The sequence below is a fragment of the Schistocerca gregaria genome, chromosome X (assembly GCF_023897955.1).
Source record: "Schistocerca gregaria isolate iqSchGreg1 chromosome X, iqSchGreg1.2, whole genome shotgun sequence".
Classification (NCBI taxonomy): domain Eukaryota; kingdom Metazoa; phylum Arthropoda; class Insecta; order Orthoptera; family Acrididae; genus Schistocerca; species Schistocerca gregaria.
In genome coordinates this window covers 199,983,450-200,271,807 of record NC_064931.1, presented here as the reverse complement: position 1 = coordinate 200,271,807, position 288,358 = coordinate 199,983,450, and the positions used below count along the sequence as shown (strand labels likewise).

At 40.8% G+C, this 288,358-nt stretch overlaps 1 protein-coding gene across 2 annotated transcripts; it reads right to left on the bottom strand.

Annotated features, from left to right (window-relative positions):
- Nucleotides 1-52,260: 52,260 nt before the first annotated feature.
- On the bottom strand, nucleotides 52,261-224,599 carry LOC126297723 (constitutive coactivator of PPAR-gamma-like protein 1). 2 transcript variants are annotated; one of them, XM_049988863.1, is made up of 20 exons: nucleotides 223,640-224,599; nucleotides 208,899-209,166; nucleotides 208,258-208,430; nucleotides 201,154-201,267; nucleotides 194,040-194,186; nucleotides 188,398-188,565; nucleotides 186,134-186,329; nucleotides 168,773-168,891; nucleotides 161,410-161,566; nucleotides 151,592-151,701; nucleotides 145,287-145,427; nucleotides 127,659-127,812; nucleotides 127,401-127,542; nucleotides 103,955-104,080; nucleotides 93,644-93,758; nucleotides 93,032-93,335; nucleotides 92,634-92,905; nucleotides 91,780-91,929; nucleotides 69,642-69,742; nucleotides 52,261-59,433 (listed from the first exon to the last, which is right to left on the bottom strand). In XM_049988863.1, exons 2-20 carry the CDS (start codon nucleotides 209,113-209,115, stop codon nucleotides 59,169-59,171), a joined length of 3,171 nt encoding a protein of 1,056 aa, XP_049844820.1. In that variant the 5' UTR covers nucleotides 209,116-209,166; nucleotides 223,640-224,599; the 3' UTR covers nucleotides 52,261-59,168. The 2 variants fall into 2 exon arrangements, with proteins under 2 accessions (XP_049844820.1, XP_049844819.1); XM_049988862.1 differs by having other exon boundaries at nucleotides 223,742-224,334.
- Nucleotides 224,600-288,358: the final 63,759 nt, after the last annotated feature.

Sequence of the window (288,358 nt, the reverse complement as noted above, 5' to 3'; positions counted from 1 at the left end):
ACGTACGATAATCATTTCTTTTTTATCACTTCATTTGTGCCTACTTTAATTACTACAACTGCATGCCCAAAATACAAGAAGGAAAGAAGAAATGGGTATGTGAATGTTTCAAAAGAAGAACGACATACTCCATATTAATTTACTCTCTAAAATGCGATATCCCTTGCCACGAAACATTAGTTAATAAAGTTTAGCGGGACAATGTTCAAAACATGACTGAAAATACGTTCAGTAAACAGAGATAAGAACATCTGTGATTGACATGTCATCTAAAGTACGTATAATTTTAAAATGTTAGAAATAAGGAAATGAAGTAATACACAATGCTATGCTTGTAACGTATGTTGTAGTTCTACATTGTTTAGCTCTGGTATTTACAGGGTCACAGAGAAAGCATCCTAGATTTTGGAGGGAAAAGCCACAATCGTAATGATCTGCACTACAACAGAAACAAGGAGCACAACTTAAGGAAAAATTATGTAATGTGTGTTCCAGCTCACGAGCGACATTGAAGCAGATAGTTCCTGTGACTTAGTATGGGCAGAGGTTAGTTTGGACAACCGGAATAAATTAATAACTGGCTCCTTTTACCGACTCCCCGGTCTCAGATGAAACAGTTGCTGAACAGTTCAAAGAAAACTTGAGTCTCATCACAAATAGGTACCCTACTCATACAATTATAGTTGGCAGTGACTTCAATCGACCCTCCGTTTGATGACAAAACTACAATTTCAGAACCTATTGTAGATAGAAACAGCTTCCGTAATTGTTATAAATGCTTTTTTTTTAAATTATTTTGAAGAATTAATTCACGAGGCCATTCAAATTGTAAATTGTTACGAAAACACACTTGACCTCTTAGCCAGGAATAATCCTGAGCATCACGACGGATACAGGGATTAGTGGACACACAGTCGTAGCGAGGCTCAATTCCGTATCAAAGAAATACACCAAAACTAAACGCGAAATATATCTATTTACAAAAGCAACTAAAAATTCGGTTGACGTCTTTCTAAGATACAGTCTCCAATCCTTCCAAACTATGTAAGTGAAGACCATATGTGGCTTAAGCACAAAGAAATAGTATCAACAGCACTCGAGAGATTCATACTAAATAAATTAATAAGAGACGGAACTGATCCCCCATGGTACACAAAACACGACAGAAAGCTGCTGCAGGAGCATCGAAAAAGGCAAGTATAATTTAGACCAGGGGCCTCGAAATGTTTTTAATCTGCGGGCCACATTGACTCCTCCACGAAGTCATAAGGGCCAAGATCTACCTAGTGGGATTAAAGCACCATAGCACTCCATGATCACCGTTATGTAAGGCTAAAGGAAAGATGAAATCGCAAAAATCTAAGGTTGTGGGAATAGCTAGCACTGAAACGAACTACGATTTTTATTTAATTATATAATTTTGATTGGTGGACGTACCTGATCGAATATCTGGCCTATTTTATTCTGGCGAATTTCACCGACAAAAAAGTATGTCACTGCACATTCTCCACGAAAACGACATGCAAAGTTAACGAAATCTCAAAATCATTGTTAGCAACACTATTACTGCAAGACGTAACAGAGGTAGAGTATGTCAACGCATTGTTATTTCAAGCAGCGGAACAATAAGTTATGTAGTCTTGTAGCGAGTAGTAGAGCCAGAGCATATATCTGATAGTTCTGTTGCGTGATTGTGTCTATGTTGCGAGTGTCTCACAAGTTTTTTAGTGTTTTATGCGCTGTACTAGATGGTGTGAGACAGTTCAAAGTTTGAATTCGAAGAGACAAGGAAAATCTGAAAATCGAAATACGTAAAGAAGGTGAAACCTTGCTTAAGAAGCATCTTCCATAATGATTGATTACTAAGGCTAGTCGCCGAAATGGCGTCCATTTGAAAGACTTGCACCAGACTCGTGGGTAGCATAAAATGCAAATAATATTTTTTTACTTAAAATGTTTTGGCCAAACTAGTCTGTTAATCGTTTTTTTTTTTTTTCACTATCGAACGGATAATGATCTGTCTGTTTATTGTGGATAGCCACAAGTTTAACCATGACCTTCCGCTTTGTGAAGATAGAGCTCCGACAATGTCGCAGTGTATTGGTCACGATAGGCCTCGAAACTCAATTGTTGGCAGTATAGGCACCACCTCAAATATTTGGCGGGCCGGATACCGGGGATGTCCGGTCAGCTAACGCAGGTCGGTTTGCCGGCCCCCGCTGGCCGGTTTCGGCTCGAGGACCGTAGTTTGGAGACCCTTGATTAGACGAACGCAAAATCTCCAAGATTGGGGAAGTTTTGCTGAGGCTCGAAATTTGGTGCAGATTTCAGTGCGAGATGCATTTAATAGTTTCCACAACGGAACTCTCTCTAGACACGTGGCGGAAAATCCAGAGAGATTCTGGTTCTATGTTAAGTAAACCAGCGGAAAGACTCAGTAAGCGATGGGGAGGAAGAGGAGGAGGGGGAGGGGGGTGGGGGAGACAAGGGACCCAACCCTTCGGAGCAGGTAAAATCGTGGCAAATACTGTAAATCGTGGCATATACTGTATTCAAACATTATGAATCACCTCGAAGGGGACGATCTATTGATACGTAATCAGCATTGTTTCAGAAAACATCGTTCTTGTGCAACGCAGCTAGCTCTTTATTTGCACGAAGTTATGGCCGCTATCGACAGGGGATCTCAAGTTGATTCCGTATTTCTAGATTTCCGGAAAGCTTTTGACACTGTTCCTCACAAGCGACTTCTAATCAAGCTGCGGGCCTGCGGGGTATCGTCTCAGTTGTGCGATTGGATTCGTGATTTCCTGTCAGGAAGATCGCAGTTCGTAGTAATAGACGGCAAATCATTGAGTAAAACTGAAGTGATATCAGGTGTTCCCCAGGGAAGCGTCCTGGGACCTCTGCTGTTCCTGATCTATATAAATGACCTGGGTGACAATCTGAGCAGTTCTCTTAGGTTGTTCGCAGATGATGCCGTAATTTACCGTCTAGTAAGGTCATCCGAAGACCAGTACCAGTTGCAAAGCGATTTAGAAAAGATTGCTGTGTGGTGTGGCAGGTGGCAGTTGACGCTAAGTAACGAAAAGTGTGAGGTGACCCACATGAGTTCCAAAAGAAATCCGTTGGAATTTGATTACTCGATAAATAGTACAATACTCAAGGCTGTCAATTCCACTAAGTACTCGGGTGTTAAAATTACGAACAATTTCAGTTGGAAAGACCACATAGATTATATTGTGGGGAAGGCGAGCCAAAGGTTGCGTTTCATTGGCAGGACACTTAGAAGATGCAACAAGTCCACTAAAGAGACAGCTTACACTACACTCGTTCGTCCTCTGTTAGAATATTGCTTCGCGGTGTGGGATCCTTACCAGATGGAATTGACGGAGGACATCGAAAGGGTGGAAAAAAGGGCAGCTCGTTTTATATTATCACGTTATAGGGGAGAGAGTGTGGCAGATATGATAAGCGAGTTGGGATGGAAGTCATTAAAGCAAAGACGTTTTTCGTCGCGGCGAGATCTATTTACGAAATTTCAGTCACCAACTATCTCTTCCGAATGCGAAAATATTTTGTTGAGCCCAACTTACATAGGTAGAAATGATCATCAAAAAAATAAGAGAAATGAGAGCTCGAACAGAAAGGTTTATGTGTTCGTTTTTCCCGCGCGCTTTTCTGGAGTGGAATGGTAGAGAGATAGTATGATTGTGGTTTGATGAACCCACTGCCAGGCATTAAATGTGAATTGCAGAGTAGTCATGTAGATGTAGATGTCCGGCGTGGCAGGTGTCCGTACACCGTCGAAGAGGCACCCTTGGGCGACCGCGCTGGCGACAAGATCACGGTAGGGTGCGAATCTGGGGACAGAAAATGCATGGAAAAATCTCGCAATCGACAAGTACGAATCTGGTTCTGATCGCGGCTGACCAACCCAGCAGTACCATTAATTAAATACATGCAAATGCCCAAATTTGAAAGAATCGCTCCCCCTCTCTCGGCGTCTGGCGAGACCAAAAGAATAGAATTATTAGGCGCAAAGCGATACTTGCGGAGCGTGGGCGGCGCAGTGCACTATGTTGAGTGCAGCTACTGGGGGAGCGTGCGGTGGCGCCGGCGAAGTAGGAGCTCCGCCGGCGACGGACCTTCGAGAGGCTGGAAGCCGTACGTTGCGAGGAAGAGCAGCAGTTCTTGCTCCCGTGTGTGGGAGGCACGCAGTTTGTTCATCCGTTGCTTGCATGTGCGCACAAATCGTTCAGTTTCTCCGTTCGACTGAGGATGAAATGCAGCATTGGTAAAGTGAGTGACACAACTGGCAATACAAAACCGTTCAAAGTCCTGAGCCGTAAATTGTGGTCCGTTGTCTGTAACCAACACTTCAGGCAAATCTTCCAAACAAAAACAAAATACACTCCTGAAAATGGAAAAAAGAACACATTGACACCGGTGTGTCAGACCCACCATACGTGCTCCGAACACTGCGAGAGGGCTGTACAAGCAATGATCACACGCACGGCACAGCGGACACACCAGGAACCGCGGTGTTGGCCGTCGAATGGCGCTAGCTGCGCAGCATTTGTGCACCGCCGCCGTCAGTGTCAGCCAGTTTGCCGTGGCATACGGAGCTCCATCACAGTCTCTAACACTGGTAGCATGCCGCGACAGCGTGGACGTGAACCGTATGTGCAGTTGACGGGCTTTGAGCGAGGGCGTATAGTGGGCATGCGGGAGGCCGGGTGGACGTACCGCCAAATTGCTCAACACGTGGGGCGTGAAGTCTCCACAGTACATCGATGTTGTCGCCAGTGGTCGGCGGAAGGTGCACATGCCCGTCGACCTGGGACCGGACCGCAGCGACGCACGGATGCACGCCAAGACCGTAGGATCCTACGCAGTGCCGTAGGGGACCGCACCGCCACTTCCCAGCAAATTAGGGACACTGTTGCTCCTGGGGTATCGGCGACGACCATTCGCAACCGTCTCCATGAAGCTGGGCTACGGTTCCGCACACCGTTAGGCCGTCTTCCGCTCACGCCCCAACATCGTGCAGCCCGCCTCCAGTGGTGTCGCGACAGGCGTGAATGGAGGGACGAATGGAGACGTGTCGTCTTCAGCGATGAGAGTCGCTTCTGCCTTGGTGCAAATGATGGTCGTATGCGTGTTTGACGCCGTGCAGGTGAGCGCCACAATCAGGACTGCATATGACCGAGGCACACAGGGCCAACACCCGGCATCATGGTGTGGGGAGCGATCTCCTACACTGGCCGTACACCTCTGGTGATCGTCGAGGGGACACTGAATAGTGCACGGTACATCCAAACCGTCATCGAACCCATCGTTCTACCATTCCTAGACCGGCAAGGGAACTTGCTGTTCCAACAGGACAATGCACATCCGCATGTATCCCGTGCCACCCAACGTGCTCCAGAAGGTGTAAGTCAACTACCCTGGCCAGCAAGATCTCCGGATTTGTCCCCCATTGAGCATGTTTGGGACTGGATGAAGTGTCGTCTCACACGGTCTGCACGTCCAGCACGAACGCTGGTCCAACTGAGGCGCCAGGTGGAAATGGCATGGCAAGCCGTTCCACAGGACTACATCCAGCATCTCTACGATCGTCTCCATGGGAGAATAGCAGCCTGCATTGCTGCGAAAGGTGGATATACACTGTACTAGTGCCGACATTGTGCATGCCCTGTTGCCTGTGTCTATGTGCCTGTGGTTCTGTCAGTGTGACCATGTGATGTATCTGACCCCAGGAATGTGTCAATAAAGTTTCCCCTTCCTGGGACAATGAATTCACGGTGTTCTTATTTCAATTTCCAGTAGTGTATTTATAACTTTTGGGAAACGAAAGCAATACTTACGAATCTGTCAGTATGTAATTAGTTCTGCCAAGTATAAATCTAGATTCCTCTGTCTGTACGGTAGCTTCCTTTCACGCTTACTGATTGCGATAGAAACAATCCACCGCTATGGGAGCAACAAGAAAGGAACGATCTAAAGAGAATGCGAACGTACGATAATCATTTCTTTTTTATCACTTCATTTGTGCCTACTTTAATTACTACAACTGCATGCCCAAAATACAACAAGGAAAGAAGAAATGGGTATGTGAATGTTTCAAAAGAAGAACGACATACTCCATATTAATTTACTCTCTAAAATGCGATATCCCTTGCCACGAAACATTAGTTAATAAAGTTTAGCGGGACAATGTTCAAAACATGACTGAAAATACGTTCAGTAAACAGAGATAAGAACATCTGTGATTGACATGTCATCTAAAGTACGTACAATTTTAAAATGTTAGAAATAAGGAAATGAAGTAATACACAATGCTATGCTTGTAACGTACGTTGTAGTTCTACATTGTTTAGCTCTGGTATTTACAGGGTCACAGAGAAAGCATCCTAGATTTTGGAGGGAAAAGCCACAATCGTAATGATCTGCACTACAACAGAAACAAGGAGCACAACTTAAGGAAAAATTATGTAATGTGTGTTCCAGCTCACGAGCGACATTGAAGCAGATAGTTCCTGTGACTTAGTATGGGCAGAGGTCAGTTTGGACAACCGGAATAAATTAATAACTGGCTCCTTTTACCGACTCCCCGGTCTCAGATGAAACAGTTGCTGAACAGTTCAAAGAAAACTTGAGTCTCATCACAAATAGGTACCCTACTCATACAATTATAGTTGGCAGTGACTTCAATCGACCCTCCGTTTGATGACAAAACTACAATTTCAGAACCTATTGTAGATAGAAACAGCTTCCGTAATTGTTATAAATGCTTTTTTTTTAATTATTTTGAAGAATTAATTCACGTGGCCATTGAAATTGTAAATTGTTACGAAAACACACTTGACCTCTTAGCCAGGAATAATCCTGAGCATCACGACGGATACAGGGATTAGTGGACACACAGTCGTAGCGAGGCTCAATTCCGTATCAAAGAAATACACCAAAACTAAACGCGAAATATATCTATTTACAAAAGCAACTAAAAATTCGGTTGACGTCTTTCTAAGATACAGTCTCCAATCCTTCCAAACTATGTAAGTGAAATGAAACTTCCTGGCAGATTAAAACTGTGTGCCCGACCGAGACTCGAACTCGGGACCTTTGCCTTTCGCGGGCAAGTGCTCTACCAACTGAGCTACCGAAGCACGACTCACGCCCGGTACTCACAGCTTTACTTCTGCCAGTACCTCGTCTCCTACCTTCCAAACTTTACAGAAGCTCTCCTGCGAGACATGCAGAACTAGCACTCCTGAAAGACAGGATATTGTGGAGACATGGCTTAGCCACAGCCTGGGGTATGTTTCCAGAATGAGATTTTCACTCTGCAGCGGAGTGTGCGCTGATATGAAACTTCCTGGCAGATTAAAACTGTGTGCCCGACCGAGACTCGAACTCGGGACCTTTGCCTTTCGCGGGCAAGTGCTCTACCAACTGAGCTACCGAAGGTCCCGAGTTCGAGTCTCGGTCGGGCACACAGTTTTAATCTGCCAGGAAGTTTCATATCAGCGCACACTCGGCTGCAGAGTGAAAATCTCATTCTGGAAACATCCCCCAGGCTGTGGCTAAGCCATGTCTCCACAATATCCTTTCTTTCAGGAGTGCTAGTTCTGCATGTCTCGCAGGAGAGCTTCTGTAAAGTTTGGAAGGTAGGAGACGAGGTACTGGCAGAAGTAAAGCTGTGAGTACCGGGCGTGAGTCGTGCTTCGGTAGCTCAGTTGGTAGCGCACTTGCCCGCGAAAGGCAAAGGTCCCGAGTTCGAGTCTCGGTCGGGCACACAGTTTTAATCTGCCAGGAAGTTTCATATCAGCGCACACTCCGCTGCAGAGTGAAAATCTCATTATGTAAGTGAAGACCATATGTGGCTTAAGCACAAAGAAATAGTATCAACAGCACTCGAGAGATTCATACTAAATAAATTAATAAGAGACGGAACTGATCCCCCATGGTACACAAAACACGACAGAAAGGTGCTGCAGGAGCATCGAAAAAGGCAAGTATAATTTAGACCAGGGGCCTCGAAATGTTTTTAGTCTGCGGGCCACATTGACTCCTCCACGAAGTCATAAGCACCAAGATCTACCTAGTGGGATTAAAGCACCCTAGCACTCCATGATCACCGTAATGTATGGCTAAAGAAAAGATGAAATCGCAAAAATCTAAGGTTGTGGGAATAGCTAGCACTGAAACGAACTACGATTTTTATTTAATTATATAATTTTGATTGGCGGACGTACATGATCGAATATCTGGCCTATTTTATTCTGGCGAATTTCACCGACAAAAAAGTATGTCACTGCACATTCTCCACGAAAACGACATGCAAAGTTAACGAAATCTCAAAATCATTGTTAGCAACACTATTACTGCAAGACGTAACAGAGGTAGAGTATGTCAACGCATTGTTATTTCAAGCAGCGGAACAATACGTTATGTAGTCTTGTAGCGAGTAGTAGAGCCAGAGCATATATCTGATAGTTCTGTTGCGTGATTGTGTCTATGTTGCGAGTGTCTCACAAGTTTTTTAGTGTTTTATGCGCTGTACTAGTAGGTGTGAGACAGTTCAAAGTTTGAATTCGAAGAGACAAGGAAAATCTGAAAATCGAAATACGTAAAGAAGGTGAAACCTTGCTTAAGAAGCATCTTCCATAATGATTGATTACTAAGGCTAGTCGCCGAAATGGCGTCCATTTGAAAGACTTGCACCAGACTCGTGGGTAGCATAAAATGCAAATAATATTTTTTTACTTAAAATGTTTTGGCCAAACTAGTCTGTTAATCGTTTTTTTTTTTTTCACTATCGAACGGATAATGATCTGTCTGTTTATTGTGGATAGCCACAAGTTTAACCATGACCTTCCGCTTTGTGAAGATAGAGCTCCGACAATGTCGCAGTGTATTGGTCACGATAGGCCTCGAAACTCAATTGTTGGCAGTATAGGCACCACCTCAAATATTTGGCGGGCCGGATACCGGGGATGTCCGGTCAGCTAACGCAGGCCGGTTTGCCGGCCCCCGCTGGCCGGTTTCGGCTCGAGGACCGTAGTTTGGAGACCCTTGATTAGACGAACGCAAAATCTCCAAGATTGGGGAAGTTTTGCTGAGGCTCGAAATTTGGTGCAGATTTCAGTGCGAGATGCATTTAATAGTGTCCACAACGGAACTCTCTCTAGACACGTGGCGGAAAATCCAGAGAGATTCTGGTTCTATGTTAAGTAAACCAGCGGAAAGACTCAGTAAGCGATGGGGAGGAAGAGGAGGATGGGGAGGGGGGTGGGGGAGACAAGGGACCCAACCCTTCGGAGCAGGTAAAATCGTGGCAAATACTGTAAATCGTGGCATATACTGTATTCAAACATTATGAATCACCTCGAAGGGGACGATCTATTGATACGTAATCAGCATTGTTTCAGACAACATCGTTCTTGTGCAACGCAGCTAGCTCTTTATTTGCACGAAGTTATGGCCGCTATCGACAGGGGATCTCAAGTTGATTCCGTATTTCTAGATTTCCGGAAAGCTTTTGACACTGTTCCTCACAAGCGACTTCTAATCAAGCTGCGGGCCTGCGGGGTATCGTCTCAGTTGTGCGATTGGATTCGTGATTTCCTGTCAGGAAGGTCGCAGTTCGTAGTAATAGATGGCAAATCATTGAGTAAAACTGAAGTGATATCAGTTGTTCCCCAGGGAAGCGTCCTGGGACCTCTGCTGTTCCTGATCTATATAAATGACCTGGATGACAATCTGAGCAGTTCTCTTAGGTTGTTCGCAGATGATGCCGTAATTTACCGTCTAGTAAGGTCATCCGAAGACCAGTACCAGTTGCAAAGCGATTTAGAAAAGATTGCTGTGTGGTGTGGCAGGTGGCAGTTGACGCTAAGTAACGAAAAGTGTGAGGTGACCCACATGAGTTCCAAAAGAAATCCGTTGGAATTTGATTACTCGATAAATAGTACAATACTCTAGGCTGTCAATTCCACTAAGTACTTGGGTGTTAAAATTACGAACAATTTCAGTTGGAAAGACCACATAGATTATATTATGGGGAAGGCGAGCCAAAGGTTGCGTTTCATTGGCAGGACACTTAGAAGATGCAACAAGTCCACTAAACAGACAGCTTACACTACACTCGTTCGTCCTCTGTTAGAATATTGCTTCGCGGTGTGGGATCCTTACCAGATGGAATTGACGGAGGACATCGAAAGGGTGGAAAAAAGGGCAGCTCGTTTTATATTATCACGTTATAGGGGAGAGAGTGTGGCAGATATGATAAGCGAGTTGGGATGGAAGTCATTAAAGCAAAGACGTTTTTCGTCGCGGCGAGATCTATTTACGAAATTTCAGTCACCAACTATCTCTTCCGAATGCGAAAATATTTTGTTGAGCCCAACTTACATAGGTAGAAATGATCATCAAAAAAATAAGAGAAATGAGAGCTCGAACAGAAAGGTTTATGTGTTCGTTTTTCCCGCGCGCTTTTCTGGAGTGGAATGGTAGAGAGATAGTATGATTGTGGTTTGATGAACCCACTGCCAGGCATTAAATGTGAATTGCAGAGTAGTCATGTAGATGTAGATGTCCGGCGTGGCAGGTGTCCGTACACCGTCGAAGAGGCACCCTTGGGCGACCGCGCTGGCGACAAGATCACGGTAGGGTGCGAATCTGGGGACAGAAAATGCATGGAAAAATCTCGCAATCGACAAGTACGAATCTGGTTCTGATCGCGGCTGACCAACCCAGCAGTACCATTAATTAAATACATGCAAATGCCCAAATTTGAAAGAATCGCTCCCCCTCTCTCGGCGTCTGGCGAGACCAAAAGAATAGAATTATTAGGCGCAAAGCGATACTTGCGGAGCGTGGGCGGCGCAGTGCACTATGTTGAGTGCAGCTACTGGGGGAGCGTGCGGTGGCGCCGGCGAAGTAGGAGCTCCGCCGGCGACGGACCTTCGAGAGGCTGGAAGCCGTACGTTGCGAGGAAGAGCAGCAGTTCTTGCTCCCGTGTGTGGGAGGCACGCAGTTTGTTCATCCGTTGCTTGCATGTGCGCACAAATCGTTCAGTTTCTCCGTTCGACTGAGGATGAAATGCAGCATTGGTAAAGTGAGTGACACAACTGGCAATACAAAACCGTTCAAAGTCCTGAGCCGTAAATTGTGGACCGTTGTCTGTAACCAACACTTCAGGCAAACCTTCCAAACAAAAACAAAATACACTCCTGAAAATGGAAAAAAGAACACATTGACACCGGTGTGTCAGACCCACCATACTTGCTCCGAACACTGCGAGAGGGCTGTACAAGCAATGATCACACGCACGGCACAGCGGACACACCAGGAACCGCGGTGTTGGCCGTCGAATGGCGCTAGCTGCGCAGCATTTGTGCACCGCCGCCGTCAGTGTCAGCCAGTTTGCCGTGGCATACGGAGCTCCATCGCAGTCTCTAACACTGGTAGCATGCCGCGACAGCGTGGACGTGAACCGTATGTGCAGTTGACGGGCTTTGAGCGAGGGCGTATAGTGGGCATGCGGGAGGCCGGGTGGACGTACCGCCAAATTGCTCAACACGTGGGGCGTGAGGTCTCCACAGTACATCGATGTTGTCGCCAGTGGTCGGCGGAAGGTGCACATGCCCGTCGACCTGGGACCGGACCGCAGCGACGCACGGATGCACGCCAAGACCGTAGGATCCTACGCAGTGCCGTAGGGGACCGCACCGCCACTTCCCAGCGAATTAGGGACACTGTTGCTCCTGGGGTATCGGCGACGACCATTCGCAACCGTCTCCATGAAGCTGGGCTACGGTTCCGCACACCGTTAGGCCGTCTTCCGCTCACGCCCCAACATCGTGCAGCCCGCCTCCAGTGGTGTCGCGACAGGCGTGAATGGAGGGACGAATGGAGACGTGTCGTCTTCAGCGATGAGAGTCGCTTCTGCCTTGGTGCAAATGATGGTCGTATGCGTGTTTGACGCCGTGCAGGTGAGCGCCACAATCAGGACTGCATACGACCGAGGCACACAGGGCCAACACCCGGCATCATGGTGTGGGGAGCGATCTCCTACACTGGCCCATACACCTCTGGTGATCGTCGAGGGGACACTGAATAGTGCACGGTACATCCAAACCGTCATCGAACCCATCGTTCTACCATTCCTAGACCGGCAAGGGAACTTGCTCTTCCAACAGGACAATGCACATCCGCATGTATCCCGTGCCACCCAACGTGCTCCAGAAGGTGTAAGTCAACTACCCTGGCCAGCAAGATCTCCGTATCTGTCCCCCATTGAGCATGTTTGGGACTGGATGAAGTGTCGTCTCACACGGTCTGCACGTCCAGCACGAAGGCTGGTCCAACTGAGGCGCCAGGTGGAAATGGCATGGCAAGCCGTTCCACAGGACTACATCCAGCATCTCTACGATCGTCTCCATGGGAGAATAGCAGCCTGCATTGCTGCGAAAGGTGGATATACACTGTACTAGTGCCGACGTTGGGCATGCTCTGTTGCCTGTGTCTATGTGCCTGTGGTTCTCTCAGTGTGACCATGTGATGTATCTGACCCCAGGAATGTGTCAATAAAGTTTCCCCTTCCTGGGACAATGAATTCACGGTGTTCTTATTTCAATTTCCAGGAGTGTAGATGACAACGCCTGAATGGTAGTCGAGTTCATGGGCACTACAAAAGGATATTTTAAAAAGAGTTCAAATAAAACAATTTATATGTGTCAGTCACTTTTTATTTTCTCCCCCACGCGTTTCAAGAGATTATACTCAAAAAATTGTTGAAATGGCTCTGAGCACTATGGGACTTAACTTCTGAGGTCATCAGTCCCCTAGAACTTAGAACTACTTAAACCTAACTAACCTAAGGACATCACACACATCCATGTCCGAGGCAGGATTAGAACCTGCGACCGTTGCGGTCACGCGGTTCCAGACTAAAGCGGGTAGAACCTCTCGGCCACACAAGCCGGCTTATACTCTCAGCTTCAGATGAAAAACAGCGATATCTTGTTACATGTGTATCAGCTGGATGCAGCTAGATGTTTTTAAAAAAAATGGTTCAAATGGCTCTGAGCACTATGGGACTTAACTTCTGAGGTCATCAGTCCCCTAGAACTTAGAACTACTTAAGCGTAACTAACCTAAGGACTTCACACACATCCATGCCCAAGGCAGGATTCGAATCTGCGACCGTAGCGGTCACGCGGTTCCAAACTGTAGCGCCTAGAACCGCTCGGCCACTCCGGCCGGCAGCTAGATGTTTGTTTCAGTTTCATTTTGCTACAAAAACAGATTGTATGTAACTCCATCACCATTTCAAATGTATAATCTTAGCGCCATATGACGACAACAAGTGCTTGTTATACTTTTTGTAGAAAAATAAAACAAAAACAAACAACTATCTGCATCCAGCTGCTACACATATAACAAGAGATCTCTGTTTTCCACCTGAATATGAGAGTATAAACTCTCTAAACGCATCGTGGGAGAAAACAAAAAGTGACTGAAACAGGTAAATTGTTTTAATTGAACTTTTATTCTTAAAATAGTCGCAGTTTAAAATGGTTCAAATGCCTCTGAGCACTGTGGGACTTAACATTTCAGGACATCAGTCCCCTAGAACTTAGAACTACTTAAACCTAACTAACCTAAGGACATCACACACATCCATTCTCGAGGAAGGATTCGAACCTGCGACCGCAGAAGGCGCACGGTTCCGGACTGAAGCGCCTACAGTCGCTCGGCCACCGAGGCCGGCTACGTTGCTCAATCGTGCAACTTGTGAACGGTTGGGCTCTCCACATTTGACAAAATCTTGCACACAACTTACTGCATATAACGGTCAGGACTTCCCAGTGCTGGGTACATGTAGTTTGACAGCCACATTCCAATCTAACACCAGAACAGTGACATTTGCAATTTTGCGTTCACGTGACCGTGAAAATATTTTTGCGTTAGATTCTTTTGATTTGTTTGGTCTTCATATTCAGGACAATGTACATTCTGTTTCTGCTTTCAGCTCAAAAGACAGTCTTACTCAATTATTTGTGGAGTTTTCTGATTTATTTTCTGGAGGACTTGGCAGAGCAAATAATTTTGTGGCGCACGTTACAGTGGAGGACAATGCGCAACCTAAGTTTTATCGAGTGCGACCCGTCCCTCATGGACTTAGAGACAAAGTTTTACATCTACATCCACATCCATACTCCTAAAAGCCACCTGACGGTGTGTGGCGGAGGGTACCTTGAGTACCTCTATAGGTTCTCCCTTCCATTCTAGTCTCGTATTGTTAGTGGAAAGAAAGATTTCCAAAAGCAAAGCAAGTAGCTTTCCTCGAAGGACAATGTTGTCTTTTATACGCGAAGAAGTAGCGGGGACGTGATTTCACAGCAGACACACGCACTGACACTTGTTTACTCTTGCTGCGGGCCGGCCACGCCACTATCAAACGAATCCTAATGTTCAGTTCCATAATAGGATCAAAATGCTTAACAATTTGCTCACGTATCCTACTGTCGGGCACATTTAATCAACTGATACGCCGGTCAGTTCTTGCAAAGGCGTAAGCTGCACAACAACTGATAAATGCGCAGCGGAAGCCAGGAAAGACATAAACTAAATCTTGAAAAACTAGCAACTCCGGCTTACTGGATGGGAGTAACTTCTGAGTGAGGCAGTAAACTCCTGTGCTGGCTGTTGATAGGGAATTAAGTTTCAGAGTACCTTCCCTTGACATGTAGCACAATGAACATTGAACTGAGCGCAGTACTCATTCCATTCCTCTTGCTGTTCACTGAACACACGGAACGGCGGAATGCATGGTCGGGGTGCCATAGATGTGGCTGGCTGTTGTGGCGGAGCTGATGCAGCAGAGGCTTGTGCATTAATAAGCTGCTGGACAGCCGTCACCAACTTCGACAGTCCTTAATTCTGAAACTGAATATACTGCATTAGATCGGAGCCAGCAATAGCTGGAGGCATAAACGCAGGTGGTGTAGAAGGCGACATTTTAATGAGAGGAGCGCCGCAACAAAATTATATGAACAATTAGTAGCCATGTGCCTCTGAACGAAAAGAGAGATATACCGGGTGAACAAAAAGTCAGTATAAATTTGAAAACTTAATAGACCACGGAATAATGTAGATAGAGAGGTAAAAATTGACACACATGCTTGGGATGACATGAGGTTTTATTAGAACAAAAAAAAGTATTGCTAGACACGTGAAAGATCTCTTGCGCGCGTCGTTTAGTGATGATCGTGTGCTCAGCCGCCACTTTTGTCTTGCTTCGCCTCCCAGGTCTCCAGACCTCAGTCTGTGCGATTATTGGCTTTGGGGTTACCTGAAGTTGCTAGTGTATCATGATCAACTGACATCTCTAGGGATGCTGAAAGACAACATCCGACACCAATGCCTCACCATAACTCCGGACATGCTTTACAGTGCTGTTCACAACACTATTCCTCGACTACAGCTATTGTTGAGGAATGATGGTGGACATATTGAGCATTTCCTGTGAAGAACATCATCTTTGCGTTGTCTTACTTTGTTATGCTAATTATTGCTATTCTGATCAGATGAAGCGCCATCTGTCGGACATTTTTGAACGTTTGTATTTTTTTGGTTCTAACAAAACGCCATGTCATTCCAAACAAGTGTGTCAATTTGTACCTCTCTATCTACATTACTCCGTGATTTATTCAGTTTTCAAATTTATACTGACTTTTTGATCACCCGGTATTAGTGATGCGCTGTACCAGTGCAGCGAAGAGCGAAGGCAGCATACGTTTTGTAATCTGCAGCGACAGATATTGTGTTGGTTACTGTGGGAGTCAGCATCGACACAAGCAAGGAAGGAGAAAGTTGCGATGGCCAGTGACAGGCATCCAAAATCATCTGTACAGATCACTTGGAGATTAACTGAACTCTTTATTTCTAAAAAGAAAATAAAAGTTAACTTAACTCTCTCGATTTCCGTGCTTCCTGTGCCTCCTACGTAAAAAGTACTCTATTCTATATTACTACTCACAGAATACAAGCTAAGTGTCATCTTGCTAATACGCAGTACTGATGCTCTCGAAGTCCGCAACCGAACTGGGGTGACCAGCGATGGGCGGCTGGTTAAATCAGCGTCGACAAGGGGTGCTGAACTCTGTCTTCCTGGAGGTGCGGTGCTGCCCGCTCTTTCCATTGGCACGTGGGTCAGCACCTTCTTAATGCCATTTAATGACACTGTGCTGCTCAGTGTGCAGTCGATGCTTTAGGACTGCACACTATCTTCATCCTTCTCCTGGGTCATCTGACTCTGGAGTCATCCAACTCTGGTATCATTTGTCTCCAAGATCAACCATCCTCTGGGGTCATCTGTCTCTGGGGTCATCTGTCTCTAGAATATTTTTTTTTGGGGGGGGGGGAGGCGATCATCTGTTTCTGGGGTCATCTATCTCCAGGATCATTTGTCACTGGGTCATCCAGCCTCCAGTGTCATCTTGCCTCCAGGGTCAACCATGTCCAGTGCTCAAAAGATCAGCCATCTCCAAGGCTCTAAAGGTCAACTGCCTCCAGGACTCTGGGGATCATCTGCCTGCAGAGCTTCGCCAACCAGCAGCAGTTGAGGACTCAGTGTATTCCTCTGGTGCACTGCCCTCTTTCTGACAGCCCACTAAGTTCTGCTGACCTCTCGGCTTCTAAGGAATGATACATTCCTCATTTCTTGTCTGAAGCATACCATTTCCTTTCATGCTCCTTTTCACACCATGGCGTCTAGTGCTCAGCAAACCGATTTTCTGGCTCTGCACCCTCTTTCTTTTCATCGTCTTATGCAGGGAATGGCAGTGACCACTCTATGGGCCACTTATCCAGTACTCCTCTATTTTCTTTTCCGTATACCTTCCTTCCAGATCTCAAACGACATCAAATCCTTACTCTTTTTCTCATCTTCAGTCATGCCCATTCTTGCCCACTCTGTTGTCAACACTGTTCCTGGGCCATCACCAATGTCTGTGTGGTGACACCTCTCAACCACTGTTACCAATTCCAGAGTCCAGGCTGCAGCTGTCAGTGGTTCGCTGCACGCAATTGGACATCTCTGTTACCTGGGGAGGCTCCACTCCCATTCAAAAATGGCTCTAAGCACTATGGGACTTAACATCTGAGGTCATCAGTCCCCTAGACTTAGAATTACTTAAACCTAACTAACCCATGCCCGAGGCAGGATTCGAACCTGCGACCATAGCAGCAGCGCCACTCCCATTGTCGACACCCGTTGATGCTCCACCTTCTAGCATTGGGAGGGTACTGCTGTCTCCCTCTCTCTCTTCCCAAGGGAGTACAGGCTCCGTGGCAGTGAAACAATGGCTTTGCTGTCTTTTTCCTTAAGGGGGAAGGGGATGCAGGATCTTCGGCTATGAGCAACATGGCTCTGACATCTTTCTTCCTAAGGAAGAAACCCACGTCCTGTGAGTCGTCTAGCCTCAGTCATCGCCCACAATTCATATAGATGTGTGCAGGTCAGTTATGATGACAACAGTTCTGACTAGCAAGCCAGCACAACACAACAATGTGACTTGTTATTATGTGGACACTGTAGCATGGCAGTTTTAGATGGGGTGGGTTTGAAGTGTAATTGCATCAGATACCGATAGAGGTCGTGCCTGAACTACCGCTGCCAACCGCAGCAAACAGTGACATTGTAGTTACTATTAACTCCTTTGTGTACTACAGTTTGCTTTGTGTTATTGATTGCTTGCTTTTTATCTTATTTTGAAATGACTGAAGAGACTGAAACCATCCCGTCTCCTCTATACCTCTTTTGTTACCCAACCTTCCCTTTTACAATAAACTATGAAACCTTTGCTTAGGATTTCTATCTCTTGCTCAATAATAACAAATGAAATCTTCCCTTTGAAATTTATTCTCTTTCTCAATCTTCGCATACAAATTTAATTGCTGCTTATTAAAAGTGGTTTTCTGATTATTTCGACGAAACATAGAATGTGTCGTCGTCGTGGCCCTCAGTCGTTATCTGCAATAACCCAAAACTGTCCCTTACCTTTTTTTTTACTGTTACTGGATCGCCATCTGACTGCTACATCGAACTGCGACATGAATATACTTACTCTGGTTTGCTATACTCTATTAACTGCTGGTGGGCTGTCATAATAAGTGGCTGTATTTATTACCAAAGCTGACGTTATTCTTTAATAGCAAAGCTGATGTTATTCTTTAATTAATTTGACTGAAGTTACGTAATTCATAGCTACACTTTTTCTTGACAGCAATAAAATTTTTGCAAAGTTTTACAATGATGCTTTTTGGGATGGATTATAATCAGTAACGCAACATTGCTGGGAAAAATTAATTATATTCTGAAAACGTTTCTTCAAATATTTACTGCTGGTAATGAAATGATTTTACAAACGTTCAAATGGGACTTACTTTTTACAATAATCTTACAACTAGCATTGCGCAAACATACCTTCAGTAGTCTTAAGTTTCGCAAAGAAAATAATTCAATAATATTAGTTAGTTGATGTCTCTGTACATCCGTTTATAATCTCTTGTAAATCATAGCTGGTGGCTGGCAGGCACACTACTCCTCTCAACGTCTCGCTTCAGATCTGCTACCAACTCGCTTCACATCTCGCTTACTACTGACTTCATACGAACCCTAAAGTGCGGCCAACAATGCTTTCTGATGCAGACAACCCCTGCTAACATTACAAAATGTATCAATGCGCGGTATTTCCCGCTCTTTTCTTAAAATGTATCCATACGCGGTCTCTCCCGCCCTTTTTAAAATTATATCAATTTGCGGTCTCTCTTGCCAACAATACTTTGGTGCAGACATTCCCTGCTACCACAATTATTTCCAACATGACAAATATTAATTATTTCTACTTAATCCTATTAATAAAATATAAACATCTTTCATAAATTGTGGTTTGAGAATAGACAATAGAAATATACACGTCTTACAATACTAATCCAGGTGCATAAAGGGATTCGAATGAGACTCTCACCACAACGAAAGAAATCACCGATCCCTATGACCGTTATGTCAAACTGCTTTCGCGGAAGCATAGAACGGGGAAGTAGGGTGGCAACCCTTCGAGAGGGAGGCGGGTGTTATTCCCCAGTACCGCTCCTCTCCCCTGGGCTAGTGTAAGTTCTCATTTGCTTACGGTCACGGCCGACTGCCACGATATACTGTCTGCATAATATTGCCGTAAACTCAGAACGCCAGTAGTCCAGGCGCTACTCTCGCTGTCTGCTGGTGTAACAATCAATGACAGGAGGTGCAGCCAGTATGGGACTATCTCCCCCCCCCCCCCCCCCTAAGTCACATGCTTGCACTGCATACACCGACCTCAGCAATACTGAAGCTGCTGCATAACATCTAAGAAACCAGTCATCATAGGGAGATATTCTGGGCTATTGCACCGATTTTTCCATGGTTCCTCATGAGGACCGGTTGTACAGTTTCTGGGTAGCAGCCAGTTAAGCTTTACTGCGCGAGAAACGCGTTGTACGAACCCGGAATAACGCATAGTCGAATTAAGTAAGGATAGCTTAAGCGGCAGTTTCTGGCCGCTTAGGGAGCTTAACTGGGGAATAAGTTTTCAAGATAGAAGGAACAGTGATAGATTAAGACAGCGATGATGAGATTTTTGGCTGAACTGTTCATGAGAATGAGGAATGAGAAGAAAGTGAGACGTCGCCCCAGTTATTTCGGAGAATCTGACAATTGCGAGCTTTCTATTCAGATTTTGCTTATCAAAGGAAACCACACTTCGTCTTTTGAACCTTGTATGTGAGAAACTGCAGCATATGATGGACAGGTGAGACTTCTCTGTTTTTATTTGTAGTAATGTGCATTTTATATCAGTGCTTTGTGAATTTCGTTGTGTTATTTATGCAAATTAGGCACATTAAAATGACGAATTGTGCCAAAATAGCCTTATTTATGTGGCGTATGTTACAATTGCTGCAGTAGTAGATATGAATGTTTCGTTTTATTTAGCAGACAGTGCCATAATAGACTTAACCAAATCTAAAAACCACGCCAATTATGAGCACTATTTGTATTAACTGCTTTTTCAGTTTTAGACGAAAACAATGATTTTTCATGTTGCATAACGTTTTGTTAAATAGTAGTGTCCCAATTTCATTCAGCCACATTATGTCAAGAGCAGAAAATATTGTTCCACTCTGCTTTCTATTGGAAGCCACTATTTTTGCAAACACCATAGCACTGTCAGATCCACTTTCTGCCTTTTAGTGAAAATATAAGAACCACAGCTCATTAATGCTTCAGAGCAGTATCACTATTTCCCACTTACCTTTATTTGCTGAAGCCTGTGAACTACTTGTGCTTACTCAAACTAAGTTTAACACAGTAAGATTAACAGAAAAGTTAGCATTTTTTCTTTAAAAGAAATAGGTAATGCTTCCTCAGTAACAGAACATAGCTGTTGTGTTTCTCATTTAGTAGTACTATCCACAAAAGCCCACTCATATTTATCATAAATTAATAGCGTCATATGTGTGTTATAAAAACAGAACAAGATTCCAGTTATTGATTTATATACACTACTAGCCATTAAAATTGCTACATCACGAAGATGACGTGCTACAGACGCGAGATTTAACCGTCATGAAGAAGATTCTGTGATATGCAAATGATTAGCTTTTCAGAGCATTCACACAAGGTTGGAGACGGTGGTGACACCTACAACGTGCTGACATGAGGAAAGTCTCCAACCGATTTCTCATATACAAACAGCAGTTGACCGGCATTACCTGGTGAAACGTTGTTGTGATGCCTCGTGTAAGGAGAAGAAATGCGAACCATCACGTTTCCGACTTTGATAAAGGTCGGATTGTAGCCTGTCGCGATAGCGGTTTATCGTATCGCGACACTGCTGCTCGCGTTGGCAGAATATTGAATAGGTGGGTTCAGGAGGGTAATGCGGAACGCCGTGCTGGATCCCAACGGCCTCGTATCACTAGCAGTCGAGATGACAGGCATCTTATCCGCATGGCTGTAACGGATCGTGCAGCCACGTCTCGATCCCTGAGTCAACAGATGGTGACGTTTGTAAGAGAGTAACCATCTGCACCAACAGTTCGACGACGTATGCAGCAGCATAGACTATCAGCTCGGAGACCATGGCTGCGGTTACCCTTGACGCTGCATCACAGACAGGAGCGCCTGCGATGGTGTACTCAACGACGAACCTGGATGCACGAATGCGAAAACGTCATTTTTCGGATGAATCCAAGTTCTGTTTACAGCATCATGATGTCGCATCCGTTTTTGGCGATATCGTGGTGAACGCACATTGGAAGCTTGTATTCGTCATCGCCATACTGGCGTATCACCAGGCGTGATGGTATGGGGTGCCATTGGTTACGCGTCTCGGTCACCTCTTGTTCGCATTGACGGCACTTTGAACAGTGGACGTCACATTTAAGATGTGTTACGACCCGTGGCTCTACCCTTCATTCGATCCCTGTGAAACCCTACATTTCAGCAGGATAATGCACAACCGCATGTTGCAGGTCCTGTACGGGTCTTTCTGGGTACAGAAAATCTTCGACTGCTGCCCTGGCCAATACATTCTCCAGATCTCTGACCAATTGAAAACGTCTGGTCAATGGTGGCCGAGCAACTAGCTCGTCACAATACACCAGTCACTACTCTTGATGAACTGTGGTATCGTGTTGAAACTGCATGGGCAGCTGTACCTGTACACGCCATCCAAGCTCTGTTTGACTCAATGCCCAGGCGTATCAAGGCCGTTATTACTGCCAGGGGTGGTTGTTCTGGGTACTGATTTCTTAGGATCTATGAACCCAAATTGCGCGAAAATGTAATTACATGTCAGTTCTAGTATAATATATATGTCCAATGAATACCCGTTTATCATCTGCATTTTTCTTGGTGTAACAATTTTAGTGGCCAGTAGTGTACAATATGCTAATACAGTAATTTCCTCTTATTTCAGTATATTTACAACAATGACTCGCTTTCTTCGTGATGAGGATATTGCACGACTGTTGGAAGAAGAAGGCACTGACTCAGAAGATGAAGACACAGAATTAAATGACCCAGACGAAGATGTTGATGACATCAGTGATCATGATTCGATAAACAGTGAACACCTTTCCGGTTCAGAGATGGGGCTAAGTGAAGGCTCTTCTTCTAGTGAAAAAGAAGAAGAAAACTCAGGGAACTATATTTACGGTAAGAACAGATTCAATTGGAGTAAATCTGCCCCAGATTCATCTCGTGTACGACAGCACAATATTGTACGAGAACACGCGGGACTGAAAAGACCTGCTGCTTGTAAACGTGAAATGTCGCCTATAGAGAGTTGGGAACTATTATTTACCGATGATGTGATTGAGACTATCGTGCACTGTACCAACAAAAAACTGGAGGACAAATATTCACCTCCATTATTACAGCCGTATTATGTCAACAACATTGATTGTTGTGAGTTACGAGATTACCTTGGATTACTTCTGTTTACGTCGATATTCGAGTCAAATCATGACAATGTTAGATCGCTATGGGTGACTGATTTTACTGGAAGACACATTTTTCGAGGTGTAATGGGGATAAACAGATTTTTATTCATTCATTTCAATGTGGTGACCGAGCGGTTCTAGGAGCTTCAGTCCGAAACCGAGAGACCGCTACGGTCGCAGGTTCGAATCCTGCCTCAGGCATGGTGTGGGTGATGTCCTTAGGTTAATTAGGTTTAAGTAGTTCTAAGTTCTAAGGGACTGATGACCTCAGATGTTAAGTCCCATAAGGCTGAGAGCCATTTGAACCATTTTTTTTTTTTTTTTTTTTTTGTTCAACAGTACACGAGAAGAAAGAAAATCTACTGATAAACTGGCTTTGATACGAGGAAATTTTGAAAAGTTTATTAGCAATTGTAGCGCTAACTATTCTTGTTCAGAATATTTATGTGTTGATGAAATGTTGATAAAATTTCGAGGAAGGTGGTCATTCAGAATGTTTATCAAACGTAAACATGGAAAATATGGCCTGAAAATGCAGTGTATTTGCGATGCGAAGGCTCATTACTTATGTAATGAGTTTATATACTCTGGAAAACCGCTTACCCAAAGAAATATCCCTTTCGCAGTGCCAACGCTGGATGTGCTAAAACTTGCAGAGCCATTTTATGGAACTAATAGGAATGTCACTGGAGACAGTTGGTTTACGTCTGTTGAGTTAGTAGACGAATTATTGAAACGAGGACTAACATACGTGGGTACTGTACGAAAAAACAAACGAGAAATTCCTAGTCAGTTTTTGCCTGATAAAAGGGGAACCACTGAATCATCATTATTTGGATTTGTTCGGGACAGGACCTTCGTTCCAAAGAAGCATAAAAGTGTAGTTTTACTATCTTCCATGCATCACGAAGTGTCTGTAAATCAACAATCGAAGCAACCTGCAATTATAGACTTTTACAATGCGACTAAGAGAGGAGATGGTGCCTTGGATTTGAAATGCTCAAATTACTCTTGCTCATGTAGAACAAGAAGATGGCCGAACCCAATCTTTGCTGCAATGCTGAATATTTCTCTTGCAAACGGATATGTTTTTTGGCTCTGCTCTAATCCAAATAAAAAAGTCAGCAGAAGAGACTACATAAAGTCCAATGCAGTGAGTCTTGTAAAGCCATACGTTTGCAGGAGATTAGAAAATAACCCAAAGCTGGCCAAAGATGTACTGGAAATTATGTGCAAATTGGTTGGCAGAGAAGAAATGTTCTCATCGCCTAATGGAGATGAGCCTGGTCCTAGTGCTTCTAAAGAGCGAAGGTGTTATATTTGCCCAATGTGGAAAGATAAAAATAGCTCTCTAACGTGTAACACTTGCCTCATTCAAAGGCAATCAATTTTTGTTTGCCCTGTGAAGCCAAAAGAAACGCATGATTTTGTAGGCACAAAATGTGGTGTCATTTTTTTTGTCTTGTTAGTTTTTTCTGTTTTATAATTTTCATTTGATTTTATGCTAAAATGTTGTTCAAAATAAAAAAAACTTTAGTTAGAAGTTAGTATTTGTTGATTTTTATGTCATTTTAACTGAGCTATACAAACAGAAAACCAAAATGACAGCCCGCATCTCGTGGTCGTGCGGTAGCGTTCTCGCTTCCCACACCCGGGTTTCCGGGTTCGATTCCCGGCGGGGTCAGGGATTTTCTCTGCCTCGTGATGGCAGGGTGTTGTGTGTTGTCCTTAGGTTAGTTATGTTTAAGTAGTTCTTAGTTCTAGGGGATGATGACCATAGATGTTAAGTCCCATAGTCCTCAGAGCCATTTGAACCAAAATGACATGTTTTTGTAAATGGCTTAAAGTTTCTGATAAGACTGATTAATATAAGCACAATAACCGACTGAAATAGTAAATACGTTGTCTTTTATTATGTAAATATAAAAATATCCAAGTTATTTCCAGCAATTTCTTGTAAGCACACCTAAACACTGTTGGTGTACTTCTAGACCCCAGACGTGACTGTACGTTACCAGAAACAGCGCTTGTACTTGAAGGTTAAATGATCGCTAACGAGTTTTCGGCCTATTTTGGAACCTGTATTGCTGTTTTCCAATCATTGCATTCACCGCTACGCACTACCTGTACTTCATTGTATCTTATGTGTCACTCCATAAAGTGCTATGTTCCATAAACTGCGTTTGTTCTTGCTGCAGCAAACTTGGCAACGACTGAGAGTTACGTTTTCTACGCGTGTTAGAGTCACTGCTGAGTTATTTGTCAAACATTTCTATGGAAGAAATATTCTAATGTATCATTGCCCAGCAGCAAGCTTTCGCAGAACAACAGTAAGCTATCGTCACCACTCTCAATCAAGTGGCGTCTTCATGTTCGTCGCGGCAAGTTGTTCTCCCGTCAATGCAGTCATCACTCTTCCCAGCATATGATGACTCAACTGAAAATTGGGACTCCTACGAGACGTAGTTACGCCAAAATTTCCAGGTTTATCACATGGGAGATGCAAACCTGGTGGGGCTTTGTTTCTTTCATGGCTTCCGTCACGCATTTATCAGTTGTCGTGCAATTTACGCCTTTGCGAGAACAGCCCAGTGTATCATTTGATGAAATGTGCAAGCTTCTCTCACCCTATTACTGTGACAGTATGCATGTCACTATGCATGTAGAATTGTCAGAAACGCCCAAACCAATTTTACAAAGCATGGGGTGCAGAATTACATGGGTTGAGCCGTCATTGTAAATTTGTCACTAGCAACCATCACGAATCCTACGTTGATCACGTGGTGCGTGATGTTATTCGTCTGAGCCCGGATAGGGAAGTCCACAAAAAAGCACTTCCATCAGAGAATCCGACATGACGGATGTGCTCAATATACCACAGTCCTTTGAAGTGTCATGGGCCGCTGGCAATCAGATTGCTGCGTGGGGGAAGGTGTTGGAAGTTGCTCATTCAACCCCTGTTAGGCACACTGCAAGTGTTGAGGATGACGGAGAAGCTCTTGCAGCAGTACAATCTTCGACTCGGCGTCGCATGGGGCAGCGTCGGTTACAACCACAGCAGCAACAACAGTGATCGCGTGCCCTCCTTCCTTCTTTACCATAATAATAATAATAATAATAATGTCGTGTGACTAGGGCCTCCTTTCGGGTAGACCGTTCGCCGGGTGCAAGTCTTTCTATTTGACGCCACTTCGGCGACTTGCCCGTCGATGGGGATGAAATGATGATGGTTAGGACAACAAAACACCAAGTCCCTGAGCGGAGAAAAACTCCGACCCAGCCGGGAATCGAACCCGAGCCCTTAGGATTGACATTCTGTCGCGCTGACCACTCAGGTACCGGGGGCGGACTCTTTCCCATAATGTTTCACCCAAAACGAGCCTGCTGCGGACCCTAAGTGTTGTCTGTTTGAAACAAGTGTCGAAAGAAAGGCCATAGTGCATCGGTATGTAACTCCTCTTCAAACATGGCTGACACAGTAGCACCAATGGATACTATGTCTCCCTCAAAAAAATTGTTTATGGATTTGCATGTGCTTAATAAATCGCTAAAAATGCAAGTTGAGCTGCAGTGACTTTAGTAAACGCACAAACGTACGTGGGCTTGGGCTTCTTCCCCTCCCCTCACACGGTTTTGACGGAACTTAGTTAGCTGCAGTAAACAGCAGATTCCAATCCTAGGTCAGTTCTCCGCTCCTGTCTCTTACAAATCTGTTGCTTGCTCTCTCACTTTCCTTGTTGTGGATCATTTGACGTCGCTCAGTTTCATTCGGCCTATTTCTTGCAGTGAATGAGGTACACCACTAGTCACCATCAAGGAGCCGATGGGTAAGCTTCGCCTCTGCGGCGACTTCAGTGTCACGATTAATGTACAATCCATGCCCTGCCCTGACGAGTTTCTCGAAAAATTATCAGGCGGCCACTTCTTTCCCAAGATTTATTTGTTGGAAGTGTATCTCCAGCTCCCCTTGAACGAAGCCACTATGCGTCAATACTGTTTTCGGCCTATACCAATAACAACGCATGCCTTTTAGTGTTGCTAACGCTCTCGCAATTCTTCAGCGTTTTTTAGAACAGCTTACAGCCTCTGTGAGTGCCTAGATTTTGAGGTTTTCAAAAATGGTTCAAATGGCTCTGAGCACTATGGGACTTAACATCTATAGTCATCAATCCCCTAGAACTCAGAACTACTTAAACCTAACTAACCTAAGGACATCACACAACACCCAGCCATCACGAGGAAGAGAAAATCCCTGACCCCGTCGGGAATCGAACCCGGGAACCCGGGCGTGGGAAGCGAGAACGCTACCGCACTACCACGAGATGCGGGCTTTTAAGATTTTCGCGCACAGTGGTAAACCATCGTGTCTCTATGTTGACACAATTGTGATTTTGCTGCTGCCGACCTCCTTTACAGAACTGAGGCGTTTTTTAGTAAAGTTACGTCAGTTTTTACCCTACGCATCCACTGTTGCTCACCCCTGCATGCGCTTTTGCGTAAAAATGTGCCCTTTTTCTGGTCCCCAGCCTGTGACAGAGAATTTGCTTTGATTAAAGCTATGCTTCAATATGCCCCGTGTTTAGTCACTTTTCAGCTGTGTCAGCATGTCATGTTGGCTACAGATGCCTCTCAGCATGGTCTTGGAGTGGTATTGGTGCACAAAAACGCAGACGGGTCTGAATGACCTATTGCTTACACTTCTAAGACTTTAACACCTGCTGATTAAGGTATTCTCAGATTGAAAAGGAGGCTTTAGGGATTGTATTCGCCCTCAAGAAATTTCATATCTTCTTGTATGGTTCTAAGTTCTGTTTAATCACAAGCAACTGGTTGCCCTTCAGTTTCCACGCCGGACACAGCAGCACATCATCTGCAGGGGGTGGGGCTATCTTCCGCTCCCATGTCATAATCAGATCTGTTACCGGCCAACATCACTACATGCCAACACCAATGCCTTATCTCGCCTTCCAGTCGGGCCAGACCTGGCGTTTTGTCAGGACGAGTTGCTTTGTTCCTGTTTAGATACTGAGAACTAGAGTGCGGTCTATGGTTTTCCCATCACAAGCGTCATGATAGCACTGACTGTCACCATGGAACTTGTGGTTAGTTATATCCTCTCTTTTCTGCAGCACAGGCGGTCGGGAAAACCCCTGGCTGTTACCGCCCTCTGTGACCGAGCGGTTCTAGGTGCTTCAGTCCGGAACTGCACTACTGCTACAGTTGCAGGTTCGAACCCTGCCTTGGGAATGGTTGTGTGTGATGTCCTTAGGTTAGTTAGGTTTAAGTAGTTCTAAGTCTAGGGGACTGATGACCTCAGATGTTAAGTCGCATAGTGCTTAAAACAATTTAAACCCTGGCTGTGGCTGTTCCAAGTTTCTTTACGTGGTGCATTATCTGTCCATATCTGTGGCAGCCACTATTTTGGCCCTGTCAAAAATTTTTGCAGTTGATGGACTTCTGTTTACTGTGGCTATCAATAACGATCCCCAGTTCGTTTCTCAAGAATTTGAATCTTTTTGTCAGGTTAGTAATATTTGTCATCTCAAAGCTCCCCATTTCATCCTCAGTCAATGGTGAGGCCAAAAACATGGTTTGGACATTTAAAACTCAGATGGGGAAGCATGTATCTGGCAGGTCCCCTGAAGACGCTTTAGTCAATTTTTTGAGCTCGTACTGGTGGAGGACAAGTGTTTGTGGCAGCCACAGGGATGCCAACCACAGACCCTCCTTCATGTGCTGCATCCTACACCACATCCGCCACGTTACCAGCTCTGCAACGGTTCTGGCTCAGTGTGTCAGTCTGGGCTTGTGGTTTCAGCCATCGGCCAAACTGGGTTCCTGCCATCATTGAGGCTGGTGCCTGTGCATTATCCGCACTCCTGACAGGCAGACATCCCATCACTTTGACCAGGTGCAGTCACACACAGCGGGTCTATTCTGGAGGGCCCACCAACTCCACCACTCTCACCACCAGTGATGCCTGTTCCCATGTTGCAGGTGGTCCGGTTTCACGTCAGATGGGGTTATTGCCTCCCCCTCCAATCCTCAACTGCCATCAGCGAGGCAGCCCCTGCTGCACCTGAAACCAGTGCTGCAGCCTCTATTGCTGTGTCCTGTGTGGCTGTCGTATCAACCCCTCCCCCCCCCCCCCCCGTCCCCCCCACTGATGCTTCCAGTGCTGACTGCTGACCACAACAAGGACATCGCTGTGGAGATGCTGTTCATGGTTCTCCACTATGGCCTCTCACAAGGATGGAGATGGTGCGCCAGCCTGCCCCCTCATCACTTCCACTGCTACTCGCTGGCACCTGCCCGCCACATGCTGCAGCAACCGGCGTCATCAGGCAGTGAAATGGACGTCAGTGCCGTCATTGGTGTTTTCTGTGGCTTGTAATCTCAGTGCCTTGTGGGCTCAGTGCTTTCTTTTCATAGTACCAGTGTTCTTAGTACCAGTGCTATTTGGTACCAGTGCTCTTCCAGTACCAGTGTTCTTTTGGTGCAAGTGCTTTTTCAGTAGGGTGCATTTTTCCTGTATCATGCATTTCTTCTGTACCATGCATTTTTTATGTACCCTCATGATGCATGTGATTTCAGAGATCACGTGTTCATACAGTTCACAGGCCTGCTTATGGACGCCGGCCAGAGTGGCCGAGTGGTTCTAGGCCCTACAGTCTGGAACCGTGCGACTGCTACGGTCACAGGTTCGAATCCTGCCGTGGGCATGGATGTGTGTGATGTCCTTAGGTTAGTTAGGATTAAGTAGTTTTAAGTTCTAGGGGACTGACATTGCCCTCACAGTATATATTTTCTTTAATGTCGTTTGTTGTTAGCAATATTAGCTTATTCCCAAGAATTAACAACTTTCACTCAGTTAATACTAGGCAGAAATCAAATCTGCATGTGGAATGCACTTCCTTGACTCTTGTGCAGAAAGGAGTGCAGTATTCAGCTGTATCCATTTTCAATAAGCTACCACAAGAACTCAAAAATCTTACCAGTAGCCCAAACACTTTTAAGTCTAAACTGAAGAGTTTTCTCATGGCTCACTCCTTCTATTCTGTTGAGGAGCTGTTGGAAGAGCTGAAAAATTAAGCAAATTCCAGTGTTACATTGTTGATTTTCTTTAGTTAAAGTTACGAATTGTCGCCAGAATGTTTCTTATATTTCATTTTATCTGATTCTACTATCGTGTTATAATTTCATGTATTGACTCGTTCCATGACCATGGAGGCTTCTCCTTAATTTGTTCCCACAGAACAATAAATAAATAAATACTGATGACCTCAGAAGTTAAGTCCCATAGTGCCCAGAGCCATTTGAACCAACCTGCTTATGGAGGCCACATGGGTCAGCCCCCTGGTGCACTCTGGTGAGCCACCAAAGAAATAGTATAATTTAAATGATCACAAATGAGTGCTCAGCCTATTCTGAAACCTGTATTACCATTGTCCAGTCAATGTGTTCAGTGTTATGCACAGCCTGTACTTCATTGCATCTTATGTGTTGCTCTATAAAGTACTATGTTCCATAAACTGTATTTGTTCTTGCTGTAGCAGGAAGTCAGTTTTTTTTTTTTTTTTAAAAAAAAAGAATGCTATCAGCTTTCTCTCAATTATTGGTATTATTCACATAACCACATCCATATTTGTCATAAAGAAATTGTCATCTGTGTATTATAAGAACTTAGGTACTTGTCATTCAGCTAACAGGGATCTTTAATTATTGAATCTACATAATCATAACAGTGGAAGGATAGACTGGCAAGTTATATTTTTAAATTTCTCTTGAATTGTCACAGAAACTGCCTCATGTCATTCTTTTCTTTCTTTCAGGAATGACTCTGTTTCACTAATGAACCAGTTACTATTGACACTCAAATATTCTGCCTCTAGTGATGTCCTTCTGTCCTCTGGAGACTTCATTGGTACTGGCCAAGGGACAGCCAGAAGGATTATTAAAAGGATGTGTATGACACTAGACAACATGCACTGTTTTGTTAATTGTTTCAGTTCTCTGACATTATATATATATATATATATATATATATATATATATATATATATATATATATATATATATATATATATATATATTAAAAACAAAGATTCTAAGACTTACCAAGCGGGAAAGCGCCGGCAGACAGGCACATGAACAAAACACACAAACACACACACAGAATTACGAGCTTTTGCAACTGGCAGTTGCTTCGTCAGGAAGGAAGGAAGGAGGTATGTGCGGATGGATATGTGTGTGTGTGTGTGTGTGTGTGTGTGTGTGTGTGTGTGTGTGTGTGTGTGTGTGTGTGTGCGAGTGTACACCTGTCCTTTTTTTCCCCTAAGGGAAGTCTTTCCGCTCCCGGGATTGGAATGACTCCTTACCCTCTCCCTTAAAACCCACATCCTTTCATTTTTCCCTCTCCTTCCCTCTTTCCTGATGAAGCAACTGCCAGTTGCGAAAGCTCGTAATTCTGTGTGTGTGTTTTGTTCATGTGCCTGTCTGCCGGCGCTTTCCCGCTTGGTAAGTCTTGGAATCTTTGTTTTTAATATATATATATACAAAGATGATGTGACTTACCAAAAGAAAGCGCTGGCAGGTCAATAGACACACAAACAAACACAAATATACACACAAAATTCAAGCTTTCACAACCAACGGTTGCTTCATCAGGAAACAGCGAAGGAGAGGGAAAGACGAAACGATGTGGGTTTTAAGGGAGAGGGTAAGGAGTCATTCCAATCCCGGGAGTGGAAAGACTTACCTTAGGGGGAAAAAAGGACAGGTATACACTCGCACACACACACATATCCATCTGCACGTACACAGACACAAGCAGACATTTGTAAAGGCAAAGAGTTTGGGCAGAGATGTCAGTCGAGGCGGAAGTACAGAGGCAAAGATGTTGTTGAAAGACAGGTGAGGTATGAGCGGCGGCAACTTGAAATTAGCGGAGGTTGAGGCCTGGCGGATAGCGAGAAGAGAGGATATACTGAAGGGAAAGTTCCCATCTCCGGGGTTCTGACAGGTTGGTGTTAGTGGGAAGTATCCAGATAAACCGGATGGTGTAACACTGTGCCAAGATGTGCTGGCCATGCGCCAAGGCATGTTTAGTCACAGGGTGATCCTCATTACCAACATACACTGTCTGCTTGTGTCCATTCATGCCAATGGACAGTTTGTTGCTGGTCATTCCCTCATAGAAAGCTTCACAGTGTAGGCGGGTCAGTTGGTAAATCACGTGGGTGCTTTCACACGTGGCTCTGCCTTTGATCGTGTATACCTTCCAGGTTACAGAAATGGAGTAGTTGGTGGTGGAAGGGTGCATGGGACAGGTTTTAGACCGAGGCGGTTGCAAGGGTAGGAGCCAGAGGGTAGGGAAGGTGGTTTGGTGATTTCATAGGGATGAACTAATAGGTTACGAAGGTTAGGTGGACGGCAGAAAGACACTCTTGGTGGAGTGGGGAGGATTTAATGAAGGATGGATCTCATTTCGGTGCAGGATTTGAGGAAGTCGTATCCCTGCTGGAGAGCCACATTCAGAGTCTGATCCAGTCCCGGAAAGTATCCTGTCACAAGTGGGGCACTTTTGGGGTTCTTCTGTGGGAGGTTCTGGGTTTGAGGGGATGAGGAAGTGGCTCGGATTAATATATTTGTTTGTTTTTTGATTGTAGTTTTGAGCTTCATATCTTTTTTTAACTGATGCAGTCCTTCCTCCCTTCTATGGTTCTTGTCATGCTACTTTTTGAGGTAGCATTATCTGTAAATCTGCTAGTTCTTCCACATTTGAACAGTACGTTTATTCTGAAAACTAAATTAACAGTTCTAAGCTGAAATGAATGTAGAATAGAAGGAAGAACACAATGAAGATGTCACACTTCCAGTTACTTTCCCTTCCCTCACAGATTACATATAGCTGCTAGAGATTATTGCACAAGCCAAAATTATGTATTAAATAGTTACTGTTCCTCAAAAAATTTAGAGTGAGATACAATAACAACAGCCTCCAGTTTGAATATGTGCCATAGATAGATTTCTACCACAAAATTATAAAAAGACTATGGTTGTTTGTTTTAAATGTTGGTATCTCATTCTTCATATGTACATACAATAAATATGATTATTCATAATAACCAATTCATAGAAAAAGCACTTGCATATATGCCCAAGAACTACAAAAGTTGGTGTGCAAATAACATTCAGTAATTCAGCAAAGGTATTATCTGTAGAACACCTGTCCTGCTGTAATGAATTAATCATTTTAAGATGTAAATAAAACAACAAGCTAGCCAGTAATACCTCTCAGAATTGTCAGTCACATCAATCTCCATAATGTCATGTTGTCACACTTTGTTGGAGACTCTGAAAAGACCAACTATTTCAAGAAGCAGACTGCAGTTCACAGTTGCTTCTATATTATGTACCTGCTTACAATTCACCATCTACCATATTTTATAGAATGTTATCATGTCTAGAAATGTTGCATCTGAATTGAAATGATTTCCTTCTGTTGAGAAATTTTTGCAGTCATCTGTTTCATTGCACACAATTTGGAACTTACATTCCATGTATGGAGTACCACCAATCTGTAGCCTCTGCTACCTTTTCTGGCCATAATATATATGTGTTTTTTTTTCTTGAACAAAAAATCATACTTCTGTTGTAGCTACTCTTTTGATCTATGTGAAGTTGTTTGTGAATGGAAACTGTTGCATATTTTTTCCCATACTTTATTAGGAAATACAAAAATATCTCTTACTGGTAAAACAACAAATAACTGATCCTTTAACTTATTTCAAAATAGGCATGTTATTAGGTACACAAGTACTCAACAAACTCAGTTAAATGTTTGCACTAATATTTTCATTGAATGAGACTGCAGTAGTTTTTGTGTTTTCCAGTACACTCTTGAAATCATTTACAGTATCTACCAGCCTCAACATATCCTCAAGCAAACAGTTTTGTGATATGAAACTTCCTGGCAGATTAAAACTGTGTGCCAGACCGAGACTCGAACTCGGGACCTTTGCCTTTCACAGGCAAGTGCTCTACCTAATGAGCTACTCAAGCACGACTCACGCCCCGTGCTCACAGCTTTACTTCTGCCAGTACCTCATTCCCTACCTTCCAAACTTAACAGAAGCTCTCCTGTGTGTGTCGTGCTTGGGTAGCTCAGTTGGTAGAGCACTTGCCCACGAAAGGCAAAGGTCCCGAGTTTGAGTCTCGGTCCGGCTCACAGTTTTAATCTGCCAGGAAGTTTCATATCAGTGCACACTCCACTGCAGAGTGAAAATCCCATTCCAGTTTTGTTATAATTGGATGGGAATGGTATTCTGGTAATAACTAACCAGGGAATAAAATGGCATCATACAATGCACACTCCAAGCTAACCTCTGGTTAGCCTGTTCCTCAGTTAGCTATCCTGAGATTGTGCAATCAGCCCTCAGAGTACACTTCTGACCAGTTCTGACCATCACTGATCCTGGAAAAATCGTATCGCAGCAGACACTGACTTACAGAACTAACCTTGTGTTATACCTCACTGTGCCAGGCCTTCATCATATACCATCCCACTGTTACTTGAATAGTGTTATCTCTTCCTGTGACTCACCTAAGATGACTTGTATTGTTAATAATAGTAATACAAACTTTTGTGCTGCATAACATTAAGATTTATTTACTCTACTTGCAAGTGTATTAGACTGCATAAAGTTTGATAACCATTTCTATTTTAATGTCTTTTAGTAGTAAAGTGTTAAAGCTACCTCATGTCCAATGTAGCTGCACTCCTTAATTATTAAGTGGTACTGTGTAATGAACATTACTTTGCTTCCTCTAAAACAAACACTGTATATTAGTGAGAGATAGTTTACTGCTAAAACATTTTTAGCTTTTATCTGTGCAGCCCATGACTAGCTACTTTACCAGTACTTGCTAGATGGTGCAATTGTTTCTTATCCAATTTACAAAACAGATTTCAGTCCCAAGTAAAGTCACATATTTCAAAATAGTCATGTTATTGTGTATACAAGTACTCATCAAACTCAGTTAAATGTTTGCACTAATATTTTCAGTGTCAAGAAAACTGGAGAATTCAAATACAGAGATATGTAAACAGGCAGAATACGGCGCTGTGGTTGGCAATACCAATATAAGACAACAATTGTCAGGCACAGTTGTTAGATTGGTTACTGCTGCTACAATGGCAGGTTGTCAAAATTTTTAAGGGAGTCTGTATGTGGTGTTGTAGTCAGCATATGAGTGATGGGACACAGCATATCTGAAGTAGCAATGAAGTGGGGAATTTCCCGTATGATTACTTCACTAGTGTACCATGAATATCAGGAAGCCAGTAAAACATCCAATCTCCAACATCACTGCAGACAGAAAATGACCCTGCAGGAATGGGACCAATGACAACTGAAGAGAATCGTTCATCGTGAGAGATGTGCATCCTTTCCATAAATTGCTGCAAATTTCAATGCTGGGACATCAAAAAGTGTCAGCGCGTGAACCATTCTCCGAAACATAATCAATATGGGCTTTTGGAGCCGAAGGACCACTCCTGTACCCTTGCTGACTGCACGACACAAAGCTTTACTCCTCGCCAGGATCTGTCAACACTGAAATTGGACTGTTGATGACTGGAAACATGTTGCCTCATTTCAAATTGTATCAAGTGCATGGACATATGGGTATGGAGACAACCTCATGAATCCATTGATCCTGCATGTCAGCAGGGGACTGTTCAAGCTAGTGGAGGCTCTGTAATGGTGTGGAGCATGTGCAGTTGAAGTGATGTGTGACCCCTGATACCTCTGACAGGTGACATGTATGTAAGCATTCTGTCTGATCATCTGCATCCATTCATGTCCATTGTGCATTGCGATGGACTTGGACAATTCCAGCATGACTATGCGACACCTCACATATCCAGAATTGCTTCAGAGTGGCTCCAGGAACACTCTTCAGAGTTTAAACACTTCCGCTGGTTACCAAACTCTCTAGACATGATCATTATTGAGCATATCTGGGATGCCTTGCAACATGCTGTTAAGAAGGGATCTATACCCATTCTTACAGAATGATGGACAGCCCTATAGGATTCATTGTGTCAGTTCCCTCCAGCACTACTTCAGACATTAGGTGAGTCCATGCCACGTCGCGTTGTGGCACTTCTGCATGCTCGCGTGCGCCCTACACAATATTAGACAGGTGTACCAGTTTCTTTCCCCAGCCTGGTTAGCCATGTGGTCTAATGCACTGCTTTCTGGGTGGGAAGGTGTGCTGGTCCCCGGCACAAGTCTGCCTGGTGGATTAGTGTCAAGATCCGGCATGCCGGCCAGTCTGTGGATGGTTTTAAAGGCGGTTTTCCATCTGCCTTGGTGAATGCAGGCTGGTTCCCCTTACTCTGTCTCAGTTACACTGTCAGTGGTTGCTGGATTGCTGCACAAACAGTTTCTCCACATATGCGTACACCATAATTACTCTACCATGCAAACATTTGGGGTTACACTCATCTAGTGTGAGACGTTCCCGGGGGTTCATTGGGGGCCAAACTGCACAATAATCCTGGATTCGGTGTGGGGTGGCGGTGGGGTGAGTGGACAGCTGTAGCCTATTGTGGGGTTATGAACCACTGAGGGCTATGGTGGGGATGAAGCCTCTCCGTCGTTTCTAGGTCCCCAGTTCAATACAATACAATAAAATAAAATACCAAATTCTTTGGCTCTTCACTGTAGTTTCTTTATTGACAGCATACCTACCTGAAATTACTTTACCCACCAGGTTAGCCAAGAGCATTAACGCGCTGCTTCCTGGACTCAGGTAGGCTTGCTAGCCCCGGATCAGATCTGTCTGGCAGATAAATGACAAGGGCCGGTGTGCTGGCCAACCTGGATATGGTTTTTAGGCTGTTTTCCACATCCCACTAGAATGATCATATAAAGTTGATCGTCGGTAAAGCAGATGCCAGACTGAGATTCATTGGAAGAATCCTAAGGAAATGCAATCCGACAACAAAGGAAGTAGGTTACAGTACGCTTGTTCGCCCACTGCTTGAATACTGCTCAGCAGTGTGGGATCCGCACCAGATAGGGTTGATAGAGGAGATAGAGAGGATCCAACGGAGAGCAGCGCTCTTTGTTACAGGATCATTTAGTAATTGTGAAAGCATTACAGAGATGATAGATAAACTACAGTGGAAGACTCTGCAGGAGAGACGCTCAGTAGCTCGGTACGGGCTTTTGTTAAAGTTTCGAGAACATACCTTCACCGAAGAGTCAAGCAGTATATTGCTCCCTCCTACGTATATCTCGCGAAGAGACCATGAGGATAAAATCAGAGAGATTAGAGCCCACACAGAAGCATACCGACAATCCTTCTTTCCACGTACAATACGAGACTGGAATAGAAGGGAGAACCGATAGAGGTACTCAGGGTACCCTCCGCCACACACCGTCGGGTGGCTTGCAGAGTATGGATGTAGATGTAGATGTAGATGAATACTGGGCTGGTCCACATGTCAGCCTCATTTATATGACTCGCATGCATTTGAAAATGTTCGCACTCTTTCATGGTTTACATTAGATGCAGACAGTGGGTTACACTAATTCCATCCCAGGGGCTATGGAGTGGCAACAGGAAGACCATCCAGCCACTCTCTGATGCTAACATTGCCAAAGCCATAGTAACAGGACCGACACTACATTGATGTGGGATTAAGGCCCAAGGAAATGATGATGATCTAGCTGAAATTACTTTACCTAATTAGGGTGGTGACTGTTTTGCATTTACCTGACTACAGTTTTGTTTCACAACTTGAATACCATTGGTTCATTCCCAGTAGTATAACAACTACCCCCCTTTCAAAAGATAATCTTTTAGGTAATGAAACATAGTCTGATTCCGTCACATTAGCACATGATCATGGTTAAATCTCAATTCCTGTAGTAGGAGTAACATTATTGGGAAATTGCTCTCTTAGTAATAACCAATAGTATTATAATCTGTTTCCAGGGTCATCCATCTCTGGTGCCATCTATATCTGGGGTCATTCTGTCTCCAGGGTCAACCAGCCCAAAGAGTAATCTGTCTCTGGTATCATCCATCTGTAGGGTCATCTGTCTCTGGGGTCATCTGTCTCAAAGGTCATATATCTCCAGAGTAATCCATCTTGGAGTCGTCATCTCTGGGCTCATTTGTCTTTGGGGTCATCTGGCTTCCAGGGTCATTTGTCTCTGGGGTTATCCAGCCCCCACGGTTATCCAGCCTCCAGAGTCATGCCGCCTCCAGGGTCAACTGCCCCAGGGCTCTGAGGATCAATCACCTCCAGCACTCAAAGGATAAACCTTCTCTAGGGCCCAAGCCTCGAAAAACTCCAGGTCTCCACCAGCCTGAGGCAATTTCACACTCAGCGAGCTCCTCCAATGCACTGCCCTCATTCCCTTATGCCCACCCTGGCTCTTCCAACCTCTCTGCTCATATGAGACCTTCCATTCCTCATTTCTTACCTGAGGCCTACCTTTCCCCTTCATGATCTTATACATGCCATGGCAGCAACTGCACTCTCTTCCTTCACATGCTCTTTTGCAGGTCATAGCATTGAGCACTCCATGGGCCACTTTCTCTCTTGTCCTGTCCTTTTCCTTTTTGTATTCATTCCTGGTCACACTATGGCACATTGCTAGCTATAGCCTTACTCTCTTCCTTCTTTTCCGTCATGCCCATTCTCACCCACTCCTAGCCTCAGGCATCATCCACAACCAGCAGAGGCATCTTCAAGTCAGCTACAACAGTAACATTAACAGTGCAACTTGTTATCACCATGAACTCAGGATGCCATCACTGCATGCGCTACTTCCCACCTCTAGTCACCTGCCTGAAAATATGCATCCACCTTAGCAGTACTTAGGGTGGCATATAGCTTCCAAGAAGCCAGTCAGCATGCAGAGTTACTCCAAGCAACTGGGCTGATCACTCTACAGTCTCTCATCCAGAGTATACTTCCAACCAATGCTGACCATCATCGATCCTGTAAGGATCTTATTGTAGCAGACACCAACTTGGAGACCTAGGCCTTGTGCTATGCCTTACTGTGTTAGTGCTTCATCACTTACCTTCCCATACAGCTACTTGATAGTGTTATCTCTTCCTTTGACTGGCATCAGATGACTTGTACTGTTATTTCTTCCTGTAATTGTCTCGAATAAACAAGTATCATTTCCAGTCAGCGTGACTGCTGTTTTATCTGTATGTATCATATCCCATTCCACAATAGTTTGTGCATCAACATGGACTGTTCAATGTGTCTCCAAGGAATGGTGTACCACTTGCAGCCACATAATTGGGCATAAGAAGTTGAGTCATGAAAAGATCCTAACTGACTGGGAGCAGAGACTAGTTTCACACATTGTCCACAACAATAGTTAATAATAGTAATTGATGCTATCAATGAATGCATTTCCATCTCAACTAGTTTTCAAGTGAACATTGTGAAGGGAACTGCATTCAATGGATATATGTAGTTGGGTAACTTCAAAAGGCCTTTGCTCACAGTGACTACTTGACTCGAGTCAGACGAAAAACAGAGAAACTGGAATGTAGCTGACTGGAGGCATGTAGTGTGGTCCAGTGTGTAATGAGCTTCTCTCTTTTCAAATGATGGAAGATGCTGAGTTCACCCGCAACCCAAAGAGTGTTTAACCCAGTGTGTGTGGAGGCTGTGGTTCGGGCCAGAATTGGATCTATACTGCCTTTGAGAGTTTATCATACCACGACTTGGACCCATTCACTCATTTTTCCACAAACATGAACCAGAATGTTTATTTCAATGTTCTCTGTGAACAATTGTTGCCCTTTGTTCAACACTTTCATGAAGAGTGTGCTGAGGACACATTCACCTTCCGAGACCACAACTGCCCCATTCACAGAGCTGTACGCATACATTCCTGTTTTGGGAAACAGTTGGGCACCCTATCACTCCCTGAATGGTTTGCTATATCACCCCCTCTTAACCCTATAGATGTATCTTGGACACTTTGAAACAGCAGGTGAAACATAACAGTCAACAGCTCCACAATGTGGTAGTGCTAGTGGATCTAATTGTCAATAAATGCCTTTAGCTGAATATGGTATACCTAGAGCAACTTCTGGACTCTCTTTATCACCCAAATGAGGTCATTGTCAAGGCTTGAGGCTGTGTTACATGGCATTAGCGATTTGTTTCCTGTGGAGACCAGTTTTGTGTTCTGTGTGTTTAGATTTAGAGTGGCACATTGAGAGGAGTTTTGATGCCTTGGTTCTCAGTTTCAATCTCTCACTTCTTTTCCTGCTTGTAATACAATACAAACATGACATTGCACTATACATACATACATTACAGTCACCTACACTTAGCATCTACCTTTGTGCCCATACTCTACTAACCTATTTGAAGGACATAGCAGAGGGGACTTCCCTTTGAGTACTTACTAGGTCTTCTTCCCGTTCCATCCATGTATGGAGCACAGAAACAATTATTGTTTAAATATCTTTGTGCTCACTGTCCTTCTCTATGTCTTTGTGATCACTATGAGAGTGATAGGTAGGTGTTTGTAATATATTCCTAGTTTCAGCCCTTTGATTAACTATCTTCAACTTTTTGCCAATTCATTTCTTTCAGTGCTTCCATGATGCCCTCCCATGGATCAAAAAAACCTGTGGCCACTCATGCTGTACTCCTTCATATACAGGGTGTTACAAAAAAGGTACGGCCAAACTTTCAGGAAACATTCCTCACACACAAAGAAAGAAAATATGTTATGTGGACATGTGTCCGGGAACGCTTACTTTCCATGTTAGAGCTTATTTTATTACTTCTCTTCAAATCACATTAATCATGGAATGGAAACACACAGCAACAGAACATACCAGTGTAACTTCAAACACTTTGTTACAGGAAATGTTCAAAATGTCCTCCGTTAGTGAGCACACATGCATCCACCCTCCGTCGCATGGAATCCCTGATGCGCTGATGCAGCCCTGGAGAATGGCGTATTGTATCACAGCCGTCCACAATACGAGCACGAAGAGTCTCTACATTTGGTACCAGGGTTGCGTAGACAAGAGCTTTCAAATGCCCCCATATATCAAATGGGCATCTGCCAACTCCACATTTGTAAACATTGCACTGACTGCAAAACCATGTTTGTGATGAACACTAACCTGTTGATGCTACATACTGATGTGCTTGATGCTAGTACTGTAGAGCAATGAGTTGCATGTCAACACAAGCACCGAAGTCAACATTACCTTTCTTCAATTGGGCCAACTGGTGGTTAATCGAGGATGTACAGTACATACTGACGAAACTAAAATGAGCTCTAACATGGAAATTAAGCATTTCCGGACACATGTTCACATAACATCTTTTCTTTATTTGTGTGTGAGGAATGTTTCCTGAAAGTTTGGCCATACCTTTTTGTAACACCCTGTATGTTCAGTGTCCCATGTTACTTCTATTTGTATGGGTCTCAGACACTTAATGATTCATTCTTGGATAGGTCACACAAGCATTTTGTAAACAATCTCCTTTGTAGACCAATTTCATTTCCCTTGTATTCTACCTAATACTTACCCTATGTAATCATTCCATTTCATATCCCAGCAAATTGTTACACTCGGAATATGTAAAAGTGGACCAATTCAAAATGTAACTCATTGATTTTGTAGTCATAGGATACTTAATTTTATCATTCTATGAAGTCCAAAATTTTACATTTATGAACATTTAAGGTAAATTGTCAATCTTCACACTACTTCAAAATCTTATCAAGATCTGACTGAATATTTGTGAAGGAAGCTCTTTTCAGACAGTAGGCCTACTTAATTTCAAGTAATTCATCATCATGTTTCAAAAATTCTACCTAAAAATATTGCCTGCAAGGTTGTTAATACACAACATGAATGGCAAAGGTCCCTGCACACTTCCCTGTGGCTCACTTGAAGTTACTTCTTAATCTGTTACTGAATCTCTGTCCAAAGATAACATGCTGTGCCCTCACTACCAAAAAGAACATAAATCCAGTTACAAATTTTGCTCAATAGGGGTACTCTATACAGCTGCACTTTTGATAATAAATGTTGCTATGGTACTGAGCCTGTAATACTTTTCAGAAGACAAGAAATATTGCTTCTAGCTTACTACCTTGATCAATGGCTTTCAGGATGCCACATATGAAAGGATTGAGATGGATTTCATATGACTGATGAGTTGGGAACCCATGCCGGTTGATTGTAGATCATTCTGTCCAAGATACCTGATTTTACATGAGCTTGGTATATCTTCTAAGATTGTACAACAAATGGATATATTGAATGGTAGTTTTGTGGATAACTTCTGCTATCCTTGTTGTAGATGGGTATTACCTATGCTTTCTTCCAATCACTGGGTATGGTTTTTTGTCTGAGAAATCTAGAGTATATTGTAGTTGAAAGAAGGATTAATTCAGCCACAAGTCTGGTATGATATAGGATCTGATATGGCTTCCCTTTGGTCCTGGAGCTTTGTTTGCATTTACCAGTTTCAATTGCTTCTCAACATCACTGACAGAAATATCTATATCACTCATCTCTGCAGTATAAACTGTAACAATTAAATTGGAGCAATACACCTGAATTTTACTTTGTGAAAAGCATTTGAAAATGGAGTTCAGCATTTCTTCTTTTGCTTTGCTACCCTCATTTTCAGTTCTTGTCTCATCTATTTGTGTCTGGGCACTAATTTTAATTCCTCAAACAGAGTTTATATATGACAAGAATGTATTTTGATTTTGTAAAACATCTTTGGATAATATTCTGCTGTGGTAGTCACTGAAGCCTTCACTCCGTGCCCTACTGACAGCAAAACAAATTTCTTGTGGCAACTCTGAATCTACAGTACTTTGCATTGTTTTGCACCTAGTCATTCTACATTACATTTTTGATAGATGTGTAAATTTTTTCTTCTAAATAGTTGATATTGTTGTTAAAAATTTAATTTAGTTTTGTAAATTTTATTGTACAGTATTTTTAGACATTTAAAAGCCTGGTACAAAAGGTACTTTTAACATAACATAATTTTCTGTCACTTTTGAGGTTGGTTTTGGTGAGTTCCATCAAACCTCACCATCAGGATGAGTGATTTCGGCATGCTATTCCATCCACCCACTAGAACTCTTGTGGTGATTACAGTGACATCTATCATTAATGGAAAAAATTGTTTCAGGTAGACTCTAGTTATTTTTTGGCATAGAACCCGCAAATGGAATAAAAATGTTATATTGAGGGGTAGGGGGTGGCCATTTTAGCACAGACAGATATCTCCCTTGAAAATATTAACTTTTTGTCTGGAAATTTTTTTTTCATGCAATGCATATCTTTCGAAATATTTCATTTTTCTGAGTTAAAAAAAAACACCCTTCTATAAATCTGTTAGCAAACTCAACACTGAACAGTGAAGATATTCTTTTATCATATGTGCTCTGACATTTAAACATTGTGTTGTTACTGGGACACACATAATAGGTTTACATAAACAGAATCATATTTAAGAAGATAATTGCAAATGAGTGGAGCAGACATTCAGCATCCTACCTTCTGTTGGTAATGCCTTCAGTACCATATTTCCCATAAAACCAAAAGGACTAAGGAATGTTGAAAGTCCACACAACAATGTCTTGCAGCTATGGACACTCTCCATTCAAACTTAAACGTTCATGGTGTCTTGTTATAGGGGCATATGGAAATGATTTAAAATTGCTTTGTTTTACAAATATTGCTCAAACTACAGGCATATGAACTGATTCTAATACACCACACAGACACTAGATGGCACTTATGAACAGTGTATAGTGAAAGGATAGCACTTGTTGTTTGTTGATTAGAGAAAACTATGTGCAAGATGGAAGGCATCTATCATGGACAACGATGGGCCACATGGTTTTGTGCATCGAATGAGTTAGAACAACTGATATTCATAACCATTTAACTATGAGATGTGTCAAGAAGCTCCTGCCCAAAAGACTGTTTACAGTTGGATCAGTGGGTTCACTGGTGGAACGGAATCTGCATGCAAGAATGTGAGTACTGATTGTTAACCAACAATGCAGTCTCTGGGGAACAACTGTGTCAACAGCAGAATGCACTGTGACATGTTTACATAACTTAGATGCAGGATTCAGTAAAGGCAATGGGAGGGGGGGGGGGGGGGGGGGGGGAATGGGGAGAGAGAGGGAGAAGGGGGGGGAGGGAGAGAGAGAGAGAGAGAGAGAGAGAGAGAGAGAGAGAGAGAGAGAAGTGTGAAGCTTATGGGCACTCAAAATGAGGGTCATAAATGCCCTTACACACATTAAAAGAAATGAGTGTTGATAAAATTATGATAATAATTGTCACATAGTGAGCAGGAAACCTATAAAATGACTCTCATACACTTACTCTCACCTCATTCAGTTTGACCTACACAATCAGTCTATCTTACAAACATTCAGACAATGGAGAAAGGGTAATAGCTGTCATACTTTGGATTAACATAGAAGTAAAATGACAGTTGAGCTAAAAGAAAGGTACAGGAAAATGCAACTGGTTGAAAACCTACAAGAAACATGGTTGAGCCAGTCACACTCAAATACGTTACAAACTTCTCCCCCAACATTTTAGGAATAAAATTGGAAAAAATCACAAACCTTAAAACTCTCACCAAATTTGTTTGAATGTTAATTAAAATAGAGGGCAGATATGTCAGCAAATCTGCCACTACTCACTGGACAGAAAATAAAAGACAGTCTAATTTAATGCGGTGCACAATGATTTGCACATCATAAACACCACACATTGGAGGGTCCTCTTGCTGGATCAAGAAGCCATACATCATAGGGCTGTGGCCAGGGAAGCTCCATTGGTGGAGCTGCCCTAGAATACCATATTGCCAAGTAGTATTGTATGCCTTACTGATATCAGCAAATATACCTGTACAATGCTGTTGACACAGGAAAGTCTACTGAATGGTTGCATCTAGCAGAATCAGTTTCTTGACAGTGAATCAGAATCTCCTGAATCTGCACTGAGAGCGACTTAGGAACCGCCTGGTCCCTAACATCCAGACAAGGTGACAGTTAACCATTCACTCCAAAATCTCTCCTACACAGGCAATGTTCAGGTAACTACTGGGACACATTCAGACATTTCCTGGTTTGAAAAGAGGAATCAAAATTGCTTCTCTATACGAATTGGGAAAATTTCCTGTCTGCCATATTGAATTAAAACATTGCAACAGGACTTCCTTCGGTGCTGGTATCATGTCCCACAGAATGCTATAGTGGAATTTGTCGTGGCTGGCTGCAGTGTCATGAGCCACAGACAATGCTGAACCCAGCTCCCACATGGAGAATGGGCAATTGTAGGACTCCAAATTGCTAGAACTGAAGTCCAGCTCACCCCTTTCCATGGTGAAATGGTAACGACAGAATGTGGGATCCCAGCTCGCAGTGGCACTACTCAGTTGTCTGGACAACGTATCTAAGTGTTGTTTGGAGACACCCCTGATTCAACAACACTGCTACAGGTAACTGCTTTTACCAGAAATCCTCCTCTATACTATAATACAATAAGTGGAACAGTTGATAAGAGTCCAGGAACACTTGTCATGACCTTTTCTTGCTCTCCTTGATGATGCATTGTGCCTTTGCCTTTGCTAATCGGAAGGCTGCAAGATTTTCCACAGCTCTTAAACTGTTGCAGAGCAGCATGCGTAACCCGAATGACTGAACAGCACTCATCAGTCCACCAAGGGAGATGTGGCCTCCTGGGATGATGAGAGGGCTGTGGGATGGAGATGTAAGCAGCATTGTGGATTACTTGTGAGATGTGGTCCACCCACTCCTGGATGCTGCAGCAGCACTTGAACACAGCCAGCTGGTTGAACAGCATCCAGTTGGCTCTTCTGATCATCCCTTATTGTTGCGTCCTTTCATGGAGAGCTCTATCCAGTAGGTGAATATGGACTGGGAAGTGGTCACTGGAAGGAAGATTGTCAGAGACTTCCCACTGAACTGAGCCTGCAAGGGCTAGAGAGCAGGAAGAAATGTCAATGGCTAATAAAGCACCATTGCAGCACATAAATATGTGGGAGAGCCTGTTTGAGAATGCACATCTAATTAGATGTCCTGAGGCTCCCCAAAACCTGTCCCTGTGGGCAAGTAGAGGTTGAACACTACAAAATATGTTGGGTATTGAAGTCTCTCAGTGTACAAATGATCAGGAGAGTTGTTCTGTAATACCATTATGTGGAGGCAAATATGAGTATAGCAAACAAATTGTAATCCTCTGACATATATGAACTGCAGTGACTATTCCACCCCAACAGCCATGCATCTCGTTGGTGCACAGGACACCTTAAGGTTGAGGGGTTTTTATAAAGGTTTTTACCATCCTCACAATCCAGATGATAAAGTGAAGATCCCCATTCCCCACGACACAATATTCCACTGCAATGCAGCATGGTGCCCACTGAAGCATGCCCAGAGCTTATGGTGATAGAGGGCTGGCCGCACTTACCAGTCCCCAGCTCAGGAACACAGAGGACACCAAGCCCATACCATATCAATAATATCATAAGAAGGGTAGATTGCTACTCAATGTAAAGATGATGTGTTGAGCTGCAGACAGGCACAGCAAAATGAGTGTTACACAATGAGCTTTCAGTTAAAGCCTTCTTCAGAAAAGAAACAAAAACACACACATTCAGACGAGCAGGGAGATCTCGTGTACACTTGACTGAAATCTCCAGCCCCTCTGGCCAGACTGCAACTGCTGCATTGAATGAAATCAGTAGTCATGAGTTGGGCACGGAAGGGGGAGGTATAGGGTACACATGAGTCGAGAAAAGAGTGCTGTCTGGTGGAGCATGCAGGGACTAGAAGGCAGCAAGAGAAGCCTACCAGCACAGTGTTGGGAGGCTGTGGTGGTGGGGGAGTGGGGGTGGGGGTAACAAGGGGAAATGAAAAGGAAATGAGCAGAGAGAGGAAAAGGCTGGTGGGTGTATCACAGAAATAGAGCATAATGAAGGTAAGGGGAGATGGTTTGGGAGATGATAGAACAGAAGGGGACAGAAACTATTGGGTGGAGGGTGTGGGGACAGTAGATTATTGTAGATTGAAGCTGGGATAATTTTGGAAGTGGAGAATGTTTTGAAAGGATGGCTCCCATCTGTGCAGTTCAGAAAAGCTGGTGATGGACAAGTTGATCCAGATGGCCTGCATCGTGAAACAGCCATTGAAATTGAACATGTCATGTTTAGCTGCATGTTATGCCACAGGGTGGTCCACTTTGCTCTTGGACACAGTTTGGCAGTGGCCATTCATCTTGGTGAACAGCTGGTTCATAGACATATCAATACAAAAAGCTGCGCAATGATTACAACAGAGCTGGTATATGACATGGCTGCTTTCACAGTTGGCCTGACCTCTGATGGAATAGGCTAAGCCTGTGACAAGATTTGGATACTGCCGGGTGGGTGGACTGGACAGGTCTTGCACCTTGGTCTTCCACAGAGGTATATTCCCTGTGGCAAGGGGTTGGGACTAGGTAACGTTACCAGATGTTGTTTGCAGATGATACAAACATTGTAATAAATAGCAAATGAAGTACAGTTTTAGAAACATCAGTTAATGAAATTTTCATTGGCACTAATAAATAGATCCAAGCGAATTCTTTGTCACTTCGAAATGTACGTTAAATGCAGTTTATAAGTAGCAAGAGGGTCCTCCCCCCCCCCCCCCCCCCCCCCCCCCCCCGCGCCCTGCATATGCCTAAAATATGACAACACACATGTAGAAAAGGTTAATAGTGTTAAATTCATATGATTACAACTTGATAATACTGGGTGGTTACAATTAAACTTTAACACATTAGAACATGGACACTAATTACTGTACGAGTACCATACATGGTAGCATTAATGTTCAGAGTATGGGATGCACGATGTACATGCATCACAGTGTCACTGTCCAGTTCCAATTATGGCCACCAGATGCTGTGATCAGTAATTATGATTCACAGTCTCACACAGCTGACCAACCGCAGGGCACTTACTGGCACGTCAACATGAGCTTGGACAAAAGAAACAGGGAATTATTGGTGAAGCTCTATTATCAAAACAACAGTAATACTGCAGCTGTACTTAGAGAATATCACCAGCTGAAAGCTTTATGGAAGGATCCTCTTTCTCCAACACCTGTTGGGAGTGTGATGAAGAAGCTCAAATCAGCTGAAGAATTGGACTTTGCTCCGGGAAGAGGCCGATGATGGGTTGCACCACAGGTGTTTGATGAAACTGCTGACTGATGACCTCTGATGTTAAGTCCCATAGTGCTCAGAGCCTGAACCATGAAACCTCTGTTGCTATGGTAGACATTGCTGCATGCAATTTTCAATTGTCAGGAAGTGCATATGCTATCTCATGGCAGTTGAACATCCCATGGTCCACTGTACAGAAGGTGCTTTGAACTATTCTCAAATGATATCCGGACAAGATCCACATAGTACATCAACTTGCACCACAAGATGCAAAATGACAAGTTGAGAATTTGACACAATACTGAAAGACCTAAGATGAAACTAGGCCCCTGGAGCAGACGATATTCCTTCAGAACTCCTGATATCCTTGGGAGAGCTAGCCATGTCTAGACTAATCCACCTACTGTGCAAGAGAAATGAGACAGGAGAAATACCCTCAGACTTTAAGAACCATTATAATTACAATTCCAAAGAAGGCAGATCTGAGATGTGTACATATTAAGAGACCACAAGTGTAATATGCCACTCTTGCAAAATATTGACACAGATTATTTGCAAAAGAACAGATAAACTGTTAGAAACCAACCTCGGGTAAGATAAGTTTGGTTTCTGGACAAACATAGGTATACCTGAATCAATAAACAACCTTATAAGATTAGTAAACCAATGTTGATAGCATTTTTGGATTTAGAGAAAGCTTTTGATGATGTTAACTGGCCTAAAATCCTTGAAATTTTGAAGACATCACGGATAGAATACAGTGTTGCACCACTGAGCCTCTTTTCTTGGTAGTTGAAACCCATGGCCAAATTAATTAGAAATGTCACTGCAGGCTGACACAGGAAGCATTATAGAAGTAAGGCAGACAGGAGCTGGGAGGGCATTTTTTGCAAGCACCTGTGGGCTGTGCTGATGCAGCAAGAATCATATGACCAAGCCTCAATAGCAGCTCTACTGTGGACTGTGTGATGCAGAATGACGTACTGTCAAAACAGGGTGACACAAGCCACTAAAAATACTACCCGTTTCAGCTATGCTGTGCCTGTATCTGCCTACAGCCAGCTACAAGAAGTATTCCATGCCAGCCATCGACCTAAAATGGGTCATGCAATCTGCTATACTACACTCAAGTCCAGATGCTACTTAGAGCTTAAATGGTGCTTCCAACTTGTGGACTACCTGCTGGCTGACTTCTATCTATTGCAGGGTGCAGACTTCTGGGCTCAAGGTTCCTACCCAGGCCTGACTAGCTGCCGGGTCACTGCTTGCCATACGCCCACACCTGTAGCAAGGTACCTAACTACACCAGCCATCCTAATCCCAACTACAACTTATACAGAAATCAGACTGCAGTTACAAAGTGTCACAGGATGTGAAAGGGAAGCAGTAGAAAAGAAGGGAATAAAGACAGGGTTGTAACCTATCCGCATTATTCATTTTGTGCATTAAGAAAGCAGTAAAGGGAACCACAGAGAAATTTGGAAATGGCATTAAAGTTCAGAAAGAAGAAATAAAAATTTTTTTGGTTTGCCAAAGATGTAGTATTTCTGCCAGATATGGCAAAGGACTTGGAAAATCAGTTGAAGGCAATGTATATTGTTTTGAAAAGAGATTATGTGATGAACATAAGGTTGATGAAATGTAGTCAAATTAAGTCAGGGCATGAGATTAGGGAATGAGATGCTAAAAGCAGTAAACACATTTTGCTGTTTGGGCAGCAAAATAACTGATAGTTGGCGATAGTGGAGACGCTATAAAATGCAGACTCACAATAGCACGAAAAGCATTTCTGAAAACAAGGATATTGTTTAACATCTAATACACAATTAAATGTTGTGAAGCCTTTCCAAAGGTATTTGTCATGTTATAGCCTTGTACAGAAATGAAATGAGGACAATAAGTGGTTCAAGCAAAAGAAGAGAACCTTTTGAAATGTGGTGCTACCACAGAATGTTGAGAATTAGATGGGTAGATTGAATGACTGATGAGATAATGATCTGAATTGCCGAAAAAAGAAGTTTATGGCACAACTTGACAAAAAGAAGTGACCAGTTGATATGCACATCCTGAAGGGTCAGTGAATAATCAATTTAGTAACAGAGGCATGCTTGTGGATAAAACTATCAGAAGAGATTTGTATGTGAAGACAGTAAGTAGGTTCAAATGAATGAAAGATGCAGTAGGTATTTAGGGATAAAGAGGCTAACACAGTACATACTATCATGGAGAGCTGCATCACATCAATCTTCGGACAGATACCACATCAACATTTTTATCCAGAAGAAATGTGTTATTCAAGAATACACATTTTCAAAAACGTGCTGGAAGTGACACTTATTTTAACTAGTAATACAATTCAGTTGAAGTGATGCCTAAAGGATTTGTTGGTGGCCAATACCCTCTCATCTTTTTACGAATTTCCTACTCGAATCAAATGATTAGTGTAATAGCAACATCATCAGATGACATATTTTGCAAAATCTGACTTCTGTGTACCTTCAATGCTGTAACGTGATAGATGTAAGTAAGTGTTTAAACTGATTTTTCTCTTTGATGATGCGTGGTGATGTTATCAATCCTGATACACATTCTGAAGACATTGATACCAATGGATATCAGAAATTGCCTTTATATTTAACTATTATTCATTATTTCATGCTTAAATTTTTATATTTTATGCAATTATGAAAATTCTGAAACTTTAACATGGAAGTCTGCAAATTTAATTTTTACTAAGTTTTCCTAAATTGTGTAGCAGTTAATCAGAACCATGTCTTTGACAACAATTTAAATCACTTAAATCTCTTTGCCCTGAGTATAATCTTTGGACTACGACTTATCTGCATTTGGAAGGAAGTTGTTCTATAATGGAGTGAAGTCATCCTTTGTGATGCTGTAGGTGTCATGTTTAGCTGGAATTAATGGTTCCGGGGAGTGAATGGGTGTTAAATACTGTCAGTCTGGCATTTAAAGAGTTGAAAATAGAAACATTTAAATATTAGATATTTTATTTTATTTCACAGTTAATGATTCATTCAAACATCCACAACTCTTATAATTGGAATGAGAAACAGCATTGGTCATATTTTTTTGTTTTATTAAAATCGATTTTTGGTTACTTAGTGACCATCCTCAGTGCTGTATGATACAATTAAAATTGTTAGGCACTGGTATTAACAAGCTTAGAGCTATCACATAAACAACATGTGATCGTTCTAAGCTTGTTAATACCAGTGCCTAACAATTTTAATTGTATCTTACACCACTGAGGATGGTCACTAAGTGACCGAAAATCGATTTTGTGGAGAGAGAGAGAGAGAGAGAAAAGAAAAAGGTCAAGGCTGTTTCTCCTTCCAATTATATCCATTATCGGGTCGTGGTGCACAGAACACTCCATGGAGTCGCCAATCAATTCACAACTCTGAAAGTAGTGTAGGTTTTTCGCAGAATCAAGATGACCAGACCAGACTATCAGCTGCCCTTCAGTGACATTTTCTTCAGAATGACAACAAAAGTCATGTACATTCATTTGTTTCATAAATTAGTGCAGAGTTCTTGTTACAGATGAAAGTGTGTAAAGCAAAATTACAGCCCCAACTAACGTCTTTACAACTTGACGTTGAGCCCAGTGACATGAATGAGTTGATCAGTATAGTTGACATTGACTAGACAATGATGACACTGAACCTACGGCTCTTTCAGGGTAAGGAAATGGCGTAACATCTTGACAAAACAAAAGTTGTCATCTGCTAAGCAAAAGAACATTAGAATTTTTCGTCCTGCTTAGAACAAAAAAATTTTTTACCATGGGATTTTTCATGTTTTAAACAGTTAGGTGCAAATCAGTTGTGTGTCAGTGCAGTACTGTAATAAAGCAGAATCATATGTACAGATGTTAAACTTTCACTCACAGTAACAATATCTTACCATATAATACAGATGTATTTTATAGTTTACACACTACCACACATTACATTTTCGTGTACAATTTTCTAATGTGTGAACATTTTCATTTCCTTGATGCTTTAACATGGAACAATATTTCAGACAGTATTTCCAGCTGAACATTAAAACTGAACTTTTATGCATTGTGATGTTGTAGGTCAATAAAAGTGTTCCTCTTACAATCCAACCTTTTTTGCATTCTGATCACACTCCCAGCCCATAGGGGAAGGATTAGTGAGGTTCTACAGTCTATCTAATCTGTCAAGTCATCCCTGGATTGAATGCTCCACTATTTGTACAGCACAATGAAAAAGAATTTCCTTTTGTTTTCACACAGAAAAAAGTGAGCATAAAAAAAATCATTATGTTCTCTGCCACTTAATCTATTGATGTGATTGTTTGGGAAATGGAAGGAACAATGTTTCAGATTAATCATAAATGCAACACAAATTGAAGTACCACCATTACTTTATTACACCACAAAGCTTGCTGGTTCACAAATATCAACACTAACTCCTTGGCAAAATGACATTATTTAAAACACATGACTTCTGTTTTACTGTTTAAAAAAGTTCACACCTGGTTGCATACATTATTAATAAACACAATAAAATTATTTTATAAACAATTTCTGAAGTACTACCCAGGGCAGTCATGCCCTTTCTTTACTTTGTGTTTTATTTTTAATACTCTTCCAAAGTTCAGCAAGCTGGTATGCATCAACACGAAAATTTAACAGTACACTTCTGCATGGAACCAGGAGTTCCAGAATTTTTTAAAAAAGTAACCATCGTTAACATGATTAAAGAACCACAAGAAAGAAAATATAAAGTTTCTCCATCAATGAAATAACCAAAAATATGCCAAGGAGATGCACAAGGCTATTACACACTTCTGATAATGTAACCTGGCCCAACCTCACAGCACAGACTTGCAGTTCCATACAAAAATATAATATGAATGCCACTTTTTTTTTGGCAGCTATGAAAAACAGAAAGAAGAGAATGAGTGTTTGAAATAGTTCCAAACCTAACACAACCCGTATTTCAACAGGCAAACCAAGATAAACGGAAGAGAGAATTTTGACACAGGTGATAAAATTTCAGAATTTCCTAATTCCCAAAAGTGGAGAAAAAAAAACAGAGCCACTTTTAACTAAAGCTAGTATGAATTCCATTTAACCTCCTTTTTATATTATACTTTATATACCAATAATTACACAAAGCGGTTTTATGATTTACATGTATAGCAAATACATTATCAAAAGCAAATGGAGATATCAAAGAAACTGCAATTCTTAAAAACTTAATTATTTCACATCAAATATAAATTGATTCAATCCCAAAAAATTTTGAACAGCAAAAGGACAATATACTACATCAAATATGGTGACTTAAGTGTCAACAGGTAAAATTTATTATTTCCTGTCTCCATATGCTTTTAAGTTTACACTCAAAGTTCCTAGCATTAATTTCAGAACCAAACAAAACTGTGAAACCTATTTTATATTATTTTAAGAAGTATAAACAAATGTTCTTAATTGCATTATCTTATTTGGCTTAGTATTAATATAAACTGCCTGAATATGGGGAAAGATAACATGTCGGGGCCCACCTTCAACTTTTTTTGTAATAAATTTTTTTTACTGTACATAAGGACTTACTTTATTTATAGATGTCTTATATTCTGCACATTATAAGTTAAAAGTGTTGATAGTTCTAAATAAATAAATATTACACAGATAATACAAAACAGATGTGGAACTTGTTCTGCCTGCTATACACTGTGTTACTCAAATCAATTATTCTTAATACTCAACTGCAACAGTTTCAGTATACAGTGAGATAACACACACCATGCAAGCCCAAATGCAAACAAATTTTTTACTATTACTATTACAATAGTATGTTGAAAGAGAAGCAAAAATGAAGACCTAATCATCAAAAAAGGAGGGCTGGTTATTATTCTTGTCTGAAGATTTAGATATCTTCACATCAAGATAGCTCAAGCAACAACATTGTGAATATTTTTGTTACAAGAATGTACAAGTAGTGTTGTTACATGTGGTTTACACATTCCTTATGAAGGTTTAAAAAAATCTTCTGAAGGAGAATGAATGGTGTATGATATAAACTACAAACATAAATTGGTGTCACCATCAATGACAGTAAAATGTTGAAATATCTAAATGGAAAACTGTGTTGAACAGTAATATGATTAACAAATAACTGTGATTAGCACCACATCACAGCATCTAATGGGCAGCAGACTGTTGCATAAAAAAAGTAGTGAGGGGGGACTGAGCAACAGCAAGGCAGTGAAAAATCCCACTCGGTGAATATTCCTGTGTAGTATATAGATATAATACTTAACTGATTAATGTGTTTATTTTGCAGCTTTGCTGTTTTTATGGGCTACAATTTGATATCTGATAACCAATTAATCTACTTATTTTACAGATACACATTCCTAAAATGTATTTGACATGCCAACTTTGAATTCTTTTTCATCATTAGAATACTTCAGAAATAACACTTCATATGAGTTTTAGACTACATCATTGCAGGAAATGACTGATGCTACTAGCAAATACTCTTAAAGTAAAAACACAATAAAAACAACTTTGTGAAGACATGTTTAATGTCTGTAAGTACATATTTACTAGAAGCACTAAAATATCATCTTTAAAAGTTTTCAGCTTGACAATTAAACTCCAATGAGAACAATAGCCCAAATGAAAACTTTTGTAAAAACTTGGTGGTACTACAGCCACTTAATTTTATTCCATACAGTAAGTACAATTTTTTTTATTTGTTTTTGATATTGAGAAAGCTTACTAACAATGTGAAAATATTTCAGTGTATGTAACATCTGAACAAAATGTACAATGAATTAATTAAATGCTAATTTTTTTGCAAGTTAATCCACACTCAAATAATAGGCATTACATTTTTAAGAGATACATCACTGGGTATGTCATTTTCAACTTATGGGAAAATATAGCTACATCTTAACCTAAGCAAAGATATGGTTTACATCCTGTTATAATATGTCTTAACATTACCAAAAGACATTAATTAAGTGGGCCCCAGAATGAAAACAAATGTTATTGAAGATATTTTCATTTACTCAGTATAACAATAACTATAGTTGCTTAAACATTGTTTCTTTTCTCAGAATACTTCCTAATTAATTCAATCATTTTAGCAGTTCATCAAGTTTTTAAATGATCAAATTTGCTTGGAAACTTTCTTCCCCAAGTTCAATGTATGAATATCATGAATGGATTAAGAGGTGTTATAGAAACATCCCATTTGTATTAAAAACAAAAAAAGAATAAAATTGTGTCATTCTTAACTGAAGAATAACTTGCACTACTGTCCTTATTGATTTCATTACTCACAAAATGCAAAAGTATGACAACGCATCACTGATTTGGCACCAGCAATGAAGATACAAATATTGTTGTGCTTAGATATCGATCTCTGCCATGAAGTCTGCAACTGAGTAGTCAGTGGCAGTTTGCTTTTTCACTACAAACATGAAACTGGGCTGTATTTGAGTCCATAACATTTTGAGTTCAAACAATATTACAAGAATTCAGTAACATGAGACTTGACGTAACTGGTAAATATGTCATACTGAAATCTGTGTGATTCAGTTTTCTCCTTATGCTTCAACATAAAGATGAGATTCCTTCCTAATATTAACTCATTATGAAACATTCACGGCATAATTGATAGGATATATGGATGAGTTGTTAAAACATTTCAGAAAGAGTTTTCTTCTGGCTTACCTGCATTATTTTCCAAAAAACTGCTCAAAGCAGCTAATAGTTTATCCTTTCCAATACTTTTAGAGGCAAAAATATATCAAGATGGGTGTTATGTACTAAACTCATAACGAACCCAAGCAATTCAGGTCATTTTCAGAACTCACTGTGTGGCTCCATCTGGACAATGACTGTAATTACTTTCAACTTGATAAAAATGGGCCTGCATTCACAATCACCACCACTCACCCCCAATACCTCTTAACACATTAGTTATGCAAAGCATCAGCAAGTTGCTTTCAAAAACCACACTTGCATATGAATTGTGCTATTTCATACTAAAACCAAATTCCAGAAATCTGAGTAACATATAGCAATCCTCTTGTCATAACATGGAACATTAACTTCAGTTCAACAATGGTCAATCAAAGGTTAACTTCTCAACCTTAATTCTCTAATGTAATTGAAAACAATCTGCTGAAGCTTGCAGTGTAAGCAGGTTCAACAACTGGTAGTCTCCATTTCCTTTCTTCTATTTATATAAGTTACATATTAATAGGTATTATATCTGTAACAACATAACAAATATAGAAAAATAGAATTGCTCACTTTTCATACACTCGCACGATTTAAATAGTTTTGTACGCTCATATAGCTGTTTTGGCAATATAACATTAATAAAAATACTTCCACTTTACACTCCTAAGTCAGCTGATGTTCAAAATCACCAACACAGCAATCACCTTGTTGTCAATACACAAATGTTATTGTCCTCACACAAGCTTCATGTTGCTGATTTCTATAATTCACACTACATATACCACAGTACATTGCATTGAAAATTAAGTAGTTCCTGTGGAAGAGATCACAGCAGTCTTGCGCCTTTCTTTTTTCCCTACATTGCTCTCAAGTGCAAAACACACACACACACACACACACACACACACACACACACAAATAAAAAATCAGGTTTCCATAATACAAATCTTTGGATAGCTTAAATCTAACACTGGCAGTCAACAAATGACAATAGAATTTTCACTGTATTTGCCTCTAACAAAATATTATTCAAAATGCACCATCTTCTCTCTCTCTTTTACATGCAAACTCTTAATCTGCTACAAAGCTACTTTAAAAGTTTGTCCACTATATGATCACTTATGTGCGCCTCACATTTTACTATCAATACAACCTACCTCAAAATAAACTATGAAAGTATTGCACTGATGTAAAATTAAGAAATGTATCACTATTTATCACTGCCATTAAAAGTATTTGACTCAATAATATGAACTCCCTACACTGGCATGATGAACCTAACTACTGCTTTACTCAGTGACTTGTAGCTATTCGTAGCTAATTGAAGCTATTCGTATGGTCTACATGTATCTATCTCCCCCCATCCGGTCAAATATTAATTCAATACTTACTGTCAACATGTCAACAAAGATGTTGCTAAACTAACTATACAGTTGGCCTACGAATATTCTGAAGTATTTTCATACTAAACCTGTGAAACCCAATACCTTAAAATTTCTTGTAGTACAGAAATCTTTTCCATCAGTGCCATCTACCTATATTTTTCATTGTCCAAAATCAATTTCAAAGCAACTGTTCCTTTTCTTTTTTCCTTGTGCTTATGACCAGCATCAATTTATATAACTGACAACAAGCCATCTACACCTTAAGTAACATGATCCATCTTCAATTACAAGCAAATGATAGTATCAATCATCATTATCTTCAAGAGTGAGGTACATGCTGTAATGTTATGAGAGGACAATACTGTTTAGCAGTCTATGTGAGTGAAAAATTATATGGTAGTAGTGCAACTTGAAGAAGTCAGTAGAGTACACCGAGATGCACGACTGAGTGGTACACAGAATCATCAAAACAACAATACCCTGCAGATCAGTCAGAATCTCTTACAAATTTGCTTCAAGATTAGTTCCTTGGTTATTGTTATGATAATATAACGTTGTTTATTAAGACTTCCCAAAAGTCAACTGTCACAAATTCTGGCTATAGAATTTAGCATGGAAAATTGCACTGAATCAGTTGCCTCTGAAGTCTAATCTAATTTCCCAACCACAAAATAACTTTCAAGTGCCAACTAAAACCACAGTACTATTTGAAAAATAAGGGCAGATGTACAAAAGTGAGTGGCGGTGGGGAGAGGGGCATGACACCACAGGGTGGAAATGAGGGAGCTGAGTGTTTGAAGACACCAGTATTCTCAAACACAACTGATCAAGTACTTCTTACATTAGCATTCCGAAGTCAACTGTTTGCAACAATTGAAACAAGACTGCTTGTACTATTCCATCCTTATGGAAAGCAAAAGGTTTTTGAGATTGATTTTCTTCAGTTTTAGATTTAGATAATTCAGCAGTAACTTTTCAAACAGGTTCAGGAATTCATCAAGTGCATTTTCATCACATGTCTCAGTAATTTAGAGCCATTACATATAATATGCAATTAATATTTATGTTGTCAATTTTTCTTATTCAGTATACGTATAGTTCATTTTATACGTAAAATCATATCATCTTTACAAACCCCCATACTTATTACTTTGACAAAGTAATTGTCATAAACATAATTAGCTATTTTAATAAATATTTTAAGTGAAACTTGGAAACTGATGTTACCAAATAACATCACTTTAAATACCAATGCCACCAAATGACAGTTTCAGTACTAATAATTTAGAGAGAGAGAGAGAGAGAGAGAGAGAGAGAGAGAGAGAGAGAGAGAGAGAGAGAGAGAGAGAGAGAGAGAGAGAGAGAAAGGTGGGGGGGGGGGGGAGGGGAAAAAAGAGAGAGAATGCTAACAGAAGCAGTGGTGCATTTTGTTATTAAAACTATTTATATCTAACTTTAAAATACAATAAAAAAAGTAGTCACATTTTTCAACAGTTAAAACTGTAATAATCTGAGAAGAAGGCAAATATGTAGTCATACTTCAAATGCTTCCCCATATGTAGTCATACTTCAAATGCTTCCATAACAAAGTAAGATAAATAATGTAAATAAATTAAGCTTTACAAATGTATGTTACAGTCAATAACTGCCACAACTTTATGCAAGCTTAAAAATTTATTATAACAGCTCTTAGTTCAAACTTTCGGCATTCAAAACAGTAATCTAGGTAAGTACTGTTACAAAATCCACATTCAAAAAACTGCCATAAAATATAGCCAAAGAGATCTGACACCATTAACTAATGTTTTGTACCACTTATAAATCAAGGCACTAGTTTAGCAGTATACAGTCTTTTCTATTTTTTTAAAATGTTGACATAGTTTCCGTGCTACATTAAGAGTCAAGGATCAAAAAGTTTCCAAATATTACTTACCCAATATCCACAAAATGTATTGCAGTTATTAAGTACAAAACCAGAAACACACAACTGTGAAATGAAAGCACTATTTTCCTGTAAATGTCTGCATTTGAAGTTAGAAGTATTGGCCTTCCACTCAGGGATATAAGATGCCATAGTTCGAATAAAGTTTTGCACTTTACTTTCAATAACCATTCTGAGCAACTGGTAGAAAAAGTATTACACTATCACACAAATGCTGAGACTATGTATTTGTTGACAGCACCCCTGCCAACAAAGTTTTATTTGAGTCATCTTCTTCGTCTACATGTCTGTCTGCATGTCCAACATCTGCCACAACATCTAGCACTGTAACAGAGCCTTCAATTGGTGAATGTGAAGCACTAAACACATCAGTGAGATTCTGTGAAGAGCCATTCGGTGTGTCACTCCTTCCATTTATGTCGATGATGGGTGGACTATGAACACGGCGACGACCAGTACCGTCATTCTCATCCTCTTTGTTAGCCCTGAAAACAACAACAAATATTTCAAGGTAATAAACAATGCTGAGGTTATTCAAAACTCGATAAAGTAACATGAGACTACAAAACAAAGATCAGCAATTTTAATCTCTTTTTTAAGAGTTGTGACAACTGAAAAGTTGCTGCAAATTTCCAAAATATTGATTTTAAGGATAACAAGTTCCACTTAAAAATATTTTTCACAAAATAAAAAAGCTCATTTGCAAAGACTTTCTATTAAGGAAATTGTAGTTTCAAAAAACAGACATTTTTAAAACATGCTTATAAACATACACTTATAAAAATAGAGACAAATTTTTATAGCATTGAACAATATGGACAACTAGTAGAAACAAAAACTGAACAATTAATACTATCAATTTCATTTGAATGAAACCAGTTTCATGTATCTTCAGTGACAAAATATTTGGATACATGTGCATACCAAGTAAGGAGAGGTTCCCGCAGTTCAACAGAAGATCCTTTGAAAAATCTCAGTGACCTGCGCCACAAAAAATTCTGCTGGAATACGTCAACAGGACACTGCATATTGGAGGGTGGCAATACTGCCATCTGAGTATTGAGCAGGATAAAATTTTATACAGTGGCACTCCACTGGCATTGCCCCAAACAAGTAGATTACAGTTAGACACCCAATAATGACATAGTCCTTGATAGGGTAATGATAATGCCTGATGCACGGGTGGTATTTTCAATAAAGCTACATGTGACCCCGGGTCGTTCTAAATGACAAGCACCTCAGGGAGCTCAGCATTCATTTGCTGGTTATGGGCTTGGGGAAACGGTTTCCTGAACTGGGGACTGGTGAGTGCCACCTCGAATCCTCTGTAACCGTAAGCTCAGGGCACACTTCAGCAACCACCGTGTGGTGCAAACGTTGTGAGTCACAATGAATGGGGATTCTGGTTTGATTGCATGGATCACAAGGATGGTGCAAACCTCTACGCAAAAATGCTCAATGGCTGTTGAGTCTGAACATTGTGACCTTCAGTTCTCTGACACTACCTGAACATATTATGGCAGAGTTCCTCCAACTTAGGTTCAGCCTTATATACCTAACCCAAGTTGTGGAGGGGAACAGACTTACGCAATATGTGGAAAGCCAGCCCAAGACTATGGCACTGGCACTCTCCAGCAATGTGTATCAATGGCTCTGAGATCCTCCCAGTCTGGAGCCAAGACTGCCCAACTTTTGCTGAAGAATTATGGAAATAAAACAGATCATCATCATCATTTAAAACTGATTATGCCTTTCAGCATTCAGTCTGGAGCATAGCCCCCTTATAAAATTCCTCCACGATCCCCTATTCAGTGCTAACATTGGTGCCTCTTCTGATGTTAAACCTATTACTTCAAAATAATTCTTAACCGAATCCAGGTACCTTCTCCTTGGTCTGCCCCGACTCCTCCTACTCTCTACTGCTGAACCCAAGAGTCTCTTGGGTAACCTTAATTCTCCAATGCGTGTAACATGACCCCACCATCTAAGCCTGTTCGCCCTGACTGCTGCATCTATAGAGTTCATTCCCAGTGTTTCTTTGATTTCCTTGTTGTGGACACCCTCCTGCCATTGTTCCCATCTACTAGTACCTGCAATCATCCTAGCTACTTTCATATCCGTAACCTCAACCTTGTTGATAAGGTAACCTGAATCCACGCAGCTTTCGCTCCCATACAACAAAGTTGGTCGAAAGATTGAACGGTGCACAGATAACTTAGTCTTGGTACTGACTTCCTTCTTGCAGAAGAGAGTAGATCGTAGCTGAGTGTTCACTGCATTAGCTTTGCTACACCTCACTTCCAGTTCTTTCACTATGTTGCCATCCTGTGAGAATATGCATCTTAAGTACTTGAAACCGTCCACCCGTTCTAACTTTGTTCTCCTATTTGGCACTCAATCCGTTTATATTTCTTTCCCACTGACATTACTTTCGTTTTGGAGATGCTAATCTTCATACCATAGTCCTTATATTTCTGATCTAGCTCTGAAATATTACTTTGCAAACTTTCAATCGAATCTGCCATCACAACTAAGTCATCCGCATATGCAAGACTGCTTATTTTGTGTTTACATATATTAATCTCACCCAGCCAGTCTATTATTTTCAACATATGATCCATAAATAATATGAACAACAGTGGAGACAGGCTGCAGCCTTGTCTTACCCCTGAAACTACTCTGAACCATGAACTCAATTTACCGTCAACTCTAAATGCTGCCTGACTATCCATGTAAAGACCTTTAATTGCTTTCAAAGTTTGCCTCCTATTCCATAATCTTGTAGAACAGACAATAACTTCCTCCTAGGAACCCAGTCATATGCCTTTTCTAGATCTATAAAGCATAGATACAGTTCCCTGTTCCACTCTTAACACTTCTCCATTATCTGCCGTAAGCTAAAGATCTGGTCCTGACAACCTCTAAGAGGCCTAAACCCACACTGATTTTCATCCAATTCGTCGTCAACTAATACTCGCACTTTTCTTTCAACAATACCTGAGAAGATTTTACCTACAACACTGATTAAAGAGATACCTCTGTAGTTGTTACAATCTTTCCTGTTTCCATGTTTAAAGATTGGTGTGATTACTGCTGTTGTCCAGTCTGATGGAACCTGTCCCGACTCCCAGACCATTTCAATTAACCTGTGTAGCCATTTAAGACCTGACATTCCACTGTATTTGATGAGTTCTGACTTAATTTCATCCACCCTAGCTGCTTTATTGCACTGCAATCTATTGACCATTTTCTCCACTTCCTCAAATGTGACCCTATTTCCATCATCATTCGTATCCCATTCTACATTGAAATCTGAAACATTACTGATCGTATTTTCACCTACATTGAGAAACTCTTCAAAATATTCCCTCCATCTGCCCAAGGCATCCACAGGATTCACCAGCAGTTTTCCTGATCTGTCCAAAATACTTGTCATTTCCTTCTTACCTCCCATACGAAGACTGCTAATTACACTCCAGAATGGTTTTCCAGCAGCTTGACCCATAGTCTCCAACCTGTTTCCAAAGTCTTCCCAAGATTTCATCTTGGATGCTGCAATTATCTGTTTGGCTTTGTTTCTTTCTTCAACATAACTTTCTATGTCTACCTGAGTTCTAGTATGTAGCCGTTTTTGATATACCTTCTTTTTCCTTTTACAGGCTCCCTTGACTGTGGCATCCCACCAAGCTGTTTGCTTCATCCTACTTTTACACACTACTGTTCCAAGACATTCTTTAGCCACTTCTAGTACTGTAAAACAGACCGTGTGGGAAAAAAAGAAAAAAAAGAGTAGAGTATAACACAAGGAAACCCTGTCCCCATGGTAACCACTTCAACACAGATGGTGTCGAGTGAACCTTTATCAGCTGTTGGTGCCTGTACTTGCAAGTATATATGCCAAAGTAAAGATATAGTGATACAGGCAACTACAACGCAAGAGAATGGCAACACTTTCACTGTGAGCATAGAGAAGGCAACCCAAAAGAATACTGTCTCTCAGCTTCCCCTTTTCCCACAATCCTCAAAGGGTAAAGGGGTGGGAAAGAGCCACAACATTTGAGTTAGAAGCTGTCCCAGGTGCTGTCAGATGTCACTCTGTCACATCTCACTGATGAGGAGAACATCCTGGAATTACGTACCTGATGAACAGATCCTAACAGCCCCTCCATTCCTTCTGACTCGTGCAAGTGTCTCACCATCCTGACACAAAGATATAGGTAAATTAAAACCACACAACTGAAATGGCTCCCATGCTCCAATGGAATATGAACGGATGGAGGACTCATCTGAAGGAACTTAGATTCCTTCTCCAGGACAGATCTATCTGCCAATGTCTTCAAGAGTGGCATTTTAAAGCTACCGACATCCTGCACTTGGTGGATATCAACTCGACAGGAATGTTGATCTTACTGTGATAGAGTGAAAGGTGGGGTAACTATGCTCATCAAGGACACATTCCACTCCTCACTTGTGTCCGTAACTACAACGCATAAGCAGTTGCTGTTAGGATAATAGCCCATGCTAATGTCACGGTGTGCTCTGTGCACCTCCCATCCCATGAGAAAATTGACAGTGAGATTCTCATGCAGCTTATTGCTGAACTGCCCCATCTCTCTATTATTTTAATAGACTTCAATGTGCACAGCGCACTATGAGGATCCATCATCACTTGCCCCAGTAGTTGAATTTTCAAGGATCTCTCACAAACTGCAGACATAATTTTCATGAACGTGGGTCATGCTACGCACTTCAGCACCACTACAGGTTCGGCTAAAACAACAGACCTCTCTTTCTGTTTGCCCGACCTTACCAATACCACCAAGTGGAAAGTGGACAACCTTGAGGGCAGCAACCACTTCCCCATCTGCCAGATGGAGCAGATCAAAAAAGGAAGCAGACAAGTTGGCTCTTAAGAAAGGCTAAATGGATGCTATACACACAGTTAGCTATTTTCGATCACTAAGGAGGTGACCAGCACAGGATCACATTACAGCTGTGATTCATCAAGCCATTGATGTCCCTCCCCAGGAAACATGTAACACATAGGAGGCAGTCTGTCCCGTGGTGGAATGGTGAATATTGTTCTCCCATCAGGGGCAGGAGAACGGCTGTGCTAAGATTCAATCGGAGCCCTCTAGATGCAAATCTTGCAACCTTTCAAGTGGTGAGGGCAAAGGCATGGAAAATAATTTGTGAGAGCAAGCAGAGGTCTTGTAACAAGTTCCTGAACTCCATCAATAGGTCCACACCTGCAAGTCAAGTATGGGAAGCCATTAGGAGCACTTCCACGCAAAACTAACAACTGCTGCTGTCCTAGCAGCTGTCATTATGAGGACACACAGCAGAGGGTTGGTTTTGATTTACACTCCACTAACATGGAGGAATACAACCAGACTCCCTCTCTTTAGGAGATGGATTCTGCACTATCAGTATCTCATGGTACTGTGCCTGATCACAACATAATAATGTACAGTATATTGAAACAACTGAACCCGTAGCAAAGGAGGTCCTCCTCCAGCTCTTTAACGCAATTGGGATGACAGGCGACTTTCCCAACTCATGAAAAGAATCTATTTTAATCTCGACTTTAAACCAGGAAAAGATCAGACTAAACCCATTTGTTTTTAAGAAGTCATAAAAACTGATTGACTTTGACATACTTGTTGAGTTACATAACTATCTCAAATCAAGCAAGGGTGTGGTCATCACATACACAAGCTCTGTAGGAAGGACAATGGAGCGTATGATCAATCACCACCGAGTTCTTGAAATCAGGTCAATCCTCAGTTGCTCTCACTGTGGGTTCAGGTGGCTTTGCTACACAGTCAATAGCCCGACCTTGATCCAAGTGGCGATTCAATAAGGTTTCCTCCATAAGCAACACCTTGTTGGTGTATTCTTCGATTTGGACAAGGCCTATGGTACTGTCTGAAGGCAAAATTTTTTTTAATAGCTGTATGAGCTGGTTTTCCATGCATGTCTTCCCATATTGATACAGTCCTTCCTATCAGATAGATACACTACTGGCCATTAAAATTGATACACCACGAAGATGACGTGCTGCAGACGCGAAATTTAACCGACAGGAAGAAGATGCTGTGATACACAAATGATTATCTTTTCAGAGCATTCACACAAGGTAGGCACTGGTGGCGACATCTACAACGTGCTGACATGAGGAAAGTTGCCTGGTGAAACATTGTTGTGATGCCTTGTGTAGGGAGGAGAAATGCGTACCATCACAGTATTTACCAGCTGATAACCACACATCCAGTTTCAAAGTAAACAGCTGACAGATTTAGACAACTTGACACATTACTGTGGTTTTAGATTAGATTAATACTTGTTCCATAGATCATGAATACGACACTTCGTAATGATGTGGAACATGTCAGGTTAATAAAAGATGTCTGTACAAGAAATTACATTACACAAAATATTGCATGACACTAATGATTAAGTTTTTTTTTTTTTTTTTTTTTTTTTTTTTTTTTTTTTTTTAATCTAAAAATTCAGCCAATGAGTAGAAGGAGTTGTCATCTAGAAATTCTTTTAATTTATTTTTAAATGTTAGTTGGCTATCTGCCAGGCTTTTGATGCTGTTTGGTAGGTGCCCAAAGACTTTTGTGGCAGCATAATTTACCCCTTTCTGTGCCAAAGTTTCGTCATCAACTCTTGTTGAAGATATTCGTATAGTTTTCAACCAAAATATTGGAGGAAGATACAATACGGATCTGAATTCACGCCCAAAACATGGTGAAATAGGTAAGCAATTTAAAGCCTTTTCCAGGTGTCTGTCCTCCGCTCAACATTCCATTCTATTTTGTGAGTAATGGTTTCACCTTGTTTCCATATTGCATTTAGTCCAGGATTTTCCTCTTTTTTTTAAAATTATTATCTACAGGTTCCCACTGCTCTCATTTTATTCTCCTTCCTCTCGCGCCTTTGTTCTGCATTGGTGTATGGTTGACATGATTATTAATGGGTTTGGCAGGGTTAGTTTAAGGGGTGGCCAGATGTACTTCTACATCTACATCTAGCAAGCCACCTGACGGTGTGTGGCGGAGGGTAAGCATCCCGATACCCTCCAAGACAGAATATGTGCATTGCAACTGTGAACAGTGTTATTCATGTGTAAATGTTCAAAATTTTTTGAAATGTTTAGACTCACATAACTGAGGTGGGTCTTGGGTACCAGGCTGTGGGATGTGGGAAAACATCGCCTGGCACCCCTACCCTCAGCTTTAATTGAGCGGGCAGATTCGATCCTGGTCCAGAATATCTCCCTGTCCCAGAAACAGTGCTTGATTATATTTTATTTGAACCATGGACCTTGCCGTTGGTGGGGAGGCTTGCGTGCCTCATCGATACAGATAGCCGTACCGTAGGTGCAACAACAATGGAGGGGTATCTGTTGAGAGGCCAGACAAACGTGTGGTTCCTGAAGAGGGGCAGCAGCCTTTTCAGTAGTTGCAGGGGCAACAGTCTGGATGATTGACTGATCTGGCCTTGTAACAATAACCAAAACGGCCTTGCTGTGCTGGTACTGCGAACAGCTGAAAGCAAGGGGAAACTACGGCCATAATCTTTCCCAAGGGCATACAGCTTTACTGTATGATTAAATGATGATGGCGTCCTCTTGGGTAAAATATTCCGGAGGTAAAATAGTCCCCCATTCGGATCTCCGGGCGGCGACTACTCAAGAGGATGTCGTTATCAGGAGAAAGAAAACTGGCGTTCTACGGATCGGAGCGTGGAATGTCAGATCCCTTAATCGGGCAGGTAGGTTAGAAACTTTAGAAAGGGAAATGGATAGGTTAAAGTTAGATATAGTGGGAATTAGTGAAGTGCGGTGGCAGGACTAACAAGACTTTTGATCAAGTGACTGCAGGCTTATAAACACAAAATCAAATAGGGGTTATGCAGGAATAGGTTTAATAATGAATAGGAAAATAGGAATGCGGGTAAGCTACTACAAACAGCATAGTGAACGCATTATTGTGGCCAAGATAGACACGAAGCCCATGCCTACTACAGTAGTACAAGTTTATATGCCAACTAGCTCTGCAGATGATGAAGAAATTGAAGAAATGTATGATCAAATAAAAGAAATTATTCAGATAGTGAAGGGTGACGAAAATTTAATAGTCATGGGTGACTGGAATTCGGTAGTAGGAAAAGGGAGAGAAGGAATCGTAGTAGGTGAATATGGACTGGGGCAAATAAATGAAAGAGGGAGCTGCCTGGTAGAATTTTGCACAGAGCACAACTTAATCATAGCTAACACTTGGTTAAAGAACCAAAAAAGAAGGCTGTATACATGGAAGAAGCCTGGAGATACTGACAGGTTTCAGATAGATTATATAATGGTAAGACAGAGATTTACGAACCAAGTTTTAAATTGTAAGACATTTCCAGGGGCAGATGTGGACTCTGACCACAATCTATTGGTTATGACTTGTAGATAAAACTAAAGAAACTGCGAAAAGGTGGGAATTTAAGGAGATGGGACCTGGATAAACTAAAAGAACCAGAGGTTGTACAGAGTTTCAGGGAGAGCATAAGAGAGTAATTGACAGGAATGGGGTAAGAAATATGGTAGAAGAAGAATGGGTAGCTTTGAGGGATGAAGTAGTGAAGGCAGCAGAGGATCAAGTAGGTAAAAAGATGAAGGTTAGTAGAAATCCTTGGGTAACAGAAGAAATATTGAATTTAATTGATGAAAGGAGAAAATATAAAAATGCAGTAAATGAAGCAGGCAAAAAGGAATACAGACGTCTCAAAAATGATATCGACAGGAAGTGCAAAATGGCTAAGCAGGGATGGCTAGAGGACAAATGTAAGGACGTAGAGGCTTATCTCACTAGGGGTATGATAGGTACTGCCTACAGGAAAATTAAAGAGACCTTTGGAGATAAGAGAACCACTTGTAAGAATATCAAGAGCTCAGATGGAAAACCAGTTCTAAGCAAAGAAGGGAAAACAGAAAGGTGGAAGGAGTATATAGAGGGTCTATACAAGGGCGATGTACTTGAGGACAATATTATGGAAATGGAAGAGGATGTAGATGAAGATGAAATGGGAGATACGATACTGCGTGAAGAGTTTGACAGAGCACTAAAAGACCTGAGTCGAAACAAGGCACTCGGAGTAGACAACATTCCATTGGAACTACTGACGGCCTTGGGAGAGCCAGTCCTGACAAAACTCTACCATCTGGTGAGCAAGATGTATGAGACAGGCGAAATACCCTCAGACATCAAGAAAAATATAATAATTCCAATACCAAAGAAAGCAGGTGTTGACAGATGTGAAAATTACCGAACTATCAGTTTAATAAGTCATAGCTGCAAAATACTAACGCGAATTCTTTACAGACGAATGGAAAAAATAGTAGAAGCCGACCTCGGGGAAGATCAGTTTGGATTCCGTAGGAATATTGGAACACGAGAGGCAATACTGACCCTACGACTTATCTTAGAAGCTAGATTAAGGAAAGGCAAACCTACGTTTCTAGCATTTGTAGACTTAGAGAAAGCTTTTGACAATGTTGATTGGAATACTCTCTTTCAAATTCTGAAGGTAGCAGGGGTAAAATACAGGGAGCGAAAGGCTATTTACAATTTGTACAGAAACCAGATGGCAGTTGTAAGAGTCGAGGGTCATGAAAGGGAAGCAGTGGTTGGGAAGAGAGTGAGACAGGGTTGTAGCCTCTCCCCGATGTTATTCAATCTGTATATTGAGCAAGCAGTGAAGGAAACAAAAGAAAAATTCGGAGTAGGTATTAAAATCCATGGAGAAGAAATAAAAATGTTGAGGTTCGCCGATGACATCGTAATTCTGTCAGAGACAGCAAAGGACTTGGAAGAGCAGTTGAACAAAATGGATAGTGTCTTGAAAGGAGAATATATGATGATGAACAACAAAAGCAAAGCGAGGATAATGGAATGAGACAATTAAAGTAGTAAAGGAGTTTTGCTATTTGGGGAGCAAAATAACTGATGATGGTCAAAGTAGAGAGGATATAAAATGTAGACTGGCAATGGCAAGGAAAGCGTTTCTGAAGAAGAGAAATTTGTTAACATCGAGTATAGATTTAAGGGTCAGGAAGTCATTTCTGAAAGTATTTGTATGAAGTGTAGCCATGTATGGAAGTGAAACATGGACGATAACTAGTTTGGACAAGAAGAGAATAGAAGCTTTCGAAATGTGGTGCTACAGAAGAATGCTGAAGATTAGATGGGTAGGTCACATAACTAATGAGGAAGTATTGAATAGGATTGGAGAGAAGAGAAGTTTGTGGCACAACTTGACCAGAAGAAGGGATCAGTTGGTATGACATGTTCTGAGGCATCAAGGGATCACCAATTTAGTATTAGAGGGCAGCGTGGAGGGTAAAAATCGTAGAGGGAGACCAAGAGATGAATATGCTAAGCAGATTCAGAAGGATGTAGGTTGCAGTAGGTGGTACTGGGAGATTCCTGCAGCTATTTTCTCTTTTCTCCATTGAAGAAAGAAATTCAGGCCCAAATTCAAAGTACTACTTCTCGTGTCCTTTGTATCAGCAGTGGCAATAAATTAACCCTTTCTACATACACAAGTTACTGAAGCCAAGCTATTACAAATTATTACTGTTACAAAACAGGAAACTATTACTGCAAAAGCTGTAAGCAAAACTGGTTCATTAACTTACGCATCATCCGGTGTATCAGGGGGGGTTAGGTTCCTTAGGTCCATTTTTTCAGCATCCCTTGTGCCTTTCTTGTTGCCTGAAGACTTTTTCTTTGCACCACTCTGAGAAAAAACAAATCAATACCAGATATACAACACATCAAATAATGAACTAAATGGTGTTAGTAGGGAATGGGTGAGGGCATGTGCAGGGACAGTCAGAGAGTGAGGGTGTAAAGTCATGGGGCAATAGAGCGGTCAGAGAGAGAAAGTGGAAGTGGTCGAGGAGGGAGGTGCGGGGGAGAGGGAGGGGGAGGGGGAGAGGGGGGGAGAGGGAGAGGGAGAGAGGGAGAGGGAGAGAGAGAGAGAGAGAGAGAGAGAGAGAGAGAGAGAGAGAGAGAGAGAGAGAGAGCTGAAATTACCATAATTATACGTAATAAAAATGTTATCAATGTTTTTTGGATTTTTTCCCACTTAATCAAATTCTTATTTTCTTGTAGGCTGCTAATTTGACAGTGGAGAGAAACCTCTACTTGACAGCTTTTTTCTCATCATACACTGTTCCTTGTGAAAACTATTTATTCCCCCAAGAATTAAGTTGCACTTGAGGAATCGCAATAAGTTGACTAAGATAAACTGGCAGATTAAAATTTTACACATGAAATTAACAGAACTAATTAGATTTTCCAGTGTCTTCTGTAGTGAAGTTGATAATGTGCTAGCCAACAAATTTAAAATGCAGATCATCAACATTTAGTTTCTATAAATGCATGTGTTCAAGCAAATTTTGTAGTGTTACATTATCTGAAAAGTGGTGAAGAAGATTTCCATGTTTCTGAAATTCCATAGTAACTCTCAAATTCTTAACACCACATTCGCACTCAATGGCAGACTGGTAGTTGTATAAAGACTACAAATCTAAGAACAATGAGTTCAAGATCTGAGCAACTGTCAGACATTTTTGTCACTTCTGTCAGTTGCTCTTGAGAGAGAAAAGTACCTAACTGCACCACAGTTGGATTCCATTTGTAACTATATTTAACTCTAACTAGACGAGAGCTTACATAAAAGAGGCACCCAAGGAGAAACCACTTGAGTTCAACAAAACAAATGTAAGCACTGGAAAATATCTCAGCTTTTGAAGAGTTACATCATCACAAAAAATTTTCATATGTACATTTAACTTCTCTGTGCATTACTGTTTCTAGCTTCGCATCATTTATTCACGTTTAAAGCAGATTTGTAACACTAAGATTGGTGTTAAAGCTATAACCTAGCAAGCTGCAACCATGCCACTGGCTGTGATTACATTCCTTTTTGTTCCTACTCAGTTTTCAATTTTCAGCTAGTTACTTATGGAGTGCATATATACGAGGGTGTGCTGAAAAGCAATGCCTCTGAATTTTTCTGGGAAAACTCTTAAAGCTTTTAAGTAACATGCACTTTATAAACGTTCTGCGTCTTAGTTCTTCATGTCTGCACATTTATTTCTCAACATAGTCATCCTAGTGACAAACATATTTCTTCCAAAGAGAGACCATTTTGTTGGTACCGACACTGTAGAACATTTTATATTGTTGATGGAGCCACAACTTCACCTCCACTCACACTGCATCATTGCTGTCAATGTGAAGTCCTTGAAGATGTTCTTTAAGGCTTGGAAACAGATGAAAATGGGATGGGGCCAAGTTGAAACTGTCTGGAGGATGATCACTGACAGGGAACCCAAGGTGAAAGATTGTTGCACTACTTGTGTGTGGTTTGTCATTGTCATGCCAAAGGAGATAGTGGACCATGTGTGGACAAACTCTTTGAATTCAAATTTCAATTACAGCGAGCTGTTTCTCATGCACCAACATAGTTTCTTCATTTACCGTCATATTAGATATTACAATTTTGAGGCTTTACTTTTCATCACATCCTTGGGGTACATGCCTGTATCTTTCAAAACATTATTCAGACTGTGTTTAATGTAGGCCTATTATACAGACTACAGTTTTCAATTTGCAGATCCCAATAGTGCATTTAGTTTCACAGGAAATTATTTAATTAAAAGTAACTGCTAGTCAAAATTATTACTACAGCATGTAATAGTTGATAAAGACTGAGCTGGGTAAAAAGAAACCCGACACCTACCAACAATGTTGCCAGCTTTCAACCACACAGCCCAAATGGGAATGGCTGCAGGTGAAAAACAATAGCCATCTAACAGAGCTGTGACAATACGGAGGGGATTACCACAGAGATGTTTACATAATCACGTTATGTGACTGGCTGAGGCAAGTGCACAAAGCTGCCTTGTCCAGCCCACTGCAACTGTCCTGGACCAACTTACGCAGACTCTACTATAGTAGGTAGTTTTAGAAATACTGACAGTACTCTTTAGAAAGACTGGCATCCAGACTGTACAGTACCACGTTTTAATTTTCTTGAAAGTAATTAAGTTAAAGATAATTAATATTAAAGCTCATACACACTTAATTTTTTACCGCAAATTTAGCCGTTGTACTTCCATAAAATGGGGTGACTTTGTGACTGGTGGAGTGACTTTGTGACAAGGGCTCCAGTTTTTGTATTTAAAATCTCAAACAGTGACCGCTCATCTCCGGAAAGAGATGTACCATGCATTTCGTATGTCAGACATGCTGCACCATGTAGAGGCAGCTGGATGGAGCTTCTGTGCACATGTAGTTACTTCTGATGCCATTGGTTACCAATGCTATTACTTACGCTTTAGTAAAATGAGGGAAACTTTACATTATGAAAAGTTTCTGATAAAGAGACATCTAAAACAGGTATGTACATTTGTTTGTTGGGCAAATTATTTTAGAATATTGATTAAATCAAGGCACGTTTGTTGAACATATGAAACAAAAACTGAAATGCATGCACTGTGTCTGGTGATTTTGTCATCCACCAACTTGTCAAAAAGTCACCCCGCCATGGTTTGAGGTTAAATTTTATCATGTTTTTTTGTGTCTTTGCAGTGCTGAAAGGAAGATAAGACTTATAAAAGGAAATTAGGTGCAAGGGCCCACAGAAATTACTCTCCAGAGACGTTAGATAAGGCTGTTACGTTTGTATTAACAAAGAAAATTACCCTGCAAGCAGCATCTGAAAGCTTAGTGGCCATTCTTTAATTTTTCATACACTGCCACACTGGAAGTAAACTTTTATTAGATAGGCTAAAGTAGATGTTTATATGACCATCTGTTTGGCATTTTTAAGCAAATTCTTCTGCTTGAATAGGAAGCAAAATACAGCTATGTACACTATGTGGTTGCCTACGTTTATCTATTTTGTATACCAACTTTACTGTCATAAAATGGGTTTTTAAACTAATGTGTAATTTCTGGCATTTTTTCCCTTGATAAAGGAAACATTTATGCGAATTTTAAGCCTACCTTCTTAAAATTCTGATGATATTTAGAGTTTTGGCAATTTTTTCTATTAAACATCTTTTAAAAGCTGTTTTTTTTCTGAATTGTACTCTATATATATATATATATATATATATATATATATATATATATATATATATATATATATATATAGTATGTTCTTTTTTTTTTTTTGGGTTCAATGTTCATCAATACACATTGTGGAACAAAACCAAAGAGATGGAAGGTTTGGCCACCCTAAACCCAGAGAGAGCCAAACCTAAAAGACAGCATGGGAGTCAACCTACTTTCACAAAAGAAGAAGAGGATACGTTTGTTGCTCATTCCATTGCAATGGCAGCTTACGGTCTCCCAATGACGTAATTTGGTTTGCACTGCGTCGTGAAATCATATCTATATCGAACCAGAAGAAAACTTCCCACATTTGGAAATAGAAACATACTTGGGAGAGAGTGGGCCATGTCATTTATGAAGCGGCACAAGGATGTTCTCTCCGAACGCGTCGTCAAAAATATCACCTATGCAAGAGCTGGGACTGACAATGAAGTGATTGACACATATTTTGAGGAGTTAAAGGGTATTTCACAAAACAAATGTCCAGGACAACACAGGATGTACATTACTAATTGTTTATTCTGTAAACCAAATTATTACTCTAACATACAGTTCAGACAAATTTATAAAGTCTAACTTGGCAGTTTTTAAGACCATTATGTAGCTTCTCAAATACTAAATTTTTATTATGTTCGTCTTAATAACGCCAACACCACCCCATAACTTTCTATTAAAGTCTGGGCTCAGAAATCTCTGTAGTAATATCTATGTAAGAAGTTTGCATAGTAAGTACAGGTCTGTAGCTTATATCTGCACACTCAGTGTATGCTCTTATTTAGCTAATATATTAAACTGAATTAGTGACTGGTATTAACTTCTAAATAATTTTGACTCTGGTTGTGTATTGTATCAAAGTGAACTTTCATTTATTTGTGTCATATATCAAGAGAAATTGTGTGTCCACTACCTACATTAACTGTAATAATGTTATGGTTGTGTCTTAACTCAATTTCATAATAATTAGAAGTACAGGGAAGGGGCCTGCCTGAGAAAATCATTATTTGTGAGAACTGGATCTGGTTTTTTGTCATATATAGTGCCAATGAATGTAGAAAAAGGCACATTAATTAAAAGTTGTGGGAATATTTCCTGAAACACATGTTTTACAGCAATCCAATCAACTTTCTTCACACTAAAGGGAAATAAGGTTTCACAGGTAGGTCATCTCATCTCACAAGTGCTGCTTTCTGAGTGAGGAACAGTCCTACCCTGGCACTATTAGAATGAACTCATGCATTTAAGGACAATTACATGTGGTAGAACTTACACATTTTTTGACTGTGATGTCAATATTTAAAGTGACTTCGAATGTAGGAACTGCAGTTTAGAAAGGCAGTGATAGTGAGTAGTGCATAAATGACAATGCAAATGATATAATAGCGACACAAAAAGGATTAGAACACTACACAGGACTCCAATAAGAAAGACAGAATTAACCTGACTACTGGAAGGCGACTCAGAAGGATGCAGATCTCTGATTTAGTAGCCACCATCTTGAATATAGTTCCTGCCAACACGAGTTCAAGACTGAGCGACCATGGTTGGACACATGGGACCCGATGAGGAACCAGCATGCAGCCCAGCAATAAAAAATGCTGTAGACTGACATAGGAATATGGGAAGGAGTAACGAACAGATGACAGTGATTAAGGTAAAGTGTTATTGTTACTAAGTGTTGTTGGTAAACTGTTCCTGCTACAAGGTGTTGTTCCTGATTTTGTCAAAATGAGTGACAGGGATGTGAAACACAATGTGTTTGAGGTTGATGGACGGGCAGCAGAAATTAAAATTGATCTTGCTATGACAATATATTTGAGGACAGGAGCAAGAACTATATTTTGGCAAGGGAAAAGATGTAGTAATTGAAATTGAAATTGGTTATCACACTTGAGTGCAATTGGAAGAATCTAACATATATGATGAAGTAAATGGTAGTCAAGTCATTGACAAAATGACCAGGTCTCCACCTACTGTGATAATGAGATACAGAAAGGGAAGCAGGAGTAATAAGTGATGTAGGTATACAGCCGAAACTATAAACAAGAAGACTTATAGGACAAGGACAGGTATATGTTGATAGCAATAATGCTTTGAGTAAAATGAATGTAAAAATGGTCAATAACTTTAAACATGATTTCAAGTGATGAATATAACACTGGCAGTTTCAGGGTAGGAATGAATAAAAATGGCAGTGACATTAAACAATAAACTAGTTAAATGATGGTTGACATTATTAATTTGGCCAAGAAGATAAAATCAGTCAAAGTTTGTCCAGAAAATAAATTAGAAAAAGTGGATAAAGAAATAGATGTAAAAGTAAACAATGTTAGCAAAGAACATGAAGCTAGAAAAGATAAAATTGTGAAATATTGTGAAAAGAGAACGCAAGCAGTTGCTGGCTCTTGCTGGAAAACACTGAATGGATAAAGAGTGTCTGTGCTGAAAATTGGAATGAGTTACAATCTCAAACTGAAAATCGAAAGTAGAACTGAATAATAAAATTGAAGTAGAAAACAGATGCATGTTCACTGTTGAGAAAGAAACTGTAGAGGTGAAACAAACTGTAGAACAATATGAAGTTAAACCTGTTAAAATTGAAAACAAAGTTAGTAATGGTCAGAGTGTAAACCACACTGTATGTAATGTGTCCAACGAAGCACTTTTATTAGATGTAAGAAATTTAATAATTTTAAACGTTACAATAAACTGCATTTTCTTAGAAAATTTAATTATTTATATAAGCTGGAGAAACAGAAAGAAAATTTATTTTGTCAGATGTTATTTAAAGAAAGATGCTTATGGATGGGCGCCTGAAGTTACAGATTAGTGTAAATCATTGGAAGAATTTACGAAATTATTTTTGGAGAAATATTGCTCTAAGGATGACTGGCAAAACACTGTGAGTGAATTCTGCGCTGGTGAAAGATATACGAGTCCAGAGGACAGATTATAAAACGTTTCTGTCAGTATTGGATCAACAAACTTAAGTATTTGGATAAGGAATTAGAGAGTGAAGCTATTACAATGGACTGGAACACAAATTACACCATAGACCCAGGGACTTATTCCTGCTGGTCCCTAGAAGTAATATCAATGACTTTTTCAATTATGTGTGCAAAGTGAAAAAAATTAAGCAGACAGTAGGTGGGACTGTTAGAAATTTTGAGGAAAGAAACCAACCTAGAAGAAATAACTGAAATTCTAGGAGGAGCTGGGTTGCAAATGGTACCAATGAAACCACACTGTCCAGTCATATTAATGTGAGCTAGGTTTCTCAGTTGAGGATTCATGGTGCGAACAGCCCATTCGAAGTGGTCCAACAGATTGTCGGATGGGTTTCAATCCGGGGCTCATCCTGATTCTCTTTGAACCATGCACGTACACTGCGAGCTATGTGGCACATTGCATTGTCCTGTTGGCAGATGTCATCATGTCAAGGAAAAAGAAACTACACATACAGGTGGACACGGTCCCCAGATTCATATTTGCATTTACCCGTTGTGTCTTCCAGAACGACGAGATCACTCATGGAATGCCCTCTGGCCTGGATCCTTCCGACAATTTTTGTAGATTGTTTGCTTTCAGATGTTTCACACTGTACACACCAATGGCCATCAGTCTGATGTTGAATAAAACATATTCATCTGAAAAGGCCACCTTTCGGGATTCAGTAGGCAACCAGCTATGGCACCGATATTGAAATTCAGCCTTTGTAACCGAGGAACAGCAGTTATCGTGAAGACATTGTTGGTTGCCCCTTGGTTCATCTGGGTGGTCAGTTGCTCAATAGTTGCATGTCTATTTGCCTGCACACATTTCTGGTAGCAGTCGTTCACCCCTGCCATCTATGGCATGTGGTGCACTACAGTTGCCTCAGTGCCAGACTTTGCTAGCGCCATTTTCCCATGTGTGGTATACTTTAACCACAGTGGCACATGAACCGTTTACAAACTTAGCCCAAAATCCCCTGATCATGCCCTTTTTGACGTCAGATAAATTGCTACATTTTCATATTACAGCAATGACTGAACTGTTTGCGACACACTTTTCTAAGCCAGTTACAGCTCATGTCACGTGATCCCGCCAGCTGATGACAGCATAGGACATGTGATGTAGTCAGCCAATAGCAAGATCACTCATAAGAAGCGCGAACACACAAATAAGAAAAGTTAATGGCTTAAGCTAATATACATATTGTTGCTACAAAAAAGGCAAAGCTTTCACATATAATATTGGTCTCAAAGATTAATAAGCTGCAAGAGAAGCTAAGCTTCCACATATAATGTTGATCTTTTTTGCGCGTCATATATTACATAATACTGAGCAAGCAGTAAAGGAAACAAAAGAAAAATTCAGAGTAGGTATTAAAATCCATGGAGAAGAAATAAAAACTGAGGCTCGTCGATGACATTGAAATTCTGTCAGAGACAGCAAAGGACCTGGAAGAGCAGTTGAACGGAATGGACAGCGTCTGGAAAGAAGGATATAAGATGAACATCAACAAAAGCAAAATGAGGATAATGGAATGTAGTCGAATTAAGTTGGGAGATGCTGAGGGAATTAGATTAGGAAATGAGACACTTAAAGTAGAAAAAGAGTTTTGCTATTTGGGGAGCAAAATAACTGATGATGGTCAAAGTAGAGAGGATATAAAATGTAGACTGGCAATGGCAAGGAAAGCGTTTCTGAAGAAGAGAAATAGATTTAAGGGTCAGGAAGTCGTTTCTGAGAGTATTTGTATGGAGTGTAGCCATGTATAGAAGTGAAACATGGACAATAAATAGTTTGGAAAAGAAGAGAATGGAAGCTTTCAAAACGTGGTGCTACAGAAGAATGCTGAAGATTAGATGGGTAGATCACATAAATAATGAGGAGGTATTGAACAGAATTGGGGAGAAGTTTGTGGCACAACTTGACAAGAAGAAGGGACCAGTTGGTGGGACATGTTCTGAGGCATCAAGGGATCACAAATTTAGCATTGGAGGGCAGCGTGGAGGGTAAAAATCATAAATGGAGACGAAGAGATGAATACACTAAGCAAATTCAGAAGGATGTAGGTTGCAGTAAGTACTGGGAGATGAAGCAGCTTGCACAGGATAGAGTTGCATGGAGAGCTGCATCAAACCAGTCTCAGGACTGAAGCCAACAACAACAACAACAACAACAACAACATATCACATAAATGTGTCAGTAAAATTTTTAATAATGACATAAATGTCTGATCTTCTGGGCTCGAAATTCTTCAGATGGTTGTCCCCAAAGAGTTGATTTTTAATTGAGAGTCAAATGCTCTGTGATTTAAGAAATTCCTCATACATTCTCGCACATAGTTGCATAGTTCTTGCATAAAAGAAAATTTACTTGGAAAGTAACGTTTTTCAAAGCAATACTCGCTATATTTTTCCGTGACCTATTAGAAATAGGTTCGTTTCAGCAGTTGCCAGAGAGCACCAGATACAGGCGTCACTGCACTTACGAAGCTACAATGACAGAGGAAGCCCGAATGTTCATATGTGTGAAACATTAAAAGATCTTGCATTAAAACTAATCTAATGTAAACAGCTGTCATGCCACGCTCATTGGAGGCAGTTTGTTGTTAAGAAGCACTGCCTAGTCTTCGTAACGCCTTTGACACACTTTGCTGTTGGCAGATGCTTGTATGAGCACTGTGATTTGTTGTTGTATATGGCGCATTCCCTTTGCGACTTAAGTTTCATTTTCGTTTTTCTCTCTCATTCATGTTTTGTTGCTGCAGTATTATTCTGCAGAAGCGGGATGCAATAATATTCTTTGTTAGAAAAATTTAACTGAAAACTAAAACAATGAAAAATTCCCGGAATTCAGAAAAATTGCCTGGTTTTTCCCGGTTTTCCCCCAGATGAAAAAATTCCCAGGTTTTTCCCAGATCTCCCGGTTGTCCCGGGTCGTATACACCCTGTGATAAAGCAGAGTATGCAGCACAGTTGGCCACTAAGGAGTCCAGAAAGAATAAAAGAAGAAACAAACTTGGAACAATATCAAGAGAATGATACACAGTATGGTGCAGGGTGCTTCTGAGTGTCTAAAAGTAAAAAAATTAACCATATATTGCGCGAGTTACAGTTTTTTGAAACTTTAGAAGCTGTTCCTGAAAATTTACATTTTCTGTTGCATTTTTCCCTAAATCTCAGTGACAGCTTCGAGTAGAGTATTCAAATTTTCAGGGAGTAATAACATACATATTCTGAGTCTGCTGAACTAAAAGAAGAACACAATGTTAGGTAAAGTTAAAATTACTTAAGATAATGTAAAAAAAAAGTGCACAAAATTTAAACCGTTTAATTAAAAAATTGTATGTCCACAGCAGTGGCTGAAATGTGATTATTATAGTTCAGTAGACTCAGAACATACAGTTTAATGTCCTGCAAAAGTTTCATGTCAATGGCTACAGAGGTTCCTGAAATACAGGGAAGCCGAGTCACTAGAGTTAACATTGTCTGTACAGGGTGTTCCAAAGCCCCCTTAAATAGTGCGAAGGTAGCCAAAGACATTAGCAAAAAATGGAAGACATAAACCACGTCTATTGCTAAACAAAACTGTTTCCAGTGGGGATAAGATTTCTAAGTTAGGACAGGTAACTAACAAACAAACTGATGATACATACAAATTTTTGACTGCTTAGGGTGAGAAGTATTATAAAAGAGGTTTCCAGGATGCCATGAGAGAGTGGGAACAATTACACGAAACAAAGAAGTGAAAGTGTCTTGCTTTAGGATCAAATGATGAAAATAAAGAACAGCCAATCACCCGAGAATTAGAGGACAGTGACGGTGACCCAAGCAGAATTTTTTATGATAATAAAAGTAACATGTTATGTAAAGGGAAGATAAATTATGTAAATGAGTTAATAGTGAGGAGGTATCAGGAGAAAGAGGAGTAGTAGGTAGTGAAGAGAATTATGCTGTGTGTCACTTAACTATAACAGAAAATTTTGGTCATCAAGATGACAGTTTCTCCTAGGGAAAGGATTATCCAGGATTTGTTGCATGAGGAAGACACATTGTTTAATAATAAGGAAATATGATATTCCTGGAATTCCTGCTTGACAAAGAGGCGAATTAAATGGGATTTCTCAAATATTTTTCAATGGATAGTAGTAATGATTGTTTCAGGAATTAGAATTGTATAGGACACTGGAAAAGTGGCCAAAAGCATCAGGCAAGAAATGTTGTCGACTACTGAATTAGGGGGCCAACTACGAGGATGCAAATTATGAGTAATACCTGACCTAAGTGTAGAAGTGCTTTCATACACAGAATTTTTATGCAATGCCGATTTTGCTGCTGCAAAATTTAGTTTGTGTGTAATCAGAACTTATATGAATGTCTTTTCTGGAAAAATATGGGGCCAGAGGAGCATGGTGAACTACAGTTTCCTTTGAGATAATTAGCCATCAAGAAGAGGTCAAAAAAGGGGGGAAAATACTGAAGGTATAAAATGCAGTCAAAGGGATTATGTAGAAGTTTTAAATCAAAACAGTTGGGTATCCTCTAACAAACTTTTTCTGATCAAATACTGAGTGTAAATTACAACTGAAAGAACATGCAACTTCCTTCCTTAATCCCTATGCTATCTCATATTCGAAGAAAGAAACTATAAGGATAGAGTCTGAGAAGATGCGGCAATCAGGAATAACAGAAAGAGCAAATAGTAGGTACACTGACTCCGTAACCCTTTCACTGCAACAAATGTGCTCTCTGGATTCCTTTCTGAGTGTGGCTTTGTTGTGGTTGTTCTGCTCCTCTCCCCAAATGCTGCTATGAAATACTTGTAAACTGATTTTAAGAAAACTGTTCGGCAACATTTGATTTTCACACATTTTACAGGCTGGTATCTTTGATTGATAAAGGATTGAATTTCTTTTGGTTACTCATCACAGTTACTGTGCTGCATCAAATTAAGTACCACACTGCATGAAATTTTAAAGAGCTTTCAGAAGTAAAAACCCTCTGCATAAACTTTGCGTATGGTTGATTTTAGTTAAAACATTGCTGTGGACAAAATGTAAATAAGATATATAAATGGTATTTAAAATTGAGAGCAGAACAATCTCTCTTTTCATTCTTGAGTTATATCCAACCAACAGACACACGTGATGTGCCCATTTGCATCCCTGTGCATCGGGAATCATGTGGTCACAACAACTGTCATATTGCACCTGTGACTACCATGAGGATGTGGACCACCCACAATTTCTGCAGTGGTTTAAAAATTTGTTGCTCGAGTTTAGCATTCTGACAGTGTTTGTAATGGATAGCACACTTTGGCATTCAGTGATATTAGATAAAATTCTAGAAACTAGTGAGTGCAAAGAAACTACGGTGCAGTGGTTGCTGGCAGGAGGCATATGTGCAGGCATCAGTATGACAAAGCTGCTGTTATATTGACTTGTTAAACAAAATAGGCCTGTGACACCTACATATGTTGTAGATGAAGTTGAAAGAGAACAGGTCATATAACAATTTGGCCACTGACTTATCACTGTCATTTCAACCCAACTGAATTGGTTTGGAGTGATGTCAAAAGTTACATTCCAAAAACAACAAGTCTTTTATTACAACAGGAGTGGAAACACTGTTACGTGAAGGTCTTACTACTACAGATGTCAACTCATGGGAGAAGAAAGTAGACCATGTTGTATAAGCTTATTAGAGAAGCACAGGATATAGGCAATATGATAAATGAGAATGAACAGTGAATTATTTCTCTTTATGATGATGGTGGTGGTGGTGGTGGTGATAAGTATTTGTGCTGATTCTGGTGACAGTGATGATGGAAAACTGGATGGAATTGTGCCACTGACATCATGAACTGGGGACTGTTCGCGTATCCAGAGTTAATTCTTTCACTCTGTAAAAGAGTATGCACCTGTTCCTTTATTTCATTCTATGATTATGGATAGCATATTCCTTGTCATGCTTAGGTTTACATTATTATACACTGTTTCATATATGCAGCAATTACAGTAATAATTTGGAACGACTTCTCATAGACACTGACATTAAGCTTTAGGGGTTGTTTATGTCATGGTCCATATACTATCAAATGCATTTTCTCCATAGTTGTTTTCTGCACAATAAGAGACATGTGTAGCCTGGTGTTGTCATGCTGAAGGAGAGGGTGCTCCACATGTCGATAAACTCTTTGAATTTGAAACTTGATTACAGCACGCTGCTTCTCATGCACCGACAAAGTAAAAATATACACCATTGAGTTATATGCTACAGTTTCAGAGGCTTACAAATATGTAGACATGAAGAACAAAGGTGTAAAATGTTAATAATGCTTGTCTTATATAAAAGGCTTTAGGAATTTTCAGATAAAAAGTTCAGAGGCATTATTTTCAGCATGCCCTCATTCATAGACAAGGTTTTTTTGCCCAGAAGAAAGGATTTGGTGAAACAAAAGCAGAAACATGTTGATCAATTGATTACCCACATGAGAGTGAGTGTCATCATGTTATTAGAAAAATTGCAAGAAAATTCAGGAAACTGTAATATTTAACCACTTTTATGGAGGAGATCAAAGAAAAGGTTAGCTGGATATGATAGGTCCCAAAGAGTACCAGCTGAGGGTTTAATGCATACAGATCTTCCCAATGTAACAAAACAATTTCTGTGGATTCGCTGTGGTCATTGAGCACTTGAACTGGAGGTTGTTAAGTTATTTTTGTAATTCTGGCAATCTTTTAAAAACATGTAAAACTTTACCATATAAAGAAGGCCAACATTAAAACTATTGTAAAAATGTCAGAAACACTATTTTAACAATTTGGAAGTATCTAAGTCACTTCTGTCAGACAATGGGCCTCAATTTATTTCTGGGAGATTTACGCAATGTATGGGTATGTACAAAATTAACCACGTAAAAATTTCCACCAATCTTCCCCAAGGACATATGAGCAAAAAGACCATGAAAGAAATCAACAGATTGTGCAGAACACATTGTTCACAAAAAACTCTCTGCTATGGCTAACCACACACAGAGTTTTGAGACCGTAATCACCAACTTGTGAAATGAGCCCACTGGATTAGCTCCATGTGAACTATTGTCCGGGGAAAGACCTACCAACATTATTAGGGAAGAAGTTGAGTTTCCCACTTTAAGTGAAATAGTTCAAGACAAAAAGACTGGATAAGCAAAAGGACTGGATAAGCAAAAGGACTGGATAAGCAAAAGGACTGGATAAGCAAAAGGACTGGATAAGCAAAAGGACTGGATAAGCAAAAGGACTGATGAAGCAAAAAGCTTTGGGGAGGGGGGGCATGACAATAGTATGAAACCAACCATTTTCAAAATAGGAGATTGTAAAAACAGAAGAAAAATCCAGCCAGTAAATGAAGAGGTATCAAAATCCTACATGAGTATCATAGTTCATTTAAGGTACTCAAGAAATGCTTATGACAACGTATATGAACTAGCTGATGCTAAAGCTAATAAAATATTTGACTTAAAAAACTGATTTGAAACTACACACCTTGTCTGCAAAATGCCTGATCTTTCACTGACCCGACCCTGAAGTATTTTTGAACTAGGTAAACATTCACATTGCCAGGAGAATTGGAAATAGTTTGGAAAATTAATTAAGTAAATAAGTATGGGCTAGCTGTACTTTAGTGTACACATTGGCTAATATAGCCCTGCCCAGCTAGATGATTTCAGTTTTCCTTTCTTGAATCATTTGTCTCCAGCTAGCCTAACCATAGGTTATAAGGAGAAAGTAAACATCATTTACTAGGTACAATCCTTATATATGTAAAACAGTTTATTTCAATGACTGATTTTTTATTTCTTAGTGTACACTACAAGCATATGAGGGCATTGAAGCAAATGTCATTTCAGTACTGCATTAACAAAATTTTAAAAGAATGTTTCGTCCATATTTTTATTTAGCAATGTTGAAAAAGCTGTGCCAATTTTTTCATGTTAAATGGTTGGTAGCAGTAGATGGAAAATGTTTAGGAGCAATGGAACCATTTCCACGTTCATAAACATCCAAGTATAAATTTAAAGTAATTTGTTTAAATTAAAGTAAAACTAATGCCCATTTGGTATAGTACTGTACCATTTCATGAAGAGATGTCACTATATTCTCTTAAGTTTACAGCAAATGATGTCATGATGAAATAAATAATATTGCCTACAGTAATTGTTATAGTAAAGAAATATTTGTTATGAGGAAACCTTCCAGGCATACAGAGAGCAAAATGAGTTATTTAAAGTAAGATAATATCGCTATTTAAAATGCTGAAGTGAAGAAAATGATGTTTTATCTGTTTATTATGAAAAAAAAGACTTTGTAATTATTTTGTGGTGTGTTGCTGTAGAGTGACATTTAGTAGCATGTTTTTTTAAAGATGTAGTGCAGACATATTTATGAATAATAATTTTGTTAAGGAGGAAGAGACAATTCAGCAACAATAAGAAGTAATAATGAATTGACAGAATAAAATGAAATAATAAACTGAAAGTATAATGAGGAATTTGCAACGAAGAGATGTGTATAAATAAGGTGGTAATAAGGTAATTGTGTGAAGCAATGACAATTAAGAATCCTGTCTTTGCAGCTGTTTAATTTTGCAAATGCATTACAACAGTCAACCAGATCATATGGGAAGGATTTAATGAGAAAATAGACATAAGCAAATAATAAAATCTATCTACGTACAAGCAAATACATTTCTGTTACTGTTATAAAACACCAGTACGATGGAAGGCAACTTTTGAGTAATAGCTATGCATGTACCTGCCTTTTGCATAAAGGGATCGGCAACCCTCCAGACACTGAAGCATCAAAGGTTGCCTATGAACAAGGCGTTGCCTCCCAGACTGCGTCAATCACAACAAGGATGACAGACGACATGATAAGCACCACCAGAGGGCCCCTGTGCCATAGACCTATTTCCTCCACCGTGTCATGTGTGCAGAAGTGGATCGGCACGAATTCCTCCACATCGCAGCTCTATAGCGCACTGCAAGCCAACTCATCAGCACTATGCTCCACTGGAGCTCTGGGCCAATTCATGCACCAGCTCTTGGCAGCTCATAAGCTTGAGCCCGTTCAATAGCCAATCTCAGCAGGACCTTTGACTTTCCAGCGATATCCATACCTGTCGGCCAATTACACCGAACGCTCAACCTCTGTCTTTAGGGATTATCACTGGCATTGTCCTCATGTTGTACTACTTTTATTCGCTGTGTGTTCCAAGAGTATGCCTGTTAGTGTCCGAGAAGTTGTATTACTTTTTATTGAAAAGAGTTTTCCTTTGTAATTAAATATCTCTACCCTGGTCATAATAAACCCTTCTTCTTGTTTACCTGTGTCTTATTATTTCTTACTGTGCATCTCCCAGTGGGAGATATAGCAATCTACATATGTTGTGGCATTGTAAGTAAGAAGTAGAATGAAATCACAACTTACTGAACAACTAATTAAATACACACTACTGCATTTGTTTTATGTTTAGAATAATATGATGCTTAACTGATCCACAAAAAAAGAACCAGATATATTTGTTTCTATTTAAGTAAAGTCTAGTAATAATGCATCCAGATAGAAGTAATGATACTCAACGAGTCTCAAAACAGATGGTGTGTTATTCTAGTATGTGCATTATTCTAACAGAAATAAACAACAACAAAGTCATAAAATTTTGAAGCAAAAAGTATAAGATTAAAAATTTCATTAAATTTTATTTCCAGACAGTCACGTAATTTGATTTCAGTGTGGGGCCATTTGAATAACTGATGCAGCTCCATCCACTTATGTTAGAATACATACTTCTGAACTGAAAAATATATATGTAATATTCCATGTATGGAAATGTTGCTAGACACAATCAAAGTTGAGAACAATTGTGATTGATTTCTCTGGCAGTGAGTTATCCAGCCAGCTATTTCATTTCTCAGTAGCTGTCTGTATAATTCAATTTTGAGGGATTGTGGAGTGGGAGGAGGAGACAACAATGACATAACATAGCAAGTTGGAACCACCCCAGCTCCTGTGATTACACTACCATTATTAATTTTTTCCTAGTCTTATTTTTCAGTTTTCATTTAGTTGTCTATGGAGTACATACATAGTGCGTGCCTCAATCTTACAAATCATAAATCGGACTGTGTTTCTTGTAGGTTTATTATTCAGATTATAGTTTTCCATACACAGATCCAACCAGCACATTTAGTGTTGTTGGAAACTATGTTGATTAAAAGTAGTTGATAAATGTAATTATTACTACTATATAACAGATATGGACTGAGCTACTAGTAGTGTTGGAAATATCGACAGCACTCATTACGCTGAGTTCACAGTGGCAATAATAATGGTCATCAGACACGGGAAGAATGTGCTTGGAGATGAGTGCTACAATGAGGTTCTTGCTATTAAAAATATGTTGATTGCATTTGAATGAACTAGATCTGTCTCAAAAACAGAATGATAAGTATCAGTACTGTACACACTGTATCTGTATTAAGTTACTGGAATTACCAGACAAATTTTACGAATATACGAGATGAAGGGAGAAACATTCTGTTACTCGAGATTATTTGTAGTGACCTTGAAAAGCAAGTACAAACACACTGTTTTGCTGAATTTGTGCAAACATACATCAATTAAAATTCAATGACTGTCATTCAGCATACATGTGAAAGACACACAAAGTCTCGAATAAGATATTCTGAACACCTAAAGCACTGAAAAGTGGAAAAACATACACCATGTTTGCAAACCATTTCATGTAACAGACTCATCACCCAACTGGGAAAAAAATGCCATTAAGCAGGAATAATAATTTGTAGACAGCTGATATCCACCTACCACAACCTAAAAAAGATCCACTACAGTAACTTTAAACTTAAGATACACTGTTCTTCTCACTTGAACAAATTATTATTATTATTATTATTATTATTATTATTATTATTATAATCATCATTTTTTTTTGAGGTTATAATTTACACCTAAAATTTACAATGAAGATATCTGCCTTATTGTGGTTTCCAATAACCCTGCAATTTCAGTCTATAGATTTCAAACTATATCCCAATGATTATAATTTTTCATCCTTATGATACCACAAACTCCATCTGTGACTAAACTTATCAGTTTCCTGAAGTCCACATTTCGTGTTGTGTCAGCCAATATGGCTGAAGAAAATAAACTGGTTTGAATTTCACTGAGTTTCGTCTGAAGTCTGTACATTTAGGCAATGAGGTTGGCTACACGGTGATCATGCATGTAGTGGTGTTTCGATTTGAAAAGATCGGCCATCCTCAGCCACTGTTGACCACAGCCTTAGAAAGACTGGCGTACTGACTGTACGGTTAACGTGTTTCAATTTTCCTGAAAGTAATTAACTTAAAAGATAATTATTATTAAAGTTCATGCGCACCAAATTTCTACTGCACATTTAGTCATTCTAGTTGTTAAATTCCAGCTTCTACTACTCTACTTTTGTTGCCCTGATTTTCGTGGACTGAATAACATCCCTCATTATTTAGAATTAGCTGAAGTTAACATAAATGATAATAAGTCTAAATATGACTGAATGTAGACACAAAAAATAGTTCTGCAACCTTTTCTTACATTACTAACTGATTACTTTGTAAACCAAATTATTACTCTAGCACACAGCTCAGTCAAATTTTAAAAATCTAACTTAGCAATTTTTCAAATCATTAAGTAGTTTCCAAAATATTAAAATGTTCTTACACCAGTCTTTATAAGGCCTTTCCCATCATAAAAATCTTCCGTCCATGTATTAATCTCACACACTAACACCTCCGTTGAAGTCTGCACTCTGAAATCTTAGCAGTAGAATCTACATGACAAGTTTGCATAACATTGTATTTATCCAAATGCAAGCCAACCATTTTAGTGATTTTTGTGGTCCAAAAATTCAAATGGTTCAAATGGCTCTAAGCACTATGGGACTTAACATCTGAGGTCCTCAGTCCCCTACATGTAGAACTACTTAAACCTAACTTAACTACGGACAGCACACACATCCATGCCCGAGGCAGGATTCGAACCTGCAACCACAGCAGCAGCGAGATTCCAGACTGAAGCGCCTAGAACTGCTCGGCCACTGCAGCCAGCTCCAAAAATTCATCTGCGGTTTAGATTTAGAGGCAAAGCCTAAGAACATTCCAAAAATGCCATTAGAAGCCCCCATAAATAATTTTCTTTTGCACAGAAGTGATTGTCCTAGTGTTTCGAGTATTGAATGTTAATTTTCTTTTATCATGGGGGAAATTCATATTTAATATTCCTCATCTTTGAATTTTGCAGTTTTTCAAATATCCATACCAATAAAAATAAATCTCTTTGCATACAGACCAGCAATATGGACATTTTTAAGAAAATTGCAGACTTAGCACGCATGGTATGTGAATTTTTACAGTTCAACAGCTCCACCTTCATTTGAGAGTTGTTGGCATATGTGCACCTAATATTCGTGATGTAACAACAAATACAAACTGTCTTCAGGTCTATGGTTCAAGTATGTAGTGCAGCGAGACTCACCTGTGACATCAGTGCTCACAGCTCATCTGTATTTAGTTCCTAATTACGGCCACCTGTATTCTAGATGGCCATGCTCTTCACCAAATTATTTCCTTTAAAACAAGTGTGATATTCTGTCAAGCCAAAATGTAGCTTTCTTGGATGTAAACACTGTATCTCATTGAAAGGAAAAAATGCTTCAGATAACATTCAAGTGATACAGAAAGACTGACGTACAACTCGAACATGTGTTGAGGTGTCACCTGTCCACACCTTAGTGGCCCCAGTAGCTCTACTTCTGCTCGGAAAATTTCTATAGATACCGTCTAGTCTCACTGCTGTTGGTGTTTGTGTTGTAACAGTAATTTTAAGTGTCTAACAGACCAATTTAATTCCATGCAAATTATTACAATTTCGTACATCTCCCTGGAAAACCCTGAGAGGTGAGGCCACTTTATACTTTTAAGTGACGAGCCATTTTTTCTTCCCCGCCAAGTCTCATTTCTGGGATGGCTTGCATTCAAGGTTGGCTTCAATTTGGGTAAATACTGTAATTACATGTCCGTAGCCTGTATTTGCACACTCAGTGTATGTTGTGCCTTGTTAAAACACATATCAACAAAAGTTTAGCCTCGCCTTGGTTCCGAGAGTTCCAGAAACTGTACAGAAAATTGGAATAGAGAACAACATAAACATCATTTCTGCTATTTTTATTGCTCATGAAAACCACACATTGCATGCTGTACCACCATACAGCAAGTCCTTCAGAGATGGTGGTCCAGATTGCTGTACACACCAGTACCTTTAATACCCAGTAGCATGTCTTCTTGTATTGATGCACGCCTGTATTCATCATGGCATACAATCCACAAGTTCATCAAGGCACTGTTGGTCCAGATTGTCCCACTCTTCAACGGCCATTCAGCATAGATCCCTCAGAGTGGTTGGTGGGTTACATTGTCCGTAAACATCCCTTTTCAATGTATCCCAGGCATGCGATAGGGTTCATGCGTGGAGAACATGCTGGTCACTCTAGTTGAGTGATGTCGTTATCCTGATGGAAGTCATTCATAAGATGTGAACGATAGAGGCGTGAATTGTCATCCATAAAGACGAATGCCTCACCAATATGCCGCCAATATGATTGCACTATCGATCAGAGGATGGCATTCACATATTGTACAGCCCTTATGGCACCTTCCATGACCGCCAGCGGCGTACGTTGGCCCCACATAATGCCAGCCCAAACAGCAGGGAACCTTCACTTTGCTGCACTCGTTGGACAGTGTGTCTAAGGCATTCAGCCTCCAAACAAGTCTCCAACAATTGTGTGGTTGAACGCATATGCGACACTGATCAGTGGAAAGAAAGTGATGCCAATCCTCAGCGGTCATTTCGGCATGTTGTTGGGCCCATCTGTACTGCGCTGAATGGTGTCGTGGTTGCAAAGATTTCCCTCACTACGGATATTGGGAGTGATGATGCGCGTCATGCAGCCTATTGCACACAGTATGTATCGTAACACGACGTCCTGTGGCTGCATGAAAAGCATTATTCAACATAGTGGCATTGCTGTCAGAGTTCCTCCGAGCCATAATCCGTAAGTAGTGGTCATCTACTGCAGTAGTAGCCCTTAGGCGGCCTGAGCGATGTATTTTATCGACAGTTCCTGTCTCTCTGTATCTCTTCCATGTTCAAACAACATGGCTCTGGAATGAGATTTTCACTCTGCAGCGGAGTGTGCGCTGATATGAAACTTCCTGGCAGATTAAAACTGTATGCCCAACCGAGACTCGAACTCGGGACCTTTGCCTTTCGCGGGCAAGTGCTCTACCATCTGAGCTAACGAAGCATGACTCATGCTCGGTACATTTAACATGGCTCTGGTTCACTCCGAGATGCCTGGACATATCCCTTGTTGAGAGCCCTTCCTGGCACAAAGTAACAATGGGGAGATGATTGAACCACGGTATTGACCATCTAGGCATGGTTGAACTACAGACAACACAAGCTGTGTACCTCCTTCCTGGTGGAACGAATGGAACTGATTGGCTGTCGGACCTCCTCCGACTAACAGGCGCTGCTCATGTATGGTTGTTTAAATCTTTGGGTCGGTTTAGTGACATCTCTGAACAGTCAAAGGCACTGTGTCTGTGACACAATATCCACAGTCAATGTCTATCTTCAGGAGTTCTGGGAACTGGGGTTATGCAAAACTTTTTTGGCGTGTGTGTGTGTGTGTGTGTTGAATTAATGACTGGTATTAACTTCTAAGAGTTCTTCTCTCGAGTTAATGTATGAGTAATTTTGACTAGTTGTACATGGTGTCAAAGTGATTCTTCATGTATTTGTGTTGCGTATCAAGAGAAATTACCTAAGTAACTGAAGTCACTGTAATAATGTTATGGTTGTGTCATAACTCAATGTCATAAGGGTAAGTATTACAGTTAAGAAGCCTGCCTATGAAAATCATTGTTTGCGAGAACTGGATCCGGTCATTGCATTGTATATATTGCCAATAAATGTCGGAAAAGCCACATTAATTAAAATGTTGTATAGTGTACATTATGGGAATATTTCCCGTAACACCAATTTTACAGCAATTCAGTGTACATTCTTCAATGGCACATTGAGGATGTAATAATATTTTGGCAGGAAAATCACCTCTCACAATGAAGGGTACTGCGTGGCTGGAGCAGATAGGCGAAGATGACAAATCAATGTTGATGCATACGTACAATCTTAGTGGTACAAGAAGCAGAGCAATGTGGAAGAGTGGCTCAGGGTAGCTCTGTAGTGATTAGACTTGTCAATTAACAAGTGAGCTGGCAACTCCAGCTATGTTTGGCTAGCATTGAGTTGTTGATAGCTGTGTCAATAACATCTTTCTTCTTTGTAACTAATTGCTTAGGCTTGTACTTTCCACTTGTCATGCAATTTTGGAGGTACAAGCATTTGTCAGGTAGTTATTTGAGCAAAACAAATTACTACCTAACCTAATTACCTAATACTTTGAGTCTTGTCTAATGTAAGTGCCACAACAATTACAACTGCAACCAAAACACCATCGCAGTTCACATTTCTTGAAAATAATGAAATACCTGGTTTCTTTTCCCACGACCAGGGACTCCAAAATGTCTACTGGATGCACGCGTCTGGAAAGTAGGTGGACGGCCATTGAGTGAGTTCATATGATATCCCTGCATGTTGTTCCCCTGTCGGTATGCTTTCGGGCCACCCACAGAAGTGACCTAAATTAGTGTACATCAAGAACAGTTTCTATAATTAAGAAGCATCCTTGAATATTTTTCAGGTGAACTTATAGTACTTCAAATACACACAAATACAATATAAAGCAAGTTAATATTCCTTTTAATCAAAGGTTCCATACACTTTCCTAAGCAAATTCATAGCTATCACTAAACTCTTAAGAATTTCCTTACTGTAGATCTATGGAACAATGCACCAGTTGTTTATGTAACTGTACACTCAACTGTATTTATGAATCTTAATCAAAAGGGTTAGAAAACTCCATGCTTTTATCACTCTCAGCATTAGGTAACACTTTTGAAAGTTATGGCAAATAAAAGTATTTCACTAAAAAATGTGGTTTAACTTACTAATTAGGTATTGTTTTTAATAATTGTTTTCAGATAACAGAAACTATAAGTCAAAAGAATCATGTATCTCTATATTTAGAAAAAGTGGTGGGGGAAAGGGAGAGGAGGTGGGTGGAGATAGATGGTGGTGAGGGTATACAGAAGTGCTCCTACAACAGAGAAATTTTGGAAACCAGAAGTTCAATATTTTCTTATGCTTCATAAATTCCGTTAACACACAAACGACTGAACAAACCATAGTTTTCCCTCCTCAATCTGTTACGCCTTGTAATGAAAATATACTATTCAGCACAAATATCTTATATAAACAGACCAATTATTGAAAATTTCATTACCTGTGGCGGAACAACACGGCCACCGCTTGGCCTGTGGGGTGTAAAGGAACCAGTTGCTTGTGGAACACCACGTGTCCCATAATTAGGTCCCCAGCTGCCTACCACCACTCCTGCTATCTCCAATTGACCACCTCTACTAGGCACTGTACGGCGGAAAAGCCCACGTGGTGCATAAACACGCTCAGGAACATTTATTGCATTCATTGCTCGAACTGGTGGTGGTATAACTCCAGGTGGGGATGCTATGTTAGGTGGTAGACGAACCCTCATACCTTTTATGAAGTTTAATGTAATTATTACCAACAACAGTTATGCAATTAAGCAAAGAAATTATGCTACCATCATAATAATATTGTTACGTGACTGTAAAATTATATTGTCATATCTCTATTACACACCTGATAGTTGTGTCTGCACAGATGCTATGCAATAGTCTATATCAAGGCCTTCTAATATTGCTTGGCGCATACGTTCTACTTTCAAAACATATTCATATCGATGTTCACATAAATCGAGAAGGCTTTTAGCTGTAGAAGTTCTCGCAAGTTTGTGATGAAAGAGTTTTCCATCAAAAAATAACCATGGGCAACACATCAACCAAGGTATTGGAGCTCCACAAGCATCATTAGCCAACAGCGCTGTTTCGACCCCCTGCATGAAAAGTGCTGCCAGTTGGACTCCTCTACTTGTAACCATCGGCAACTGTTTTCAGAAACAGAAAGAGAAAATTGAAATATAAGAGACTTAAAACTACAAGATTAAGCTTTCTTAATGAAAAGAGAACTTTTTTAATCCACCATGAATTCAAGGAATGGCTTATACACAATGGTTAAGAAGACAGAACAATGTATCTTACTAATAGCTGCTAAACTGCAGTGGGTCTTTTATTGTAAGTGTACTTAGCATCACACTATTATGATTAAAAAGAAACCTATGCTGTTACACTACGAGCTTATGAATACATGCCTAAGTTTTCATTAGTGTGAACACTGTTTACAATAAAACAATACCTGTAGTTCCTGCAGTTGGTGTGCATTCATAAGAGCAGGTGAAAATGCTTGTGCAATGAAGACATCCAATTCAATTTTATGCAACAAAATTTTTTCTGGGTGAGACATAATAAATCTGGAAAGAAGAAATATGCACTGTTGGGAAAATATTTATATAAAGAACATACAGCTCAAATAAAATTACTTTATGAACACAGATTGTAGTAGTAGGGGGCAGCGTTGCCAGTGCGCAGCAAGCCAAGCTTGAGCAAGCTCAGTTTGTGCCTGCAATACAGGCAACACAGACAGCATGTGGAGCTCAAAACAATACCTAAAATTGTCTGGTGGCTGGCCTCTACCACTCAAATCACTGAAATGTGAGTCATGGGTTATTTTAATTCTAGGCAATGGAAAGTTTTAAGACCTAGTTACCAAATAAAAATATAATTACAGCTGAACCTGATTTATTCATACCTCTAATCTGCGCAATTCTTATTTACACATTAAGTTTTGTCAGCCCCAGAAAAATATAATTTAAAAATGTACTAACCTAACCTTGTATAGATACACAATGCAGTTCTACTTAATTTGCTACTATGTATAACAAATTCTGGTGAAACGAAGTATTTTGCATAACTATAATGAGCAATGTTGTTTGAAAAGAAGGCCTTTAATATTTTCTTTAACTTTGTTGATGTAGGCACGTAGAGCGAGAGGGTGGCACCGCGGAGACAAGGGACAAAGACATGGAAACAGACACTCCTTGCACTGTTATTTTCATATGACAATTTCCTTCTTGGTAAAAGTTGCCAGCTGACATTTATCGTTGAACAGTGGTTCTATTTCAGTTGTTTTCAATCAGCCATGGAGAACAGAAAAAGGAACAGTTACACACCAGATCAGAAAGCAATTTCACATGAGAGATTGATGCTAATCCATACAATACAAAATCTGAAATTGCTTCGGATTTAGAAACTACCTGTACCACACTATGTACAGTCATAAGAAGAAACATTATTCTGGGTGAGATTTTAAAATTGGGATGCAAAAATCAACAAAATACAGCCATCAGCAAGAAGTGAAATATGTAGATTTGGAAAAGGCAATTTTTACAAGGTTCCAGCAAAAACAGTCTGTAGCTCTACTGATCACAAGGGACATGCTAGAAGCAAAGGTGAAAGATTTAGCTACTTCCTTTCTCAGGGAGGTAAGGGGCATATAGTTTGAGAAGGTTGAAAAGGAGTGGCAGATAACTTTGATCGACAAAAAGAAGTGCCCACCTGTTGCGAGGCCTCTCAGCTCCATCCTAGGGTCTGAATAGCCTGCCCCTCCTTTTTAACTCTCCTAAACTTATCAGCACTTCCTAATAGTTCTGTAAGTTAGGAGATGATTTCCACTTTTAAATATGTCTATTCAGAGCAGAGGAATTTCATTTCATGAAGGTAAGCACTGGACAGCCATTCCATCACACTGCAATTTTATAGTTTCCTCAAGTGACTTTTCTTTTTCATATATTTAATTAACTTACTGAGGGATCCAAATAGGACAAGCCCTACTGGAGTGGAAGTGCCTTGTTTTTCTATATATTATAACAGCCAGTCAGTTCTAAGTGACAAGGAATCTGATTGCTTTCTCCTCATATTTTTCTAACTGCACCTGTTACTTCAATACCAGCTTTAGCTTCTAGAGTTGTGACCCATGCATATTTGGAGTATGCGTAAATTACTGTTAATAAGTATTGATATCCAGAACCTGATGGAGGTTGTTAATTCCTTTTGGAACAAATGAGAAAGACCCAGCACTCTCAAGATCACAGATAATTCAGCGTTGAAGATACTGACATCTGGTGGCAACCAATTCCAGAGGACACAATCAGGAGAGACAACACAGCAGCAACAGAATAACCCCGCTTAGACCCATTCGTGGAAACATCTACAAAGATGTGGTGCTCATTTATAATGTCAACACTTCATGTGGATCCCAAAGTGCCTTGTAGTGCATCGATGATTGGTCAAGAGGCATTCCATAGGTGAATGAGCAACAGTATGGTACGTTGGGGATGTGGGAGTGACAAGGAACCCACATACCTGATGCACCATAAGAAGTTGCCACCAAATGGTAATTCACAGTTCACCAACCTTAGCACAGTGGCCAGCCTGATCCCCTCATGACATATACTGTCACTTATCTTCAGATGAGAAGGCCTCACTGACATGTATGCTGTGCACCCACAGTCCAGCTGCGATCGCTCAAAGGCCCTTTAAAACTGGAGCAGTCATGCCCTGTCTGTTTCCCAAAATCCATGGATAAGACATTTTAAGATGTTCAGTGCCTTCAGGTCCTTTAGGTGTGATTAAATGAGGCCCACAAACCTCAGTCTTTAGAAGGAAGAATGGTCACAATTCAGAAAAATTAAAAATCTGTCAAGAACAATTAAGATGAATACACATTCACTTCTCTGCAGAGAAAGTAAAACTAGTCTTTGCAGCCTACTCATACAACATCTTCACTGTTAAGTTGCAACAGACGACTCCCTACTGCGGTATTGGAGGAACAGCAGAAGACTGCAAAATCAACCACAAATAAGAAGTATATGACAGAACTCCTTTCTATGGACATTATACTGTTAATGGCTATAGCAAAGAGGGTGACACTTACAACAATGCCCTGCTGAACACCATTCTACTGCACAAAACTATCTGACAGCACGTCACAGACACTCTACCTAAAAGGTGTCCTGAGAGGAAGGACCGAATGACGATGATGTGGTGGCCATGAAAGTCCCATTTGTGTAGCTGACTGAGAATACTGTGCCTCCAAATAGTGTCGTATGCTGTACTAGTGTCACAAAAAATACTTCTAGCAATGCCTATTACGTAGGGAAGCATTCTGGATTTCTGCCTATAAAAGGGTCAGGTTGTTGACAGTTGATGGATACCTCCCGAATCCACACTGAGATAAGCTAATGAGCTCCCTGATCTCTAATATCCACACCAGACTACTGTTGACCACACACTCTAAGGATCTTCCTACAAAGCTAGTTAAGACAACACTCTCGATAACTACTGGGACATGTTCAGTCCTTTCCTGGTTTGAGGAGAGGCATCAAAATTCTCTCTTGCCACAGGTCAGGTTATTGGCCTGTCAGCTGCAACGGCTTAAAACATTGTAAGACGATTTCCTTCATTGCCGCAACATGCTGTACTGGATTTGGTTATGACCGGGTGCACTATCAAGAGTCTCAGAGAATGACAAATCCAGCTCCCACATACTCTGAATAAGTTGATCCGTAGTCCAACTCAACCTTCTCCATGGTGTAATGGTAACGACAGAACAATGTATCTTGGCTGGCAGTAACACTGTACAGGAACACTTGGCATGACTTTTTCTAACTCCCCCGATAATGTGTCATGCCTTGGCATGGTTAAATGGACCAAACTACGATGTTATCAGTTCCTCCTACTGGGAGCAGGCAAATCAACAAAACTACATACCAAAGAATGGCCTAGTGCATGAAACCTCTAGGAAAGAATACCCTAACATATACCGAAGGTCAAAAAAGCCTAGAAAAAGGAGTAAGGAAGAAGAAAAGGAGGTAAGGAAGAAAGGTGGGCATGGTGCCCAGTCCAGGGAGCAGTAAGAGGCCCCCAAAGGCAGAAAGTGTGATGGGGAACATATCCCCCGCCACTCACCAGAGGCCCCTACCCAAAAACACCCAGAAAACTTATGTAATGAAATCCAAATTGCTGCTACAGAAGTTAACTGTTTTATTGTGATTGATACATTTTGGCTAGATTGCTATCTTCAGACTGTTTGTGAAAGTTCTCTATTATTTATATTTTATTACAATGTTAGTTATCGTATTTTCAGATATATACATTTTGTACTTATGTCCATATGTCATTAGTGTTAACTGTCACTCTGCACTCCATTACAGTGTGGTGTAATAGAATACAGAGTGACATTGACCACTGATAATATATGATGCAAGTACAAAATTTGTGTATCTGAAAATACAATAACTTAACATTATAATAAAATACAATATAAATATTATGTGACTTTGAGAGATGGTTTAAAGATGGCAATCCAGCCAAATGTATCCATCACAATAAAATATTAAACTCCTATAGCAGCAATTTGGATTTAATTACATATGTCTGTATGAGGTATCTTCAACACTGCAGGCTCACTGTGTCATAAATTATACCCAGGAAAGATTAGCAATACAGCAGGATGGGAGAAGCACATAAATCAGCAGAAGAACACCACATCAAACAAAACACACGAGGAGAAGGAGAAGAGGATAACAGTGGGTAGCGTGAGGGCTGGTGTGGGCTTCCGAAGTCCAGACAGCTGCTGCCCATTCAAGCAAAAGAGGTGACAGTGGGTCCTATAAACCCCTTAATGGGCTTACAAGGCCGAGGTGCCCTCCTTTACAGAGAGTGGTTAAAACACCTTTTACAAATAAACTGTAAAACCACATAAGCTGCTGAGGCATCATCTGCTGACACCAGGAGTAATGAGTCAGGAGGCTTAAGAGCCAGTCAGTCCAGCAAAATGTGACCACCGTCAAATGGGCACAACAACAACAGGGTATAGGTCAAGACAGATCTTTGGACAGGGGATGCACCACAGAGGTGTTCATGAGTGGGCCTGGAAAAGAGGTGGTAAAGAGGAAGAGGAATTCGCGTTAGTATTTTGCAGCTGTGACTTATTAAACTGATAGTTCGGTAATTTTCACATCTGTCAACACCTGCTTTTTTTGGGATTGGAATTATTATATTCTTCTTGATGTCTGAGGGTATTTCGCCTGTCTCGTACATCTTGCTCACCAGATGGTAGAGTTTGGTCAGATCTGGCTCTCCCAAGGCCATCAGTAGTTCTAATGGAATGTTGTCTACTCTCAGGGCCTTGTTTCGACTTAGGTCTTTCAGTGCTCTGTCAAACTCTTCACGCAGTAATATATCTCCTATTTCATCTTCATCTACATCCTCTTCCATTTCCATAACACTGTTAAGTACATCGCCCTTGTATAGACCCTCTATATACTCCTTCCACCTTTCTGCTTTCCCTTCTTTGCTTAGAACCGGGTTTCCATCTGAGCTCTTGATATTCTTACAAGTGGTTCTCTTATCTCCAAAAGTCTCTCTAATTTTCCTGTAGGCAGTATCTATCTTAACCCCTAGTGAGATAAGTCTCTACATCCTTACATTTGTCCTCTAGTCATCCCTGCTTAGCCATTTTGCAGTTCCTGTCGATATCATTTTTGAGACATTTGTATTCCTTTTTGCCTGCTTCATTTACTGCATTTTTATATTTTCTCCTCTCATCAATTAAATTCAATATTTCTTCTATTACCCAAGGGTTTCTACTAGCCCTCGTCTTTTAACCTATTTGATCCTCTGCTGCCTTCTCTACTTCATCCCTCAAAGCTACCCATTCTTCTTCTACTGTATTTCTTTCCCCTATTCCTGACAATTGTTTGATTATGATCTCCCTGAAACTCTGTACAACTTCTGGTTCTTTCAGTTTATCCAGGTCCCATCTCCTTAAATTCCCACCTTTTTGCAGTTTCTTTAGTTTCAATCTACAGTTCATAACCAATAGATTGTGGTCAGAGTCCATATCTGCCCCTGGAAATGTCTTACAATTTAAAACCTGGTTCCTAAATCTCTGTCTTACCATTATATAATCTATCTGATACCTTTTAGTATCTCCAGGGTTCCTCCATGTATACAACCTTCTTTCATGATTCTTAAACCAACTGTTAGCTATGACTAAATTGTGCTCTGTGCAAAATTCTACCAGGCGGCTTCCTCTTTCATTTCTCTCCCCCAATCCATATTCACCTACTATGTTTCCATCTCTCCCTTTTCCTACTCTCGAATTCCAGTCACCCATGACTATTAAATTTTCGTCTCCCTTCACTACCTGAATAATTTCTTTTATCTCATCATACATTTCATTAATTTCTTCGTCATCTGCAGAGCTAGTTGGCATATAAACTTGTACTACTGTAGTAGGTGTGGGCTTCGTATCTATCTTGGCCACAATAATGCGTTCACTATGCTACTTGTAGTAGCTTACCCACATTCCTATTTTCCTATTCATTATTAAACCTACTCCTGCGTTACCCCTTTTTGATTTTGTATTTATAACCCTGTATTCACCTGACCAAAAGTCTTGTTCCTCCTGCCACCGGACTTCACTAATTCCCACTATATCTAACTTTAACCTATCCATTTCACATCAACAAAAGCAAAACAAGGATAATGGAATATAGTCGAATTAAGTCGGGTGATGCTGAGGGAATTAGATTAGGATATGAGACACTTGCAGTAATAAAGGAGTTTTGCTATTTGGGGAGCAAAATAACTGATGATGGTCGAAGTAGAGAGGATATAAAATGTAGACTGGCAATGGCAAGGAAAGCATTTCTGAAGAAGAGAAATTTGTTAACATCGAGTATAGATTGAGTGTCAGGAAGTCGTTTCTGAAAGTATTTTATGGAGTGTAGCCATGTATGGAAGTGAAACATGGATGATAACTAGTTTGGACAAGAAGAGAATAGAAGCTTTAGAAATGTGGTGCTACAGAAGAATGCTGAAGATTAGATCACGTAACTAATGAAGAAGTATTGAATAGAATTGGGGAGAAGAGGAGCTTGTGGCACAACTTGACTAGAAGAAGGGATCGGTTGGTAGGACATGTTCTGAGATGTCGAGGGATCACCAATTTAGTATTGGAGGGCAGTGTGGAGGATAAAAATCGTAGAGGGAGACCAAGAGATGAATACACTAAGCAGATTCAGAAGGATGTAGGCTGCAGTAGGTACTGGGAGATGATGAAGCTTGCACAGGATAGAGTAGCATGGAGAGCTGCATCAAACCAGTCTCGGAACTGAAGATCACAACAGAGGAATTCAGAAAAAAAAGGACCATATGCGGGTGGCAATCATAACCACAGACCTGGGCCACCGTTGCAGGAAGTGGATCTTCATATCTGGAAAGAGGATGTTCCAGGGAGCCTCCATCACAATGCTGATCACAGGGCTCGTCTGAAAGGCACCAGTTGCCAATTGTTCCCTGAAATGGTGTATCAGATCCAGCATCTGTAACGTTGAAGCTGCTCGTATGCCTGGACCAATGCTGATCAGGAAAGAGTGGTCCACGCCCCAGTTTTTGTTGCTGTGGTATCGAAGAATGTGAGGTGCAACAACCATGTCCAGTTTAGCTGATAAAGATGGGGATGCCATGTCAACTGGGCATCAAAGACAATTCCTAAAAAATCCACCACATTGATGGACTGGCCATCAACATACATATCAGGATGGGGATGGTCTGTACAGCGACGAAAGAAATGCATAACACAAGTCTTGGCAGCCGAAAAATGGAAGCCACTAGTGAGAGTCCACGACTGTGCTCAGTGTATTGGTTCCTGTAGTCTGTGTTCAGACAAACAAAAATAAATTCGCTCAAACGCAAATAATTTGGCGCAAACGCAAATAATTTGGCGCAAACGCAAATAATTTGGCGCAAACGCAAATAATTTGGCGCAAACGCAAATAATTTGGCGCAAACGCAAATAATTTGGCGCAAACGCAAATAATTTGGCGCAAACGCAAATAATTTGGCGCAAACGCAAATAATTTCGCGCAAACGCAAATAATTTCGCGCAAACGCAAATAATTTCGCGCAAACGCAAATAATTTCGCGCAAACGCAAATAATTTCGCGCAAACGCAAATAATTTCGCGCAAACGCAAATAATTTCGCGCAAATGCAAATAATTTTGCACATACAAAAATAATTTTGCACAAACAAAAAAAAATGCAAAAATCATCAGCATTCAAAGACGCGGTCTCTGCAGCTGCCACCAGACCACTGCTAGCCACTAAAAAAAAAGGAAGACTCAAAACAGAACCCTACACAACCCCATTCACCAGCACATGGGAGGTACTAAGGGAGGGGGAACCTGTACCTGAAAAGTGCAACAGGAAATAAACTTACCAATAAAAATTGGGAGCAGGGCACGGAGGCCCCACTCATGTAGGTGGCACGAATGTGGTGGCACCATGTGGCATCATTAGATTTATGCAGATTGAAGAAAGCTACAACAAGGTGTTGATGCTGGGCAAAAGTCATTCAGATAGCAGGCTCCATGTGGACTAAACTATCTGCGGCAGAGCAGCCTCAGCAAAAACCACTCTGGGTCGAAGTCAGAAGGTCCCAAAATTCCAGGACTGAATACAGTCTTCGAGTCACCATACAGTCAAGTAACTTGCAGGGTACATTGGTTAAACTAATCAGATGAAGCTGTCCATCTGAAGAGGTGGTTTACCTGATTTCAAAACTGAAACATTTTCTTGCCATTGGATCTCCCTCACCACTCCAGAGAGTGTTGAAAGCATTTGGTTGTGCACCTGGTCCAGTCAAAGAACCCTGTGTTGGGACTGAGAGCAATGGTGCTGGCGAATTCCCACTTACTAAATGGGGTGTTAAAGGCTCCAGGTAGCAGGGAACAAAAGATAAAGAGAGTCGTTACAGATGGTACTTGAGAAGATGAAATTCAGGCGGATAGTGGACCAATGCTGAGGCCTGAGCAAAATGCTCAATGATTAAAAGTCTAGGCAAGTAGAGGTCGAGCCTCATAACACACAATGGGTACTGACGTCTTGACAGAGTTGTTCTACAAGATATGAGAGAGCCTCAGAGCCTATTTCATCTTGTGGAGGTTAATACAGCGATCAAACAATGATCCTCTAACACACACAAATTTCAACTACAACTGCTTGCATGTCAGTACCCGGGGGGAGGGGGGGGGGGGGGGGGGGGGGGGGGGAGCAGAAGAGTAGTGTGATTTATTGCCAAACACAGCATGTATGGAGAATGGGGAAAGCAATTGGGTGTGAGTTCTGGCCAGAAATGTGTTGACAGCGAAGACACTGTGACTTGGCACATTTTTGTAATGGCTGTTTCCACTCATCCTTGATGTTCCTTTTGTAGTGTGTGATCCTCCTTTTCAGTCTTTTGAGCACTTCCAAGTAGAAAGCTGCATCAACAGTGGTCCAGTAGGTACTAATTCTTGGGGGACAATGGCTCTGACATCAAAGAAGACAATGAGCAGGATTTTGATCCTGGACTTGCTCATGCATACCTTCTAGGGACAGGGTGACATTGTTGGGTGCCACTCTGAACTCTGCCTTTTTGCCTCTGGGTCACAATAAAATAATAATAATAATAATAATAAAACATGACTCGTGACCGGTTATAACAGAGTTTAAAAAAAAAATTAGTATCATTTTCACAAATTCCCATGAGTTCTTTGCACTACAGCACTGGAATGTCCTTTGGTTTGTGGGTCAACACTTTTGGGATCAATCTGGCACACACCTTTTTTGTGCTGAAACCTTCACTTACAACATGATAAACAGTGGTTTTCACTGTGTTTAGAGCTTCTGCTACAAACTGAAGTCTCAACTGTAATTCATAATTTAATAAATCAGGAGAGTGATGGATTCCATTATGAAACACGTCATTAGCCTCCTATTGGCCCCTCTCAAACGGCTTGAGCCATCATAGAACTTGTCATCTGAACAAGCAGTCTCTCTGAAAGGCCTGCTGAATTAATGGGAGTGTCACCTCAATACTAAAGTTGTTACTGAACTGTTGCACACATCCCTTCAGGGAAAAAAAAAATGTTTGGGTGACTTTTCCATTTAATTTGCTCCCACTTTGCATCACAGAAACCACTTGTTCATCTTTCTGCCTTATTAGTGGATGATCTTGCTGAAGAATTCTGGCACATATGCTACCTGTCTGCAATACAACTGATGAGACAACACAGGAGATATAGTTTCTGTTTTAGAATGAAACCCCTCACAAAGAACATACTTTTTTAAATTGAAAATGAACCAATCATTTATATACTCAATGTTGTAATTCTTAGAATCCATGAACCAAAACAGTTATCTTTGACAGACCTGATGTAAGGTAGAGTAAATATGATAAGAAAAGAATGGTTAAAAAGTGTGAAGCTGTTCCTAAGAAAGGCAGCTCAATTAGAGAATGCTGGAGTGGCGAAACTACAATTCAGCATGGAATCCACCCCACTGTGCAATGTGGTACATATTTTGTTCACTAAGATTTGCCAGTGATTAATTTCAAGTGGTGGTACATTACTAGGTCTACCACTACACCTTTGGATTACTAATAAAACAGAATCATCACACTGTTATCTCAGCAAGATTAAAATCTTTGTAATATGCAGGAAACTACAATCAAGAAATAGTAGTACATAGCATTATAAGAAGTTTTAGGAGGACACTTACCGCAAAACAGATGCCATAACGAGTAAATGCTGCGGCACATATGTAGGATTCAACATTAACGGTGTGTCAGACCGCATACATGTCAAAAATGCTCTAAGTCGTCTCCTTTTGTCATCTATAGCAGACCTGAGAACATCACAGAATATTTTATGAAATTAATTAACAACATTATTTTTATTTTCTTTGAGGCTTAATCATCCTTATAGGCTAAGAGTAAGCATTTAATCTTCAGCACACAAATTCAACTTCTAATTTTGATGTTTGCACACAATTAGCTACAGAAAGAAATGAAGATCCCTGTTTAATGCCTTGTCGACAGTGTCTCTTGACGTATGGAGTAGAAGCTCAGATTGGAGAACATTGAGCCAAAAAATCAGACAGAGTCTTTCCATAACAACATCCCAGTATTATCCACAAGTGATTTGGTGACACCACAGAAATATTAGATTTGGATTATTATATTGGCATCTCAACCCCTCTCCTCCCATATGACAGTGGATATGTAATTACTGCATTACCAGACTTAGTACTCAATCACAGTGAAAGCTCCAGGTTGGAACATCAACAATACAAGGAAAAGGGAAGATTGCTACTCACGGTAAATATGACATGTTGCATTGCAGACCAGCACAACGAAAAGACTGTTAAACATTTAGCTTTCGGTAAAAGCCTTTTTCAGAGAAGGACACGGACACGCACACACACACACACACACACACACACACACACACACACACACACACACATTCATTTACACAAGCATGCACACATGATCACCATCTCTGGCAGCTCAGACCACAACGCAATTTCCCTAGGCTTTGGCCAACAGCTAAATGTCTAACAGCCTTTTCCTTGTGTATGTCTGCAACTCAGCACATCACTTTTACAGTGAATAACAATCTATCCTTTTCCTTATATTGTTGTTATAGTTGTACCTAGGATTTAGAAACTGACAAGCATTTTTATGATTCCAAACGTTTCTTTTCTGATGCGCCCGCAGTGCGCATCATGACTGTGAAGGGGAAAGTATATTTTTTTTCCAAGTTTCTACTGCACAATGACTTAATAACTCATTGCTATACACAATACGTTTTGTTTCAGCTATCGTGGCATTTTCAAGTGATCCTACAATATTTGTTGGAAATTTAAATATGGAGCTCACCTTTGTATTTGCATCTACATCTGTCTGACAGGAAAGCTTACTTCAGTGACACACATGTTTATGATGAGTTTGCACTTGTGGTAAATCAATGGTAATAGCTACATTACAAAGACTGTATTACTATATGTTTTCACATACTGTGCAAAGATACTTGTATGTTGAGCATTCTGTGCCATGAGCCACTGTAATGCATTCCTTTTCTTTTAGGAAGTTAATAATGTTTTCCATGTATTGTTTGTTGGTTGGTTGGGGATTAATGGACTGAACAGTAAGGTCATTAGTCTCTTGATCCAGGGGTAGTTCATCCAGAATTAGTGAGGTCCACAAACTACGTGCTCTGATGATGAAAGTATGTAGGGGCTGTACAACTGGGGCACTGAAGGCATTAATGATGCCAGAGCTGAGAAAGAATTTACAGAGAACTGTACAGATCAGGTCTGTACACAACTCAGAGCAGATGAGGGGTCTCCCGGAGTGCATCCAATGGCGAGAAAAGCCCAATCCTACATTTGACCCCCACCATTCTAATGAAGGGTGAAGACAGTTACAGAGCGAAGAATGTCTTCTAGTTAGTAGAGTCACATCACCAAAAGTGATAAGGCTAAAAATGTAATGGACATTAGAGGGGTGGAAGGGACCAAACTGAGAGGTCATCGGTCCCTTGTTCCCAGTAGAATAATCACACAATGGAAAGAAGAACAGAAAGCACACATACAGCACAATAACAAAAAGGAAGAACCAGAAGAATGGCAGAAGGACAACCAACATTACTATGGACAAAAACAGGAAAAGAAAACCATAGAGAGAAGCAAGAAACAGTGAGAAGCGGTTAAAAACTAGAGCAGATGACCGTGGCTGGCCGACCACAAGAATAAAAAGGAAAAGTCAGCCACACTATGACACATTAAAACATCCACCCTAAAAGCATTAGAGTGCATAACACAAAGGGACAAAGGACACACACTACAACTTATATAGGATGATAAAACCTACTACCCATCATCCTGCCCCTGCTCCAATGGTAGCTTACAACCTTCTATCTGAAAATAAAAACCACTTTCAAGAAGAAAGCATAGAAACAATTCAGCCGTCTGTGAATCATCTGTCAATACAGAAAGCACATTCCAGGGAGGAGAGGTGGAGATCTTGGTAGGGGCATTCCAAATGGTAATCCCACATGAGGGAGGGTATAAAGAGATCAGTGGGGGGGGGGGGGGGGGAGAATATGTTGGATGATGAGGGAATTGTTGAATGAATGATAACTACATAGGAGACCAAGAGTTGGTACCACTGAAACTGAAGGGGTAAGATCGCCACCGTTTCAGTAAGGCAACTGTCTACGGGACCAGTCTGGAAGGTGCCAGTAGCCAAATTAACTCCACGATGGTGGCCTGGATCTAACAATTTCAAAGTCAAAGACACCACTGAGCCATAAACCTGGCAACCACAGTTGAGTCAGTATGAGACCATGGCTTGGTAAATACAGAGAAGGGCTGCATTATCCGCACCCCAAGAGGTGTGGTCAAAGTAGCAGATGCAGTGTGTTCGGCATCCACGTGCAAGTAGTCTTCAGTTAATGAATATGGGGCAGCCAAATCAGCTTTTTATCAAAACAAAGGCACAAAAAATGGGACTGTGCAACAAATTCTAAGTACTGGATACCCAAGTAGAGTTCTGAATCATGACAGATCATGGTATGACGACAGAAATGCACGATACACATTTTTGCAGGAGAGAATCGGAACACATGGGAAAGGGTCCACATAGATGACCAGTGGATGATGCCTCGGATCTGGCATTCACTGAAGGCTACTGAGTGGGTGCCGTACCAAATGCAAACGTCACTGATATGCAATGCACGAGTGACCACTAGCCCAACAGAGGTCACTAGCCCTTTGATGGCAATGAGAAAGAGTGCGACACTCAGGACAAAGCCCTGTGGGATGCCGTTCTCTTGGACCCAAGGAGAACACAGTGAAGTGTCAACTCAAACTAGGAACAACCAAAGGGATAAAAAACTGCCAAATAAAAATCTGTACGGAGCCTTAAAAGCGTGTTCTGGAGTGTAAGTAATTTGTGATGGTGCCAAGCAGTGTCATACACATTATGTAGGTCAAAAAAGGCTGTGACGAGGTGTCAGCATTTAGAGAAAGCCTGTCAGATTGAAGTTTCCAACCATACAGGGCGGTCAGTTGTGCATCATCTGTCCCGGAAACCACAAAAGGCCCAGACTTGAGAACTCAGCATAACCTATGGGTAACAACCCTTTCAAGCAGTTTGCAAAGCACGTTGATGAGGCTAATCAGTCAGTAGCTGTTGAGACGCATTGGGTTTTTGCCATGCTTAAGGACTGGGATGGCGCTACTATCTCACCATTGCTAAAGGAAGACACCTTCCAGCCAAAAACAGTTGAAGACCCTGAGTAGATGTAGCTTTTGAGTAACATTCAGGTATTGGATGATCTGATTAACTAAATCAAGGTCTGGGACCGTATCATGAGACAATGCAAGAGCCTGAAGCAATTCCCAATCAGTGAAGGTTCATTATGATTCAGCTTAGCAGACAGTGAAACATACGGGGACACCTCAGCTTGTTTCTTACAGCAGAAAGGAAACCAGGAAAGAAGAGGACACCGGTGCTGTCCCAAAGTAAGTTGTAATCTTTAGCACAAACCGATGCACTGGTACAAAAAGCACCCTGAAGGACAAAACCTGGAACAGTTGTAGACTGTTGGCGGCCCAGAAGATTATGGAGCTGGGATCACATATGGAATGAAGAAGCATATGATCATAGGGAGGAGATGTAGTGCTCCCAGCATTCCTTCTTACTGCATTTAATTACATAGTGAGCCTTCGCACCAAGTCACTTGAAAGTGACAGGGTTGGTCTACGAAGGATGTCACTTGAAATGTTGCAGAGCTCTTCAGTGATTATGAATAACTTTTGCAATGTCTTTGGTCCTTTACGGCACCAGCCAGCAGTGAATGGGAACAGTAGAAAGGGAAATAACAGTTCTGGTGGATGGGTGATGCATTGGAGACATCGTGCACAACCCTGTCAATGCAATCTGCCTGAGGGGGTGAAGGTAAAAGCTGGGTCATACAACTCCCAATTAACTGTTCGAAACAACCAATGTGGTAGTCAGTCCATCTGGTGATGGTATGGAAGTGACAGGATCACTGGAAAGTGGACACTTTGACCAATGCAGTGAAGCCATGAGACCAGGAGGAGAGATAGTCAGTGATAGCTGAAAAGGTGAAATGGCAGCACTGACATGGGTTGGAGTATCATCATCAGTGATGAGACGTATATCACAGTCGGTAAGAAGCTGGCCAAGTAGCAGAACACTACCAGATGAAGTGGTACTCCCACACAGGGAGTGGTGCCATTGAAATCCCCAAGTAGCAGAAAGGGAAGGGAAGTTGTTGAATTATCGTAGTCAACTCGAGGTAAGTAAGTGGCCTGCCTAGAACTATGTAGACATTGCAAATGGTGGTTTCTGAGGTTGTTTGCAGTCACACCACAATTGCTTTCAACATGGTACAATGGTAATCCACTCACAGACCACATTAATGAACACTGACTCAGAATCTGAAGGTGTAAGGGGATTTGGTGCTTCCATGATTAGCAGAGTATCCTTTTCCAGTTTCTCCTCTTCTTCCTCCTCCTCTGGAGCCTTTGGTGGCCGGAATTCTTGTGAGAGCCTATTCGTGACAAGTGTGGATACGCATTAAGAACTGGCAGCCTAGGGACCCACAGGTAGCAGTTTCTCCAACTCCTGACTGGTATAATGGAGAAGGGTCCCCAAGATGAAGCCCTGTCACTGGTAGATGCCGGAGGAGGAAGCTGCTCCTCTATCCAGATATGGGAAGACAATGCCACAGGAGCACAGTGGGAGAACTGGTTCTGAAAAAATTCTGGTAGTGGGAGTAAGGGCTGTGACTTTCGCATAACTGGAAGTCATATTGACAGGATGTAGGCATTCATATTTTTTATGTTCCTCAGTATATGACAGGTGGTCAATAAATTTATATTCCTGTATTTTCATTGCTTTCTTGAAAATTGGGCAAACTGGTGGAGGATGGTGCTCCATGGAACTGACACACAAAGTTGGGCGATCACAAGGATTACCTACATAGAGTGATCATCCACAGTTTCCACATTTTGGGTTCACCATGCCATGGGATGACGTATGACCAAAGTGAAAGCACTACGAGGACGGTGGGACATAAGATTCAAATCACATATGTATACTGTGACTAATTTTTGCGGGAGGACATTGCCTTCCAAGGGTAAGATAAAGGTGCCTGTATCAATTCTATTATCCTTGGGACCTTCTTGGATGCATCAGACAAAATGTACATCTGACTGCTCAAGGTTAGCCCATAGTTCCTCATCTGTTTGGAGTATAAGGTCTTAGTGGAAGATTATTCCTTGGACAATATTCAAAGCATCATGTGGGGACAGACATTCGAATGGCCGAAGAGCTGTAGAGACTGCTGTAGTACAAGCAATGCTGGGCTCCTGCATACTCTACCACACCTGTTCTCACACATCAGCTGTGTCCTGTGGGTTGCTGACTCTTCGCCCAAAGGCACTCCCCTTCCAGACACTTTATATGCCTTGCCAGTATATTGTGTATTTGGATTTGGGGCTAATATGAATATTATGCTTACAGGCTTAACACTAGCAGACACCACCAGGAACTAACACCATTGCTCACAGGCAGTGCATGAAGCAGCATCAATGGCAGCACTGCAATTGGGAACTAGCTTGCACTAGCAGGTCACCTGGACATCGAGAGCCCCCCCCCCCCCCCCCCCCAGATGTTACTCCACCATGGAAGCTGTGGCACAACCTGTAGCAACCACTTGCAGTCACAGCTATGCTCCGCGCCACTTGCGCTAGCTGCCTACAGAGTCCCATCTGTTGGAGCTCCTACCAAGTCTGCACCATACCGCATCACTCTGCTATCCACACAGCAGGTACCATACACCTTGCAGAAGACCCCGTGCTACTGTGTAAGGCGCCAGGCCGATTATCAAATCAACATTTATTTGGACTATGTTGTACCTACATCTGATAATGATTAATTATTTCTGTTATTATTGTCATATGGGAGACTTTACTTTCTGTGGTTATGCTACAATAAATGTACATTTAAGGCTATCTGTGTGATCATCATTATTTGTCTTCCTGTCCACAGCCATCATACTGGGTTGCACCTGAGATTGGGGTATCTCACACCATTTGGATTTTGCTCTTGTTCACACTTTCAATGTGCAATGCTACGCTGGGCTAGAACACTGCTATTGCCTTGGTATCATCTATGACTGCCACTTCCCTATTATTGTATTCTATGCAGTCTTGTGCTTGGCTCCATAAACAAGTAACAGTGCACCAGCAGAGGCTTTAATTAACAGTGACCTACTGCATATTTTTCCTAATGACTCAACTTTTCCAAATTTATCTTCTATAAGCTCCACAAAAAATAATGGCTTTATTGTAGTAAACGTATTCCCATCATTTTGAGTACATAATAAGTAATGAATAAATTGTTTTGCTCCTAAAAGCCTGGCTTGTCCCCTTTCCCATGGGGTCGACAGGTAGGAAAACCAGTAGGGTTGTAACTGTCTGCATTGACATTTCAATTCCTGTCAGAAGAGACAGCCGGATCAGGAAAGCTATTGTTCTGTGTAATTTAGTATGTTTCACATGCAAATTGTCTGCCACGATGCCACTCATTCCGATCAAGGGCTTCTACCCATGGGCATCTCCCAGCTGGCACGATGGCGACTGCCAGAAGTCCTGATGCCCCAGGAAGACTGGTGTCTATACCTGGTCATGTGTGTGGAGCTAGCAGCTCAGGCAGCATCAGTGTGATCCCTGTGTTGTCAGGTGTCTCAACCAAAAGGTACAAAGTGACCCCACCACATCAGATTGGCTACCACATCAGCTTTCGATGCAAATAAGAGCTTATGCAAGTATTGTAGGCGTGCAGTAGGTGTTATTTAAAGTGTTCTTCCCCAGTCCATCCACACTACAGACTGCAGCACGGAAAAGGAAAGAGTAGCTGCTTGCCATGCACATACTCACAAAACAATCATGAGCCCTCTGATGGGCCAAATATTGCTCGTGATTTAGTTCCACCTGTTCATTGAGAATTTTGACTAGGTTTGTTTCTGTTTGGATATAGACTTTGAACGGTTCTTGGTTATCCATTGTAGTTCCGTTAGGTACACGATGGAGAACTCGCATTGAATTTTCTATTCATTCTGCTTTGTATTTCTGGGTGCGTAAGTGCATATAAAATGTACACTTATTACTTTCACTGTTTCCAGTGTGTTCTTTGAACTTAACTGCAATGTTCCTACCTGTTTGTTCTATGTAAAATCGTTTACAATAATTACATGAGATTTTATATATTCCTGTGTACAAGAAAATCGGAATTTGCAGTTTTTCCTGATTGTAATTTTGTTTTCAAAGTGTTACTGGTGAAATACCATTTTCATCTTCGTACTTTTAAACAGATCGAGTTTTCTTGCATTTTTGCTAACTATATGGTATTGTGATATATGTAGGTTTTAGTATGATTTTTCCTTCTCTTTTCAGCGTTATTTCTTTATTTATCTTTAGTGTTTTTCATTGTGTCCATTGATTGTATAGATGAGTACTATTGCAAGGTTAAGATCATTCTATTGTGCTCTCTTAATGTTTCTGTTTCTTTATGTGGTGCACCAGTTTCAAGCTGCAAGTTCATGATTCAGTTGATCACTGATCTAAAGAATGCATATTTGAGTTAACATGGATGATAGAAGTGATTGTTAATTATAATATCTGTTGTGGTGGGTTTCCTATACACTTTGAATCTGTGGTAGTAGTAGTTACTGCTTATTGTTATGTCCAAAAAGTTTACTGACTTGTTTGTTTTAGTTCTATTGTTATTTTATTTTAGGGTATAAGGTGTTTAATTTTTTGTGGATTATTTGTATGTTATTACTGTTTACAGGTAGCAGAGTGTAGTCTACGTATATGTGGTAGTAGATAATTTTGGATTATTTGTACGTTATTACTGTTTATAGGTAGCAGGGTGCAGTCTACATATATGTGGTAGTAGATAATTTTATCTAAAGAGTGCTAATTTGAATTAAAAAAATTCTCTTCTAATGTTTTAATATCAGCTATTGCGCCAGCACTGCAACTGCCCACTGCTAGTCCATCTGTTTGTAAATTTTGTTCTCAGATTCGAAATAATTTCGTGATAGGGCGAGTTCAACTAACTATTATTTAATATGCCTCGGCAGCAGATATCTTCCTATGGAGTATCAGATGTTTCTTTATTATCTCTATTGTTTCTGTCACTGGTATACTGGTGAAGGGGTTGGTTGTGTTGAATGATACAAACTTTCCTCTTTGTGGGATCTTTCTATTTGTTATAGTGTGAGCCAATATACTAGAGTTTCTACTGTGTAATTTTTTTAGTGTAGGTACAAAATTTGGTTACTACTGCATTTGGTTTCTTACTTAAAATATAGGCTGGGATATCACTGTAATTAATTACACACAATTTTGGAATAGATTCTTTGTGACTTTTGGGCTGTGCTTTAAATATGTATTTCGGGTGTTTACAACATTCCATGATTGATTGTCTCAAACTGAGATGATTACTTTAAAATTTTTTATTGTTCGCTTAACCTTTGCACTGAATCTATTAGATGGGTTACGACATATCATTGTATTATTGTTATTTTTAAAGATACCCAGTACTTTTCTACGTAATTTTTGTTTTGTAATTACCACAAAAATTACCTTTATTGGACTTTACTAATATCATGTTGTGTGTTCTCAGCTTATTTTCATATTTTTAGGAACATTTTGTTCATTGTGGTATTTCTACTGAAGCACTTTAAGTTTCGTCTTTCTTTTGCTATGAGTTTTGCTATTTTTGTTGTAATCTCATTCTGTGATTGTATTGGTAATTTTGCCATGTCTATTGCAACCTTAGTTGTAGCTATTGAGTGTGTTATGGCTGTGCTATATAGGTGGGGTTCTTTATTGCAGTTATGACTTTTGCTGAATAGTTTCATTTACACATCTGTAAATTGGATATTATGGAGATTCCTTTACGATAAAATCCACTAATAAACACACTTGCCTTTCTCTCCATCCACACAAAGCACGTCATCATGGCAACAGTAGTACATTGTCCAAGTAACTGTTTTTCTGATTATATGGAGCTGCAGGTTTCTGATGCAGACTTACTGACTAACTTTGAGATCGTATAGTATTAACAAGGAATACTAAACCTGTTGTTATCCTATGAGAAATGCTACTTGACTGCAATGTAGCAGAGGAAAGTCTTGGCAAACGATGTCTATTATGTTTCTAAAAACAACAACAACAACAACAACAACTTGCTGCAGAGAACAGTTAGCACACTCACTTGTACAGGGAAGCCATAGAAAGATGACAACAGTTTCAACAAGGGGGAAGAAAGCACCAAAGCATCATAATAAACGGATCATGGATTCCTGTGCCGCAGTAAGCAACCAATGTTGGTAGCAAAGGGAGAACCACAGTAGTAATGACCCGAGAAAGCCCCTCAGCTGTCGGCATGACAGGTTAATCTCTGGCTGTGGGTTTGACTCCAATCTGCCTCCTGCAACGAATACTGAATGTTTGATAGCGCCAGCCACTTGTGCTGGTGAAAGGTTAGGAAAATCGTTAAAAAAATTGTGGCTGAGGATCCCAGAGCAGAAGCCAATACACAATATGTCACAATTATTGAAGTCTACCAACAAGTGAATGAAGAAATAGCTCAGTATATGTGAGTAAGTTTGTTAAGTAGTCTACACAAGTCTATTAACACAGCAAGCAGAGCTCTGAAGATTCCACAACATATTGTTCAGCACATTTTACAAAACAATTAAGCTGAAATTTTACCATACACAGTTGCTGTAAGCTCTGATGCCCAACGACAAGGTGAGGGACTTCAAGTTTTCAAAATTAATGCAAATGCATTTGGAGGAGGACTATTTTCATGAGAATTTTGTTTCTAGGGATGAAGCAAAATATTTTGTTACTAGCACTGAGAACACACACACACACACACACACACACACACACACACACACACACAGAGAGAGAGAGAGAGAGAGAGAGAGAGAGAGAGAGAGAGAGAGAGAGAGAGAATCTGACCACACAAAATATCTGCACAATATTTGCAAATCACTGAAAGTCTAAGAGTAAAATGTGTTACATTGCATCATGTCCTGACTCTTCATTGAAAAAACTTACACAACTGAAATGTTGTCCCTTGCAAAGTAGTCTCCTCCTTGTTCCCTGCAATGCTCCATGCAAATTTTCCACTGTTGGAAGCAGTGCTGCAAGTCTTTTTATGTTATGCCGTTGAGGAGGCTCATCGCTTTTTTCTTCACAGCATCCATGAACTCGAATCTCATTTCTCTGATTGTAGACTTCCATTTTGGGAAGAGAAAGACATCAAATGGTGCTACGTCAGGTGAATACGGTGGATGTTCCATTACTGGAATTTTGTTTTTCATCAAAAACCTCTTCACAAATATTGTATTATGTGCTGGCACATTGTCCAGATAAAGAATCTAAGAGTGATTCTTCCACAGATCTGTCTCCTTCGTCACACACATTCATGAAGGGTTTTCATAACAGTTACATAATAAGCTTGATTGTCATTCTGACCTTCAGGCACACGATCAATCCAGATAACCCCTCAGATATCGAATAAAGCAATCATCATTTCTTTGAATTTTGATTTGCTCATATTTGCTTTCTTCTTGCTAGGGGATTGAGGTCTCTTACAATGCATGGATTGTCACTTAATCTCTGAACTGTACTGAAATATCCATGTTTCATCACATGTAATTACGTTGCTGAGATAATCAGGGTTATTTTCAATGCTCTCAAGAGTGCCAGCACAGCAGTCCACTCGATGTTGCTTTTGCTCATTTGTGAGTATTCTTGGCACCCCTTTAGCACAAACCATTGTCATGCCCAGATCATCGTGCAAAATCTGTCTAAAGGTTTCTGTACTGATGCAAGCAAATTCTCAAATAGTTCAAATGTTCAGGCATTAGTCTTCGCAAACAATTCTCCTGACCTCCTCCACATTCTCTTCAGTTTTCAAGGTGGAAGAACAGCCCAATTCCGGATTGTCTTCAATGTCTTCACTACCATCCTTGAACCTTGTAACCCACTTGAAAACTTGGGTACAAGATGGACACTCATCACCATAAACTTGTTGCAACAAACTGTAGATTTCTGTGGTGAGTTTTACAAGTTTTGTGAGGTATTTGACGTTAACAGCTTGTTCCATTTTATAGCATAGATTAGTTCCGATGGACCACAGACAACAAACCATTTCTATGAAGGTTCACAGCCAGAATAACCACCACAGCAGTGTGAAATTTTGTTCTCATCTCAGGGACAGCCCCAAGTTTATTCCCTCACTCTTCTTTTTGTCATCAGCAAAGCCCAAAATGCACACTACAACCAGTCTGGTTTCTTTATTGCTACATCTCGTGAACTTTGCAAAACCACTGTGAAGTAGATGGCATACAGTACCTCCCATTTTATCATAGGGCTTCTACCCGTTCCATTTGTGTATGGAGTATGGGAAGAATAACTGCTTAAATATATCTACGTGCACAGTATTTAATCTAACTTTGTCTTTACGGTCCTTACAGAAGTGATATATAGAGGTTATAGTATATCCCTAGATTACTCCAATATCACTAGTTCTTGAAACTTTTTAAATACACTGTCATGGAATAGTTTGTGTCAATCTTCAAGTGTCTGCCAGTTCAAGTTTTCCAACAACTTTGTGACTCTCTCCCCTGAATCAAACAAACCTGTGACTATATGTGCTGCTCAACTTTGTGTACGTTTCTTATCCCAAGACGGGACTATTTGGTATGTGTCACAAATACTTGAGCAATATTTTAGGATGGGTGTTACCCCCGCTTACAATTGTGACTCATTGATATATTAATCATAGGATACTACCTTTTTCATTTTGCGGAGCATACAATTTTACATTTATGAACATTTAAAGTAAGTTGCCAATCCTTGCGCCATAAAAACTCTGCACAAATATTCAGCCAGATACTCATAAGATTTCAGACAGTATTTTTTTTTTTTTTTTTTTACAAATAACTGCATCATTTGCAAAAAGCGTGAGATTATTATTAGTATACTATGCCATGTCATTGATGTTCGATGTGATCTGCCAAGTCATTAACACAACGCATGAATAGAAAGGGTGCCAACACACTTCCCTAGTGCCTGCCTGAAGTGCCTTCTGCCTCTATCGATGACTCTCCATTTAAGATAACACGTTCTGACCTCCTTACTAAGAACTCCTCAATCTAGCCACAAACCTCACCTGGAAGACTCATACAATGTTAGAATGTGTTGTTAATTGTGTGGAAACAAGTGGCTTATGCTGGAACAAAATGGTAGGCATTACAACAGCTGGGGCCAGAGCTTTCTGAGGAAAAAATATAGGTATGGTGAAACCTTTAAAAAACAAGTTACAAGCCGAAGACACAGACAGTGATATTTTGGATTTTCAATGTATTTTACATCAGGAAAGCCTCTGCAAGACTGCACTAGATTTAAAGCATGTGGTAGATCCTGTTGTTGGTATTGTGAACACAATCAGAGCAAGAACACTCCATCACAGACAGTTCAAATCTCTTCTTGAGGAGGTGGGGGCAGGACCTGAAGATGTAATTTACCATAACAGTGTGAGGTGGTTGAGCTTCGGCAAAGTATTAAAAAGAGTCTGGGCATTACAGGATGAAATTATTTTATATCTGGACACTAAGGAGATATCTCATGATTTTGTTGCAAAAATAGGATGGAAGCGTGGAGATATGAGATGATGTTTGCAGCTCATATTTTTGAAAAACTGAATGAGCTGAATGTGACATTGCAGGGAAAGGGGTTGTTTGCTCATGAAATGTGGACACATGTCAAAGTATTCAAAACAAAACAAGGTCTGTTTGCAAGGCAAGCAAATGAAGGCAAATTTTGTCATTTCCCTTTACTAGGGAAACAGAAAGTACTTGGAAGTGTTTCAGCTAAGATTAGGGATTATCTGCAGAGTTTAGAGGCTGAGTTTACTACAAGATTTCAGGATTTTAAGAAAATTGAGCCTCAATTTAATGTTTTATAGTATCCCATCACTGCTGATATTGACACTGCACCACAGGAGCTGCAACTTGAACTGATTGACATGCAGGCAGATCATGCAGTGAAAGAACTATTTAGTGCTGTAACTTTAGATGACTTTTATAAATATTTGCCATCTGAAAAATTTCCATGTATCAAGAAATTTGTAGGCAAAATGTTCTCCATATTTGGATCGATGTATATTTGTGAACAAAGTTTTTCTTGCTTGAAAATCAACAAGAGCAAATACCGAAGCTGTTTAACAGACAGTAATTTGCAGGCTGTGATAATATCAACTAGCAGTCTGACTCCTGATTTCAAAAAAATTGTGTAAAATTGTTATAGGATGCATTTGTCCCATTAAACTTGTTCTAACATTTAATGTACTTGGAGATGATATTCAATTAGCAAAATAAATGAAATTGAACACAACTATCTTATTTGAGGATGTAAGAAGGAAAGAGGTACAAGTGCCTTTAGTCTTATCAAAATTATAAGAAGTATACTTATACCCATTTGCTTCTGACTCTTTCATTTTAATGATCTTTACGATACCTTTTATGAAATGTAAAGCTAGCTAATCAATGCATTTTAACACTTTCACTGCTACACCCAAAATTTCAACTCTGTGTGTCATATGTGATTAGAAATAAAGAAAACTTGCATTTTCATAAAAATTTTGGGAATACCGTGCGCGCGCGCGCGCCCACACACACACACACACACACACACAATATATATATATATAAAAGGACAGGTATACACTCGCACACACACGCATATCCATCCGCAATAATGTCTGCTTGTGTGTGTGTGTGTGTGTGTGTGTGTGTGTGTGTGTGTGTGTGTGTGTGTGTGTGTGTATATATATATATATATATATATATATACCTGTCCTTTTTTCCCCTTAAGGTAAGTCTTTCCACTCCCAGGATTGGAATGACTCCTTACCCTCTCCCTTAAAACCCACATCCTTTCGTCTTTCCCTCTTTCCTGAAGAAGCAACCATTGGTTGCGAAAGCTTGAATTTTGTGTGTATGTTTGTGTTTGTTAGTGTGTCTATCGACCTGCCAAAACAATTGCCCACCCCTGGCTTAATGCATGGCTTTCAGATGTTATGTGAGAAAAGCACATAGTTGGGTTTTGCATGACCTATATTTTTGTGATCTCATTCTGTTCAAAAGTCTTCATTACATTTGAGCTCAGACTACATTCTAAGATACTACAATGAGCAGATATAGATACTGAATAGTAGTTTTGGGGATCACTTCTGCTACTTTCTTCTTGTCTTGTGTTTTCTTCAAACTACAGGGCACAAGTTTTTGTGCGAGAACTTTATGGTATGTTATGGTTAAAAGAGACTTGGCTGCAAATTCAATATATTTTAGTCTTATAGGTATTCCATTTGGTCCTGGAATTTGGCCAATTTTACCGAGACTCCTATGGCTTCACACAGGGTGCTGGTGACACACAACACCAGTGCTGCAATTAGAGGCAGGTGGACTAGGTTGGGATGGGGATTGTGTTGGGTGGAGAGGGTAGAGGGAGAGGGACTGCAGTGGATGGCTAGTGGCTTGGAGGAAGGCGGCCAGTTTGCTGGCTAGGAATGCGAGAAGCAGGAGTGGTTAGTACACAGGCTTGGCATGTAATAGACAGTTGTCAGAATCAGCAGGGAACACTCCACACTGAAGCAGCCATTTAAATCGGGTATATTATTTTCCATCTGCATGTTGTGCCACCGGACGCTCAATTCTGTTCTTGGGAACAGTTTGGCAATGGCCATTCATCTTAGTGGACAGCTGACAGGTCATCATAACGACATAAAATTCTGTGTAGTGTTTGCAATAGAGTTGATACATGACATGGCTGCTCTCATAGATGGCCCAGCCTCGTAGTCCATCCCTATGCCACTCTCATTCCCAACCCCTTGCCACAGGGTCATATCACTGTGAATGACCCAAGTGCAAGACTTGTTCAATCCACCACTTCCTGCTCCAGTTTGTTACAGACTTATCCTACATTCAGAGACTGAGATACCTGTGAACGCAGTCATGTCATGTATCAACCTGCTCCAAACATACAAATACTAAACTGTTTCAAACTGTCCACCCGGATGAATGGCCACCACCAAACTGTTGCCAGAAATAAAGTTGACCACATGGTGGCACAACATGCAGCAGAGCATAACATGTACAATTTCAACGGCTGCTTCAAAACCTGGATCATTTGGAACCGTCTCTCCACCGTTGCCTTCTCTGAAATACGCAGATGGGAGTTATCCTTGCGACACGTCCTTTGCCCCCATAATCGTCCTGCCCTCAATCTACGGTAACCCTAACCTTCACCCGAGAGTTTCCCCTTCTTCTGTCTTGTCACTCTCTCCCAATTCACATCCCATCATCATCTACAACAAGCACCACTCCCCACCAGCGCCAACACCTGCGCATCAATGCCTCGCCTGTGCACCTGCCAACCCTCTCCCTACCGCATTCCTTGCCAGCAAACAAGCTGTCTCCCTCCAGGCCACTAACCATCTACCTAGTCTCTCTCTCTCTCTCTCTCTCTCTCTCTCTCTCTCTCTCTCTCTCTCTCTCTCTCTCTCTCTGTGTGTGTGTGTGTGTGTGTGTGTGTGTGTGTGTGTCTCAACCTAGTCCAAGTCCACCTCCTGAACTGCAGCACTGGCATTATTCATCCAGCACAGTGAGGATTATCCTAAAATCTAGCAAGTTTTCTTTCCTTTTTGTGTGTCAAAGACTATACTTTTGCTTTTCAGGGAATGTCTCCTTTACTTCTGAAGTATTTACATTGTAGCAGGCATTTCCTATTGTAATATTTATATCACTTAGCTTTGCAGTTGCCCAAGAATTAAATAGGAATTTCCACTGTAAGTGAATGTTTGATAAGTGGGTTCAGTACATTTGCTTTTGCTTTGGCACCTTCAACTTCAGTTCCCTGTCTAGACACTGTGGCGCTATTACACTGATAAGCAAAAACATTATGACCACTACAAACTGCAAGGTTGGATGCCTCCTGGTGGGACAGTAAGACAAATATGTAAGCCAAGAGGAGATGGATGGGGGCTTACCCTCACGAAGATATGCACTGTGAATGGAGAAATCCACTGAGTTAAGTGCCAAAGGACAGATTATTATTATTGCACAAAGCTTGAAAGCACCAAAGCTGACTGAATGTTCATGTGTTACTGTTGTGAGCACCTATGGAAAGTGATAGGGCAGTGAAACAACCACTAGGGTGCGAGTCCACAACTCTTCACAAAACATGGGGTTTGGAGGTTTGTCTGCTCTGTAAAGTAGGACAGATGTCAATTTGTGGCATCTCTGGTGAAAGACCACAATGCCAGTGGACACATGTTTTGGAGCACACCGTTCAGAACACATTGTTGAACAAGGGGCTCTGCAGCAGATGAGCCTTGCATGTTCACACGTTGTCCCAACGATATCATCAATTACGAATGTAGTGGGCTTGGGATTATCGAGATTGTATTGTGTATCGCTGAAAATGTGTTGGCTTGTCAGATAAATCACATTTTTTCCTACAACATGTCTCCATGAAAATGTGTTGGCTTGTCAGACAAATCACATTTTTTCCTACAACGTCTCCACAAAGGCTGTCATCCAGGCAAGCAGCTGCTCGAAACGTGCAGTACGCCACAAATGCAGGCTGGTGGAAGCAGTATTATGCCATGATAGACATTCTTCTGCTATCTTTCATCAACATAATTGTCTGTGTCTTGAAGCCAGAATTGTCCAACAGTGGCTCAATGAGCGCGATAGTGAAATTACGTTAATGTCTCAGCCACCAAATTCACCTGATGTGAATCCAATGGTTCCCTTTTGGGTAGCTAACGAGCACCATCAATGCATGTACCAATCAGCAGCCAGTTATTCATTGGAATTACATAACTCGTGCGAAGATATCTGGTGCCACATAGCTCCACAAGTCTAACAGTAGAATCGACAATACGCAGAATCGGTGATATACTGTGTTACACAGTTGGCCCAACAAGTTATTAAGCATGTGGTCTTAATGTTTTGGCTCGTCAGTGTAAGTGTCCTTGCTTTCAAACTTGAGTAGTTCTACCTGCTCTTGCCCAAACGCCATAGCTAAATGTTTTGGGTTCTTCATTGAGATATGAGACTACCGCTTCTTTATTTTGCTGTCTTAAAATGTAAATATTTCTTCCAAGTTTAGTTGTCCTTTTTACTTTGGTCATAACTGTTAAGAAACGCGATCATAGTCACTGATACCAAGGTCAACATGGACATTAATTCCAATGACCACTCCCTGCAAAAAAAGGTGAAGCACTCAGAATGGGCAGAAGACCAAAATGAAACTTCAAAGATAAGAGGATAAGCAATGTTCGTTTCAGTGACTACAAAACAGAGTCAAATTTACACAGAACTTTGCCGTAAAAGCTCTCTTTGTCAGTATGCTGTTGCACCCCCTCTGGGCCTGGATGCAGGGATTGATTCGGTTGGGAAGGGTGTCATGAAGCCATTGTATCCTCTTCTGAGGCAAGCTGACACACAATTGTTGTAACTGGTCCTTCATGTCTTGGATACTAGCACTGGAACATGGTTGATATCTAAGCTGTCCCACAGATGTTCTATCAGGAACAGATCTGGGGATCTTGCTTGCCATTGGGGTACCACAACATCATGCAGACAGTACATAGAGGCACTTGCCATTTGTGGACAAGCATTGTCCTGTTGAAACATGACATCTGATACTGTCACATGAGAGGTAACACAGGATGTCCAAGACAGTCTCTGATCAATGAAGACACATACCAGTGTACTGGCTCCCCACAGCTCCAGTCTCCTCGCCACAAAGTGGAGTCATACAATGGCCAGACGATCTCTGTTGCAGGGTCAGGTAATCATTCAAACCGAGTATAAAAACATTGCCCAGTAACTAATACTGCTTGTAGTCAACTACTGGATGTCAAATAATGTTTTTGGTTCAGACACTTTTGCCCTTTTTGGTTTTCATATTAAGGACCAGGTTAATTTGGTTTCACCTCAGATCCCATTCCCAAAACTTGAACCATTCTGTGCACAGTTTGAACAGCTGTTTGAACCTACATTAGTTTGTGCAACAGGATTCCAGATCCACCTTTCCTTCAACAGGGCGGCTACTCGAACTTGGAGAAATGGCCTGATAATTTGAGGTATGGGGAGGAAGATGTCACAAGAAGCTTCTGAGAAATTAACAGAGCAGAGGGGAGGGAAAGGGGGGGGGGGTTTGAGCACCTCACTATAATGGCTTTTCTTTCCTCTCAGCTGTAGTCTAGCTGCAGTTTTTAAACATCAATAATTTTTACGGACTAATATCCACATTTTGAAGTAATAAGTCTTTTAAAATATGTTATATATAAAGGTCAATAACATTAAATTCCAGTGTTAGGTTAAAAACACAGAATTCCCCGAGATTCTACCTGATTTTTCTGGGTAAAATGTTATTCTCCGACAATCCCAGGCTTTCCTAAGAACCACCACCCTATCAAAGCAATCAGCAGTGCTCAAGTTTTGTTGGGATCACCTGGTACCTTTCATAATGTGAAAGCAAGCTGAAACAGAACTAGATAGCTTACAAAAAGTATGTGTTCTATCACCAGTATCATCTAGCCAATGGGCTACACCGATGGTTGTAGTTCAGAGTCCTAATGTATAACGTAGCATTTGTGGTGATTAAGTCTGACATTACTGCTCAAGCAAAAGTCAATTTGTACACATTTCCTCGACAGGAGAAATTGTTAGCTACATTGGCTGGAGGCCAATATTTCTCAAACATAGATCTCCCTAGTTTTGAGCTTCAATTGGCTGTATATGATTGTGCGCAATCAAAGCAGCTGTTTAAACCTACATTACTTTGTGCAATTCGGCAAGTTTTGTTATAACAGGTTACCATTCGAGGTTGCAAGCGTTCCCATGATATTTCAGAGATACCTTCAGCAACTTATCCACGGCATCTCCAACTGTGTTAATTATATAGACGATTTGGTGGTTACCAGGGCCACATGGGAGCAGCACATGCTCAATCGATGGATGTTTGAGCATCTCCAAGCCCAAGGTCTGCAGTTACCTTGGCATATATAGTTTCTTTGCACCAAATGTCACGTACTTGGGTCACATATTAAGTCGAGAAGCACTCACCCTGAAGCAGGATCAAGTGGCCGCATTCACTGACTCACCAGGTCCTAAGAACCTCAAAGAACTACAGTTGCTCATTCGCAAAGTAAATGTGGAGCACATTTCCTATCTGTTTTGTTAATTGAGCAAAAAAAAAAAAAAAAAAAAAAAAAAAAAAAGTATTAAATTTGGGTGATCAGAGGTGCGACAGATGATTTTCATGCAACGTAAAAAGTGCCTTGGGTAAGCCCCTTCTTTAGCTGCATTTCATGCCAGCATCTGTTTGACGCTCGCCACTGATGCAGCGGATTGTGACATGGGCACTATGCTATTCCACAAATACACTGGCAACACAGAACCGCCTATTGCATTTGCATCTAAAACATTAAATGCAGTAGAGAGGAATTATTTAAAAATTAAAATGGAGGTGTTGGCTATCATATACGGCCTCTAGAGGTAGCAAGTGTTCCTCTATGATGCACAGTTTCACCTGATCACTGATCCCAAGCATCTTATTTCGTTGTTCAGACCCTATTCAAAGCTTCCTGATAAAACAGCACAGCAGTTGCAAAAGTGGCCGTTGTTCCTCAGTAAGTATACCCTTGAGATCCATTATCAGCCCACCATGCAGCAGTCCATCACGGACTCACTTTCCTGGTTCCATGTGGCCCAGATGTCAAATTTTATAGGCATGAGGTGCTATTTTTTTGCCTTAGATGCAAACCAGAGACACATTCTTGATGGATTACTGATTAAAGCATGTGAAGTAGTGGCAGAAATGGCCCACAATACACTCCTCTGCCATGTGTTGTCTGCTGTGTGGGTGAGAGAGCCACATGATGTGCCTAAGAATGCCAACTCAAAATGGCACATTTACTTTTCCTTATGGCGTCACCAAGGGGGTCATTTTGCTGGTGATTATGATAAATGTTGCATGGTAGTTCCTCCCATGATCTGCCCCCACATACTGCAGTTCCTCCACACTGCACATTGCGGAATGTGTAGAATGAAGGCGTGATGTGTATTTGCCTGGGGTTGACGCTGCCAGTGAATGCACTATATAGAACTGCCGTACCTATGCCCACAACCAGTCCGCCGCAGCACAGCAGTTCAACCCTTGGCCATGCCCTGAGCAGCACTGGCAAAGGGTGGACATGGGTGGCACACCCAGTTGGTGGGGGCAGGAAATGGCGGGCAAGTGGAGGGGCACTACATCATGTTGCGAACAAAGCTGATTACAGTGCCAGACCAGCTGCTCCTGGTCAGCCTTATCCTCGAACATATGGGACATTCTGGGGAATGATGCAGTTGCTTGTGTCAATGCCCTCCCAAACTTCCCATGTCACACAGGTGGCTGCAACTACTACACCCCCCATACTTTTCGATCTGTTGTGGCCAACTCCGTGGGCCCACCGCCCATGTGCACTGCCATATTAACATTCGGGAACCCCCGCCTGGGCTCATACTTTCAGACAGAGCCCCAGATGGACACAAGGCACTGTTGTTAGCAACAGAGTGGGGGCGGGGGGGCAGATATTTGAGGTTGAGGCGAGCCAGGAGCTGCTGGCCTCCCCACACATACCAATTTCCCATTATTGCCAGGTGGGTGGGCTGCCTGCGACCAACCTAAGGACCGGCCAACCTCTTGCTACTAAAACTTCCGTCCTTGTGTTAGGTGTCTTCAAGAGGTCAACAGTGACCAGTGGTGGGAACTAATGGAAGTCAAAATCCTTCCTCCCACTACGCCACTTTCAGCTACTCACTCCTGCCACCACCAGTTCCCTTCCTCACCATCAGCGGAAGTTGATCATTATTGGCCAGTGGTTCCCACAGACACTGACCTGTCAGTCCCATCTACAATACTTCTGGTGCCCACTTCCCTGCAGGCTGGTCCAAGCTTTGTCCCAAACTCAGTCGCTCAGCCAGGCTCTCACAGATGGTGCCACCTCCCAACCCAGACAACCACTACAGGGACTGTCTGTGGGCAACTTTGTCAAGCATTCAGACATTCCTCTACCACCTTCTTCAGTGATGTCAATAACAGTCAGGTCACTTTTGGCCTTTAGGTGCTGATTAAATGGGGGGAAAGGGGGAGGGGGCAGAATGGGAAAGATTTGGTATGAGGGCGATTCAGATTCCCCGCCTAGCCTGAATATTGGCAGAGGGAAAATGTCAGAGACACTCAGGCTCTGGGCGACAGCCACGGCAGGATGTAGCAACCGAGCAAGCAGTTAGGTGGCGCCTCTCTCTGATGAGAGAATGTCAGCAGCCCGGCAATTGCAGCCAGTCTCTTGTTAGTCACTGAAGTCTTAGGTACACATCACTGGATAGCAGAGTATTTTGAGCTCATCTGATTAACATTTTGTTATTTGGACTTTCTGTGGATTGTGGTATATGCTTAGATGACTCTGCTACAGTCTGGACTTGTGTTGGTTAATAATTCACATCATGATCTCTACTTCATTCACCACCAGAACTTCATGTTTCATTCCGCTGGTCTCCTTGTTACCACCAAAGGGGGTAATCACAAACTGTGTTTCTACCCACACAGAGTGGAAATACATGCTAAACCGGGACCCAAACCTGGGATCTCCCGCTTCCTAGCCTAGGCAGTTGCAATAACCATTGTGACATCCAGACTCAGTGTTTATCACGAATGCACGAACTATCGCAGCACGCTCCTTGGTCGACCAACATTCTCATCTAGTCCATGTCTATGTGCTCCATGCCCACTAATTTTAGATTCCTGCTATATTGCCGAGACAGTCCATGCATTTGCGGTGAACAGTGTTTGGGTGGTACAGTGGTTGATGCAACAGCCTAGTATGCAGGAGATCCTGGGCTTGAGTCCCAGTCCAGTGGACATTTTCACTCTTCTCCATTAATGCAGCTGATATCATTAGTTCTCCCCCCCCCCCCCCCCCCCCCCAAAAAAATTTTCATGATATGTATCACAGCTGTGGATTCCGCATGGTGTCCGTTCTTTCGGAGATGCCTGAAAGAACAGACACCAGACATTCATATAATATCAATTTTGCTTAAATTTAGTGTGGATTCAGATTTTTCATGACATTTATACGTAAAATGTTGTAAATGAGGCTGGTGACTGTGTGAGGTCATTAAGTGATATAGATGTGTGGTGATCCATGGATGGGACGAGCTAAGGGCTTAAAAGCAAGGCAGCCGTCTTGGTGGTTCGAATTTTTGGGTAAGAGTTGAAGAGGCTAGACATATGGTTGCCTGAGCAGCGATCCAGCTGCACGCTTTTCGGCTATAGAAATTTTTGCAGGATAGAAATATTTGCAACATCAATTGCAAAATTCTGAACTCTTTCACACCAGTTCAGTGGAGACTTGAAGATACTCTGCAGTGGTCAGGAATATATTGCATTTCTGATGGTTGCTCAGGAGAAAATTTATATTTCACGTGTGAAGCTGCTTTGGACTTTCAAAATGAGTCTGATTTTTTAACTCAATTTGCCAGTGGGGACTTCGATTATTTTTAATTACTGATAGACATTTAAGATGAATGCATTTTGTGCCAATTAGGCTACTACTTAGTGTATTGGGGGCTTGAGTTAATTTCAATGCACTTAATCACATAGTAGCTTATCACCAGCCTAACTGTTGTGTCTATTTATGGGCAATAAACTCTCTTTGTTAAAGTTGGGATATATTATTTAGTTTTGCTGCATCTATGATCAACCTAACATTAATTTGTTATCTGACTAATACGATGGAGGCAAGTTTATTATTTTTATTTAACAAGCAACCACTACCAAGAGTGAATCAATCATCCCCATAGCAGTAAATAGCAAATGACTTCACTACATTCACAGTTCAGCCTAACTAATGTCATAATATGTTTTTTACTTTTACAGTCGCATCTACCCTGTCTCGTCCTTTTGAGTTATTTGTACTTACCCAAACCAGAGTCGTTGGATTGTTGGTACACCCCATCCAACCTGCTCTGCTCGAACGTAGTCAGGAGTTTGATACTGATTGTTTTTTGACCATATCCATTCTTTTATGCAAATATCTGGTACTTCAACCTTTTCTTCATCTCCTGTGAACACACAACATTTTTTTTATATTTATTTTATGAATAAAATACACTACCACAGAAAATCACTTGATTAATACAGTATCATCAGAAGGTTATTCTACTAGACTCTCTCATACCTCTCTCTTTCTGCTTGCTTGCCATATATATGTAATGGTGGAGATTGAAAAGAATTGCATAGACCATCTGTCGTACAGGGCGAAATACCAAGTGTATGCTTGGCAAATCTTTGTGATTCTCATCTTCCATCAGCACTGGTAACTTTATCTCACCCTGCAATAAAAGTAAAATAAGTCTCCAAAGAAAGGAAAAAAAAATTGTCTCATACATCTTAACAATTTCATTAACTGTAATTCTACCATTACCCCAAAATGACTCTGTATGACACTAAACATAACCTAACGATACTCGCAGAACACAATTCTGAAGCACACACTTTTACCTCACACTCCAATAAAGGAATTTTTTATTTGAAAATGGAAACACATTATAGTAATGAATAGTTCCAGATAATATTTAGGTAACTGTAGCGAGGACAGTGAGCATTTGTAAGAGAATACTGTCTAGGGTGTGGTGCAGAAACAGTATGGAGATGGACAGAGAGAGAAATGGGAAGGAAGGTAGGGGGGAGATAGGATATAAAGTTCGTTTTGAGTACGCTGATGATGTTTTGTTGGGAAGCCCTTGCACATCCTCCATACAGTCCCAATCTCCCCCACCCCAATTGAGATTTCCATATTTTTGTAACCCTGAAGAAAGGCATCTGTTGCCATCGATTTACTTTGGAGGAGTAGGTGCGTGCCTGGGTACAATCATGGTCCTGCAGGCAACCACAAACATTTTTCCATGATAACACTGACCATCTTGTCTCACAGTGTTAATACATTAACTCTTATGGTGATTATTTTTGAAATAATAACCTGTTTCTTACTTCCTTCCATTTGTCTTGTTTTCATTACTTGCATCTCGCGACCCGCTGGTCGCGATACTGATTGGATGAAAGTTAAATTCATGATGTCATATACATTAGCCAATCATAAGTGTAGGTAAGATCTGAGCGAACGCAACATCTCTGCTACACTCATTCTCGTATTCACACTTGATGTGAGTGAATATCTTTGCATGTTGTGAGACTGAGTTATTTCGTTGAAATGGTTGGTTCTGTTGCATGTTATGTATGTGAGAGAATATTCAGCGAGAAAGCATTTGAATGCTCATTTGAGAAATGTGCATAAAATACAGGCAGATGAAGAAGCTATGATAAAGTTCTCAAAAAGTGGCTACAGCTTTAAATGTAATTTTTTGGGTAAGTTGCGACTACATGTGGAGCAGGAGTACATGGTTGAGATGGTAAAAGAAATTAGTGAATTCCAAATGAAGCACGGTAAGTTAAGTGTACTCTGCCTATTTAAATTATAATCATCCACTATTGATTATTATGTACTTGCCTGACCTGTGGCTGTTAGCTCTTGTTTTTGTTGGTCAATAGAACATGTGATTATTTGAAAGCCTGAAAGGATGCATTTCACATAAACTGTATACTCACTGTATGCTACATTCAGTATAGGTTAAATTGTTGCAAAAAATCACACTATCAACTGATTGGTGTCAGTAATTCGTGTGAGGTAGGTCTCAGGGTACTTGCAAGATGTGGAACCATTGCTTTGCTGCCATAAAGTTTCACAAAGAAGAAAGTGGAATTTATAGTGTCATTTACTACAGAACACATTTCAGTCATGACCAGAACATTGCCTTTCTGCATCTCAGTTGTTCTGATAGAGAAGCCATCACTGGTGAGTATTACCTTAATTGTAGAATTTTGCTGTCCTTTCAGTGATCCCCAAGTACAATGGTCGAACTTGATTAAAATATGGAGTTAAAGTTTCAGAATCCATTGTTAGGCTTGCTTTTAGTTCCATGTAGTTGACTTTTACTTTTTTGCAACAGAGGAACATTGTTTTTTTACTGTTGAAAAATGAATATTGTTATGGATATGTGATCTGGAGCAAAAGGTGAGAATATATTGATTGGCAGTTCATATGAATACAATTTGTAATGGTAGCATGAATGCAGTTGCAAAAGACCAGATTTTTGTGATCCATATTGACCACAACAATGGTGATTGTAATACCATGAACTTGGGTGTGTGGAAGCAGGTGTCATGCATTACAGTAATGCATGTGTGGAAGTAAGTTCTGAAATACACTCCTGGAAATGGAAAAAAGAACACATTGACACCGGTGTGTCAGACCCACCATACTTGCTCCGGACACTGCGAGAGGGCTATACAAGCAATGATCACATGCACGGTACAGCGGACACACCAGGAACCGCGGTGTTGGCCGTCGAATGGCGCTAGCTGCGCAGCATTTGTGCACCGCCGCCGCCAGTGTCAGCCAGTTTGCCGTGGCATACGGAGCTCCATCGCAGTCTTTAACACTGGTAGCATGCCGCGACAGCGTGGACGTGAACCGTAAGTGCAATTGACGGACTTTGAGCGAGGGTGTATAGTGGGCATGCGGGAGGCCGGGTGGACGTACCGCCGAATTGCTCAACACGTGGGGCGTGAGGTCTCCACAGTACATCGATGTTGTCGCCAGTGGTCGGCGGAAGGTGCACGTGCCCGTCGACCTGGGACCGGACCGCAGCGATGTACGGATGCACGCCAAGACCGTAGGATCCTATGCAGTGCCGTAGGGGACCGCACCGCCACTTCCCAGCAAATTAGGGACACTGTTGCTCCTAGGGTATCGGCGAGGACCATTCGCAACTGTCTCCATGAAGCTGGGCTACGGTCCCGCACACCGTTAGGCCGTCTTCCGCTCACGCCCCAACATCGTGCAGCCCGCCTCCAGTGGTGTCGCGACAGGCGTGAATGGAGGGACGAATGGAGACGTGTCGTCTTCAGTGATGAGAGTCGCTTCTGCCTTGGTGCCAATGATGGTCGTATGCGTGTTTGGCGCCGTGCGGGTGAGCGCCACAATCAGGGCTGTATACGACCGAGGCACACAGGGCCAACACCCGGCATCATGGTGTGGGGAGCGATCTCCTACACTGGCCGTACACCTCTGGTGATCGTCGAGGGGACACTGAATAGTGCACGGTACATCCAAACCGTCATCGAACCCATCGTTCTACCATTCCTAGACCGGCAAGTGAACTTTTCTGTTCCAACAGGACAATGCACGTCCGCATGAATCCCGTGCCACTTAGCGTGCTCTAGAAGGTGTAAGTCAACTACCCTGGCCAGCAAGATCTCCGGATCTGTCCCCCATTGAGCATGTTTGGGACTGGATGAAGCGTCGTCTCACGCGGTCTGCACGTCCAGCACGAACGCTGGTTTAACTGAGGCGCCAGGTGGAAATGGCATGGCAAGCCGTTCCACAGGACTACATCCAGCATCTCTACGATCGTCTCCATGGGAGAATAGCAGCCTGCATTGCTGCGAAAGGTGGATATACACTGTACCAGTGCCGACATTGTGCATGCTCTGTTGCCTGTGTCTATATGCCTGTGGTTCTGTCAGTGTGATCATGTGATGTATCTGACCGCAGGAATGTGTCAATAAAGTATCCCCTTCCTGGGACAATGAATTCACGGTGTTCTTATTTCAATTTCCAGGAGTGTATTTATGTATTGACTTGTGTTATTGCATATGTCATAGTAACCTATTTAAGAATAGATCATTAATGCATCTGCATAGACTATAGGCAATACATTTATTTTTTCTTGTCCACCATGTTAAACATGGTGGCTCAGGGCATCTGCAACTGCAATAATGGATTTGAGACTAGGTGAAAGTATCAATTACTACAATGCTCTGACATGTACTTGTAGACCTCATAACCATACGAAAAAAGCCTTGGTAACTGAAACAGAGAAATATCACATTGCAACTGGTGTTGTAATCTGGTCTCAGTTTATTCTTCCATTCCCAGTGTGTTGATGACATCTTCAGTACTGTTGGAAGGGAACACTGAATATACTGTCAAGCCATTTGTTAAACTATCCAGTATCTAAGTATTTAGCAACTGTTATATTGCATGAATTTATTTCATTGGGGGTGGTTAACTGCAAGTGTTCTTTCTGCATACTGTATGCATGTACATACTCTGAATTGGCCTCTTTGTAGTTGGAGTAATTTTAAAATGTTGCAGGTAAAATTGCTGAAGGGGTCACTTTCCAGAGAATTCTGGATGATGTGTGGGACACAATTCTTACTAGTGGAGTGGAGAGGCTGCATCTCCTGACTGGGCATGACCTTCATAACATTAAAAGAGACTTTGCTATTGGTGATTATCAGCAGTGTAACACTGATGAAGTCAGTGTTAGTATGTGGTTGGAGAAAATGAAAGATTGTGTTCTCCTCTATAAGAAAGAAGCTGAGGCCAGGGAAGATTTTGACAGCATTGACTTGGTGATGGTGTTAATGACTGACTACCAGAAACAGTTATTACAGAGATTTGGACAAAATATTGTATGTGGAGACTCCATACATTGCACAAATGTTTACAAGTTGTTGGTGACCACATTGTTAGAGGTAGATGATTTTGGTTCATGTATGCCTGGAGCATTCTGTGTTTCACATTGGGAGACTACTTCCAAAATGACTCATTTCTTTAGTGCTGCGAAAGAGAGCTGGCATCATAAAAATGTCTGTATTCATGTCTGACGACACTAATACTTTCCACAGTGCATGGACATGAGTCATGGGACCTGCAGAAAATAATCTGCTGTGCATCTGGTACACACACCGCAGCTGGCAGAATAATTTGAAGAAAGTTCATGGCAATGAAGAAAAGAAAGCATTTGTGTACAAAGTTCTTCGTACACTGTTTGAAGAAACAGACATAGACAATTTTAATGAGCTGCTGGAGTCGTTCGTCGGGTAGCTGTAAGCAGATGAAGGTACAAGAGACTTTGATGTATATTTCTCTTCAAGTTAATTATCTCGGTCTCAGCAGTGGGCATACTGTCACCATCACAATCTGGGTATAAATACAAATATGCACCTTGAAGCAATACATAGAGTTTTAAAATACTGTTATCCAGAGGGAAAAACAACAAGAGACTTGACAAACTACTTCTTGTGTTGATGAAATTAGTGCGCAACAAACTGTGTGCTCGAATGGTTAAACTGTATAAGGGTGGCCATTCATATACGATCAACGTTATTATGGTTCGTCACAAAGCTTCTTGTAATAAGGAGAGTGACATAACAGTCAATACTGATGGCACAAAGTTTCATGTGAAATCCCAAACAAATTGTTGTGTAACACATACCTTGATTTGAAATAACATTGAATGTGAATTGGAGTGCAAGTTGAAATGTTCCAAATGTAATATATGTATACATGCTTTCAGTTGTTCCTGTGCAAACAGTTTAATTCATCTGAATATATGCAAACACATTCATGCAGTGTCAATGATGTATGCATTATATTCCAGTGTCACATTTACACCAACTGAAGCAACAGTGACAGAAGAGGCTTTGTGTTCACTGCAAACAATACTAATGATCACGAGAACACATCTCTGGCCCGAGAACTAATGTCCACAGAAATCCTGAAGTCAATGCAGAAAGATGCAGCTCATTCACTGTTACTTTTTCAATCAGATTGCAGGGAAGCTCCACAATGCCCCAGCAATGAGAGGCTAAAAGTTCAACGAAGACCTGGTAAATGTAACAAACAGCCAAAGGGCAGTTTGAAGACACCAACCCTTGCTGAAAAAGCAAATATTGTTTTGGCACTGAGGCAGCCTGAAAGTGAAATATTAAAAGTTCACATTGATTCTGACTATAATTACTGTCACCAGTAAGTTTTACGTGTGTGTGTGTGTGTGTGTGTGTGTGTGCTTCTGAACATTCCACGGTTTGTAGGACTACTGGTTAAACTCGCCATGTAAAACAAAGAGTAATGCATTGTGCTTGGTAGCCATGTTGGTGATGTGGAAACCCAATTGATATTGATAAAGAAAATAAACTTTTTTTTTCAATTGATACCTTTATGCTTTTATTTGCATGTGTAATTAAAACCTTTATTTGAAATACTACTCGATTACATTAAAATGAGTTATTGTGTAACTAGTGGAGAAAATTTAGATGTGTGTGCAGAGCAGTGTGTTTGGCATGAATTTGAAGCCCCTTATCACATGATGAACCAAAGTCTGTTGTAACAATATATTGCAAAATAAAAATGCTTTATAACAATTAAAAGATATTTTTCAGTTCTGAAACACATTTCAATTCGGTTCATTACTAACAGTTCAACAGAAAAAAATTCAGTGCACTTAAGCTAAGTATCTGATGCTCCCCTATATTTATTTAGTGGCTCTGAATATGGCCACTTCCTGAAAAATTTTGTACTGGCATTCCAACAGTAGTTATTGACCAAGGAAATTTATGGCAAAGAATTTCACACATTGTTCAGTCTGAGGAAACAAGGTTTCTACATCACCCAAGGTGAAATTACTGAGCAGGGCGGTGCAGTTAGTATTATTTACTGAATGTTTATAATTGTAAAGACAAGTGGGACACTTTTCTTTGCTACAATTAATCATTTCCTTTTCAGTGTCGTTCCATGCTGTTTTAGAATTATTTTTAGAGTTTACAGTCTCATGTGCTTTACTTCTAGCAATTATATTTTTAGATTTATATACCTTTCCTTGTCTTCGGTACCTTTTGAGATTCATCTTTCAGAATAAAAGTTTGTATGTAGATTGCAATGTTTGGTTGGCAGAATTTACTAACCAGTAGGTAGCAAAGAGGAAAACTAAACTATTTTGGAGTCTTTCACCCAATTTTTATTGGTTCTTTGTAGTCAGTACAGCAGTTATTTTAAGTTGGCCTTTAAGAGACGTTACAGTAATGTGGAGAATAATTTAATCATTGCTGCATAAAGGTATTTCCATTTTACTGGACATTAACTGTGCACTTGCTTGCCTGGGTTTTCTTTACTACAAGTTGTGAGTGATTTTTTTATAAACAATAGATGTGACTGAGCTGTAGTAACTATACTCATAGTAAAGATGCATTTCACCTGTTTTTTGTTCACACTTCACTGATGAGAACACTTCATTCCGTTTTTGCAGTTTTAGAGTATTTTTCAGAGTGAAAGTAGAATTTGCATTTGGTAAGCTGGTCACTTTCTTCCTTTCTTCATTTTATTTAGCTACACAGATCTCTCAACCTGATATGCTTCAAATGTAAGAATTTTACATCAAAATGTACACTATTCTGCTAGGAAATTGAGAGCAATAGAAGTACTAATTCATTCTGAGACACCAGAGACTATGTGTGAACATGGATTGGAAGAAAATGTAATCAAGACATACAACATTCTTCCATTTGACAGATGAAGTCTTCCATTTGTAAGGTATGCGACCCTTCATACTTTGCATGTAGTAATTCCATGGTAACGTCTTGATTCAAAAAAACGGTTCAAATGGCTCTGAGCACTAGGGACTTAACTTCTGAGGTCATCAGTCACCTAGAACTTAGAACTACTTAAACCTAACTAACCTAAAGACATCACACACATCCATGCCCAAGGCAGGATTCAAACCTGCGAGCGTAGTGGTCGCGCGGTTCCAGACTGTAGCGCCTAGAACCGCTCCGGCCGGCGATTGATAAAAACTTTATGTATGATGGGTTTTGAGTCACCATCAAATAACTGTGTAATGCATACAACTTGTTGGCAGTTCTCTAGGAAAGATTTAAACATATTTATACTGTTGCCATCAAAACCGTAACAGAGTATCTTATTCAACAAAGCATTATGCTCTACACAATCAAAAGCTCTGCTCAGGTCACGGAACGTAGACTGGGCATAGCCCCTAGCCTCAAACACAATTAGGACAAATTTTACTTGGGAATCCATTGAGTCAGTTTTGGATTTACCTTTCCTGAACCCAAACTGTTTATCACTTATTACATTTGATTTGTTCAAATGAACACTAATGTTTTTGTACATTATTGTTTGAAAAATTTTAGGGAAAAAAGGAGTTACGGACATGGGCCTACAGCTATTGGGACAGTTCTTTTCACCTTTTTTATATATCGGTGCAACTCTAGAAATTTTTACTTTCTCAGGGAACTTATTTCATCTAGAGATTTATTTACACAATAAGTTAAAGGATAAATTACACAGTCAATAACATCTTTAAACAAATTACATGACAAATAATAGTAATCAACACTAGCTGAAGGTCACTCCTGTGAAACTGCTTGGGAAAATCTTTTCAAAGCAGTCGTCGCTGATACCAAGTGCAGTTTCGGGAGGTTTGTTTATTTAACTATTAATTTCTTCAAGAAAACGCGTTCTGTGGGTTGGAGCTTGGAGCGTCAGATCCCTTAATTGGACAGGTAGGTTAGAAAATTTAAAAAGGGAAATGGTTAGGCTAAAGCTACATATAGTGGAAATTAGTGACGTTGGTGGCAGGAGGAACAAGACCTCAGGTCAGGTGAATACGGGGTTATAAATACAAAATCAAACAGGGGCAATGCAGGAGTAGGTTTAATAATGAATAAAAAAATAGGAGCACAGATAAGCTACTACAAATACCATAGTGAATGCATTATTGTAGCCAAGGTAGGCACGAAGCCCAGGCCTACCACAGTAGTAAAAGTTTATACGCCAACTAGCTTCACAGATGATGAAGAGATTGAACACCATATATGATGTGATAAAAGAAATTATTCAGATAGTGAAGGGAGCTGAAAAGTTAATAGTCATGGGGGACTGGAATTTGATAGTAGGAAAAGGAAGAAAAGGAAAAGTATTACGTGAATATGGAATGGGGGTAAGGAATGAAAGAGGAAGCCGCCTGGTAGAATTTTGTGCAGAGCGTAGCTTAATCATAGCTAACAATTGGTTTAAGAATCATGAAAGAAGGTTGTATCTGTGGAAGAGGCCTCGAGACACTGGAAGATTTCAGATACATTATATAATGGTAAGAAATAGATTTAGGAACCAGGTTTTAAATTGTAAGACATTTTCAGAGACAGACGTGGACTCTGGCGACAATTTATTGGTTATGAACTGTAGATTAATAAAACTGAAAAAACTGCAAAAAGGTGGGAATTTAAGGAGATGGACCTGGATAAACTGAAAGAACCAGAGGTTTTAGAGAGAGCATTAGGGAACGATTGACAGGAAGGGGGGAAAGAAACACAGTAGAAGAAGAATGGGTAGCTTTGAGGGATGAAATAGTGAAGGCAGCGGAGGATCAAATAGGTAAAAAGACGAGGGCTGGTAGAAATCCTTGGGTAACAAAAGAAATATTGAATTTAATTGATGAAAGGAGAAAATATAAAAATGAAGTAAATGAAGCAGGCAAAAAGGAATACAAATATCTCAGAAATGAGATCGACAGGAAGTGTGAAATGCCTAAGCAGGTATGGCTAGAGGACAAATGTACGGATGTAGAGGCATACATCACTAGGGGTAAGATAGATACCTCTTACAGGAACATTGAAGAGACCTTTGGAGGAAAGAGAATGACGTGTATGAATATCAAGTGCTCAGATAGGAAACCAGTTCAAAGCAAAGAAGGGAAAGCAGAAAAATGGAAGGAGCACACAGAGGGTCTATACAAGGGCAACATACTTTTAGGTAATATTGTGGAAATGAAAGAGAACCTAGATGAAAATGAAATGGGAGATATGATACTGGGTGAAAAATTTGACAGAGCACTGAAAGGCCCCGGAAGTAGTAGACAACATTCCATTAGAACTACTGATAGCCTAGGAAGAGCCATCCATAACAAAACTCTAGCATCTGGTGGGCAAGATGTGTGGGACAGGAGAAATACCTCAGATTTCAATAAGAATCTAGTAATTCCAATCCCAAAGAAAGCAGGTGTTGAAAAATGTGAAAATTACTGAACTATCAGTTTAATAAGTTGTGGCTGCAAAATGCTAACACGAATTCTTCACAGATGAATGGAAAATCTGGTAGAAGCCATCCTCAGGTGAGATCACATTTGATTCCATAGATATGTACGAACACATGAGGCAATACTGACCCCACGACTTAATCTTAGAAGTTAGATTAAAGAAAGGCAAACCTATGTTTCTAGCATTTGCAGACTTGGAGAAAGCTTTTGACAATGCTGACTGGAATACCCCCTTTCAAATTCTGAATGTAGCAAAGGTCAAATACAGGGAGCAAAAGGCTATTGACAATTTGTACAGAAACAAGATGTCAGTTATAAGAGTCGAGGGACATTAAAGGAAAGCTGTGGTTGGGAAGGGAGTGAGACAGGGCTGTAGCCTATCCCCGATGTTATTCAATCTATATATTGAGCAAGCAGTAAAGGAAACAAAAGAAAAATTTGGAGTAGGAATTAAAATCCATGGAGATGAAACATAAACTTTGAGGTTTGTAGATGACATTGTAATTCTGTCAGAAACAGCAAAGGACTTGGAAGAGTAGTTGAACAGAATGGACAGTGTCCTGAATGGAGAATATAAGATCAACATCAACAAAATCAAAATGAGGATATGGAATGAAGTCAAATTAAATCAGGTGGTGCTGAGGGAATTAGATTAGGAAATGAGACACTTAAAAGTAGTATAAAAGTTTTGCTATTTGTGGAGCAAAATAAATGATGATGGTTGAAGTAGAGAGGATATAAAATTTAGACCGGCTATGGCATGGAAACCGTATCTGAAGAAGATAAATTTGGTAACATCAAGTATAGATTTAAGTGTCAGGAAGTTTTTCCTGAAAGTATTTGTATGGGGTGTAGCCACGTATGGAAGTGAAACATGGACAATAAATAGTTTAGACAAGATGAGAATAGAAGTTTTCGAAACGTGGTGCTCCAGAAGAATCCTGAAGATTAGATGGGTAGATCACATAACTAATGAGGTGGTACTGAATAGAACTTGGAAGAGGAATTTGTGGCACAACTTAACTAGAAGAAGGGATCGGCCGGTAGGACACATTCTGAGGCATCAAGGGATCATCAATTTAGTATTGGAGGGAAGTGTAGCGGGCAAAAATCGTAGAGGAAGACCAAGGCATGAATACACTGAACAGATTCAGAAGGATGTAGGTTGCCGTAGTTACTTGGAGATGAAGAAGCTTGCACAGGATAGAGTTAAGGGGTTATGGCAATATCTTTCTGTTTAGGGTGAACAATGGAGTTAATTAAACATCCAGTTCTTTGCCTTCTTTCTTTCTTTCTTTCTTTCTTTCTTCCAATGTTTACTATATCGTGTAGTTCCTTTGCTTCATAGATTGCCTGCCTCAAACATCTGTATGAGAGGGGGGGATTGAATAAGTAATGAAGACTCTACAGAGAGAGAGAGAGAGAGAGAGAGAGAGAGAGAGAGAGAGAGAGAGAGAGATTACCGCAGATTGCTAAAAGAAATGAAGACCATGTACTTCAAGAAAGCAATTATCCACTTAATACGGCAAAGTCTGCCTGGACTTTGATTAGCACAGACAGAAAAGAAATAAGTACCAACATATTACTTAAAAAGGAAGGAAAGCATTTTTTGGACCCACATTTAATCACTTCCATTTTCTATGAACACGAACTCGTATGACAAAATCCCACAAAACAAAAACAATAATATATTTCTTTAAGCAATCTAAATGCAACAGGATGTTTATTCCTGTCTCCCACAAATGATATGGAAATATAACAAAATAATCACAAAATGAAAAAAAGAAAAAATGCAATAGGGCTGGATGATGTTTCTAATAAACAAGTGTATGGAAGAATCTCTGAGACCCTCAAAGCCAACACAGTATTGGGCTAACTGCTTTTCATTCTCTACATAAATGATATGAGTACACTAAAGGGTCCAAATATCATGATACATGCTGATGGTACAGCTGTTGTAGCTAACTTAAAATGATCTGGAGGAAAAACTTACTCTGAACACAGAAAGTGCAAACCAGTATTTCAGTAGTAACAGTTTGTTCATAAATGGTACACAAACAACGTACATGCAGTTCCAAGGCAGCAGAAATATCCACACTGAAAATATCAGCCTAAAATACGGAAACACAGACCTACATAATACAAGTAGCTATATATAAGTATTTGGGTGAGGTGATAAACCTGGGAAAATAATGTTGATAATGTGTATTCAAAAATCTGTATAATTATTAGCAGTCCTGTAGTGTACAACTCTGCTTTTCTTGCTTGTTTCAAGCTGTCATAGCTGGCATCATGTAATACGATCTAAGGAGAAATAAACATTAACGTTATCCTTGTTGTTTTATCAAACTTCGGATTTGTTTGTGTTACATGTGCCTGTTGTTCATCTATTAATAATGCAGTAACCATGCATATACAAACTGTGTTCGGAAATTATATGACAAACTGTCATGTAAAACAATAATATTGTTAAAATCGTTGCACAATTTTCATACGAGTGTAAGCTGTCTATCCTCTCCGGGGGACTCCACCTTGATGAAGCACTGTCAGAGCGGGTGGAGAGGCTTGCGTATCTGCAGGAAGCTGAGGGCTATGCCGAAGGTAGAGGACCTACTGCCGGAAAGGCCTCAGCTGATGGATCAGACTACGAGTGTCCCACAATGTCCACTCTTCCCTATCCACTTCTAGTCCTACCCTATTCCATGACCCGACCTAAGGTGTGATGCGATCTGTGCTGAGGGGTGCGTGGCACATGGGAAGATGTGTCGCAAACAGAGCCTCAGGGGTACCGGGCAACCTCCCTGAGTAATTAGCCTTAAACCGCGCGGGGTATTCGTGGTGTGGACCTTCTAGATACCCAAATCTCGTGGGGCCAACATGGACACGATTACAGAAAAAGAAACTGAGGGGCAAATTGAGACCTCAGATGCCCAAAGATTGGAGACTGAACCGATGGAAGGCACTCCACTACTGAATCAGGGTCTAGACCTGAGCCAGAAGTGGGAACTGTAACCGAGAAGCTAGACCAGATTAAGATCAAAGGCTTGCCTGGGGCCCAAAGGAGGAAGCTACTCAGGGAACAGAGAGAAAAGGAAGGAAAAGAATGGCTTCCTAAACACAAATGGAGGGAAGTAAAGAGACTAGAACACAAGACCCCCAGGAAAAAGCTGTCTCAGTAATCAAAGACTCCCTCCTCCCTGGATAAGTGAGTCCAGAAAAAAACCGAGGCAAGAAATAGGGAAACAGACCTATAGTACTGCAGTCTCGGGCCTCTAAGGCACTGGAGGTAAGCTGATCTATGCTAGAAATCTAAGAAACTCCAGAACATGCATCTATGTTAGAAAAAGCATTTATTTCATGCCAATGATAGACTTCTGCTCTAGGGACTTAGTGACCATCAAAATGTAGCAATGTGAGGAAGGTATCATGAGGGAAATTGTCTTGGCCTCAGCATACCTTCCTTACGAAGACAGTTCTCCCCTCCCTTGGAGGTGAGGAGACTGGTAGAGACTTGCTATCGGCAAGGTGACCATCTGCTCGTGGGGTGCGATGCCAATGCCCACAACCTAGTGTGGGACAGCAAAGACACCAACAGTAGCGGTGAGTACCTTCTTGAATTCCTCTTAGCTAACAACAAAGAGGTCCTGAATAGGGGCAATGAACCTAGATTCAGGAATAGCAGAAGGGAAGAAGTAGTTGACATAACATTTGGTTCCATGACGATGGGTAGCTAGGTCAAACAATGGCATGTGGTGTTGGAGCAATCCTCATCGGACCACTTGTACATTAAATTCAAGGTTGAAATAGGAATCAGATCATTACTTATTGAAATCCCAGGAAAACAGACTGGGAGACATATAGGAGGGACCTTGATTTAGGCTTATTGGAAATTAAAACCACGATACGGAAGTAGCAGAGGCTGTTACCTCTGCCATAGTGACCTCATATCAAGACAACTGCACAATCACCAGGAAGTGCACAAATAGGAGTGTTCCTTGGTGGAATAACACATTGGAAACTCAAAGAAAACGAGATGCAAAGGACAATGGGCTAAATATCTTGAGGCACTTGTCAGTTACAACCTTGCAATAAGACAAGCAAAGGGGGAATCCTGGAAGGCATTCTGTGAGGAAGTGGAAGGCACGGCTGCACAAGCTAGACTTCACAAGATTCTCACTAGAGTACAAACTAATCCAGGACGTACGTTGAGGGAGGAGGATGGGGAATATACAAAGACAGCAGATGAGATGCTGGAATTGCTCCTCAAAACTCATTTTCCTCAATATGCTCTGCCGGATAACACAGATCAGTATGTGACCCCAGAGAGACAACGGTTCTCAGACACTTGAAGAGAGGACTGGGAATCAGCCAAGGAGTGTGCGAACTTCAACAAAATCCAGTGGGCGGTGGGAACATTCCAGCTGTTCAAGTCACCTGGCCCAGATGGAATTTTTCCAGCTCTCCTGCAACAGGCAGGAGGAAAACTTATAATAATCCTATGCAGGCTATTTAGGGTTAGCTTAGCTTGGAGGGCAGTGAAGGGTGTCTTCATTCCAAAGCCAGGGAGAACTAATCATACCAAGGCCAATGATATAAGACCAATCAGTCTGTCCTCCTCCATTCTCAAAACATGTGAAAAACTGGTTAATGTATACATTGGGGAGGGAAGGCTATGTAGGGTCCCTCAACACCTGAACCAACATGCACACCAACCAGGTAAATCATGTGAAACAGCTCTCCGCCAAATTGTCGGGAAGGTGGAAAAAGCACTTCACTTCCAAGAAATAGCCCTCTGCATCTTCTTGGATATCGAGGGCCCCTTTAGTAACCCAACTTTTGATTCCATGGTAAGGACAGCAGAGGTGAATGATCTGGGGACCATTATATGTAGGTGGACCAGAGCCTTGCTTAGTGGAAGGAAGGTAGAGGCTACTATGATGAATGAAAAGATGGTAATTAAGACCACTAGAGGCTGCCCACGAGGGGGAGTTTTGTCTTCTCTATTGTGGAATCTAGTGGTGAACGAACTCATTGAGGAACTAAATTCCAGACAATGCTTCTGCCAAGAATATGCAGATGACCTTGTCATATTATTACTTGACAAATTCACTGACACAGTCAGGAATATGGCACAAGGAGGGTTGGACATTGGGCAAAAATGGTGCATTAAACAGGATCTGAGAGTTAATCCTAAGAAGACTGTTGTGATGCCATTTACGAAGAGACATATTCAGCATGCAAGTTGGAATCTAAAACTCTTCAATGAAACTCTACCTGTGAAGGGGACAGTGAAATATCTAGGGGTAGCCTTGGATGAGAAGCTAACTTGGACCCCTCATATTAAGAGTATTTGCTCCAAGGAAAAACACACTTTAGTGGGTACTAGGAGGGCTTGTGGTAAAAACTGGGGCCTAAGACCCAGGGGTATGTACTGGATATACACCACTCAGGGATCTGTGGCAATGAACAAGCCGATAGATTGGCTAGGATGGGGGCAACACCACCATTTATTGGACCGGAACCTGCCTTGGCAATCACCAAGGCTATGATTAAATTAGAACTACGGAACTGGCTTAAGAAAGAGCACATAGGATATTGGACCAAGGTCCATAAACAAAAACATGGTAAGGTAATGATGCCCAAGCCATGTTTCAAAAGAAGCTCAGTAATCCTGGGATTGAACAGGAGAGAGATCAGACTCATGACTGGACTGATGACTGGCCATGGGAACTTCAAAAAACACCTACACACAATGAGTATAATGGAAGAGGACCCTAAATGTATGATCTGTGATGAGGGTGAAGAAACTGCATCACACCTAATCTTTGAATGCATGGCTTTGGAGAGTAAAAGATACAGAATCTTCGGGACAACTAGACCTGAAGAAATTGTATCTAACAATAAACTGGTAGAGGGACTTCTTGCACTATTCAAGGGCACTGGTTGGCTTTACTAGATATACAAGGAGCGATACTGCACAATAAACTTAGTTTTGGTGCGGGCAGTGGCGGGTTAGACCTAAGTTGTTTTAGCTCTCCTGTTAAAATCAAATCAAATCAAATCCATCAAAACAAGCAATAAATACAAGTGAGTATTCGTAATACGGCCTAGTAGATCAACATATGAAGTTGTGTGAAACCTTTAATATTACAGTTAATCAATTACAGATATTGAAGTTATATTTCACGCAAATATGCTGTAAGACACTGCAATATATTCAATTTCTGATTGGCTACTGTATATGACATCATGAAATTAACTTTCCGCCAATCAGCATCGCGACTTATATGGCAAAGCAATATAAGATACTACAGTCAGTTTGCAACCACTACTCAACAGGTACAGCGATGCTGAAGTAGTACCGCTGGTATACTGCTGTACTGCAAAAGACATGTCTCGTCTGCATCACATTATGCAAACCACTGTGAAGTGCATGGGAAATGCATCTGTGTGCGCCCAACATGGAAATTACATGGAAAAAGCAATTCAACAGAAGCTGTCAGTAACAGTGTGATATTTGCTGTGCCATTTTAAGCCCAAATAAAAATAAAGTTTTGTTACAGAAATTTTTATTGTCAAAATGATAATACCACTCTTCTACTCACAACGAACCTTTAATACCTAGTTTTAAACATTAACCTTATGAGATGTAGTATAGAGCCAGGTACGGTATGGGTTAAAGTAACAATGGTGGTGGTGGTGGTGGTAGTGGTATTGTATACTATGGCCAACAAGAAATGTGTCACACATAAGATGCAACTATCACATCAAAGAATTTATACTGTTAAAGAAATAACTATAAAAGGCTCCTCAAATGTGCGCTTAAAAGGCAAAGTAATATTATTTACTGCTTTTATTGATGCCAGTATTAAAATCTGTAGAGTCAAACTGCTCTCATGCTACCAGTCACTTAGTATTGTATGAAATATTTTGTACACCTGTTATTCATGTAACACCACTCTCAATAAAATAACAATATTTTCCTCATTATTCTACATCTATCTTATTTCCCTCCAGTTCACATACTAAAGCAATCACATATAAAAGCCTGTACTGTTAATGTTTTCTTTTCCTTTTCTTCATCTTTGTTGTTTCTTCTCTTCAGGACTCTATTCCCCTTCCAACTAACCCTCCTTGCCTTTGCTAATCTGGCTTATCTTCCCTGTTCTTCTCAATGAGGTTACTAATAATGTTGGCATTTGATCATCATTCCAGCCACTTTTTTCCCTATATACTCCTAACATCTGTTAAATCTGTGTTATCCTGTACTTAACCTTATGACAGTGAAATATTTAGTACTGCCAGTAACACACACATAGAAATACAGTGTGTGGGCTTTTAAACCCAGTACTATGTATTTTGCCTCCAGAAAGTGAATACTAGCCAGAAATTCTGTCTCTATTTATTTAATGTTTTGTCCCTGGAGTAATTTTTTCCTGTTGGTGCAAATCTTTGCTACTGCCACATGCAGAGCACGTCTTAAGTACTTTTATCATGTTCTGAGTGCCTTTCTATTTCTCCTAGAGTGCTATCTATTTTTCCTTATTCACATTAAGATTTCATGCAGTGTTACGCTGTACCATTTACTGACAAGGATTTTAAAGGAACATTACTTTCACCAACTCGTAAAAAATTACTGCCTTAGAACAAAACATTAACTGAGCACTTATCTCAGTTTCTCACATAGTAATTTATTTTTTCTTTCAAAATTAATGGTACTTTTTTCATGTCTCTGCTCCATACAATGAAACAATGCCAATGCCCCTATACTGCAGTATTCTGGCTAATATATACATACTTTTAAAATCATCCTTGGTATCAACTTGTCATAAGTTTGTTTTAACACTTACCTGAGTTAAAATCTGATATATATATGGTGACATAAGGCCTTTCTGGTGTCTTTCACTAGCTGTCCGCATAACTTCTGGTGGTACAGTAGGTAAAGTCACAGATTTTATTGGGGAATCCTCTTGATTTGTCATCCGTTTGTTCTGAAATGATAAGTAAAGTAATGCCTTATGAGATTACTTCAAGAAACAATGTAAAAGCTGAAAAGTCATAGAGGAAAAATAATAGACAAATTAAATAATTTTTATCACAAAGCAATCAGCAGGCCTGTTCTTATCCTGACATGCCGTTGCTGAGGTGACAAGTGGGTGGAAAAGTGTCACAAATCTGCAACAGCTGAATTTATCAAAAGAAATATGTTAAAACATAAGAAAAAATTGTTAAGCATCACAAAGTGACAAAAACAGCTGGTCAATAATTAAGTTCAGTAGATGCAACTCCCAGTACAAAGGATAAATGGTTGGAGGAAGATGCAGGTGGTGGTGGTGGTAGTAGTAGTAGTAGAGAGGGGGGGGGGGGGGAGGGGGAGGGGAGGAGGGACAGATCACTATGTCAAGAGCAGAGAAAGGCAAAAATGAAAGGAAAAGCACTGAAGAGAGTACGAGACCAAAGAATGAGGAGATAGTCTATTAGTAGGTGCCATGTCAGCTTCATTTCAGATGTGGCAGACGGGACAGCGAACGAAGTAAGATGGGACAATATGAAAGGAGAACTGTGCCACTTGTGATCTTGAAATACATCAAAGCATGCCATCTTCAAGCACTGTGTCACTATCTACAGTCTATTCACAGTAGTTTTTCTGCGTTTTTGCATTTTTCAACCAAATAAAAACACCCATTAAGTTACCTATGCGCTGTAAATTTCAATAGCACAGTTCAAATTGGTTTTCCACTGTGGATACGAGCTGTTTTACTCCTGTTATCTGTGACTAAGATTTTGTATAGGAACAGTTTTGCTGGAATGTAGCAGTTGACTGTTATCTTCTCACAATTTAATACACTAGCAGCAATTGAATTAAAACATCTTTCATTAAATTCTGAGTGTTTGTGCATGTGCGTGTGCGTGAGAGAGAGAGAGAGAGAGAGAGAGAGAGAGAGAGAGAGAGAGAGAGAGAGAGAGAGAGGGGGGGGGGGGGGGAGATTTTGGTGGTGTTTTAAAATATACTGTTTCTGTTATGTGGAATTACATTTTCATTTACTTACACAAGTTATCCATAAATTGATATTGTTTTCATAAAAAGTCTGAAGTACAATCTTTTGGAAACAGTTTTCACTACTAAAAAGGAAGAATGAAAACAAGTAAAGTCTTGAGCTTAACATACGGGGTAAGAATACTTCTATTTTTATGAGTGCATGGAAAGTAACTGATCTTATCGTCAACAGCAACAGATTACAACTGCAGTGTTGATGTACGAGGCATGTTAAAATGTACTGGAGATTTTGTAATTTTGCAGGCTGTAAGTCCAATTTGCACGATTTTGTGTTGCTGTGGTGGTAATCATGTCTGAAATGTATCTGCACAATAGTATCCACATTAGATATTAAATCTGTCAACAGCTGTCAAGCAGGTTACATGTGTTTGCCTTTTCGAGTTAAGAGTGCACATCGGAACCGTTGCCTGTGAGTTTATGCAGAGCATGATGATGATAACATGGGAGAGTGGAGTGGCGGGGGGTGACAAAACAGAGAAAGGGGACTCTGCTGTGAAGAGGGTGATGGGTGGAGGATGTCCGTCTGATGGATTCATATCACATGCACCTGCTGTGTTTCCCTCCCATACTTCTATATTGCATATCTGCCACCTCCCTCTACGTCTAAAATTGAGTGGTTTATAAATCCCCTGTATCTTCAAATACTTTTCCCTTTCCCTGACAACTTTGTCTAATATTATGTTGAACAATAGTAGTGAAATGCCATCACCCTGCCTCACACCTGTTCTAACCTCTAAGTACTCAGATAATTCTCCCACTACTAATTTTGGGTTTCATGTTCATTACTGTGCATTCATTAGTTAACTGTTTTCTCATAGCGGCTTCTCCCTTCCAGTTCTGTGATGGTCAATCTATCGTAATATACCTTCTCGAAATTTATAAAGGTATACAGGGTCTCCCTCTTCTTGCTTGGCAACTCAGGACTGTTTTTAAATTATCTGTTCCGTACAGGAGCTTCTTGGCCTGAAACCAGCATTGCATTCCCCTAACTTTTTTCCCAGCTGTTACTATCTAGCAAGCACTGTGACAGAATTGTGAACCTGACAGGGAGTAAAGATATCCCTCTGTAACTGTTAACATCCGTCCTATCCCATTTCTTATGCACAGGGTATATAACTATGCACTTCCATTCTTCTTGTATTATGTCGGACTCCCGTACATCATGTATGACATTTGTATGGTATTTGGCCCATCTTCCTTTAACACTTCAGCTACAATGTCATCTTCTCCTGCTATTCTATCATTTTTCAGTTTCATGATTTCTCTCTCAACCTCCAATTCATCTGGTGCTTCTGACTTAGTATTTTTCTTGACCTTTTGGCTCCTTGGGAATCTTTTTGCCAGTTCAGGACAATCAATAGCTGTCTCTTTGTTGTTCAGTGCCAGTTGTCCATCTTTTTTTCTGTAACAGAGATTTTGTGGTTAGTCTCCTACAGTTATAATGTTAAGTGTCTAGTAGAAGCTCTCCTGTTATAGTTTTGGAAATTCTCTTCTATTCCCTTTAATTGATCTTTTGCCTCTGTCGATGTCTCCTGTTGTGCGATTTCTCGTCTATGTATGTTGCCAGATGAACTTCTGTTGCATCACTATTCCAATAGTTGTATGCTGTTTTCCTACTCTCAACTGTTTTATTGTGTGTCATTCCACATGAATGTCTCTTCTTTTTGACTAGAAGAATTTCCTCATTCATTTTACTGGTTACCTTTTCTTCGAATTTTTTCCAGGTTGTGGCTGCCTCTACCTTCCATTCCTTTGTGATACTTGATTTTAATTCTGTCAAATCAAACTTTGATATCACTGTGTTCTTCTTATTCATTCTATTTGGTGTTAATCCGAGTTTGATTCTAGTGAGATAATGATCGAAGTCTATGTTTGCCCTTCTCTGACTTGGACATTTATGATTTCTCTGTGGTTCTTAGGTCTAATTGCTACATGGCTTATTTGGTATTCTCCTAAAGGTTTGACCACTGATCATCTCCACATTTTGGTTTTCTTGATTTTTTTTTCTTTCTTTAAGTGAGTCGACATTGCCCCCATAAAGTGCCAGTAACATTGCTTGACCAGTCTCTGGCCTTTTTTGTTAATGAGTTTGTCTCTAGGCTACTGTCCTATCATTCCTTGGAATTTGTTTCCTCTGTCTAATCATGAGTTTAAATCATCAATAAAAATTTCAACATGTCCTTTACAGATTTTACTCATTGATTTCTGTAGTTTGTCCCAGAACTTATAGACTCCTTTGTCTCAACTGTTATCTTGGTTTACTGGTGCTTGTACGTTCTCATCATGTATGATTTACAAGCTCATTTGAGCCTCATTGTCATCGTCTGTTACTGATTGGGAGATAATTTTGTTGACTGCAAAAGCTGTTACCAGGAGCGGAGCTCCTCTGCATATTTCCCTGCTCGTTTTGCTCTTGAACAGTATCCAATCGCCGAAGTCTATTATCTTCCTATTATTCAAGTTTCTTAGATACCCAGTTTCAATCTTTATTCAGCATCTTTTCTAATCCTTGCGATTTACCTGCTCTGATTAGCGTGTTGACGTCCAGTGTTCCTTTGAATATCTTCCCTTTGGTGGAAAGTTTGCCAAAGCTCTCAGACTCGCCTGCATATCATGTCAGTTTTGGAAACCCAGAATCTACTCTGTAGGAATCAACATGGATTCCAGAAACAGCAATCGTGTGAGACCCAACTCGCTTTATTTGTTCACGAGACCCAGAAAATATTAGATACAGCCTCCCAGGTAGATGCTATTTTCCTTGACTTCCGGAAGGCGCTCGATACAGTTCTGCACTGTCGCCTGATAAACTAAGTAAGAGCCTACCGAATATCAGACCAGCTGTGTGGCTGGATTGAAGAGTTTTTAGCATACAGAACACAGCATGTTGTTATCAATGGAGAGATGTCTACAGATGTTAAGGTAACCTCTGGTGTGCCACAGGGGAGTGTTATGGGACCATTGCTTTTCACAATATATACAAATGACCTAGTAGATAATGTTGGAAGTTCCATGCGGCTTTTTGCGGATGATGATGTAGTATACAGAGAAGTTGCAACATTAGAAAATTGTAGCGAAATGCAGGAAGATCTGCAGCGGATAGGCACTTGGTGCAGGGAGTGGCAACTGACCCTTAAAGTAGATAAATGTAATGTATTGCGAATACATAGAAAGAAGGATCCTTTATTGTATGATTATATGATAGCGGAACAAACACTGGTTGCAGTTACTTCTGTAAAATAACTGGGAGTATGCGTGCGGAACGATTTGAAGTGGAATGATCACATATAATTTATTGTTGGTAAGGCGGGGTACCAGGTTGAGATTCATTGGGAGAGTCCTTAGAAAATGTAGTCCATCAACAAAGGAGGTGGCTTACAAAACACTCGTTTGACCTATACTTGAGTATTGCTCATCAGTCTGGGATCCGTACCAGATCAGGTTGACGAAGGAGATAGAGAAGATCCAAAGAAGAGTGGTGCGTTTCGTCACAGGGTTATTTGGTAACCGTGATAGCGTTACGGAGATGTTTAGCAAACTCAAGTGGCAGACTCTGCAAGGGAGGCGCTTGGCATCGTGGTGTAGCTTGCTCACCAGGTTTCGGGAGGGTGCGCTTCTGGATGAGGTATTGAATATATTGCCTTCCCCTACTTATACCTCCCGGAGGAGATCACAGATGTAAAATTAGAGAGATTCGAGCACACACAGAGGCTTTCAGACAGTCGTTCTTCCCTCGAACCATACTCGACTGGAACAGAAAAGGGAGGTAATGATAGTGGCACATAAAGTGCCCTCCACAACACACCGTTGGGTGGCTTGCGGAGTATAAATGTTGATGTTGACTCCCTCTGTTTTTGTGGTAAGTTGAACTTCCCAGAATTCGATGTCAGGTTACAGTGCTATGATGGGCACCAGTGGACTGGTTACCACCTGAGGTATTGACAGTATTATTTTTATTATTATTTTAAGCATTTATAATTGCTGTACTGGGAGCAGCACTTCCTGAATTTAATTTCTATTTATAGAATCATTATACAGACACTACAAATTTGATGGCCCAGAGTTCAATTCTGAAAGCCCCGTCATTCACTTATTTTTGTCAAGCCTGGTAATGACATGTATATGCAAAAAATAACACTTTGCATCATTCTCAAAGTCCACATTAAGCTATAGATCCTACTGTCTTTCAACATATCTTCTTCCTTCCTTCCTTCCTTCCTTCCCACCACAAGGCTTTCACAAAATATATCTTTTAAAACACATAAATGAAAGTTTTGCACAACGACAACACAATAATATTTTCTCAGAAGTTTTGTTGCATCAATTTGCAGAATGATCACAATGCTTCAGAAGACAATCCAGAAGGGTTTTGCCCTTCAATCAGGTTGGTACCCCATGTCGGAAATAACAAGACAGGGATGACAATTTGCTGCATTTCATGAGCCAGTGATGGACTGCGTGAGTAACTTGTCACCCATGTAAACACAGGGGCAGTTCACTGAAAATGGAGCCACCACTGTGGTTATTTAAATGGCTGCTACCACGAACACTACACAAGGAGATGGTCTGTGAGATAGCAGCACTTTACCAGAAAACAAGAGGAGTGTATATGCTTTATGAAATGTCACAGACACACTGTAAAACTGAAACGGCAAGACAGTCGAGAAACTTTTGTTGGTCTGTGAAAATACCTGTGCTCATGACAAATGAGAAGTTTTATTGTTAGGTTATTTTTCTGGGTACTGAAATTGGTTTGACTGACTGACACACACACACACACACACACACACACACACACACACACACACACACACACTGTACACAAAGTGTAATTAAATGATTACATACTAGATAAGCACACGATACTATATTTTTGAAATTTATGTTTTCAAAAACAGATTATGAGTTTGGCATTGCTGTTCTCAATCAATGTAACTTCAATACAATATTTCATTAGACAGAATAGATTTACTATTATGATTCCAGATTGTCTTCAACTTTTACACTTCACAGACTGGAAAACCCAGTCATTATTAGTGAGTCAACCGGTTATAATATGCCATTATACATGAGAATATGAGGGCTGAAATCAATACATACCTCAGGAGTACGACTAGGAGATGTGGCACTTGAGCTACTACTGGAGCTGGACACACTAATAATCAGAGTTCCCGAGTGTCCTCCATTGACAGTACTAACTGAATTGGTACCTGTGAATTTAAAATATATGTATAAATGACTTTGTGAAGCCTATAACACAAATGAAGAAAGGAAAGATAACTAATTTTACCAAACAGTAAATGATACTATGTATTTAAGCAATGTGCATGTTAATCTGTCACCAATGGAAAATTATGGATAAATGGTGAATGAGTATCCAATCATGATTCACAAAAACATAAAATCATTTTCACACTGCTCTCTATAATAATGAAGTTATTACTGTCAAAATCAAAAACTATGTAACTATTAAATATTTTTATATCCCAGAATTTTTGCATAGCTGCAGAGTTAATGAAGCATCACTTATACGCCCTGCAAGCTTACCAAGTGTAGCTGGACTGTCGTTACCACTGGCACCTATACAGTCATAAAGTGATTCAAAAATTTAGTACAGCTTGTGCGTATTTGTACCTTGTGACACTGATCAAGACACATGCTTCGAAAATCGGCCACAATTTACAGCTCACACTTCACAGATAAACTGGAGCATCTTGAGAGGTGAAATGAAATGGCTTTGTGGCACAAGTGATATGCACAAATAAACAGTGCACCACTCCCACACAGACCTACATGATCTGCAACAATCTTCAGTCACAGAAGCTTTCACCTAATCTGGTGGCAGGCATCACAATATTAATAAATGATCAGAATAAAAACACCTCTTTAAAAAAAACACGCACACACACACACACACACACACACGAGCAATTAAACAGATTTTATGAATTACCTGTATCGAAAACATAGTTGTCTAGGTTGATTAATTTGTTTGTCAGTCATTAGCCGACCACTTCCTTGACCACTAAATCCCACAAAGATATAACATTTTATTTCACTGTAGTCTGATTTTTTACTTGACTGGACTGCTCCTGACAACTATACACCAATGGAAGCCTGGCACTGGTGGCTCTCACTATGCTGACACTTCTGCTGCACTGTGCTGAATAAAGCACTGTGCTAGCAAGTCCTTAATGAGCCACCATAGTAAGAGATTCGGGTGACTGTCAGCCTCACATGCCTGACTAAGTATGACAAAGGTTGTCTAAAGAGGAGCAGGCTGAGGCCTGCACATTCCTAGGACACTTTCAAAGTGTCTGTCATGGCATGATTATAAGCCTTCATTCAAATGAATTCATGTGTTCCTTGAGAGAATCTTGTGTATGAGGGAGGGAGCGATGCAGAAGTGCTTCTCGTTCCTTTGGTTAAAGTGGTGGAGCAGGCTGCAATTGCTCTACAAATCAGTGAATGATCAGTAACAAGATTCGGCAAGGAGAAATTCATGAAACAAGAATCAGATGAGTCATGTCACTTGGTGACACCTGGGATGAAGAGATGCCTCAGAAGAAGGATCACAAAAGTTGACTTTTTCAGGAAGATATGATTCATTATGGATTATATGCATACTATTCAAGGAGCATCCAACACTTAAGAAGCTACATACCACCCTTTTAACAGCAAACCTGTTTCAAGGTAGTAAATTGCCTTTTTTATGAGTTGTGAAAAGTTAGGACTCCACTATAAATCTATTTTTGGCTGCAAGTTATTAATGGGATGCCAAGGTACAACAGCCTGAGATTGTCACTTTCTTAGTGCGTTACTAGGGACAAATTTTGATGATGATATTTGGTTTGATGAAGCATGGCTGAATGAGGTAGATAGTCAAAAAGTAAAAAGGGGGAGGCTGGACTGATGATACCATCAGTGGTAGTGTGGCAGATCTGACTGACAGAGGGAACTTGGCAGAAATTTAAAAAGTTTCATTCCTAATTGTCTGCTCACATTCACTTCAAGTAAGACCCCTGACTACCACAAAGCGATGAACCACAATATGAAGATAGTTTGAAAAGGTCTCGGAATGGAATAGAAAGAAATGATTTCAGTCAGTAAAAGTCTTTTATTTTTATTTTTCAATGTAGTCTCTTTGTACATTAATGCATTTAGTCTGACACTGTTCAAATGCCTTGATCCCATCTTGAAAATATGGTTCCCCGAGGCCAGCGAAATACCCGTCAACTTTGGTGTCGGTTCTTCATTTGAAGAGAATCTCCCTAAACAGAGGAAAGTTTTGAGCTTGGGGGAGAGATGGTAGTCTGATGGAGCTGTGGACAATTCGTATTTGAGTGCATGTATTTCTGCTATGGCAATGACACTTGTGTGTGGGTGTGCATTATCTTGATGAAAGAAGACTTTCTTCCTTGCCAAACATGACCTCTTTTTGCGTATCTTTTGCTGTACGTGGGTCCAAGAAAGCTGATGCCATGACTTTCCCAGCTGCCTTTGCTTTTATGGTGGAGAATCAACATGTTTCCACTGCTCTGACTGTTGTTTTGTCTCAGTTGTATAGCAGTGGACCAAAGTTTCTTTTGTTCCACTTGCCAGAAATTTAAAAAGTTTCATTCCTAACTGTCTGCTCTCATTCAGTTCAAATAAGACCCCTGACTGCCACAAATATTTTTACCTGTGCAAAAAATCTTGTTGGTTTCTCTGCAAATAGGTGAAATATTGTTCGAACATTTCTACTCCGATGCATTTCTGATCCTACGTTAAGAATTGTAGCACCCATCTAGCACATCTAACATATAATGTTCTCATATTCCATTCCAATGGTAAAATATGATATGCTCTTTCATTTGACATCCCTACAGCTTCAGCAGTTTCTCGCACTTTCAGTCGGTGATCCTCCGTGACCAGTTTGCGCCATTTTTCTATAATTTCTGAGGTGCACTGGCAAGTATTGGCCAACCAGTAAACAGACCAAATTTAAACTCATTTGTTCACTTGGCAACAGCTGAATATGAAGGTGCTAAGTCCTCCAGTGTATTCTGAAAATCTGGCACGAATTTCCTTTGCTTTCATACTTTACTTTTTGAAGTAATTAATAACTGCTAGAATCTTGATTTTTTTTCCATCTTCATGAATTACTACATGGGAACAACAACAGAGAGATGTTTGCACCACAGATCTCTACCCAGAGCACTCATGCATGATGTATTTATGCGTAAAAGTTGAGCTATTACCACACAGGAACCTTGTTGCGCTAGATTTGATATCTGGTGGTGATTTTGTGATCTTTTTGAACCAACCTGGTATGTTTGTGAAATGGTTTGAAGACTCAGTGCCTCAAAAGTTAACAAAAAGCTCTAACTGCAATGGATAACACCCCATCAATCAGTTATATAACATAAAGCACCCACATTAAAAAAAAAAAAAGTTTGCTTGCTGGATGAGTGTAAAATAAAGTTTGACATTAACTCGAGAAGAGCAGAATTATTAGAACTTGTGTCACAACACAAGCCAAAGAAACCAGTTACTCTTGTTGGTGAAATGGCAATAGGTAAAAACATGAAGTGCTCAGACTGCCCACCTACCATCGCCATTGGAATCAATAGAATCCATTTGGTCTTGGGTCAAATGACATAGTACTACAGAGAACAAAAAACTCACATTGACTGAAGTGAAATGCAGTCTGAAGGAGGCAATTAAAAAAATGGCACCAGAAGATTGGAAAAAGTAGTGAACCATGTGAAACGAGTGATACAGGAAGCATGGAATAATTAAGGTATATTACAATAGTGCATTGAGGATTGTATTATATCTGTCAATATGAACAGTGAATCTGATAGTTATACTCCCTCTGAATTAAGCAGAATTTTACCTCTATACGACTACTGTATAGCGTACTTTAATAAACCTCTTACTTCCATTAAATCTAGTGTTTTTTCTATCAGTTTCTCTTTCCTGTTGTGAGAAAAAGTAATCCTGTTTCAGCCAGCTTCCATCATCATCTTATGGAAAGTTAAGACTGCATTTTAAACACACCAAGGTGCTATCTGAATGAGTGCAACGGTTTCCAAGCTATGCAGTTGCAAGATGAAAACTTTTTCAGGTGTAAAAACTTCTCCTATTCCAATTAACAACCTAACATTGGCACTAATGAAAATTAAGAAATAATTTTTGACATGCTTAGAGATGCTACTGAGAGCGATACCATACACGAGTTCAGAATGTGTGTGTTATTTTTGTAGGAGATAGATAATTTAACCTTCATACTTGTTAAATATTGACAGAACTGTATAAAAATGCAGTTTACGAAGCTTGTACACAGAAAACGCAGAGTGAGGCATCTGGCAATCATTGCTGAGAATTCAATAGTCTTTTTAAGATCTGGTGTGGTAAGACTTAGCTGTTTACATATGGGAGAATTCTATGTTTAAAAAGCAATTAACATAACTCTGACCCAAATTAAAATAGGGACACATTTCTGACATGCTGCAGTACACTATGGGGATCTATATTGTAGGTGAATTTTTCACAAGACTTTTGTCAGAGATAGACATTTTAAAGAGATTTTCTACTGACATAGTGAGTGTAGCACTCTAATGGTTGCCTGCATACTGTACCTGACATGACACTGCTGCAACTCAAGACCTCAAATGTCAGGAATCAACTAGTTTAAATCAGACTATAAATGACATGTGGCTTGTAGCTTTTCATCACAGGATGGACTGCTTACATGCAGTGTTTGCATCACCTATTCACATTATTTGATCTTTGGTGCATGCTCTTTGCCTCCCAAGAGTATGTGACCAATTACACTGGCAGCTCTTCTTTTAATTCAACATGTTCAGAAATAATCTGCACTTTGTTCCTCAATATATTTACTACATTAAAAACTTTAATAAAGAAACGGTCCTTATGACTAAAATTTATTAGCTATAGTAATTATATAATAGCTACTGCTTTAACATTTTAAACAGAAACAAACATTGGAAGCAGAACCACATAAAACATACATCCTGATAATCAGAAAGGAATATGAACTTCAGTCTTCATGAGTAAAATTCTAGTCTTAATCACTGTGGTATTTCACATATCCCAATGAAGTCACAATTTTTTTAACCAGAGCACCTAAGCTCTTGTAGCAGCAATGGCAGCTGCTGTGTGAGAGCACAAGAGCATGCGAAAGCCTTAACTTTCGACCCCTCGCGGTTTTTTTGTCATTTTTCTTTGAATGATGTTAAACATAACACAGATTCTGCAGTCTGAGAGATACGGCACTTAAATCTACTGTGCTACTGCTCCTCTAGACTCCTTGAAACTTGGCATCAGAGTCATGAGCACACCTTCAGCTGTGCACATTTTAAGGATCCTTTGCACATGTGTAATCCGCATGACGTAATTGCCTTACGGTCCAAATACGAACAGATACGATAAACAACGTGCATCATTCACGATATGGAGAGGTAGCCCTTGCCTCTCAACTAGAAGTTAACATTAGTGCCACCAGGTGGTAGCACACTGCAGCTGATTTTTATCCCCCTTGGCTTGGCATAAATTCTGCTAGATGATAGCACACTCCTCAGATAAGCTAATTTACTCACTATATAGTAACATTAGATCGGACCATATATGTTAAAGTTTTACCAACAGTAAACCTATTTTGTGGGTTTCTCAATGAGTTATAGAATATTAAGTTATGAATTTTACCATACAGGAATAAAGAAGACAATTCACCGAAAGGCAGAAGCACTGCATCATTCTAAATAATTCATAATTCTCAACCAGAACCTTCTGTACATCATTATACTGTCTAGTGGCTCCCATCCATCCAAACCTAGGTGTTGTTTGTCCTTCTTACTGTCACTTATCTAGCTGCCCCCTCTTGTCCATCCATTTGTTTCTCTTATGTTTCTTCCCTCCCGTCTTTGACACACTAGGTAATGGCTGCGACAAACGTGGTCACATGCCATGCGACTCCTGGTAACAGTGTAACACACTTCTACCAACACAAAATCCTTCCCTCCTTCACATACCACTCCCAATCTTCCTAACCTTGTTTTCTTTTTATTTCTTATGCTGGACGACAGATCACGCGCAATCGAATTTATTTTGCACACCTGACAATATATAATGTGCACTCAGATATACTTCAGGCACAATACTACCCCTTCCCCAAAACTCTCCTTACACTCATCATTGTTACTCAACTCCCCCTGTAACCTTTACCAACCATTTTCAGCACCTACTTCCTTCCATCCCCCCTCCCCTCCTACCCAATGCAATGGACCCCTTCTCTATTTATCTGCATCAGTTCAGAAAAGTTTCCCTATCCCTAACAAAAATCTTGTCCCATATTCTGTTCCTAAAATGCTGCCTACGCCATGAGATCCCCCACCTCCCATGGCCTAACCATAAATATCCCTATTTCGGGATTCAACCCCTTCTTCCACAATGAGCTTTGTCTTTTCATATTCCACTAATCCCTCTCCCTCACGAACCTGGTTCTACAAAAACCTCTCTCCATGGCACAGGCATCCCTGAACCACCGCCATTCCTTCCACAAAATACAGTTACTATGCAATCCCCACTACCTACACCTCATCACCCAAATTGAAATCCTGACACCTACAAGAACATTCCAATCACAACCTCCACAAGTTATCCATCCTGCTGAAATCTTACTCCTGCCTTGGGGCACCACTATCCTACCCCAATCCTATTTACAGTGCTCCTCCATGTCAACTCTTCATAAGACCCAGACCTTGACTAGCTGACCTTTTCAACACACCACAACCTCCAGAACCCCCTACCAACACTCCACAAAATCCCAAACCAAAAGAATCTCAGAACACTGTTGTTAACCTCCCCACCAAAAACCTCAGCCCCACAGAAGCTTCAGTCCTATCCAAAGGCCTCACATTCAGCCCACCTCACAGGTTTAAACATGTTGGACTTGTGAAAGACCTACTCTCCTCCTCCCGCTCCCCACAGTGGACAAAATTCTTCATCACCAACTCCTCCAATCAAAGCTAACCCAATTCTAACATTGAACCCTGCCTGTCCAAACTCATACTACAATCTAGCTGTGACTCTCCCACACTCTTGCCTAACCATCCCCTTGTTGCCTTCCAGGAATTCGTAACTTTCAACCTGGCCTCACTATCCTTTGAAAGTATCCTCCCTAATCACCTAAAAATGGATCCTAATCTGATCCTCCTCCCAGCAGACAAAGATTTCCCCAACTTTGTGATGAGCAGAAGTGACTACCTGGCAGAGGGCCTCCACCAGTTGTCCCACACTTCCACCAACAAGCTCTGCCAAAGTGACCCCAACCCAGAAGTCAAAATATGACCATCAATCCCAGCTGAAATCCTTAGGCCTTTCCCAGAACCTCTTCCCTGAATCCATTTCCCTATTCACCACCACAACAGCCCACAAACCCATTTTCTACATGCTTCCCAAAAGCCACAAACTTAACAATCCTGGGTGCCCAATTGTGGCTGGTTACAGTGTCACCACCGAAAGAATCTCAGCCCTTGCTCATCAACATCTGCAACCAACTGTCCAAACCCTAGCCTACCACATTAAAGATACCAACCACCTCCTGCAGTGGCTCTCCACTATTCCCACACCCTTACCTCCCGGGCCCTTACTCATCACTGTTGATGCAACCCCCTTACGCACCAACATCCCTCATGTCCATGGTCTTGCCATGATTGAAAACTACCTCTCCCAATGCTCTGCAGATTCCAGACCCATCACTTCAGTCCTCCTACACTTAACCAACTACATCCTAACCCGTAACTACTTCACCTCTGAAGGGAAGGCATACAAACAAACTCGTGGCACAACCATGGACACTTGCACGACATCCTATCCTAAACTCTTCATAGGGCTCCTGGAGGAAACATGCCCAGCCAGGACACCTTCTCCTCATTCCTCCACAATGTTAACAACTTCTCTCCCATCCACTTCACCTGGCCCTCCTCATCATGCCACCTTCCTAGCTGACGATCTCCTCCTCTCACACTGTTCCATCCACCCTTTGGCCCACATCAAATCCACCAACAGTACCTGCACTTTGACAGCTGCCACCCTTCTACACCAAAAATACCTCCCATATGGCCTGGCCATCTATGGCAGATGCACCTGCGGTGATGAGAATTCCCTCACCCAGTATGCTGAAGGCCTTTAGGCAATATCCTCCAGACTTAATACATAGACAGATCTCCCATTCCATATTCTCTCTCTCTCTCTCTCTCTCTCTCTCTCTCTCTCTCTCTCACCTGTTCTAATACCCCTGCCCAATTCCCAATTCATGTCAGCTAGTTGTGTGCTGCTATCTCACACCCTAGTCAGTGAAATCATGTGCCCAGCTGTCTGTCACCTGCCCACTCTACCTGCCCCCTAACTAGCCCACTCCCACTCCCACCCCACCTTCTGCCTCTCTCCACCTGTCACCCAAACCCACCCTACCCTACCACCCCACCTCACCCCAGTACCTCACCTTGGGCCAGGAAAGAGCTGGCTGTCAACTGATCACAATTGACAGAGCCTGGCACATGCATCTGAGTGAGTGTGTGCATGTTTTTCCTACCAGCTTGAAAAAGGAAGTTGATTCCGAAAGCTAGCAACAAAGCACTGTGCCTTTTGTTTGTGAATCTATCGATGACACAGCACTTATGCCTTTCGGCGAGTTGTTTCCTTTATTCCTAAATAATTTATAGTTTTCATATTTACATTTATATCTTACAAAAATATGCTGTTTAACTGCTGTGCAGATCTGAAAATCTCTCCAAAATGCTTTGTTTTTGGTGTGATTTGTTGTGCAAATGTTTTTGGGAAATATAGAATTGACAGATAAAATTGTTACCTCTACTCCACGTTAAAACAGTTTTAATAAGGGTTGTTATTAGGGGAAAAGGAATTTTTAATGATGAAACTAGCAAACTACTGAAAAACATAAAGAGAAGTAGTTCAGGCAGGGGTGAAACAGATTGGGTGCACCTTCCAACTAGACTACCAAAGTCAATCTTCACAGCAGTAGGTTTTTGTTTCAGCAATAGGATGATAATGAACTCTTATCAATGATGACATGCCTTTCACAGGTGGCAGATGTCTCAGGTTCGAGTTCCTGTCCAGCACACAGTTTTAACCAGCCAGATATCCAGCTGGTTAACATATTATTTTCTGAAAAATAGGGTTGGAAAGTTTCACTCAGGGTTCAATGCACATCTGGTGACAAGTGGCTGCAGCATTACCCATTTCATCTTGCGTCTAGTACACAATGCATAGACACTGGTAACTCATAGTTGTGTATCAAAAACCCATCATAGCTTTTACTACATTATAGTTTTGTGAAGTTCTGCAGTAGCTCCAGTTCTCACGTTTGAAACTTATCCAGGCAAACTACCAAAACTCCAAATGATGTTGGCACTCCGGGCTGCGATGCTGAAGCTGGTGGTCAGGTGTGAGAGGTGTGCTTGCTTGTGTGTGCATGTGTGCTGTGCACACGTCTCTCTTTACTGATGAAGGCTGTGGCCAAAAGTGACATGTGAGTGTCTTTTAATCGTGCCTGTCTGCAACTTGACGTGTCCTCTTTACGGTAAGTAGCAATCTATCTTTCCCTAAATTGTTAATTGTTGTTAGACATTCCCTACGTATACAATGTGAGCAAATTCTCATACCTTCTTTTCTCATAAACAGGAAATAAGGCTGTTGGTTACCAACAGAATAAGTTAATTTCAGCATTACATTATCATTCCCAGAAAACAAAACAAAAAAAATTATACACAATACCAAAATTGCAACAAAATAAAGCAGCTCAGAATCCTGGAAGCCACAAATGAGTTAATAGCAGCTGTCAATGAATTTGTCACAAAATGGAAACAATGTATAGATATAATAGAACATACCAGATTTAGTGCCTGTCTCTTCTTCAGAGCCATCAATGACAGCTGAACCATTCGGTTTCATTTTATCATCAGGCACTATGCCAGGTGGTTCAATTACAATCTGTGGTGTCCCTGCAGAACTTGCTGTAGCTTCATTGTATGCCTGCAAACTGTCACGCTGGAAAAAGAGTTGAAATTCTCCACTCACTAATCCAAATTCAAGCACAGAAGACAATGCTTAACTAAATAATAAAAAACAAACAGAACTACTGTCGAATATTTATAACAAATGTAGTGATTGTTTACTGTCTGGCAGTTTCTTTGAAGTGTAACTTAATAATCCCAAAGATATAGTACTGATTGAAACAAACAACTGCTTTTGATGGTAGTATTTCCACCCGGTAGTTTATAAAATGATGGAAAAGTCTGATATTTGAATGATATAAAATTGTTTGCTTTAATCCTAGTCAGTTACCCATCTGAAAATGTCCTTTACTTCCAATCATCCCAAAAATTTCTGCAGTCTAATCTTGACAACATATTACCCTAAACACAAGGTGGTGCAATTAAGGACTGAACTTACACAAAGCTATTGATTAATACCAGTAGATATTAACCAAACTAAAATCTTTCTAAAGGCACATTCACAAGAATATATTTTATACAGTTATCAGCATTAATTTTTCTCAGTCTGCTACTGTTGCTGACTATGCACAGTAATATTTCATTCTCTATTTGAAAATGGAAATCGTGTGTCCAAAATCTGTGGTATGAGGTCATTCTGACTATTATCATCTATCTGTCCCCAAACATCATGACATTTATGTTCATAAGGCACTATTCACAGACAATTTTAAAACCACAACACAGGTGTTCACACGAAATTGCATTCTCATACTGAAATGAATACTATTTGTTATGTTTATATCTAACAGCAGCTCATATTTATACAGCAGTTGGTGATTTGGGCAAAAAAATGGAAACACGGAAGTAATCTTATAAAGACCCAAATGAAACATGTACGTGACGTTATAAATAACTATATTTTTCAAATAAGTCTTATGGAACAGGGTTTGGGGGAAGTCCTTGTTTATGGAACATTTCTGGCATTCACCTCAAGTCACTAAGAGAAACATCAGAATCATTACATCAGGAAGACTGGCTCAGTACTTGGAGCACACATATCTCAAACACAAATTTGGTATTTCAATTAATATTGCAATGGTTTGGAAAATGGGATGATCATTGTGTGTGTGTGTGTGTGTGTGTGTGTGTGTGTGTGTGTGTGTGTGTGTGTGTGATGTCCCTACATTTCCACATTAGTTAATTGGTGCTATTTACAAGGTAACAAGATGATGCCTTTCACATACTAATAATGTAACATGAAGCCACCTGCAGCACAGGGCTTCACAGCCAACTTGCTCTGTAAGCAGACAGACAGTGCATGCATAAGGGCAGCGAGCACTCAACTCCCTCATTCATCACAGCAGAGGATAGGATAGGGACTATGAAGCCGTAGGAAGACTTGTATATTTTTCAGGCTAATAAATTTTTCAAACAGAAACATGTAAGTCTCTCTGTAAATGAGATTTAATTGCTACGAAAGAAACAAACAAAACATACAACTGCCGTATAATTTTATTATTAAGTGCGTAAATATTTCTCATTTTATTTCCTCAGAAAATACAATATTTTTAATAAACTCTCAATCACCTTGCTGTTTTTACCTTTTAGAAGAGTTCCTATATTTGGTGCAGGAATTCAGCTGTATTACAGACATAGTGCTCAGTTCATGTTAGTTTGATAATGAGTTTCTCAAATGTGTTTTATTTTTCTTTACTGTTGTAAACAGTTGGTCACATACACTCCTGGAAATGGAAAAAAGAACACATTGACACCGGTGTGTCAGACCCACCATACTTGCTCCGGACACTGCGAGAGGGCTGTACAAGCAATGATCACACGCACGGCACAGCGGACACACCAGGAACCGCGGTGTTGGCCGTCGAATGGCGCTAGCTGCGCAGCATTTGTGCACCGCCGCCGTCAGTGTCAGCCAGTTTGCCGTGGCATACGGAGCTCTATCGCAGTCTTTAACACTGGTAGCATGCCGCGATAGCGTGGACGTGAACCGTGTGTGCAGTTGACGGACTTTGAACGAGGGCGTATAGTGGGCATGCGGGAGGCCGGGTGGACGTACTGCCGAATTGCTCAACACATGGGGCGTGAGGTCTCCACAGTACATCGATGTTGTCGCTAGTGGTCGGCGGAAGGTGCACGTGCCCGTCGACCTGGGACCGGACAGCAGCGACGCACGGATGCACGCCAAGACCGTAGGATCCTACGCAGTGCCGTAGGGGACCGCACCGCCACTTCCCAGCAAATTAGGGACACTGTTGCTCCCGGGGTATCGGCGAGGACCATTCGCAACCGTCTCCATGAAGCTGGGCTACGGTCCCGCACACCGTTAGGCCGTCTTCCGCTCACGCCCCAAGATCTTGCAGCCCGCCTCCAGTGGCGTCGCGACAGGCGTGAATGGAGGGACGAATGGAGACGTGTCGTCTTCAGCGATGAGAGTCACTTCTGCCTTGGTGCCAATGATGGTCGTATGCGTGTTTGGCGCCGTGCAGGTGAGCGCCACGAGCAGGACTGCATACGACCGAGGCACACAGGGCCAACACCCGGCATCATGGTGTGGGGAGCGATCTCCTACACTGGCCGTACACCTCTGGTGATCGTCGAGGGGACACTGAATAGTGCACGGTACATCCAAACCGTCATCGAACCCATCGTTCTACCATTCGTAGACCGGCAAGGGAACTTGCTGTTCCAACAGGACAATGCACGTCCGCATGAATCCCGTGCCACACAACGTGCTCTAGAAGGTGTAAGTCAACTACCCTGGCCAGCAAGATCTCCGGATCTGTCCCCCATTGAGCATGTTTGGGACTGGATGAAGCGTCGTCTCATGCGGTCTGCACGTCCAGCACGAACGCTGGTCCAACTGAGGCGCCAGGTGGAAATGGCATGGCAAGCCGTTCCACAGGACTACATCCAGCATCTCTACGATAGTCTCCATGGGAGAATAGCAGCCTGCATTGCTGCGAAAGGTGGATATACACTGTACTAGTGCCGACATTGTGCATGCTCTGTTGCCTGTGTCTGTGTGCCTGTGGTTCTGTCAGTGTGATCATGTGATGTATGTGACCCCAGGAATGTGTCAATAAAATTTTCCCTTCCTGGGACAATGAATTCACGGTGTTCTTATTTCAATTTCCAGGAGTGTATGTACATGGAACGTTATTATTGCACCTGCGCCCATCCAATGTGACAAGAAAATGAATCCCATGGGAAATGCTTGTAGAGATCCAAGACATTTTTCTTGTTACTAAATTTGTTTTTATATTCCCCATTGCAATGCAGATCAAGATATGGCAAGGGAGAGGGGCGGGGGGAGGGGGGGGGGGTGTCAAGAATCACCCTCTGTCATTGTCACATTCTTAAAATGAAAATGGAACTTTTCCATAAAATTATATACAGTAGGTGTATGGCATTCTTAGTCTGTTAATACCAGAGTCCTTCCACATAGATGATTTTGTAAGATGTACTGTATTTCCTTTGCTCAAATGATTCTCCAAAAGTAATAATTTTATGCTGAATGCATGTGTACGGTCAATGAAATGTGTTATCAAGAGATTCTTACCCCGAAGCCAACAAATGGCTAGTTGTACTGGCAAGGAATACAAGTATCAGTTTTCCATGATGGCTTTGTCACTTCAAGACTACACAAAAATATTACTCATTTCCATAAACCTATTTATTTCAATCAAAAGACAACTAAGCCACATCACTGTTATAAGGCAAACTTCTGTACTGATTCTTGATATCTTTAAAAAAGTTCTTAAACTGGGGGTGTTTAAGTCACTGCTTCTGTACAAGATTAGCTGTACAGACACCACTACTTCTTACACTTTGTAATGTGACATGATTTGCACATCAGTTCTCCTGGCGTTTCATGCAGTGAGCGTCTCTGATTTCATTGGTTACTGGAAATTTTTTTTCATTTTCTTATTCCATTGCACTAGGAATCCTGATGTATTTCCCAACATGGCTGGTGCTCTTTCAGTAGACACACAAACCATAATAAATTTCATGATAAACCTACAATTTCTATGCTTTCTTCTACACTGCTAAGAACGTCACATCCACATATTGTGTTCTTCACTGTTAGTGAGTCCAGGTGCTCTCTTCTGACGTCAAGTTCACTGTCTACAAATCTGATAAAAATGGCTAGCTAGCCCATGCCTATGCTCAAAGAGTGATTTAGTGCACAGCTTCATGAAGTTAGAAATAATCTGCTGGTCCATAGGCTGGAGTAACGGGGTGTGATCGGAGGCAGAAACTGGATCTCTATGAATTTAAATTCTTTAAGGAGGTGGACTTGTAGGCCTGGAGAATGGTTAGGAGCGTTGTCCGTAACAAGGAAGACATGGAACGACAGATTCATCTCAAGCAAATATTTTTTCACCGAAGGACCAAACACTTCACTGACCCAATCACAAAGATTACATGTCACCCAAGCCTTGTTGTTGGACCTCCATATCACATTTGAACTGCTCTTCTAGACTTTTTACTTCTTGAAGGCTCATGGAGTTTCTGAACGATAAATCCGAATCAGTTTAATTTTCAAATCGCCGCTCACATTGGCACAGAATAGCAGTGTAAGATGGTCTTTCATTGGCTTGTGATTGGGCATTGTATTTTTCTCTGCTGTTATAAAGCATCTTTTTCAAGAACATACCCACCTCATCACAAATCAAAACCTTTTGTGGCAGAGAACCACAGAATCTACGAGCATCTTGAAATCGTTGATAAAGTTCTCTGCTGCCTTTGTGTTGGAGCTGGTTGCTGCGCCGTGCTTCACAATGCTGGGGATATCAGTTCTTCTCTTAAACTTCTCTAACTGCTCACGGCTTCCCTTAAACACTTCTCTGGCCACTCATGATACGAGTATCATCTCAACGAGATTGGTGAAAATCATTCTAACCTTCTCACAAATGATGTTCTCATTAATAGTGTTTCCTTGGAATTGCTTTTCATTTATCCATATAAGGAGCAACCTTTCGACATCATCCAGAATATGACTTCTGTCACCCCCTTAGAAGCATCTCTCTCCTTGATCTTGTGTTTGTTCTTGAGAACAGTGCAAATAGTTGATATAAACCGATTGTATCTGTGGGTCAAATCAGTAACCCTCACACCTTGTTGACATTTTTCAACAATTTCACATTTCATTTCTAAGGTCATTTTCTTTCTCTTATGGCCGTATTCTTGCGGCTTTATCTTCGGGGGGGCATTTCCATGAATGTTACTAAAATTTGAGCGCATCCACATGCACGCACACAATTTAACACACGTTTAGAAAAATATGAGATCACAAGCTGCACTAAGATGTTACCAGAAAGAGTGCTAAGCCCAGACTGCACTACATACTAAAAACATTGTTCATATGCGAGTGCCAACTGTGAACTGTGCTCATATTGTTGAACGTTACCCCTGCCCCATGCAAAGGACACCACTTGTTACATGAAACATCACTCGTTAAGAGTCTTTTTTTTTTTACAATTTGTTTTGCTCATTATGCAAATTGTAGCTGTTTGCATAACTAAATGTCATTCTCGAAACCAAACTCACCATGTTCCATTTTCAGTCAGATGTTTGCCAAACGTGTGAATCATTTGGCAGTGTGCTGAAATGACAATACTACTCTAGACTACAATACATTAATCAGATCTAATGCTCCACATGTAAAACATCAGTAAGTCACCATACAGGAGTGAAAAGAAATCACAAAAAAATCCTTCCCACACAAACCACGCATCTCCTCAACTGGCAGTAAATTATCACATTACATTGCATAGTTAAACAGCTGTGTAATCAAACATTGTCATTGTGTTTACAGATATAAACAAAAAATTAACTGTACCAATATGACAAAATCATACAAAAAAAAACAGCAATAAACGCAGTTTCCAAACCGTGTCTCTATTAATCAAAACGCACACATTTGAATATTATTCTTTATTAATAATAAAGTTACTGACAACATACACTGAAGCACCAAAGAAACTAGTATAGGCATGCATATTCCAATAAACAGATGCAAACAGGCAGAATACGGAACTGCGGTCAGGAATGCCTATATAAAACAAGTTTCTGGCACAGTTGAGAGATCAGTTACTGCTGCTACAATGGCCGGTTATCAAAACTGAAGTGAGTTTTATCATGGTGTTATAGTCGGTGCATGAGGGATGGGACACAGCATCTCCGAGGCAGCGATGAAATGGGGATTTTCCCGTAAGATCATTTCACGAATGTACCATGAATATCAGAAACCCAGAACATCAAATCTCCAACACTGCTGTGAGTGGAAAAAATCCTGCAAGAACGGGACAAGTGGCAGCTGAACAAAATCGTTCAATGTGACAGAAGTGCAACAATTCTGCAAATTACTGCAGATTTCAATGCTGGGCCATCAGCAAGTGTCAGCGTGCGAACCATTCAATGAAACATTATTGATATGGGCTTTCGGAGGCAAAGGCCAACATGTGTACCCTTGATGACTGTACAACACAAAGCTTTACGCCTCGCCTGGGCCCATTAACACTGATATTGGACTGTTGATGACTGGAAACATGTTGCCTGGTCAGATGAGTCTCATTTAAAATTGTGTCGAACGGATGGATGAGTATGGGCATGGAGACAACCTCATGAATCCATGGACCCTACATGTCAGCAGGGGACTGTTCAAGATGGTGGAGGCTCGGTAATGGTGTGGGGCACGTGCAGTTGGAGCGATATGGGATCCCTGATAGGTCTACATAAGACTCTGACAAGTGACACATATGTAAGCAGCCTGTCTGATCACCTGCATCTGTTCATGTCCATTGTGCATTCTGATATACTTTGGCCATTCCAGCAGGAGAATGTGACATCCCACACATCCAAAATAGCTACAGAGTGGCTCAAGGAACACTCTTCACAGTTTAAACACTTCTGCTGGCCAGAAAACTCCCCAGACGTGAACATTATTAAGCATATCTGGGATGCCTTGCAATGTGCTGTTCAGAAGAGATCTCCACCCTCTTGTGCTCCTACAGATTTATTGTACTCTTACAGATTTATGGACAGCCTTGCAGGATTCCTCGTGTCAATTCCCTCCAGAACTATTTCAGACATTAGTCAAGTCCAATGCCACGTCGTGTTGCGGCACTTCTGCATGCTCACAGGGACCCTACATGTTATTAGGTAGGTGTACCAGTTTCTTTGGCTCTTCAACGTATGATAACAATATTCTCTTTATTGATGTACAGTAAAAATTTACCTCACTTTCCACAGTCTCTGAGGCAAATTTGGAGTTGTCCACTTGATCTACATGTTTTCCTTTGTTTTGATGGGGGGAAATCTTTTGTGCAGGAAAATGTGAATAACCATGTCGGTGGTCTGGAAATACATACAAAATAATAATAAACAACGAAATGAAAACACTGAAAACAAATCACAAAAGAGTAACATATTAAGACTTTTCTTTGATTTAATTTTTAGTTTCTCAGATAGGCTATTACACATCAGTCTTTTAAAAAGCTTATATATTAATGTTGTTAACCTTTCACAATTTTTAAGGCACTGCCATGAATGGTAAAATACAAGAGGTTACAGATAACTGGGTAGCATCTTTTTTTAGGAAAGGAGTGCAGAAAGAAAGCGAGTGCTACAAGAGGTTAGGATTGAAACAGTATTGAGTCTAAGCAAGTAATTATCCCACTATACTGAATCCATGCAAAAAGTGGACTGTTAAAAATTTTCAGCAGTCACAAGCAATTCCTCCATCAAATCATCAACAATAGTTACGGGAAAATGTCAACATTCCTTATCATGTCAGAATATTCTAACACTGATAAGTAACACTACAGGGCTACAATAAATGACTCATTTGTTTTCAAAGTTCTATATTTTCCAAAGTATTACATGTACCAATATGATTTAAGCACTTTACAAATGTTCTATGAGTACCCCTCTGGTCACAGAACACACATCTATGTGATCATGAAGTTCATTCCATACCTTATGTAGCATAATCCTGTCAATGGTCATCACAGCAACTTTGATGCATTCTCTGGTCTGTTCCGATATTCTTGGCAGTGGGGGTATGTAAACACAGTCCTTAATGTATCACAAAGGAAAAAGGAACAAGGCATTTGGTCAGGCGTCCTGAGGGGCCAAGGGAATAGAGCCACAGCATAATCATCATCTCTTTTACGCCCAATATAATGACGTGACAGTTTGTCATTTAGGTAGCAATGAACATTGATGTTCCAATGCTGGAGTAAGATGAAATCCTCAACAATCAGTTGTGGAGACAACTACAACCTCAACATATTAAGGTAAGAGGCCACTATCTTCTCACAGAAGAAAAATGACCTATAAAAGTCTGTCTGTGACACTGTACAGCTCACATTGTGGCAGGTAATTTTTTCAGATATATGGAAGGTTGCTTCATCATTGGATATTAGCTTAGAGGCGTAATGTTCATCATCAAGTCCTTCCTACATTGTGATGCAAAATTGAAGATGCTGGTAATAACCTTCCAGTTTTAATTGTGGCACAGGCTGCAGACAGTATGGTTTGAAATGTACATGCCATTGTAAAATCTTCCACACTGTTTGCTCCAGTACTGAAAGTTTGTGGTTAGTGTGGACCCTTTATTTTTTTGAACTGCATACATAACTTTCCCTCACCCTCTGCATGGTTGCATCTGGAACACTTGGTTGACTGGTTCTTTTCTGTTTACAGAGACAATACCAATTCACAATGCTCTGTTTACATGGTGGTTTCATTACATTATTCCTTCTGGATGTAGGTTGCACTATTGTAAAAGATTAACAACCTGCATATTACAACAAACAAAAACCCTTTTCTTGCTCTCAAGGCATTGCACTCTTAATGCCAACTGGTAGGCATGTAAACTCAGTCAGTTTACAGTTCTATTCATGCATCTATCATACTTGTACATGTATTACTCTTGAAAATACAGAACTTTGAAAACAAACGAATAATTTATAGTAAACCTGCAATGAACTGTGTGTATGCAATTTCAGGATTTAAGATCCATTGAACCAAGCTGAAAAAATCTCTCTGTCTGAACCTCGGTTGACCAGTGGTACAGACATGTATGTGTTGGAGGATTTAGGTTACCATCTTATTACTCTAGGGCTAATAATAACCATACATTGAGGTCTTGCTGATAATTTTAATCCATTCAAGAAACACCTTCAAGCTCTACTAGCACATTCAACAGGAAATATTGCTGATCAATTTTAATATACACTTTCTCAAAAATTCTCCCACTAAAGTTTCACTGAACTAGGTAAAAATTATCAGCCAATTTAATTATTACTGTAAATTATCGGACTACAGTAGCTAACTACTTCAAACCAGTCACTGATATTTTTATAGACAGCTCAAATTAATAGAATCATCTTACAAACCCAACAGTCAATGGACTTTGAGATCATGACACACAGTTATTTATGTTAAGTATTAATATTGATCAGGTAAAAAGGAAAAAAAATGAGTTCAGGAGAGTACTTAATGGGCAAAACACTGAGTATTTCAGGAGGCTGCTCGAGTTGTGAACTGACCATGTTTACAGCGGTCATGACATTAATGAAAAATAAAACATTTTTAACAAATTTTGCTCTCTTTTTATTAGAAATCTGTTTCCCCACAAAGGCAGTTCAAATTAGACCAAAGCCTAGAGAGAGGAAACAAAAAAAGGGACATTCAAAGAATAAAGAAATCGTGTGTGTGTGTGTGTGTGTGTGTGTGTGTGTGTGTGTGTGTGTGTGTGTGTGTGTGTGTGAGGGGGGGGGGGGGGAGAGCTTTCTCAGTCAAGAGCATCTCTGATGATGATACTGTAGCAGATTACAAAAAGTATTGCAGAATGGTGAAGCAAGTAACCCGGATATCAAAGCAATTAAATTTTGTGAAGATGACAGCCACATCTGGCAACAAAATTAAAACAATATGAGTTTTAGTACAGGAGGAGACTGGTCAAATTAGAGATGAAGAAGTGCAGATAGCTTTAAGAGTAGATGATACTTCAGAAACAATCTTCTTTAACGAATGAATCACTAAGGAGATGGGGCTGTCACACTCAGTAAATTCTACACTGGAATATAAGGTACCAGTCTTCACAAAAGACTTTTGTTCACTTGACAAAAGCCATATCAAAGAAAAGTCTGTTAATATGATGTATAGAATACATAATACATTAAAGTTAACTGTTAGCCCTAGACACTGACTAGAAAAGCATATTATACATGGCTGCTCCACAAAATTAATAAGTCTTGTATATGAAATGAATATACTGACTGAAAAACAACACTTAAATTCAAAATAAACCAAAGTACCTGCCCATTTACTTTGATTATGAATCATTTCCAGCAAGTCGCTAAAAAGCATTGAAGAATACCAAAGTTACACAAGGCACTCTAGTCAAAATCCAGCCTCGTAAAAAAACTGTACAGCACAATTTCTATGTAACACATATATGGGTGTATGACGGTTCTAGGAATTTTTAAAATCATGCAACTTTTTCTTTGGCAAACCCCTGTGTACAGATATGATATAAATACAAAGTAACACAATGTTTTTGATTCTGTGTTTTTGGTAAACCCAGAGTTACCACAAACTTTGTGCTTGCCATCACATGCAAGTGGCCATGCTGGTAAACCACAGATGTTACACAATGCAGTAAACTAAGGCTCACTAGCTGCGGATGTGGGGTTGACAGCAGAGGTTCCACCGTTGGCCTCCCCCGTGACTCTACAACAACAGCTGCACCCCAACTCAAAAGTAGACATCAGTGATGCCTATGCTTGCCTATATCTAAGCTTACATGAACCTCCTGGCCTAAGACTACACCACACTGTCAACAGTTACTTATTGTACAGCCCTCAAGATCTGGATGCTGTTACACTACTGACCTTGCACTGTCTTCGGACAGTTTCACATTATTGCACATTGTGCCATCATAAGTAGTAGCCTACTAAATAAACAGATTTAAAAACAGTGCACAACTGGTGATGGCAGACACAACTTTGTTCAAACTGTGGAAACTTGTGTGCGAATTTTGGCACCTGGCTGTTGCTTTAGGACAGTGAACTTTTCTGTGAACTACAGACTTTGTGCTGAATGGCCACCACGGCTTCCTTCTTTGCAGTCACCATGGTCTATCCATCTCTTGCTGCTATTCTGCAACAGCTGATGGCTCACCACAAGAAAATCTAAGGTGTATAGAAGACCAACTGGCCAGAGTACTGCAAGCAGCTGACAGTCAATCCTTTGGTGTTCACACCGTATAAGGAAAAAATCAGAAGTGTAGGACTCATATGAACAAATGGGACTCATATGAACAAAGGCTGTGACGGCATTTTACGGCGTTGAAGGTAAATGAAGACGATACTACTGATTCCCTTTTCTTCTCATGGATTCTATTGCAAACTTATCAGTTGTTATGCAAGCTGGCTTCCCTAATGTAACCCCATACACCGATTTCTGCTCACCTTAAATTTTTACCAGAGCTGCAAGCAACAGAGTCAACCCCATCAGGGTTAAGGCGGCTGAGGTCAAGGCACTAAGTCGCTGATGTAAGTTTTCTATGCCCGTCATCAAAGAATCTTATGCAGAAGGCATGATTAGACAAATGACTGTCCACATAGTATGCAGTAAAGAGTTTCAGTTAAAAGCTTTAGAGTTTGATAACCAAAAGCTTTAGAGTTTGATAAGCCTTCATTACAAAAGATTTTGGATTTAGCTCAGTCCTATTAAGTCACACGAGTAGTGGGACACTACTTAAGAGTCCTGGACAGACATAGCTGCTGCAAATAGTGAACCCACACACATGGAGGATTCAGCAGTCAGCAGTGACATCAATGCAGTACACAAACAACTGCATGTGAGTGTCTCCGCACTGAAACAGTGGGTCTCACACTGCCACAGGTTGTGACAGTCTTACCTGTCCTACCCGGACTGTTTTCAAACGAATGCTACAGATAACTATCTGTTCTGGTGGTCAAATTGGACTAAGTACCCCAGAAAGGGTCACCTCACATCTGTTTATCACACAGCCATTCCCGTCTCACGATCACAAGATCAAATGGACACTAATGTTGTCGTATCATCTACTCAGGGAGGTTCCTCTGATTCCCGTCTCACGATCACAAGATCAAACGGACACTAATGTTGTCGTATTATCTACTCAGGGAGGTTCCTCTGATAAACTGCTCATTTTGCTATGGGTGGCTGGTAACACACTAAGCTTTCAAGTCTTTACAGGTACAGTCACCAGTCTCACCAATTTTCAAATATATTACAATTAAGTGCACCCGTATTAATGGCTGGAAACCATAACAAGCATTGCATTCCATGGTCATAACTTTCTCAGCCAAAAACAGCACCAGCACTGTGAATCTCTTCAGTCTAGAGGCATTTAAATCTTTTGGATTTTCCATCAACGACACAGCAAATCTGGTCTCAGAGAATGTTCCTCATCTATAACTGGACACGCTCTCCTCCTAATTTCCCGAAGTTTTTAATTCTAGCCTGGGAAAAGAAAAAAATTTTGAAGTTCACATTTCACTGAAACCTATGGCATGTCCTTGCTCTTTTCACTCACAGCAGGTTCCCCTGGCACTCCGTGACCAAGTCAAGAATGTATTAGACAGGCTGCAGGGAATGGATGCGACAGAATCTATATAATTGAGTCAGTGGGCTACTCCTCTAGTTTTCATCGAGAAACCACCCGGCATATGCAGACTTTGCAGAGACTTCAATGTCACGGTGAATGCTCAAGCTGACATGGACATGTACCCCATTCCAAAGCTTGAGGAACTATACACAAAGCTAACTGGTGGACACTTCTCCAAAATTGACCTCGGTGAAACGTACTTGCAGCTTCTGTTATCAATGTGGCCAAAAAAGAGAGATTTATCACACAATTGCTAAAAAAAAAAAAATTGCAACTCCCACCACATGATGCTACTCTCTCATTGGTCCAGCAGTTATCGTTAGTGTTAAGTAATACCGTATGTGGCCCAAATATACTTCTCTTCCAATGTGACACAGGTACGCTAAAAGGTAGCACACCCCTGTGTTAGATGAATGTTCACAGAAGATACTGGTGATTAATAACCAATTGGTTTATACAAATATAAGCAGTTAGCCTTTGGGGCCTCCAGTACTCCAGCAACTTTCCAGACGTCTCTGGAATGGCTGTTTCGCAATGTGCAGGGTTCCATTAATTATTTGGATGACACTCATCACAGGAAGTTCCACTGTGCACCATTTCGCGAATCTGAAGTAACTCTTCTTCATTTTGTGGGAGGCAGGATTAAAGTACAGTCTCAGCAAATGTGAATTTTAGCTTTCAGTGGAGTATTTAGGCCACGTCCTTTCTCACAAAGGTATGTTGCCACTGCAGAAACACATTTAAATGATTGCATCCATGCCTTGGCTGACAAACCGCAAGTAGCTCCAGAACTTTCTGGAAAAAATTACATATTCCAGAAAATTCATTCCAGTGGCATCTTGGATGGCACATCCGTTATACCACATGTGTAAGAAGGATTGGTTACCATGTGGTCAGCCACATGTAAAATGGTGTTCTGGGAGCTCAAACAGTGTCTACCCTCAGCACCTTGTTTAGCAATGTTCCAACCCAGGAAACAGACAGTGGTTGCAACAGACACATCAGACCATGGGATGGGGGCAGACTTCTCTCACCCAAAGGCTGATGGTTCAGAGTACCCCCATCATTTATGTTTCAAAAACCTCACCCCCTGAACAAATTAACAATTCTCAAATTGAGAAAGAAGCACTGGCAATTATATTTGCTTTGAAGAAATTTCATGTCCTATTTTATGGCATCAAGTCCTGTCAGGTAACAGACCATAAGTCCACAATCTCTTTGTCCAACCCAACGGCTCATTCCCAGATCATACTGCTCACTGGCTCCAATGCTGAACATTGTTCCTCTAAAGATATACCTTTGAAATCCATTTCAGAAGCTCATCCTAGCACACAAATGTGGATGCTCTTGGCCAGACTTTAAGTTCGATCGAGAGGAAATTCTATCTGGATGACGACGTGAAACAAGCTGTGGACAATTTTCCCTTCACAGGAGCCCACATTTCTGTCACCACAGAGGCATAAGTAGTTCTCAAACAGGTTTGCACCTTCACCTTGAGGGGGTGGCCAGAACGACTGGCTAGGCATTACTATGGGCTGTGAAACCATTTGCTTCTGGTCAACAGTGCAATCCTTTTAACCACAGACCAAACCACACCATATGTTGTGATTCCAGCAGCCTTACGACAACTATTCCTACAATTGCTGCACCAGGGGCATTGGGGCACTTCAAGGACCAAGTTGCTCATTCAGCAACATGCTTATTGGCCAGGCATCGAGTGAGATATACAGTGCTTCTTCCGTCAATGCAACAGTTTTGCTGAACAACAAGTCCGGTTTTTTAGCCTTGGCCAACACCCAACAAACCTTCATAACAAGTGCATCTTGATTTTGAATACCACATTGCTCACTGTCACTGATTCTTTTTTCCTGTTTCCATATACTGTTAACTGCCATACAGCCACGGCGGAATATACAGAGACAGCACTATCTAATATTTTCACCACTGAGGGCCTCATGCACACATTAGTGACAGACAATGAGCCACAATTTCGAACAAAGGTAATTGCGAATCTCTGTGTTAAGAATGGAGTGAAGCACATCTGTCACACCTCCTGTTTATCCCCTATCAAATGGAGAGGCAGAGAGGTTCGTTCAGACATGGAAGGCACCCTGACTTTTTTGTTAAGCTGATATTGGACAATATCATTACGTGACAAGAGCCCATCGGCACTCTTACGTGGACATCAATCCCATTCTCTCCTACTTTTACTGCTGTCTGTACCTAGCCCCGTTGCGGACTGGCACATGGGTGTAGGTCTAGGGCTTTAGTCGACCTCAGTGGTTCCCAAACACCATTCATCAGCAATAGGGATGATACAGTTGATACCAGAGAATGGACCCTCACCTGACACCAAAACCAGCTCTGGTTATGCAAGTGGACACCCCTGCTCCCTCCGCTTCCCCCCTTTTTTTTCCCTAGTCCTTCCACTGCAGTCCGTCTTCCCATCGTTTGATGCAAGAAGAGCTGATACTTGAACCAATTCCCAATAAGGGCAATGGGTTTCTACAATTGATACCAGAGAACGGATCTTCAAGCGACACCAGAACCAGGTCCAGTTATGCATCTGCATCCTCCAGTCTTTTTCTCCCCAGTCCTTCCACTGCATCCCATTTTCCCACCCTACTGCGAAATAAGAGCTGATCCTTGAGCCCACTCCTCCCATCCTCCTCCACCCCCACCCTCTAATTCTTCTGTTAGTTGTTCCAGGCCACCACAGCCACAGAGGGCGAGTGTATGGCCTTGCACCACCAACACCACACCCAGCTTCCCTGCCCTGCGACAGACCAATACTTCACATTGAGTTGCCGGAGCTGGGGACACCTCCAGAAGGTGCACCATTGGCGTGGCCACCGAGCCCAGTCACTGTCATGATGTTGCCTCCAGTGTCCACCAACTCACCCATGTTTCCACCATTGCCCAGCCTGTGCAGCCACTGCTGGCCAGGCTACTTTCAGCTTTACTTCCAAGTGCCCGCAGACCGGAACTCCTGGAGTCTGAATCATTGAGGTGGGGGGTGAGGAGGAGGTGGGGTGGAAGAAATGGAGATCACACCACTTTCTCTCTACACATTGGGGACAGGCCCAGTAGACCCCCCCATCCCCACCCTCCGCCCCAAACTCCCACCTACCACACAAATGGAGGTGTGTGGTAAACCCACAGTTACTACTACCTTTCCCGTCTGCCTCTCTTCAGAGATGCATTGGGCTAAGGCTCGCTGGCCACATATGGGGGAATTGACACCAGAGGCTCCAACACTGGCCTCCATCACTTCTACAACAACGGCTGCACACGCTTCTCAAAACCAGCGGCAGGCAGCAACATCAGTGATGTCTATGCTTATCTATACCCACAGTGACGTGAGCCTCCTGGCCTGGTCTGCGCCGTGCTGTCAACTGTTACTTATTGTGCAGCCCTCAAGATTTGGACAGTTACACTACCGACCTTGTATCGCCTCCAGGCAGTTTCATGTTATTGTAAGTTGCGATGTCATGTGTTGTAGCCTAGCGGATAAATAGAGTCTTTTGTGTTGTGTGCCAAAAGAGTCTTGAACTGTAAGACATAAGCTTTTCGTGTCAATTTTATTTTGTTTTAATTTTTCCTGTGGGCATTATTTACTCAGGTTTCATATTGTTTCCTGAACTTCAATAATTTCATTGTTTTTTTATTTGCTCATGTACTTTTATAAAATTTTACATACTATTCCACATTTTTTTATCCTCCACGATGGATCGTTGCTCCTTTCATCTGCACCAATGCCATAAAGTTTCTCTATCTCCAGCCAAAATCCACTCCCCATGTACTGTTCCTGTGTTGATGCCTAGACCATAAAATCTCCCAAATGCCCACAGCAACAAATTACCAATATCTGGCTCTGCTCTCCCTCTGTAAAATTCTTCTACTCACCAATTTCAAATCCCTGCATTCCATCTCCCAGATTGAAATTCAGTCACAACGGGCTTGTTGTAAGACCTCTCTTTCTCCCACTTCTTATAGTATGAACACTTTCCCCCAATGACCCTACAATTCACACTCAATCAAAAACCAATACTGAACACGTCCTGACTGTGCGTACTCCTGCAGCTAATCATGACTCACCCTCACAGCCCTCACATCATCCCCTGTTAACTTTCCAGAATTCCCTAACCTTGAAACTTGCCACCTCCTCATTCCCCAAATCCTTCCATCTGGAATCCAACCTAACATCCACAGAAAGAATTGCAAATCCACCACTTAAAAACTGATCCCAACCTTATAATTCTACATGCTGAGCAATGTTCCGTCACTGTGGCTATGAACCACAGGGATTACTTGGCGTTGTGACTCTGCCCGCTATCAAATATGCCCACGTACATGCCTTACCACAGTGCTCTCATTCCAGAGTTCCAGCAGGTTCTCCAGTCCGACCTCAAATCCATAGGTCCATCTAGAAATCCCCCCCCCCCTCCCCTTACCACTACGCTGTTCCTATCTACTACAGACTTCCAACCACCCAAGATACTCCATTGTTGTCGGTTGTCGTGCCCCCACAGTGAGAATCTCTGCCTTTGTGGACCAACACCTTCAATCTTTTACCCCTACCCAACCTCCTACATAAAAGACACCAACTATTTCCTCCTTTGACTCTCTACAACCCTGTTTCTTTACCACCCAGTGCCCTGCTCATTGCTGTCAATTCCACCTCCCTCTACACTAACATCCCCAATGTCCATGGCCTTGCCACTGTTGAACACTACCTTCCCCAACCACTGACTGACTAAACCTATGACTTCCTTCCTGGTCACCATGGCCAACTATATTCTCACCTTCTCACCCATAATTACTTCCCCTATGAAGGCGTCATCTACAAACAAATCAATGGCACAGCAATGGGCACACTCAAAGCCCCACCTTATGCTAACCTATTCATGGGCCATTTAGAGGAATCCTTCCTAACCACTCAGAATCCCAAGCTCCTCACCTGGTTCAAATTCACTGATGACATCATCATTTTCCACACCAAGAGTGAGAACAACCTACCCACATCCCTCCAGAACCTACTTCCTGATGTTCTCCCCCATTTGCTTCACCTGTCCTCCTCAGCCCAACAAGCCACCTTCCTCAATGTTAACCTCCAGCTCAAGGATGGCTACATCAGTACCTCAATCCACATCAAACTTACCTACCGCCATCAATAACTCCACTCTGACAGTTGCCACTCATTCAACACCAAAAAGTCCCTTCCCCACAGCCTAGCCACCAGTGCTTGTTGCAACTACAGTGACAAGAAGGCCCTCTCCAAACATGCCAATACTTCACAGACTGAAATTAGTCTCCCAGCCTTGCCCAGAAACAGACTGGATTGGACTGATGGGATCAAACTGGAAGGTCATCAGACCCTCATCATTTAAGCATCAAGCCGGGGAAAAGTCCTCGGAGAAGAAGAATACAGAAGATAAATCCTGATGAACCTAATTGTAACTGAGAATCAATAAAACCAAATACAAGAGAGACTGGGGTGAAAGAGTGAAAGTGGGTGAGTTGCCCACTCTGAAAGTAGCTTGAGGCCCCCGAGACAAGTCATGTGATGGGACACATACCCTCTGCATCTGACTGGTGTTTCCTCATCCCCCATTAGCATGGGAAAATTTGCAATATGCATCAAGTTGATAAAATTGCAAGAAGCAGAACAATGGCAACAAGACTGGAAACCAATGACAGATATAAAAGAAGAAGATGAAGAAGAATTTAAAAAGTGGGAAGGGCAGTAGCCAGGCCAGAACACCAAGCAGGGGCAGCCATGGGAGCCCCTGGATTGGAGCAGGTGAAGGTCCTCTAATCTCTACAGCGGTCAAAGAGGTCCATGTAGCCTACCTCACGAAGAGAAGTTAAATCACCACCATACGTAAAATTTAATACCAGATCAGCCACTTTGGCATCGTCTGCTAGTACTAGAGGCAATGTGTCACCCAGTTGAAGGTTTCGTCATAAGGTGGCCAAATTAGGACAGCCCTGTAGGGTGTAGGCCATCATCAGAGGGCCACCACACCAACAGTGGGATGGATTCTCACATTGTAGGATGTGGCCATGGGTCACCCAAGTGTGGCCATTGCACAGGTGACAGACGGGATTCCCTGCAAGAAGCATGAGGGGAATGATGCCACATGGCTGTAGTCCTCTTTATTGCTTGCAGTTTGGAGAAACCAGGTCACGCCAATCCATGTTCCAAGCCTCCAGCAACTGACGGCACACAGTCGACTGAAGGTCAAATTTTGATACCCCCATCTCCAAAATCGGTATTCTGATACCCACCTTGGTCAACAAATCAGTATGTTCATTCCCTGGTATCTCAATGTGACCTGGGGTCCACACAAAGGTAACTGACCATCCAGCTTGATGGAGATCAGAAAGGATAACCTGGATAGCCACAGCCCTTGGGTGTCAAGTGCAGCATTGGTCGATAGCCTAAAGACTACTCAGGGAATTAACGCCCATTAAGATGTTCTTGCCATAGAGAGAATGAATGTGATGGAGGACTTGAGTAATCGCCACCAATTCTGCAGTGGATACACTACATCCATTCAGCACAAAGTGTTGCTCGCTGCACCTTGGAGGCAAAACCAGTTCTTCTGTCAACCGTAAAGCTAGTGCATATTACTTCTGAACCAAGAAACACATCAAGCATGGCCAGGAATGGGTGACCAAAAACCATCGGTTCAACAGGGTCTGTTTGGTCCACAGGATAGGTCAAGACAGGTCCAAGAATGGGGTAGGCACCACGGGCATGTACGTGATTGCTCCCTGACAAGAGGTGACAGTGCAAGAAGTTGGAGTTTAGAATGAAGACACTGCAGTTCTCATACAATCATGACTCCAGTGCTGGGCCTCTGCTGTGGGAGAGGTTTCTCCCTACCAGGGAAAAGCATATCGTAGTTCAGAAACTAAGAGAAGCAACAAATGTGTATCACATAGTTGAGAAGCAGTTGTTGGCACCTGATCGATAGTGGAAAGACCACAGGCCCCGCAAGTAGACTGTTCATAGGGTTGGCCCACAAGGCACCTGGCCCAAGTCAGACCACACAATGCTGAAGGCAATGCTAAGCCATATACTAGACTAATAATCAAGATGGGACAGGATAAAAGCTTTGTAAAGCCACAAAAGCGTAGAGCGGTCTGTGAACCAGCTGATGTTACTGAGGTAGTGCAGTGAGGGTGCAACCAACACATTCACGTAACTTGGTGAAGACTGGGAAGCCATGTCAACTGGCATTGAAGGCCATTTCAAAAAAGTGATAAGACTTCACCACTTTGAGCAACTGGTAATTGAGGTAGAGTTCTGGTTGTGAATGGACAGTGCAATGGCAACAGAAGTGCATGATGCATGTCTTGGTGGCTGAAGACCGGAAGCCATGGGTGACAGCCCAGGACTGCACCTTTCCTATGGCACCCTGCACATTTGGCATCCAGCAACACCCACACAGGAGGTGCAACAGTAATTGCGAAACTCATCAGTGAACAGGGAGGATGACACTGTAAGCCCCACAGTTGCATCTACCCCACTGATTGCCCCAATAAAAATGGGACACTCAATACAAAGCCTTGCAGGACCCCATTCTCTTGAATAGGGGGGTTACTGTAGAAAGTACCAGCTTGAACCTGGAGGGAATCTCATTACTAGAAGTTCCACACAACAACTGGAAGAGGGCCCTGGAGAGCCCGCTCACGTTGGGTAACAAGGATATGATGATGCCATGTGGTATCATAAGCCTTTTTCCAGTCAGAGAAGTCAATGATTAGGTGCTGAAACCGCACGAAAGTTGACCAGATGGCAGACCAAACTACAATCAGTAGAACTTCCTTGGTGAAAACTGCCCTTGGCGAGAAATAATGAGAGACTCAAGGCATTGAAACAGCCACCTGCTATCCATACATTTGAATAACTTGCAGAGAATATAAGTAAGACTAACTGGATTATAGCTGTCCATTTCAAGGTGTGTGTACTTGGTTTCAGTGCCAGAATGATCAAGCTTTCTCACCAATGAGGTGGGAACTTGCCCTCACTCCATATATTACTGAAAATGGCAAGGACATGTTTTTGGCTACACACTGATAGGGTTTGAGCAATTGGATGTGGATGCAGTCTGGCCCTGGAGCTGTGTCAGGGCAAAGGGCTAGGGCACTGATGAATTCACACTCACTGAATGGAAAGTGAAAGTGCAGTGGGAGTTAAGAGAATTTGCTCCACCCACTGTTTGAGGATACAAAATGCAGGCTGTTAATTCATAGACACAGAGGCTCAAGCAAAACACAGAGCGAAATGATCGGTGATAGAATCTGAGTCATTCTCGACAACACCTTTCCGGGAGACACCAGGTACACCTGTGGGGGAGTTGTATCCACAGATGAGTGGAACAACCTGCAAAGGGGTGGTATGTGCACCCAGGGTAGTAACATACCGCTCCCAGAATTCTTGTTTCTGTCTTTTTTTTTTTTAGGCAGCAGACACTGGCTCAAAGCCATTTAAAGGCAACGAGGTTCTCCGTATGTGATATTTAATGGCCACGGTGATTCCTGAAGTCCATCGTGGTCCTTTCTTCCAACGGGGGGATCCCAACAAATAGGGGATCCCTAAATCTGCTGCTGATGCAATGGCTGTGGTTGTACTCTGTACAGTTGCAATGATACCTCCACCTGGCGATGTGCCATGGGCAATTGTAGAGGCAAAGGCATCTTGGACAGCATTGTTGAGAGCCCATCTCGATGCATGCTCAGGAAAGGGATGGTGAGGGACAGACAAGATGCTCGGAAAATAAACACTGTCACACAGGTCATCATGAATGCTTCAGTGGATGAAAGGGAGAAGATCGGGGCTGCAAATGGAAAGATCAAAAGCTGAATAAGACCCATATGACAAATTGAAGTGTGTTGGGGCATCAGTATTCAAGAGACGAAGATCAAGCTCCGTGAACAAAGTTTAGATAGTTTTATCACGGCCAGTGGCCGTAGTGCCACCCCACAAAGGGTTGTGGGCAGTGGAGTCACCCAAAATCAGGAAGGGTGGGAAAGCTGAGAAATCAGTGCAGACAATGTGGTCTGGGACACTTCACTATCAGGAAGTGTAAAATCGAGACACATTCTGACACAAACAGCCACAGCCTCCAGAATCGTATTGAGTGACATGTATTCACTGTAGACAGTCTGGAGTGTACGTGGTACGTGCGAACTCTGCCTGAAGAACTCTCATATTCAGCTATATTCCTTTAAAAAAAACAATAGCCATGGAGGATATGGGTTCGCAATCCTGAGAACAAAGTTTCTTGGAGTCCAATGTAGAAAGCAGGGGAAACACAAAATATATGTCATAGCTCAGGAAGGAGGTGGAGAAACTGCTATAGTTCCACTGGAGAATCACATTATTGGTATTCTATGGCGGGGTGGGGGAAGGGAGAAGAAAAGACCAAGGAGAGGCAGGTCATGCCCCAGGGTCATCAGCTGCCACCAATTGCAATGATGTGGCGTCAAAAAGACATTGGTTCTGAATCAGGTCAGGTGACCAGCAACCTAAGGCTCCTTCAGTCACTGGCTGGTATCTGGATGCAGAGCAGCAGAATCCTCGGAAAGATGCATCCCAAGTGACCCCTTCCTAGTGAGAAACGCTGAAGGACAGTGTTGATTCCCTGGTTAGGGGCTGGGGATTGACAGTTCAGTGGATGGGGAGCTGACTTTCCCGAAGTAGGTTTGAGGGAGATAGTTGGAGGAGTGTTTCCAATCACCAGAGGAGCACGTGTAGTTGAGTGGCCCAGAGGTCCTGATGTAGAAGGCACAAAGGAAGAGGGTGCCAGTGTTAGAGAGAATGACATCATCTTAGCCACAGCAAATGTCACTGACATATACATACAGGATGCAAATGATCATATTTCTTCTTGTCCTTGTGATAAGTGAGTTGGTTAAGTGTCTTGCATTCTTGGATTTTCTTTCCTCTTTGGACTATGGTGCAATCCAGTGAACAGGGGGAATAAAGATACACATAGATGACACACACGAGGGGAGAGGGGAAAGCAAGATGAAGGCCCCCCCAGTATCAACTCTATTGTCCTCTGGTCCCTTCCAGACACTGTCAACAAAATGCACACCCCATCACTCCAAATTGGCATGCAACTCATAATCGGTTTGTAAAAGAAGGTCACAGTGGACGATGATACCTTGTATCGTACTAAGTCTGTCGTGGGAAGTGATAGTTACAAAAATCTTGTGAGCTTGTCATAGACAAACAGCGCCCACAACTGAGCAGAGGATGCCGTTTTAATCAGAACTGAACCACTTTTCATTTTCAAAATCAGCGCTACTTCCTCCACCCCTACCCTGCTATGCTGACTTCTATCCTGCCTCATGCCTCTTCCTTATCCCCTCTACCCACCCCAACTAGACTGCTGTTCATGTCAGACCTTAGTGTCCAGAGACACTGCATGTGCTTGTGTGTGCAAAAGAAGAAGTAGTAGTAGTAGTAGTAGTAGTAGTAGTAGTTTGAGTTTTCTACTTCTGAAAGAGGACTGTGCCTGAAAGCTGTAATATTTCTATAATCCATTCATCATGAGAATAAACCTCTTCTGTGTTTGATGGAACCTCATTGGAGTTCTGTTTCACGTGGAACTGCAGCCAAGCTGCCTCAAGTACTGACAAGTATGATAATAAGGGTATGTTTTGTGCTGTGCTTTATGCGCAAATCGACTTAGTGATAATCTGGGACAACAGCTTTACTGGCATATTTAACTTCGACAGCATTGGCTGGTCAACTGGTACAGCTAGCCTGCAGTGACGTGGCCAGCTGCAGTTCACACATAAAAAGAGACAAGTAGAGGAGCAATACAGCTTCGAATGTCATTTAGTTTTTAAGCAGAATGAAATAATACACCACAAATCTCCCATAATACACTCCTTAGATGACTAGACGATAACCACAACACATAATCGTTTTTAGGTAACGTATTATTGTAATTAAAAACAAGAATGATGAAAATTCCTGACAATCACAGCATAATTTTTCTGCATAAGCTGTGTGTAGCGTAAGAGATTATAGAAGGATTTTATGGTATAGTTAAATATTGAAGGCACTGAAAGTATTATTTACAGTCAGTTGTCTGGTAATCTCTTAGGTCCTTCCTTATCCGAATCCGAGAAATACATTTCAGTTCCGGAAGTGTCACCCACTACGCTGATAACATGCCCATCAACAACAGAACCTATTAAGCCAACAAGGCGCAGCATTTTCTCTTCTTCTTTTATGACAAGCTGTTCTATATCCAACCAGTGTTCGGAAGTGACGTGTGAAAAAGCTGCATGTGTTAGTTCCAGTACAGCTGACAGCTTAACAGTCTTGTTACTTCTTGGGCCAAATCCCGCAACTCAGCTCCAAATCAGTTCTGTTGGATTCATGTTGTAATGGTACTGTAGCAAATGTAAACATGCAGCATATATATGATATGCTTGATGACATGAAAATGATTGTTTTTCATGTTTCTACGATACTTATCTACCTCTGTAGTATAAAACTATGGACATAGTCAAAATAAAGAGGATCTGGTTTTTCCATTTTTGCCTTAAAAATTAAATTGTTTTGTTTTACTAATTTACTAATTTAAATAATGCGACTGGAACAGAAAAGGGAGGTAATGACAGTGGCACATAAAGTCCCCTCCACCACACACCATTGGGTGGCTTGCGGAGTATAAATGTAGATGTAGATAATAAATAGATGCAGAAGTGGTACTGGATATTAGTGGTGATGTCGTCACAAATTTAAAAAAGTTCAAGATGTGCCATAAACTGTTACATGGGAAGATCTCATTAAAGGTTGTGCACTGCTAGAAAGAATATGTACGAGTACTGAAAAGGGAATTTAAGACTTACACGAAACAACATAAAGTGCTAATTTTTATCATGATTAAGTATACGTACGGGCTGCCTGTGTTCTGTATCTTAAGAACCCATCTTTTGTTCCATTTAAATAGTACTGCACACTTTGTTTGAATCTAGAAACTCGAGGATCTGTAGTTGAACCAAAAATCTGAGCTGCAATTGTATCCAAGTTCTCAACTGATGGCAGTCCCTTTACATAGGTTGCAACTGTCTTCACTAAAGGATCAACAGGAATCTGGAATGAAAGTTACAGTTACTATTAATCAAGATGATCAAATATTTCACTCAGTCCAGTAAGTTTTAAAGAGAAGTATTGCTTAACACAGCAGATTTCAGAAGCAGTTTCAACACCTTTCAAAAATCACATCTAAATAACTAGTACTGCTCCTTTGGGTTTGAACTACTTCCATCAATCTCATTGCACATGTTCTCTCAACCGCTATATTAAAGATGCTGGCACTCTGTTACGTATCAATGTTACGTGTAATATCACTTTACATTACATCTGTAACATTCATGCAGAATTTTCATTACAGCAATGTTGTAATTTTAATATTTCCAGCTGCTGCCATTCCAGAACTCACAGCACACTATTCAAAGAAATGCATTTTTTACATATTATTAACGGATGACCGTATCTTTGTTGATTATCAGAAGAAATAACTATTACAGATGTTCTGCAAGCCTTCTAATGTTAATTATTGAATACTGCTTATAAACTGCAACAAAATCACACCAAAACACATGACCACATAATGAAAAAGTTCAAAGGGAAAATGCTATTACTCCCAAGACTCTGCTGATCGTAGGCAACCATAATAAGTTTTCCACAAAACATTCTGATGTACGGGTACATCTGGGAACAATGTATTTCCCACAAATGATTAATCAGAATAATTTAAAGTCTACAAGTATTTGTGTTTCACTGAATGTAGTTCAGCTACCATTCTTTATCAACTCAAATAATACATATCATTTTGAGATTAACAATCTGATATTTATAATGACCTAACAATTAGATATTTATAATGAACTATTTATATAGACCAAGTATTTTATATTCTGGGAATCCATAGCTGTTGAAAAGCATGATGTTAAGAAGAATTCCACTGACAGCTGTAAAATAATTGTTTTCTTGATACACAGGCTGTGAAACTGGCTGTACATCAATAAAACAACAATTTTGCCAGGTGCCAACAGAATTCTTCTAAACATCATTTTTCCAACGTCTTATTATGGAGATTAGCACATTTGTTCTTTAGTTTCACTTGCAATATAGTGAACACTTTTATAAGGAATTTCCATGCCTCCAGCTACAACATAAGCTGAGTATCCCTTGTGTACACAGTGTTCAATAATAGATTTTTACTGTGTTTCATGGTGTCCCCATAGTATGTTCTAGATCTGCACTGTGCAGTCTAACGTGTGTGTGTGTGTGTGTGTGTGTGTGTGTGTGTGTGTGTGTGTGTGTGTGTGTGTGTGTGTCAACATGGATTTCAATATTAATGTAAACAGAGACACTTTCTTCTTTTCATTGCTGTGCCACCCATGAGGGAGGTATCATGTAAGATGCCTAGCCAAGAATATTTGCTTGATAATGTGGTAGCAGCAATGAAATTTGATGGGGATGTTAACATGGTCTGTTCTTTCTAGTTTTGAGTTGCACTATCGGTTTTAACAGCAAAGTGAACACACATATTTGAAAACATTTTCCACAGTTCCATGCTTCTTACACTACGAAATATGTCTGAAATTGCCTGTCTTCTGTATCAGCATGCTAATACTTCTGTCTGGTAGTGAACATGTTGTTGACATGTGATTAAAAAAAAGTAGGTAGATTTGCTGAACTGATCTGCTCAAAAGCCCAAACTTAACCCCATTAAACATCTTTGGGACGAATCACAGCATAACTGTCAAGCCAGATCTGTTGCTTGAAAATCCTAGCAACAACTGTTCCCTATACTTCACAAAGAAAATAAAGTCATTCCACTATTGCCATACCCAAATTATTTGTAAAAGTCTCCTCCAGAGATTAAACACTGCAGTAATAATACAAGACAATCCTACACAGAATTAGCTATTTGGCTGGCAATTTTGAATACTAGATGACAGGCTTTCTACCACACAGTGTACATAACTTTATAACCATTTGATCCTAATGAAAAACAATAAATGATTATATGTTGGTAACTACACTTATCAGGAGTAGCATTACTGCAAAAACAGCAAAAACATCTATAATCTATGCATTATACACACAAAATTTTAATCATTTTTTTTATCATACTGCAATCATATCTTACCTTTCCTAAGCTTTGCACCAACCCTAGTCTATGGTAGAATTCTAATAGATCTTGTTCAGGCAACAAATAATTTCCCAGAAGAGCAGCCACAACACATAAACGATCAGAACTAAGACCCAAGCCTTTCGTGACTTCACTCAAAATGTATTCCTTGGTCTCCAGTGATCCCTATGAAATGAAATACACAGATCACACATACAATGAAAATAACCATTCTTGTTGTCACTCTCAGTAGATGGAGGTATTTTTTGACAAATATTGCGTATGACACTGAATAGATATCATAAATATGTAAAAAGTTAACAAATTATTTTACTCCAGAGGTCAACAACTATCAAGGATACACAGTATAGACATGTGTGATCTATCCTCTGGGTCAATGCAGCACATAAAATTATTGCACATGACACAAACTAATTTCAAAATTAGTACACTGCTATATTTTATTATTTCCTGTGTTGCTTCCACAGATTAAAATTACAGTCTAGATTTAACACTCTTAACCTCTGGCTTTAACTTACCAGTTATTCTTCAGAGATCCAGTCATAACAATTTGCAGCAACAAGCAAAAAAAAAAATGAAGCCATGAACTGAGCCACAAAGCAGACAATACTGAAGCAATAATAACTAGTAGTTCACTTTTTCACAATGGCATAGTGGTCAATTGACAGTTTATCTGGCATGAAAAATGCCTCTATAGTCAACTAACAGTAGTTTCATTTACAACATTTGGGGAGGGTAATACATTGCCTCAAGAAGTATATGGAAAAATAGTAAGGTCTCAAGAAGCTGACAATAATGCAAATAGTCTACTGAAGGGAAAAAAAAGGTCGTCCTGTATGAAAGATCCTCTCGTTATCCTGCCTGGAGCCATCACCAGCTTATCTCCATCCTGCAGTACAGCGTCAAGGCACTGTTCTCCTGGAAGATGATGGATTTGCAGCCTCCCACTGGCATGATGAAGTTATCAGGATTCATGAGACCACGCAACGCTCTACCACTGCACCAACGTCCACTACTGATGGTCATGTGCCCACTTTAGTCGTAGTTGCCGATGTTGTTGTGTTAACATTGGCACATATACAGGTCATTGGTCGCAAAGGCACATTGGTAGGAGTGTTCAATGCACCATGTGTTCATACACATTTGTACTTTGCTCAACATTAAAGTTGGATGTTAGTTTCACTACAGTTCGCCACCAGTCCTGTTTCAGCCAGCCTGCCCAGCCTAGGACATCAGACATCTGGAATGAGGGGTTGCTGTCCAATGCCACAACATCTGGACATGGTTTAACCTTGGTTCCCCCATGTGTTAAAGACACTCACAACAGCACTTCTTGAACACTTGAAAAGTCATGCAGTTTCTGAAATGCTCGTGCCAAGCGTCTGGGCCATCACAATCTATCCTCGGTCAAACTCTGATAGACCATGTGCCTTACCCATTCTACACACGAACAGCACACCCACTGATATTACAAGCATGACTAGGAGTCATTCCTCCCAAGGGGCCTCTATTATCACCAGGATGGGTTTTTATCAATAGTAGGTCAGTAGTCATAATGTTCTGGCTGATCATTGTATGACAGATGCATGAACAGAACTGTAACTCACCAAGTCTGCATTTTGCACTCTACAAGTGTTCTATTACTACCCCTGTGGTCACATGACACATTCTAGTGGTAGTCACATTAATTCCACATCTTTTGTAGCAAAATCCTGTGAAAGGTCAACAAAGCAGCACTGGTGCGTTCTCTGAACTGTTCCAGTGTTCTTGGCAGTACAGAAACATGGTTCTTAATGTATTCCAAAGGAAAAAAAATGTTACAAGGCATTAGGTCAGGAGCCTAGGAGGATAGACGAATGGAGCCACATCATCTTCACCACTATGCCCAATACAGAAATGCGAAAGTTCATCATTCAGGTAGTAACAAACATCGGTGCTATGATCAGAGGTTACCCACTCTTGTTCAAATACAGCTACTTCTTTGACAGTCACAGAAAACAATAGCCTTCAGAGTGAATCTCACTCAAGCACCACAATTTAATGAGTAATTTCAGTGCCCCACAATCTCACATTGTGGTGATTAACCTTTCCAGGTAATGGAGGGTTACTTTGCCACTGCGTATAGCTTAGAGGAAAAACATTCGGCTTAAAGTTGTTTTCTGCATAGCTATGCAGAATGGAATGTGTCAACCACAACCTCCAGGTTTTTATTTTTGCAGAAGCTGCAGATGATATGGTTTGACATGTAATAGACATTTCAAAAAAGTCCGCACAATTTGCTGCGGTATTCCCAGTTTGCGGCTTCTGCAGACCATTCATTTTCTTGGGCTAAATGTGAAACTTCCATCACCTCCTCCACAGTTGCATTCGGTGCACTTTTTTTTTACCAGTAATTTTCTGTGTCCATAAATTGTGTATACCAACACGCAATGATCTGTTTACATGGCAGTTTTTTTTGCATTATTCCTTCTGAATGCATGCTGCACTGTTATAACAATTAACATCTTGCATATTCCAACACACAAAACCTTCTCTTGCTTTGTTGCCATGCTGTCAAGGCACTACACTCTTCACACCAACTGATGGGCATAATGCAAACTCAATGAGTTTAAGGTTCTATTTATGCATCTATCAAATTTCTGTATGTAACACTTCAGAAAATATAGAACTTTTGAAATGAATGGAGAGAGAGAGAGAGAGAGAGAGAGAGAGAGAGAGAGAGAGAGAGAGAGAGAGAGAGAAAGGGGGGGAGGGGGTCTTATATTGTCAAAGTATTTATTTAGATTTTTTAAATGTCATTTTGTTTACCTTTAGCCCCCAAACTCTTAGAGAAGAGTGGTTGGATGTCATACGGGATTTTGAATTGAGGTGGAATTTCCCACACTGTTTAGGGGCTTTAGACAACAAACATGGATCTGCAGTGCCCATGTATAAATAGGAGCAGATATTTGAGCCGTAAGCATAATACAGTGTTCTTTTATTTGACCTTGTTGATACAAAATATTTATGAATCAAAGTGACCTTTTTTTTTTGTTTTCGGGTTGTACTTACTTGTGAGGAACAGCCAACAGTCATTTTGTACTACTCTGTAAACTGTGGAATTACCCAACCAAAAACAAGGAAATGCATAATACTCTTCACATTCCATGTTTCTGTTTTACTGTTAGACCACTCGGCTCTAGTGTTAAGGCACAGCCAAATTTGAATGGGTATGAAAAACTGAATCTTAAACAGTGAGAGGTAACCAGCTAACAGAATCATAGAGAGGCGCATGTCTACTTGACTGGGATGGCGATGCTCCAGTGCCTGCACATGGTGGCCTGTGTACACAAATCAGAGGCATGCAGGGCTCTGCATCATTGCACGTTCTACTTGTCTCTTCATGAAATGGCCACATGAACTTGGCACACGGGGAAACTTGCACATGTGTAAACTTAACTTGACCAACCTCTTGTCATGATGATTAATTCACAATCAAAAATAGCAGATTATTGTAACACAGTTCATTCAATATCCAATTTACGTAATAGGCAATGTGAGCAGCACAAGTAACAACTTGGAAATGTTTGTCTGCAGAAGAATTTGCATAATTTCCTCAGGTATTTAGTTGTGTTTTTCTAATGTATTTCACTTAGTATATGCTCAGACTGAAAAGTTAGAATAATAAATAATAAAAGTTTGTTATGTTTTCTCTGCCAAGTTTCCAGTTAATTGAAATAGAGGATAACACATTGTAAGCACCACTGAGCAAGGTCCTCGTTGTCACAAATATTTGCCTGTTTCTTCCAAATATGTTGCTTTTTCTGAGGTGGTTGTTATGGTGGAACCTGAGAACACAGCTGTTTTTCCGAATAAGAACACAGCCACTTTTTCCAAATACATATCGGATTTTGCTTTTATACTGAAGTGAGAATGGTACACTGTCTCTTGCTTTAAAACACATTGGCTGTCTGTCACTCTCCCAATGACTGTGTTGAACCAGCTGACACAGCCCCTTTCATTCTCATCACACATCAAGACGAGCGTCGACAACACTGCAGCAAGAAATACATATGTACACCACTGCCCCCTATCTAGACTTTCACCTTCTCCTACAGAAATGAGTACCATTGTTGAGTATTTGTCCAACTTTAAAGTCAGCTTGATTCCAACTACAAACTGATTCTGGTAAAATGCACTTTAAACATGGCAGATGGTCATAGGAAGCCAAAGTACCTGGTATAAATTCCCATGGTTGGCAACCTGACAAAATTTGCTGCTCACTCACTACTCCCCTCCCTGTAATAATCACAGCTATCAGCCAAGCTGGTGTCACTATTCCCCCTCCCAACCATTCTGTAGTGCTGAGCTTTAGCAACTGTGAAAAAAATTGCAATATCTTCTAGTGTGCAGGTCATATGTAACTGTACCAACTAATATATATAAATAAAAGATCACAATTATGATTCAGTTCCATTCTCGAGCTTTTGTTCATTCCACAACCTAGTGACATCTACTGGTACTACATAACTGGTGTTTCCCCCGTAATTTATTCTCACAACAACAATTAGTCAGTTTAATATGATTTATTTTCTTTGTTAGATATTTCATTCTGGATCAAGTTTCCTTCATGCTTCAACTGAATCTCACCATCATGTTTGCAAATCGATTAAAGCTGGAAACATTTTTACCTGGCATTCTAATATGTGAACAGCAACTGAATTTCTAATTTGCAATCCACTTAGTAAATCATTACAGTCTCTCATGACCAAATAAAATAATAGTCTGGATTCTAAATCAACTAATGTTTTTTTCGAGGCCAACATCCTCATTTTTGAATGTAACCTTTACTTAAAAACTGGCATTAATGTTTGTACACAGTATCCATACATGTACAAGAACGTTTATTACAAACCTGTTTAAATACAACAAAAGTTTGTATGATGATAAACTTAATGCTATATCCTCCCATGTTTCACGAAACTGCCAGATTTTTATCAGAGCAATAGACTGTTGTAGTGACTAGTTAATACTTCCTAATGCATCTCTTGTACTAGCACTATGCGAGTCAATGTCACGCGATTGTTCGAGCAACTTCAATATTGTACTTATTGCTTCAGCGTAGAGGAAAATCTCAAGTCTGTTGGAATGCAAGTATCATTGGCTGAGACCTGTCCTTCCAAATTCTTCAAAATAAATCTGCGTGTAACCTCAGTAGCTGAAGCTTCATCTCTAAATGTAAGACAATCCATATAACTGTAAGACTAACCCTATATACTCTTGCTAAGTAACACAAAAACATTGACCTCAGCAGCTATAGTTTAATCTGAAAATATAAGACAACTGTGTATTTTTCAACTGCTGAATTTGGGGAAAAAAACTTCATCATATAATTGAGTAAATACAATGCATAGTTGTCTTAACATCTCTGTGAAATGAGGTACGGTTTTTAAATTCAGGAGTACTGTTAATCAAATAAAGAATATAAATGTTAAAGAAAACTCAGGACATGGAAAATTTATGATGAATTCCAAGAAAAACAAGAGTCTCATTTTAATCAATACAAGGATATTATTGTCTTTCATTTATAACAAGCAGGAAGAAATAACCCAAAATGAAATACTACTTTTGAAGTGAACATGAAAATTCCTGAATCATACCTTATATGTAAGTTTTATATGCTCTGAAGAGAAGTAACGCGGCGGATCAAACACTGCATATTCTCCATCGTCAGCCATCAGCCCGTAAAAACAATTTTCTCGGCAATAGGCAATCACTTCTTGATGATGATCATCCATGGTACATAACTGTAAAAACAATTTTTCAATCTAGTTACAATACAAATTTTAAAATGCTGGGAAACACATTTACATAAAAACAAAGAGTAATACAAAAGTGTCCTCATCCACCTTCTGTTTGGTGTAAATCTGTGACGTAAATTCTTTGAGTTAAACTTTGCCAAAAAGAAAGCTTCTTTGTAGCACAACCACGACATTGTGCCATTAAACATAAAGTGAAATGGGTATTCACCAAAGCTGGGCAAATACAGGTACAACGGCAGTGACCAAGTTTTGTACAAACTCTTTTAAATCACTTACATTAAAAATACCATGTTCTAAACCACTTAAAAAACAATATTTGGTTTCGCACTGCGAGCATGTAAGAACCTATAAAACAATGACAAGATGGGGGTGTACTGAAAGTGGGCCCATATTCCACTGGTACTCAAATCTGACATCTTTAATTATGTTCTATAATTGTTTATTACACTATGGGGACGGCACTATCAAAAGCCTTGATGACTAGGAAGTGAGATAAAGTGGTAGTGGTAGTGTGTGTGTGTGTGTGTGTGTGTGTGTGTGTGTGTGTGTGTGTGTGTGTGTGTGTGTGTGTGTGTGTGTGTGTTCGCGCGCATGGGGGGGGGGGGGGGGGAGGTGAGGTTGTTTGGGTGTCTTGTCACGACACATTGTGACACATTTCAGCCTTTTTATCTGCTACAACTACACAATCAGACTGGCTAAGTACTTCACAGTTATAGAGAACAATTAGTATGTCTTTTTATTGAGTAATGCTACTGATGTGCTAGTTTAATTCTGGTTTAAGCTATAGTGTACTGTATAGTAGTAGTAGTAGTAGTAGTAGTAGTAGTAGTAGAGGGGTTTTGGGCGCACGACAGTGCACTGTATGTTAGCATAGTTTGCTGCTAATGTGGAACATTACTGTACACATGGAAAACTCTATAAACGTATTGGTTTGGTCCATGGTGGCTTAACCATTGCTGGTTTCTTTTAAAGTGAGAAAACCAACATCCCCATTGGCATAGGTGCCACAATTGACAACTGTGCAGCAGCAGCCACTGTCGAGTTTCTTTACCACACATTCCCAAACCTGATAAAGGTTTCTTTAAACAGGATCCCAAGCTAATGACATATTTCTGTAAGTATCAGAGACAGACGAGCTCTTTCAGGATCATAAGCTTTTGTTTACTTCAGACTCATTGAGTGTTTTACAGGTTCCATTAATTTGCTACAGAACATAATGAGGAAAACTATACTGCCAGCCAAATGATGTCACTGATAGGTTGGCTTGGGAAGAAATTTTGATAAGACAGAACCTCAAAAATTACACTTCAAAAAAACAACTATTCTTTATACTGGATTCCTCATTACATTTCGTTTTTTATAAAAAGAATTTTGTAGAGCTGAATGTTGTACAGAAGTCTAAAAAATGAAAAAGACTACTTACTGGCAGTTTCTCTGACTCAAGCTTATTTCCTAATCTTCAGGACTCTTGACATTATCTTCCACAGAGAGTACTAAACAGTTGCAGAGCATAATGAAAGATGTCACATTTAATTTGAGAAGCAGCAGAATATGGGCTCATTTACAAGACCCTCCACACCTCCAACTTCTTGTTCTTTTTCAGGGGCTTACATGCTTGCATTCGTGAACAGCCTTGACACAGCAGTCACACCAGTTCCTGTCAGATCACGGAAGTAAAGCGCTGTCGTGCTACAGAATCTGTTCTGTTTTTGTTCATTTATTATAGTGCATTCACTGGATCTTCCTACATGCTACCCCAGTCAACAGGAATCATCTGCTGAATTCTTTGGGCAGAGGGCAGCACGTCAGTAGCGTTTCCGCTATGAGTGATTCCACAATTCACTGCAAAATCTACGAACTCGCACTTCCGTAGTCACTTGCATCTGGTGGTCGCTGACCTTAGTTGTCTTCTCAACATCTGTAGGGTGTGTTGTCTAGCCAGGATAGCAGCATGCTGATGTATGTTTGAGTGCCATGTGACGTTTTCCTTGGCCATCTTGGAACTGCAGCTGCAGTTTCATCCAAGATGTGCCACATTGACTACTTCCTAAGTGCAGCTCTAGGCTCCAGCATCCGTAACGCCTGACAGCCATTACATGTCGCATCTCCAGAGAGAGTACAGCCCCACAATGTCTGTTCTGGAGTGCCCACACTGCCACATGCCCATCTATCTCTTATCTATCTTTCGAATTTGTAGATATTAGGGGGACGGGAATGTAATTTTTATGCAATATTCAAACAGACATAAAATTAACAAGTTTTTATTTTCAATTAATAACGTCATCACTTATCAACAACCTTTTGTCATCTAGTGTGTATATTTTCATTGGTGAATTAATAAAAATCAACTGCTTTTTGAGCAAAATACCTGGAGATGGCATTTTGGACATCATCCACATTTTCAAATGTTTTGCCACTTTGAAAACGTTGCAGCGATCGGAATAAGTGGAAATCTGATGCTGCCATATTGGCAAGTATGGTGCGTGAAGCAATACCTCCCACCCCAATACATTAATTTTTTCCAGGGTTCAACTTGCATAGTACGGTCCTAAGTTATCGTGTTACAGAATAACACCTTCTCTCTTGACAATGACTGGGTACCTTTCAATTAAAGATTGATTTACTTGATCCAACTGTTCACAGTAATTGTCTGGATTCACAGTTCATCCAGGTTTCAGCACTTCAGAACAAATGGCTCACGAATACTCCAGCAAACACACAAAAGTGTCTTTTTGGGGTGTAAACCTGGCTTGACTGTACTTTGTGGCAATTCATTCAATGAGATCCACAGCCTGTTGCATTCTAAATTATTAAAGAGGACCCACTTTTCATCTCCAGTGATTCACAGATCAAAATACACCTAGGTGTTGTGCCACTGAAGCAATAAGTTGCGTGTGGTGAGTCGGTTAGCTTCGTGTGTCTTTACAAATCTTCTGTAAGCGTTCTTAGACGATCAATAGGGTTGGAAAAGTGTGCCTGACAGTTCCTTCATTGTTTGACATGGATTTGCTTCCACTTCCATCCTTAACATGTCAGGGTCTAAAGTTGTTAGTCTCTGATCAGCACACGTCAGAAAGACCAAAATTACCAGATCTGAAGTTAGGAAACCACCTTTGGCATTTACGAAGATTTAACACACTTCAATAAACATCACAAATGATTTGGTTGCAACTGTTGTGAAACCCTTGTGAAACCCAAAAAGCATACAATCAAACAATGGAAAATCCAGGATGGAATAATGACAATATTATGAAAAGGACAGATTACTACTCACCATACAGCAGATTGTCTCTTTGTTGGGCCTATCTGTGACTCGGCATCTGCACTATATGGTCAGTAGTAATCTACCCTCTTCATAATACTGTCAAAACATATTCAAGACCGGACATATATTTCTTCTGGTACTTGCAGGCCACTTCACCATCAACTGGGGAGAGGGGTCAATTATTTTTAATGTAGACAGTTGGTAAATTCAAGAGCAAGCGAGCATGTCTTCCTTCTGCCTAGCACTTCCACAATTTGTTCCACAATGCTGTACCTGCCCTTTTGTGGCATGCAGTTTAAATCAGTGGCTATGCAGCATGCAGAAATGGCCACACAGAGTTTACTATACAGATTACCGAATACGACTCTGTTCTTCCGAAACACAACATATCTACAACAAATCTAAAACCTAATCCCTCTTCATCTGAATGCATATTTGTCTATTATCTCCTTCTAAAACAATGGAAGTATTCTGACAGGATTTTGAATACAATATTGTGCAATTACTGTGAAGAATTGTGTTTCAGTTAAGAAGGATTAGTTTTCTTTGACAGGCTCTGCTGAAACACTACTTTTATTGCTATGGCAAGAGTGTTCATAAAGGAAAAGTGAATTTTTAATTTTCCGTGTTGCAGTAATCTGATTACCAGGGCTTTTTTGTCATAGTGTTGGTAAACATGTCTGGAAAGTGAGTGCACAAAGTTATCCATATTACATATTTAGTCGACTGTCACCTGACAAAAATGTTACAAGTGTTTTGGCACTATTAGTAATTATTTATTTTGTGTAAAGATGAATCAAAGAATTTGTATTAAATTTTACTGTAAGAATGGAATAAGGTGCACCTAATTTTTAGAAATATTAAATATTGCTTTTGGAGAGTCGACTAGACATAAAACAAGGATTTATAAGTTGGTATCATCCAAAGAATGAAGTCCCATGTCAAAAGTGGTACAGAACCATGAATAAGGACAGTCACTACCTGACACAGCAACAAATGAATTATTTACATCAGAGTGTGGCATAGTTCATTCCAATATCTAATCATCATCTAAGAAAAGAGCATCACCTTACTTCAGATCCAGTAGTGCAAGTTGTATTGGGGAGATGTGTTGCACCATTCTGAAGGAGGAATGGAATGTACTATCACAAGAACTCTTTACCAACCTTGTGAGTATGATACACAGCATGTATTGCCCTGTTAACCACCTTTTGTAATGTACAGGGAACCATTATGAATCGCGGTGGCTTCAGTGTAACTATGTCTTTGAATATGTGTAATTTCTGTTCATCTCATTATGTAGTTAACTTTTGTACTAAAATGTAGCAGTTCTTTCTATGTACAGTCCATGTTTTAGCGAGCTATGTCACTTGACAATGACAAAACATCAAAAGTTACTTTCATCCTTAAGTTTCACACGCCAGTGTAATTCTGCAAATATCTTGTCGAGAATATTCTGAATGTACATTGGTCTGTAGGATTTTAATAACACTGCATCATTTTCATCCACTTTACTAACAATCACACCTTGCTGCTGTCCATTGTGCAGGGACCCTTCCCTGCAAAAGATACTCTTTTAAGTCATGCAAAGTAAATATTTAATTGATCAGGCTTGTATTACTCCAGCGTAGTCCATCCAGTCCTAGAGACTTTCTCTTTTTAAATCTTAAAATTTTTTGCTTAATGTCTCTGTGTGAACAGGTATACATATTTATTGTTTCTACAGACAGCTTGTAACATTTTTCATAAACTTCAGCTGATCTTCTGTCTCCTTTTACTTCTCTGACATCACTGTCTCCTGGAAGTAGTTTGCATTAGCAAAGTAAGCAACTGTTCACAATTTTCTGTTATTGTCCCTTTGTTCCTTTTGAGTGTGGACCAGAATGACGATGACTGTATTTTCTTGCAGACTATTATTTATAGGGTTCCCCAGGGATCCGTTTCTGAGCTAGTCTCCTCAAACTGTTTCCATAGTTCCATTTTGGTTTTTCATAACTCTTCCGCAAAAAGTTGAACATTCCTGTATCTATGCAGCTTTTGGATTCTTTCTTTTTGGACCAAGCTGCTCTCGTATAACTTCCTGGTTCTTCTTGTTACTAGTCTTAACTTCTGCATTGCCTCAGTCCTGATAGGTATCAGTGCCTCCATTATTCTACATATAGACACTGTCAGTTCCTGTGATTTAACATTTACATCACTACTCAGTGATGGATTTCTTGGACTCTTTCACCAGCTTCAACTGTTATGTCGCAACAGTATTTGTTTGCACTACTTTTGACTCTTCATTTGTTCTAAACTTTATGAACAAGGTATTTTGTTGCAATGTTTGTGGTGTTGCCATTTTAGCAGCAGGAGCTGTTTCGGTTGTATCTCTACTATGCGCCATTGTTAGCACTACACTGTGCATACTTCCTCTGTTGCATTTTTTTCTTTTTTGTAAAATTTCCTCAGTAACTGTCACTTTCTTTCTACAGGTGTTCCAATAAATATCATTTGGTTTATTGCCAATTGTGATATTTTCTCCTTAAATGGCACTTTTGATTCACTGCTCTTGCCTGTGTCATTTTTTGCCTAGAAAATTGTTTTTCAATAAATACTATCAAGTCTTCATACCACTTTTGTATATTCATCACTTTCTAACTGTTGCAGTCTTCCCCTTTTACCTTATCATTCAAATTAGTCATGTTAGTTGCCACTGTTCCTTTGTGGCTAGCCATGCTGATCACATCTGTTTGCTCATTTGACGTACAATGTGGTGCATGGGCTCTCCATGTTGATCTGTGCCACTGACTTACTTATGTCATCTTCCGATGAGCTCGCCTCACACCAGTTGCAGCTTGTCGGGACTGCAGAGCAGCTGGCAGGGAGCTCCTGATGCAGCCTATTGTCTGCATGCTGCTGCTCCTCAGCTGACATAGTGCAAACCTCCATTGTCACACTGCACCAACAGAAGAGCAACAACCCCCCTTACTGGTGGCAACCAAATGCATTTCAACACATTAAACACTTGCCCTGCCTTATTGAAACTTAATGTCTTTCAGAAAACATGCACTTGGGTAAGTGAAACTTTCACTACTTGGTGCAGTGACAAGTTGTCAATAACAGCACTTGCCACACAAGAACACTATTTGAACAACACGGAGCCAACATCAACAGACGACTGATCCAGCAGCCATCTCATCATATCTTCAAGAACAAGGGATAGGCTGATAGAACATGTGATATAAGACAGCAGGGAATAACTTTCACAGTACTAGACAGAGCTATGGAAGGCAAAAATTGTGAGGCAGCCTGAGATTATAATATATATAACAACTAACTGATAATCCAAGACAAAGCGCATTCAAAACAAAAATGGGGGGGGAAAATTTTTAAATTGATGTGTGACATGCTGAATTTACTGAGAGAGTAGTCAGCCCATTTGTAAGAAGACCTTAGCCTGGAAGATGGAGAACAGTAACAGTGATATTTAGTAACAAAACTAAATAATCATACTATGTCTACCAATATATCTTATTTGCCACAGTTTTCTATTTTTATTTCAAATAACTGTGGCCCCCTGCCTTAGTAATGATCCTTACTTCTAAAGTACACACTACACCATGATTACAATCCTCAAAATATACAAACAGTAACCACAATTTTGTTAGGAATTAGCAATATTTTGATATTAAATAAAATACTTACAACACTGATACTAAGATGCCTCAGAGCCATACGAAGACACGTCCTCAAACAACTTGGAGCTGCCCACCATACTTTAGGTGGTGGTGTTCCCTTTATATTTATGTGCTTCAAAACCTAAGAATTCCAAGAGAGATATTTAGTAATATCTTATAACACACGGATGAAACATAATGTAAACAAAAAAAAAATATTTCTGGTTTGCATCAAAAGAGGAAAAGCTTATCAACAGAGAGACAATTTTGTAACACTTCTCATGGCAGGGGTTCCAAGCGACAAAAAATTTTTTGAAGAGCATTATGAAAACTTAGGACTGTAACACTACTTATTCATTAAGTTCACTACTGCAATTTCTGCACTGTGATCACTATCTAGTAGAGTACTGTAAAAACTGTGCCAACATTTTACAGTCAAAGTTGACCATAATACCATTTTAAAAATGTTATAACATTTCTCTACATAAAAATTATATTATGCAATTTTTTTAACTTCAAAGCTTGAAAGATATCCATGTTAATTATATGTAACCCTTTCACAAATGTACATTAATAAAACATTTATTACAATATACAGTTTGGCCTCTTAACAAAAACTCCAACTATGGCACATTGAAGGTTTGGATGGAACAAACTACTACTGTTCTAAAAGGGTATCAATTACTTTCTAAATTCAAAAGCTATCTACAGATGGTTGCTTGCAGAATTGCCAAATCTTTCCTAACATATCAAGTGAAATATATCATTATTAACCATGCCATTTGACCATCATCTCAGTTGTTGGGGATGTCAGAACCAGTTCTGAGAGTTTTGATGGAAGGGTCTCTCTCCAGCCTGGAACTGGATCTCTCCATACCCATCTATAGTATTTTTGGTCCTACCACAGTAGGCCAACTGCAGGGCTAGTAACTTTCCCGTAAAGGCAAGAGTGTCCCTGTACCTGTTGGAAATAAACTTATGAGCTGTCCCGGCAGAAATTAGCACTTCCGCACTTCCAGAGAAGCGCTACTAGTGGGAGCAGTAAATGAAAAACAAAAGTGCCACATTCTGTTCCTGAAGTCAAGTGGTAAAAGGTTTGCTTCTCGAAGTCTGCAGAACCAAGTAGTGGGCTGCCAGGCCTCCCAGGTGTAGCAGACAAGTCGAGTGTCCTTGGGATGTTGACAGTGTTTAACCCTCTTTTACATTCCCAGAATTAACTTTTTCCTGCTGTTTCTCACATTATTTCTCAATCACTTCAAATTTTCTAGGTACACAATGTTAATTCCACTAGCATTTGTTTCATTGTAATTACAAAGTTCCTGTCATTTACACTTAATGAAACAATGTCAATGGAAAACAAGAATAAATGACAGAAAGAAACAAAAAAAGTGTAGTTTATATATAATGGTGTAGGATAAGCACTGGCTCTCAAGCAGAGTTTATAAACATTATGCAATAAACTTTCTCAAGTTCTGATATTCCTAGTCCTTAATTCATAGAAGTCGTTACAAGTTGGAACAATTTGTGCCGATAGTGCTTTGTCTCCTAACACTGCTGACCTAACAGTAATTATATTGTCAGCAGTGTTGTTCATACTTCAGCTAAAACTTCAGTGTTAGTCCCAACAGGACAGTTGGCACTGACAGACAAGAGCAATGGTAGTGTCTCTTCCGAATAATATACACACTGTTGCGGATCTGGTTCCTTTTGCAAAAAATGGCATGAACTATGTAGGAACTGTTAGCATATTATTTTATAAATATGAAAAAGAACTAACGTTGATTTGCAGGGAGATATGACATGGTGCGTGACATACATTTTTTTCATAATATGTAGCAATTTCTAACATATTAGTTAGGTTGGGAACTGACAGCAACACATAACAATTTAAATGGTATCATAGCTGTCATATCTTTTAGGTGCTTCTTTCAGAATACATCCCAATTTCAGAGGTGTTTATGTTCTAACAGCACAGTTAAAATTTTACTACACATTCCACTCTACATCATGTCCTTCAGAATTATATTTCCTTATGCCAACTTGAACATACATACATTCAACTCTGTGGTGACAAATATAGAATGTAAGTCTGTCATTCGGTCTGTCAGCTTATGTTATCAGTCAACATCTCAGTAGACAACTACTATCCTGTTATTTAGCACATTTTTCTTAAGGAATTATTTTTTACGTACAAAGCAGTATTTCTATGGTTTGAAGCTAGAGATACTTCTTGCCTACATTTCGATATGAGATATATATCTAGGCTTTACAATCGCTTTCTTATGCCACACAAAAACCGCCAACTAGTAGAGAAATAAAGTAACATCACCTTGCACTACTGAGAGAAGAGGCTAACTGTTTTGCCTCATCTTCCTCTTATGGGAAAGATTCTCATCGTGTATTCACTATGAGAACATTGTAGACATTGTAAGTGTCCAGGGCATACGGAAATAGGTGTCAGGCCCCTGCTGTTCTCACTGCAGACAGATTGGTCATTTAAGTGTTAATTGTGACCGTTTACAGTACAGATGAAACTGAGGCAATGGAAGGTTCCGAGGGTACAGAGAAAACTGTGCATATGGATTTCTGAATGGGATGGGAGCAGGTGCAGCCGCCACTCTGAGCTCCCATTAAATCATGTTACCTTTCAGAGATTAATGGTGGTGGAAAACATGATTATAAAAAGCAACATAAAGGGGGAAAAATTAGTGAAAATTTTAACTGACATGGGTGCTCAGGTGAGCCTATTATTTTTAGCCTCTGCCAATAAGCAGTATAAAAAACTTCAAAATTCTCACAAAAGTGGATTGGGTACAGAAACTATCAGTCTGTTCGGGACATGCTGTGATAAAATGTAGATTGGTAAAGGTTAACATAACTTTTATATGGAGGCGCTAATGAAAGTCGGGATTTTGATGTTATCCTTGGGAACGATTTCCTGTGAGAATTTTGGACTTTGAGTCATAAACTGTCCAACTTGGTGACTCGGTGCACCGGTCTAGCAGTGCCAGCACGGCAAAGACATGAGTAATCTGGGAAAGAAGGCCTATTCACAGAGTTTACACTAAACTATATGTCTTATTGTCAAACATGTACATACTTGACATTATTCGTCATGGAATAGGAAGAGTTTGGATAACAATCAAAATCCAAGAGCCCACAGGAGATATCTTTCTGGTCAGTATGCTCATCAGAAAAAGTTCAAGATAGACTTCACATACATGCAGAAAGAGGCATTAGCCGGGCCGAAAGTATTAACAGAAAAGTGTGTGTTCCTCTGTGCTTAGACAATTTCAGAATACAGGAACCAACCATTTTACAGTGAAGAGTACTGGCTAGTGTACAGGAAACACAAGGAAGATTAGAGTTTACCATCCTGTCAACAGCACATTTGTTAGAAACAGAGCACAAGCACACATTCAGACAGTATGGAGAAGGAAATCGGCTGTGCCCTTTTCAAAGGGACCATCTCAGCATTTGTCTGGAGTGATTTAGCATTTCATATAAAACCTAAATCTGAGTGACTGGACGTGGATTTAAATCATCATCTTTCTGAAGGCAACTCCAGTGTGCTGATCACAATGCCACATCACTCAGTTACAAGAAATAGAAGCACTAAAAGTTGAACAGTTTTGGTCACAATAAATAGCATCTCAGGAGACTCTGAATACCCATCATTGTGTTAGAAGACACAGAAAGTTATCCTTGAAGAATCAGTAAACACTGCTGAACAAAGATGTATATGCAATCACACCATTCATCAAAAATCAAATGAACGAAAATAATGCATTCGTCACAGCCAGACAGGAATCTCTTGCATCCTGTGTGAGACGAATTTACATTGTTATTTCATGAGATACAGTATTTACCAGCCACAGACTTAATGCAGCATGAAATTCTAACCATAGGTGCATAGCCAGTAACTCAGGGAGCCATTAACTTTCATAAACCGATATCATTCATGATGGAGCAGTTTTCTTGGCATGAGCATCTCATACATAAAACTTCCTGGCAGAGTCAAAATTCATGCTGGAAACACCTCACAGCACACATCAGTTGGATACTTTTTACAACAGTTCAAACATTCCCCAAAAATTCATTTTTGCACAAGGATGGTGGTGTTTTCTTCAGCTAATCCTTACACTTTTTATCACCTATCTATAATATATACATATTAAGCACTATGTTTTCATCTGTGGTTGCAATTTTGAGATATTGTTCACACTGATTATCTCCAAGAGCAGCACAAAACATTTTTAAATTCAATCAACTCTCTACAAATATTTACCCACTTTTTTGAATTTCTGTTGGTTATCAACTTTCCAAAATATATCTGTAACAGCACAGTTTGGAAGTAAATGGAACACTATCTTGCACATGAAATATGCATTTCACTTATGTTAAAGCGTACTGTGTACCATAACAAAATTTCATTAATAATCTATGTCACCAATGTGCAACACACTCAACTTTCCATCTTGCACATACATGTCCACCTTAAGAAACAGTCTGCCTTCTCACACTCTTTAACCTCACTGGCCTGCTGGCCAGAAAAAGCAAACACGTTTCCCCAATAGAGGAAGGCCTGCATTGTTTCTAAATTTCTGTTAACACTATCGGTTTTGTACACTGAATATGCTCTTGTTTTTTAGATTAATTTCACACGTTTCAGTGAGGTGTGTGTGATAACATATTTTACTTCCATACATTCTGTAATGTGTTTCTTTGTGTAATCATCAGTTTTGTGATATGTTCTCATTTATGTGAGAAATGTGCACCGAACTACAGTAAATCTGCTTCATATAAAAGGCGTTATACAACAACTATTTCATTGGCACCAGGAAACACAACTACTTCAGCAACTTGATGAAGGCTGATCAATATTAACAATATTTGCTCCAAACCCCCATCCTTGTGGTCCAGAAAACTGTTAGGTTTAATTCAAATGGTCTGCACCCAAACCACAGGATGAAAAATCATATCTTCTGAGAAACATTCACTGTTCTACATAGAGCCTGTTTAAGCCAGCCCTAAGTTGTGTTGAGGTCAATCACCACTTTTACAGTGATCATTAGAATGGAGATACATAATAGATGGTGCTTTACAAAGATTCTGTCAAGTTGAGAAAATGCCCAAAAAGTATGCCATACTCTCAACTTCTCTTCAAAATTATCCTCTCTGTGAAGGTGTTTGCCTGTTATGAAATGGTTATAGAAAGGTTTGAAATGAACCTCTCTGAGAAGCAAAGAGGAAACCATGTGTTATGACTTTTGAATATATCACATAACTCTCGAATCTATTCAAATTGTATCACAATATCATAACTATTTACTGTCATGTCATTCTACCACCCCCACTGACTTTTTTGCGATATGTTCCTGAAGAGTGGAAGTAGAAATAACTAGCCTTTATAGGGCTTCCTGTACAATCATAATGTAATATAATTTTCGTTAGATAATGAACAAAATGACTGATCAGGCAGTTACTCTGTCCCTTTTTAGCTGATGTTTACCTTTTCTACACTCTCATGCTTTTGTTGCAATGGTTCATGTACAGAACTGCGACCTACATTTGATGACACACACTGAGGACGTTACAACTTTAGTGAAAATTGTGTGTGAATATCATACAACAGGTACCAACTGCATATGACACAGCAGTTTTTAAGACACTGACCTCATATTCTGGAGAACAGAGGTTATTCCAGACAACCTGATTTAGGTTGCAAGAAAATGCTGGGATACTTACTTCTTCAAGGCCACAGCCAATCACATGTATTATCCTCATAAAAGCATACTTATATATCCTGTGTGTATCTGTATTTTGTACTATTTATTTTCATTATATTATAACAAAAAATCCTATAAAAGTGTGAATCAAAATACTAGTGCCAAAAGTGATGTATTGAATTTAGTTACTAGTTTCTTCAAAGATAGGGGAGATGCATTTTTAAACTGTGCAACATTTAATGCCTTCTCAGCTTTGCAATATAGTCGTACAACCTCCATTCATGTTTACAGTATGACCAAATTCCTGGCACTCAAAGCACTACAGAGACAAATTAATCTGGCTATATATGTACCAGTAAGAAAGGGGGGGGGGGGGGGCGACCAGTACAGTACATTTACCAGACAAGTCCTTCTGCAAGTGCTCTAGGGTCTAAAGCCATGTTTCTGCACAATAGAAATTTGTGACTATATTTAAGAAAGGTGCATAGCTCAGCCATCTTTAAGATATTCATTAAGTTTCTTTGTTTCATCACCTACCCACCACCAACACTTTGAGCTACAATCATACTGTTCCCTAACCTTAGGTGTGGTCCAAGTCTTCTTCAAATTCTATACAAATGTGTAAACAGGTCAATTTCTCTCACCACAGGGTGATGAATACTATTTTGTAAAACTGTGTCTAAATATTTCAAATAGCTTTCAGATTGGTAGGAGAATGATCAACAGTACTAGACCCCTCAAATCTTGTTTGGTAGCTCGTCAATATTCACCAGTGGTCCACTAGCACAGTTGGGAGGTTGTATTTTGAAGCATAAGGTTCCAATTTTAATTTCAAATCTCCCAGACAGGTAAATAACTACATGTCTACTTACATTGAGCTACTCATATCTAGGCAAGCATAAAGCAACTATGATGTGGTAGGTGCGTCAAGAGGTTGCTCAATGTAGATTGCTTTCACTTCAATCTAATCAGTGTCTTATTCATAGTGATCAAATACCACCACCCTCCTGCCCCCCCCCCCCCTCCCCCAAGTGATTTATATTGGCCTAATGATCACATAGTTGATGTACAATTGATGATGTCCGATACCTCTCGACAACTGCTGAAGTGTGAACAGAGATTGCAGTATCATAAAAGTGGTAGTATCTACCATTCTCCAACTTAGGGTGTACCTACCCCAAAACCAGCCATATTTCTCTCTGAGCTGCTTCAAAAGATGGTAACATAAAAGTGACACAGAATTTCCCAAATTGCCAAGCTGACATTTGGTTTGCTGTTATCTCTGAACAACATACGCACATTAATGGACAAGATGCGGATAGTGCACTTATCACAATTGAAGCAAATAAATAAATAAAATAAAATAATAAAAATAGATATTTCAACAGTTCAGTAATACAAACCTGATTAATCTTCTGCCTAATGCGAAGTTGGGACGTGATCCATTCATTCATTCGTTGCTGTTCCAAACAACCATTAAAAAATACTGCTAATTCAATGTTGTTAGTCTGTATTGTCTGGACCAAAATGGCTAAGAATTGGACCATTCGATTCCACTGGCCACCACAGACCCAATCTAAAAATATGGAGAACTGTTAACTCAACAGGAGCAATAATTTATGTAACAAAAAATATTTCAAACAATGTTTTTGTACTTCTAATCAGATGCTGAAGTTTATATAATCATTTACTCACACACTATACTCATTTGGTGCATGGCAGATTTCTGCTCTTTGATACACTCCAGTAATCGGTACTGGTTACTGAACATTGTTACATGAAAGTTTGTCTCAAAATGTTATTTTTATTAGGGTCTAAAATTACTCAGGAGTTTATTTACTGAATAACTGAACAGGAAGTTGAAATGCCAAATCAAGACACACTTACAATTGCAAATCATGTAAAAACTTAATCAATGTAATGCACATACTGACTACCTAAAGAGATTTTCATGACTATGATTTGAGTATCTTTACAGTAATAGCAAAATAAAAGAGTTCACATACCTGCTCCAACATAAAATTGCGATCAAAAAATAATTTACCTGAGAAGTAGCCACCATAAAGGCGATGCAAGCAGCACTCCCCATCCACTACAAGACTCAGTTTGCTATTAACATGGTTTAATGGTTTTCCAGTCTTTTGCTGCTGTCGACTCTGTTTCACTGCCAATCCCCGGGCAATTCTCAATAAATCCACAGGCACTGAACTGCCTGGTATTTGTGAACTATCAATAAAAGCTTGCAAGTCTTGGATACCCATTATGCAATATTTCCAATCAGGTTTTCAGGAACACATAAATCATGAATGCCACTGCAAAAAGAAAATGATAATGAAGAAAAATAATACAAAAATACAAATGCATAGTAAGTTGGCAAAAAATATTTATCTTCTGTAAATACAAGTGTTATGATGTTAACTCGATGACAATATATTTTCTTTAATTTAAATTTTTACAATGATGCACAGAACATTCAATGTTTTACATTACATGTGACTGCACAACACCTTGCTGCACTGTAACAAATTGAAAAATGAACAATATGATCAGGCTCAGGTTCAGAATACTCAATCACCAAGGGTGTGAGTATGAGAGTTTTGTGAAGGGCATCTTAGTTATGCTACTGTGCAAGTCAATAGAGCAATTTAAAAAAAAAAGTGGTTACCTGAAATATCATTTACCAGCAACTAGATTTTAAACCGTGATACAATGTGTAAGAGCTCACCTATCCAGTTAAAGGTGAAGGCAATAATAAAATATTATTATCGATTCTTCTTCTTCAGGCGTAATCTCCCAGCATTGGTCACTGATCAATGTAGTTAGCTCTTATCTTGACAGTGCAACATGGAAAACTATTTCTGATGTGCAGCTGTGTCATTTTTGAATGTCTTTAAGCAACAAATGTTTCTGTGTTCCAGTGAACCTTTTGCCATGTGTCTTCCCTTTAATGTAGGTTGTAATAATTTGAATCTCTTGCTCCTCAGAGTCCCAAATCTTATATTTATCTTTGTTTGGTAATATGTAATATGTAGAAGCTCTCTGTATTTCTTCATCTGATCAAGGATCTAAACATTTAACCTTTCAACAACCACAGTATATGTAAGAAATGACAATACAAATAAATTTAAAAAGCTTCAATTCATTTTTCAATACTAGAGTCTATGGTCTACTTTGATACTGATAAAGGCAAACAGAGAATATGGAGCATCAAATCATTCTGCTTCTCAGTTGCAAACTGAGGTCTGACCCTGAGAAGGATTTGCTCTTTTTGAACTGTTTTCTCACCTGTTCAACTCTGGATTTTACGCCTCACCTAGAGTTGCAGCGTTAGTCCAAAATGCTGCCTCAGTATTTGGAGGAAGACTCTTGTTCACTTGAATTACCTTTTACTTTGAGATTTTTCTGGAGTTCTCATTTAGAGAATAGCACGACTCTAGTCTTGGACAATTTAATAGAGGGCTGACCCCTCCACACCACTGAACTAGGCAGCTGCATTAAAGGGCAGCTACCTTGTCTACTATGATGGCAGTATTGGCATACCAGATTATGTCAGTAACTTTACCATTTATTGTGATCCCTGTCAATGTTTCCTTGAAAACGCTCAGAATAATTGTTGAAGAAAAGAGGAGATAAAAATGCAGCCTTTCAAGACTGTGGTTGTTCCTTGTTCAGTTTCGACATCTGCTATACAATTACAGTAGGGTTACTAATTATGTGATGGTCATTGCTGTCAATACCGATTTGGCGAAGAACTGATTACCTGTAATGCATTCCTTTAGTTGGTCAAGTCAATAATCCATAAGCATGCAAACACCAATTCTGTCATTTCAAAACAGAAGAGACAAATTCTCTAGACCGAATACAAAGCATTCTTTTCATTAGTTTTGATTAAATTTTTATTATAACTATTGATTTTTTTTAATCCATCCCATTCTAACAATTAGATATGGTTACTGAATTACTTGTCATATCTACAAAATACAACACCTAGTTCAGCTACACATTTCTTGTGTAAAGGTCTCACTACTGAGCAGGCCAGAGAAAAGAAGTATCTACAACTGTGTTTTGCTGATGTAGAATACACAAATCTTCACTGTTCCACTTGGTATCTGATCATAGCCATACGAGATCACATAACACAATTACATCACTCTTATTGCTACTTGCCTTCAACAAGTCTATCTCAAGTCCTTCCTTTATCCATACATGCTATCCCGTAAGCAATCTACATTCCACTTTTGAAGAGAAATTTTGATGCAGCGGACAAAAGTTATTATTGACAACTTGGAATTTATCTATAATTTCATTGACATCTCAAATTTCTCATCCCTATGGTATGATATTTATTATGAATAATAGCCAGCTAAACTGCTATACTTTTGTTCTTTGGGGCCTGCAGTGCAAAGTATATTACACATAGCATTGTAGATGACTATTACTCATAATAATTATGTCATTAAAAGACATATTTTGCACTGTGGACTCCAAAGAACAAAAGATATATCTGCTCAACTCTCTCACTGTCTTTACCTTACTATATATAATGCTGCAATCCCTCCCCCACCCCAAGAGTCAAGTATCTTGTTGGCATAGCTCCTGCCCTCATCCTTCCTTGATGTATAGAGGGGACCAGAGGGAGGAAGGGAGGGGGGTGGGGAAATCACATACGAGTTTTATACTGAGTGTATGTCCTCACCTGTATCTGAAATAGGATGGAAAGCAAGGAGGGAGGGAGAAGATTACAGGTTAAGTCCCATCAATGACAAGATGATTACGGACAGCAAGCGAGCTAAGACTGAGACGAGGATGAAGGAAAAAAATGTGTCTTAGTCATTTTTGAAGGAAACCTCTCGCCATTTAATTTAACTGTTTTGGAAAAACCACAGCAAACCTGAATATGGATGGGCAAACTACACTAAACTATAATTTGCAATAAGATAACAGGCATTTTGGATGCTAACTTAGGGTCATTCAATCCTAAGTGATCACATTTTTCAAAACTTTCCCACTCTTCCTTTTCCGATTTTGTTCAAATTTATCACGGATACAGATCTAACACGGAAATGAACACACGCAAAATTTGAGCTAATAATACCCATATGGTGTAAACTGAGGCCCTATATTTGAGAAGCTCTCTGAGAAGGGTGCGATGTAAGCAGGCTAAAGCCCAATGTTTGAACCTTTCTTAATACAAGGAATCAGAAAAACAGTGAGTGGCAGTGTGTAAAACAATTTTTTAAGTCAGTATAATGCATCAAAGTACTAAAAAAAAAAACTGCAAAGGAACACAGTCAAATGTTTTGGCCTTCTTTGGAGCCAGGTATCTCTGAAGAAAAAAAAAAAAACTTAATACTTACAAGTTCACACATATATTAATAGTATATGGGGCAGGACTATCAGTACATCTTCTTGGCTAAGCACTTATTGTGGATCATACTCAATCAGAAACACAATGCCAAGTGAGTCAAGTTCAGATGAAAATGTTGTACAAGGGTCACTTCAAAAGTAGTTCTTTCTAGTACCACTGGAAAGATCACACTTTTCTCCACTAGAAACATCTTGCTGTTTCTTAATGGTCGATTCAGCAAATGTGGCACTATTGTAAGCTGGTAAAGGTTGCTAAATGCACAGTACCTGGTTAGGCAACAGGACGACTGGTGAACCGATGGTGATTTACAACTAACTATGAAGATCTATACAATTTTCATCTAATGATATCCCTGTACGAAGCCGCTGGACAGTAGTCTAATCTGATATTGCAAAATTCATACATGATGTGGTTCAACACAAAACACCGGACTTGTCATTTGAAGAAAAACAAAAGAAAATTTGAAGCCTGGTGAACTAGTTATTCCAACAGATTTTGCAGAACATTATTCTTTCATTATCCAAGATGCGCTTCAAGAATATCACTAGGACAATGGTCAAGCAACACTGCAGTAGTTTGTTGTATACTGTAAAGCTGAAGAAATACAATGTATCAGCTTATGCATCATTAGCGACTGTATCAAACATAACACCACTGCCATCTATACGGTTCTGGCCAAATTGATCAACTACTTGAAAAGCATGATGGAAAAAGTAGTAAACGTTCACTATTTCAGTAATAGTTCCATTGCTCAACACAAGAATTACAAAATAAGCCTGCAACAAACTATAGACGATCAAACTTTAACCCCAGAAAATTTATTCAAATTTTGTGACCAGTAAGTGCAAGGAATTAATTTCATCTTCGTTACAAGCCAAGAAATAAAAGACAAAACTAAGGTACATGAAGACTGATTTGCAAATGGCCATACTCACGGAAATTGCCATTTTTTGCCAACTTATTTGAACCACTTTCCAGTTATATGCGTTTCAAGTGATACAACTCCTTTCATGGCCTCAGTTTATCAATCAACTGACACCAGCATGGCTTTCATGTCAGTTTTAAGCCCTATTCCTGGCCTATACATCACCTGTATCTGCAACAAGCCCAGGTGGATTGGTAACGTGTGAAATTAATACTGAAGAACATGATACCCTTGTCAAATTAATGCACCCTTTTGGTCCAGCTCACTTATTATATTAGTCTGAAAGAGAATATAAATATTAGATTCCCTAATAACACATCTTCATGAATATTGCAGCACCTTCAACAACTACAATAGGAAGCCAGTATAATTTTCCAGAACCGATATATAACAGTACTGAAGAAAAATTTAATTCCATGAAGCAGTATTTTAAATAGCACCGGCTTGGGAACCAACAAGAAGAGACCCATATATTGGACTGGGGCAACCAAGGCTTGGGAAAGACAGCAAGAAACCCAACTGAGGCTTTGAAATCTTGAAGAAATCAAAAAGACAGCTTGGGAATCAATGCAAGACTCTCAACTGAGGCTTTAGAACATTGATAAAGAAACCAGCAAACAGGGCCATCTATAGATAACACAATAAGCAATGTTTGATAACAACATCATACCTATCTTGCCTTTCCGACCTTCCATGGGCACTACCAGGCTCATACAGACGCCGAAGCAACTAGTGGCTTTGAACTGACTAAGTCATCAAATTTTCATGGCTTTCGTAACTAGCTCAAACACCAGCATTAATCTATCAGTTGTCATTCTTGCCTGTCTTCAAGTTATCGGTTCAGCAACCTATTCCGTGTTGTGATCATAATATATTACACATCACTTTTGTTGAAGTTTAACCTCATATTTGGTCCCTTTACTGAACTGAATAAGATCCAATAGGCTCTTTCTAGTGCACAAAACTGTGCACTTTCCAATGATTTGGGGAGAAAGAATTTCTGAAATTAACATTTTGCCATATTTATATTTGAACTTGGCTCATTTACTGTAATTTTGAATTTAACACCATGTTTGTGATCAAGTATAATCGAAAATATTTGGCTAAGCACAAAGATATGCTAATAGAATCATGTCCCAGGCATTGTCAACAAACTGCCTAGTTTGAGTTCCTTTGCATTTCTTCTTCCTGAGATATCGGGCCCCCAAGAGGGTGAAAAATCTATGCATTTTTCTCTGCAGGTTTTTTTTAGTCACTATAATGCATTACACTGACTCGTAAAATGCTTTACTTTCTGTCACACTGTATTTTTCTGATTCCAGCCAAAAGCTATCCAAGACATGAAACTAAGAATTTACTATTAGCTTATGTCTTGTAAGAACAGAGCCTCAAACACTGGGCTCTGTTTATTCGCAGGCAGATTCGTTGGAAAGCCACCCAAATAAAAGGCCACTGTTTCTCATATACTTAAGCTCAGAATTTAAAATTTTGCACAGGTTCATTTCCAGCATAGATTACGCTCACAGCAAATTTCAGAAAAACTGAAGCTCAAGGAGTGGATGCCTGTGAGCACCTGAGACAGAATTACTCCTAAGGCTGGCACATGCCTAACAAAAATGTTGTAATCAAAGATTTACAACAAAACTGGATTAAAGGAAGAAAACCAAGAATTCATCAGATGAACTTATAGATATGGAATAATAGATGGGACAGTCCTCCAGCAAAATGCGGATAAATAATTACTACACAAAAATCTGATATCTTCCATCTGCATGCTTTTTACTACAATCCTATTTAGGAAAATTACTAATAATTTGAGAGCTCACACCATGAGTCTGCAACAGATCAACCATGTAAGTACAACAAGGATTAAAAGTTTAGACACTTGGAACACACTATAGTAATTCAAGGAGAGTGTTAGGGTAGATCCATTTCACCCAAGCTGTTTGTCTACCTAAATGATGGGATGCTCTAAGAGATGGACAGGAATGAGAAATGTAGCTCTAGCATCAATGGTTGAGAAGTATAACTGGAGCTTTGATGATCATATTGGTTTTCTTTCTAAGGGACGCACTGTTTCAAACAATGTAAGAATTAGATGAACCAGAATAAGGACTTCAGTTTAAAGAGGTGGTGTTTACAATCACCAGCAACAGCCTCATAAAAATGGGAAAGTCTTTCATTGGCTATGTTGGGGTAATCCATCTCTATGTTACTGTTTCCCAGATGAACAACAAAACAGTAAATGGAAGGAGCAAATATAAATCAGCCAACTTCACTTATATGATGTCTGTTCAAAAACTTCCAGTCCATTTGTAATTTTGTGCCAATGGTGTGATGGAGCAAAATGTCGTTGGCATCCCTGCACACACACCTGTGTTTGATTTGTGACTGCCTGAAGTTTCACTGTTGTACATCTATTTGTTATTGTTCAGTGCTATATTCAGCAGAACATTGTGCTGTACAGTTTGCGAATTTCAAGATAGCAGAGCTACAGGAGAAACATGTCTGCATTAAATTTTACATGAAACTCTACACAAATTTACAGAGACAAACCAAATGGTGCAGAAAGCCTAGAGCGATGAGTGCTTAAGTCATACTTGGTGTTACAAATGGTTCAGACAGTTTAAAAATAGCCAGACGGAGCTTAAAGATGACCCTCATTCAGGACACCCTTCAACGTCTACGGATGATGCTCATGTAAGGTCAGTAAAGCAGTGTATGCCAATCAAAGACCAACTGCCCACGAGATTGCAGAAGAATGTGACATTTCAGCTGGATCATGTCATGAAATCCTGACACACCACCTTTGAATGCATTGTGTTGCCACCAAATTCATCCCATGGTTCACAAGTCAAGAACAGAAAGACCTTCAAATCGCAACCTGTGAAGAGCTTTTGGACTATGCACATGAGAATGAAATGTTTCTTAAGAGACTCATACCTGGTGATGAGACGTGGGTCTATGGTTACGACATTCAGACCAGGGTCTATGGTTATGATGTTGAGACCAAGGTTCAATCTTCACAATGGGTTGGGAAAGGTTCTCCAAGACCAAACAAATCTGATCAGCTCAGGTCAAATGTTGAGGCCATGCTGATAGTTTTCTTTGATTTTGAAGGGTTAGTTCATCATGAATTCATGCCATAATGAAACCTTCACAGATGGGTGTGTATAAGAGATTAATAGTTAACTAATTCTGTCACCAATGATTAAAATTTTTGTGTAGATATGACGCTTTCATATGAAATATGACAGCCGTCCTTCCCATGCACCATTTGCAAACAGAACATAGAAGGCGATAAAATGATAGTGGTACACAAGCTACCCTCCACCATTTGCTCACGGACTACTGATGTAGGTGTACCATATTTTCATTTGCCTTTGGTTGGTTTGGGAGGTATTTGTGTGGTCAAATACTGGTTTAACACCTACTTTCAGCACTAGGCTATTCTGTCATGATGCTAGGCTAGGAAGTAGGAGACAAGATGATACAATCCATCAACTATGATGCTATCAGCCAGTAGGGTTAACACACAATACAATTACACATATTTCAAATATCAAAGAGTCTAATATCCTGTGGGAAAATGGGAAGGGGTGGGAGAGAGGAGCAATATACTTGTTGTTGAGCCCCTTTAACACAAACCTGAAAATATCACATCACAGTGGGAAAAATAATAGTTTTCACCAAACACACAAATACAACTAAAAATTTGTAATGTATATATAAAGTTTGTTAGGACATATATTGGCTCCAACCCACACAACAAACTGTCACCTTTCCATCTAATCTTAAGCCATGCTGCAGCAAAGTTTCACAACATCCATTATATGATGATGATAATAATAATAATAATAATAATAATAATAATAATAATAATAATGTGCTGATAATGATAACAGCAATAGAAGCAAAACACCACAATCACAGACTTCACTAGCCCCAATCAGACTTAACTTGTTTGCGTTGTCTGGATGTTACTGTATTGCACAGGAATTAATTTCATTGAAGAAATGGTAAGCTTAAAATATTATCAAATTACACAGTAATACCTTCAGAAACATCAATAATCTATGTAAATAGTGACTTGTCCACAGCAATTATTGCACAGTATTTTCAAATCTATAATGATTATGAATGCACTCAAAATGAAATATGGTACTTATTTCCAAACTTCTTGCAAACAGCTACTAATATTATATGAATCGGTTAGAAATAAAATATACTATTAACTTTTATAAGAAAGTTTTTAAATTTCATGCCACTTTTTTCAGGATTTTTTAAAAAACTACAACTGATGATGTTTATTTCAAATAATTGTTACCCTGTAGAATGGATGCTACAATCGCCAATCATAAATGTTAACTTTCTAAAAATTATAAGTCAATGAATTAACTGATTTTATAACTTTATTAATTAATTTTACACATGTTAATTTGTGAGAGTTTCTGATCTTTGACAGTCTGTGCCCCAGTGAAGTGGCATAGTACCACTATTATTCTCTATACATACATGATTTTACAGACAGGGTGAGCAGCAATCGGCAGCTATTTGCTTTGGTGTACGGGAAGGTGTTGTTGAGTAACTGAAGGAGGATTCACAATGACTTAGACCAAATTCTTGTTGGTGTGATGAATGCCAACTAGCTCTAAATGTAGAAAAATGTAAATTAATGCAGATGAGTAGGAAAAGCAATTCTGTAATGTTTGAATACAGCATTAGTAGTGTGCTGCTTCACACATTCACATCATGTAAATACCTAGACAAAACACTGCAAAGAAATATGAAATGGCATTAGGGTGTATGGATTGAAGGTGAATAGCCCAACTCTGGTTTATTGTAAGAATTTTAGGCAAGTATAGTTCATCTGTAACAGAGACCACATATAGGACACTAGGGTCCACCATTCTTGAGTACTGCATGAGTGTTTGGGATCCCTACCAGGTTGGATTAAAGTAAGACTTTAAAAGTCATTTGGAGGTGTGCTGCTAGATTTGTTACTGGTAAGTTTGACCAACAAGCAAGTATTACGGAGATGCTTCGGAAACTCAAAGGGAAGAATACATTATTTTTAATGAACACTGCTCAGAAAATTTAGAGAACAGGCATCTGAAGCTGGCTGCAGAAAGATTCTACTACCACCAAAGTACATTTTGCAGTACAACCACAAAGGTAAGAAAAGAAATTAGAAGTCGTACAGAGGAATACACAGTTGTTTTTCCCCTTGCTCTATTTCTGAGTGCTACAGGAAAGGAAATGACTAGTTGTAATACAAGGTACCTTCTGCCATGCACCATGCGGTGACTTGGGGTGGGGTGGGGGTACGTATGTAGATATTGCAGGCCAGTTTGCCTCTAGTGTTGTGAAGGTGTGTATTCTCTCAGGTGTCAAACTCACCTAAGATGCTTTTGATATAAAGCAATGCAGTACAGATTTACAACAGAACATATCTTTAACTCAATAAAGGAGGGTTGCAGTTTTCTTTAGGATTCACTTTGCTCATTATTCAGGATACTCTTAGTTTTGAATTTTCAGTTTCACCAACAACAATAATATCCACATATCAGTATGATTAAGGATGTGTGTGAGAGAAAATGCCAGATATGTCACCTTTAAACACCCATTAATGACTGCATATGCCAGTTTCCACATGGCTAGTCCACTCTAGCCATTCTCTTGCAGACATTGCTTATATGTTCCTCCTGGTTTAATTTTGAAACAATGTGAAAGCCTACCAGTGTCACTGATTTAATTTTTTTACACCTTCTGACAATCCCGCAATCAGTTCCTATGTTGTATCAAGATTTCAAAGGATTGCATTGGATGGGGGGGGGGGGGGGGAAACAAAAAAAAAAAAACCACGTTCATTGCTAGTTCCAATTTTTCCATGAGTTGCCCAATTCAGTTGCACAGTATAACTGTGTACAGAGCAGTGCCGTGTCATTTGCATAACACACTACTGAATTAACTCCAATGTCGTAAAATAAATCATTGACTGCAACAATGAACAGAAATGAACCAAAATCAAAGACCTGTGACACTCAAGTATGAACTTCCTTTAGCGAAAACCATCATGTTTAATGGAGACAAAACTATCTCCTGCCTCTTAACTGCAATTAGATTACAGCTAAAGATGGGTTGTGTATACCTTAACAATACCATTTTGCAAATAGGGTGTTTTTGAGTACACAGCCAAATGCTTTACTGGTATCACAAAGCACAACAGACACCAGATCCTTATTGTCAAATGCAGTTATCACCTCGTTAACATCAGTGACGCCATTAGTAGCAATAGTATTTTTACCACTATGAAATCCAAACTGCATTGGAGAAAAGATCATGTTTTTTGAAATAGGCATTAAGCTCATTGCACATACCCCTAAAACTTTTGGAATAATCTAGCACAATAGAAACTAATCCACTGTCTTGGGGCAGATGCTAATCTCCCTTTATGTAAACTTGTAAAACATTGGCAATTTTGAGAGCATCATCAGGTTAAACTCTGAAGTTCCTGAATACTTCTTAAAACAGAGGACTTTTGATACAGATTTTATAATATTCCAGCATAAATCATCCCTCCCCACAGGCTCAGCACCTAGTAGATTTAATGCATGTGAACCGTTTTGCTTGATTTTGATTTTCAGCTGACTTTTTGAAGTTAGAAAGTAACCTTTCAGTTCTTCTGGGTACAGAAGTACATCTCATGTGTGGGATTGTGAATTTCCTTGTTTGATAATGTTGCACTTTTTACTGTTCACAAGAATGTTTCTGGCTATAAACTTCAAAAACAAACTGATCCTGCCCATAATGAAATAACTACTACACATTCTCATCAAGTGACTCAGGAAATCAACAGAAAATTTATATCAGAATGGTCATCTCTATTTAACTACTAATTCTCCCTTACTTTCAACGAAAAATCTATGCCACCTGTGATCCTTTGTTCTCCTTGCAGATTTATTCAGACTGTTCTGAAGTTTTCATTCACTTCCCACAGCACTACATCAAAAATGTTAAACAACACTAGTGATTAGCAACAGTCATGAATGACATGCTTCTTGTTACAGACTTGCCTTCCTTCCACTTTACCACGCCCGTCTGATTTTCGTAGATGTTTCAACTCATTTGTCTGTCTATGGACTTTAATCCTAATTGTCTCAAGATTTTTGAACATCTTATTCTGTCAAAGACTTTATGCAACTACATGAATTTCATGCAAGCATGTTAATTTCTCTTCTTTTCCATTTGTTCTGCCATTAGTACGTGCAAGTCATAATTGTTGCTCATTTTTTAAAGCAAATTGATCTTCATTCAGTTCCTTTTCCAAGACATTGATGGTCACACAGTTTTCACACTTGTCTGTTTGTGCTCTCTACAGCAGCATGGTAATGTTTTCCTAGAAATCCGATAAGTAACTTGTGTGAAGGGTTTGCTAAACTTTAGAAAAAGCACTGCATTTTATCACAGTCTAGTGCGGGTGTTGGCAATGTGTCTCCAAGTCATGTTGGAAGTAGCCAACAGGACAGAATGTGGTACTCAATGTACAGCTGTTAACTACCTACAAGCCGTTAACACACAAATTAATCGCATTTGAAGGACATCCGTTCCTCCATATTCTGCTTTTGCCACAAATTGATGGGCCAATTTTAAATATATATATATAAAAAAAAACATACTTGGACCTTTTATGGTGAAATGTTTTGTAATAACTTCATCTGATGCACTAATGTTGGCTATGATGACAAAATGCTACAAATTACTCACATTGTGTGGATGACCCTTTCTTCATTTTCTACTTTTACCACTTATTGCTATTCCTTTTATTAGTATATAGTATAGTTTTGCACTTCCTGCACTGAAATATCATTAACGTTTTGATTTCAATGGCAGAATTGATGTTGTGGTAACATACTGACATGTAACATATCCTGAGGTGTCTAGGTGGGAAGAGAACTGTTTGATTGTGAGTTAGTGAGGCCAAAACATGTGAATATTATTACCCGTTTGTGCGAATGAATTCAGTATGATTGCACTCTACCACCTCGTATGATACAGTGGTGTTAAATACCTAGTACATCTCCTGTGATCAAACAGGAAAAATTGTTAAATCAGTGGCTATACACATACAGAGCTGTTCGGCTACCACAACTTCCCGTGACTGTGGCAAGCATTACTCTCATACAAGGCGAGGTTAGAGGTATATGACCCCTAAAAACTTTATAAAATGATTTTTGACACTGGCTAAAATACCTCCTCCTATACCCCTACAAAGATACATCGTTAATTTCTGCTAATCTGTTCGAGTTATGGATGTTTAGTGGACCATCAAACTCTGAACTTGCTACTGGAGCACATATTTATTCCACAGAAACTTTTCCTTCTTTGTTATAGTGGGTGACTATTCTGCTTCCTTGTACCAGTCTTCCAATTTGCTCCTGTCATCTAGTTGCCATTTCATTTGAAATGGACAGAAGACAGCAATGGGATTATTACACAGTACCTCAATGGGTTTGATTTGAAACACCACAAGAAAGGATTTGTACTTTACACTAAAGTTCATAGTAAGCTGAACATCTGAAATTTATGTACATTATATCATAAAAATTTAAAACTAAATGACTCCCACACGTCTTTTGATCCCAATTAACACCTTAAGAATATCCCGCAAGACGTATTTTCAAATTGTGCCATTCACATAAAACAATTAGGCTAAGTTATTTTTACCAAAACTTATCATGTGATCCAATCTAACTTTCACAGCCTATTTCCAGCATAAAATTCCTGAACTACTGCAAGTTGGTAATGCCAGTGAATGTGAATTATACAGTGCAGTAACAGATTTGTAGTGTAGTCTGATGTCTATGCTTGTGCCAGCAGATCTATTAACCCTAACCCCCACTGACACCCACACACCTATCTGAATTTGGCTGAAACAACAGCAGTGATATAAAACAGAAAGAAACAAACTAAATCACCCCTGAGGTGCACCAATTGCACAAAATATTTTTCTTTGCCAGCACAACTTTTCAGTGGTAAACTTCATAGTCCTGAACCCATTCCCTTTATGTCAATATTATGGAGTGTCATATTAGTTTTACTGACCATGAACTGTTTAAACACTCCAAAAATCATCAATTATTTACACTTAATGCCAAACATATTATGTACGAGTCCCACCTCCCCTGTCCTCAACTGTTTCTTCTGCAGTTAACAAATTAATGAAGTATCCACAAAATGATAAATTAATTAAAAAATAAATGATTTTATAATATCTAAGGTGAGATGTGTCTTAATGCATCAAAGCGAATGAGATGCTAATTTAACAATCGACAAATATAGCAGCAGCAATAACAACAAAAACAAGCAACAGTGACTCTCTCCCCCCTTCATGTGTGGGCAGATAGGCCTACTACTGCACACAATTACCTGCTCATTATTGGCAAATAAAACTGTGTGCCTCAAAAATCTGCAAGACAATGCACTCAATTCCAGCAATAAATTACTATGACATCACTCATTTGTATCATAAATGTCTGTGTAGGTCACCAATAGTAGCAATGAGGCATACAGAAAAAGTCTTATAATAATTATTTTCACCTATTGCTACTTAATTGCTCAGTTCTATGAAATTATTTTGGTTGCAAACTGGCAGAGCATTACTAAGGAATTTAGTACACTCAGCAGTCGTCTGGTTGTGTATAGCTCTGCATGACCACTGAATTTATGACATAAGATAGCCCCTCACTTACTCCTTACACAGCACAGAAAAAGTTGCAAAACTAATTTGTGGTATTTGACGTACTCAGATAAAGAACAGAACGTGTAACACAAAAAGACACGTCTCAAAATATATGGAAACATACACAAAAACTGCTTTCATAGTCAGCATGGCCTCATATTATTTAAAAAAGGGCAGATGTAAGTGTGGATCTCCGCACATCGAGTAGTATTAAGGCCAATACAAAAATACCCAGCAATACAACTTGTGAATAAACTTTCATAATTATTCGGTTTTATTATGTCACATATGATATCTTCTCTCAAACTATTTCCGACCAAAAAAATGTACTAATAAAGTACATTACAGAACAGAGTCGACTACACCGAGGTAAACGACTCGACCGGGTTGTAATTGGACCCACACCATCTAAATGTATGTCCTTCATTAAAGGGCTTGTATCACATTTTAATACAGCGTTAAATCAACACACCAAACACTTCCAGGCCGTTGACGTCTACTGACCACAAAGTAAAACAGTTACTGGGTAGCAAATTATTCTGCGCGATAAAAACGTCTAGTTTTTCCTTTGATTGAACTGTAGAAACTGTGAAATTTTGGTGTCATTCATTTGCACACAAAAGAATGCACACAGATGTAGCAAATAGGTATAATAATTGTCTAAAATACACGACACTTAGTCAACCACTGGCATTATAGTCTTAGTGCTGAAAAACAACATACACCACTACTAATTTTCCACTAACTTACACTGTTTTTGCATCTAACATCGACGCGTCGAAACACGCTGCGACATGCTGCACAATAAAAATCACCAGGCTTTGCAAATGAAAAATTATCACAAGCACTAACCATGTTTTGATGAAGTCACTGCCACAGCACATTAACATTTAACCATCGTCATTTCGAATCCAACAACTGAGATTAATATATTTAACACATAACCGGCGTGCTAACAGAAACAGCGAATACGGCGTATCATAACATTCCATGAAGCAGCCCCCAGCGTCAGATTACAAGTTCATAAACCAGGTAAATAAAAAGATGAATCGTTTCCAATGATATTTTACACCTATAAGAAGAACACATACATATACTAAACAATCACCCTAAACTATATGTACCACCATTTTAGACACCTAGCTGACGTAAAAGAACCGAACAGACATCACATTGCTTCAAATTGTCGGCATGTCTTTGGCGTGCGTATTTCAACAGTTTTTTCTAATAACTAAAATTTAGAGAATAGAATTGTTTATTTTGTATTTAAGACGCAATAAAAGTCGTTGAAAAGATAACTTAAGAATGCTTTCATAAAAATTGTTTGAAAAAAAGTAGAAGATGGTGTTCTTGTGGACTTTGCTCCGAAGATTGGTTTGAGCCAGCTGTCCACGTTATTCTATCCTTTGCAAGCCTCTTTGACCCTACATAACTACTACAACCAACATCCATCCGAACCAGCTTACTGTATTCGAGCTACGGTTCGCCTCTACAATTTTTACCCTCTATATATCGATCCCTTCAAGCCTCAGTATTAGGGACTTGGGAGAAACTAGATTCATCTCTATACTTGTGTCTAGGGACAGAAAATCTTGGTGCTCGTGCTTAGTGTTCGTTGCGCTCAGCTGGTCTTGGGTCTGCAGCTCGTAGCCTTTCCGTGGGTAGTCAGGGAATGATCCTGTGCACTGTTTGCGTGATCTGGTTACTGTGCATTTGTTTATAATGTGTGTCCACATGATACCTCTTTCGTCATGCGCAATCGCAGACGCACGAGAATAAAAGGGCATGCACAAAAATTTATGGAAAGAACGTATGTACGAATGGAAGTTCTCGTGTCCACACGTTGCCTCATTGCGCAAGTATTCTGTTATGATTCTCCTTCTTTGCTTTGGAGCCTGTGTGGTGTGTATTGTGATGAAAAGGCAACAGAAAAAAAAGAAAACCCAAGAACAACTGAAGGTAAAAAAGTATATAAACAAGAGAGGTACGAGAAATACAAAGTGATGACAACGTTTTGTCTACAAATTTCAGAAGGAGGTCACATTGAAATTTTAAATTTTCTGCTTGGGAAACTGCACCTTTAAGTCTGGCTATAAAATATTGTTAACTAGTAACTGGCGACCTATATACTCGTTTGAATTATTTATTCATTTGAAAACAAAGCATTTCAGTTCTTCAAAATCGTATCTTGTAAAGTGGAATAACTGTAATTTATTATTTGATTGTTTTATATCTGTTTTCATTGTAGAAAATGCCTCGCCATGTAATTATAAGCATAGTTTATTCCCATACAATATTAGAGGTTCTTAGTCTTTAGGTGAAGGTTAACTTACTTTAAATGCGTCATTTGTATTTAATCATGTCCTCAGACAAGTAAAATTGGGAATTTCATAGACTCCAGAATGCACTAGAATGGAGGTTATGTTTTTCAGTTTCGTATTTTTTGCAGCATAAGTGTGCTTCATTTCTATTTTTAGTAGTTTGTTGAGGAGCTCACATACCCCATCACTCCTTTTGTTTAGATGTCGGACTTCGCAGTTTTTTGGATTATTTCTCTCAGTTTTCATACTTCGAAACTTACGGTACCTTATTCTTAACAGAAATATGATCGGAAACATTTAACTGATACGTAACGCTCACATTTTTATTCTGATCCTGAGAGCGACATTCCACACAACTGTTTTCTTTGTATCATCTATAAACTTAAGCGTGCTTCCTTTGGAGTCAACAGATATTATTGTACATAAATTGCTTTACAGCATAACCTTAAGACATTACACAATCAAACAAATATGGGCCCAGCTGCATGTCGTCTGCTAAAAAGCACAAAGTTTTCCACACAAGGTCGGCAGCAATGCTCCTTACGCATGGCCTTCATTTCGAGGATATTACACATGCATAAATGCGCACACGTAGTTGTGCTGTTGGAAATTTATGCGCGTGCACAAAGTTGAACACAAAAAAGGCATCGTGTGAACAATACTGTACAGCTTTGAATGGGAAAACTGGAAAAATGTAGTTGCAAAATAGAGCAGTAATAAAAGCTTATATCACCAAACTGTCTATGATCCAGGAACGTTAATCAAAATTTTGGAAAAAACAATACTTCCAAACTATTTTCTTTGCTATAGTTGAGTGAAAATCATTTGAGAGGATGAGAAATACAGGTATCTCTTTTACCTGCATTACCTTACTACGCATTAAATTTCGAGATCATTCTCCCTGACTTGTTATCTTGAATGTCGCAAACCATACTGTCGCAGAAAACTATGGAAACGATGATGTCACAACGTCCTTCTTCCCAAGTACCAAATACAAGGTTTCTCACCCGTATGATTCATGCAAAATTTCATCAGAATCGAAACTGATGCAACTAAGAAAAATATTTATTTGGAGAAGCTGATATAAAATGTTTCACTTGCCCACATGTGCAATTTAAATATCTCATATCTGAGTCCTTTGTAAGTTTACAAATCATATCAAAGAAACATACTGTCACCTTTTCTACCACGGTCCTCCCCATAAAAGTATATGTTTCGACAATTTGCTTTACTTTTTAACTCACTGTTTTTAGGAGTGACAATTTTCATTTGATTTTTATTTATCGGCAAAACGCTAATGAGTCAGATATCACAGATAGTTTTATTCTAAACTCCCATCGTTGTACTAAAGTAGTCTTAATATCAATAATCCTGAATTCCTGTAGTACAGTGTACCTTACAAGCAATTCTTTCATGCGAAACATCTATAAAAATAAAATTTTCTTCATGGCTACTACTCAGACTATGGACTACAGAAACAGTTCGCTCAACTTTCAAAATATTTCAAAGGCTTATAAAAAGTATATCAACACTGGTATTTTGTAGATCTTGCTCTAATAATAGACTCATTATACTAACTACTAGCTTATGTGTCAAAACCTGTCACCTGTTTCTGATTCTCCATTCAAGTCCAGTACCTTAATAAGTATTCCTCCACCCCCAGGATTGTGAAATATAACTACAATGATTCCTTTTTGGTATTGGGAAATTCAGTCCACTATTCGTACGCTGCTGTAGCCAGATATGAACTTCAAGAAATAAGTACATAAAGCTCCGCTACATAAAGATCAAATTCAGCTCCAGGTTAACCAGTGGGCATGATGTTTGAACAGACATCAGTGGTAAACACGGGATTCAGACCAACACATCTACACAGTCCTCCACACTTAGAAACGTATAAAATTAGTCATTTAAGGTAATAAGAACCAGACCACTTTTCTCATGAAAAATTACTTGTTGCTTGGGAAGAGTATAAACTTCGTAACATTTTTAGTCGTGGGATATGTTTTCGAGGACTTTTTTGTAAAGTAAATTGTAGGACCCAAAAACTGCATAAGCGGTTTAGGCACTTCGACACGTTGTGAAGATTGTGACTACATACACGAGATAAAAAAAGAGAGATTTAAAGCTTCAGTAATTAACAATTTTGAATTTCGTGCAGAATGAATCAAACAGTTCATTGTCCTACAGGCTGTAAGCGTCTGCTGTCTGCTACCAGGAAGCGCAGACCCGAGCATAGTGGTGGGCAGGAAATCGCGTATCTGTTAGAAATCACAGTGATTGAGAAGTCACAGATATCACAGTAACAACTTTACTAAATCTAACTGCGATTTCAGTCACAGTTAGCAGTCGCAAGTAGCATTTCACAATAAACGCCGTGAGCCATCTGTTGGCCGAATTCCATACTGCTTTCTGCGATTTCAGTGACAAATCACAACTAAGAGTCGCAAGTAGCAACTAAAAAGCGCAGTTAACAGTGCCATCTGTTGGCCAAAGTTTGTACTACGCTCATGTCTGCGACACGCTATCGAGTCTGCGATTTCTGTGACAAGTCGCAACTAAGAGTCGCAAGTAGCAACTAAAAAGCGCAGTTAGGAGTGCCATCTGTTGAGCAAAGCTCATACTATGCTATTCGCTACCGAGTCAAACTGCGATTTCTGTGACAAATCGCAACTAAGAGTCACAAGTAGCAACTAAAAAGCGCAGTTAACATTCTTTTCCTAGTGCCATCTGTTGAACGACTTACGTACTTCGTTATAAGAGCCTTGTGTCTCACGAGATCGGTGTGCTGTGTGTACGTATGAAGGACTTATTTCATTAGTGGTACAAGTCCATTTTTGTTCATTTTGAGATACGGAGTCGTAAAGTTAAATGAGCGCTGAAAAATCTACAGTTGAGATACCAGAAATATTCAAGCATATGGCTTCTTGCTAGAAATGAACCTATATTAATGTTTGTTTGGATCATTAATTTCAGAAGCATTATAGACAGAAAAGTGGAGGTAATGGACTTGTACCACTATTCAAATAAGCCCTTCACATTATATGACGACATGCACATTCAGCATCAGTTATGATTGGTTAAACACAGTTGTGACTCTGAATGTATTATATTAATAAGAAGCAACATTGCCTTTTTCTCCTGAAAATATCAAGTAATGTAACAAATGTGATTCTGCTTCCAATATGACAATTTTGGTTAATACTCCACATGTCCACAGGACTTTGCGATGTTAACACAGCGGAACTCAGACATCTGTATAAGTGTAGTGAAATGAAAACAGCATTATTGAGTCATATGAATGCCTCACTTTTATTCAGGCACAGTTCAAGACTCGGGATAAAAGTTTTGCCCCTGGTGTTCTACATGGCAACTTCACACACACGACCTTTTTGCCGACACTACAACCACCTATATAAGTAAGCTTTTCCTGTGTTACTTTCAAGTACTGCGCTTAAGCTATTACTGATTTAACTGGAAGATCTGTACTTCCCACTTTCATATCAACAGCCTCAAAATGCATATTCTATACCTCGGGCTATGTTACAGGTCAGTGTCACACCAAGATTGAGGAGAAGGGGGGGGGGGGGGGGGAGGCGGCGGAATGTCACTCTTCAACACTAGTGTTTACCAGTAAATATGTGGCGGAAAATTACGGGTATAGAACGGCTTAAACATGTGGAAAATGAGATTTTCATTATTCAATCACTGTATTTAACATTTATTATTCCTTTAAAATCGCATAACAACTTCAATAAAACACAGTTTTAATCACTTACCTGCACGCTTATTTCACAATTATGTCACTTTTAAACTGCAAATCCTCTAAGAGCTGTCTTGAATCTTCACGAGTCTCTCTCAACAGCCTTGATGTGGATACATACATACAGAAACCAGTAATCAAGAGTCAGAACTGTGTCTGCAAAATCACAAGGATTATTAAACAATTTTTGCTGTCACTAATTACAAGCAATATAATTGACAGAGTAGATTGCTAATATTTGCTGTAATGAAAGCCACTCAATGGGGTATATTTCACATTTGCAAGAACGATCTCACTGAAGTAATTATGTCCATTGAAACGCTTAGAAACTAACCTCTCGTCTGACAAATACGGTCTAAAGACGCAATGGCAATTTCTTCAGATCTGTTGACAATGATATTTTGAGTTATCAATTTACTGAGTGACTGAAATGTAGTTCGGGTACCTGTGAACATAACAATATGTTAGAATTCCTTTTCTAAACACGAACTATTACGCTACTGTATGGCTACTTACATATTAATTACACTGCTAATATTTTCACAGTTGTTTCTTTAATACATAATTAAAGCCAACGGAAGAACAAACATAAAACTTACTTACCAATGACAGATTTGTTGAGATGCAATTTTCTGTGTGGGCAGATGTAACTTTTTCATACGGTGGTAAGTCGCAGAAATCGCAGAAGTCACAGAAATCGCAGAAGTCACAGAAATCGCAGAAGTAGCAGAAGTCACAAAAATCACGGAAGGAGCAGAAATCGCAGAAATAGCAGTGGCGGAGGGATACGCGACCTACGTTCCTTAACTGCGACTCTTAACTGTGTCAAATCACAGTTAAGAATAGCAGATACTGAAAAGTAGCATTCACAGAAATCACTGATATCGGAAAATCAGAGTTTAGCCCATCACTACCCGCACATAACCGTGCGCAAGCGGGTCAGCCGATCGACACCTCGATTAGGCCAGTATTACACTATCAAATTTCTTTCTCTAATATCTTTGTCAAAGATATTTGATGGTGTAATAGGGAACTTTGTCAAATGTCGTCCAATATTTGATCAAATCTAGGACCTCGCTATAGATTTGATCAAAGAAGTAGCTTGTCTTCTGTTCACTGCAATGTGACATGTTACCACATCGAGCGCTAGCATCACTGCAGCATTCCGTTGTCTGTAGTGTTCCAATTGGTGTGTGCCGACAACTACAAAATTAATAGAGATGTATGAAGCTGATGAGCCGCTTTACAACGTGAGGCACGCTGAATACAAAATTAGATTAAGAATATTGGGGACCTGACCTAACCTAACCTAACCTAACCATCTCCTGTAGCAAGGAATCGGAGTGTTATGCCCTACAGTGAGCCTGTCTTCTGCAGATGTAGCAGTTCTTAAGTGGATATTGTGCTTTGTGATATGAGGATACACTTCATTGAGCACATACAGAAATGTATGCTCATCCATTCTTAAGTAATTGATACATACGGTGGTAAGTCGCAGAAATCGCAGAAGTCACAGAAATCGCAGAAGTAGCAGAAGTCACAAAAATCACGGAAGGAGCAGAAATCGCAGAAATAGCAGTGGCGGAGGGATACGCGACCTACGTTCCTTAACTGCGACTCTTAACTGTGTCAAATCACAGTTAAGAATAGCAGATACTGAAAAGTAGCATTCACAGAAATCACTGATATCGGAAAATCAGAGTTTAGCCCATCACTACCCGCACATAACCGTGCGCAGGCGGGTCAGCCGATCGACACCTCGATTAGGCCAGTATTACACTATCAAATTTCTTTCTCTAATATCTTTGTCAAAGATATTTGATGGTGTAATAGGGAACTTTGTCAAATGTCGTCCAATATTTGATCAAATCTAGGACCTCGCTATAGATTTGATCAAAGAAGTAGCTTGTCTTCTGTTCACTGCAATGTGACATGTTACCACATCGAGCGCTAGCATCGCTGCAGCATTCCGTTGTCTGTAGTGTTCCAATTGGTGTGTGCCGACAACTACAAAATTAATAGAGATGTATGAAGCTGATGAGGCGCTTTACAACGTGAGGCACGCTGAATACAAAATTAGATTAAGAATATTGGGGACCTGACCTAACCTAACCTAACCTAACCATCTCCTGTAGCAAGGAATCGGAGTGTTATGCCCTACAGTGAGCCTGTCTTCTGCAGATGTAGCAGTTCTTAAGTGGATATTGTGCTTTGTGATATGAGGATACACTTCATTGAGCACATACAGAAATGTATGCTCATCCATTCTTAAGTAATTGATACATACGGTGGTAAGTCGCAGAAATCGCAGAAGTCACAGAAATCGCAGAAGTAGCAGAAGTCACAAAAATCACGGAAGGAGCAGAAATCGCAGAAATAGCAGTGGCGGAGGGATACGCGACCTACGTTCCTTAACTGCGACTCTTAACTGTGTCAAATCACAGTTAAGAATAGCAGATACTGAAAAGTAGCATTCACAGAAATCACTGATATCGGAAAATCAGAGTTTAGCCCATCACTACCCGCACATAACCGTGCGCAGGCGGGTCAGCTGATCGACACCTCGATTAGGCCAGTATTACACTATCAAATTTCTTTCTCTAATATCTTTGTCAAAGATATTTGATGGTGTAATAGGGAACTTTGTCAAATGTCGTCCAATATTTGATCAAATCTAGGACCTCGCTATAGATTTGATCAAAGAAGTAGCTTGTCTTCTGTTCACTGCAATGTGACATGTTACCACATCGAGCGCTAGCATCGCTGCAGCATTCCGTTGTCTGTAGTGTTCCAATTGGTGTGTGCCGACAACTACAAAATTAATAGAGATGTATGAAGCTGATGAGGCGCTTTACAACGTGAGGCACGCTGAATACAAAATTAGATTAAGAATATTGGGGACCTGACCTAACCTAACCTAACCTAACCATCTCCTGTAGCAAGGAATCGGAGAGTTATGCCCTACAGTGAGCCTGTCTTCTGCAGATGTAGCAGTTCTTAAGTGGATATTGTGCTTTGTGATATGAGGATACACTTCATTGAGCACATACAGAAATGTATGCTCATCCATTCTTAAGTAATTGATGTACTACTTGACGTCCTCCACTATAAGCTCACAAAACAAGTTTTGAATGCTTTTATCGTGTCATCGTAAAACCCACGGCTTCATCCAGGTATGTTTCCTTTTTTTTCCTCCACTTCTTTTCCACATGTGCACACAGTGCAACTGTGGTACATGCAACTGCTGCGTTTAATAATAAGTTGTTGTTGTCGGCCATCTTGAACTTCGACGAAAAATATGATGCCAGTATAATACCCCTTCTAGCGCTATGTCAAAGATCTTTTTCAAATATATTTGATGGACTATTTGATCACATATTTGATCAAATCTTTGACAAAGAAATGTTATAGTGTAATAACGGCCTTAGCTGTAGATACTAGTATCAGCGGCCCATGGTGAGGGGGGGGGGGGCGGAGGAAGGGCTGCCAGGGGGGGGGCGCAGTTGTCCTTTGGAGAATTCATTTACCTGATGAATACGAAAAAGGGCCTGTAACCGCAGGGCCTGAATTTTCATGACCAAAAATACCTGAAAAACCCTCACAAATGACACGAAAATATCGATAAAATGACGCAAAATAATATAAAACATACGAATAATGAGTTATAAATTGATTTAGAGTACATAAAACTTTATAAGAGGTCGTAACTGCGAATGCAAAGAGAATAATGAATTCCAAATCGATAAATTTCTCTTTAAGAAATCTCCTTCTTGGAAGATGTGCGAAAATTGTTTTATAAAGATTGTAGAACTATTGCTGTGTGTGGCAGTTGCTATGTATGTGTTTCCGAAAGTGAGGGATTGTCTATTGTTGGTCAACATGTGCTAGTAGTTGAAAAATTTTTCATTTCCCGAAACAACTAGAGCATACAAAATATCGATATTTCTGTTTCAGTACGCTTAATGCCTTCATCGACTTAGAAAAAAAAATTGAGAGGATAGAGTAGCCACAGATTTTGAAGACAGTGAGAGACAGTGGCATAAATCATAAGGACAGAAGAGTAATACAGAGACTGCATAGAGAAGAGATGGCTGTGATAAGATGTGGAGAACACCAAGAAGAAGCTACTGCTAAGCAGGGTGTATTACAGGGCTGTTCAGTCTCTTCTGCCTTGTTCAATGGACACATTCTGTGTCCAATTGATGAAACTAGGGAGAAACTAGGCGCTACAGGAAGAATTAAAATTCGTGGTAAGAAAATAAACATGCTGAGATTTGCTGATGGTTGCGCAATGTTAAGTGAAGAAGCAGAAAAATTAGAAGCGACGCTGGCCCAGATGAAAACCACCCTCAGCTCTTCACATAATATGAAAATTGATGAATATATAACAAAACTCTCTGCGCTGAGAAGACAAAACACCGTTGCCCATTGCTCACTTAACAATGTGTGACTGGAGACCGTCGAATTCTTTGTCTCTCTACTTAGTAAAATTACATTAGACGGAAGGTCAAAGAAGGATATTGTATGCCGTATTCATCACGCAAAAGCTGCTCTTAACAAGAGAAGAAACCTTTTCACATCCAGCAGCATAGACAAACACCGCAGAAAAAATATCATTAAGAGATTTGTTTTGCTTAAAGGTTATTTCATTTTATATTGGCATGGTGGTACAACAACCTTCTATTGCTGCCATTTAGAAACAGTTGTACGTTGCACACTATTCTTTATTAACCCATGAAGCTCTTTAATAAAGAACATTTAGCAACCAACGACTGTTTTTTAAAAAGTATTTGTTTGGAGTTTGCTACTGTATGGAAGTGAAACATGGACACTCAGAGAAGCAGAAAAATATAAAATAACAGCCTTCAAGATGTGGTGCTGCTGCAGAATGATCACGATTTTGGGGGTGGACAAGATATCAAATGGAGAGGTATTTCACAGAGTGGAGGAAGAGAATCCTTGTGTCCTGAAGGTAATCGATCTTAGAAGGGACACATGGTCCGGATCTGCTGAGACATAGTGGTATCATTAAAAGTATCATTGAAGGGACAGTAGAGGGGAAAATGCAAGAGGAATATCGAGAGTATAATACATCAACCACATTGTGGAGGACACCAGCTGCACCATCTACAACACTCTTAAGAGGAAAGCCAAAGACAGGAATGCATGGTGAATTGTTGTTAACTAACCTGATGGTTGAAGAACTAAGAAGAAGGATCCATACCTGGTAGAAGATGTTGTTGTTGTTGTGGTCTTCAGTCCTGAGACTGGTTTGATGCAGCTCTCCATGCTACTCTATCCTGTGCAAGCTTCATCATCTCCCAGAACTCACTGCAACCCACATCCTTCTGAATCTGCTTAGTGTAGTCATCTCTTGGTCTCCCTCTATGATTTTTACCCTCTACGCTACCCTCCAATACTAAATTGGTGATCCCTTGATGCCTCAGAACATGTCCTACCAACCGATCCCTTCTTCTGGTCAAGTTGTGCCACAAACTTCTCTTCTCCCCAATCCTATTCAATACTTCCTCATTAGTTATGTGATCTATCCATCTAATCTTCAGCATTCTTCTGTAGCACCATATTTCGAAAGCTTCTATTCTCTTCTTGTCCAAACTATTTATCATCCATGTTTCACTTCCATACATGGCTACACTCCATACAAATACTTTCAGAAATGACTTCCCGACACTTAAATCTATACTTGATGTTAACAAATTTCTCTTCTTCAGAAACGATTTCCTTGCCATTGCCAGTCTACATTTTATATCCTCTCTACTTCGACCATCATCAGTTATTTTGCTCCCCAAATAGCAAAACTCCTTTACTACTTTAAGTGTCTCATTTCCTAATCTAATTCCCTCAGCATCACCCGACTTAATTCGACTACATTCCATTATTCTCGTTTTGCTTTTGTTGATGTTTACCTTATATCCTCCTTTCAAGACACTATCCATTCCGTTCAACTGCTCATCCAAGTCCTTTGCTGTCTCTAACAGAATTGCGATGTCATCGGCGAACCGCAAAGTTTTTATTTCTTCTCCATGGATTTTAATACCTACTCCAAATTTTTCTTTTGTTTCCTTTACTGGTTGCTCAATATACAGATTAAATAATATCGGGGATAGACTACAACCCTGTCTCAATCCCTTCCCAACCACTGCTTCCCTTTCATGTCCTTTGACTCTTACAACTGCCATCTGGTTTCTGTACAAATTGTAAATAGCCTTTCGCTCCCTATATTTTACCCCCGCCACCTTCAGAATTTGAAAGAGAGTATTCCAGTCAACATTGTCAAAAGCTTTCTCTAAGTCTACAAATGCTAGAAACGTAGGTTTGCCCTTCCTTAATCTAGCTTCTAAGATAAGTCATAGAGTCAGTATTGCCTCACGTGTTCCAGTATTTCTATGGAATCCAAACTGATCTTTCCCGAGGTTGGCTTCTACTAGTTTTTCCATTCGTCTGTAAAGAATTCGCTTTAATATTTTGCAGCTGTGACTTATTAAACTGATAGTTCGGTAATTTTCAAATCTGTCAACACCTGCTTTCTTTGGGTTTGGAATTATTATATTCTTCTTGAAGTCTGAGGGTATTTCGCCTGTTTCACACATCTTGCTCACCAGATGGTAGAGTTTGGTCAGGACTGGCTCTCCCAAGGCCGTCAGTAGTTCCAATGGAATGTTGTCTACTCCGGGGGCCTTGTTTCGACTCATTCAAATTCGATGTTTTAATACTTGTGAACATTGCATAGCTCATAAGGAAAGAAATATCAGTTGTCAAAAAACTCTGTTTTTTCTTGTTCTTCTTCGGCACCACAGCCTTTGGTGGGTCTTGGCCTCCTCAATTATCTTCGTCCATTATTTCTCTGTTCTCAGCATTTTTCTTCCATCCATGGATCTCCATCTTGGCAAGGTCAGCCAGCACATTGTCCATCTATCTAGCTCTTGGTATGCCCTGCTGGTGGTATAGAGTCTGGCATTCATGATTCGTTTGGGCATCCTGTCTTCCGCCATCCTTTCCACATGTCCCAACCAATGCATTCTTTGAGATTTGATAAATTTCACTATACCTTTCCCTTCTATATGCTCCTATATGGTTGTATCTCACTCTCCAACCTTCTGCCTCTCACACAGGCCAATAGATTTTTTGTGCGATTTTCCTTTCAAATTTCCTTAGGCTGTTACTATCTGCTTCTGTCGCTGTCCACATTTCTGAGCTACATGTGGCAACAGGTCGCATAAGGGAATAGTATACTCTCAATTTAGTTGTTCTTGTAATTAGATAGTTCTTGAATATCTTTATGTTTGCATAATAGGCTATGTTTCCTAATTATATCCTTTTTTTAATACATTTTCTCATACTATTATCATTGGTTAGGAGGACACCTAAATAATGGAAGCATCTAACAGCTCTGAAGCATTTATCAGAGATATTCAGGTCCTGTGGTGTTCTTCCAGCTTCAGAATTGGACATAACCATATTTTTTGTCTTGCTTTCATTTACAGTAAGTCCAATTCTTGTTCCTTCTGCTTCCATTTGTCCATAAATTTATATGTGTTACATCCCTTGCCACGATGGCAATATCATCTGCATAAGAGAGGTCATCACCTTGTTTCACTCCATCCTCAAAGTCAAACCGCCTGGTCATCCTGTTATTCACTTTTACTTTTGATTTTGTATCCTTCATTGTTAGCTCGATTAACCTTCTCAATTTATCACAGATGCCCAACTCTTTCAGCCCTTTATAAAATGCTGGTCTATTAATATTGTCGAAGCCAATTAATTCTGGGCATTACTAATAAGCTATAACAGAATGAAATGAACTGTCCAGAATAACTGACGACACTAAATATTATGTAGTCCCATTAAGAAGGATATGTGTGATGAGAGTTCTGTCTCAGAAACGTTGCCTTCCTAGGGAGCGAAAAAGTCGCCTCCCAGTTCCCATGTTAATAGGTCTGAACACCTTCATAAACCTCAACTGGCTGTTTCCACCTGGCATTTACATTAATACTGCACTCCAAGGACGTAATATTCACTATCCAGTCATTGATCGATATGGCATGACAGTAACTGATTAGTGACTGATAATTCGTGAGATAATGATGGCTTGTGTGTAATAGGTTGAAATGGTAATGGCTTGGTAGAGTAGTCTAAATCCTCTATCAGCCACAAGGGCCACCTGCCTTCGACTCTTCATTCCTTTCATACATTACTAGTTTCCATATGCGTCAGTTTTGATACACATAACAGTAAAAATAATGATTGGTCGCCAGCATTTTGTATCTTTAGATGAAAGGTGGAATGCACATTATGACATGTAAAGCTAACCACAAGGCTATGTTCTGTAACATGAGCAGCTTCCACATCTTGTCTGAACCAGTGTAGGCCCACTCGTGACATGCCTACTCCAAAATGAGGTGATATCACTTGAAACATTCCAGAATGAGATTTTCACTCTGCAGCAGAGTGTGCGCTGATATGAAACTTCCTGGCATATTAAAACTGTGTGCCCGACCGAGAATCGAACTCGGTAGCACTTGCCCGCGAAAGGCAAAGGTCCCGAGTTGGAGTCTCGGTCAGGCACACAGTTTTCATCTGCCAGGAAGTTTCACTTGAAACATTATTCGCCGTTACTACACAAATTAATTACTTGTAGCCCTGCCTGTTAATAATTGTATTGTTATTATTATTTATATTTTGTGTTCCAAATCAGAGTATTGATGGAAAGTTTGTAGTTTTATCAGTTTTTGAACAGCATCATTATTTACATGGTAATAGTTAGTATCAGTAATATTTTTATTTAAATTATAACTGTTACTGTTGCCAATAAAAGATTCTCAGTAGTATAGTAGATTTGTCTCTCTATTACCCTGTGAAACAAGTATTTACATTCGCTTTAACTGAGTGACTGCCTCACACCCAGCTGTTATTCTGCAGCTTTCTCTACTATATAGGTTTCTACAGTCAGCATTGCTTTGTTGCACCACACTTTCGTACATTATTATTGAAACTTAAAATCGTGTCAACCCAAAGTTTTGCCTACTTTTCTCAAGGCAACTCTATACTGTCATGTTCACGATAAAATTATCAGCATTTTATGTATTATTATGCAATGAAACTAGATATGGGTAATTTACTCTCACACATAGCTACATGTTTACCACCTGGAAATCTTTCATTATTGCCTGGAAAACTATAGGCAATCTTCCTTTAGAGCTTTATTGACATCTTTAACTCCTGATTGGTGCTAAAATTTTTAGGAAACTGCAGGAGAGGAACTATTGAAAAGAATTTCATTAAGTAATTTTTAATTAAAATATCTATGCACGGATATGGGATGGCAACCCTGGCATGGTTTGTTTGTCTATACATCACATTATATAAAATATGCATTTATCTCATATTGGTAGGATACTTGGGAACAACAATCAGGTTACAAAGGCAACAGCATACAAATCACTTGTGCGATACATCCTAGAACACTGCTCAAGGATGTGAAACCTGTACCAAATAGGACTAACTGGAGATATTGTACATATACAGAGAAGGACAGCATGAATAGTCACAGGTTTGTTTCACCCTTGGGAGACTGTCACAATGTTGTTGAAAGTTCCGAACTAGCAGATTCCTGAAGATAGATGCAAACTATGTTGAGAAAGCCTGCTTATGAAGTTTCAAGACCTGGCTTTAAATGATGACTCTAGGACTACACAACAACCCCCTATGTATTACTCTCATCTAGATTGTGAGGACAGATCTGATTAATTACAGCACATGCAGAGGCATTTAAACCACCATTATTCCCATACTTCATATATGGATGGAACAGGAAAAATGCTTCATGGCTGCTAAAGTTGGACATACCCTCTGCTATACACTTCACAGTAGTTTGCAGAGCATATATGTAGATGAAGCTATGGACGATGGGACCAACAGAAAAATAATGTAAAAGGTGAGAAAACGCAAAATTGTGGAATGTAAAAACAAGTTTTGGGTTTTACTATGTATATGCTTATAACTGAGGATTGTTTACAATTTACTTCAGTGGTGTAGAGAAAGTCGAAACGAACAATTTGATGAAAGGACGTGTGTGGACTTTCAAGTCGGGAAATTACCACAAAGTGGCCAAAGAACCACCTAAACTACACCATTTGCGCGTTGCACGAGATTTTCAATGTCCTCTCGCTCTCTTTGTCCATATTAATGGTCCTGGACATAAAATTAGTAGGATATCTTTGAAGGAAATTTAATAAACTTTTACTTCGTGCTAGGATAAATTTTCAAAGAGGCCGTGGTTCTCGAGTTATTCCAGAAAATTGTACAAAAGTGACCTTCAACTTCACTCCCCTACCTCCACTCGCACTAATGTGCCACCATTCAGGAATTTTAGTACATTATTCGTGGCACCCTTAGGGTTACCACGTTTTTTGTGGAAAAAACTGAAAACTTTCTAAGCTACTTCGTTTTTGAAGGAAAAAAATTGGAGTATTTTCGAATTTTTTTGATATGTACTAGATTTTTCCACATATTATAATAACGAGATTTATTTACGAATACAAAAAATATTTATTCAGATTCATCTAACTTTTACTGTCTGCCCCGATAACTGAGTGGTCAGCTTGACGGATTGCCGTCCTGCTATGTTCTGGTACAGCTAAATAGAAGCATAACCACTTCGATACATAATAATCCTTCTTGTTCACACTTTCCGATAAGTTAGTCTTGAATTCAGAGAATTCTTCATACAAGATATCAATACAAACGTGCTCTTTCATGTTAAGTATTTCAAAGTCTTTAAATTCAATTTCAAATATTCCAGGGAAAAACCAACTAAGCATGCATATCGATTATTGAGGGTAATATCACATCTTTTTTCCAGAAGCTGAAGTAAAATACAGTAAAAGCCACTGAAACCTGCTGAAACTTTTTTTGTATATAAGGAGATAAGGCATCCAATAGTTCTTTTGCTTTGCAGGCAAAAACATGGTTCCTCTGCCTCTTTTTAAGCTCATCACTTAGTAGACACATTTGATTAAAGTCTCCAAGACACTCAAATCACAACCCCCCAACGCTCTGTTATCTGTAGCAAACAGATTTCTAACGTTGCTCACAAAGTATAGGTATATTTATGACATGATGTTTTGCTCAGGGTTTTCATTCCGAAAAACTGACCTCAAAAACTTTGGACTCTCATCAATACTTTGGAAATAGCTCTTGATGGCATCCCAATTCGGAAGAATCCTGTTCACAGCTGTAGGAAAGGAAAGCCATCTTGTGGGAACATGTCTCAGTATCTCTGCCCATTCCAGTTCCACGACCTGGAAAAAAGATTTCTGTTCCTCTCTTCCTTTTGCAGAAACCGTGAAATGATTATACATTTTTAGAACTATGCTTTCCACATTGATATCTAATTTGTCAGTCGCATTCTTAATTTCATCTTGGAGGATATGATAAGTGCAATTTGCTTTTATAATATTTTTATTCTTATTGACAAATGACCGAAAAACTGATTTATTTACGCCAAAATTAATGCTTGCATTATCAGCACTATATGAAGAAACCTTATTTGCTGTCAACTAGCGGATATCTAAAATTCGCAATAGATCAGTCACGCATCAGCATTTTCAGTGAAACTCAAAAATAGAGTGGCCGAGTGGTTCTAGGAGCTACAGTCCGGAACCGTGGTGCTCCTACGGTCGCAGGTTCGAATCCTGCCTCGGACATGAATGTGTTTGATGTCCTTAGGTTAGTTAGGTTTAAGTACTTCTAAGTTCTAGGGGACTGATGACCTCAGAAGTTAAATGCCATACTGCTCAGAGCCATTTTTTGAAACTCAGAAGTTTATTTTGTACTCCTTTCAGTGAGTGAAAATAGCGAATGCTAATAGGAAACACCTTTCTGTTGCTCTTATTTGATGCATCTGAAAAAAACTGAGTTTTTCGGAGGCTCTTAAAATGTCTAAAAAGTCAGTCACACTTTTAGGAACCAGAATGTTCTTCACTAGCGTTTCCTCTTTTGTTCATGCACAAGAAACCTTTGAAGCCATCGCAGAATCTTTGAAAATTTGTGAGTTGAGCTTATTTCTTCAGTCCATACTGGAGTAACTCTGGTTCAAATGGTTCAAATGGCTCTGAGCACTATGGGACTTAACATCTATGGTCATCAGTCCCCTAGAACTTAGAGCTACTGAAACCTAACTGACCTAAGGACAGCACACAACACCCAGCCATTACGAGGCAGAGAAAATCCCTGACCCCGCCAGGAATCGAACCGAGGAACCCGGGCGTGGGAAGCGAGAACGCTACCGCACGACCACGAGATGCGGGCAACTCTGGCTATGTTTCATTGCATGAAACACTAAGGCCAGTTCCCTTGATCCAACATTATGATGTTCCATTGTATTCTTTTTACTTACGACATAACTCTGCAGTGTCTTTCATTCGGCGCTACATTTTCCTCTTAATGCATATCCCTTATATTCTGCGTGTGTGAGCAAGTCGTTTTGTCCTCCATGAGAAATGCTAAAATCCTCTTTCCATAAAACACAAGACGCCCGATATTCGTTCGGATCTGGTTTAACCCAAGAAAACGTTTCCTTCCCAAATCTTCAGATACATTAGAGTGTGTTTAGATTTAAATTTTTTCTTTAGGGAGTCTTCAATCCCACGTTCACTCATCCTAAAACTAATTAAAACGCCCAGTTTACTACACTGGTACATGATTTGTCTTGTACAATACTGCTGGTGAAAATATGAGAATGTGTACTTACAAGAAAATCAATGAATCGGAAATGCGTCTCGCTCTGTCTACAAGTGAACAGAAACTTGTAATACTAATAATAACGCTTTATACACAATAGGCAACGCAACAATGGTTTCTAGCAGTCTGTGCGCACAGCCTCACCCATGACGTGCGGAAAGGAAGGGGTAGTGGCTGTTGCTGCGTGGCGACGAGAATGTAAAGGAAAAAGTATTTCTCTCTTTCTTTCTCTCTCTATTGTACACTGCTCTCAACGCCTATCCCACATAATTGATCGCCTTCTATCGTAGAAATGACATACAGACATAACAATGTTTCTTGAAAGTGCATTATAGGTACGTTTATGTTCACATGTAGTACTTTTGTCTAATAAGGAATGCGATTAAATAAAATCTTTTGTAATAGAATAATTGTTAGATCGCTTCGAATGTCAGCAGTTGAAAACAATACATCGTAATCACAATGCCTACCAAATCGTACCTACAGGTCTGAAGAAGGACTCTAAGCGCACAGCCTGTATTCTGACGTTAGCCGCTGTGCATTTATTCTCAAGAAAAGTCTGGTTGTAAGTGTTACCAACTCATATCTATAACCACCATAAATATTTATTATAAAAATGGTTCAAATGGCTCTGAGCACTATGGGACTTAACATCTACGGTCATCAGTCCCCTAGAACTTAGAACTACTTAAACCTAACTAACCTAAGGACATCACACAACACCCAGTCATCACGAGGGAGAGAAAATCCCTGACCCTCCGGGAATCGAACCCGGGAACCCGGGCGCGGGAAGCGAGATAGCTACCGCACAACCACGAGCTGCGAACTATTTGTTATACATATATCCATGCAAACAACCATGTTATGGTTCCCTAGCGTTTAAAGTTCCTCTGAAATGCAGGAAAGTATTTACATGAACATGAACTTAACAAAAAGGATTATAAGGGACTCTGAGGAAAGAAACAATGGAGTACCAAAATTAGACAAAAATAAGATAAATCCAGAAAAAGGACTATCTAGCAACTTTAAACACCCTCTCCTTCCGCTGTACAAGATTTGCGAGTACACCAATTATTTCCCATATTCGACCCTTTTTTGGTGTTCATTGAATGGCCTGTTATTGCACCAATGACTTAGGTGTGCATTTACAAATTGTAAAATTTAAGTTTGTGTAAATTTCATCTCCGAATGTTGTTAATTTAATTGCATAAAATTAACAGTTAAATCATTTTCTTTGCGTTGCCTTCTTATTTCGGAACTACAACACTTGTAGGGGATGAGTTCAGGTCGAATTTATTCTAAACATAACTGGATTTTGCATACTATTTACAAAAGTGTTTTCTTTCAATACTGTCATTGGAAATTTTAATTTAATTATGTTAACGAATCAGCTGACTAAGCCAATGGCGTAACAAACCAGTCAATCAAGATCAAAAACGTCGAATATGGGAAATAATTAGTGCAGTCGCAAATTATTGCATAGCGGTAGAAGGGGAAAATACCTTTCAGAAATCGAGAACAGGAAGCACTGTCGCTTAACACGTTTATCAATGCACTGTTTGAAAAGACTCTGAACAAAATTGATATGATACTTGAATAGGAAAACGAAATTAAATTCTTCTGAGTATCCAACAAAAGGTTAACTTCTTCTTGAAATGCCCAAGTTCAAAGAACAAAATTTGTTAGTTCCTAGCAGGAAACTCAAATAATTCTTGGGAAAAAAAAACAGGCTAAGTCACCACCCTGGCGTGCAATATGTCCTTCCTTGGTTCTGAGCTGAAGTCCATGTCCTTCGCGGCAAATGAAAATTTGTCGAAGTTCAATAGCCACCACTAGAAGTTCTTCAAGACCAAAAGTGTTGTGCTGGGCAGAATCCATCCCAAGAAGTGTGACATTGAAGGTTGACAGCGACGCCAGCAAGTGGCAGACTGGGTGGTAGTAGCTTCGAAGACGAACATCAGTTTTCAGTGGGTGGATGGATGGACTGGCAGTTGTGACCAGAGCCCGGTCTCTCTGGACATGCAGATGACTAGAACTTTCTTATCTGGTGTTTCCCTTGTTGATGGATGCATAACTTAGTCTGATTGATGTGCACCACTGGCAGGTGCTGACTGCTTTATGGAGGTCGCACCACAACATCCAGGTGAAAACAGACAACAGAGTCAGTATCAAAGGCAGGATCCACACACAAGGGCAGACAGGAAAAAATCCACATTTTCATGTTGAGCTGATGATGTGAATTGTATGTCATAGGAATAGCTGGACAAAAAGATGGCTCACTACTGTAAGCACCGAGCCACACGTACTACTGCCAAACTCTGAAGAGGGCGCAGCTGTTTGTGCTTGGTAATTAGAGTAAACTGGCTGCCATGCATGTATTTGTGAAATCTCTTGATGCCAGAAATTATCGTCAGGGCTTCTTTCGCAATTAGTCCACAGTTCTCCTGGGCAAGGTTGAATGTCTCAGATATGAACAGAATAGGACATTCAACATTAGTGATGATATGAGACACCACTGCCTCCACCCCTTAATCAGATGTATTGGACCAACAACTTGGAAATATCATAGGCGACAAGACACATCAGTTTCAGAAGGGCCTGATTCAAGGTTCTAAAAGCCCTGTCGCACTGATCTGACTGCTTTCATGGGACATTTTTTCTAAGAAGTCTGTGCAAGGGCTCTTCTACTGGCCCTGCATGAGGAATAAAATGGCGATAATAATTGAACTACCCCCAAAACTGTCCTGAGTTGCGTGACATCCCTGGGAATCAGCAACTTCTGGACCACATTGCTGTAGGTGACTGTGAGGCAAATGCCCAAGGTGCTAAAGACATGGCCTAAGTATTCAACTTGCTGGACAAAGAGTTCATACTCATCAAGGCTGCAGTTTACCTTCTAGAACACCGAAAACAAGGCCTCCAAAGTGGTCATCAGATCTGTTTCTGTTTTCCGTGTGACAAAGATATCATTGAGGTAATTGCTGTGCCAGGGATCAGGCGAATCAGTTGTCACAGGTACGGCTGAAAAACAGCTGATGCACTTGTAGTGCCACATGGTAAGCGGTTGTACTGAAAAAGGCCAAAGGTGGTATTAATCAAAAATGGTTCCTTAGATGCATCAGTGAGGGAAGCTGGAGATACGAGAGTTTAAGGTCAACCTCCCAACACCTTGCCCACTGAAAAGCATGTCATAATATTCTCCATCTTCAGTATGGGGTAAGAGTCCACAGCTGCCTCAGATCTTATGGTAGCCTTAAAATCGCCACAGACACGGAGCCCTTTATTCATTTTATTCACTAGGAAAATGGGTGTTACCCATCTACTGTTCAGAACAGGTGGAAAGACACAATCCACTATCATGCACTGGTGCTCCTCATGGAGCCTGTCATGGAGGGAAAAAGGCAAAGTCCAGGCTTTCAGAACTTAGGAATCAAGTGAGGCAGCACATTGATGTGGGGTTCGAAGTGACTGACCCTCATAACAGTCGCCGAGAAAATGGTGGGGAATTTCATGAGAAAACTGCTGGTATGGGGCATCTGATTCACCACATGAGCTGCAGATGTTGCATTATGAATTGCAAGTTCCAGATTGCTAAAAAGATCCAGCTAATGCAAGTTACATGTGCCCAGGGCAGCAACCACAAGGATGCAAGCTGTAACAGAGATAGCCTTATACTGTACAGATTCATGAAAGACATCAGCAATGGATGGTTCAAATCGCTCTGAGCACTATGGGACTTAACATCTTAGGTCATCAGTCCCCTAGAACTTAGAACTACTTAAACCTAACTAACCTAAGGACATCACACACATCCATGCCCCAGGCAGGATTCGAACCTGCGACCATAGCAGTCCCACGGTTCTGGACTGCAGCGCCTAGAGCCGCAAGACCGCTGCGGCCGGCATCAGCAATGGAAATCATGTCATTGCTAAAACTCATGAGAGGCCTCGAGAGGTCTGCAGATATGATAGAGGGAGGGCACCCAAGTCGATAATGGTGACTCTTGAACCTGTGTCAATCTGCAATGTGACCAGAACCCCACTGAGCTACATGTCTAGTCCCATCTGGGTGGTGGAAGATGGGAAGAGAGAGTGAATATACATAACGTTCACCTGGCTTATATCAGACTGGCATAGAGCCAGTTCATGCTTATCAGTATATGTGTAGTCCACTGACAGACATGGAAGAGCAACACACTTCACTTTTATGTCTCATTTTCCCACACACTGCGCACTTGGTCTGAAGGAAGCAACATCGATGGTGAAGGTGGTGAATGAAGCACTGCGCACAGGAGGGGAGGGGACGCTGATTATAGTCAGTGGGGGCTCCTTATCTCGTTTTCTAACCTGTGACTTGGATGGGTGGTCAGCTGGTGTAGTCTACGAGGCAAACACCAAATCTGGGTGTTGCATAACCACTAAGGAGTGAATAAATTATTCATAGGCCCTGATGATGGTGAGGCATGCACCCAGCAAAGGGTCCTTGAATTTGAGATGATCATGGTGGAGGGCCTCGTTGGTTGTGTGGACAGCACCATGTTCCTTACCAGAGAGGAGGCACTGGCTGTTGGCACAAGAAAATCTACTCTCCCAGTAGAGGCCACGAAGACAAGAAGTCCATTCATAGTAGAATTCTAAAGCTAGATTCTGGCAACTAAAAAGCTTATGATGGACTGCAGCAATGTGGTTCTGGAAGTCAATGTATTCAGCAACGCTAGTAATTTAGGTGGCATATGAGAGGGTCTGAGGCTTGGCTTCAGTATGAAGGTACTTGATGAGCTGAAACACCGATGGGTCAACATTAGCTAATAGAAATGTGTGATGCTACATATCACCTGTCACCTTTTAGATGCACAAATGTTGTTCAAGCTGGGTGACATAGCAGTACCAGTGCGCCACCTTCCAGTCGAAGAGCAGGAAAGAGGGGGGGGGGGGGGGGTGCACCAATAAGTCAATCTGCGTGTGCTTGTCTGAGACAAGAGGAGTGGACTGGGTGATGGCATCCAGTGGCGCCACCAGCCTCATGTTTGGAATAGGATGAGAAATGGGCCTGTGGAGTCCACAGTTTCCGCTGCATTTGCCATGATAAACAGAGCACCAAACAAATGCTTCCTGGAACACTTATTTTTAAAGTGGCCAGGTCCAAAGAACAAAATTTGTCAATTCCAAGTAGGAAACTCAAGCAACACTAGGAAAAAAATAAACAGGCGAGGTTATTAGTCAGCCATGTAATATGTCCTATCTTGCTTCTGACCCAAAGTCTACGTTTATCACGGGATATGAAAATTTATTTAAGTTCCACAGTCACCACTGAAAACTTCTCCAAGTCTGATAGCATTGTGCCAAGTAGGATCCATCCCAAGAGGCATAATGTAGTAGGTTGACGGTGACAGCGGCAAGCAGCGATCAGGGCGGCTGCAATGGTGGTGATTTCGGAAACGAAAATCAGTCTTCAGTGGGTGGATGAACTGCCGATTGTGGCCAGAGCCTGGTCTTAAATCCTGGCCGCGAACATGAGTACAATTTTCTTATTGGTTGTTTCCATTGTTGGTGGATGCATAACGTAGTCTGGTCAGGCTGCACCGCTCGCTGTTAAGTGCGTCGATTGCTGGTTTGGTGTGGCAGCGAGTATCAACCTGTGATAGCCCTCCGGCCGACTTCTTGTTGCTGTCTGAAGGTGGGCTGCTGGTAGTGTAGAGTTTCAGGAATTCAAATGCTACAGCGCGTGGACTGTAGGCTGTCGGCGCCTTACGAAGGGCGCACCACAGCAAAGAAAGTTCCACGAATAACGTACTAGAAATCCTGACCAGTTGGGATCGAGTGTGAGGAATAGGGAGTGTTTGAGAGTCACTGTTTTACGTTTCTCTTGAATATCTAGAAAACTGAGGCCTCTATAGAAAATATATCCATCCACAAAATTAAACTATATTAAATTTCTTACAAAAAAAGATCCTACTCAATTTTTTTCCAGGACCAATAGTTTGGATGAAAAGAGTGCGAGGTCGCTGTGTGATGTTCAAACATTATAAATTAGGTGGTGTTTCTTGGCTAATTTATGGTAGTTTCCCGATTAGAAATACTACAAGGGTCCTACATCAAATTGTTAGTCTCGACTTGTAGGGAGCTGGATTAATAATAGGAAATAGGAAACATTGTTCGCCGTCTTCTAAGCCTGAAAACTATTTTTGTGGTCAGCCAGATAGTGATAGAGAACATACTGACCGTAGTTTCCAGTCTGCAGGTCCATATTTTTGTCTTGCCCACTGAAAGAAATGTTTCTACTCTCTATTTACCCAGCGGGTTTAGTAACTATGATTATAAATGAAAATTTTGAGTTCTAATTGATAGGTATATTTGATAATCTTTCACATGTACAACACAGTAATGTTCCTGATACTAATAATTGAAATGGTGTTTCTATCATAAATAACACTATGAGTAGTACAGAAGCAGCCTCTACGGTAAGTTCCCATTAAATGGTCTTCTGATAATCAATGTTAATTGCTCGCCACAGTAGTGGAAAGTAATGTCACCACTTGCCACGCGGTTTTGTTAACATTACGGGCGAAACACAGTCACTTCCGCGAAATCTAAACGATGGAGGACGATGTACAGTCCTCGCGAGTTCACTTCTATTTGTACCGTAAACGCGTTTAGTTGCAGCCTGGCTGTGACGTCACCGAGGCAGCACGTAAGCCGGCGTTTGACTGAAGCGGACCGTATAATACAGTAGATGGGTTTCAAGTGATGTCTAGTCACTGCCTCTCAGGACTTATTTATACATATTGGCGCAGCAGGGAACTCTTGCCGTCATCCGATCTATCATCAAGTAGTAGCATCTAAATGGCCACTTTGTCGGAAACATATTATTTTATAACACTGTCATGAATCAGTTTAGAATGTTCGTAATTTTTGTGTGAATGGAGCTAAGTTGACTTTAACTGCAGATTGCATTTAAACTTGCTGTCTATAATTTGTAGAATGGAACTGACAATAGAACATGACCTCTGAACTAGCCTGCCGCGGTGGCCGTGCGGTTCTGGCGCTGCAGTCTGGAACCGCGGGACTGCTACAGTCGCAGGTTCGAATCCTGCCTTGGGCATGGGTGTGTGTGATTTCCTTAGGTTAGTTAGGTTTAAGTAGTTCCAAGTTCTAGGGGACTTATGACCTAAGATGTTGAGTCCCATAGTTCTCAGAGCCATTTGAACCATTTTGAACCTCTGAACTATATCTTTAAGAAACCTTGTTCTGATTGTTATTTACATCAAAATCTTGAAACTTGTTATCTCTTCATTATTTAATACACTCCTGGAAATGGAAAAAAGAACACATTGACACCAGTGTGTCAGACCCACCATACTTGCTCCGGACACTGCGAGAGGGCTGTACAAGCAATGATCACACGCACGGCACAGCGGACACACTAGGAACCGCGGTGTTGGCCGTCGAATGGCGCTAGCTGCGCAGCATTTGTGCACCGCCGCCGTCAGTGTCAGCCAGTTTGCCGTGGCATACGGAGCTCCATCGCAGTCTTTAACACTGGCAGCATGCCGCGATAGCGTGGACGTGAACCGTATGTGCAGTTGACGGACTTTGAGCGAGGGCGTATAGTGGGCATGCGGGAGGCCAGGTGGACGTACCGCCGAATTGCTCAACACGTGGGGCGTGAGGTCTCCACAGTACATCGATGTTGTCGCCAGTGGTCGGCGGAAGGTGCACGTGCCCGTCGACCTGGGACCGGACCGCAGCGACTCACGGATGCACGCCAAGACCGTAGGATCCTACGCAGTGCCGTAGGGGACCGCACCGCCACTTCCCAGCAAATTAGGGACACTGTTGCTCCTGGGGTATCGGCGAGGACCATTCGCAACCGTCTCCATGGAGCTGGGCTACGGTCCCGCACACCGTTAGGCCGTCTTCCGCTCACGCCCCAACATCGTGCAGCCCGCCTCCAGTGGTGTCGCGACAGACGTGAATGGAGGGACGAATGGAGACGTGTCGTCTTCAGTGATGAGAGTCGCTTCTGCCTTGGTGCCAATGATGGTCGTATGCGTGTTTGGCGCCGTGCAGGTGAGCGCCACAATCAGGACTGCATACAACCGAGGCACACAGGGCCAACACCCGGCATCATGGTGTGGGGAGCGATCTCCTACACTGGCCGTACACCTCTGGTGATCGTCGAGGGGACACTGAATAGTGCACGGTACATCCAAACCGTCATCGAACCCATCGTTCTATCATTCCTAGACCGGCAAGGGAACTTGCTGTTCCAACAGGACAATGCACGTCCGCATGTATCCCGTGCCACCCAACGTGCTCTAGAAGGTGTAAGTCAACTACCCTGGCCAGCAACATCTCCGGATCTGTCCCCCATTGAGCATGTTTGGGACTGGATGAAGCGTCGTCTCACGCGGTCTGCACGTCCAGCACTAAGGCTGGTCCAACTGAGGCGCCAGGTGGAAATGGCATGGCAAGCCGTTCCACAGGACTACATCCAGCATCTCTACGATCGTCTCCATGCGAGAATAGCAGCCTGCATTGCTGCGAAAGGTGGATATACACTGTACTAGTGCCGACATTGTGCATGCTCTGTTGCCTGTCTCTATGTGCCTGTGGTTCTGTCAGTGTGATCATGTGATGTATCTGACCCCAGGAATGTGTCAATAAAGTTTCCCCTTCCTGGGACAATGAATTCACGGTGTTCTTATTTCAATTTCCAGGAGTGTAGATTTAATTAAGTGCTGCAGTCAGAAATGCCTGTCTGTAATATAACTGATACTTAATCTACTACGGAAAAGGACGTTTTTGTTTCAAATTTAGTTTTCAGTAAATTACTTGAAAACTAGTTAATGGTGTCACAAAGGTGTTTATGTCAAACTCACGTTTCATACCAATTTCCATCTTTCTAAGGCTAATATTTCGCGCCTTCAATTTTTCTTAAAAATGTGGATTCTGACCAAAATTTTGTTCTGATCAAGTTGAAGCTTGTAACAGTTTGTTTTGATATACATTTGCATATTCTGACGGAGTTTTGGCTTTATAGCTTTATTATTTAGCGCCATTTGTTTCTTATCTAAAAACCATGTATTTAGGGAAACATATTCATCTGTTCGCTCTGGGATTTGGCAATTTAAACATTAATACACTAAAGCATATGTTGACAAAGTTTGGAAAAGCTTCTTTAATTTTTAACTTAGTTCTTTATCTATGACGCAATATTTGTATGCTACGCACCGGCGGTTATGATGACGTGGCACTAGTAGCAGTGAACTGGGGTAAGTCCCGGCACACTCGTTCGCCTCTGTATCTCTCAAATGACACAGCACTTGTTTCGCCACAAACGTCCTCTACACTTCTGTGGTAAGTTGTAGCAATATTAGCGTTTACACTTTATGGGTGCAGTTCAGTACTGTGACCTTCCAGGAGGTGGTTTTTGAAATTTAGAGTTCTTAAGGGGACATTGTACCTGAAATTCGTTGAAATTTGAAATTTTCTGTTTTCTAATCAGTAATGTACGTTGGACTTTCCTGAATATTTTGGTATATAATACATTAAAATCAGACAATTATGAGACCCTCAAATAATATTTTGAATGACGAGGCGTGACTGTCAAATATCGTGACTGCACATATACTGCCACAGTTGAGCAGTCTTATCTTGGGAACTACACAGTCTAAAAGGCTGTGAATAGCTTTGTTTTGCGCCTACTGCTGCGTCTCAGAAGCTGGCATTACGAATAAACAAATCAGTCCTTTGTTTCTGATACTAGATTTCGTTGAAAGTAGTGTGATCATTGGGTATTTTGTAGTAAGCTAACTTCTGTTGCTTTTTGTATGTAAATAAAATGACCAAGCGTAAAAGTACAAACACAGAAGAGGAAAAGAATTGTATGGAGCACTTTCTTTCATCGAATATCAACCGATGAAAAGCCATGTCATGCTTTGTGTCCACCTCCACTAAACACTTGGTGTAAACATAGGCAAGCTGACTTTTCTGGCACCTTGCATGAATTTATGCACAAACAACCTCCATTGACAGTAACGGAGGCATTCAAACCTGTTCACAGAGATTTGTCAAATCCTGAGCTACTAAATAAGAATGCAAATGAGTTCTTCAATAATGTTGTGTGGTGCCGTGTGCCTAAAAATGTATTTGTTGCCCTTATGACACTAAAGTTAGCAATGTTTTATGCTGTAATAACTTTTAATGGTGGGAACTATGAAAGACTTAAGGTTCTGGAGAAATTAGGGGTAATATTTGGACAGAACACAGGTAAAGGACTGCGGGAACTGGATGAGCTTCGTGTACATGGAGCAGAGTTAACTTCTCAGCAAATGACAAAAGAAGAAAGAAAGAAAAGGAGGAGGCAAGCACTGGGCTGTTGTGACACTGAAGAAGACACAGGCTATGGGCCAGGGCAATTCTAGTGCATAAAAGATGCAAAATGTAAGACTGTATAACAATTTGTAATAAAAAAGGTTTAAACGTCAATATCTCTGAACTACATTTTTTGCAATAAATGACCCATTTTCTAAAATATTACTGATGGTAGAGAATGAAATTTTCACAGCATGCCAAGTGTGACATTCAACACATATGGAATTAGAATAATTAAAATATCTTGGGTTGTTTTGTTTTTATGTTCATTTATTTACAAAATTGTGTCAAAAACTGAGTGTTTGAAAAATATATGTATCATGCCCCACAGTATAATGTTAGTAATAATTCTTGTTCAGTGTATCTAGAAAGCAGCATTCAATAATTATGGAAAATTGTAAGTTGGTGTCTTAAAAAATTTCCAATAAAATGGGTCACAAAATTCGATAGTTTAACATTGGCGGCATAGGACATACAGTGTCCCCTTAAAACGCTGTTTTAACACCTTTCTGAGCATATTAAAAGTGAGTGTGAGTTACACATCTGTTTTAGATCACTTCAACCACAGCAAAAGTTCTATCGAACGACATTTGAAAATCTGCAGTTCCGATTTTTTTATCGTCAGAAGTACCAGTATGGCGCACTGATGCATACCGTCACAAATCAAGGACTATATATGCACAGGGTGATCCAGGAGGAATTCACCATAATTTATGAGGCGATTCTACATATGAAAATGAACCAAGAAAGCGCTATGAAGGCGTGTCCAATTTTTGATAGTTACAAAACTGGAGTGGATGGAAGACTACACACATCCATGAACGAATATGAAGATGAATGTGAATATTACTTACTGAAATGTTGTGTAGGCGCGGTGGTAGACAGAACAATGGTGGGATGGATGACTGAGCCATCCTGCAAGAGGTGAAGGGGTTCTCCAACACATGGCAGCACTGTAATGTCGCACTGAGGCAACAGCTGCAAGCATACCCAGTGTGCATTTGTGGGTTGGACCACTGAGCAATCATGACGCTGTGTGCATGTCATGCTTGAGTGTTGCTTAATTGAGCAAGTCCATTATGCCCATGAATACCAACATGCCACCAAAGTTCACCCATGCAAAATCTGCAGACACGTTGTTTGTGTACGAGTACTATAATGGCAGAGTCCATGCTGCTGTGACAGAGTACCATAGACGCTTCTGTGACCAATGAATCCCCTGTGCCAGAGTATTTTCCAGGGTTTTTGGAATATTACGTGAATCCAGAACGCTATCTTGTGTAAATATGACATCAGAATGTGAGGCCGTCCAGTCAGTAAATGAAAGAAAGACATTATCGTGATGGTGCAATGGAGTCCCACCACAAGAACTTGGTGCATTAGCTGTCAGTTTTATATTCCACAGACGTGAGAGTGGTATATGTTACATATCCATTCCATGTGCAGTCTGTGCAGCAGCTGTATGCAGGTGATGTGAATGGTTGGCCATACACAGAGATGTCTTGTAATACACTTTATTTGCAGATGAGTCTACATTTACATACAATGGTATCATGAACAATCACAATTCTCGTACATGGTCGATGGAGAACTCACGTGACACTGGGGAACAAGATTTCAAGTTATGTTTTCGGTTAATGTCTGGCATGATATGACTGATGAACTGGTGATTGGGCCCGTGTTCCTGTCAGAGAACATTACAGCTGCAGCATACCCACATTTCCTACTTGTGCTGCTGGAAAATATGACATTAGAGCAACGATAGCAAATGTACATGCAATACGATGGATCACCAATACACTGTGCCAGACAAGTATCCCAGTATGTGAATAACACATTTCCTCAATGGTAGATCGGTTGTGGAGGACCCATTGATTGACCTGTCAGATCACCCGACCAAACCCCATTAGTTTATGGGGGTGGTTAAAGGGGAATGTGTGCACTTCGATGGTGGATCTACAACTGAACAACATGACGTTCGCATCACTGATGCTATTGCCTGCATTAAAGCCCACCGAGATAATGCTCAATGTGCAACGTAAAAGAACCTTCAACATGTTGAAAAGTGCACTGAGATGCGTGGGAGACCTTTTAAACGCCTCTTGTAGGATGATCTGTCATCTGCCCCACCACTCCTCTGTACACCACGGCGTCTACACAACATTTCTGTAAGTAATATTCACACTTGTCTTTATAATTATTCGTGGATGTGTGTAGTCTTAAGCCCAATCCAGTTCCTTAACGATCGAAAATCAGGCACATTTTCATAGGACCTTCTCAGTTTATTTTCAAATGTTGAATCACCATACGAATTTTGTGACATTCCTCCTGAATCACCCTGTATATACAGGGTGTTACAAAAAGGAACGGCCAAACTTTCAGGAAACATTCCTCACGCACAAATAAAAAAAGATGTTATGTGGACATGTGTCTGGAAATGCTTAATTTCCATGTTAGAGCTCATTTTAGTTTCGTCAGTATGTACTGTACTTCCTCGATTCACCGCCAGTTGGCCCAATTGAAGGAAGGTAATGTTGACTTCATCAACACAGATTTTCTGTGAACGTTTGGGCAGGCATTGTTGGTGGTGTCTTGATTGAGCCCCATGTTCTTCCCCCAACGTTCAGTGGAGCACTTTATCATGATTTCATACGGGATACTCTACCTGTGCTGCTAGAAAATGTGCCTTTACAAGTACGACACAACATGTGGTTCATGCACGATGGAGCTCCTGTATATTTCAGTCGAAGTGTTCGTACGATTCTCAACAACAGATTCGGTGACCGATGGATTGGTAGAGGCAGACCAATTCCATGGCCTCCACGCTCTCTTGACCTCAACCCTCTTGACTTTCATTTATGGCGGCATTTGAGAGCTCTTGTCTACGCAACCCCAGTACCAAATGTAGAGACTCTTCGTGCTCGTATTGTGGACGGCTGTGATACAATACGCCATTTTCCAGGGCTGCATCAGCGCATCAGGGATTCCATGCGACGGAGGGTGGATGCATGTATCATCGCTAACGGAGGACATTTTGAACATTTCCTGTAACAAAGTGTTTGAAGTCACGCTGGTACGTTCTGTTGCTGTGTGTTTCCATTCCATGATTAATGTGATTTGAAGAGAAGTAATAAAAGTAGCTCTAACATGGAAAGTAAGCGTTTCAGGACACATGTCACATAACATACACTCTTGGAAATTGAAATAAGAACACCGTGAATTCATTGTCCCAGGAAGGGGAAACTTTATTGACACATTCCTGGGGTCAGATACATCACATGATCACACTGACAGAACCACAGGCACATAGACACAGGCAACAGAGCATGCACAATGTCGGCACTAGTAAAGTGTATATCCACCTTTCGCAGCAATGCAGGCTGCTATTCTCGCATGGAGACGATCGTAGAGATGCTGGATGTAGTCCTGTGGAACGGCTTGCCATGCCATTTCCACCTGGCGCCTCAGTTGGACCAGCGTTCGTGCTGGAAGTGCAGACCGCGTGAGACGACGCTTCATCCAGTCCCAAACATGCTCAATGGGGGACAGATCCGGAGATGTTGCTGGCCAGGGTAGTTGACTTACACCTTCTAGAGCACGTTGGGTGGCACGGGATACATGCGGACGTGCATTGTCCTGTTGGAACAGCAAGTTCCCTTGACGGTATAGGAATGGTAGAACGATGGGTTCGATGACGGTTTGGATGTACCGTGCACTATTCAGTGTCCCCTCGACGATCACCAGAGGTGTACGGCCAGTGTAGGACATCGCTCCCCACACCATGATGCCGGGTGTTGGCCCTGTGTGCCTCGGTCGTATGCAGTCCTGATTGTGGCGCTCACCTGCACGGCGCCAAACACGCATACGACCATCATTGGCACCAAGGCAGAAGCGACTCTCATCACTGAAGACGACACGTCTCCATTCGTCCCTCCATTCACGCCTGTCGCGACACCACTGGAGGCGGGCTGCACGATGTTGGGGCGTGAGCGGAAGATGGCCTAACGGTGCGCGGGACCGTAGCCCAGCTTCATGGAGACGGTTGCGAATGGTCCTCGCCGATACCCCAGGAGCAACAGTGTCCCTAATTTGCTGGGAAGTGGCGGTGCGTTCCCCTACGGCACTGCGTAGGATCCTACGGTCTTGGCGTGCATCCGTGCGTCGCTGCGGTCCGGTCCCAGGTCGACGGGCACGTGCACCTTCCGCCGACCACTGGCGACAACATCGATGTACTGTGGAGACCTCACGCCCCACGTGTTGAGCAATTCGGCGGTACGTCCACCTGGCCTCCCGCATGCCCACTATACGTCCTCGCTCAAAGTCCGTCAACTGCACATACGGTTCACGTCCATGCTGTCGCGCCATGCTACCAGTGTTAAAGACTGCGATGGAGCTCCGTATGCCACGGAAAACTGGCTGACACTGAAGGCGGCGGTGCACAAATGCTGCGCAGCTAGTGCCATTCGACGGCCAACACCGCGGTTCCTGGTGTGTCCGCTGTGCCGTGCGTGTGATCATTGCTTGTACAGCCCTCTCGCAGTGTCCGGAGCAAGTATGGTGGGTCTGACACACCGGTGTCAATGTGTTCTTTTTTCCATTTCCAGGAGTGTATTTTCTTTCCTTGTGTGTGAGGAATGTTTCCTGAAAGTTTGGCCGTACCTTTTTGTAACACCCCGTATACAGGGTGAATCGTCTAAACCTTGCACCGCAAATATAGCGGGAATGGAGAATGCTATTGATGTCCAGTCTGCAGCTTCTTAAGAGAGCATCCTCCAAGGATGCTAGAAGGTGTTCCTCTGCAGACTAGGAGAAACCTGTGGTACCAACATGATGGCTGTTCAGCCCATAGTGCACGAAGTACTACAGCACGTCTTTATGAATTGTTTTCAAATCTTTGGACTGAACACAGAGGATGTGTACCTTGGCTGGCCCATTCCCCGGATTTGATACCTGTAGACTTTTTTCTGTGGGGAAAGCTGAAAGACTCTGTGTACAAGGACATACCATCTACACATGCTAGCACATGTACAGCAGTCATTCCATACCCAACTGGAAGCGTGCATTGCCGTTGCCGGTGGTCATTTTGCACACAACCTGTGATGATCAGTTTCTCTTTACTGGTCTGAACTAATGTATGCACAGTGTTGTTCTTTAGTGTTTACCCTTGACTACCAACCTATTCTGTGACAACCGCACATCAGTATCACTTTCCGTTTCCGCAATATTTGCGGTGCAAGTTTTAGGTGATTCACTCTGTATAGTTTTTCACAACTAAAAAAGGGTGACCGAGTTTAAAACTGGAATGCCACATGTAAACTTTTGTAACGGAGATTCGAACACAGTAAATAATATTATTAGCTATGTAAACCCAGATGTTAGATACCGAATTTTTTTCACCAGTAACGACATGTTTGAATCTGAAATTACAATACTTTTTTTTTGTTGCTTGATCGGGATTTGCACCCGGCACCTATTACCGCCTAAAACGCAAGGGGCTCGGGTTGGATTCTTGGCAGGGGACTGGGTGTTGTGTGTTCATCATCATTTTCATCATCATTGACTGGCAAGTCGCCGAAGTGGCGTCAAATAAAGAGGACTTGCAATACGGCGGCCGAACTCCCCCGAATGGGGCCACCCGGCCAACAATGCCAGACGACCATTTCATTTTGTGCACATATTCATTTAGGAATAATGGCACCTATCGTTATGGTTGACATCACGCAAAGAGACATTAAATATGAATATTGTTCTTCAAATATGAATATTATTCTGCAGTAGTAATTCGGTGTGCACATGGGTGTTAGGGCTTGAAATGCAATGATGAATAGTTTTCTGCTGGACCAGGGTTCGAACGCAGATACGTGCGTTTGAGGAGTTTGCAATCTTAGGGAAAACAACGAAATGGTCGAACTATATCGTTCCGAGTGGGTCAAATACTGCGAAGGAGGAGATCCGAATTCGAATCCCAGTGCAGCATCAAAATTTTCGACTCCTCAAGTTCAAATTAAATAAGAGCCCTGTGACCTTAAAAGATAATTGGTTCATTAAATAGACTAAAATTTCTAGGTTAAGAAAGCTTACTGATGATGGACTTTCTTTCTTCCGGGACTTTAGCCTCTGTCATGGCCCAACTAAGCCGACTCTGCTTCAGTTGGTAGCCTTCATTTGGCATTACGAGAGGTGAGGGAGATCTTTTCATGTCTGTTAAAATTAGACACCTGATGTGGGAATCGAACCTATACCTCACACATATCATAACAGGACGAATCCACCAGATCACTATAGCATCGATCTAGCAGGATGATGTTTGTGTTGCAACGTAAGATGCGATACTGTATGAGTATTCTGCCTCACTGCCTCCCTGAAAGTGGGTTCTAGTCTGTTCAATACATTAATTTCCTGGATCTTTTGTAATGTCGTTCGACAGTATCGACATTTATCAGCTGCCTCGGCTACCCAGTACATACTTTCGATTAATTTTTAACACTAACATTAAATTACAATTGGATGAACACCCTTAGCTGCTTACAGAAATGTGTGCCCCGACCGGGACTCGAACAGGGGATCTCCTGCTTACATGGCAGACGCTCTATCCATCTGAGCCACCGAGGACACAGAGGATAGCGCGACTGCAGGGATTCATGTCTGGCACGCCTCCCGCGAAGCCCCACATACCATCTTAGTATACTAACATTAAAATCAGATTACAATTTAGTCACTGTGAGTAAAAATCGGCTCTCTATTAAGTGATTTCTTATCATCAATCTTTTGACGCTTATGTTATGCTAGGCTCGTGACAGCAGGATGTAGAAACGTTTCTTGCCATCTTAGCCTCGATTAGAAGCCATTTGGAAATTTCTGCTATTTCAACAAATTTCTTAGTTCGAGAAATACCACTGCTGAGTATGAAGTCATCATATAATTCTATTGCTATTACTGTTGTATTTTTCAGTCATCTCCTGCTACACATGTAACTGGAGGAAGCATTGTATGTTTTTTGGTCATTTTTTTGAAGCAGTTGCTCAAAAATAGGTAATTATTTAGTTCTTTCCATATCTAGGCAATAATTTTCAAGTTAATATCGTACAGTTCCAATATTTACTGACTATGGAATATTATAACTAAAGTTCCAGTTTCAAAACCCTGTAAAAAAAAGAACCACTGTCCAGATTGACGTCGAATTTGAATGGAATATTATCGAACAAACAGGGAACGTTATGTAAACAAAAAAAGTTGATGGCGCTGTAGGTGTTGTAATGTAAATGCACTGTCCTGAGAAAAAACATAGCCTAAAAAGCAATAATGAGTCAGGCAACAGTAGCCGGCCGCGACACGAGAAGCAAGGGGGAAGTAACCGATGTTGTGCCTTTTACGAGTTCCTAACCAGGAGCGAATTTTATAATAACATTTGCGTGCTTTAATAGTTTAGTATCTCGTGTTTCTGCGTGTTTATTTAATATCTAATAATCATAGTTCTTGCGTTGAAAATAAATCGATTTTGTGACGTATTACACGTTCCTAATCTGAGGCGAATTATTTAGTTTCACCTGAGTGCTTTGGTAGTTAGGTTTCTGAATCTCTGCGTGTTAACCTAATTTTTTAGACAGAGTTCTTTCTTTTTCGTCGGGATCTACAGTAGATTTCCGTAGCATGAGTCGATAGTCATCTGGTTGTTTTGATAGCTAGTGACCACTTGTTGGCGTTAGCCAGGCAGTCAGTCAGGCAACAGTAGCCAGCTGCGACACAAACAGCAACAAGGAAGTAACCGATTTCGTGCCTTTTACGAGTTCCTAAACAGGAACGAATTTTATATCATTATCTGTGAGTATTGGGACAACCTGGATTCTGGCGCACCCTGCATTGTTACCAGATGTATCTAAGGTGGCGGCGATGGCGTCATCCAAATAGCAGTGTGTAGACTTGGCAGCAGCACATGACATTATCCAAGATGGCGGCCATGACGTCATCTAAAATGGCGTATTTTGGCGGGAATATTGAATTTCGGCAAGAATAAGGTCAATTGGGCTACCTCCACTAATCTACCCCCTCCCATCCCCCAGAAAGATGGAGGGAATTTCTAATTCTACAGGATAATGCATAACACCATGGTTATCTCTACTAACCTACGAAAATCATGGGAAAATAGGTCACTTAGGCTACCTCCACTACCGTAAGTCATCCGACTGCCACCTCATCCTAGGAACTGGCGTCAAGTTCGAATTTTGATGGGAAGATAGATCATTTGGTGCATCTCTACTAATCTAAGAAAATGGCGGGAACGAAAGGTCACCTCCATCAACCTAAGTCACCCAACCGACGCCTCCTCCTAGGGATTTGAGGGAAAAAGTTCTCGACCTGTGCTGAACATAAGTCTTTATTACTTTGTATGCACTATTTATTTAAACAATATGATGCAATACACCAATCCAGTGTGTTCTCCACAAGGTCCAGACTCCAACTGACTTAGTACACAGTATTGCCACCAGAGGACACAGTCGTCCAAGATAGAGGTCATCACATTAGCTGATTATGCAAGTGCCATTATCCAAGATGACGGGAAACAGTGTGCTCGTCACTAAGTCCAAGTGGTCTAGTACACAGTACCACCACCAGAGAGTGCTATCATCCCTCTCATCTGTTCAACCACTTTCTCTCTCCCGCACTTCTAATGGGACACGTCAGACATGTCTAGCCTGCACGCAAGCATAGTGACGCCACAGCATATAGCCTGCACATGCATAATGACGTCACATCTCTATCTAAATAAGCGCCAAGTCTTTCTCCAGGCTGTGTGTACGCATGTTCACCGTTGCTGACGTCATTTACCTCTCTTCCTGCAGTCCAACGAAGACCTACTTGGATAGTGACTCACTCTCACAGACGCTATAGAAAAACTGTTCCACCACTTGCGACATATGTGTGTGGCGCGCAGACTGATGTCACAGATCATGCAATAGAATTCCACTCCACCGCTCGTGATTCTAACGGTACTAGCGCGGCGTGTGTAGCCCGCGAGCACATAGTGACGTCAAAGCGTCTAGCCCGCATGCGTATACTGACGTCACAGATAGTGCAATAGAAATCTGCTCATGATTCTAACGGAACATGTGCAACGTGTAACTGACACAGTGTGCATCTAACAAAGTTCTCAAGTCACATCACTACATAAAAATAAGAACCAAGCCAAACCCTCAGGAATTCTATAGTGTCCCACAAATCCTTAACGATCACTTTGTTGATGTTTCCATAGAAAAAAGAAAGGTTCAAATGGCCCTGAGCACTATGGGACTTAACTGCTGTGGTCATCAGTCCCCTAGAACTTAGAACTACTTAAAACTAACTAACCTAAGGACATCACACACATCCATGCCCGAGGCAGGATTCGAACCTGCAACCGTAGCGGTCACGCGGTTCCAGACTGTAGCGCCCAGAACCGCTCGGCCACTCCGGCCAGCTAGAAAAATTCCTGCCCTAACATAAGATGTTTACCAAAATAGCCCAGAATTTCATCTCTTCTGCTGTACACCATTCCTAAATACTGAAAAAATTCGCCATTTTATCATCTCAGCAATTTCTAAATAATTTGCTTCAGCGTTTACAAAGCTAAACTAAATCTTACAAATACTAATCTTAATACCAGCATCCTAGCATTACATGTATATAGCGTTCACATTCGAAAAAATCACGAAGCTCGCGTACTTTGAGTGGGATGCTAGAAATCATTGATCAAGAATATATCTGATTGCATCCTCCTCAGATGAGTAATATACACATAATGACTTCAGACTCAAATGTTGAATGCAATATCATCCAGTGTGTATTCCAAATAGCATCTTCACTCATAGTATGAATTCTTTCGCTGTGAATCAATAAATTATCGAGGTACTGGAAACATCTGGCTAGTTCAGCTTTCAGTCACTAGGAGTACTAGTGAGCTCACCCCCCAACCCCCAAAATGTTTAGCATCCATTGGTTCACACTGAGATCATGTGATACTATGTCATCACATCTATATAAGGAACCACTCTCCATCAGTCTTTTTCACTCATCTGTTGTTTGTCGCATCATTTGTTCATTTGTGTGTGTGTGTGTGTGTGTGTGTGTGTGTGTGTGTGTGTGTGTGTGTTTGCTATTTCTTTTATTCCTGCAAAGATGAAGAGGGGTGGAAATGGTCTTGTTCACGGTTCTGACAAGGTAAAACACATCCACTCATCCGAGACCCAGCATAAGTTATCATTATCTTTTTTATGTGTGCATTCGTCTCGCTCAAATTTTATTTCTCTCTCTCTTACACTATTTTCTCTCCTTTCGTTTCAGCATTCGGGCTAGACATTTCAGGAGAAATAAATCCGAAGGTTACAGAGGAGATGAGGGAGCAAAAACAACAGTCTTCATCATCATTTCAAAACTGAGAGTTTGAATTTTTTTAACTTCTTATATTGTTATTCTGTCCGTGCATCCTACTTTAGATTAGATGTATGGACAACTGATGGAGATGACATAACCTTGCACAGTTATTGTTCTAGAACATGTTTGTTTAATGAACTTCCTTTGCTTAATTCATGCGCTTCATGTTACAGGGTCTTTAGAACCTTATGCGTCCTCCTCACCAGTGCCTGAGTGGGAGCACGAGATGGGGAGGAGCAGGGATATACAACAGCCAGCTGCATGCAAGATGTACCCTTCGATGTGGCAATTTGGGCGGAGATGCAGTCCTGGCAGCAGGGTGAATATGGTAATTACCATTATTATTATTTTTATTTATTATTATTATTATTAGCAAATGTCCCCATAGGAGAACGATAAGCAGGTGATTTATCAATATTTCTTTAGGTTCTTCTTGTTTTGCCAATATTTCTTCATTTTCTCCCCAAAGGCCTTCTTTCTTTCTTCAGTCCACTTTGGTCGGTATGGTTTTGGTGCCGTCTCTGAAGTAAACTTCCACTTGTCAATTTTTCTTCTTAATGTATCCCTGTCTGATGCGTCTGTTATGTCAATTTTTGCTTTTGTCAAATCCTTCTTAACTTCAGTTACCCAGGGTATTGTTGCTTTAAGTGATGTCACATAGTCCAATAGACGTTTAGTTAACCTGTTTCCAGGTAATCTGTGTAGGTGTCCATAAAATTTCATTCGTCTCTTTCTGATGTCACTTTCGATATTTGATAGTTTTTCAGTTGTTTCGATGGTCTGCAGTCTGTATCCATCTTGTGTGTATCGTGGTCCCAGAATTTTCCTAATAATTTTTCTCTCTATTTTCTTAATATCTTGTAAATCTAGTTTTCTATTCAGTGAGAGCGTTTCACTTGCATATGTGACTGTAGGTTTGATAACTGTGTTGTAGTGTCTGATTTTTTTTTCCTTTTGACAGGCATTTTTTGTTATATATGCTTTGAACAAGTCCGAATGCTTTCTTGAATTTTTGTACTCGGTTGTTTTGTGCTATTTTCTCGAGTCCTGTTGGTTCAATAACTTCGCCGAGATACTTAAAGTGTTTGACTCTGTTGCTTTCACCAAAATTTGTTTCCAGTTTCGGAATATCTAATTTGGAGCACATAAACTCAGTCTTCTCAAAGGAGATTTGCAGGCCAACCTCCTCTGCACATTCTTTAAGGATCTCAATTTGTTTTATTGCAGTTTCTTCACTGTCAGTTATAATTGCTAGGTCATCTGCAAACGCTAAATATGGGATGTTCAATTTTCCTTTACCTCTTCCTAGTTCAATTGGTTTCCAGAAGTTTTGTTTCCTTAGTTCGATTTCCCATTGTTCCATTACTTTGTCTAAAACTATGTTGAATAATAGTGGCGAGATCCCATCTCCTTGTCTTACTCCTGTTTTAATTAAGAATGGTTCCGAGATTTCGTTTATGAATTTAATTTTTGATTTGGTTTCTGTCAGTGTTTGTTCGATTAGTTTTCGGGTTTTGGTGTCTAGTCCACGTTCTTCGAGAATATTAAATAGAGACTGTCTGTCTATAGAGTCATATGCTTTTTTAAAATCAACGAATGTGCACACTATTGGTTTAGACCGGATTGCTTTCATTTTTAAAATAGCTTTAAGGTTAAAGATCTGTTCAGGGCATGATCTGTTAGGTCGAAAGCCTGCTTGGTAGTCTGAAATTGTATGTTCTAGTTGTTCTTGTGCCCTCTTTAGTAGACACGCGGATAAAATTTTATAAGTCACAGGTAAAAGTGAAATGCCTCTGTAGTTGTTTACGTCTGCTCTGTCTCCCTTTTTGTGCAGTGGATGAATTAGTGCACACTTCCAATCCTCTGGAATATTTTCTGCTGCCAGATTTCTGTGATGATTTGGGTGATCTCTTTTAGGGAGTTTGGGCCAAGGTTCTTCAGTAGTTCAGCTACAATTCCATCCTCTCCTGATGACTTATTATTTTTGAGCTTCTTAATGTGGCTATATATTTCTTCCTGAGTTGGCGCTAGTGAACTTTCATTCGTGTATTCTGGTTGTAATCTGGGGAATCTTGATTTCGGTTGTGGGCAGTTTAGAAGTTGTGAAAAGTATTTAGCTAGTTCTTGGCAATTTTCTTTGCTAGTTAATGCTAATTTTCCATTTTCTTTCCTGAAACAGAGGTTTCGTGGATTGTATCCTTTGACTTGATTTGCGAACATTTTGTAAAAATCTTGTGTGTTGTGGTTCCTGAAGTCTTCTTCTATTGAGTTTAGTTGTTCATGAAGATATATTCTTTTAGTTTGCGTAAGTATTTTAGCTGTTTGCTTTCTCACTTCGAAAAATGTCTGTTGCGTGGTTTCTGATTTGTCACAATTGTAATTTAGGAAGGCACGTCGTCTCTCTTCTATTGCATTATCACAATCTGAATTCCACCATGGGTGTTTGGATTTTTTCTTTAATGGGATCAGTTCTCTCGCTTTCTGTACAATTTTTGTTTGGAAATCTCTCCAATTGTTTGCAGGTTGCTTTTCCCATACTTCTGTAATTTTTGATTCTTCGATTTTTTCCAGATCAAATTTGGGAATTAGTGGAGTTTTTTTTCCTCTTTTCCTTTTTGGAGTGAATTTAATTTTCACTCTGGTAAGATAGTGGTCAGAATCTATATTTGCCCCTCTGCGGATTTGAACGTCATGTATTTCTTTTTGGAAATCATAGGAAATCGCAACATGGTCTGTTTGAAATTCCCCTAGCTGAAGGATAGGGGATCGCCACGTTTTTTGTTTCTTAGGGTCCTTTCGAAATGATGTTGACATGATTTTTAGGTTGTTTTGCTGGCACAGCTCGATGAGCCTCATGCCATTCTTGTTCGTGAATTTGTGTGCAGGGTAGTTGCCGACTGTTTTTTTATATTTCTTTTCTTTGCCGATTTGTGCGTTAAAATCACCGAGGAGAATTTTTACGTCCTCCTTTGGAATTCTGGACATTTCATTTTCAAGTTTTTCCCAAAATTTTTCTGTCTTCTCGGGTTCTTTTTTGTTATCAATGTTGGTGGGTGCATGAACATTAATAAATGTTTTGTTGGTGTGCTTGACTCGCATGGTCATTAGTCTGTTACTGATTTGATTCACACCTATAACAGAATCAAGGATGTCCTTATTCACAATAAAGGCCATGCCAAATAATGCAGCTCCTTTGCATATTTTCTTGCCTGTTTTACTTTTAAAGATACGGTAGTTATTGTAGTCTATTGTTTCTGAATCGGTGAATCTAGTCTCTTGGAGAGCAAGGATTTGAATTTTCTGTTTGTTGAGTTCTGTCATCAGATTATGTAACTTGCCAGTTTGTATTAGTGTTTGGATGTTGAAAGTGCCAATAAATGTATGCGACTTTCGTGGAAGTTTACCAGAGAACTCCGACTCTCTCTGTCGTACTAGCCCAAGCTCCCCAGAATCCGATAGCTTGGTTGTCGCTACAGGGCGAGTGGATTGTCCATCTGGGGTAATATTAATTTTACTTGTACGAATCATATTGCTTGTAATTCAGTTCCAGCTATGCTGGGTGGTTAGAACCAGGGATTGTTAGTTCCTGGAGCATGGTGTTCAGCCGCACCTCACATGGTGAACAGACGCTGGCCAGAGTACCGGTGGTTGCCACACAGACGTGTCTGGACTTTGGATATGCTTTATCTTCTCCGTAAAGCTAGCCTCTTCCGCCAGTTCCGCCGTACCGATGATCTTCATCTCCGTCTTCACTGCAGTTGAGGTCTTCATCGTACCCTGACAAGGGGCCCTCACAAGGTACTATCACCCGGGCCAGGTGAACCAAGATTTTTAACGAGGTGTTACTCCTCCCCCTCCTCCTTTTGCAACCGGGCTTGGGACCGGCTTTGGCGCAGTTATTATTATTATTATTATTATTATTATTATTATTATATTAACAAGTGCTCTATTCCTAATATAATATCGATCTTACTAATTATTGCCTCCGTCCTATCTTTACAGAACCACCTTGTCAGCGCACTGTGTGTGCTCCTGCAGCCTCCCCAGATCCACACCGGGTTGCGAAAGCGACAGGTCTACGCTGTCACTCGTCGCCAGCTCGCACCCCTTTGTTGGCTGCTCGTCAGAGGTTGCAGGAGGCTGCAAGCGCCTCTGCAAGTGGCTGCTGGCTAATTGAAGGTGGGGCAAGTCCACCAAAAAGAGCTAGCATCATCTGCTATGTTCCACCTGCACCTGCACCAAGCCCGAGCTGCTCTCACCGGGAAGCTGCTACTGTATCCGCCACTGCCACTGCCACTGGCACTGCCTCTACCCCGGGTTCCGTCCCAATCACCGCACTGCCACAGCTTCGCTCTGGCATCCATGGGCTGTCCTCCCTCAGGCTAGGAGGTTAGAGCTACAGCAGCCAGACTGCTCGCAGCGGTCTTATTCCACACTGCCTCCTCCTCCACCGTCACGTCCTCGCCGGCAGCGAAAGGTGTGTGTACCACGGCACATACCTCTCCCTGCAGCAGACACACGCTCACCAGCCCCATCATCGGTGGGATGGACACCTAGTTGTAGTAGTAGTAATAGTAATATTGATTATTCTATGGCTAGCAATATTGCTCTCCCCCATCCTATTGATAGTGAAGAACATCAAAATAATGCTATAATGACCCCTCCAGAATACTTAGCAGTTGCTAGGGCTTTTGAGGGGCGTATCTCATTCACAAGGATTGAGAATCCGGGAGGGAGGTATCGCGACCCAGTTGGATTTTTAGATGCATGCCTCCCTGTCTTGGAGACCGAGCTCCTCAAAGTCCTAGACGATCTGAGATTTATTGCCATTAAATGCAGCGCAGTACTATGCTGTGAGTTGAAACACCCACATAAACATCCTGGCGATGCAGAGGCTACAACTCTGCACTATATATGGGGTGAGAATGGCGTTCCAAGTTGTAAGTGGATATGATTCTAAACCTAACCATTACGAATCTTATGTCAGGGACGATCCTGTCGTTTGGCTTCTGACTGAGCTTGAAAAACTTTCATGGGAAGTTTATAAGCTCTACAGCACCAACATTCCCATGACCAAATCAAAGGAAGATGATGAATTGTATGAAGAGGTGGTTAATTGGCATATTTGTGGGCTACCGTTAGATAGAAAAGCATAAACTCCCCATAGAGATCATTGCCATCTTACAGGAAAGTTCTGTGGTGCAGCTCATTATGCATGTAATTTGAAGTATAAGTTACCATGGCACATATCTGTCTTTTTTCATAATTTGGCTCATTTTCTAGTTGAGCACTTGGCTAATTTCGGTATGAAGAATGATCAGGTCAGTATCCTGCCTGAAAGTGTTGAGAAGTACATTTCTTTCTCAAAAAGGATGACGCCAAAAATTACACCCCGTTTCTTTGACTCTTTACGCTTTATGCAGACTTCACTCCAGAAACTCGTTGAAACTCTACCTCAGAATGATATGCATATCACTCGATCTGCATTCCCTGATGAGGAAAAGTTCCAACTTGCGACTAGGAAAGGAGTTTTCCCATACGAGTATGTTGATTGTATGGCAAAACTCAATGAAACCAGGCTTCCCGTACATATCTGCATTTACCAGTGCCCTCACAGGCGATGTCGTAGCTACAGCAGATTATGAGCATGCCGTGAATGTCTGGCAGGAATTCAACATCCCCAATTTGGGAGAATATGCAAGACTATACATAGAGACAGAAGTGCATTTGCTTGCAGATGTTTTCGAAAAGTTCTGGAGTGTGTGCATGGCCACGTACTCTCTGGACCCCACCTTTTATTACATGGTACCTGGGTTGTTCTGGGATGCTGTGCCCAAAAAAATGGGGTGCAGCATAGAACTTTTGACTGCTGCTGCAATGCTTCTATTTTTTGAGCGAGGGATCCGTGGGGGACTTTGTCAATGCGTCCACAGGCATGCCAAGGCAAATAACCCGCAGATGGGTGTCGGGTTTAATGAATCCCTTGATTCGAGTTACATTATGTACTTAGATGTGAATAACTTATACGGGCACGCCATGATGCAGCCACTGCTGGTTAGTGGGTTTCGATTGGTGCCAGAAGACGAATTAAAGGGTTTAGGTGGAAAAATAATGGGTCTTGCAGCCGATTCTGATGTAGGGTATGTGCTTGAGGCAGACATCACATATCCTAATAATTTGCTTGGAGAGACAAGCGACTTGCCGTTATGTCGAGGGCAACAAATTCTGTGGGGAAGTACCGCCCATAAACTGTTGGCTACTGGGTGCCTCAGCTTAGGGATGAAGCTTGTTAGACTCACCTGGGCTATCTCCTCCTGGTTGAAGGTATATATTGAACTAAATACCAAAAAGAGGGCAGTTGCGAGTAATGATTGTGAAAAATATTTTTATAAATTAATGAACAATTCCATTTTTGGGAAAACTATGCAGAATGTAAAAAATGAAGGCGATATTTTGATTAGAACCACATGGGAAGGGCGTTATGGCGTCAGAAAGTCTATTGCCAGGCCATATTTTAGGCGTGCCACCACCTTCAATGAAGACTTAGTTGCTGTGGAGACGTCGAAGACTGCAGTAGAGTCTATGAAGCCTGTTTAGTTGGGGATGTGCATACTGGATATCTCCAAATTCTACATGTACCGCTGCCACTATGAGTTTGTGTGACCTAATTTAGTAGAACCAAAGTTGCTTTATATTGATACAGACAGCTTTATCTACTAGATCAGGAACTGTGATCCATATGAAGTAATTAGGTGCCATAGAAAAGAATTCGACATGTCTTCTTATGAGGCCGATAATCCTTGTGGTATTGTTCCTAAGAACAAGAAGGTTATCGGTCTCATGAAAGACGAGGCAAATGGTTAACCGGTTGTAGAGTTTGTGGGATTGAGGTCCAAAATGTATGCATATCGTACAATAGATGGGAGCACCTAGAGGTGGGCAAATGATGTGTGTGTGTGTGTGTGTGTGTGTGTGTGTGTGTGTGTGTGTAAATAGAGTAGTGTTTAAGCTTCACCTGCTGCTAGCCTTCCAGTCAAAGTAGTTTGAATTCCATCCACATCATTTCTTTTTTTTTTTTAGTACAGCTATTTGGGCTGGACGCTTTAGAGCCACCCAATTAATTGTTATTATTAAAGTATTTCAGCTGTCTGTGGCAGAAAATGTCTAGAGCCAACCAGTTCAAAAAAAAAAATGTTTAGAGCTGCTCAGTTAAATTGGGGCCATCCAGTTAAATGTTCTTATTAAAATATTTGAATGATAAATGTATAGGTCAAACATATATATAGCACTTGTCTCATTACGTTGGAGTAACTCAATTAATTAATTATTTTACAGAAAAGTCTAATTAAAAAATACTTAGAACCAGCTAGTTCAGCAGGAGAATGTTAATTCACAGAGCAGCTCGGTTCAATATAGTCTGTTTGGATGGAATTTCGTTAGTAATAATATTTAGCGCGTAAGTTAGTCTATACCTCTGCTACAGTTTTAAGTATGGCTCTATAATAGAAAATAAAAAACATTCACTTCGAAGAATCTCCAACATGCGTTGGATTCTAGTAATAAGTTAAAAGTATCTCTACATTGAACTGAACTGTATCTCAAGATCTATATACACTCCTGGAAATGGAAAAAAGAACACATTGACATCGGTGTGTCAGACCCACCATACTTGCTCCGGACACTGCGAGAGGGCTGTACAAGCAATGATCACACGCACGGAACACCGGACACACCAGGAACCGCGGTGTTGGCCGTCGAATGGCACTAGCTGCGCAGCATTCGTGCACCGCCGCCGTCAGTGTCAGCCAGTTTTCCGTGGCATACGGAGCTCCATCGCAGTCTTTAACACTGGTAGCATGCCACGACAGCGTGGACGTGAACCGTATGTGCAGTTGACGGACTTTGAGCGAGTGCGTATAGTGGGCATGCGGGAGGCCAGGTGGACGTACCGCCGAATTGCTCAACACGTGGGGCGTGAGGTCTCCACAGTACATCGATGTTGTCGCCAGTGGTCGGCGGAAGGTGCACGTGCCCGTCGACCTGGGACCGGACCGCAGCGACGCACGGATGCACGCCAAGACCGTAGGATCCTACGCAGTGCCGTAGGGGACCGCACCGCCACTTCCCAGCAAATTAGGGACACTGTTGCTCCTGGGATATCGGCGAGGACCATTCGCAACCGTCTCCATGAAACTGGGCTACGGTCCCGCACACCGTTAGGCCGTCTTCCGCTCACGCCCCAACATCGTGCAGCCCGCCTCCAGTGGTGTCGCGACAGGCGTGAATGGAGGGACGAATGGAGACGTGTCGTCTTCAGCGATGAGAGTCGCTTCTGCCTTGGTGCCAATGATGGTCGTATGCGTGTTTGGCGCTGTGCAGGTGAGCGCCACAATCAGGACTGCATACGACCGAGGCACACAGGGCCAACACCCGGCATCATAGGTGTAGGGAGCGATCTCCTACACTGGCCGTACACTTCTGGTGATCGAGGGGACACTGAATAGTGCACGGTACATCCAAACCGTCATCGAACCCATCGTTCTATCATTCCTAGACCGGCAAGGGAACTTGCTGTTCCAACAGGACAATGCACGTCCGCATGTATCCCGTGCCACCCAACGTGCTCTAGAAGGTGTAAGTCAACTACCCTGGCCAGCAACATCTCCGGATCTGTCCCCCATTGAGCATGTTTGGGACTGGATGAAGCGTCGTCTCACGCGATCTGCACGTCCAGCACGAACGCCGGTCCAACTGAGGCGCCAGGTGGAAATGGCATGGCAAGCCGTTCCACAGGACTACATCCAGCATCTCTACGATCGTCTCCATGCGAGAATAGCAGCCTGCATTGCTGCGAATGGTGGATATACACTGTACTAGTGCCGACATTGTGCATGCTCTGTTGCCTGTGTCTATGTGCCTGTGGTTCTGTCAGTGTGATCATGTGATGTATCTGACCCCAGGAATGTGTCAATAAAGTTTCCCCTTCCTGGGACAATGAATTCACGGTGTTCTTATTTCAATTTCCAGGAGTGTATATACTGCAAAACACTAGCTAAATTGTAAACTCGAGAACTGCATTAAATTGAATAAAGAAAAAAAATCATTACCCTACATCACTGTTGTTATTAAAAAAACCTAATGATTATTTTTTTGCTAAAACATATCTGTGAACATTCTGCAGCCACATGTGCATTGCACACGCACATCTACAAGATGTAACGCCTTTAACACACACATTTTCAGAGAATTCACTGCAAGCGATGGGAGAGGAATGTGAAAGTGTGCCTATTAATAGCACTGGTAGCGCTATCCAGTGAAATGCAGGTATGGATGAAAGCAGGTATAGTGTCATGGTTAAACTTACATACTAGGGACATAGGTCTCAAAAAAAAGTATACACGCATTTTTAGGGAAAAAAAAATCATTTATTTGTCATCCAACGTAAAAGTAATTTTATATTTTCATAAGCAGATACAGCAACACTTTTTTGATAAATGTTCTTGAGTCGATGGAGAGGAGGACACCCATAGCATTCCAGGCCTAGAATAGCAGCAGACTTAAAGATTCGACACATACATGAGATCTTTTCCTTTCCCTTCACGTAGATGATGGTATCCATGTGATCGAATAATTTAAGCGCAGTCACCATATCTTTATATAAATACAAACTGTCTATGCTCACCAACATAGATACCCTGAGCGTCTATAATGATGTTCACACCTTGAGACGTCATTGTGAAATACTCTAGGTACGGTGAAGCACCTATTCATTGATACAGCTCCTGGCACAACACCTAGCAGTGGTCAGTAGTTGATCACATGGTCATGCAGAACTAGAGCATACGCGGCAGTGTGTTCTCGGAAATTTGTTGACGATTCAAATTCACTTCGCACATCTATAGGTCCAGACTTAACTATCTCGTTCTTTTTCGAGCAGTCTCTTACAATGATCAGTGAAAGCTCCCTGAACTTGCGCGGGCTGATTACACATCCTCGTTCCTCTCCTTTTGCAATTTCATAGTAAGAAGCACGAAACCTTGCATACGTGTCATACGCTAGACTGTATACATTTTGATTCTACTGCAGATGTAAATTGTCATATGGGTAGAATTCTGAATTGAGGTAGACTATGGCATTACTTAACTTGCAGTTGTTGAACACGTTGGAATCATTTGCTATATTACCTCTTCTATCAGTCTGAAACGCAAGTATGATGAATCTAGGCGTCTATAGATAGGAGGAGGTTTTAACAGCCCATGTTTGTCTGCTCGCAGACAGTAACACTGGGAACTCGAAAACCTCCCACGAGTCAGTGACATAAATGTACCTGAATTCAGGACTTTTAAAAGCTTCAAACACTCCTCGTCTGATACACTGATGTGAGGCATTTTCCATATTATCTTGCTCATTGTGATCATATTCTCCTCTTGAGCTCCTTGAATGTATGAGTTATTGTCTGTCACACTCCGTACCAGAATGAGTTCGTGTTTGGCGTTCATAGTAATCTGCCTCATGTCCTCAAACTACCCCATAAGCATTTTTAGAGGTATGCAGGGAGTAAATCGCATGTACTCCGCAACTTTTCTATCCTCTGGATCGTCTACGAAGCATTCTGCGTTTTCTAAACTATGCAAATCTGTGGGTGATGCCGAGACGTATGTTTTAGGGCTTGATATTATGCCGACACTGTGTGTACGGTCGATCTCAGACCCAATGAGTTCATAGCGTATCTCCTGGAATAGGAATGCTAAAGCGTTATGTGTCAGTTTGAATCCCACTGTATCGCTGCCGTCGGTTTTTTTGAATGACCCCTCTAGATATATGAACTCTTACATGGAAGCGTGAGTGCGTCTTGGTGCTGGATTGCAATCCTGATTTCATCGTTCTTGTTAAATGTGGTTGAAGCGTAAGGTTTATGAGACAAGTATTCCTGCCGTATAATTCTCTCATCATACTCTACTGGACTGGTTATATTGCATGAGGACGTCATTACGCGGTTTCAGGGCAACTTGATTTAGGAAACTCGTAACTCGCACTTGTTATCACTTTTCTGTTCGGTAGCGAAATGGCATGCTGTGGATTGCGTGCACTTGTTTTATACCATACGCCCATCCTGCCTTAGATGTAATCGTACAATGATTTCCTCATCACGAAAGTCAGCAAGTTGATTATTCTGGTCCACAACAAGCAGCTCCAAATATTACAATGTCTGAGCTGTCACTGGAAGGTATACAGCATTGGCAGGGGTCTCAACAACCTTATACCCTGTTGCAACTGAGGAGAAGAATCCATAAATAGTGTGAATCAGACTATCGTTGAGCCCTTTTGTGAAACCCAGCAGGCGCCCTATTGAAACTTTCTGGTTAAAGTAAATCGCATTTACAGTCCTTATTTCAGATTTAAGTGTATTGATGTTTGCACGTAGTTCAATACCTTTTCCAGACTATTTTAAGGGTTTGTTTAAATCGTCGATATCGTCTGCACCCGATTCTATTTCAACAAATCTTTTCTTCACCATTAATATCCAGATGCAGTTTATTGTTAGTCTCAGTGATATTTGGGATGCTGTTGTACGTCTCCAGTCCAATGAATTCAATACTCCGTTCACTAACGCTCAAATCAATTGGCGGGAAGTAATTTTCACCCAATACAGAAGATCGTTCTTTAAACGTCAAGGTGTACGAGATTGCATCTGAACCTCAACTGATGAAAGAATGTTTAAACATCCTCCTTATATAGCATGCTTCTTCTTCTTCTTCTTCAAGAGAAACATGACGTATAGATGTCCACAGAGGTATGTATTGAAGTCCTGATAGCGTCGACAATTGTAGAGCACACGTCTTCTGTAAGTGAAGTATCGTTGTAATTCTTTTGGTGGTTGCAGGTCACCAAATGAGTCGAAATAGTAGACGTTATCAGCATTTTTCATAACATGTGATACCCAGTGGGCGGCGGGGCCTCCATCAACATCTAAATTCACAATATCGCAATCATCAGTTTTCCACATAGTCTTCTGTAATGTATCCCACACAAACACACCACGGAATCTTGGTATCTTGAATTTGACTCTGACAAACTTAAGATGATCTGTATTTGTGAGTGGTCGATCTGGTAGGACCACAAATGGTTTTTTTTATATTTCCGAATAGACCAAGCCCTTCCCTCTGCAGTTTGAAGTATAGTCCTTTTCCGATGGCTGCAGCTTCCATCATGCCGTTATGTCTTCTCGCCTCTTCTAACTGTGCTTGGGAGTTTTGCGCGTTCTTGACCGTCCGAGCAATAGCTGCAGCACCACCGGCGAGGGAACCTACCGCCGAGAGCGCGGAGAGATGAGAAAAGGAATAAAACCGCCGGACGTCTTGAGTATTGGTAGAACTCGAAATGCTTTAACCGATCCTCTTCTTCTTCTTCTTCCTGCATCTTTCTGCTTCAGTGCGTTTTTAGCTGCATAAATAGCTGTCAGGATACAGTTATTCAAACAGCTCTGCTTCCCGCCCTTGTCCTTCTTCTTGTTGTTTAGTCCACAACGTGCATTCACAATTAGCTTGAAATTCATCACTCCTAAACCCAACTTTATTTTTCCACGCATGGTTTTATCAACTGCAAATGCTGCGATGCGTTGACCTATACCAACATCATTTCTTCACCGTATCGCCTTAACATTATCAGCTAAAATCCTATCTGCAATGTGACGACTTGATAGATCTTTATTTGCAGCATATGCATGTCGTGTTCCATACATGCTTCGTCGAGCAGATTAACCCCCTAATCACCTCGCCCCAAGCGTTTCTGAAGGTTTGTCCCTGGTCCACAGTAGTTATAACCAGGAATGTGTAATTCCACTGGCAGTTTGTCCAGAATGCCACCACCTCCTCTAATGCGTCTCATAGCACGCATGTTATGCTACTGCGGTGGTTGTGGACTATGCTTGCTCATTATACGGGGTGTTACAAAAAGGTACGGCCAAACTTACAGGAAACATTCCTCACATAAAAATAAAGAAAATATGTTACGTGGACATGTGTCCGGAAACGCTTACTTTCCATGTTAGAGCTACTTTTATTACTTCTCTTCAAATCACATTAATCATGGAATGGAAACACACAGCAACAGAACGTACCAGCGTGACTTCAAACACTTTGTTACAGGAAATGTTCAAAATGTCCTCCGTTAGCGAGGATACATTCATCCACCCTCCGTCGCATGGAATCCCTGATGCGCTGATGCAGCCCTGGAGAATGGCGTATTGTATCACAGCCGTCCACAATACGAGCACGAAGAGTCTCTACGTTTGGTACCGGGGTTGCGTAGACAAGAGCTTTCAAATGCCACCATAAATGAAAGTCAAGAGGGTTGAGGTCAAGAGAGCGTGGAGGCCATGGAATTGGTCCGCCTCTACCAATCCATCGGTCACCGAATCTGTTGTTGAGAAGCGTACGAATACTTCGACTGAAATGTGCAGGAGCTCCATCGTGCATGAACCACATGTTGTGTCGTACTTGTAAATGCACATGTTCTAGCGGCACAGGTAGAGTATCCCGTATGAAATCACGATAACGTGCTCCATTGAGCGTAGGTGGAAGAACATGGGGCCCAATCAAGACATCACCAACAATGCCTGCCCAAACGTTCACAGAAAATCTGTGTTGATGACATGATTGCACAATTGCGTGCGGATTCTCGTCAGCCCACACATGTTGATTGTGAAAATTTACAATTTGATCACGTTCGAATGAAGCCTCATCCGTAAAGAGAACATTTGCACTGAAATGAGGATCGACACATTGTTGAATGAACCATTCGCAGAAGTGTACCCGTGGAGGCCAATCAACTGCTGATAGTGCCTGCACACGCTGTACATAGTACGGAAACAACTGGTTCTCCCGTAGCACTCTCCATACAGTAACGTGGTCAACGTTGCCTTGTGCAGCAGCAACTTGTCTGACGCTGACATTAGGGTTATCGTCAACTGCACGAAGAATTCCCTCGTCCATTGCAGGTGTCCTCGTCGTTCTAGGTCTTCCCCAGTCGCGAGTCATAGGCTGGAATTTTCCGTGCTCCCCAAGACGCCGATCAATTGCTTCGAACGTCTTCCTGTCGGGACACATTTGTTCTGGAAATCTGTCTCGATACAAACGTACCGCGCCACGGCTATTGCCCCGTGCTAATCCATACATCAAATGAGTATCTGCCAACTCAGCATTTGTAAACATTGCACTGACTAAAAAACCACGTTCGTGATGAACACTAACCTGTTGATGCTACGTACTGATGTGCTTGATGCTAGTACTGGAGAGCAATGAGTCGCATGTCAACACAAGCACCGAAGTCAACATTACCATCCTTCAATTGGGCCAACTGCGGTGAATCGAGGAAGTACAGTACATACTGACGAAACTAAAATGAGCTCTAACATGGAATTTAAGCGTTTCCGGACACATGCCCACATAACATCTTTTCTTTATTTGTGTGTGAGGAGTGTTTCCTGAAAGTTTGGCCGTACCTTTTTGTAACACCCTGTATAGCAAATCGTTGGCATCAATCCAGCTGCTTTATGTAGCAGGAAAACCAAGCCATTTGACTAGTGCTTTATTTCCCCGACGTCTTATGGCTCTCTCCACGAGAAAAACATCCGGTTCTGTGCTTTTCTGCAACTCCTCGGTGTAGAAGCAGCCTGTAATTTCTTTACCTTTACTATCCTTCAATATATAAGTTCTAGGATTCGTTCGTTATACCTTTGAAACCATAAATCTCTCAGTTAACCAGTTCGGTATGTATGATTTCGCAAATGCCGTCTTGTGTTTTGAGGTTCGCACCAAATAACCTATATTAAATTTCTTTTTGCATGGATTAAGCATCTTAATGCGATAGTACACCGTATCCATGAGTCCATTATCACGAACATCGATTGGTCTCATTTTTATTGTGGTATGTATGGTTCGATTATACTGAACAATTATTTCTGGGAGGATATCTGTCCATTTGTATGAGCCGCGAAGGTTAAAACGCATCCACATTCGACCTTTTATTGTTCTGTTCAGATGCTCCACGACGCCTTCAGGTGAGTAAATATTGAGTAGTGATATATTCCGTCTCGCTGCACCACGATCTTCAAATACCTATTGTAGAACTCCCCACCGTGATCGGTTTGGAGGTTGTCTGGCCATCGATTCGTTCCTGTCTGTAGCAAACGCTCAAAAACATCGACAACATTTCTACCCGTTTTTGTTTTGACAGGTAATGCCCAGGCAAATTTAGACTATGTATTCCCATGTACCATGGACCTTGCCGTTGGTGGGGAGGCTTGCGTGCCTCAACGATATACAGTAGATAGCCGTACCGTAGATGCAACCACAACGGAGGGGCATCTGTTGAGAGGCCAGACAAAATGGCTAGAGGACAAATGTAAGGATGTAGAGGCTTATCTCACTGGGGGTAAGGTGGATACTGCCTACAGGAAAATTAAAGAGACCTTTGGAGAAAGGAGAACCACTTGTATGAATATCAAGAGCTCAGATGGAATCCCAGTTCAAAGCAAAGAAGGGAAAGCAGAGAGTGTCTATACAGGGGCGATGTTCTTGGGGACAATATAATGGAAATGGAAGAGGATGTAGATGAAGATGAAATGGGAGATATGATACTGCGTGAAGAGTTTGACAGAGCTCTGAAAGACCAAAGACGAAACAAGGCCCCGGGAATAGACAACATTCCATTAGAACTACTGACAGCCTTGGGAGAGCCAGCGCTGACAAAACTCTACCATCTGATGAGCAAGATTTATGAGACAGGCGAAATACCCTCAGACTTTAAGAAGAACATAATAATTCCAATCCCAAAGAAAGCAGGTTTTGACTTATGTGAAAATTACCGAACTAACAGTTTAATAGGTCACAGCTGCAAAATACTAACGCGCATTCTTTACAGACGAATGGAAAAACTGATAGAAGCCGACCTCGGGAAAGATCAGTTTGGATTCCCTTGAAATGTTGGAACACGTGAGGCAATACTGACCCTACGACTTATCATAGAAGAAAGATTAAAGAAAGGCAAACCTACGTTTCTAGCATTTGTAGACTTAGAGAAAGCTTTTGACAATGTTGATTAGAATACTCTCTTTCAAATTCTGAAGGTGGCAGGGGTAAAATACAGGGAGGGAAAGGCTATTTACATTTTGTACAGAAAGCAGATGGCAGTTATTAGAGTCGAGGGGTATGAAAGGGAAGCAGTGGTTGGGAAGTGTATGAGACAGGGTTTTAGTCTATCCCCGATGTTATTTAATCTGTATATTGAGCAAGCAATAAAGGAAACAAAAGAAAAGTTCGGAGTAGGTATTAAAATCCATGGAGAAGAAATAAAAACTTTGAGGTTCGCTGATGACATTATAATTCTGTCAGAGACAGCAAAGGACTTGGAAGAGCAGTTGAACGGAATGGACAGTGTCTTGAAATGAGGGTATAAGATGAACATCAACAAAAGCAAAACGAGGATAATGGAATGTAGTCGAATTAAGTCGGGTAATGCTGAGGGAAATAGATTAGGAAATGAGACACTTACAGTAGTAAAGGAGTTTTGCTACTGGGGGAGCAAAATAACTGATGATGGTCGAAGCGGAGAGGATATAAAATGTAGACGCAATGGCAAGGAAAGCATTTCTGAAGAAGAGAAATTTGTTAACATCGAGAATAGATTTAAATGTCAAGGAGTCGTCTCTGAAAGTATTTGTATGGCGTGTAGCCATGTATGGAAGTGAAACGTGGACGATAAATAGTTTAGACAAAAAGGGAATAGAAGCTTTTGAAATGTGGTGCTACAGAAGAATGCTGAAGATTAGATGGGTAGATCACATAACTAATGAGGAAGTATTGAATAGGATTGGAGAGAAGAGAAGTTTGTGGCACAACTTGAACAGAAGAAGGGATCGGTTGGTAGGACATGTTCTGAGACATCGAGGGATCACCAATTTAGTATTGGAGGGCAGTGTGGAGGGTAAAAATCGTAGAGGGAGACCAAGAGATGAATACACTAAGCAGATTCAGAAGGATGTAGGCTGCAGTAGGTACTGGGAGATGAAGAAGCTTGCACAGGATAGAGTAGCATGGAGAGGTGCAGCAAACCAGTCTCAGGACTAAAGACCACAACAGCAACAACATCAATAAATATTAAAATATATTCGAATCCATTATTCTCACATGAATATTCCCTCATATCTAGAAGATCAGCTTGCCATAAGTCATCCAACCCTTTAATCATAAAGGGTTGCGTGCTGGTCTGTGCAGCTCTCGAACTACTGTCTCCATACTTATTCGATGATACCTCTCTCTCTCTAAGCTCCAAGATTATTGAAACAACCTCATTAGAATGAGTTGTTAACTGCGATTGTTAACTGCCGGCCGCGATGGTCTAGCGGTTCTAGGCGCTCAGTCCGGCGCTCAACCGTTACGGTTGCAGGTTCGAATCTTGCCTCGGGCATGGATGTGTGTGATGTCCTTAGGTTAGTTAGGTTTAAGTAGTTCTAAGTTCTAGGGGACTTATGACCACAGATGTTGAGTCCCATAGTGCTCAGAGCCATTTGAAACTTTTTTTTTCGATTGTTAACTTCTTTATGCTCTGTGTCAATACCATCACCGCTGCTGCTGCTATTGTTGTTGTTGTTTTCGCCTTCAGGTATTGGTTTTATAATGGTTTTATATTTCTTGTAGGTTTTTTGGTAGGGCTTAGGAAAATAAGATTCATTCAGCCGGGTGTTATCTCAAACCGTCTATCACCAATCTGTATTGTGTCATCAGTTACAGTTATAGGATGCGTACCCAACATGTACGGTCTTCCCTTTCTAACGCCGAATGTTCTGTCTGACCGGGGGTGTGACGGATAATGAATTCGTCAATGGGAACACCCTCGTTATCATGTGTTTTTGTTTTTGCTGAGAGCTCTCAGAGACATTAAGTGACCGGCTTAAAGGTCTCTCTTAGTGTTTGCTGTCGATCCATATGCCCTAACCGCAGAAACCATAATTTCTCAAGAACTGCTTTCCGCGCTTGAATCACTTTCTGCTTCGTCGACATCTCGGTGTATACTAATCAGACATCTCCGCAGCGTGAGGCTTTACACACATCCGGTCATTTCGTCTTCCTCTTACTATGTACCTGCTCCTCCTTCTCAACAGCAAGGAACTCTACATCTATTTTCCCCTCTATAGCCTCAACCTTTTCAGTTAAGTCGGCTACTTTGTTACCGACTTCACTAACTAACTCTTTTAACGCATTCACCGTTCTCAAAAGAGCCTAGTAATATGTCTGTAGTTCCCTGCGCATACCTCCAAATTTATTCACAATAGCCTGAATTGTTGCATCGATGTACAGGCGAATGTTCTATCTGTGTACACCAATTCTCTCGGATTGAGAGCTAGGCACACGCGCGAATTTGTCCATGGTGCGGCGTATACTGCTGTACTAACCTCTCTTACCGTGCTATATAAGCAAAAACTGTGAAAGTTTCACCTGTACCTATTTTCACTCAGTTTTCTTGTTTTATCAATAACGAGAAACCCATACTGTGAATGATTCCAGCAATCAGCACGTGTCTTAAAAAAAGCATTGAACGACATGTCAGTTCCGACATGTTCCTGGCAAATGTGTTTTAAATTCAGGTTGTCTTGTCTGAAGGCTATAATGAGGTTTGCATTCTCAATAACCAACTGTTTGGGGATTCTGGAATATGTTTGGCCAAGGTTAAATTAATCAGCACCCGTATGACGACCGGAACAGAAACATTTTCGAATTTGGTCTTGGTCTTCCACAGCAACATCGTCAAATATGAAGACAGTGTTTGGCTTTGCTTTTTCAGGTGGAGGGATATCACCACTTTCACTGAATGTCATGTACGTAACACCATCTACACCACGCAGTATCTCCTGCAATAGCTAATACTTGGGTTGAAACAGTGTTTTTGAGAATACACAAACATGCTCAAATCGGACTCCATCTACATGTGTTAGCAGAGTCATGAGGACATTAGTCTTCCTACAACTGGATGGACCTACAATAATTGCTCGAATATTATCAGGAGGGGAATTTCCCTTCTTCTTCTTCTTCTTCTTCTTCTTCTTCTTCAGGTCTTTTTTGCATCTTCACAGGACCAGTCACCTACGATAAAGTCCTTGTGATGAAGGTGTTTCACCCACCCCGTCATGATACTATCTACGCCAGTTACCAACAGGTAGTTGACATATATAAAAAAAATACACTTGAAAGGGCAGTAATAGTATGTGTAGCCACTATAGTTCCATCACTTAACCGACGGAACTGTATTGACTACACAGAGAAAACAACTATATATTTTACCCATGAAGAGTTACTTGATCAATCATCATCTCAATAACTCATATAGCATTGAAAAAATTAATAAATGTAATACTTTGACTATAATGAGAGAAATATGAAATAACACACAAACACGGTTTGAGATTATAATTATATTGCCGCTCGGGATTAGCCGAGCGGACTAAAGTGCTGCAGTCATGAACTGTGCGGCTGTTCCCGGAGGAGGTTCGAGTCCTCCCTCGGGCATGGGTGTGTGTTTGTCTTTAGGATAATTTAGGTTAAGTAGTGTGTAGGCTTAGGGACTGATGACCTTAGCCATTAAGTACCATAAGCTTCCACACACATTTGAACATTTGTAAGATTATATTTACATAAATTATTTATTTATTTAAATATCATACATAGGGTGTAGTATTTCAGGAATATCATTACAACCTATATGTATCTTTTTCTTCGCACCTGGACAGTACTTACCAAATAAAGCTTTCTGACATGCACTAAATTCAGCGCATATCTCACTCAAGCTGATAGATGCCTCACAGTACTCAGGTTTTTCACACACACATTTAATCTGTTTCTCTTTAGGTTCAGCGTTCATGTGCAAACAAAGGTGCTGCTTCAGATCATCAACATGTACACTATGCACACGTAGGGAGCTTACAACATCATTGTATGCAGAGTCTATGCTAGGCAACTAGTGGTTCAGTCTCTTCAGTGCAAGACGTATGGCAGTATCCAGATCGTATAACTTCATAAGTGAGGCATGCCTTAGATAAACACAGTTCTCATCTAATTTCACACATAATGTACAGTCATCATAAACAGTTGTTACAGAAAGTGTCACACCAGTAAGGCGAATGTCTGGGGTAGAACGAGTAGGATAATACTCTGTAGTCATCTGCTGATTGATGTAGCGCTCTGCACAGCATATTTCATTCCAGTAGAAGTTGAGAATTGGCACTTTAACACACTCGGATACATTTTCAATCTCCATTCGCGCATGCAAGCCCCAGACATGATGCACTTCTATAGCAATGTTCACACGTTTTGATCCACTGTATGTGGAGGTGAAAAGCATTGGTGCACTCGACGTCTTCTTATCCATACTATATGCATTCGTGGTTGCACTATCACAGGGATGTTCTGCTGGGATGCATCGTATGTTGGTGACCAGTACTGACATCCATCCTGTTGTTTAGCACCGCCAGCGACAGTATTCGATGTGATGGGGGCAGATCGTGTGTCCTCATCACACTAATCGATGAGTAATCTTGTATTACGTCATGGATGAGAGCGCCCACTGCTGATAGTACTGTGTACTAAGTCAGTTGGAGTCCAGACCTCGTGGTGAACACATCAGACGGCTGTACTGCATTAAATTGTTTAAATAAAGAGTTTCGTCCAGCACTGGTTGAGTCCTACGCCTGCCAGTCCCTAGGAGAAGGTGACGGTCGGGTGACTTAGGTTAGTGGAGGTGAGCTTTCTTTCCCGCCATTTTCTTAGGTTAGCAGAGATACTCCAATTGACCTATCTTCCTGTCAAAGTTCAAATTTCCCAGCAATCCCTAGGGCAAGGTGGCGGTCGGATGACTTCGGTTAGTGGAGGTGTAAGTAGGCTGTTTAGGTTCTTTTATTGGTAACGCCACGTAGCGCTCTGTATGAAGATCACTGGCTGCGCTGTGTGCAGTCTGTGGCAGGTTGGCATTGTTGTAATACTCCCCATTGTAGTGTTGGGCAGATGGATGTGAACAGCGCGTAGCGTTGCGCAGTTGGAGGTGAGCCGCCAGCAGTGGTGGATGTGGGGAGGGAGATGACGGAGTTTTGAAATTTGTGAGACTGGATGTCATGAACTGCTATATACATTATGATTTTTGAACACTATTGAGGTAAATACATTGTTTGTTCTCTATCAAAATCTTTCATTTGCTAACTATGCCTATCAGTAGTACACCAGTTCATCAAATTAAGTAACTTGTAAGTTACCATTTCGCTGCACACGTTTCTGTTGGTCATAATATATGCACAGTATGTGAGAAGTTGGGACTGATAGTGTTTGCAGATGTGTTAATAATTGAGCAAGGGACTAGATAACAGCATTGCTGGTTCTAAGGACATTTCAAACAAATTCTTTGTGAGTGCACAAGTGGTGGTTTATAGACTTGCTATATTCTCCGCAAGACTCTTCGATGACGATTGTGCACCTGCACAGTCGCAACAGATGGCTGCTGGCCTCCTCTACAAGGACTGAAGTGGGTCTGCATCTTTGATGACTCACCAACACCATTATTTCTACAAGGACTGCAGTGGGTCTGCACCTCTGGTGGCTCACCAATACCGTAATCTCTAACAAGACTACAGTGGTCTGCTCTGTGATGACCTACCTACCAATATTCTTCAAAACTTCGACTGACTCTGCTGTGGGTTTGCTCTGTCGTGGCCCATTACCTGTCTGCATGTCAAGAGTCAGAACTGTCTGCCCGTTGGAAGGACAACACTACTTCTTCAAGACAGCATGGAAATCCACTACTTCCGTGTGCATTTTCTTTTACTGCTCAGACGTTGAGAAAAAAAAACACTGTAATTTTACTGTGATGAATGATCAGGACTGTCTTTATGGACTGTGAGAAAATTTTAGCTTTTGACCAACATTGTATTAATAAGTGTGTGCATTTGATATCTTTCTTACTGTAATTATGAAAAAAAATTTCAAATCTGTATTGGCCAGTGCCCAAAACAATTTGTAAATTTTTTTGTGGGGAGCATGGGGGCTATGTAAGTAGGCTGTTTAGATTTTTTTATTGGTAACGCCACGTAGCGTTCTGTATGAAGATCACTGGCTGTGCTGTGTGCAGTCTGTGGCTGGTTGGCATTGTTGTAATACTCGCCATTGTAGTGTTGGGCAGATGGATGTTAACAGCGCATAGCGTTGCGCAGTTGGAGGTGAGCCGCCAGCAGTGGTGGATGTGGGGAGAGAGATGGCGGAGTTTTGAGACGGGATGCCAAGAACTGATATATATATTATCACTTTCGAACACTATTGAGGATAATACATTGTTTGTTCTCTATCAAAATCTTTCATTTTCTAACTATGCCTATCAGTAGTTAGTGCCTTCAGTAGTTTGAATCTTTTATTTAGCTGGCAGTAGTGGCGCTTGATGTATTTCAGTAGTTCGAGTAACCAAGATTTTTGTGAGGTAAGTGATTTGTGAAACGTATAGGTTAATGTTAGTCAGGGCCATTCTTTGTAGCGATTACTGAAAGTCAGATTGCGTTGCGCTAAAATATTGTATGTCAGTTTAAGCACAGTCATGTATAATTGTTCAAAGGAGACGTTTCAGAGGTAGCCCAAGTGACCTATCTTCCTGCAATTTTCTTAGGTTAGTAGAGATAACCGTGGTGTGGAGCATTATCCTTTTGGAATTTGAACTTCCGACCATTTTTCTGAGGGAGGGGAGGGGTTTAGGTTAGTGGAGGTAGCCTAATTGACCTTCTTCCCGCCAGAATTCAATCTTCCCGCAAAAATCCGCCATTTGGATGACGTCATGCACTGTTTCCAAGTACACACGCCGCTATCTTGGATGACGTCATCGCCGCAATCTTGGATACATCTGGCTACAATGCAGAGTGCACCAAAACGCAGGTTGCCCCATTACTATCTGTGTGCTTCAATAGTTTAGCTTCTTGTGTTTCTGGGTGTTTATTCAATATCTAATAGCCACAGTTCACGCGTTTTACTTTGCATCGGAAAGTAAATCGATTTTGTGCTGTACCAGAAGTTCCTAATCAGGGGCGTATTGCTTAGTTTCACCTGAGTGCTTTGGTAGTTAGGTTTTTGAATCTCTGTGTGTTAACCTAATATATTAGACACAGTTCCTGCTTTTCCGTCAGAGTCTACAGTGCAGTTGCACAGCATGTGCCGATAGTCCGTTCCTCTGCATAGTTTAGTTTTCCACGGTCTTTAGCATGGACGGGAACTGCGATTGTTGTGTGCACATCCGAGCTGAGTTGGTGACACTTGGCTCTCAGGTTCAGGTTGTGACGGCTTCGGTTTCACAGCTTGACGCTGCAGTGGGTGGGCACCAATGTTGTGGGCCGGTTGTGGGGAGCCAATGGACGTCCAGCAAGGCCTAGTCCTCGTATCGCTCCCCACCAGTGGACAGCCCAGTTACTGCTCGCACTGAGGTTCATCCCTCACCTGTTGGTTGGTTGGTTTGTGGGATTAAAGGGACCAGACTACTACGGTCATCGGTCCCTTGTTCCAAGAAAAAAAATCTAAAACCTCATAAAGAGAAGAAAAGCGAACAACAGGAAAGACGGCAGGCGACACGGGACAAGAACAGACAAAAAGTAAAACCACACAGAGTGTGGCGGTGGTTGGCCGACCATAGCCCTTCTAAACATTCATGGTGGTTTCTGTTTGTTCTATATCGTGTCTCCCTACCACTCTCGCGCAACGACGCTCTGAGCGTGTTTTTTAGGGAATTGACTAGTTTGAACCTGGGACCTGTTGCTGACAAGGAGACGCCAGACCACACATGACATGTAGAATTCAGAAGAGTTCAGTGAGACTAGCGATGATATAACCAAATACTAAATGATCTCAGCGTCAGCTCCACTGCACTCCCTGTAAAAGAATCTTAATACTAACTAAATTTAGTGGAAAGGGTTCAAGGCTTTCCTATTTTTAGTTAGCTGGTAAAATAACGTCGAAAAAGCGATATTTTATTCTACTCACAAAACATTGTTTATAAATTGCACTATTGATAAAAGGAAGTGTTTTAATACAGGATGGTAAAAACCAACTGCATTCAACAAAAGTGTGAACGAATATTCCCTGAATGGGTTTCCAAGTTCTACAATCGATCGAAGGATGACCTATGCCATATCACATCTATAATCTTGGTTTAATTTAAGTTTCACAAAAGAGAAAACTATCAAAATGGTCTACAGTGACCCTCAATTATCTTTAATTACTTATCTAACTTGTCGTAAATTACAGTCGCTGATGTGGCTTCTCAATAACTATATAAAAGAAAAATCATCGCGTTTCAGATCTGTTCTTCAAGTGGCAAATGTGAACACCATGAGTTTTAATTAACGATCGACATTAGTATTACGCAAAAAAGGGGGTGTAACAGATGAGACTTCTGCAGTTCTGAGTGAAGCCTTATGCGCTCAAAAATGCGGCATCGTGTGCGTTCATTACCTTGTCGGTGTTTAGGCAGCGTCAGGGCAGCGGCGGACAGCACAGCTCCGCTCACTTCGCCATCTCGGAAGCAACTCCCCTCTAACTTCTCCTTAGTACATTTACCGAAGTTGGTTTAAAAAAACTATCTGGCTGTGTTTTCATCTGACCAATCAGGGTCTCAATGTTAACCTTAAGCTCCGCCTACAAAAATTCTGTCTATCCAATGAGAAACGTTATACTTTTCGTGGTGGGGCAATGTTTTTAAAGTTTGCAACGTAACAGAGACGCGAAAAAGTCACACGCTAAAACCTGCAGCTGGTGTGGTCCTTTTAGCGTTATCGTGAGATCTATACTGTTCTTCTGGAGGGCTCTATCTTTTAACATGGGCTGGGGTGTGGTCCTAACGCAACAGACACGCGAAAAGGCTCACGCTAAAACTTGCGGGTGGTAGTGGCCCTTTTTGTGTTATCGTAAGATCTATACTGTTTTTCTGGAGGGCTCTAGCTTTTAACACGGGCTGGGGGGTGGTCCTTGATGTAACAGAGACGCGAAAAAGCCTCACTCTAAAACGTGCGGGTGGTAGTCTTAGCGGTAGGCAGCCGACGTGGGTGTCCAGTCTGTCCCTTATCGTAGGGCCTTCTAGCTTAACACGGTACTGCTCTCGGCTTCTGTTCTCGTTTCTCCCCTCGGAACTGCGTGGGTCTCACAGTGGGAAGGTACGACATGCATTTAGGCATTCTTGTGTTAGTGTGTGGATTCCATTTGCTCACTCGTTACTCGTATTACTTTGGTTAATTTAACGTCACGATTTATTCGGAGCTATGTGACATACTACTGGATTTGCTTATCATGTCAGGGTTTTCATGGAAGGTGTTGGATTTGCCTGACACCTTACACCCTCACCTGTAGTCGAGTGGGAGGTCGCCCTGGGGCGTAGCAGGCGGCGAAAGACTTCCCAGGCAGCCGCACGTAAAGGCCTCCTCAGTTTGTCCGCCAAACAAGTTCCAGGCGCTGTCTGTGGCTGACGCTGTCACTGAGCCAGATGATGTCGTCTGTCCTGTTTCAGAGGAAACCTCTCAGCCTACAAGATCCGGACAGTCACAGAGGGTGGGATTATTGATAGTGGGGAGCTCCAACTTTAGGCGCGTTATTGGGCCCCGTAGGGACATGGCTGGCAAGAAGGGAAAGAAAACCAATGTGCACTCCGTGTGCATACCGGGCAGGGTCATTCCACATGTGGAACGCATCCTCCCAGATGCCATGAAGAGCACAGGGTGCAGCCAACTGCAGATGGTTGCCACGTCGGTACCAGTGGCGTGTGGCGTCAATACAGC

What these genes read in the sequence shown, in the direction of transcription:
- LOC126297723 (XM_049988863.1), bottom strand. Translation starts at nt 209,115, where the DNA reads ATGGGTATCCAAGACTTGCAAGCTTTTATTGATAGTTCACAAATACCA. An exon ending in TTAGGCAGAAGATTAATCAG is followed by an intron (nt 201,268 to 208,257) that starts GTTTGTATTACT and finishes TGGAATTCTTAG; the next exon opens with GTTTTGAAGCACATAAATAT. An exon ending in CTCCTAGTCGTACTCCTGAG is followed by an intron (nt 145,428 to 151,591) that starts GTATGTATTGAT and finishes TTATCATTTCAG; the next exon opens with AACAAACGGATGACAAATCA.